Below are 288358 nucleotides of genomic sequence, written 5' to 3'. Positions count from 1 at the left end.
CACCTTTTGTATCTTTCACATATGCATTCCATACAATTGGCTACCTTGCTACCTCCTCGACACAAGAAGGCAAGTATGGATCAACATAAGGCATAATTTCTTCCAAATCCATAGCAAGAAATGCATAAATGGTGACAAATGGAACCAGCTAGAGAGAACATATATAGGGCACATGATTAGCAGAGGTATACTAAGTGATCAAGTGTAGAACAAGGGAGATCTAGGAGGCCAAGATGGTATGCATATATGACAGCATGGTTTGAGCCACATGGTTTCTCTCAAAACAAGCTGTCCCCTTTCAAAATTCTCTCTAGATGCACCCTCTCTCTCTCTAACATAGAAGGAGGTTGCTAGACTTATACAATAGGATCTATTTCACTTGGATATGTAGAGAACATGGATACAACCTATAGAAGATCTTGTCACAAAGATGACTACATATAGAGAGCATTTTCTCTAGCTCACAAAGGATGGTTCTTATCTAGGCCTTCCAACATTGACCCTCACTTGTCCCATGGATTACGATGTGCTATTGGGAAAATTCAAACGTCATCGCATAAGTTGAAGATTGAGGATGGCTGATATCAAGGAATTTCAAATAAGGCCAAGTTGTGTTGACTATGCCAAAGAGAGCCAAAGATAGAGCTTCACTGTATATGCCATTGTACCAAAACTTGTTAGAGAGAGAGAGAGAGAGAGAGAGAGAGAGAGAGAGATCCCTGTAAATTGCCCTACCCAAGAATTTGACAAATAAATAAAATAAATACCTAAAAGTCAAACTAAATAATGGGATCACATTGGGCAGTTCACTTGAGATAAAAACTTTAACACCCTCTTTGCAGCTCATAGTGGACACTAATAGTGAGACCAAGTCGATGAAGTAGCTATCATGGACACCCCAATAATGGCCACCAAACTGGATACACCTTGGTGTTGCTCTCCTCAATTTTGTACTTGAAAGTAATGCCATCTTGAGCATTGATTGCCTTTGTAGAAACTTTGAATTGTAGACCACACTATGTCCAATAATCCCCATTCGTGAACTGTGAACGCATCACGTCCAAAATATGAAACTCCAAGATAATGAACTGTTGGAACACATTGTGTCCATAATCTGACCAACAACAATGAATTGGCTAGCCCATCTATAGTGTTTTAGACGTCTGATTGGTTCCCCGCCAGATGCATGTGCATTGAACTCCGACCTGTTGGAATTAGGGTTGCAGAGAAACACACACAGCTTGGAGAAGACGAAGGAAGCTCAAGGCACACAATAGAGAGTATGTTACTTAGTGTGCAATGGAAAGATAGATAGCCCTAGAGTGATGGGCGTATATACAATGCACGGGGGAAAAAACCTCCTAAAGAGGGAAAAAATGCCCCGGCGGTCCTAGTGTGTTCACACACATCACTACCACATGTATATGGTAACACGACCTACGGGTCCATACACCAATAACTTGAAGTCCAACACAAGGGTCCAAATTAATTATAGGGAGCATTGCTTGCCCCTCTTTGCCACTCACAAGCCTCTCTCTGGGTGAAGCTAGTGGCGACACTTGTCATTTTACTAGAAATCTGACGTCTAGGCCACTGTGGCCACCGCCACAAGTGCCATGTCGATCTCCTCTGCCAAATCTTTATTATCGTAATCTCTGTCTAGGTTGCCTTTGACTTTGTCTTCAAGTGAATTCCTACTTTTGCCTTTGGCTTCAAACTCTTGAGCCAAACAAAGCGTCGAATCACAAGCATGGTTGTGTTCGTACCTCTCGGGTACCAAGGTAGCTAACTGAGTGTTGGTATTGCCATCCTTGTCCAACTAACCTTTGTCGCTGTCCTCTAGCAAACTCCGCCATTTTCTTTTGACTTCACAAACTCGAGCCAAACAATTTGTCAGGTTCCTTGAGAACTGTGCCGGTGCATAGGCCGCAAACTGGATGGTTGACAATCCGTTATCCATAGCTTTTGGTTGTCTTTCGTCGATGTCATCACTGGCACTCAAGCAAGGGTGTCACATTTTGAAGTTGAAAAAGCTGGTAAGCACGTACCTTCTTGCACTCCAATAGGCTGTACAAACCAAGCCGCAAATGCTCCAAGTTTCACCTCTTCGTCTCCCATGCCAATCCACCAAGCTAATCCACAAAACTTCGCTCCTTCTCTTCCAAGCCGAACACCAAGATACGTCTTCAAAAGAATGTCTGCAAGGTTGGCTCAAAGCCAATGGTCTCCTGTATCCTTTTTGTGCCCCACACTGCTTGTGGTTCCCTCTTTCAAGCCACTTTTTTTATAAATTCCAAAAGCCTTTATAGGCTCTGACATTTTAAAAACGCAGCAAGACAAAAGCTTGTTGTCATCAAATGGCCACCGGGAGGCAGCGTTTTAAAATGCTATCATAGGTGAGATGGGGGAGGGGCACCATTGACTGCCGACTAACAGCGTATCAAAATGCTAGGAACAGAGGGTCTTTAGGTGCTTCCAATGGTGATGTTTCAAACGCACACAGGGAACCTTGCATCGAATTCGAGTTATGTCACCAAGGGGTTGTCGAGCGCAGCATCTCAAAATGCTACGGTAGGGAAGGAACTACATTGGCCAAGGGACACCCGTCAAGAAGCAGCATTTTAGAACGCAGGTAGCAGCAACGGGTCATGGGATTAGTCACTGGCAAGGAGGGGGTTTGAATCTTCTTCTCCAAGCCACTCTTCTTCCACTAAGGCTCTTCAGAAGTGACAAAGCTCTGATACCATGTCAAAGTCGACGATGTGGAAGCGTAGAGACCAATGGGAGTGAGCACGCACGAGAGAGAGAGAGAGAGAGAGAGAGAGAGAGAGAGAGAGAGAGAGAGAGAGAGAGAGAGAGAGAGAGAGAGAGAGAGAGAGAGTCTCCTGAACCAATCAAACTTGGCAATGAATAACTAAATGTGTATACAATGGAGGCAAGGGGTTGCTTATATAACAATCCCTGTAAATTTCCCTACCCAAGACTTTGACAAATAAATAAATTAAATACTTAAAAAGCCAAACTAAATAATGGGATCACATTGGGCAGTTCATTTGAGATGCCAAAACTTTAACACTAGAGAGGAGGGATAAATGGCACATCAATAGCAAAGTTATAGTGAGTAATTGAGCAACAAAGATAGGGAGATCTAAGAGGCCCAGATGGTAAGCACAGATAGTAGCATGGTTTGAGCTAGATGGTTTTTCTATGGACAAGCTCCCCTCCTTTCATTATTCTCTAGATGCACCCTGTGTGTGTGTGTGTGTGTGTGTGTGTGTGTGTGTGTGTGTGTGTGTGTGTGTGTGTGTGTGTGTGTGTGTGTGTGTGTGTGTGTGTGTGTGTGTGTGTGTGACATGGAGGGAGGTCACTAGACTTATGCGATAGAATGTGTTTAAGTTGGATATGACAGCCAGCACAGGAGCTGGGCACGGAGATGGCTTTCTACAGAGAGCATTTTCTCCAGCTTACGGAGGACGGTTTTGTGACGAGACCCAGATACATGGACACCCACTTGTCTCATGGGATACGATGTGCTATTGGCCAGATACACACATCTTATCACAAGCTGCGGATTGAGATTGGGAGATACAATAGAGTACCAACAGAGGCCAGGACATGCCCCTTGTGTGACATGGAGCTTGAGACAGAGTTGCATTACACATGCCATTGCCCCATCTACTACGAGATACGAGGCTGCTTCCATTGCTTGTTTATAGAGGGTCTTTGGACCACTCTCCAGAGTCATGGGATACGAGGATCAGAGATGCTTAGGTTTGTTCTTTCTCAAGCTGCACAGACACAGAGATAGCCTGATGAGTGGAGAGGCTATCCAGTCTGAGAGACGGATCACAGATTTCTTTAGAGCAGACACTGGACAGCCAGAGGAGCTACTCCCAGAGTAGAGCTCACATTCCTCTCACACCAGAGGCACATTGATCGATTAAGCGATTGAGATGGGGAGATCCAAACACCCACAATTGCGAAGGACTACACAGCATCGACGGTGGTTGCATCAAAAGATTCAGATCACTCTAGCCAGGCATGCAGGACGCCCTGTCACACTACCGACCATGGAGAAGATTGATGAGATCGCCAGTGACCGATGCTGGATCTCCTGTGATTTAACTATTTAGCTATCCCAACTAGTTGCTTACTTTGCTTAGTTCACATTGAGCAACTTAGTATTCCATAGTATTTTTGTTTTGTTATGTTGTTATTTTGCTACTCTGACTTTGTATTAGATCCACCACATTGTAACTTTCTGGTCTCATAGGTCACTTTGGCCTTTTGAAGATGTTAATATAACATTTCATTGTTGAAGATGATGAAACAGGAAACAAAAGGAAGACAGCAACTCAGAGTAGGAAGAAGATGGAGAAGGAGAAGACACAGAGCTTGCGTACGAGATCTCTGTAGTCTATCTCTCTGTATTAGAATAATAGAGTCAATACAAACTCGGAGCTACAAAGCTTATATGAGACCCTAAGAGATAAGGTGTCCTTTCACACCAGATGTCCAGGGGGAAAAACCCAATGGGAGAAAAGTGCCCCTAGTGAAGCGCGTATACACACTAACACTACTACATGTCTACAAATCCCCCCTGTAGTGATAGTGTGAATCCGTACAAGGTAGTAGATCATCATGTGTATGAGAGTAAGCCCAAAGCTTCCCACGTAACTGTTGAGGGATGTGAGCATAAGCAAGACAACCAAAAACACAAAGATAACTGACTGAAGGTTTTGTGTCATACCAAGCTTCATATGGAGTAATGGTCTTCAAGGCACGAGTAGGACACCTGTTCAAAACATGTGCTGCACAAGAAACTGCCTCCATCCATAGCTTATGAGGCAAACTCTTAGCCTTGAGCATACGTCTAGCTGTCTCCATTAAAGACCTCTTCTTCCTTTCTGCAACACCATTCTGTTGTGGTGTGTATGGCATAGTGCATTGGTGTTGAATGCCTTTCTTTCCCAAAAAATCCTTAAATGCACCTGACATGTATTCACCTCCTCGATTGGTACGAAGAGTCTGTACTTTCAACCTGTTTCATTTTCAACCATGGCGACATAATGTTGAAAAATTGCAAACACATATGACTTTGCTTTGAGTGGATACACCCAACAAAACCTGGAAAAGTCATCAATGAAGGTCACAAAATAAAGGTTGTTTCCCAAAGATGGCGTCCTCATAGGACCACATACATCACTGTGTACAAGCTGCAACTTTCGTGTCCCTCTAACTGAACCATCCTACGAAAATGCAAATATGTGCATCTTTCCAAGAACGCAACCTTCACATACATGTCTTGGTGGCATCTCCAATAAAGACAAATCATGCACCATATTATGACGTTGTAAAGTCATCAAACTGCCATAACCAACATGCCCAAATCTAGCATGCCACAACTCAGCATCCTGCATGGCCTGAGTCTTTGTTTCTGCAATACATACCTGAATCTTCTTTTCATAACGATCTAGCATAAATAGTCCATTTTCCAGCGTACCTGTAGTGATATGAGAATAACCATTCTCTCGATCTCGTACAACACATCTGTCATCCTCAAAAATGACCCGAAGACCATTTTTTGCAAGAGAGGATACAGACAACAAATTCTTCTTGATCTCTTGAACATATAAGACATCTGGCAAGCATAAATCTGAACCATCTAAAATGGTAATCAAAATCTTACCAACGCCTTTGATTGGATAAGAAGCATTATTTGCACATGTCACCTTCTTTCCTGCTGGAGCTGCATCCAATGAACAAAACAAATCCTTCCTTGAAGTAATATTCCTGGATGCACCACTATCAAAGTACCAAATCATTTGTGTCTCGTCAACACTGTAAGCAGAAAAATCTGAATATACTAAGAAAGCATAAGAATCCTGCACAAAGTTTGCAGACTCTTCTTTAGCTGTAGAAGAATCACCACAAGCTGAAACAACCAAACTTGACTCTTTCTTCTTTTCTTTAGCAATTCTCTTTTGACACTCACTAATGTAGTGACCAGGTTTCTTGCAGTAGTGACATTTACCTTTCTTCTTGGACTTGTCGGAATCACCTTTAGACTTCTCTGAAGACTGTCCTGCACCAGACTTGGAGTTATGAGCACTCTCTTTACCCTTGTTTTTGTTCTGTACAACAAGAGCATGATCCATACCATCCACCTGTAAAGACTTGTTCTTACGTGATTGATCCTCTTGCAATAGCAAAGCCACTAACTCTTCAAAATGAAGAGGCTCAGGATTAGCTCGCAAAGACAGAGTCAAAGAAGTCTGAAAAGTCAAATAAGATGGTGGTAGTGAATTGAGTGTTTTGGAAACCAAATCCTTCTCTGGAATCACTTCATCAATGCTAAGCAATTGCTCTTTAAGATCCCTGATTTTTGTAAGATGCTCGACGATATCGTCACCTTCGTCCATCTGTATTTTGTCAAGTTGTTTCTTCAAAAACTCTATTCTGGCAACGTTTCTTCCTCCAACATAGCTTGCAGAGTGTTCCAAGCATCCTCAGAAGTTCTGCAAGATCTTATATGTGGTGTGATTGTCCTCTTTATGGTTAAGGCAATCACAGCCATAGCTTATGCATCTTTAGTATCCCATCTCTTTTGCTCTGGAGTGACTTGTGAGGGTCCTGCACCAACAGCTGCACCACGACTAGGCGTGGCAGGTGCAATGCTACCTAGACGAACTTCATCTCCAGATACATAATCCCACAATCCTTTACCAATCAAAACATTTTTGGCCATAAAAGACCAAAGAGAATAGTTGGTACCATCCAATTTGTCTTCGGATGTAAACGCACCAAAAATCTCTTTCTCCGTAGATTGAGCCATACTGTGGATGCACACAAGAGAGCAAAAGAATCTCCAAGAGATTCACAAATCTCCTCTCCAATGTAAGCAAAACTCTACACAAAATCTGAGCACAAATCTAAGACAAGCTGCTTCCCAAAAGAACTGTTTATTTGAAGAAAATCTGTCAAAAAGCACACCCTCTTGATCTAAACGCCTCCGAAAAGTAACTTTTGCTACGCTGCTCAGAACAAAATTCTGAGGGCTCGAACGGATTCAAAAGGGGGGTAAAGCTGCCTATTAGCACATCATAATCTGTGTGACAAGTGAGTGTCCATACGGGATCCCTAGATAAGAACCCATCCTCTATGAGCTAGAGAAAATGCTCTTTATATGTACATAGTCATCTTTGTTCCCAACTCTTATGTATAATTTATCCATGTCCTCTACGTATCCAATTGAAATAGATCATGTCGTATAATTCTAGTACCTCCCTCCTTGGTGTCACAGAGAGAGAGAGAGAGAGAGAGAGAGAGAGAGAGAGAGAGAGAGAGAGAGTTGAAAGGGGGGGAGCTTGTCCATAGAGAAAACATGTAGCTCAAACCATGCTGCCATTTGTGCATACCATCTAGGCCTCTTGAATCTCCCCAGCTCTACATCTCAATCACTCAATATACCTCTACTAGTGATCTTCCTTGTATCCCTCCTCTCTTGCTGGTCTCATCTCTGCTCAGTCACTGGATGGAAGAACATTTTTATATTTCTCTTGGTGTGTCTCTTAGTGTGTGAGCCTCTCTCTATCTATCTATCTATCTCTCTCTCTCTCTCTCTCTCTCTCTCTCTCTCTCTCTCTCTCACACACACACACACACACACACTCTGTTACTAAGACTACCTGGCCCTTTTGGACACACACTCCTTGAAATACACACGGTTGGGTCTTCACCATGGGACTTAGCACTTCTTTAAAAAAGTTACTACCCCTTGTCTTGGGTAAATCGGGCAGGTTCTTTATTACTGTCGTGTAGGCACTGGTTTAGGAAAAACTCTCATTACTTGGGCGTGAAGGCGGCCCTGCTTCACAGATGGTGATCTCCTCACTCATGGTTCCCTCTCATGACAGAGGACTGACAGTCCCTCGTCCTTCCCCGATATAAACAGGTGAGGGCACATCTCTGCCCCTCACTTAGCTCGGGTTGTTCTGTTTAGTTTAAACTAAATAACCTACTGCGTGCTTCTACATGGAATTATGGAGCTCACTATACAAGTCTCTCAGGTTTTTTACCTTTCCCATGCATACTTCCTTACTGTTATTTGATTTTTGATAAGGTTGTACATTAAACAAAAATCAGATTTTGGCCGTTACAGCAAGGTAAGTATAGTGGATGTCGGATGTTGGCATGATAATGGTATAAACATTTCTCTGAACCTTGCCTCTAGGTATCGACTGCCTGGTATTTCTGAGGTACGATGGTTGGCTTTTTGACATTTGCTTATAACTGATGCTGCCATAAAAAACTGGTTTTTTTCAAAAAAACATCTTACAGTAAAAAATTTTATATGGCCGCTATGCGCAGCAGGACATGACTCTAATCCAACAAATGGTTTATGGTATTTTGATTACCAAAACCCTTGGGGACTTTTTTGATACTTTTGCCTCTGCAGTATAATGCCATTTACAAACTTTTTATAAGCATTGGATTATTGGCAAAAGCATCTTGTCAGACTGCGGTTTTTTTGTATAAAAAATGGGGATTATTTTTTGGTTTTTTAGCACGAGAAGCATTGGGGACTATTTGATACTGTGTGTACTGAATTTTTGAGTGTGAACTATCACTTAAGCTTGGCATCATGACCACTGTGGCTTTAAGCATGGTAAAGCCCACCGTTTTGGGTTGACTAAGTACAAAAAAGGAGTTTTTCTACGCACTGATGTTGAAGGTAAGTATATGGTAACTGCCACTTGGCCTGACATTGGAATAGTAAGTATCCTATGAGTACATAATGGAGCTTTGGGATGGGGGGTATATGATTATTGGTTCTTACACTTAGTATTGTTGCTGCTGTAACTTGGTATCATGATGACTGTGGCTTATAAAATCTGGTAAAACCCTCCATTTGGGTTGGCTTACTGAATTTTTGGGTCGTTTTTTGCCCATGAACACGCTGATGTTGCATGTTTTTAGAAATAATGGTGACTTTGGGGGGAATATGACCCGGTTTCATTCTATGTATGGACCTATTCGATATTAGTTTGATTGTTCGAGATAATGCAATACACTATTTGCATTCACAACTTGCCTTGTTTTTTGGATTTACATTTGGACGGGCTAGGATACCACAAAAGGTCTCTACCACTTGGCTTGCTATGAGATTGTGACTTATAAAATTAGGAAGGATTGGATTCCGTTTTAATGTAAACATTATCAGTTCTAAATATAGAACAACAAGCTTGAAGTTGTTAATGATATTTAGGCTTCTTTACAGACGGAGCCTCATTAATTTGGAAGATAAAAACTCAAGAAGTTTGTTTTTTTTGGGGAGCATACCACTAGGAGTAGAAGGGGGTATGGCCCTCTAGTAAATAATAAATTACTAAATAAACTTTGGGTTACTAAAACCTTTTAGAAAAACAACATAAGTACTTTGGACTAAGCTTGTAAGTTTAAAAAAAGTTAAGAGATGGACATGGATAACAACTGGTATAGTCCATTGATACCTGTAAGATACATCCAAGGCTAACGTATCCTTTGTGTTGTTTGGATGGATGCAGGTAAGGAATCTATCTTATCTTGGAGGTTTTTTTTACTTTGGCAAGCTTACCTACACTGGATTGCACAGTGACCTATGATTCGGGAAGTTTTGTACTTTCTGTATACTGGAATGGGACCTCATTCCTACAAACATTGTACATAAATGATTCTAATGCTGAGTTGTTTTTATACTTATCTGTTCTTTGATCCAATTGCCAGCTGTCTTTTGAATGTAAAAATTCAATTATGTCTTATTATTTAATATTAAACAGCTACACACACATCCTATACATAAGGTTTTTCTTTCTAGAGAAACCGAGATGCTGACTTTGGAAATTAACTCCAAAATTGAGCTCTAGGTTGGACCCACAGTCTATAATCCCTTGACTGGTTGGCTGGTGTGAGGTGTTCCTTCATAGACTCTATTTCTGGTAAGGTTTGCAGGCCCAAAACTACAGTTATTGTTTTTATTTTTATTTATGTTTAAACTATTCCTTTTTCAGGACTGCATACCCTTTAGAAAGACAGCCCGCATAAGTAGTAAACACAACCCTGAGAATCATGCAAAGCTTCTCGAACAGATTAAGCGATACCTTAAGGACCATAACCCAAAGAATGCTTTGGCAGTTAAAACTAGACCCTTCCTTACTAGGAAAGCCAAAGATTGTATTACTTACTAGGGTAAGAAAAAGTAAAGCTTACCACAATTTTTTGAAATATTGCAAGACTCTTGCTCTCTCACAAGGATTGGAATTGACCTCGGAGCCCCTCTCAGTGGCCACATCTCTTGTACTCAGATGTATTAGCAGCTTGGATGCTTCTCAACCAATATATGACTCGGCTCTTACCTCTGACAAGAAATTTTCTGTCTTACATATGTTGTCTTTTAATGATTGGGTCAAAATTTTGGCTACTCTGGATAAAGACTCCATGGAAGGGGTGAATTTAATTACCCAATACATAGCCCAACTTCCCTTACTGTCTTCACAATACCAACAAGAGCTTGCCCTATTCTCTTCCTCAGATGCTGATCTGTCTAACTTTCTAAGGAAGCTGTGCAGTCTCAATCCCTCTTTTGTCTGTACACCGGCTACTCCAACTATCCCACAAATTGGTGGTATTTTTTGTCGGGATAGTGCAGCCCTTGAAGTAGTTAAGGAATTTCATAGTAATCTTTGTTCCCTTAATGACTCTAACCTCCTGGCGATGGTGCCTAAGATCTCTAAAGTTTTTCATGTCTTACCTGTTAGACAAATTGAAATAGAATCCCTTGGGGTTGACCATCAGCTTTGGGTTCTACCCAACAAAGCGTTCTTAGCACCCATTTTAAATGAAACTTGGGTTTACCTTGCCAACCTCCCTACCTCTACTGTGGAGGACTACACACTCAAGATATTGAAAGGAGAAAAATTTTTGGACAAAGGGGAGCTCATCAAAGCACCCTTCAACCTCAATCTCATTGACCACTCCAAATGTCCCTCCAATACCGGCCTCTACATTCGTACTAAAGGAAACATGGAATTTGCTAAGAGTAACCCGGATTTCTACACTGAATCCATCTGAAATGTCTTTCAATTTTATGTAAAATGTGCCTGCAAATTTCTTGACCCTAAAGCCTCTTGTGAATCCAGCATCATGTGGTTCGATCATACCATTTGGTTTATTCTCAACCATCTGGACCTACTCTTCCCGGAAAAACTTGTGGATTTTCACCTCTCTCTCATTTGCTCTTGGTTGGGTGGCCAAGCTAAGCAAATCGTAATTGCACACATTGCCTTTAACATTTTCGGGGACTAATGTTGGATATCTTGAAGGAGTTAAAATTTGATGAACCTGAGATTTATCTAACTACTTATGAAAATTATAAAGGTGTTAAGATCATCACTAGATTACTAAAACCATGTATTGATGAGGATGACTCCCCTGCTCTTAAAAGACCCAACTCTTTGACTACCCCCAACTCCTTCACCTCCTTTTTAACACCTAGCTCATCCTCTAACCAAGGAAAATCTCGTAGTACACTAGGGGAAGAGGATGTCCCCCATCAGGAATTTCCTTGAAATGTAATCCTTGGTGATATTGCAGGTTACTACAAGCCCTTGTGAAAGAAGAACTCTTGACAAAGTGGATCCGAAAAAAGGACATATCTACATACACTGTCTCTTTCACAATGTACTTCTCAATTGGATTCAACCAAAAAACCTTTTTTGTGAGTGCTTTGAACTGTTTTTTGGCAATCACAAATTACTTGATAATATACTCATAGGATGGAAGTATCAATTACCCGTGAAAAAATTGGTTTACAGTAATGACTTTCTTCGACGTGATTCTATTCTCGAATGTACATGCTATCGTTTTGCCACCTTTAGTTACTTCGAAGCATATGGAAAACATGTTTGTACGTGTGATCTTAGCATTATCGAAAATATTAAAGTACGTAGAATCTTCGCCAATGGGCTCAATCATATACCTAACTTTCTCAAAAACCCCTAGCTTGCTCTATCAGCTATACTAAGCTATCTCACTAACCTTGTCAGCGCTCTCCAACTGGAGATGACAGTCCTACGGGACTTAAGGAAAGTTGTGAAGGAATGATTCCTTCAAAAAATATCACAAATTCCTAGAAAATGGTTATCCTCAGATGAATCCTGGCTTACATCACAGAGCTAGATTTTGATTTTCAAAATGTTTTTTATAAATGGTTTGTTGTTGGGCTTGACAAAAGCTCTAACTGCCCCACTTCTATTTGCAAATACCTTGCTTTGAAGGATGCCGTATCTAGTAAGGAATTCTGTAGTATAAACTCTTCACTACAAACAATGAGCAATAACATCTCAAAATGCTTAGGGAATCTAGGCTACCTTGTACAGAACACTAAGCTACCAGTATTGTTTCCCACCTATAAGATTCATAAGCATAAGTTCATATGGATATCGGATGCTTCCAATGGTATCTTTACTAATATCACCAAGGATATTACGCTTTGCCTTGATCTTATACTAGCCGAATTTGAGCTTATTTGTGCCACTAAACAAAAAATCTGCCATGACTTCCTTCATATACAGTACAACCCCTTTTGGCTTACGAAAAACTCTATAGTAGTCTTGCTTAACCTTCCACAACAAATCTTTCACATTTTTACTGCCGACATTACAAAATGCTACGAAAACATTCCCCTTGATGGGGATCTTGGCCTTAAGACCATTCTTGCCAAAGTGATTAAAATGGATTTCTCCAATGCTAGAAAGAAGAAACTTTTTTACATCTCTCTTTCCAAAAAACTCATTCCTTACACTCCTTACACTTCAATGAAGAAAAGCTTTGCTTCTACATCTCATGGTTGCTTAGTAATTGTACTATAGTTTCCGGCGGTCTATGCTTCAACCAATGCTTAGGCATCCCCATGGGGCTCTCTTGTTCTCCATTTATGTGTAATATCTACCTTGCTTTCTTTGAATACAAATGGTTTCTCAGAGCCATGGAATCTTGCAATAAAAATCTTTCACAGTTCAGACATACCTATAGATATATGGATGACTTACTAAGTGTCAACAATAATGCCTTCCTCAAAGAAATTTGTTTGAATTATCCTCACTGCTTAAAAATTGAACCTACATCTTTACATGGGATCAGTACACCCAATGGGGCTTTTTTTACATCAGTCCAATTCCTTAACCTTGCTATCTCTCTTCATATTCCGTCTATCGGTGGATATGAACTAAGGTTTGTTTGGAAAAGAGATCTCCTGAAACTACCACTTGTGGAGTTCATAAAAAGGAATAGCAATAGGCCTCACAAGGCTGCTATTAGCTCATGTATTAGCCTGCTACACTTAATTTGCTATTCATCCTCTGATCATTTCCTTGCCTCGGAGGATGTTACTCTACTAATCAGAAAGTATTGCCTTAATGGGTTTAATAGAAACCAGGTCTATGACATAATTACACAATCTCTCACCCATCATAATTGGCATGGGCTACACTTTAACCAAGATAATCTCATTTCTCTAATAAGGTAGTAGGCTCATACAGAATGGGTGAATTTTTCCAATAGCATATGGTAGTCCGTGGGACAAGTGAGTGTCCATGAAGGCAAGCCTAGATTAAGATCCTTCCTTTGTGAGTTGGAGAAAATGCGCTCTATATTTAGTCATCTTTGTGTCTAGCTCCTATATAGGCTATATCCATGTCCTCTACATATCCAATTGAAACATCTCATGTCATATAAGTCTAATGACTTCCCTCCGTGTCATAGAGAGAGAGGGTGCATCTAGAGAATACTAAAAGGGGGGGGAGCCTATCCATATAGAAACCATGTAGCTCAAAACATGCTTCCATTTGTACATGGTACTAGGCCTTCTAGATCTCCCCAGCTCTATAGCTCAATCACTCAATGTACATTTGCTAGTGACATGCCATGTATCCCTCCTCTCCAATAGGTCTCATCTCGGCTCAATCTTTGGATGGAAAAGATTGTGATTTGTCTCTCAGTGTGCCTCTAGGTGTGTGAGCCTCTCTCTCTCTCTCTCTCTCTCTCTCTCTCTCTCTCTCTCTCTCTCTCTCTCTCTCTCTCTCTCTCTCTCTCTAACCTTGCTCAATGTCGTTGAATCTCCAATAGGTAGAGGCCAAGACATCTTTGATCTTGGTATCTCATGACTCTAGATAGAGGTCCAAAACCCTCTCTAAAGAGGCAGTGAAAGTGGTTACATATCCCATAGAATGCCATACAATGGAATATATAGTGAAGCTCTCTCTTTGGCTATCTCTGTGACACAACTCGCACAACTTGGCATGAGCTAAAATGCCTTGTTATCGGCCAGTCTCAATCTCCAATTGATGTGATGATGTCTTGATCTACCCAATACCACATTGTAATCTATGGTACAATAAAGTGTCCATGTTGGAAGGCCTAGATAAGAACCTATCCTTTGTGAGATAGAGAAAATGATCTTTATATGTAGTCAGTGCCCAGCACTTATATAAGCACTATCCATGTCATATACATATCCAAATGAAATAGATCGTGTTGTATAAGTCTATTGACCTCCCTGTGTGTGGAGACAGAAAGAGGGTTCATCTCAAGAATACTAAAAGGTGGGGAGACTGTCCATAGAGAAATCATGTAGCTCAAACCATACTGCAATCTATGCATACCATCTCGGACTCCTAAATCTCCCCAGCTCTAGTGCTTGATCACTGCTAGTGATATGCCCTATATCCCTCTTCTCTGACTAGTCTCGTCTCTGCTCAGTCTCTGGATGGAAAAGACATTTTGATCTATCTCTAGGCATGTCTCCAGATGTGTGAGCCTCTCTCTCTCTCTCTCTCTCTCTCTCTCTCTCTCTCTCTCTCTCTCTCTCTCTCTCTCTCTCTCTCTCTCTCTCTCTCTCTCTCTCTCTCTCTCTCTCTCTCTCTCGCTCTCTCTCTCTCTCTCTCTAACCCTGCTCAATATTGCTAAATCTCCAATAGATGGAGGTCAAGACATCTCCGATCTTGGTATCTCATATATCTAGATAGGTGCCAAAAAACCTCTCTAAAGAGGTAGTGGAAGGGGCCATGTATCTTATAGTATAATTCATAATGGCATATGTAGTGAGCTCTATCTTTGGATCTCTTTAGACACAGTTGGCACAACCTGGTCTCAAATGAAATGCCTTGATATTGACAAGTCTCAATCTTCAACTGATGTGTTTGAATCTGTCCAATAGCACATTGTAATCTATGGGACAAGTGAGTGTCCATATAGGCAAGCCTAGATAAAAAACCATCCTCTATGAGCTGGAGAAAATGCTCTCTATATGTTGTCATATTTGTGCCTAGTCCCTGTGTAGGATTTATCCATGTCCTTTGTGTATCCAATTGAAATAGATCCTATTGTATAAGTCTAGTGACCCCCCTTCGTGTTAGAGAGAGAGAGAGAGTGTGCGCATCTAGAAAATACTGAAAGGGGCGAGCATGTTCATAGAGAAACCATGTAGCTTGAACCATTCTACCATTTGTGCATACCATTTAGGCCTCTTGGATCTCCCCAGATGTGCATCTTGATCACTTTGTATACCTTTGCTAGTGTTGTGCCCTATATCCCTCCTTTATTGTTGTTGGTCTTGTCTCTACTGAGTCTTTGGATGGAAAAACATTGTGATCTATCTTTGGGCGTGTCTTGTGGTGTGTGAGCCTCTCTCTCTCTCTCTCTCTCTCTCTCTCTCTCTCTCTCTCTCTCTCTCTCTCTCTCTCTCTCTCTCTCTCTCTCTCTCTCTCTCTCTCTCTCTAAAAATCTTCTCGATATCATTGAATCTCTAATAGATAGAGGCCAAGATGTCTCTGATCTTTGTATTTCATAACTCTAGATAGACGCCAAACTCCCTCTTTTTTAGAGAGGTAGTGAACGCAGCCACATATCTCATAGTATGCCATACAATGGCATATATAAGAAATCTCTGTCTTTCGCTCTCTGTGACACAACTGGCACAACCTTGCCTTAGCTTAAATGCCAGTGTCAATCTCTAATTGATGGGATGATGTTATAATCTATACAATAGGACATCGTGATTTGTGGGACAAGTGACCCTGTCCATGTTGAAAGACATAGATAAGAACACATCATTTGTGAGTTGGAGAAAATGATCTTCATATGTAGTCATCTTTGTGCCCAACTCTTGTATTGGATGTATCCAGGTCCACTACGTATCCAACTAAAATAGATCATGTCTTATAATTCTAGTGACCTCCCTCCCTGGTGTTAGAAAGAGAGAGAGAGAGAGGGTTTATCTAGAGAGTACTGAAAGAGGGGGGGGGGGTGTTGTCCATACAGAGAAACAATGTAGCTCAAACCATGCTACCATCTTGGCCTTCTCAATCTCCCGAGATCTGCTAATTGATTGCTTAGTATATCTTTACCAGTGATGAGCCCTATATCCCTCCTCTCTGGCTGGTCTCACCTCTACTCAGGCTCTAGATAGAAAACATTATAATCTATTTGTGGGTGTGTTTCATGATGCGTGTGCCTCTCTCCCTTAGTAATATTGCTTGATATTGTTGAATGTCCAATAAATAGAGGCCAAGATATCTCTGATCTTGGTATCTCATAAATCTAGATAGAGTCCCAAAAACCTCTCTATTGAGGCAGTGAAAGTGGCCATATATCTCATAGTGTGCCCTACAATGGCATATATACTAAAGCTTTGTCTCAAGATCTCTCTAACACAACTGGCACAACCTAAACTTAGCTAAAATCCCTTAACATTGGCTAGTCTCAATCTCCAACTAATGTAATGATGTCTGAATTTATCCAATAGGACATCGTAATCTGTGAGATAAGTGACTGTCCATGTAAGCAGGCCTAGATAAGAACCCATCATTTGTAAGCTGGAGAATTTTTTTTTATATGTAGTCATCTTTGTCCCCAGGACCTATATAGGCTATAATTATGTCCTCTGTGTATCCAACTAAATTATATCATGTTGTATTTTTCTAGTTACCTCCCTCCATGTCAAAGAGAGAGAGGGTGCATCTAGAGAATACTAAAAGCAAGGGAGACTGTCCATAGAGAAACCATGCTGCCATTTGGGCATACCATCTAGGCCTTTTGGATCTCCCCAGCTCTACATCTTGATCACTTAGTATACCTTTGCTAGTGATGTGCCTTGTATCCTTCCTCTATGGCTGGTCTCATTCCTTCTCTATCTCCAGATTGAAGAACATTCTGATTTGTCTCTAGGTGTGTCTTGCGGTGTTTGAGCCTCTCTCCTCGGTAGTCTTGCTCGCTATCATTGAATCTCTAATAGATAGAGGCCAAGACATCTCTGATCCTAGTATTTCATAACTCTAGATAGAGGCCCAAAACCCTCTCTAAAGAAATATTGAAAGCAACCACGTATATCATAGTATGTTGTATGATGGCATATATAGTGAAGCTCTGTCTTTGGCTCTCTCTGACACAATTTTCACAACTTGGCCTCATCCAAAATGCCTCGAAATTGTCAATTCACAATCTCCAATTGATGTGATGATAAACAAATTTGTCCAATAGCACATCGTAATCCACAAGACCAAGGATTTCATTAGCGTAATCACGATCATGTGATTACCTTAATAACTCTAGTAACTACACAATAAAATCACGTGATTACATTAATTGTTAACGTGACTTTGAGTATGACCCGCAAAAACCCATAGAGCCGGTTAGCCCGCCGGACTTTTTAGTTTTCCGTGCGGATCTTGCTGGGCTCTTTTATTTTCCAGAAGGGCCCACCGGAGATTTTCAAATGCCCGGCGAGAGTGATTATATATAATAAAGAGTGTGTTTACCGCGGTCCTTTAGCTAGGCAAATCCTTGGGGAGTGTATCTAGGTGCCGAGTATGGTCATCTCCTTGTGAATTGACCTAAGGTTACTAAGTCATAGGTCCTTTTTTTGGGCCGAACGTGATTCTTAATTCGGTAACCACTTCTTAAAAAAATTAATTCCTTTACAGAACATAAAGGTACGAAACCAAAACAATTGAAAATTTGGAGAGTCATGCTCATTGACGAAGCCATTGGTCCAAATGAGGGCTATAATTGGTTTTAGAAGATGAGCATATGTAAATGATGAGTCGATAGTCAAGGGTTGGATGTCCTATACTAGTGTACTAGGCATATAAATATCCTTGAAGTCTTGCATTTTTCACCATCTTAGATTTGAGTTGATATACACTATCACTCCACAATATAAGAGCTATAATCCTTAATTGGGTGAAAATACCTTTATATATTGGTTGCATAAGGGGTCTACAATCCTTCACTTGGTACAAGTAGTCCTCAATTGTGTGAATATATTGAAGATTTCTTTGCATTAGTTCATGAATTGGTTTATACAGAGAGTGTATTATATATTATGAAAGATCAATAGTGCATGAAATGACCAATCATATATTTTATTGCTTTTGTGTGTTTTTTGCAAACAATTGACATCGTTCAGTGTAGAAGTTGATTATTCTTTGTAGCATTTGAAATTAGATGTGTCTTATTGGTTGCAATCAAAGTGTACATATAAATAATCATCATAATAAAAATTGCATTGAGAAATTCATAGCATTGTTGTAGTTATTATGTTGTGCATAGAGTGTATTGCGATGTGTATGTTTTCTCACAACATAGGTGATCGATATGTGGATTGACTAGCGTGCATTGAAAATCTCATATTGTGCAGTTATGGTTACTTTCATAGTGAATGGTTTTTTAATACATATTGAAAATAAGAAAAATGTTTTAAAAACTAAACATCTAGGTTATTTGTCTTCAGTTTTAATTTACAAGCAATGGAGCAATATGTGGGCACAAGTGGTACGAAGAAGCCAAAGAATACAAAAGCTCCTGGCAAAGAGTGGGATTATGCTCACAACATATGCGGCTGATTTATGGAGTCGCAATGTAAATTTTGTCCCACAACAAAATGAGGTTGTGCACCACGTATTAGGGACCATTTTTTGGATAGCGTTAAAAAGAGTTGTAAGAAATGTGAACATCGTTAGGCACTTGCAATTGCTAAGCGTTTGAGAGAGGAGCTCGCCAAAAAGGGTGGCAAGAGACAACAGATATATAGCTATGTGGCCGCAAGTCAAGAGTTGCCAAAGCCAAATATTAAGTCCGCTGATCCTGTGTGGTGACACCAACTAAACTTGGAGAACAGCTTGCGCAGGGGGAGGAAATTTCAATCAGCGTTCCTTTTAAGCGTCACAATGAAGGTGGACTTGGTCAAATGCATCAAAAATCAATACATCAAAGCTTTCGAGTGCATTCTTTAGAAGAAGCATAAATTGCACTCACCAAAGCAATATTCTTCATTGGAAGTGCTTTGGTCATGGTAGACATCAATCATTGGAAGATTGCTTGGAAGAAAACGGTGAGTTTGGCCTAGAATTTTTAGCTCCTTCTTATCACATGATACAAAATATTTTCTTGGAAAAATGTTACATTGAAGTCAAAGAGCGTGTTGGCAAAATAATATTTGGGAATATTTCGCTTTCAAGATGCACAATTGTGAGTGATGGCTGGTCAAATGTTCAACGAAGACCATTGATCAATGTAATGCTGGTTTGTCCAAGGGGAGAAACATTTATAAAGGCAATTGATAGTTCTGGTGCAATTAAAAGTGGCAAATACATTTTTGAGGTCTTGATTAATGTAATTAAAGAAATTGGTGCTGGACATGTCATTCAAGTAGTCATGGACAACATAAAAAATTATAAAAACACTAGTAAATTAATAAAGAAGTTCTTTCTACACATTTTTGCCAATGGTTGTAATACACACAGCTTAAACTTGGTGCTGAAGGATTGGTACACTAGCGAAGAAACCACATGGTTCGCCAAAATAATTGACACAGTGTGTCAGGTTGTGAAATTTATCTTGAAACGATAAAGAGTGCTCAATTTGTATAGAATGGGTATGTCAGTGATGTTGAAACTTCTTGCTGAAACGCAATTTTGCACGCACTTTTATAAACTGTAATCATTTCTTCACAATAAGTGTGATGTGATTGACACATTCAATTACACAGCCTTTGATGAATGGCAGCTTGAGTAGAAAGAAAAAGTAAAAGATAAAATTAGATGTCTACATGGCGATGTAAACAAGATTGCATGGTGAGGAGTGTAATGGATGCATACCATGTATTGATTCCCATTATGTTCGCAATTTGCAACCTTGATCAAAGGGCACCAAATTTGGGTAAAGTGTGGATGACATGGTGGTCAGTCCAACAGAGTCTTGAAAATCCCGAAGAGCTGAAAGAGTCTGTAGTAGAGAAGGAGTGGCGACTACCATTCTCTGTCAAACAGCAAAGAATTTTGGCCAAGTATCTTCATGCAAGGTGGAAGAGTGCTCATAGTCCACTCCATAGCATTGCTTACATGCTCGATCTAGAGTATTGGAATTTAGATCTGATGTCCAATACAGAGGTGGTTAGCAATTTCTATCACGTGGTAAACACGTTCTACTCCAACGTTCAGGACCGAATTGATTGCATTAAAGAAATGAGTGCATTTAGATTTAAAAAAGGTCCTTTTGCGAATGATTTTATGCAGGTAATGGCAAAAGAGAAACCTGCATGGAAGGGGTGGATGATGAATGGTGGAGAGTATTACTCGACCTAACGTCCCCTTGCAATGAAATTACTGGCACAATGTGCAACAAACTCAAGTTCAGAGAGAAACTGGAGTATGTACAAGTATGTTCGCAGCACTATTCACAGACTATTAGCAGATAGAGCGAAAAAATTAGTGTATAAGTTTTGCAACGAAAAGATATTGAATCACATCAAAAGTGCTGGCTACGAGGAAGAAATGACAACGTGGTTGTATGATTTCCAAAACGAAGACAAATAAGAGTTCAATGGTGGTGTACTATAGACAGAGAAACTGATAATAGATGTGGAGGTTGAATTACAAGGAGATCCACAACACTCAGACTTAGAACCAGATAACAACTTCATAGATTTAATATAGCTTGAGACTAGAATGAAGATCGTGTCAAAAACCATTGTAAAAGACCTTGTATTCAATGTGTTTTGATCATATACAATGCTTTATATTCGCGATTATACATAGTTTGTGGATCTCAATTGTGTTGCTTTGAAGCAGCATCTTGGTCACCAAACACAGTTCTAATTGTGCTAGGGATATCTTGGCGGGATTGCTTGAATTTATACTCATTTACCAAGCCAAATTCCTTTAAGTCTTTGCAACATACTTTCATATTGCCCAACACTGTCCTACCTTTGTAGTGGGGGTCAAATTCTCGAATCCTTGCTGGAATCACCAACTCGTATTGGCCTTCACCTCGTAGCTTGCGCTCTGTGTTCTCCCATATAGCGCTAGTGAGGTCTTTGACGAAGACGCCACTTTCACTAATCTGCTATATGTGACCATCTGCACATGATGATATTGCCAAAATACATTCTTTTTGAATGTCACGCATAATACTTTTCTTTTGATTTGGTGTCATTTAGCACTGGACAACAAAAAACAACATATCAAATACAAATTCATGGTTGCACATTGCACTAACACTCTCACACTATTTCAAGCAAACCGATGTGCACGAAAATATCGATAAACATTGAAATTGGTGGAAGACTTTAAGAAATGTGCACGAAAATATCGATAAACATTGAAAACAATTTTCACTTTAAACTACAATCTGTTACAGGTGTAAAATGCAGAGCAAACAAGTGGTTTATAAGAACTTCATCCAAATCAAACAATACATGTTAACAATCTGGAACATTTTCAGCATATAGTGAATTTTTAACTTACATTTTTCAGCATGCGCTCACACTAGTTCAAACAAAGCACACACCGACTTAAAGACTTCAAAAAATTGTGCAAGATTATATTTAATCAGGTTGATAATCATTTTGACTTTGAATGGTATGTTTGCTTGTGTAAATACAATAAATATGTCATTCCTAAGAAAATTGTCCAGATCTAACAGAACATGTTAAAAATCTAAAACAATTCAAAGCCTCTTGGAAGATACATGCATCATGATGAATACATTGTCAATTTTATTTTAGCTCATTTAAAACATTGGAAGTATACAAGTCAGGCTAGGAAATTGCAAAGAATGTCTTGCTCTTTAGAAAGATAGAAATAAATATTTAACATGCAAATTGTGTTCTCACTTTTTTACATAGAATTTATGTAAATGGCATGTAAAATAGCGATGATGATTGATGCTCGGGCTAGGAAATTGCAAAGAATGTCTTGTTCTTTAAAAAGATAGAAATAAATATTTAACATGCAAATTGTGTTTTCATACTTTTTTACATAGAATTTATGTAAATGTAGCATTTAAAATAGCGATGATGATTGATGCTCTTTAAAAAGATACAAAGAATATTTAACATGCAAATTGTGTGCAAATTCTTTTTTACAAAGAATTGATGTAAATGGTAGCATTTAAAACAGCGATGATGATGGAGGTCCTTTAAAAAGATAAAAATGAATATTTAACATGCAAATTGTGTGCAAATACTTTTTTGCATATAATTTATGTAAATATAGCCTTTAAAATAGTGATATTGGTGAATAAAGCATCCTTTTGAGTTGGATTAGCTAGTATATAATTTCATAAGAACAATTAAAAACAACAAAATCAAACAATTCAGATATTTGTATATGAAATACTATTCACGGCCGTGCTACTGACCAAGTATTTCATATACTTAATACTTAAAAAAATTAACTCCACATGCACATACAAATTATATGACACTTGTACGGTTGGGTTAACGACCTGAATGCCACATTTATGCAAAAGCAGATGCTTCTAACAAACGACACGCAATTAGCCATGTTACCCACAGAGTTTTGTCCGAATATAAGGAGAAATAATGGCTTGCATACGAGCATCATATAGCCGCGTTACCGATCGATGCCCATATGTTTTTTGGGAAAGGGGGAAGGGTAGTTGACTTACCATAAGGATACTAGACTCGCTACATTACTGACGTAGTACCCAGACAATAAGCCAATACTTACCACAAGGACACCATCTTCCCCGCATCACTGAGGTGATGCCCCCGTGGTAAGCATTGTTCCGTAGAATAGCTTATGCACACACTCCCATTGTGTGGTAAGGTACATTATGCCTACCATGCAATATGACAAAATACACGCTACCACACAACACATACCCCAATCGTGTGGTCAGGTACACTATTGCCGCTGCGCACTGCGACGTAGAGCACGCTCCCACACGAACCCCTCTCTCCCTCTCTCCTCTCAACGTACGTGCAAAGGCGGTCCTCTCTCTCTCTCTCTCTCTCTCTCTCTCTCTCTCTCTCTCTCTCTCTGAAGATGACTAAAACAATAACGCCCAGCGGACCTGATCGGGGCCCTATATATATAATTATGCAGCCCTGCCCGACTTTTCAGTTTCCCCGACAGGCCCGCAAGGAAAATTGAAAACCCAGGTGGGATTTTAGTAGGTTTCCAGGTCGCCCTAAACCGGATTCTTTGTGATCATGTTAAGTATAATCATGTAAATGTGTCAATAAGACCTTGTGATCACACAAAATTTGTGGTAGTTACGTAAATATTAAATCCCTACACAAGACAAATGAGTGTCCATGTAGGCATGCCTAGATAAGAACCCTTCCTCTATGAGCTGGGGAATATGATCTCTATATGTAGTCATCTTTGTACCCAACACTTGTATAGGATGTATCCATGTCCTCTACATATCTAATTGAAATGGCCATTGTTGTATAAGTGTAGTGACCGCCCTACATGTGTGTGTGTGTGTGTGTGTGTGTGTGTGTGTGTGTGTGTGTGTGTGTGTGTGTGTGTGTGTGTGTGTGTGTGTGTGTGTGTGTGTGTGTGTGTGTGTGTGTGAGAGAGAGAGAGAGAGAGAGAGAGAGGGTGCAACTAGAGAATACTAAAAGGGGGAGCCTTTCTATACAGAATCCATGTGGCTCAAACCATGCTACCATTGTGCATACCATTTAGGCCTCTTTGATCTACCTAGTTCTACATCTTGATCACTTAATATACCTCTGCTAGTGATGCGCCTTGTATCCCTCCTCTCTCACTAGTCTCATCTTTACTCAATCTCTTGATGGAAGAACATTATGATCTCTCTTTGGGTGTGTCTCCTGCTATGTGAGAATCCTCTCTCAATAACCTTGCTCAATATTGTTGAATCTTGAATAGATAGATGCTAAGTCATCTCTAATCTTGGTATCTCATAACTTTAGATAGAGGCACAAAACCCTCTCTAAAGGGGGAGTGAAAGTGGAGATGTATCTTATAGTATGATGTACGATGGCATATATAGTTTAGCTTTGTCTTTCAGTGTCTCTTTGACACAACTAAAAAACCCTGACCTCAACTAAATTGCCTTGATATTGGATAGTATCAATCTCAAAAGATGTTATGATGTTAGAATTTTTTCACTAGCACATTGTAATTCGTGGGACAAAAGAGTGTCCATGTAGACAGACCTAGATAAGAGCCCTTCCTTTATGAAATGGAGAAAATTCTCCCTATATTTAGTCATCTTTGTGCCCATCTTCTGTATAGGATGTATCCATGTCCTCTATGTATCCAAATGAAACACATCCTATCATATACGTGGAGTGACCTTACTCCATGAGAGAGAGAGAGAGAGAGAGAGAGGGAGGGAGAGCATCTAGAGAATACTAAAAAGAAAAGCATGTCCATAGAGAAACCATGTAGCTCAAACCATGTTGCCATTTTTGGATACCATATGGGCCTCCTAGATCTCCCTAGCACTACTCCTTGATCACTCAATATACCTTTACTAGCGATGTGCCCTGTATCCCTCCTCTCTAGCTGGTCTCGTTCTGCTCAATCTCTAGATGTAAAGACATTGTGATTTGTTTCTGGGTATGTCTCTTGGTGTGTGATTCTCTCTCTCTCTCTCTCTCTCTCTCTCTCTCTCTCTCTCTCTCTCTCTCTCTCTCTCTCTCTCTCTCTCTCTCTCTCTCTCTCTCTCTCTCTCTCTCTCTCTCTCTCTCTCTCTCTCTCTCTCTCTCTCTCTCAGTATCCCTGCTCAAGATCATGAATCTCCAATAGATAGAGGTGAAGATATATATGACCCACCCATCTCATAACTCTAGATAGAGGCCCAAAACCTTCTCTAAAGAGGCAATGAAAGCGGTCATGTATCTCATATATTCCATCCAATGGCATATATAGCAAAGCTGTGTCTTTGTCTCTCTTTGACATAGTTGGCACAATCTAACCTCAGCTGAAATGCTTCAATATCCAGCAATCTCAATGTCCAATGATGTGATGTACAAAACTGTCCAATATAGTACACCGTAATTGTGGGATAGGTGAGTGTCCATGTAGGTAGGTGATCTTTGTGCCTAGCTTCTGTATAGACTTTATCCACGTCCTCTATGTAGCCAGTTGAAATAAGTCCTGTTGTATAAGTCTAGTGACCTCCCTCCATGTCAAAGAGAGAGAGAGGGTGCATCTAGAGAATAGTGAAAGGGGGAGAGCCTATCCTTAGATAAACCATAAAGTCCAAAGCATGCTACAATTTGTGCATACCATCTGGGTCTCTTGGATCTCACGAGCTATGGAGAGAGAGAGAGAGAGAGAGAGAGAGAGAGAGAGAGAGAGAGAAATGAAATGTTATATTTACGTCTTCAAAAGGCCAAAGTGACCTATGAGACCAAGAAGTTACAATATGGTGGATTCGATACAAAGTCAAAGTAACAAAAAATGACAAAATGGAATCCTAAACTGCTAGGTGTGAGGTAAGCATCTAGGTGGGATAGCTAAATCACAAAAGATCCAGCATCCGTCGTTGGCGGATCTCATCAATCTCCTCCATGGTCAATAGCCTAATCGGGCATCGTGGATGTTGGGCCAAAGTGATCCGGATCCTCTAATGTAGCCTCCGTCGATGCTCTGTAGTCCTTGGCAGTCATGGGCATCTGGATCTCCCTAGCTCGGTCGCTCAATCAGTCAGTGTGCCTCTGGTGTGAGGCTACGAGATCTCCTGTGGTAGTAGCTCCTCCGAGTGCCCAGTGTCTGCTCTTTAAAGAAGTTTGTGATCCGTCTTTGAGACTGGCTAGCTTCTCCCCTCATCAGGCTCTCTCTGTGTCTATGCAGCTCAAGCAAAACAGACCCAAGCATCTCTGATCCTCGTACCGCATGACTCTAGAGAGTGGTCTGAAGCCCTCTCTGAAAAAGCAGTGGAAGAGGCCACGTATCTCATAGTAGATGGGGCAGTGGCATGTGTAGTGCAACTCTATCTCAGGCTCCATGTCACACAAGAGGCATGTCCTGGCCTCTGTTTATACTCCATGTATTTCCCAGTCTCGATCTGAAGCTGGTGTGAAGATGTGCGTATCTTGCCAATAGCACATCGTATCCCATGAAAAAAGTGGGTGTCCATGTATCTGGGCCTCGTCACAAACCCGTCCTCCATAAGCTGGAGAAGATGCTCTCTATAGAAATCCATCTTCGTGCCCAACTCCTATGCTGGCTGTATCCATGTCCTCCTGGTGTCTAGCTGAGTCAGGTCCTGGCGGATGAGCTTGGTGATCTCGGACTGTGTAAGATTCAGGGAGGGTCCAATGAGTACTGGAAGGGGGCAATCTGTCTATGTTGAACCCGTGTGCCTGAAATCATGATGTCATCTTCCCATACCAACATGTTGTATCTCCCTGCATGGCTAACTATCAAGAGGACTCAAGTGCAAGGCGGGCATATCTGTCTCTAGGAAGTTCCCACATGCAATGTATGAAGGAGACAGATTTGGTGAGCGCCTCCACCACTAGTGGGGGGGCAGCTAGCTCTCTGCCCAAATAATGGCATGTGGTATTGAAGCCTTGGCTCTAACGAGCCGCGAGATCATAGAGACTAGTGGCTTCTCCATGTCCCCCCATCCATCAGTGTGACCTGTCCTCCTGTGATGGTCCAATCAAGGTCCCCAAATCTCAGCTCCATAGAGCAATGCAGAAGCCACGAAAGTGTCAAAGAGCTAGAGCTTCATTTGAGGCTCCTGAAACTAAACATGTGAACACATCCTCTCCAATCTACCGAACGCTGCGTGGGATCTGGTCAGTCTAGTCTTTGCTGCTCTCCTCAATGAAAATGCTCGTCCACTGAAAACCACTGGAAGGTAAGTGTAAGCATCTGTATACTCTACTGTCTCCTGGCCGTATGTGAATGCAGGCGTTGACCTCCTGATCCACTGTGGGGTGGTATTAAATACCATGACCTTGGTTTTATCAAGGTTGACAGACAAACCACTTTCATGCCTCACGTGAGTCCCGACTCAAGACTGGCTGGCATAGGTCCTGCTCTGGGCAAGCCAAAAATGCCCTCTTCTTCCACCGCACTAGGCGCCCAAAGTCAATCTATGAGTGATGTCCCCCAAAAGCACCTCCCTCTGAAGTCTAGCTCTAGTCTCGCGGCATTCCTCATCATACCAGCTATTCTACGGCATGTCCCAGAACTGCATCTCTGCTCAGGCTGGGTGTGTGGGTATGCCTCTGTTGCTCCATCATGTAATGTCTATGTCAATATAGTATTAATCTCCTCTAGAGGTCGCCATGGCTCTTTTGTACACAGGCATCTGTAGATCCCATCTAGGTATACACAGTCTATCTCCCGCGTGAAAGAGTAGCGAGTAGGGGCTATTGCTTGTGGCCTGTGTGCTACACTGAACTGGAAAGAGATGGTCAGTGACACAAGAGCATGATCCACTGTCACACCAACATGTATGGGTCCAACCGAGAGATCCTAGATACTAGAGATGAGATTCGGTTGTGCCATGACATAATCCACCGTGTTGGCTCCATGTCTGTGTGAAAAGCATGTAAAACCCCCCGCATTGAGAAATCTCTGTAGTTCATTCAAGATGACCAATCCATGTGCAGTCCCCATGTCTATCAAGTGTCATCCATACTCAGTATGTTCCCCATCATGTGAGAGTCTCGATAGGCTCATCTCTACAACATCCAGCTCTCTCAGCATCTCCTCAGAAGTATCATAAAAAATTGTATGATGATGGGCAGTCCTAGCATTGAAGTCCCCTAAAATGATGATGTCACCATCTCTAGAGGACTCCCAAATGTCATCATCTAAAATAGAAAAGGGGGACTATCCTCTGGTTGGTGCATACACTCACGTACTCAGGGGAAAGTAGAAAATAGCAATGTAAAGATATCTGTATTTCTTGCTCTCAGTCTCACCCACAGGTACCTAGCTTGCTCATCCCTGCGAGCTATATGTATCAATGGTTTCAACTCCTCCTTGAATAACACTACCACTCCTCCTGAGCCCCTCCCTCTGTGCTCTGATCACGTCTCCTGTCTACAAGCGGTCTCCCATCTATATCCACTAATGTGAGGCATAGTCTGCCTAGGGGCTTGATGTGTCTCAGAGTAAAAGATGATGTCTCTCCCACTAAAACTTTCCTCAAAAGCACCCACATCAAGATGCATAGGTCCATTACAATTCTAGGTAGCAACTGTGAGTGTGGTCCCATAGGTCTCACACCGTCACGTAGAGCATGACTCCAATATCACCACTCTTCCATCTCAATAAAAAGCAATCTTACCTTTTTCCCTTGCCGCTCTAATCTCTGGCATTACCTCCTGCATATGAGCGATCTGTGAGGGGGTAAGATCATCCCCAAGAAAGATGCCCATTTTCTTAAGAGTTGGTCCCTTCTTCAAAAAGTCCTTCTTCGCTTCCATGGAGGAAGAGGTTTCCCCCTTGCTCCCATTTTTCTTGTTGCCCACTCTCCATGCTCTTGAGTGCATCTACACATGAACCCCCATCAAAGCCATGAGTTCTTTTACCTCTTCGTCCACATTATCTTTGCCTTTAAGGCTGTAAATTCTCACATGTAGAGAGAGCATACACCTTCTTTGCTCCTCTTCTAGTGTCAGGTTAATTATGGTGGGTGTGGACGTTGTTGTTTCCTTGCTTTTCCCTTTCTTGGCAACCTCAATCCATTTCTCAGCCTCATCACCTTTTGTTGAGTCTTTGTAAAAATGTCCACCCAAGAGATCATCATTTCTTTGTGTTGCTCTTCCCCCCTCTTTGATCGCTCGCACTTGTTCTTTGATCGTGTTGAGTTATTCTATTACTAAAGGTTGCAATTCTCCTTCTTCAAGTGTATTTTGTGATCGTGCCTGAGCGAGCTCCTCTTGAGTGACGCAATCTCTTCGTCTTGGGCCGTTAAACGATCTCCCAGTGCAGTGATCTTGTTTCTTGGGCCAGAACGCGATCTTCGAGCAGTTTTATTGTACCTAATAGGTGGCGGTTGATCTTGTTAATGGTCTCAACCATTTCTTCTTTGCATTGTTGGACTGCGTCCTCTAAGGGGTCGGGCTTGTCATTCTGCTTCCTCATGGTTGGTCGTTACTAACAAACAAGATGAAATGTTGTGGAGATCTACACTCACCCGGGCTTCCACATTATGCATACATGTTCCCGCATTAAGCATACATGGCGTACTCAATTTTTGCATTTTTCTAAAAATGTAATTTTTGAGTTTTGCTATTTTTGAAATCTGCTATTTCTTGCTATTTTTTGAAAAGCTGGAAAATTGGAAATCTGCAATAATTATGCGCAAAAAATTTGCTTGCTGTGTTTGAGTTGTATTTGAAAGACTGCAGAATTTGAATTATTTGAAAAAAAAAATGCGACGGGGGGGGGGGGGGGGGGGGGGACTGTGAGACTGCAGGGCAGCCTGAGCGGTGAGAGAGAGAGAGAGAGAGAGAGAGAGAGAGAGAGAGAGAGAGAGAGAGAGAGAGAGAGAGAGAGAGAGAGAGAGAGAGAGAGAGAGAGAGAGATTACAATGTTCTTCCATCCAGAGATTCAGTAGAGATGAGACCAACCAGAAAGGAGGGATACAAGGTGGATCACTAGCAAAAGTACATTGAGTGATCAAGTAGCAGAGTTTTGGAGATCCAAGAGGCCCAGGATGAGGGGATGCTTCCATCAATGGATGAGGTTGCAGCAAAAGATCGTTTCTATATTATCAAGAATGGGAGATGCTCGGTGCAGATCTCACCATTAAGGACACCAATACAATCATGCAACGATTGATGTGATCCATCTGTGAATTTTGATAACATTCACCATTTTTTATATGTTCTCTAAGATACATACCCACTTTTTGTATATGTACCTCTCAAGCTCTCAATACCCACCTTTTACAGCTTTAGTAATGTTTTTGTTTAGTTCGTTTCTTTCTTTCTTTTTGTCCAGACCTTGTATTACATTCACCATGATGTAACTCTCTAGTCTCATGGTCAATATGGCCTTTAGAAGACGTTAATATAACATTTCATTTCATTTCGCACTTTTTGGTGGTTCCTTTAATAAAAGGTGGGGACTTGTAAATTTTTTGTAAACACACAATTTTTTGGAGGACATAGATTTAGATTCCTCCTTCAAGAAGCTATCCATTGATAAATATATATAACAAGATCATACATTTTAAACTTGAAACATGAAAATGGGGTTGTAATGTGCCACCAAAGGACTGTCCGAGACACCACTTTTTGGTACCACCAATACATGCTTTGACCACATATGTGTGTGTGTGTGTGTGTGTGTGTGTGTGTGTGTGTGTGTGTGTGTGTAGCAAGAAATGGGAGACACCCCTCGCAGACTCTCACCATGGACATTGACACGATCATGTAGTGACCAATGCGAGCCATCTTTGGATACACAACCCAACATTTTGTATATGTTCTCTTAGATTCACACCCACTTTTTGTTTATGTACCTCTAAGGCTCTTGATACCCACCTTTCACAGCTCTAGTAGTATTTCTATTTAGTTAGTTTCTTTCTTTATTTTTATTGAGACCTTGTATCAGATTCACCATGATGTAACTCTTTAGTCTCACAAGTCAATATGGACATTTATACAATATTTAATATCACTCTGTGTGTATGTGTGTGTGTTTGTTGGGGTTTTTTTTTTTTTTTTTTGGGGGGGGGGGGGGGGGGGGCGGGGGGGGCTTGGCGCATGTAGCTATGAACTCTTCCCTTGCTCTATCAAAGAGGTTGTAGGAGCAAATGGCTCCCCGTAGCTTCTTCACAACTCTTTTTTGAAATTGTAGGCATCGCTTAAGCGACGCCCATAGTTTGCATACAATGCTACAGGCATCGTAAATTACCATCACTTACAGGACACTATTTTCAATGCTTGTAATGACAGCTTTAGTGACACTTTTATTACTGTGGCAAGGCAATTTATTGGTGTCGCTTATTTTTAAAGTTTCACAACAACAAAAGGCTCCATGTGGTGTACGTATCTCTCTCTCTCTCTCTCTCTCTCTCTCTCTCTCTCTCTCTCTAGTGACGCCCATAGTTTGCATAAAACGCTACAGGCGTCATAAATTACCATCACTTATGGGACACTTTTTTCAATGCTTGTAATGACAGCTTTCGTGACACTTTTATTAATGTGGCAAGGCACCAAGATTCATTTCTCTTAAACCTTATTCCCACCTTCTACACCTTCAATTGTCTCATATTACTTTGACCTTTCATCATTTCTCTCAAACCTTGTTCCCACACCTTCAACTTCTCATATTACTTTCACCTTCCATTAGTTCTTTGAAAACCATAAGCACTCTAATTAACAAACAAGATGCCAATTTTAACAAGAAAACGGTCCAAAGATGTGGACCATCAAAAAGAGATGACGATTCAAATCACCGAAGAAGAAAATCGTATGCACGCCACTCAAGAGAGTGGTTCCGTGGTTGGACCATCCGTTTTCACGACGATGCAAGTGCCTCCTTCGACAAGTGTAGTCACTCATCGACTATCCTTGCAAAAAACGCGGGTAATGATCCTCTTACCGATTTCTTTGGTTCTGTGGTTGATACCCACATCTCATCGGGTTGGATTGATGCACATGTTGTTCAATACAATTACTTGTTGCCTCGCATCCCCCTTTGTCGTCTTTTGTCCAACCTGGCCATTAGAATGAGTGATGATTGTGTGGTTGAACTAACGACCTCTATAGTTGAAAGAGGTTAACAGCCTAGGATGGCTCACTTCGTTGTGTCCGACACTTTTCCCGAACAAGATCCTATACCATTCGATAGGTGTGGCACTTATGAGAGAGAGTTAGTGATGTCGGCCATATTTGATGACCAAATTAGAGACATCCCCAAGCTCTCTCACATGGAGGAGAAAATATTCATTTTTTGCGACGACAACCACCAGCTCCATGCGTGGAAAGATTGGACATTGCAAGAGCAGCTGGATGAATTCTCTACGCCAAAGGTTGAGTGCATGATTGTGAAGTGCGACCTTGCAGATGCTCAGCATAATCAACAAGTAGGTTTCTTCACACTTATATTGGTGCACTTGATATTATCAATTGTTAATATAATGTTTCATTTAAAATTAGGGTGACGCAAGTCCGTGTGCCTCACACCACTGCGCACGACATATTCATGATGGAAAAATTAGCGCTTGCAAACCCACAGTCTTTATTGAAAAAATTCAATGAAGAAGATAGGACAAAAGCTTATAGGGCACTTCGTGGGATGGCAATGAACCGTTCAAAATGGCTTAGACTACCTATGTCTTTGCTAACGCATCTACTGTGGAAGGTATTTGTAAATTTACAATACACATGCATTAGGTAAGCACATATATTTTATATATATATAAATTTGATTTGGCAATTTGTATGGTAGGAAGAGTTCGATGCAATGTATTGGTTGAAAACACAAAATTTACCAGTGAAGGGGAGTAGAGAGTACCACATGCATGAAGATGACTACAAGGCAAGCTATGATTTGGCAGTGAATGAAAACGAGAAATTTTTTGTGTGAAAGGGACTAGAGAGAGCAGTCATAGCCAATCCCAAAAATGGAACATCTTTTTTCCAAAATGCATCTCTTTTGTGGGCTGGGGAGAGAAGGGTTGCAAAATGACACCCTTTAGAATCTCTGAGGTTTCACAGGTGCGGATTAGTCCTTTGGAGTAAGTACTATTTGCTTTTGAAAGCACTATTTGTTTTCCTTAATTTATTAAGAATGTTATCCAATGATACATTACAGAGAATGTCACCTGATTGATATATTGGCAAAGGGCGATGTGTCGTTAGTGGAAGCATCTATTCCGACAAAGGAGAAGCCCTTCTCACAATGGTTGAGAATGCACGCATATTGGTGGCATCGTGAAAGGTGAGCGTACTAACACTATAGTTTGGGGTCTTATCTAGTATTGCCACATTACCAATACTTAATGTATAGGGGTGTATTGAGTGTGTCCAAAAAGATGGAGGCCGACAACTCCACGTTAAATAAGCTACATGCACGCACCGCACATAATTGTGGCATGTCCCTTAGTGATGCACTGTAGGCTTTTTGACAAAAGCACTTTGGGAAGGCTTTTGTGTTGTCATAAAATATCATAACTAACTTTACCAAATGATTTTCTCATATCAAATTGATCATTCAATATAGAACCATAAAAGGGGAATAAGAGTTAGGATATAGATATGTGCTTCTAGACCTATCTCAACAGGGGACCAAAAGGAGAAATGGTTGCATCTCAATAGGGGTCCAAAAGGAGACGGTCTACCAAAGAGCAATGTGCAATAAGTGCCTTACCTCAGCAAGGAACCAAGAGGAGAGATGGTTACATCTCAATAGAGGTCCAAAAGGAGGTAGTCTATCAAAAAGCAACGTGCATCTAATGAAGATTAAAAGACCTTAGACCTCCAAAGGTTAGTGTTAAAAAGTCCATTGACGCTAGGCAAGCTAGGGTTGACCTTGAGGTGGGGATCCTACCCAAGCATGAGGTGATTGTCGTGCTTACTAACTAAAGTGCTTAAAGTGTTTGTGGGAACCTTTCCCAAGATTGAGGTGCTTACTAACTAAAGTTCTTAAAGTGTTTGTGGGAACCTTTCCCAAGATTGAGGTGCTTCTCATGTTTAAATGACTAAGGTTCTTGAAGTGTTCAATTCAAGCATAAACTCTCAAGAGGCATAAACGGTTTCCATGCATAAATGACTAGGTGCTTGAAGTGTTCAATTCAAACCAAATGACTTAAGAAGCATAAAAGACACATGTCAAGATCCTCCACATGTGGCTCTCATGATGTGCTTAAATCCTACTGGATAGGCTTTAAAGGGGTCCAATGATAATTTAGATGCATAAAAATAAATAATTAAGTACTTTCTCTAAAAGAGAAAAAAGAGGACACGTGTCTAAATGATAAAATGAAATAATACAAAAGAGAGAGAGAGAGAGAGAGAGAGAGAGAGAGAGAGAGGGGGGGGGGTGGACCAAGCATGAGAGGGGGGTATACTCTCCCACTCTCTCTCTCTCTCTCTCTCTCTCTCTCTCTCATTGTGTAAAGTACAAAGTACAAGAGTTCCATCTCCTTATCCAAGCTTGTTGAGAAGTTGAGAGCCTACACCAACAATCTTGGCTATGGAATTTAAATCCAACCAAGAGCCATGCTTCAATGCTTAAGCTTGCCATCTTCTTCATCTTCATTATTATGCTATTATGCTATGCTAAGCAAGAAGAGTGATGATAAGTGAGAAACTATTTATTTCTCCTATGAATGATTCTTCTTCCTCTTCTCTACCCTCATTTTCCGCTAGCTCTCTCCACCTTCGAAGGTGTTTGAGGCCTTGGGACTAAGGCTTGGGATAGTTAATGTTTTTTGCAAAGTTTATGGTATGCTTGTGATGCATGAAACTTTCCATCTTCATTGCATCACCTAGGTCAAACACAAAGATTGTATTGTACCAAGTCTCTCTTGATGGGAGAATATATAATACAAACACCTTTTGGAGGGGGAACCGGCTCCAAGTGAATCCGGTCCTCAACTATTGTCATATTCTCAATTTCTCTCTCTTGCAAAATTATTGTTCATGCCAAGTTAATTAAGTACAACGGTTATGTTGCTATTGCTAATTAAGTTCAACCTCTATGTTCTCAAAATAGTCTCATGAAAATGCTCACTCTAATTCTCTTAATTCCGCTATTCTCCAAATTTATAAGGCAATTCCCATTACATTGGTATCATAGCGTTTGGTTTATCTTTTCCTGCTTAAGAAGAGAGGTCCTTAAGTAACCTATTAATGGTTGATTTTGTTAATTATATGAGGGTAAGTGGGACAAGGATCTATTATCGATTTTGTTGAGCCCTCTATGTGGGATATGGTGCACACCTTGAGAGCTTTGGTCTTAATAATGGTGTCTTTTTAGACTTGCCTACGGCTTTACCATTATTGAGCCATCAGAAGTCCAAAAAGAGCTATCCCTTGGGAGTTTAGCTATGTTAGACCCACTCCACTACTCTCTATAATTAACCAATTTGAGTCGTGGGTGTAGATGCTTAAGTGCTGATTTTCCAAGGAGTAGCAACTAAGGTTTTGAATTGCCAAAGAATACACTAAGTAAACACATAAGTTTAATTAGATGGCTGACAATAACCAAGAGAGTAGAATGAATATTGATAACTTTGATTTTGCACATGAAGATGCTAATGATGATGCCCCCATGTTTGTCAATTATCTTGTTACTAGGTTGAAGCAAGCTATGGGCAACCCTACTTTGCAAGCCGAAGTTACTCAACAACTTCGTGCTTATGGGATTTCCCTTCCTCTCCAAGAGGAGAGCAAGCTTAAGAGGCCTCTTGATGAGACCCCCAAAAGAAGACTCTCTCCCATACAAAAGGAGAACAAGAAAGTAATGAATCCCTAAGTTCCTCTGAAGATGTGGCTCCATGAAGATGGCGGTCTAAATTGTCGTCAACTCCTCACAAGAGGAAACGGTCAACACATAGTCCTTCTCCTTGTCACTGCTAAACGGAAGAGAGGAAACAAAGGAAGAAAAAGGCAAGAAAGAGGTCACCCTCTTCTTCACCTTCCTCCTCTTTTGACGAAAGCAATCGTTATTCTCCTAGAGAATACAAGAGGAGAGGACATTGCAAACCTTACCCAACATGGTGAAGGTCCCAAAAGCTCAAGAAATTCAAAAAGAGAGGAAAGAGTATCTCTTTTCTTACCTAAGATGACACCTTTGGTGCCACCAAAAAAGTATTGGCCTTCATCCAACAATTTGATGTGCCCTTTAGAGACGAGGGCTTCACGGAGTCCTCCAAGCTACACCATGTAGCTATGATCTTCCAGAAATCTGCTCGTCAATGGTGGGCTAGCCTTCGTGGAAACAACGAATCCCCAAAGACATGGAAAACTCTACGAGTTTCCATAATGAAGTAATTCCTTACAAGTGATGCTAAGGACAACGTGCTCACCGAATGGCGAAGTTTGAAGCTACTCTTCAACAAGTCTATCCACAAATGTGTGACAAGTTTTGGGATTTACATCTCAAAGCTACAATCTTTCAAAGAATAGACTTTGCCGAACAAAAGCAACAATTATTGTGGGATTACCCAATAAAATGGCCAAGTATGTCAACTCACAACGGCCTAGCACTATCATCCACCACAATATGGTTGCTTCAAGGATCAATTTCCAACAAGGGATGAGAAGAAATTTCAAGCCCATGGAAAGTAGGGATCAAAATGAAGCTAAAGGGAAGAGCAATGCTCAAAACTCTTCCCAAGGCAACAGCAACACCAACAACAACAAGGCCAAGGAGAAAGGAGCTTACAAAGGTAAAAATAAGCTCTCTCCCAAAGCATTAAAGGCCTTTCGTAAAGACCATAAATGCTTTAAGTGTGGGGAGTAAGGACATGGTTATCATTCTTGCCCCAAAAGAAATGTATGCAATGACACTCCTAGAGCTTCCATGGTTGAAGCTCCAAAAGAGGATACTCATTCCAAAGGCTTATCCCTCTCCTGTGCTTGGGGAAAAGTAAGAGAGCATGATACCTTCATCTTGTTTGACCCTGGCTCTACTCACAACTTCATATCAACAGAATTGGCCACCAATTTGGGCATTCAAGCTTTTGAGATGGGAGATATTGTAATTGCTGACACAGCTTTTCAAGGGACAGCAAGCCTCCATTACTCCCTTGATTTGAAATTTGAGGTGTCATGTTCAAATCTACATCGACAGAGAAGACTTTTTTATCTCTCCTCTCCAACATGAGGATGTTGTCCTAGGGGCACCATGGTTCAACCGCATGGCTGCCAACATGAAGTTCCCTAAAAGGAGAATCTACTTCACCTACAAGGAAAAGAGCATGTACATAGATTCTAATGAGTTGGGGAACCATATCCCTGGTAAATATGCTTGCTTTTGATAAGTCAATGAAAGCTCTATTTTTGTGTATATGATTTTTGTTAGAGAATCTGTAAATGATTCTAATGTTTTCACAAGTAGCAATAAAGGGAATCAAGAGGAGTTAGAGTTGTCTAACTTCCTAAATGGATTCCAAGATGTTTTTGTTGATGGCATTCCTAGTGAGCTACCTCCAAAACGAGGGGATGATGACCATGCAATAGAGCTTCTTCTAGGAAGCTCACCACCTAATAGACCTCCTTATTATTGGGATTCAGGCCAACTGGTCGGACATCCCACTTACTACTGACCCATCTACTAATTTAACCATTATACGCTTATTCTTTAATACAATAGAATAAGGAGATGAACAGGATAACGTTGTTGTGCACTCCACCCAATAGAAGGTCTCTCTCTCTGCTGTCGCACTTGCACTCGCACACACTTCTCGCAGCACCTTCAATTGGTATCAGAGTGGGGTTTGTGCTTGCCGTTTTTGCATCCGTGCGCGTGTGCACTTTCAAAAGTGCAAACAGGTTTTCGATTTCGACATCGGCAAATTCAGTTCCGAGAGCATTTCCAAAAGTTGTCTTGTGTTTTACCCCCCTTTCGAAGCTGTTCGTGTAGTCGAAAGCTTCATCCGAGATACGCTTCAGGAGTTGTATTTTTCAACTCCACTTTTGCTAGAGGTACAGGACATAGGTGTAGGTTGTTCAGAGACTATTTTGGGATGGTATATATAGTCGTTTTATGGCTATTATGTGTTATTGAGATGGTGTTTATGGGGTGATTAGGAGCACTTTTCGACATCGACATTGTCTCGGGTTTTTTTTTCAAGCATCCATCTCCTCACAGGTTCTTGCATATATACAAGACATCCATGTTTCTTACAGGATGCAGTGTTTAGCATCAGCACTGATTTCAGTGGGAGTACTTGATGCACATGTGCATTGTTTTGACACTTTTGATAGTGTTCGAGCTCTTTTGAGAGCGGTTTTACTCCCCGCAGGGATTTGTTTACTGCTTGCACATTTTATTTTGTGCCTGTTTGAGCACGCATACTGCACCTTGCAATATTGTTGATAGTGGATGTACGTTGAGTTGCGGAAACTGCCATATGTACCTTTTGTGGAGGCAATTTGGCTTGTTTCTGGCAATCCTGACCGTTTTTGAGATTCGATTCGGAGGCCCTTTCTGAGACTGGGCTGGTATCTTGTCTGCATAACCTTCTGTTAGAGTCAATAGCGTGAGGTTTTCTTGAGCTGGGGGATTCTCGAATGTTGAGATCCTTTTGGTGATACAGGTTGCTGGAGTACCCCTTTTTCATGGCCTCGCCATAGGACATGTATAGAGAGGGCTAGGTGCTTTTGACGCCGTGTTGGCAGTCTTGGGTCAGCTTTTGACTTTTTATGCACAGTTCGGGGTTAGTGTGCGTGTCTTATGCTCTGAGAGCATTACTTTTGATGCGTTACTGATCTCTTGTGACAGTTTTGGATTGAGATTCTGTCAGTTTTTCTGGGGAAACTCTGCCAAATTTTTCCCATAATTACTAGTGTTTATCGCCATATTATCTTTAGCTTGCAGCCATGTCATCTAGTGGTGAAAAGGATATTTACAATATCCGGAAATTTGATGGGACGAATTTTGCTATCTGGAAAGAGCAGATTCAAGATGTTCTTATACAAAAAGGCCAGCTGGATCCTATCATGTAGTGCCCAAAGGACGAGTATACAGATGTTGAGTGGGAGAGACTTGATGCTAAGGCCAAATCTACCCTCCGTTTGCATTTGGACGAATCTATGTATTTTATTATAGTTGGAGAAAGGACTGCTAGAGATGTATGGAATAAGTTGTGTTCCAGTTATGAGAACAAAAGTGCCATAAGGTTTTCTTGATGAAAAATTTGTTTGACCTTCGTATGAAGGAAGAGGGCACTATTTCTACTCACATTAATGAGTTCAATATCATTTTCACTCAGTTGACCACTCAGGGTTTGGTCTTTGATGAGGAAATAAAATGTATATTCTTGTTATGCAGTTTACCCTCATCTTGGGATACGTTTTGTAATGCCATTAGCAACTCAACACCTGATACCGGTCTAGTGTACAATGACGTCCTTGTGAGTTTTTTTACCAAGGAGATTCGTAGGAAATCTCTCGAAGCAAGAAGGATGGTGATGTGTATGTTGCTAGTGATAGACAGAGGGGTCACACTCAAAGTCGTGCCAAAAGCAAGGAACGTGGGGGCTCACACAGTAAGTCTCGGGGTTCTATGCGTAATGTCGAGTGCTATCACTACCATAAAAAAGGGCATGTGAAGAAGGATTGCAAGAAATGGCAGCAAAGCAAGAAGGATAAACAATCCAGTGACACTTCTAAGTCTGATGATTCAAACAAGGGCAAAGCAAAGTTAGAGGAGATCAATGTGCTAGAGTCGTCAAATGCTCCTATTGTAGAGACTCTTCCAGCGATTGTTATGCCTCGACAGGTCTATGTGCAGTATGCACATAATTGGATAGTAGATTCTGGTGCGAGTTTCCATGTGACACCACATAGAGAGTGGTTCTCTACTTGGTCTCACTCTTGTGGCAAAGTGAGACTTGGTGATGCTTATGAACTAGACATTGAGGGTGTCAAAAATGTCAAATTGCATCTAAGGAATGGCACGCACTTTACTTTATGTAATGTCAGACATGTGCCCAAGTTGACTAAAAGCTTGATTTCTGTTGGTCAGCTTGATGATTTGGGCTACAACACCACATTTGGCAATGGTTCGTGGATAGTACACAAACGTGATCTTGTTGTACTCAGAGGTCAGAAGCATGGTACCTTGTATTCCATGCATGTGTCACATGTTGGTCATGATTACATATCTATAGCCAAGCTACCATCTACTGAGTTGTGACATTGCCAGCTAGGTCATATTAGCCAAAAAGGAATGAGAACTCGGACTCGTTTTGGCTACTTACTTGTCTTTTCTTATGTTGACTTTCCTATTTGTGAGCATTGTATCTATGGCAAAGAGACTAGGTCCATGCACTTACCATCGGGTCAAAAGCGCGCTGAACCTCTAGATTTAGTGCATAGTGATGTTTGTGGTCCTATGTCAACCAAATTTCTGGGGGGGGCAGCTATTTCGTGACATTCATAGATGACTCTACTCGAAAGGTGTGGGCATATCCTTTGAAACATAAGGATCAAGTTCTTCCTGTGTTCCAGAAATTCTTAGTACTTGTTGAGAACCAGTCTGGCAAGAAACTCAAGAGGTTGCGGACTGACAACGGTGGAGAGTATATCTCCAAGGAATCTGACAATTTCTGTGCTAAAAGGGGGATTAAAAGGCAGTTTACTGCACCATACACACCAGCTCAAAATGGAGTTGCTGAGTGCATGAATTGTAGGATTCAGGAAAGAGTCACAACCATGCTTTCTACAGCAAATCTCACACAAGGCTTTTGGGCAGAAGCCGTCTTGACTGCAGTGCACATTATAAATTGTTTGCCTAGTACGCCATTGAATTATGAGATTCCAGAAGAGTTATGGTCTAAACGTAAGCCCCACTATGACCATCTACGTGTTTTTGGTTGTGAAGCTTATGCTCGTGTGCCTAAACAGCTTCGACAGAAGTTAGAGACAAAGTCACAAAAATGTATTTTCATTGGATATGGTGCAAATGGAGAGATGGGATATCCTCTTTGGCACCCGAAATATTGTCGAGTCACCCGTAGTTTAGATGTGATCTTCAATGAGTCGAAGATGCATAAACAACCTGTCAAGGAAATAGAGATTCAAAGAGCCACTTTTGAGGATGTTGCCTCAGAGACAGTGAAATCAACTCAGCGGGCTAGTGATGTACCTACCACTAGCAATGCTCTAGAGGGAGCAGATAGCAATGGTTAAGGAGTGAGATGGTCTACTAGAGTCTCTTGTCCACCTGCATGTTTTGAGCCAGGTCTTGATTACATCATGTTGACCAATTGCGGTGAGCCAAGCTGCTACCAAGAAGCCATGATGACAGATGATGTGGTGAAGTGGGAGTAGGCTATGGAATCTAAGTATAACTCAATTCCGGCTAATGACACTTGGGACTTGGTAGAACTGCCAACTGATGAAAAATATTTACCTTGCAAATGGGTTTACAAGAAGAAATTTACCTCAGGTGATCCAAATCCAAAGTACAAGGCTAGACTTGTAGCCAAAGGGTTCAAACAGCAAAAGGGAGTCGATTTTGATGAAATCTTCTCGCCTGTGGTCAAGATGACAACACTTAGAACCGTACTTGGTCTTATAGCGATTGAGGACATGGAACTTACGAGATGTTTACATGCAGTAGCCTGAAGGGTTTGTTCAGGAGAATGCATCTCGTGAGGAGCTAGTATGTAAGCTCAAAAAGGCACTTTATGGCTTAAAGCAGGGTTCAAGGTAGTGGTATCATAAATTTGATGCATGTATGAGGTCTCAAGGATATAAAAGGAGCAAAGAGGATCACTTCTTCTACACAAGAAAGCTAGATGATGGCTCGATGATCATTCTAGTTTTGTATGTTGATGACATGCTTATAGTTGGGAAATCCATTGCGGAAATTGCCAACTTGAAGAAAACACTTAGCAATAATTTTACAATGAAAGATTTGGAGAATGCTACACACTTTCTTGGCATGCAAATAAAAAGAGATCGCAAACGTCGTATTCTTGAGTTATCTCAGAAAACATACATTGAGAAAGTTTTGCAGCGTTTCAATATGCAGGGGGGGGGGGAGCATTGAGTACCCCAATGCAGGCATTCTTAAAACTCAGCAAGGAAGATGCACCCAAATCTGATACTGAGCGAGCTGAAATGGCTAAGATACCATATTCTTTGGCAGTGGGCAGTCTCATGTATGCTACGATGGCCACAAGATCAGACATAACTTTTGCAATGGGAGTGGTGAGACGATATATGGAAATCTTGGCAGCAAGCATTGGGAAGCAGTGAAGTACATTCTTAAGTACCTCAAAGGTACGATCGGTAGGTGTTTATGCTTCGGGAATAGTGATGCATCCATCGTGGGTTATGCGAATGCAGACTATGCGAGTTGTGTCAACAATAGGAGATGATATATGGCTATGTCTTCATATTTGCTGGAGCAGCAGTATCTTGGAGGTCATGTCATCAAGATTGTACGTCGTCTTCCACTACGGAAGCAGAGTACGTTGCATTGTCGGATGAAAGTAAAGAGGTTGTATGGTTATCTTGCTTGGTCAAAAATCTTGGCATTGATGAGATTCCAGTGATATATTGTGATAGTCAGAGTGCTCTTGCATTGGCAAGGAATCCCGTGTTTCACTCCAAATCGAAACACATTGAAGTCAGGTATCATCTCGTGAGAGATTTCTTGGCCAAAAAGCTCATTGATTTGGTCAAGGTACACACTGAAGACACATTAGGAAAAGTTTGGACTCAAAAATGGGCCTTGTAAGAAATACCAGGTCAGCTTAGAGAGAGATAATAAAAAGTCTCTAATTTCATTTTTGATATTCACTTTCAAAAAAACTCGGATATCAGATTTGGGGGGTACGTTTATTAAAACTCTCAAAAAGTGTTCAGACAATGATAACATACGACGGCTCCGAATTGAACGCCAATTGTCTCAATCTTTTGGATTTTTCAAAACTAAGATTTTGCGCTCAACGAGGTGCATTGAATGTTATTCTTCTTCTCATTTTTGCGTCTCTCTTGCTTTCCGCCTGCGCGCAGTCTCCTCCTTCAATCTCTCTTCCATTTGCTTCACTCTTGCGCTCTCCTCTGTTTTGAGCTTTCTCATTCACCAAGTCATCTCAATGTCATTATCATCTTCACATAGAACTCAGACGAGGAGTCAAAACGATGTGTATCATATGCATATCGAACTGTCCAGAGAATACGAGCCCCTCCACAAGAAGAATAAGTGAGGCATCCTTTCCGAAGCTTCAAAAGAGAACTTCAGATTTCAAGGTAAAAAAAGCATCGATCTTTGGGTGGATGGCAAGATATATCCTGAGCATCCTATCACCAACTCCACTCCACCGTTCAGAAACATAACGTCATTGCTGAACTATGTAGGAGACGGTTATTCCGGTTTATATGGCTACACCAAGCATTTGGCGGCCAAAAGTGATATTCTTAAGCTTGAGAGAGACCTTGCACACAAAGAAAACTTTAGCTTGAAGCAAACTGTGACAGAGTGCGCTCAACAACTGAAAGGCAAGGACGAAAGCATCACGCAACTCACACAGGAGCTCAGAGAAAAAAACATTGTCTTGGGTCCTCGGTTAAGAGAACGACGCTTACGAGACATTGAACAACTGAAGGTTGGTTCTGGGGGTTTGAAGAAGAGGGTTAAAGCAATCAAGTAAGATTATCATTCAAGCATGTTTAATTCATCTTTACATTTGTAGTTTTATATCTTACTTTTCATATTTATGCTTAGATCGTTGTTACATCCTCAGTCAAATATTGACAGCAACACACCAACTTCTTCAACTCCTTATGGTCTCATACTAAAACGCAAAGATGTCGCCGGACTTTTGGACGATAAGCGCTACTGCAAGATTGTTGCTAAGCAACTTGACACTCTTTTGAAATAGAATCAACTCCAAACACGTGATGTTCAGTCAATTTTGGATGAAGCCGGAATATCCAACAAAGGTTATTCTGCAATTTTTAGGTATGTCTGGTGTTTGAATCAATTGTCTTCACCTGTCAAATCAAATGTCTACAATTTTTAGGTATATTGGATATGTGTAGCATTTGAAAACTTGAAAATAATCCATTTACTTAATTTTTTGTTTACGGAACTATGCAGCAACAAAGTAAGAAGTTCAATATCAAGCACACGTTGCTGTCAAATCCTTTCTCCATTCGAAAGACAAGACTGGAGGTCAACCAGGAAGTGCTTCGGACATTGGGCACTCCTTTTCAGATTGAAGCAATGTACAAATTGCCATCAGCAGAGGAAGTCGTCTATGACAAATACAATAATATATTTTATGATTTAGTAGCTTTGCAGACATATATTGTTCACTTGTTCGAGGTTTCTCAAGAGGAATGCAATGGAGTCTTGAAGTTTGTGCTTTAATTGGATGAGTGCGAGCTAGTGAAAGAGACAAAGGTTGAGCGTGTCACAATAACACTTATGAATAGAGCATTAGATGAAAGCATTGCTTCAGACGACCCTAGAAACTTTAGCGTGCAATCCAAAAACAATATTTTCTTATTAGCCACATTCAAGGTTTGATATCAACAAGTTTTTGCTTTAAAAAATGGTTAGACATGTTTCATTTGATTGGTTTGGTTTTCACATTTCAGGTGCCTGGAGAGAATTTCGATATTCTTAACTGGGTTTTCCATCAAACAAGTATTCCTGAAGTCATAAGCGAACAGAGAAATGGAAAGACACTCGATGTATTAGGCATGGGTTCATACACAGTAGAGTAGCATATAGTTGGAGATCTCAAAACCCTAAAGTGTATGTACAACATCTCAAAAGGAGCAACAAGTGAAAGCCCTTGTTTGTATTGCATGGGAGGAGTCATTGGTCTTGACAAAAGAAATTGGAGGAGAGCACTGGACATGCACTTGCAGGACCTTAACTTCCGCCTAGTGGTGGATATTCCACTATCCAGAGTACATATTTGCACGATGCATGCACTCTGCAGAATCATTGAGAAACTTATGTTTCTGTACATTTATTTTGCTTGGACCACTCGGCCAGCATCAGCAAAACAAAGGGCTATATTATCATTGGAAACAGTTTTCTCATATATGGGCTTGCATGGAGGACATGTGAAAATAGACCAGGACGAGAAGAGGTCTAAGAATGGTCGAGATGTGCCAAAGAAGTTGTCTATTGGCGGTGTGAAAGCCCGTCTCTTCTTGTCAATGCCAACAAGTGGCAGACAACGCAAAAGCCAAAGTGCTCAGGAAAGGTTGACATTGAGATACAACCGGTGGAGAAACCTGCACAATGCAGTGGTTGACCACACAGACAATGGTGCAGCAAGGACTCGCAAAGCGAACGTGTGGAAAAGTTTGGATTCCATATTCAAGTTTTGTGAGCTCAATACTTGGAGAGATACTGACTATACATTGTTTCAAGACGCTCTGGAGACCTTCCACAGGTCTTTCATAGCTGCATGGACAAATCAACACATAACTCATTACATGGTATATTAATTTATTTGATAAAATTGTGATTATATATTTACATATAAACAATAGGCTGGTTTTTTTTTGCAGCATATCATATGCAACCACATGCCTTGGTTTGCTAGGCAGTATGGTAGCTTGGCTATATGGTCTACACAAGGTATGGAGAAAACTCACTACCAAGCCCGTACTGGCTATTTCAGCCACACTCGTCACAGAGGTGGTGCAAACAAAGCCAACAGTTTGGAGGAACTACATCGATGGACTTATCAAAAGCTTATGCATAGAACACATCGAAAGGAATGTGTCAAAGACAGTCAGATTGCCCAAGCAATGAGATTAGCAAGCAAACGACGGAAGAAGGAAATATGGGAGGCATCTTCTGCGGCATCGCGACATGCAGAGTAGCGACTTCAAAAAGAACGCACTGGAAAAACTTGGACAACTCCGACCCAAGTTTGAGACTTCCTAAACATAGCGCATTGTAACACAATATAATTTTTTGTGCCAAGATAAGACAACCAATCACAAAAGTGAGAAACATAATGTAATCATTGTTTTGATAGAAAATGTACGATTTTTTGGCATCGACAATATACATTGGAGCTTCTCTATTCTTCATCTTCATCAGGAAAAGTTACAAAATATTCTGGCCTTTTTGCCTGCTATGTGTTATCGTCTTCTTCTTGCCTTGGTCTTTTGCAACCTAGTCCTGCAAGTTCGTTTGTCGACAGTACATTTGCCTCCACCTCCACAGCCACAAGAGACAATTCTTCAGTAGGCAAATGCGCAATTGGTTGTTTATTGCGAAACATAGCATGCTTATCATACTCTAGTAATTGCGCAGGGTCAGTGATTCTGCATGCCAAACCATATGCTGCTTGGGTCAAAAAATAGCGACTACGCAAACCATACATTCCTGGCCCTTGGCCAAACATATACAATGCGGCCTTTTTTTCTAAAAGCATTATTTTATCTGCGTTCCACCTGATGATGGCCCCTCCTAAATATCTTGAAAGTGTCTTCAATGTCATCAAGGGTAGCTCCGCGTTGTCATTGGAGAAGAACAAATGGAAGACCAAAAAACTCAGATACTTAAAATTCTTTAAGTATTGGCCGAGAGAGGAATTCTTCCCTAAATCTCCCATGCCTCGTCCACGAGGGCGAGGAATGAAGGTATCATCATAGACCACCAACCGCAACAAATTAAAGTTATGAAATGAGATAAGTAGAAATCAAAAAGGTAAGGCAAATAAAAAAAGATTACCTTGTGGTTTTCATCTTCCTCAAGTAAGTCCTCATTCCATAGGTTGATGCCGCCCTGACCTCCAGTGGGCGCATTGGAGGTTGAGGCAAAAGATAATGAAGAAGTGTTTGCCTTACCCATTTCTTCAATCTCTAGCTTTTTTTGCACTTCCATGAACTCCTTTTCTGTTGGAAGCGTGCGCTCATACCTAGCAACATCATTGTAAATCATCACAAGTGCACTTGCGGGGTCAACGAACTCATCGTCATTTACATGGACATCTATAACAGAATACTTGTCGTGCTCAGGGTCAATGACAGCATCATCCTCTTTGAGATTCTGCGCCACAATGGCAAGGCAATAGTCCTCTCGAAGGTCAAAAAGCTCCATAATGTCGTTAAGCAAGACATACTGCAAATCACCAATAGGTATGGTAGGTAGAACACTAGTAGGCAAAGCACCCTCCAGAAGCTGCACTCCCTCTAAAACCTGCAAGGCAAGGCTTCCCCGAGACTTGGACTCTTGACCCTCCCCGGTCTGATCCTCTAGCGAGGCCTCTGCAGCATCAGCATGCTCATCCAAAATTAAATGCAAATATAAAATAAAACCTGCATAATATTCAGCCACTCGACACTTGCAGTTATGAAGTGTACACTTGTGGTCTGTTATCCGCAAGTGCACTGGCAGCTTAAGGCAACTCCTAGAAAATATGTGTTTCTTGGAGGAGTCCGAATTGATATCCTTCATGTGAAAAAAACGAACTCCTTGTATCTCGACAATGCCACCAGACGTTTGTTGCTGGTAGGTCTACTCAAAACCTGATAGGTAATGTTGCGCGGAGACAATCCACTCATGCAAAGAAAAATCTGGATTGACATCGGCCTGATCTCTGTCTCGCGCTGCTGAAGCCCAATGCGGTATAGAAAATGAGATAGTTTGTCTTGGGGGGCATCCTCAGAGCAAGGCACTTCCTCCTCTGCTTCAACATTGAAGGGGTCCATAACGGAAATTCAAAAGCGAAGATAGACGAGAGAGCACAACATCCAAACAAAGGGGGAGCAAGTCATATTTATAGGACTCTCGAGGACAATGATGACATCGATTGACGTGCATCATGGGGCCGGCGTGCATCATGCAGTCGCCGTGACGCCACGTGTCAGCCGCCGTTGAACGGTCGCGCCACAACGCGAAATTGGTGCCACCACACAAAAAAAACACCGCTATCGCGTTTTGGCGCAACTTGTTGTCGCGTCATAACGCGATACGGCCAGTCAAGAGACAACCAGTTGTCGCGTCATAACGCGATATGACCAGTGCAAAGTATTCTGGTCCGCCTCCTCGCATTGTGTTGCGACATACCATTGTTGCTAGGGCAACCCGTTGGGGTGCTTTTGTCCTGATGTGCCACGTGGCGCGTAATCATTATGCTCGCACGCTTCTCATTATACCTCGCGATGTCATGATTAATGCAGCCGCCTCTTCTCATTATACTTATTCCGCTAATATAAACACCCCCCCCCCCCCCCCCCGTTTTTTTCTCACCGTTTTTTCCGAAGTGTCTCTAGTCACTCTGCCTTTTTACCCACATCCAGATTTCCATATTTCCTCGCATTCTCCTCGTTCAGGTCATGGCCCGCACAAAGCAAACAGCAAGGAAGGTTTATCCTGGCCAGTCTGTTCCGCAGACCAGGCTAGCTCGTCTACTGTGCAACCGTCAACATCGCATGTGATTCCGGGCTAGACCATGCCGCAGTTACGCGCAACAATGCGAAGAAGAAGATACGAGCAGAATAGGAGCGTTCTACTCGAACTTCATAAGCTCCAAAAGCACATTTCATTCGCAATACCTAAATTGCCATTCCAGAGAGTAGTTCGCGAGATTTGCGAGCAAAACAACCTGAATTTCTAGTGGTCTCGAAGTGCAATGGGGTGCTTGCAAGAGGCCGCCGAGGATTTTTTGTAGAGCTTTTCCAGGACGGCGACATTCTCTCAGCCCACGCCCATAGGACAACATTGATGCCATGAGACATCAACACACTTCGCCTTCTCAGGTTCATGTATGACAAAACAATACGGCCTACCAGTATTTCAGACCAAAAGATGGACACTATTCTCATAATACCACCTATTGACAAGGTCAAAGTTCATGAAGTGTCTACACAAATGCATCGATACAGCACCCGTCTCAACACCATCGGGACACAACAGAAGACGATAGTGAGAGATTGGAGCAATTACGCCTTGAGATGATGGAGGAACAAATGGCATCAGCCACGCCAGCGCTGATGATTTGTCATTGCTGTTTCCCTACTTCCATGTTGGCCTTCCTGTGTGGGGACGCATTTTGTATTTTCCTTATCACCCCCAGGAGATTGCAATTTTACAGAACCGGACGAGGGAACTCACAGACTCAATCATCAATTGCTTGCTTTGGTGCGTGCTATTCTTTTTTTCACAATAAATTCTTTTAATATATTCAATTTTGTATGACACGAATTTCTTTACAGTTTTGTAGTTTCAAATTTGCCCTGGAATATGCAAGATGATGTCGCCATCCTTGACTCGAACCTCTCGGTCGTTTTGACGTCCGAGGATACATCTTTAGTGGAAGTAGTTGATTGGTTCCAGTCAGTGAACATGGATACAGGAAAAAATTTTGTTCTGGCTTATCATGAAGGGTACGCAATGTTTTCAATAGTGAAATTATTTTATCTTGAACTCTAATTTATTGTGATGACATATGTTTTGCTTATGTTTATTTGTAACAGATCTCATTGGAGTCTTGTTGTCTTACACCTTGAACGAAACCGGTGCTACCTTGCTAATTCATCCCATGGATTTCATGGTGAAGTACGTAGGTAAGAGGTTTTGTATTTTATTCGACATCGCATAGAATTTTGTTAAAAGTCGTTTATGAAATTTAATTGTATTTTCCGCAGATTAGTTCGGAAGCTTGTGTCTGCTCTTGAAGCTTTAACGCAAGAGCAGATATATGAGAATCTTACGATTATTAGTTGCAAAGTCCCTAAGCAGGACGATGCCTACTCTTGTGGATGGAGAGTCTTATTCAATGCAAAAATTTTGTTAGGGTTCATGCTTGATGGAAGTCGTAGAAGTGTAAGCATTTGACGCTCGTTTACAGATTTGTATTTTAATAAGTTAGTAGCTATGTTAATAAACATGATGTTCTTAACGCAGGTAAGAAATTTGGCAGATTATTCAAAGGCTGATGTTTCTTCGTTTAGAAACAGAATGATTGAAAACTTGATCAATTGCGCGACCATGCGTCCAGACAGAGCACGTGATGCTTTTATCCCACCAGCACCAAGGCCCGCGCCTAGGCCTCCGCCGACAAGATACCCTGTGTCTGCCACACCAACACAAGCACATATCAATATCTCCCCAGATGCCTCCCCAACCCAAGCTCCCACCAACTCTCGTCCTGAAGAAACAGCTCCAGAACCCTCAAACCCCCCACCCAGCACCTCTCCTGCTCATGAAGCAGCTCCAGAGCCCCCAAACCCCCCACCCAGCAGCTCTCCTACTCATGAAGCAGCTCCAGAGCCTCCAAACCCCCAAGCCACCACCTCTCCTCAACCTCAACCAACAGCCCCCACATCACCGCATGCACAAGATTAGAAAGAGATTATGAAATGTACTTTTGACAAATTGATTGCAAGTAGTGGATCGAAATTTGACTTTTGTTTTGATTATGGTTCAATGTTTACAAAATGTTAAGTACAGTTTTCCAAAAAAATAAGAAATTGAGGATCCAATGGTGTTTGGTAATGTAGAGAGCTGCCTTTGTCGAGTAATCTTTGAGAATAGTATTTGAATCATTGTGTAAAGTTGGTTCACTATTTCAAGTCTGTCGCTGGTAATCTGTGCACAAAGAGTCGTTTTTTCTTGTCTGTGAGGTACCTGTAATGCAACGTACACAATAAGACATTGGGATACATGAGCACGATAGAGACATCAACGTATAAAAGTAATACATGTAGCTTAGTACCTTTCGCATGTTACACTTGAAAACAAATTTTGAAGGCAAATTGAGATCGGACTCATTTAACAGATCCTCTCAAACCTGTCTTAAAGTGACATTTGATCTAACCACAACAACTGTAAGCAAATAATTTGAAAACCATATCTCGATGGACATCAAGGGATTAAAAGCATCGTCACTTAAATCTTGATCCATAGCTACCAACTGACCATTCACTCGATGCCACCTCATGTAGTAGAAAGAAACTATAAAATTCTGTGATGCTATCATACACTTGCACACAACCGAGCGCTTGTCAACTTTGCACAAAATTCCTTCAGAATCACTGACATCCCAATTATCATCCAAAAAATCAAGGCAAGTTTGGGATTTGCAGATGAACATGGTTTCTGTTTTTCTAACCTCCTCATCGTGGAAGAAATCTATAAAGACATGTAATGGCATAAATAGACTGACTCATACTTGCCTGCTTGCAATGTTTGGTCGCAAACACTTCAAAATTTCCTGATGAAGCTTGAGTTTAAAACACTCAGAGGTTTCTGAAGTTGGAACTAGCCACTTTGGGGAATCTTGTTGGGGAAGAGGGAAAGCTTTCAAAGTGCCAAATCCATGGACAGAGCAAGGGGCGTTGTAAAAGTAGTCGTAAAAGAAAACTCCCCTCTCTGCGAGAGCTCTTCTCGCACTAGTTCTGTACATAAGTTCTCCCACCGAAGCATGAAAAGCATCAAAAATACCAATTATGCACTCAACTGGTTGCCAGTCTTCTTTGTTAGAAGGATAAATATCTGCAAAAACAAAAGATAAGAGAATGGTCACAAGAAATAGTCAACAAAATAATTTGAAAGATCTTTAAAAACATTTTAGCAATATAGTAGTTACACAGTTTGGTCTATGAGCAGGAAACCCCAAAGGTGACTGTTGTAGTCGTAGTTCGGAGTGCATATATGCATGCTTAATGAGCACCTCTTTCACTGTCTTTCCCGTTTGAGACAAGCGAAAATCTTTCACACGTCCTTTGTAGTTGTTGATGAATTCATTTGACATCCGTTTTCTTCTTCTTGTTTGAAGCAAAACCAAACTACCAATGGTGACTGTGGTAGACATCCAGCGACCAAGGTCTAAGTCAAAGCTGTTGAATAGTTCCATAGATTTAACAGAGGCAGATGGTCGTCGTGGTTGTCTTCCTTCCATCTCTGCTTCTATTAGCTGTGAAGTGACACTACGCAAAAACGATAAAAGAAAAGAGGCTCACTAGTTTACACAAGAAGTAGTAGCTTGAAAAGTGTTCATCAAAAGACGTGCCTCATTGAATGTGAGTTATGGCACATTCAGCATTCGTCGTCCATGGCAGGAGAATAATTTGCACAAATCGCGTCGTATCTTCTTATTGAGATCTTTTTAACAGGAAAAACTCTTTTTGAAAACGCACAAATTTGAGATAAAAATCAAATAAATTAGAGCTACCGTTGTGGTGACTCAAACCCTATTGGTCGAACAGTGTTCTCTCTCTAACGCCAAAAAGTCCTTTTTTTAGTCCAAACTTTTCCTAATGACCGAGCAGATGCTTTGACAAAAGGCTTAGCTTTGGAGCGGTTTACATGTTGCAGTGAGTTGATGGGTATAGCTTTAAGCCACTAGATTGCTTCATGGTTGTACATACCAGGTCACTTGGGCTGCGTTGGCCTTCAAGTGGGAGTTTGTTGGGATTCGGGCCAACTTGTTGAACATCCCACTTACTACTAACCGATCTACTAACTTAACCATTATACACTTATTCTTTAATACAACAGAATAAGGAGCTGCAACACGATAACGTTGTTGTGCGCTCCACCCAACATAAGGTCTCTCTCTCTCTCTCTGCTCTTGTGCTTGCACTCTCACACGCTTCCCGTGGCACCTTCACTTATTGAGTTTCACAAGCTCAACAAGAGGAGATCATGAGGCAAGTGCATGAATTGGTGAAAAAAGGGATGGTGAGACCTAGCTCCTCTCCATTCTGTTCACTATTACTTTTAGTGCAAAATAAAGATGGCATGTATCACATGTGTGTCGACTATAGAGCACTAAATAGGATTGCTATTAAAAAAAAAGATTTCCCGTGCCGTGGGCAGAAGATCTATTTGATAAATTACAAGTTTTGGCCTGATATGACAAATGCTCCAACCACATTCAAACTCACAACGGACAAAAATCTTCAAGCCACTCAAATTCTCTTGAGGAGTACAAGTGACACCTCCTGGTAATCTTTCAAGTTGTAAGTTCATTAATCAAAAGAAAAGTGAAATTTTCCTACAAGAGATTCAATATTTAGGTCACATTATCTTTCGAGATGGTATCCGTATGGATCCATCAAAGTTGGAGGTAACATTACATAACTTAACAAAGAAGAACGTTAAGTACTCATAGACTGCTAAAGAACAAAATGCTTTTGACAAGCTCAAAGAGAAGCTTACCTCCCAACCCAGGCCTTATGCTTCCAGATCTCTCAAAGCCATTTAAGGTCAAATGTGATGCTTGTGGTGCTTGCCTTGGAGCAGTTTTGCTTCAAGAAGGGCATGCCACAGCATATGAGAGCCGAAGGCTCAATGCCGATGAAGGGGTCTTGGGCATATACAAAAAAGAGCTTTTAGTTGTTCTACATGTCCTAGACACATGGAAGCACTATCTATTGGAGACTCCATTCATCCTATGAATGGATCACAAAGCCTCAAGGAGTTCATGGTGCAAACCAAGCTCTCCGACACACAAATGAGGTGGGAAATTTTTCTTTCGCAATTTAAATTTCATTTTGCTCACATTGCTGGCAAGCACAATCAAGTGGTCGATGCACTTTCACGATAGCCAAGGGTAAATGTGGTGTCTATAGCAACTCACAATGATCTATCTTTTATGAATGAGTGTTCTACTGTCCGAGACTTTAAGTACGTAACTACAGCCTTTGCAATAGGGGGGGGGGGGGGGGGGGGGGGGGGGGGTAAGAACCATTCACCTTGGAGGATGGTTATCTTCCAAACGGCAATAGCCTATGTGTTACTCACCCATACAATAAGAAAGTCAAGTATGAATCCCATGCTTCTCATTACGCGAGGCAAAGAAGGATTCCATAATCTACTCTTTGAGGAGTAAAAATGTATTTATGTACACCTACCATGAAAAATAAACATACCATGAAGAGTATGTTTCAAAATGCATGGTATGCCAAAAGTCAAAACTTGACAGAGGGAAGCAATATGCATTGTTTCAATCCACATGCTTAGCAAGAAAACACATTCTATGCCTCTCAAAAAGACTATAAAGGCACATCAAACGGCAACCCTCTTTAGATCTCAAATTTTCAAGTATCATGGCTTGTTAACAGCCATAGTGTCAGACAAAGATCCTAGAATGACCCAGTAATTTCTAGAAGGGTTACTTTCAGAATCTAGGAAGTAGATTAAATTTCTCTTTTGGCCTATCATCCACAAATAGATTACCAAAGTGAAATAACTAATCTAACGATTCTTGAATCTACTAAAAGCCTATGTCATGGAAGTAGATCAACGTTCTCAATGAGAGAAGTACCTATCTCTTATAGAGTATGCGTACAATGACATTGTACATACTTCTATGGGGAAAGCACCTTTTGAGGTTAAGAAGGGAAGATCCAAAAGTCCCTTACTACTTAGAGTACATGGGAATATCTTCGTTGCTGATAAATATAGCCAAGACTCATAAGAATCTTTTCCAAAGATTGAAGAGGTTATATTCATCTCAAAGCAAAGGCAAAAAGGGTTGCTGCTAATAAGCACAAAAGAGCCTTAGCCTTTTTTTTAAATGATTGGGTCTTGCTAAAGTTTCTCAAGGCTCATCTAAGGCATACTATGGGCAAGAATCCTATGAGCCACCAAGAGTATTATGCTAAACTAGCAAAAAAATACTATGGTCCTTTCCTTTAAAATTATTAAGCCAATCAATGAGATGGCTTATTAGTTAAATTTCCCACCCATTGGCTCATTCACAGTGCTAAACATGTGAGCCTACTCAAGCCTTATAAAGTAGAGCCACCAAAAGAACCAATAATGAAGGACCCGCCAGAGATCAAAGATCAAGAAGAGGTGTTGCAACCCGTATCGATTCTTTGACACGAAAACAAGGTACTAAGAAACGGTAATGTTATTCAATGATATCTTGTTAAGCTTAATAGTTATCCTTTTAAAGATGCTAAATGGATCCAAGGAACCTAGCTTAAGGATAATATGAACCTTGTCAATGCTTACAATGCGACACTAGAGTAAGCAAATGAAAACGCATTTTAAATGAATAATGTTTTTGTCTTATAAGACTCATTTTCTTTCTTTTATTGTGCACAAAATTTACAAAGTATGCATCTTAGGATCATGTTTGTGGTGATGACGTCCCCCCAACCACCAATTAGAACTTCTCACTCTATGTTGGAAGTATCATATGGACTAAAGAGTAGACATGCTTGCAGCAGATAAGTCTCCCGAGCACCAAATGGATTAGTCATCCATTCTAGAATGATCTTGTAGGGTAAAAAGAGATCCTCTATCCGCTACGAAATATGGACTAATACTAGGCTTTATCTTCTCTACCTCATAGTCAAGGACGGCTATGATTTCAAGAGAGAGATAATGTCATAAAATATAATATCTAACTTTACCAAATGATTTTCTCATATTAAACTGATCATTTAATATGGAAAGATAAAAGGGGAACAAGAGTTATGATACAGATATGTGCTTCTAGACCTATCTCAAGAGGGGACCAAAAGGAGAAATGGTTGCATCTCAATAGGGGTTCAAAAGGAGACGATCTACCAAAGAGCAATGTGCAATAAGTGCTTCTAGATTTACCTCAGAAGGGACCAAGACGAGAGATGGTTACATCTCAATAGGGGTCCAAAAGGAGGTAGTCTATCAAAGAGCAACATGCATCTAATGGAGCTTAAAAGACCTTAGGGTTAGCTTCATTAAAGACCTCCAAAGGTTAGTGTTAAAAAATCCTTTGAACTTAGGCACGACCTTGAGGTGGGAATCCTACCCAAGCATGAGGTGATAGTCGTGCTTGCTAACTAAAGTGCTTAAAGTGTTTGTGGGAACCTTTCGCAAACTTGAGGTGTTTCTCATGCTTAAATGACTAAGGTTCTTGAAGTTGTTCAATTCAAACATAAACACCCAAGAGGCATAAACCGTTTCCATGCTTAAATGACTAGGTGCTTAAAGTGTTCAATTCAAACCAAACGACTTAAGAAGCATAAAAGACACATGTCAAGATCCTCCACATGTGGTCCTCATGATGTGCTTGAATCCTATTGGAAAGGGGTCCAATGAGAATTTAGATGCATAAAAATAAATAATTAAGTTCTTTCTCTCAAAGAAGAAAAAGAGGACACATGTCCAAATGATATAATTAAACCATACAAAAGAGAGAGAGAGAGAGAGAGAGAGAGAGAGAGAGAGAGAGAGAGAGACCAAGCATGAGAGGGGGGTATACTCTCCCACACATACACACTCTCTCTCTCTCTCTCTCTCTCTCTCTCTCTCTCTCTCTCTCATTGCGTGAAGTGCAAAGTACAAGAGCTACATCTCCTTCTCCAAGCTTGTTCAGAAGTTGAGAGCCTACACCAACAATCTTGGCTATGGAATGCAAATCCAACCAAGAGCCATGCTTCAATGCTTAAGCTTTCCATCTTCTTAATCTTCATTACTATGCTATTATGCTATGCTAAGCAAGAAGAGTGATGATAAGTGAGAAACTATTTCTTTCTCCTATAAATGATTCTTCTTTCTCTTCCCTACCCTCATTCCCCGCTAGCTCTCTCCACCTTCGAAGGTGTTTGAGGCCTTGGGACTGAGGCTTGGGATAGTTAATGCTTTTTGCAAAGTTTATGTTATTCTCATGATGCATGAAGATTTCCATCTTCATTGCATCACCTAGGTCACAAGGAACACAAAGATTGTATTGTACCAAGTCTCTCTTGATGGAGAATCTATAATACAAACGCCTTTTGGAGGGGGGACCGGCTCCAAGTAAATCCGGTCCTCAACTATTGTCATGTTATCTAATACTCTGTCTTGCAAAAGTATTATTCATGCCAAGTTAATTAAGTATAATGGTTATGTTACTACCGTTAATTAAGTTCACCCTCTATGTTCTCAAAGTAGTCTCATGAAAATGCTCACTTTAATTTTCCCTATCCTCCAAATGCATAGGCCATTTCCATTACATGTGCAATGAAAGCAAACCATACGAGCTACCCACAACACAGAGGAGTAGCCACATTTTTCTTGTACTTTCCGATGAATGCTATACAAGTATTGAACTACACAATATTAAAATTGTGTGTTATGAATGTTGGAGTTATTCCTCTTGTTTTTTGTAGACGGTGGTTGTACGCCCTTAAAATAGGCCTTCGCGGTCCATACCCCGAGCATCCGAGTGATGCGTGGGTGGATTCTGAGAGAGAGGAGAGGTGTCTCTATCCTAACAATTGGATAGAGAAGCTCATGGTAAGGAAACTAGAGAGACTATCCATGGTTTTTGGACTATGCGGATGGCAAATTTCCCAAAGACAAAATTGAAGCATACAACGGTAAGTAATGTTTTTCTTGTCCAAGTAATGTGTTTAATTTGCTATAGTGTACTCACTTTTTTGTGGATTTGCAGCATTGCAAAAGAAGGTTAAGGGTAAGGAAAAAAGCGAAAGTGTTTAATTTGTTATATAGTGTCCTCACTTTTTTGTGGACTTGCAGCATTGCACAAGAGGATTAAGGGTAAAGAAGTGTCACCAGCAATCAGCCTCCCACCGATGCCATTTCTCTTGGCACGACCAAGGGACATCAAAGCCCAAAAACTACTCAGGACATAACTAAACAAGGAAAGAAGAGAGGACGACTAGTCATCGGTGATTGTTTAGTGTTTTTAGAGTTTCAGAGCAAAAGGAGTGAGCATGAAGGTGGCGGGTCAGATTATGAGCAATTTTGAACGTCACTTGGAGTCACGGAGATCCAATCCTTCCCAAGCCTCAAGATCCCGAGGTCTCGAGCAAACTATATCCATTGGTAGTGTTCAAAGCAAGGGCAGCCCAACGGGTTTCTATTCGGCCATCCGAACCACTTGACTCATTTCCACTATGCAAGAAATGCCACCACAAACAAATTTTTGTTTTGGCAACAACAAAATTGTGGTACCTAAAATTTCATTAAATTTTGTGTTTGACATAGTTTTAACTCACTTTGACGCACAAATGGCAGAAATCTTTAAGTGTTGGGATAGACCTAGTACATCTTGTAGTACTTGCTGATATATGCCATCTATAAAAGGCTATTTTGGATCCAAAGATTTCTTTTGAGTGAGTTTATGGCACTTTGACTCCCACTTTGAATTTGGCAAGCACTCTCTCAATCTTCTTTTGCATGGTGTTTATGTATTGCAGGAGCCTTTGAGTGTCATAAAAACTAATATCTAATTCTCCCAAATAATTTTCTCATGTTAAACTCATCATTTAATATGGGGAGGTACCAGGGGAGTAAAAGCTAGAATATTGGTAAGGCTGCTAGATCGGTCTCAGCAGGGATCCAAAGGAGGGAAAATAGGGACCCAAAGGGGGACAGTCTGCAAAAGAGCAATGTGCATCAATGGAGCTTAAAAGATCTAAGGTTTAGCTTCATTAAGACTTCCATAGGCTAAGGTTCCAAATTTTAATTTAAAAAGTCCAATTGGTCAAAGCTGGGAAAATTGGATGGTGGTGGGAAGACTCAAAAGTCTTCCCACATCCCTATCAAGGAGGGGGCGAGCCCTAAGAGTAGGGGAGGAAAGAGAAACACACGCATACCACTCCAAAGCTTCCCCCAAAGGGAATACTGGACACATGGCAGACTCCTAGCCCAGTTGCCCTCAATCTTCCCTCAAATCCTATTGGATGGCCATAGAGGTGGACCAATGAGAATTAGGCTTGAGTAAAATTAGCCTAATTAATTTTTTAATGCTTGATAAAAGAACCAATAAAATTAAGCCCCCCAGAAGGCTATTGGACAATCTACCAAGGAGTCCAATGAGCATCAAGCAGCCCAATGGCTTGCCTGATTCCTATCGGCCAGAAGACTAAAAGACTCACTGATAATTTAATAAATTATTTTAATTACCTAAAGCTCTCACAAAAGGGGAAAGGGGGACACTTGTCACAAGACTACCAGCTATACCTCTTAATTGCTATTGGTCAAGCCCTGAAGGAGCCAATGGGAGGCCAACAAGAGTAATTGGCAAGAGGATTTGACCAAGAAGAGAGAGAGGGCTGCATTTTTTACCAACACATTTCTACACACACACACACACACACACACACAACTCATGTGTGCAAGAAGAACTCCATCTCCTTCTCCAAGCATTGAGAAGCAGAGGCCTACACCAACAACTCTTGGCTATGGAATGCAAATCCAACCAACAGACAAGCTTCAATGGAATGCTCATCTCCTCTACCATGCTAATTACTAAGCTAAGATATTATCTAAGAGTGATTATGTGAGGAGAATATTTCTTTCTCGTAAGATACATCTTCTTCCTCTCAATATTTTCTCATTCCTTGCTAGCTCTCACAATTTTTGTAGGTGTGTGAGGTCTTGGGACTGAGGCTAGGGACACTAGGTGTGTTTTTCAAGCATAATTTGGTGCATGAAGCTTCCATCTTCATTGCAATAAAGAGGTTTGTCAAGAAACACAAATATTGTATGTACAAAAGTCTCCTTTGTTGGGAGAAGCTATAATACAAAGCCGACCGGCTCCATGTAAATCTGGTCCTCAACTGTTGTCAATTGTTCTATTTCTCTCTCTTTTCAAGTAATGTCTATGCTAAACTAGCTAGGTGTAAATTGCTATGTTGATTTCTCAAATTAAGTACTCTCTCTATGCTCATTAGGAACTTGTTCTTAATGAAACGCTTACTATGTTATCAATTTCCGCTACACACGAGGCACTAGTGCATTATATGTTACATCGAGTGATCCAACGTTGTCGTGCTGTGACATGTACATAGTGGGAACGCATGCTACCAGATCTATCTTGTATTTTTTTAGATATATAATTATATTTCCTATAGTGTACATACGCATATTTAAGTATAATAATAAGCCTTCTATCTCATCCTATTATTTTTCTCAAGGGTAACATATCCTTACTTTACCATCAGAAAATACTATGGGAAAAGCATCAATAGCTCCGCCTCTTTAACTTGGGGCAAAAAGCATTGATTCTTTATTTCTACTATTTCATTATCATCTCACACCCTAGCTAGATCCTATATCTAGGGTAAACTCCAATATATATACATTCTATGTATTTTTTTATACTTTTCTTATATTTCTTTTTAAATAGCTACTAGGAGAGAATCAAATCCTAGTGGGACACTAGGTGGCATGATTTCAAAGATACACTTATTTTAATGCATTATTGCAAGCATGATTACAAAACTTTGTCAAGGAGCAATGTCATGCTTTCATATGGCATGAGGTGTCCTTTGGAATTAAATGAAAGTCTAGGCTAAGGAGACCACATGAAGACTTTTGCTGCCATAAATGGACCCTATTTTGATGAATTTTTTACACAAGGTTCCAATCCGAATTGGAAAACGATTTTAAAATGAAAATCGTAGCTAATGAGCTGAAGGTTTTTGCCCATATTTTTGCTTTTTTATTTGGAGCCACGGTTGAGGAGATATGATCAAAATACTGGACCCCAGTCTGCCCACATCATGCAAGGGCAGCTCATTTCCAACTTTTCCAATTCCTGTTCACACTGGCTCCTCTCTTCTTGTGTAAACCCTTGGGGGTTCCCTTCACCTATAAAAGGGGACCTCTTCTTCCTTGGAAGGAACTCAAGCATTCAAGCCATTGATGAGAGGAATTCTTGAGGGAGTGAGTAGTAATGCCTAATTGTACTTAACCATTAACATAAGCCCAAGCCTACACTTTCTCCTAGAGGGAGACTAGCCATTCTTGCAACAAGCTAACCTTGGAAGATCAACTCTAATCAAAGAAGGTCTTGCACTTGATGTATCAATCAAAGTGGAATTATCCACTCTTCTTCTCTCTCCCATCAATAATGGTGCCGAAGGGTTTCAAGTAAGATGTGTTCTACATTGATGCTTTCTTGATTTCTTGTTGTTTTCATTTTCATTTCTAATCCAACATATATATATATATATGTATCTAATCTCATCTCCTTAACCAAACCTATCTCCCTCACTCTTAGTAATTCATCCTCTCTAGGTTCTCTTGCTACAGGTACATCTCTCCCCGCAGTATCCTTATTGCCTACGGGCAAGAATAGGGCTTGGGAGGGAAACTTCTCATCTCTTCACTTCTCTCATATCTACATTTCTCACATACTATCCTAGATGAATAACCCACATGATGATCATTTCTATCGCTTTCACTCTGTATGATCTATTAGAATTAACGTATGGATTAGCCGTAAAATACACTTTCAACAACGTATAGTGTTTCTCTTCGGCCCTGAAAGGCTCAATGAAATACTTCTATCACCGGATCCCATCATACTACCTCTCATAGACTATAATTTTTCTTTTGATGTAAGCGTAGTTATCTTGCTATGAACCAAGAGGATTTGTACACACAATTAATCCCAATCACTAGACAAAATATATATATTATGGTAAGCACAAAACTACAATTCCAAAGAACAATTCGTAGCCTATTTGGTCAGCCAAGATTGAATGCCATTAACTCATCCATTAACCCTTTCATATTACCCATGATACGATATGACCATAGCCTTGATGTTTTCATCTTCGTATTGTTTTGACATTCTCTTTTGCGTTCTTTCTTTGTGTGTGTGAGTGCAAGAGAGAAAGAGTGAGTCTTCTTTGATTGCACTTCTTTCCGAACCCTAGTCTTCATGGCATCTATGGTTCAACTCCTCCATATAGTTTTTGTTGAGTTCTCTCAAAAACTCTCACAGCCATAAGCCCGGTGCTTTCCTGGCAAGACCGCAAATTTCTCGACAACGTTTGATTGGATCTCTTTCACACTCCGGCAAAATGGAGCCTGATCAGCGGCTTGGAGGGGTGCAACTTGTGTGGGCAGACCTTCCCACACATTGCAAACTTGATTTTGGCATTGGTGGCATACCTCGATGAAATGCATTCTTTGTCGAACTCGTTTCCGGTGTGTTCACCTTGGCTGCAGATTTTTTACTATCAGATGGCACAATAGTCATGGCGTGTCGAACAGACCACTTGGCACTCATCACCAAGGAGGCCCGCTTGCACAATTTTTGCCATCTTTGCACTATCTTTCTTCATATGGTGTCACGCACATACACTGTGATAGATGACTTCACAGATCCAGTAAGTTCTCAACCACTTCTCCACGAATTTCATGGTTGGTAGATATTGGTGTGATTTTTGTTTGAAATAGTACTCGTTTTGCAGGTTGCAAACTTATTGCTAGTCATGTTCACACATAAAATTGAATGCCTTCCATTGATTCCACTGTATGATCGTCAAGCAGGAGATGTGGTAGCTGACAACGATGGGTTTGAGTTCGATTGTGACATGATCCAAGAGCCACTACGGGACGAGCCATGGACACTAGATGCCCTTGGAGCACCATTTTGGCATGGAGTGGAGAAGAGCGAGTTCTTTGCTCGGTAAGTAAAGTAGGGCACCTTTATGCTCAGTTCTTTCCATTGAACTACTCCGCTAATGTGCCATTGAAATGTCTACTAATGTTTGTGCTTTTGTAAATAGGTGGTTGTTGGGTACCTTAATAAAGGTTGGGGATGTAGTTTTAGATAGTCTAGCAGGTGGTGGTGGCTTGGCAATGGAGTGCGAGCATCTACAGTGACATTGTATCAGCATTGATAGGGACAAGAAATTGTTCTTGACATGTATTCAACTGCAACATCGGCTTCCCATTGGTCTGGGATCGACTCTTCATGTGGGCAAGGTATCTCGTAGAGCACAGTCACATCCACCCTCGTCTTCTTTACGACTTTTCCAAGAGTTGGTTGGGCCATCAGCTCCTCCTCTGAGAAGACCTCCAGCCATAGTTCTTGGTTGGCCAAGCTATGATCAACCGCTCTATCGGCCTCTATTTCCCACACTACCCATGGAGCCCCCACCTGCACACGCTCCAGTAGCGCAACCCCCACAAGATTTGCGACCACCGGGAACCTAATTCTCGACTTGTATTGAGATCTCCATAGTATCTTATTTCTATGTAATGGCACACCTGAACTTACTGGTTGGTCATACTATGTTTTGATTTTTGCTCAATCTGATATGTGTTTGCTCAATGTTGATTTTTATTTCTATAACTAAGTTTAATTTTTGAAGGCAAGTCAATCGATGGTGGTTAATCTTTCAGTGTTTTTTTTTGTATTCTTAATATTTTAAGTGAAAATATTGTGTGAATGACCCTTGAAGTAAAGATGCTTGGGTTTTTTTAATAAATAGCTAGAAGAAAACAATGTTTCATTTGTTCGTTCATGCGCAAGTCTCTCCACTGAGTATCTATTTTCTAAAGTTATTGAGTTTTCTCTCACTCACATATTTACCATGCCTAGGAGAAATCAAGCACAACAAGATCAGCGTGGTCAATCCCCTCCCTGTGTTCACCCCATCAACAATGTGCAGGCCACTTATATTCTCAATAATGTATATGCTATGAATACAATATGCACAGCACATAGTGCACACAACTACACGGACTCTCTCTGTGCAATCGATGAGGCCACAAGCTCTTTATTCAATGCCATGCAAAACCTTGATTTCAATGCACATCCAACCTGAAGGGGATATCAATTGCGGCACTAGCCAACAATGCGAGTATGGTTTGGGGAAACATGGTTTTTGCACCCCACAAGAGTGTGCATCCTTTGACACGTGGAGGCTTGGGTAGAGGTGTGGATGTCATACATTGTCGGGCATGGAATAGCCAATGGAGCCAACAATAACAACAACAACTAGATCTCATCTTTCCTCGCTAATATTGGAGAAATAAGGCCTTGACACCATATTAGCATATTGTACTGTTTTTTTCTCCATATCTGTCTATAGTTGTTCTTTTAAGCTATGTACTATAAACCTTTTTGATAATAGTATGTGGTGTTTTTATTGCAATCTCTAAATGTTGTTAAAAATTGATTCCATTATCATGGAGTGTAAACCGTTGAAATTAAATTTTTGCGTGTGTACGAGTGCTCACAAGTGTGACAAGATAGAAGGACTCTTGTCACGTTGGTGGTTTATCTTGTTGCCCAACATAAATAAGTCACAACATTTGAGAAGACAAGTCGCATGTTTGAGTGAGAGGATATTGACAGAGAGAGAGTTATAAATTACGAATGTTTGATCGAATGAGAGAGAGAGAGAGAGAGATGACAACGGAGGAGAAGAAGCTTGAATGGTATAGTGATAGAACCATATACCACTTTTTTTTAACACACATACAACCATCGTCAAAGCACACACATATCTGAGAGAGAGAAAGAGAGAGAGATGACAATGGAGAAGAAGAAGCTTTGGTGGTATAGTGATAGAACCATTCACCACTTTTTCTTTAAACACACATAAAACCATCTTCAAAGCACACACATATTTGTGTGTGTGTGTGTGTGTGTGTGTGTGTGTGTGTGAGAGAGAGAGAGAGAGAGAGAGAGAGGAAGATGACGAAGGAGAAGAAGAAGCTTGGGTGGTAGCGAGAGAGAATAAATTTGAGAAGGGAGAAATAATCTTTTAGGAATCTGCTTGCCGGGTTCCAAAAAGCGCTCGTCGGAAAATGCTCGCCAAAAATTACGTTCTGTAATGTTGAGGATGTTGCAGGTCTTGCTGCAAGGATAGCTACTGTTAGAGTTCTTTTGCCTATGGTAGAACAAGCTTATTGGGATGTAAAAGAGGCATAAGCTCATTCATTGATTGCGTTGTCTATGAAGCGCACTATTACTTCTCACATTCGTTCAACAAAATCTGCAAAACAGGCTTGGGATATTTTGGCTGGTCTTTATGCAAGCCACAATAAGGCTAAAATTTCATTGTTGTGTAAAGAGCTGGAGTCAAAGATTATGCATGAGAAAGATGATGTAGACAATTTTCTTGCTGGTGTCAAGGATATCAATGAGCAACTTATTTCTGCAGGTGAATTCATTTCAGACAGTTCCCTTGTGCAGAATGTTCTTGATGCCTTGCCAGATTCTTACGAGACTTTTGCTAGTACTTGGAGACTTATGACCCAAGGAAATATTGAAGTTGTCAAGTTTGATGCATTATGTACATTACTGTTGCAAGAGTCGCTTTCTAGAAAAGTTGAACAGACCTTTATTGTTGCTCAAAGAAAAGGTGGTAACAGTAATGTAGCCACTTCTCATGGTTCTTCTGCGAGTGGAAAATCACATGTTCCTAATGCTTCTCTTGGCAGCAATTTCTCTGGAAATTCTGGTAATAAGGGCAAAAAGAAGATGCATTGCCATTATTGTAAAGCTAATGATCACTTGATCAAGCAGTGTCCTATGTTGAAGGCCAACGAGGTAATAAAGAAAGGGGGTAGTTCCACTGCAAATGTTGGTTCCACTACAAATGCAGCTATTGTTGAGTCTTCTGTGAGAAAGGAGATTGTGATGCTGATGTTGATGTAGAATGGGCTTTTAGTGCAGACTGTACCTATAGTCCTGATGTCCATGATGCATGCATGTCAGTTGCTACAGATTCACGTGTGTGGTATTTTGACAGTGGTGCTACAAAGCACATTATTTCACATCTTGATTTGTTCACCTTTCTTGAGTTTGTCCCTCATGGGAATTTAGTTACTTGTGCCAACAATGCCTCTTATCCGGTCCAGGGAATTGGAAAGATTGTGCTTACTGCTGCAAATGGTAGTTCTTTCACACTTGTTGATGCACTTCATGTACATGGAATCAAGAAGAATCTTTTGTCTGTATATGCACTTGCTAAACTTGGACTTGTAGTCAAGTTTGTGGATGACAGATGCAGAGTACATGATCACAGTTTTGGTGATGAAATTATTGCATCTGGCATTTTGCAATGTGGGTTGTATAAGCTCACTTTATATGACAAATGTGGGTAGAATTTTACAAATGCAATTGTGGATTCTAAGGCTATTTCAAACGCAAAACTTTGGCATGCACATTTTGGACATCTAAATTTTTCCAGTTTGCTACGTTTGCAAAAATCTGATATGGTTGCTTCTTTGACGCCTCTTGAAGCACTTGTCAAACATGTTTGTGAAGGCTATATTTTGTGTAAGATGCAACGTTCGAAGTTTCCAAAGGATGGTTCAGTTTGGGCCACATGCACGTTGTAGCTTGTGCATAGTGATGTTTGTGGGCCCATGCAAACTCCGTCCTTGGGCAATTACCTTTACTTTGTGACTTCATTGATGATTACTCTAGGCATACATGGGTGTATCCGCTTAAAGTGAAGTCGAAAGTTTTTATGGGCTTCAAACAATTTTTGGCTAGGCTGAAAATGTCTCAAAATGTACTATGGGCACCCTCCATTCCAATCGAAGGGGGGAGGATATGTCTCATGAATTAATGTATTTCTAGCTATTCATGGGTTAAAACACCAATGTACACTGCCTTATACACCTCATCAAAATGGTGTTGCTGAGAGGAAAAACAGGTCATTTACGGAAATGGCACGACGTATGGTCAAAAGTCAAGCTTTACCGCATTCATTTTGGCTTGAGGCCATCATGTGTGCCACTTATGTACGTAACAGGTGTCCTACGAAAGCTTTGCAGTCTATTACTCCATATGAAGCATGGCATGATAGAAATCCTTCTATTGAGCACATGGGTGTTTTTGGTTGTTTGGCATATGCTTTGGTGCCACAAACACAGCGCAAAAAATTGGATGATAAGGCTGTCAAATGTATTTTTGTTGGTTATAGTGCTGAAAGCAAAGGTTACAGGTTGTATCATCCACAAACAAAACGTATTCTGGTTTCACGAGATGTTGTATTTGTGGAAGATTCTTTTCAACCCTTGCTATCATTTACTAGAGACAGTAATGTAAGCGCATAGGACATTAGGACATTTATGACACTTTGTTGCCTCTTTTCAGTGGTGGAAGTTCGAATGTAAATCCCAATGAGGCAAATGGAAGCCTATGGGGGGTTTTGAAAATGTTACAGATCATATTATAAATTATGCAGATGTACATGATGTACTTGATGAGGAAAGGGTTGAAAATGAGCAAGCTAGAGGTATGCCAAAATGGCTGGTGCATACATTGCGTGACAATAAATTGGATGCACCTTTGTCTAGTCGCACTCATTAAGGCTCTCACCATGCATCTTATGCATCAGATTGTTATGATTTGGCTGTGACTAGCTTACATGATGTTGAGGATCCTCTTTCTTTTGATGAAGCATAGAATTCAAAAAATTGGATGGCTACCATGCAATCAGAATATGATGCACTTATAGAAAATGACACATGGACATTATATGATTTGCCTCCTGGCAAAAAGGCCATTGGTACAAAGTGGGTTTAAAAGTTGAAATGCAAGCCGGATGGTGAGTTTGATTGCTATAAAGCTTGAATTATTGCAAAGGGTTATGCACAACAAAAAGGCATAGATTATGAAGAGACTTTTTCTCCCACTTGTCGTATGACTACTATGCATTTTCTATGTGCATTGGCAGCTCATTTTGGTTGGTATGTACATCAATCAGACATTGTTTTTGCTTTCTTGAATGGTGACATATTTGAGGAAGTGTATGTAACACAGCCTAGTGGTTTTGTCAAGAAAGGACAAGAGGATAAGGTGTGAAAATGTAGCAAAGCTTTGTATGGGTTGAAGAAATCTCCTTGTGCTTGGTATGAGAAGGTTGACACTCATTTGGTCAAACAATGCTTTTGTAATAGTCCAATAGTAAGCACATTGTATGTAAAGGGTGAGGGTGATGTACTTCTCATTGTGGTTCTTTATGTAGATGATTTGTTGATCACTGGACCAAATGAGAGACATACTGCTGAATTTCAGGCTAATTTGAATGCTACTCTCAAGATGAAATATTTGGGGTTGTTGCATCATTACTTGGGTATACAGTTTAAGCAGTGTGATGGTGGTATTGCGTTGTGCCAGAAAAGTTACATATAGAGACATTGCTACGTAAGTTTGGACTTGAGGATTGAAAACCTATTGCCACTCTCATGGAAACTGGTTTGAAATTGATTCTTCATGATGCTGGTCATCCTGCAAATGTCACTATTTACCAAACTGTTGTTGGATGCCTCATTTATGTATGCAACACGAGGTGAGATATTCAGTTTGCACTCTCACAGGTCATCAGATTTATGCATAGCCCAAGGTCTAAACATTGGCAGGCTGTCAAGAGGATTTTATGCTACTTGAGTGGCACTTTACATCTTGGCTTGTTTTAACCCAAGGGGGGATCATTGCCGCCAGATTTGCATGCTTTTTCGGACTCAGATTGGGCTAGATTTTTTGACACACGAGTGTCCACAAGTGGTTTTTGTTTCATTCTTGGCAGCTCATGCATATCATGGTTGAGCAAGAAGCAACCTACTGTGGCCACTTCTAGTTGTAAGACTGAGTAAAGGAAAGTCTTTACAGCTACGATTGAGTGTGTATGGATCAGATGCCTTATGGCTGATTTAGGTGTTGGACAAGACACTGCCAACACTATCTACACTAACAGTTAGAGCACATTGGCAGTTGCGAAAACCCAATTTTTCATGCTCGCACAAAGCACATTGAGGTGCATTACCACTATGTCAAGGAGAGTCTCTTAGCAGGAGAGATCAGCTTGGCTTATGTGCCAACACAGGACAACCTTGCAGATCTTTTCATAAAGGCATTGTCTCGTGAGAAGTTCGAAGCTTTTCAGAAACCTTTAGGCTTACTCCTCTTTGTGGACTGATCATGTCCTCGGGGCATGGCACTTCCCTTTACTCTATGTGCCAGCTCTTATTCACTGCATCACTCCAAGGGGGATTTGTTACCATACTCTATGTGTTTTCCTGCAACCCTAATTCCAACATCCATGAGATGAATAAAGAGGTGGAAGGAAAACTTAATCATATTGATTAAGGGGGATGGTTGGTACCCAGTATGGTGTCTTGTGTTTTGATTCTTGTTTATGTTGTTCTATTTATATATTGTGATTAATTGATCAATTGTTTTGCTAAATTTATTTTGATTTAATAAGTCAAATTTGTGTTGAAAGTGTTCAAAATATATTAAGAAGAAACAATGCTATCAGAGCTAAATGTCCACATAGTAATATGTAGAAGTAAAGAAAAGAGCTTCTTATGGGAAAATCAAATATCTTTTGGCATGAAAACTCTCAAGAAGATCACTCTTGGAAGGCTCTCTCTTTATTAAAGATGTAATAAGAATAAGCTCCCTCATCTCAATAGTTTCAATCACAACTATGAGCAACCTACCTCAAAGAATATGATGTAAGCAATTGAAGAAAAGCAATAAAGGGAATTCATGCATCGCTTATAGTCTCAAGGGAAAATGCCAAAGTATTGAAAAACAACCTTAAGATCAATCAAAGTGCTTATAATCATCAATCAAACAAGAAGGTGCTCTCTCAACTGCTTCTATCTATCATTTTGGAAAGTTCAAAGTCTTTGCATATTCACTGGGGATCTTCTTGGAAGTCTTTTACCTTGTTCAACATACACATATATCATCTTTTTTGTTTTCTTATGTCACTTTTCTTTTTTTGCAATTATATCTTGCATATATTTTGAATTTATATCTATATTTGTACTTTTCTTTTGCTTGACTTAACCAACTATGACCACCCAAGATTCTCTTGTTATAGATCAAAAGATTGATGTTCTTTTTGAAGAGCTTAAAAAGTAGCACACTCCATAGAATCTCCTTTAGCAAAAGCTAGAGAAGCTACAAAAGAGTTCCCACAAGAGACATCATAAAGCTAACAACAAAGACATGTGGCTTATCAAAGTGATCAAGCATACTTTAAATTCTTGAGCCAACAAGATCTCTAAAAAGGCATTTTCATAAAGTAAGATGGAGGAAAGGATGCATGTATACTTCTCTCTTGGTTATCATCCTTGGATAACTACTTTCAAAGAGAAAAGTTCAATGAATGAGACAAAATCAAGTGTGCATCAAATCAAATGACAAAAGATGCTTCTCTTTGGTGGAATGTGACTCATAAATGACATAAATGATCACAAGCTTGAAAGAAATTTCAAATAATTGTAATGAAGTACTTTCTTCCTTCTCTGTACAAAGAAAATCTAGATATGCATGGGATACTCTTCAATTTAAAATATGTAAAACTCGCACACATTACATAGACAGATTTTGGCAAACTCTACTTGCTCTTGAAAATCTAAAAACTATTTCTCTCTACTTTCAAACGTAAATATATTTTTGGCTTGGAGTATTATTAGCCTATCAAGGTCATCAACCCTTGTCCACATACATTGAAGAGAGTTTTTTCTTTAGCTAATGATATTGAAGTTGCAAAAGATAAAGATTCAAGTCCAAAAGAGCCACCAATTAGAAAGAGTTATCCTTCTCTTTTATCACAACGTACAAATCCTAATGCTCATTAACCAACGACCAAGGGGGGTGCCAATGGACAACTGTGGATGCAACATTACAATCAATATTCACTACAATCAAGAAATTTCAATCCAAATGGTTTTGGACAAAATAAGGTAAATAAAAATGGTTTATGTAATGCTTTCAAATCTTTGTCTAATATTTTCTTGAAATCATAGAACAAAGCTCTATATCATCACAACAACAAGAATAATAAAAAACTAGATACAAAGACTATTGTTTGTCATACTTGTCACAAGATGAGACATATAGGTGATAAATGTCTTGAAAGCAAGGCAATACCTTCCTCACACTTTATTGAAGGGGATTGAAGATGATAATGACCATCAAGTATACAACATGGAGATGGATATCAACATTTCCAATAATTTTGATAATAGCAATCAAAAACCTTAAAGAAACTCAAACTACCAAGATCATATAGGTACTCCTATTTCTTAGCTATATAGTTTCTTACATATATAAGGTAAGATACAAAGACTATTGTTTGTCATACTTGTCACAAGATGAGACATATAGGTGATAAATGTCTTGAAAGCAAGGCAATACCTTCCTCACACTTTATTGAAGGGGATTGAAGATGATAATGACCATCAAGTATACAACATGGAGATGGATATCAACATTTCCAATAATTTTGATAATAGCAATCAAAAACCTTAAAGAAACTCAAACTACCAAGATCATATAGGTACTCCTATTTCTTAGCTATATAGTTTCTTACATATATAAGGTAAGATTGGTGATGATGCTTTTAAGTTATTCCATGATGATGGAAGCACACATGATTTCATTTCATACGTGCTACATAAAAGTGAAACTTGCATATAACTCCCATGAATTATAAAGTAAAAGAAACTTTTCAAGGAACCAGATTAAATTGTGTGTATATGGTAAAAAATTTACAATACCAATTAGGAGACTTCATTGAATCATGAGATTTCTTAATAGCACCATTACAAAACATAGATTTAATTTTGAGTAGGCCTTGGAGATATAATTTTTATCCAAATCTTCACTATGATAAGCATACACACATTATTACACGTGATGAAAAATCTTTCACATTACAAGCTAACCAAAAGCTATAACTAGAATCTCTTTTTAATCACACTCATGCTAAAGGGTTAGCTCAAAAGGATAACAAACAATTTTTTTGTTCTAATCAATGAATTTGAAATGCACAAAGAACAATTGTCTCCTTCTAAAGAGAACTTGATGATGAAATATAAAGATTTTTTTGTTGAAGATCTACCTCAAGGATTACCTCCTTCTATCTTCAAAGACCACACAAAAGAGATGATTCCAGGTGGTAGTGCACCACCTTGTCCAGTACCATATCGTTGAAATCAAATTGAACAGAGACAGATTCAATATCAAATTGAGGAATTATTAAATTGTGGTTTAATTAAGATAAATAATTCACCTTTTGATGCATCACTTCTCTTAGTCAAAGAGAAAATAGAACTTAGCATTTGTGTTTTGACTATAGAGTAATTGATAAAATTTAAATAAAGTATCATTTTCCTATTCCTCGTGTTGATGGCTTGCTCGATACTAAGTGTCTATTTTTAGGAAGATAGATTTTAAATCTGGATATCATCAAGTGCGTATGATGGAAAGTTAGAATTGCATTTTGAACACAATTTGATCATTATGGATACCAAAGAATACCTTTTGGTTTAATAAATGCACCTGCTACATTTTCACGCATAATGAATAGCATCTTTTTGAAGCATAAATATTGTGTTGTGATTTTCTTTGATGACATTTTGCAATTGGAATTAGGGTTGCAGGGATGCACACACAACTTGGACAAGATGAAAAAGCTAAAGGCACACAAGAGAGAGACTATATTGCGTAGTGCACAAATAGAAAGATAATTCATTCCTAGAATGATGAACATATATGCAATGCACGAGGGAAAAAAACTCCTAATGAGGAGAAAAAATGCCCTTACGGTCCTAAGTGTGTTCACACACATCACTAAGATATATATGGCAACAAATTTCCCCTGTGTGGTGAACATGAGCTGGAATTTAGTGTATAGAGAAGTGCCATGCACTAAGGACATGATCAATCCACACAAAAAAAGCAAGCCCAAAGCTTTTTGGAAAGCTTCAAACTCCTCACAAGGCAATGCCTTTGAGATGCTATTGTAAATAGATTTGCAAGGTTGTTCTATGTTGGCACATAATCCAAGTTGATCTCTCCCATTGAGAGTCTCTCCCTAACATAATGATGGTGTGCCTCAATGTGCTTTGTGTGAGCATGAAAAATTGGGCTCCTTATAAATTCCACCAAATGCACTTTGATTGTAAGTGTAGATGATGTTGGCAGTGTCATGTCCAACACCCAAATTAGCCAAAAGGCATCTCAACCATACACAGTCAATTGTAGTTGTGAAGACTGCTATATACACAGATTCACAACTAAAAGTGGCCATAGTAGGTTGATTCTTGCTCAACCATAATATGCATGAACCCACTTAGATATTTCTCTTTGAGTTTAATACACTTCAATCTCTTTGAAATCCATAGAGCGAAGGCCAATTGATGCGTCATCACATATGATTTCCTTGTTCACTTTCATTTCGTTGCATCATCACATATGATTTCCTTGTTCACTTTCAATTTGTTAACATCACCATCGTAAGCTATCGATGTCATGGAAGAAGCAGCCAGAGAGAGAGAGAGAGAGAGAGAGAGAGAGAGAGAGAGAGAGAGAGAGAGAGAGAGAAGAGAGTCAAAGACTCTCTCTCTCCATTTTAATATAATTCAAATTAACCAAATTTGGAGAGCACAAGGCAAAGCAATAATAAGAGAGGAAGAGATAGTAACAGGAAAATCTCCCAAGCCATGGTAGCAAAGAAAGAGGGGGGAACTACACTTTGTTCATAAACATGCCATCCAATAGAAATTCCCAAATTCCAACTTGGAATATAGATGGTTTTACCACCTCAAAACTTCCTAACACATATACCCCAAGCTGGGTCGATTGAATAAACATTAAGGTACTCATTCTCCTGCCCTCATCAAATCGTATGCACCATGTACTTCTTCACTATACCCCACCCAAGGGTTAGTTAGAAAGACCCACTTGTTTCCCTCTCTCTCTTACTATTTTAATGTAATTCAAAGAAAGTGTTACTTGCAATGCAAGAGACAGAGCAGGAAGATAATTTCTAGAAATCAGTCATGGCAGCAAAGAGTAAGAGTGAAAAACCTACAGAAAGAAGATGAGCATCAAACAATGATTAATAGAGAGAGAGAGAGAGAGAGTTCAACGTATGAAAAACTTGTATTTGATGCCAACAACCCAAATGAGCAGCATGAGTTTCATCAACACAAACATCATGTGAGGAACCAATCATCACTAACATGGAAGCATTCAAATAGAGGAGCAACGCGGCAGATTCGTAGAGCAGGTAGAGAAAGAAACACCATCGACATGTAAGCATTCAATCAAAAGGAAGGCACAAACTCACTGAGTAGGTAGACAAGGAAACACAATCCACATGCAAGCATTCAATCAGAAGGAACATAGGAGACTCAAAGAGCAGGTAGAGGAGGAAACACCATCCACATTCAAGAATTCAATTAAAAGGAACAGGGGAGAGATCATAGGCCTGAGTGCAACACGCCTAAATAGCCAGCTTATCCAAATCAAAGGACCTAAGATGGATACAACAAAGCCATTGAACTTTAGATAACTTAAATTGGGTGTCCACATGTGCCCATCCACCTAGAGCTACTCAAAATTGGAAGACACATGTTGCTCACATTAGAATGTATGCCTTTGGAACTCTGCCTCTAAGGATTTAACGGGCCAATAAAATACATTAGTTACTAGATTCCCTTGCTTGTCCCCCTCCCTTACATGACAACATGAGAGAGAAAGAGGTAGAAATAGTTCCTCGCTATGTGCCTTCTCTGAGGTAGGTGATTCTTGCTCCTATCCATCTCACTACCATGCAATGGGTGATCCATGCTCCTATACATTTATCACTCCCTTTCCCTATATGGTTGTAGGTTCCTTGCATCAAACAACACAACCAGCATTGAAGGTTACCTTGTTGGGGTAAAGGCACTGTGCATTACCCCATGTTGGACACTAGATCTAGCCACCCACGCTTTATCAGCTTGTACGTCTACAAACAATAAGGAGCACTCTCACAGCCACTTCCATTGAGAGGTTGCACCACCCACACAATGTTGCCTCTCCTCTTTCCCTTCTTGCTCTGCACACGCACACACTGCACACCTCAGAATTGGTATCAGAGATGTTGCAACAATTGGCAACAGCGCCTCTCTCCCCTCCCTCTCTTGTGTGTATCCCCCCTCTTCGGAGAGCTCTTGGTGGCAGCTATGGGAGCTTGAGGATCAAGCTTGGCGTGGATCCAGAATGGAGGAAGTAGATCAAAGCTTGGAACAAAGAGATTGGAGTCTTCGGTGCCCTTGGTGCATGCACAATCCCTTGCACACACTCATCATTGGAGAACAATTGGGGGGAAATGAAGAATTGTGTGTTTGCAATAGCAAGAAGCAAGGGAAGTAGGAGGTTTGTAGGTGAAACAAATCCTAGAACACTATCGATTTGTGACTGTGTGTATAGCCATGGAGTAGAATATCAATGCTTATGAGGGGAGGAATTGGATCTACAGTAGGGAAGGAATGAAGGTTATGTATGGAGGACGAAAAGAAACAAGCTCAATTAGAGAGCGTAGTAAGCAACAGGAAGTGTTGTGACTTCTAGTAGAGGAACAAAATCTGAGAACATTGGAAAATTAAGAAGAGATGGGCAGCGTTTTGAGAGTCTTGAGGAAAGCATGGCAACAAATTAGTACAAATGAAGCAGTGCTACCAATTTCCAACAGCTTTGTAGTGCTCAAGCTTTTAGCAGTGGGTAGCGCATAAATAAAAATAAAAAATAAAATAAAATTGCTAGCCTTTCTATAGCTCTACTGTACATAGCAAGATACAAAAATCAAGGAGATAGAGGGAGATCGTGAGCTCTCAGGCGTGTACAAGTGGCAAGTGTGTGTGTGTGTGTGTGTGCACACACAAACACATAGTTTCGACCAATAGTAGCAGAGAAGAGGTAGTAGAGAGAGAGAGAGAGAGAGATTCAAGCAAGAGAGAGAAGAAGAGGATCTGCCATGTTTTCTTCTCCGCCATTGAATAGAGAAGAAGAGAGAAAGAGGGTGTATGCATGTGCACTCACACACACATGCATGGTCTTCAAACACCGTTAGGATGGAAACAGAGCTCTCAGCATTGGAGAGTTAGGACATCCTGGTTAAGACAGTTTCTCACGGACGACATTCTTTGTTGGCATTGACTAACGGGTTTTTGGCTTTTGATGCCCTTCTCAACATTGAGGGATTTGAAATCAAGGATTAGGCTTTACGGCATCATCGAGCACCAGGGATTTCATTAACGACATCACAAACATGTGCACATGTTAATAACTTTGAGTGATTACACATCAAAAATAGGTAATCACGTTAAATATTAACATAACCCTCATGTTTACCTATAGAAATCATCGTACCTGGTAAGCCCATCGGATGCTCTTTTAATTTCTTGGCAAGCCCATTGGGAAATTAAAAAAGGTTGGCATGCCATTTTGTATAAAGTAAAAACTCTACCATTTTTAGCCTTTTGACTTGGCCAATCCCTAGGGAGTGTATCCTTGTGCCGGGTATGATTATTTCTCCTTGTGAGCTGACCTAAGGTTACGGAGTCACAGGTCCTAATTCTGGGCTGAACATGATTATTAATATGGTAACCACATCTTGAAAAATTAAAATCCTTGACCTAAGACAAAGGTATGATACTAAACAAATTGAATCTCTTCAAGATCATGCTCATTGCGATGAAGCCACTTGTCCGTAAGGGGGCTAAAGTTGTTTTTAGAAGATGAGCATTTAGTAAAAATGATAGTCAAGGGTTGGATGAATCTGGTATATAACGATCCTTGAAGTCTTGCATTTCACACCATCATAGATATTATTTGATGTATATTGTTTGTCGCACAATATGAGGATTGCAATCCTTAATTGGGTAAAAATAGCTCTTATATATTTAATTGAATGTATAAGGGGGCTATAATCCTTGACTGAATAAAAGTAATCCTCACGAGTATAATTGTATTGAAGACTTCATAGTTTTTTTTATGCATATTGTCAGATAGTGAGTGCATTGTGAAAGGTTGTTGCTGCATGAGATTGAAATCATACATATTGACATATTTTTTTGTCTCTTGCAATAATTATCATCGTTAGCACGTCTAAGTTGATTATTCTTTGTTGCATGTTGAAAATAATTGAGCAAATAATAATATTTACCACCACTAAATATAGGCAATGTGATTTTCACAAATGTATCTTATTGTTTGCAAATCTCATAGTGTGAAAAATTAATCCTCAAGTGTAAAATCACATTGAAGAATTCATCGTTTTGTTTTATGCATAATGTCAAATAGAGAGTGCATTGTGTGCTGTGAAAGATTGTTGATGCATTAGATTGAAATCATACCTACTGATATTTTTGTTTGTACTTTGCAATTAATTATCATTGTTACCATGTCTGAAGACTCAAGAGTTGATTATCCTTTGTTACATTTGAAAAGAAAAAGCGAATAATAAAATTTATCACCACTAAATAAAGATAATGTGATTTTCACAAATGTGTCTTATTGTTTGCAAATCGCACAATGTGTAAATTTGATTGCTTTCTTAATGAAGTTTTTAGCTATATATTGAAAACTAGAAAATTACTTTTACAAATGAATATGTACTTCTTATGGCTTCAACTATAATTGCAATCAATGGACAAAAATGTCGGCACAAGTAGTATGTAGTAGTGTTTCTTTTAAGCGCCACATCGAGATTGGGCTTGGGCAAATGTGACAAAGATCATTACACCAAATCTTTTCAAATATAGACGCTAGAAGAGGCACAAAATGTGCTTGCAAAAGCAATTTTCTTCATTGGGAGTGCATCAGTCATGGTTGACAGCCATCATTCGAAACATGCATGGAGTAAAATCGATGAGTACAGTCCAAGATTTTTAGCCTCTTTGTATCACACGATACAGAATGATCTCTTGGAAAAATGTTATGTCAAAGCAAAACAGTGTGTTTCCAAAATAACTATTGGGAATATATCGCTTTCAAGATGCACAATTGTTAATGATGGCTGGATTAATGTTAAAGAAGATCATCGATCAATGTTATGTTGGTTTGTCCAAGAGGAGAGACGTTCATAAAAGCTATTGACAGTTCTGGTGCTATTAAAAGTGGTAAATATATTTTTGAGTTCTGGATCATTGTAATTAAAGAAATAGGTGTTGAACATGTCATTCAGGCAATCATGGAGAATTGGAAAGTTTTGTTCAGGTACTTTCATGCAAGGTGGAAGAGTGCTCATAGTTCACTCCATAGCATGGCTTATATGTTGGATCCAGAGTATTGGAATTTAGACTTGATGTCAAATTTAGAGGTGGTCTAGAATTTCTATCAGGAATTCAATATATTCCCCTCTAATCTCATGATCGAATTAATTGCATCAAAGAGATGAGTACAGTAGATTAAACGAAGGACCTTTTGCAAGTGATTTTATCCAATCAATGACAAAAGAGAAACTTGCATGGAATTGGTGGATGATGAACAATGGGGAGCATTGCACGACTCTACGTCCACTTGCAATGAATATTTTGGTACAATGTGCAACAAATTTGAGCTCTAAGAGAAATTGAAATATGTACAAATATGCTCATAGCACAATTTGCAACAGATTATAGCAGACATAGTTGAAAAATTAGTTTACATGTTCTGCAATGAAAAGATATTGCATCATATCATAAGTACTGGCTACGAGTAAGAAATGCCTAGTTGGGTGTACGACTATCAAATAGAAGATGAAGGTGAGTTCAGTGTTGTTGTATCTCAGTGCACGATAACCAAAATTGAAGAGAAACTCATGTTAGATATATATGATTCAAGAGAGCAAAACAAACAATCAAACTCAGAGCAAAACAATGAGTATTCAGACTCTCCATAAGATGTCACAAGATTGCAAGATGTGAATTGTAGCTAAAGTTTGTATTTTGAAACAAGTTTGGAATGTATACAATGCTGATGTAAAACAAATTTACAATGTCTATTTTTGTCAAGGTTGATGTTCTAAATGTGCTTTTTCACCAATAATTAGATTTCTAATTACACTAGGGGTACTTTGTCGTGCTTTCTTGAATTCATACTCATTGGCCATCCCAAACATGTAATATACACCTTGTGGAATTTCTTGAGAACACATTCCACATCAGTTATTGTTTTGCATTAGTCAAATTAAGTAAATTAGGTGGCCATATGCCAATGTGTACTATCCACTCCATTCATCAAAAGTCTTGTAGCATACTCGGCATTGAGAGGATGAAGATGTATCTGAGTGTGATGAGGGGACTAACTCTTGATGTAAAACCAAGTGACTTATGTGTGTCTCTTGAATAGGTGGAAGATTCACTCGCTGTGTCAAGTTTTGAATGTCTTGGCTCAGGCGATCAAGACTTTTTTCCATTATGGCCTAGGACGCTTGAGGTATTTGGGTTAATTCAAAGAGCCGTGTTATTTTTGCATCCTTCTCTGCCAGTTATGTTGTCAAAACATCTTTTTTCTTTTTCAAGTTTAGATTTACACCTTCAACTATTAGTGCCAACTCTTCTTGTGTGAATGCCACACAACTCTCTCTTATGTCGTATGTAACCATAGTTATCTCCTTTGAGGAGAAGTCTATTGGACGTTGTCGGATAAATTGTGCGTATAAAATCTTCGCAAAGTAATTGCACATACTTTGCATTGTGTAATGGATCTCCAAAAACTTCTAATTAGATCCTCTCAGTGTTTTCCCTGATGTCTTGTTGCTAGCACTTTGATACTTTCCACCGGCCTTTCTTGATCTCTGTGTCTTCACATGGTCATATTGTCTTGATCGTTTCCTTGGCCACTTCTTTGTTCATGTCTTTCCATTGCACGTGGTTCGGATTTTCCCATTTTGATAATCGACATACCATGTGCTATAGACTTCATGCATTGAAAGGCATTAACAACTGCGTGGTGTTGATTTTTTGGCACTGCTTGTGCCTCACATGCCTACTCTTGCTCGGCCATGGTGTCTCAAAACTACAATTGCCAAATAGACAAATAAAAAATATCTTGGCCAGACATTTTTCTCTCGAATAATTACTCTGCAACTCTTCAGTTCAAAGTGTTTATCAACCATGATAAAACCACATCAAACCAAAGATATCAGAATGCTTATCAACGCAATTATAGACAGTTCAACCAATAAATAAATGATCATAGTGCTGTTGGCATTCAATCAGCCACCGATGGCTCCCTGTGTATCTTCATTTGCTTGGGCAAAGTGGATTGATCCTAAACTTTCACTCTCTTCATCTTTACCTTCTACTCCTCCCACTATTTGTCTCATAGCTCTACTTTGGCCATATTGTAAGTGGGAGGAAGGTCTTCTTTTGGGTCTCTGCAATATATCTTCATACTACCAAGCATCATTTTGATTTTATGATGCGGATCAAATTCTCTCATTCTTGCAGACACCAATAACTCGTAATGACCTTCGCGTCTGCGCTCTATATTCTCTCAGATAGTGCTGATGAGATCTTTAATAAAAATGTCTCTCTCATTTATCTGACGGATTCTGGCATTTGTACACAATGAAAATGCACGTATGCACTCCTTGTAAATGGCTCGCATGATGATTTTCCTTTGTTCAGTGTCATTTTTGCACTAAACAATTAAAAAATAGTTAAAAACGACTGCATAGTGCACCAACGGTTTCACACATGTTAGACTATCAAAATATTAGATTAAAGACATGTAACACTTCAAAAAAATATCTTAAACCATAAGACATTGATTCACATGTTGATTGCTAACCCCAGTTTGTACAAACCATGACGATGACGCAAATGAAATTCATTGACTTAAGACTTAATCGTTCAGACAACACAGGTTTAAAACCTTAAACACTTCAAAAAACTTTGATATACCATAAGACATTAGTTCACATTTTGATTGTTAACACTTTAAAAAAGTAGGTCACAATAGAAGACATTTGGATCATATTTTCAATTATGAGGTGAAGAACATAGCCAAATTTTTATTTTGCCAAAATTGATGCCAAATTAGGATTATGGTGATAAGTTTTAAGATAGAAAAATCATAAAAATTTAGTGCAGTTTTAACAAAATTCCATGAATTGAATATAACTTCTCATCAAAATAAGATTTTGCATACATTTCTAGGCAAAACTTAAGGTCTATAATGTATTTATATGCCAATACCCATCAACTACGCGTTTTTCAAGGTTTCAAACTCACAAGCATCTTGTGATTTAAGCTCACTTTTAAAAAAAATTAGTGAATTTTTTTTTGTAAAAAAAACATTGCTATGAAAAACTAATGAAAGAGTGCATATGAATTTCCCAATTGTGTCCATATGAGGTATTTGTATACAAATAGGTGAGATGAATGGAAAAATCTAAAAGTGGACTTGATTTTAAAACTACTCTTTGATAAATAAAATATAAGAAATACAATATGCATAGTTTGTGGGATATGAAATAAATCAACAAATGTGGCTTGCATAACTATCAAATAGTATCACCTTATGTGTTGGAGTTGTAGATGCAATATATATGCAACATAAGACATTGCAAATTAGATGAATTAAATGTTTCATGTGGTTGTTGATAGAAGGAATTCCAAACAAATATAGAAGTAGTTACAATGGATTATCGCATGCTCATTTTTTTCTTAGATTAGAGTACGAATTTTAGTGAAACATCGACTTATGTTTTGTGAAAGTGCTTCTCATGACTGTAGTTACTATTGAGGTTGTGTACAAAAGTGACAAGTTATAATTTTTATGAGTACTTTGGATAACATTTTATAAGTTTGCAAAAGCATTTTTTGAGATGTTTTCTAGATTTTAGGTACCATTTTATTTAGATTCTTGAAAAAAAAACACTAAAATATTCTTTTTGGTGCCAAACTAATGTTAACATAATGAAGATGGTTGACAAATGTTTCATAGATAGTTGTTACATAATTATAATTTTCTTTTGTTTTTTATAAATGCATTATGATTTAATACGAGATACTTTGGCAGAAACACTCAACATAAATATTTATAGGCATTATAGAAATTTGTATACGAAATATCTTCATGGCCACATTGCCGATCAAGTATTTTGTGTACATAATACTAAAACAAACACTATATAAATATATGTATTTATGTATACGATGTTCATAAAGCTGGGCCAGCGACCTGAATGTTGCATTTATACATAAACACATGCTTCTAACAAACAACACACATTAGCCGTGTTACCGACCAAGTGCCACTCGAATCCAAAGAGTAAAACAGTTTACATACGAGCATCATATGGCGCATTACCGCCCGATGTCCATATGTTTCTTTTGCATGGGAAAGGGAAGCTGATTCACCATAATGATACTAGTATCACCGTGTTACTAGTGTATTATCCATACGATGAGCCAATACTTACCACATCATATTTCCCGCGTAACCAAGGTGATACCCTATGGTAAGCACCATTTTTTAAAACTAATACCGCACACACCCACGTTGTTGTGTTAAGGTACCTCGTTATTTTCTTACAATATGACACAAGGCACGCTGCCACACAACGCACACACAACACAAACATACGAGTCGTGTGGTCTATTTGCTACTACCGTGCATTGTGACACAGAGCATGCTCCCACATGGCCCCCTCTCTCATCACTCTCTCTCTCTCTCTCTCTCTCTCTCTCTCTCTCTCTCTCTCTCTCTCTCTCTGAAAATGCTACCCTACAGGCCCACCTTTTTATTATGTTGTGGGCCCGTCGAGAAAAGCTAAAAGCCCTACGAGCTTTTAGCGGGTTAATACGTCACCCTAAACCGACTTACGTGTAATCATGTAATTGTAATTATGTAAATATGACAATAACACTTAGTAATCTCGTAAAATTTACATGATTACGTAAATATTAAATCCTTTGTGAGCACTTTTGTCCGGCGCAGTGGAAGATGGTATTGACATCTTCTTCATGGCTTCGACATAGTGAGAGCAAGAGAGAGCGGTTTGGCTCTCCTATGGTGGCTCTTCTCCAATGTAGCCTCAAAACTGGCTAACTTCCTCCGCCATAGTCTCGCCATCATCTCTCCTCCCACATGCCTTGACTTTGGCTACATTTCTCCGACATAGCCTCACCATTATCCCCGACATCTCGGTCTCAACACAACAAGAGACTGATTGAGAGAGCCCATCAGCTCTCCTCTAGCCTGAATCCGGAGCATCTTGGTTGCGATGTAGTCCCCTCGGCGATGACTTGATTCCTTGATCTAGCCATACACATTAGACACTTAACAGCTCCGATAGACCATTCCAAATCGATTTCTCCCAACGAGTGGAATTGGCTCTCAGACGCTGACTTCGACCACTACTAGGTGGTTCATTGTCCTATGTGTTTGCTTTTTAGTCATGCTTTTCAACCGACGAGGTAATGTGTCAGATTTTAGCATTTTGCTCATAGGTTGCATTTCTTTTTTGGTGCAGATTATGCGGCCTAGGTATTGTGCTCATGTATCACAATGTGGGTCACTTCAGAGAGTTTTCTAGCACAATTTTGTGCGGTTTTTTTGCTATGTATGCATATGCGGATGCATAATGAGCTAGTTACAAATAGCAGATCGTAGATTCATAGGTTTATAGGGATTGGACAGGTGCAATTGTCCTCCATAGAGCCACTTCCCAGGTTTTTTGGTAGTTTATGTATGCCATATGTGGATTTTCTATTGAGACACCAAGTTTCTGTTTATGATGCATTTTTTGGTGAGATTTTTGAGATTTTTCTCAAAACGTTGCTTGTTTTCTCCTCGGCTTCTTGCCATGCCTTCTACGTATCTTCTCACTTTGCTTTCTATATATTTGCAACTCACTCTTTGATGTTTTAGTGGTTAATATTTACTCCCACTTTGATAGTGGTTTGAGTATATGGGAGCATATGATTGATGCATTGATCATGGTTATGATTGTGTAGTGGTCGAGTGATCTTCCACCTTGTTGCCATTTTGGCATGTTTATGGTTGAGATTTTGCTTAGTTTACAAGAGAGACTTTGTCAGATTTCTCCTATAATTTATCGCCATACTTTTGGTTTCTTGGCATCCATATAGTAGATATCTGTGACATTTTAGAGTCTACAAACATGACTCGTGAGAGACGGAGGTCTCATTCATGTCGATACTTGCATTCTTGGCATTGTGGTCACATAGGGTACATTCGGTGTCATTGCTTTTGATGTATGAGGTAGCGTCAACTATGTATGCAAGATGCAGATGCGGTTTTGACACATGCTAGAGTGGTGGCTTCATATGCCAATGACGGTGATGTCACGTTGTACAGGGCGAAGACAGTCCTGTGCAGTGGAAACTGTCCCTTAGAAGACAGACCAGTGGGAGGCAATCACATTGGCAGTAATGACCACAGGCAGTTACTGCAATAACTCCAGGAGCTATAAATAGGACCCGCTACATTGTAATTAGGCTTCTTAGCTGCTTGTAGTTCGGCTTTAGCTTTCTAATACTTTCGAGTTTACGGTCTCTCACTTCTAGTCTCACCCTGTAAACATTTCTTCTATAATCATCTGAGTTTAAACCCATTATACACGGTACTGGATGTCCTTGAACTATTAATCTGAATTTGCAAATACTCTTTCCAGTCTTTCAGTTATGTCTCTCGTCTCAGTATAGCATTCTAGTTCAGTTATTATTTCAGTCCATTCAGTACTCTATTCCAATTTCACTAACTAAATTGACGACATAACTAGTAGCTCTAAATTCTAACGCCAAAATCAGCTGTCTGAAGAGATCAATTCCAATTCCATTTTGGCCATCACGGTGGTTAGAGTTGTTTGCTCTTCGACCAGAACACTCTTATCTCCCAGTTAGAATTTTCAACTGCATTGATGGCGCCCAAAGCCAGTCGTGGTCGTAAACCGTCAACCCGCGTCGACCCTATTCTTGAGGAATTAGAAAGAGATTTTGATCCTAAGAAGGACCCGGTGACTGAAACTGAGGCTGTAAACCCTCACGCACACTGATATCACCTATGACAGACGCTTATTTATTTGGTAGAGTCAGGTATCGGGCTTGTCAGTCCAATAGAAAAAGGGTAGAGTGATCACCGATGAGAGGCGCGCTCTAACAGGAAAATTCAAGGGTTAGTTGGCTAAGGATGGGTGCCCAAGTGTGAATGGGGCGAGTTCATATAAAAGTCACATAAACCTAAAAATCTCTCATTCTTTCATTTGTGCATTTGAAGAGTGCTCTTGCTCCATCTCCATCTTCTTCTTCATCATCTCCTTGTGTGTGTGTGCGTGTGTGTATGCGTGAGAGAGAGAGAGAGAGTGTGTGTGTGTGATCGAGCATTGCGACGATGGCACGACGGTAGTGAAGCGGTTGAGCGCGGCACACCGACGGCTCCTTCTTCGTTGCGACGAGGAATCCTCCACGAAGGCGAGCGTAGGGCGGTGAGTGACACACCCTTGCTCTCTTGAGCTTGCTAGATTAGCCTAGTTGTGTGCTTGGAGCCATTTGTGGCTCGCACACAGTGTATCAGCAAGTCCCTTGCATTGACACGTGGGATAGACACGCACATTTTTGGCGCCGTTGTCGGGGAATGCTCTGCATTAAGCTTGAGTAGCACTCCATGCTACTTTGTGGCGCATTTTGAAATGTAGGAAAGGTAGAGAAGGAAGGTGTGTGTTGAGAAGGAGTTTGTTTTGTTGTTGTGTATTGTTTTGTTGATAAGGTATTGAAAGGTACCGTGTGTTTTTTCTGTTCATAAGGTGTTTTCTCTGTGATAAAGTGTTAGGATTAAGGTAGTAGATTCATAATGTTAGTTATGTGTAAAGTACAGTAAGTAGTTTTGTTAGCTAATGAGTTGATGTAGTAGTGTGTTAGTGTGTAACAGTAGCTGTATTAGTTGTAAGTAGGTAGGTTAGGTGTGTGTGTGCTCGCACGCGCAACGCGGCCGCGGCGACCTTATCCCAAAAAAAAGAAAAAAGGTAGGACCGGGATTGGGAATATCCCCTACACCCAAGACCAGACCCAAGCCCAAGCTCATGCTCAGGCTCAAGCCTCCATCCCCCTTTAAAATTACGTATTTTAGCTTCACGTGCAGGTAAAAATCGACCTTTTATAGGACCAACGGAGCTTCGGGTAACCGAACGCTGTGCTGTAAAGCACACCACGACCCCCTCAACAATATACTCATTTTGAGCTATCACACACTCTAATCCAAACCGGTCATTAAAAAACAAGTGAAAACGGACGCCTAAAAAAGAACGCGGTTAACCTTCGAGGTTATTTGCCGATGCTTGTAGGGTGCCAAAGGCACATGCATCTACGCTCTGGTCATGTGCTAGAGGCCGAGCAATTAGAGAGCATTTTGACTTACGTGAGTTCTCAATATCCACCTACCTTAGGTTCCGGGCCCTCGGCAGGGACCCAAGGTAGTACAAACCAAGACCCAAACATAGCAGCTAGTGACTTTTCCTCTGACTATGACGTCATGGAGGGTTTTCCAATGCCTAATCCCGATAGCTCAAGCCAAGAAATGCATGCCATGGGTCCACGGTCCGGGCCGAGCGTGCTTAGCCGCCTGAAGAAAACCTTTAGTAGAGCCAGTCGCTCCGAACATGGAGCTAATGATGTAAATGACGGGGGTGGGTAAGTAAATTCGCCATTCATGACCAGCATAGACCCCATGCTCTTAGAGAGTGTGCACGTGAATACTTCATTCACTGCACCTCCTGACTCCTCAGAGTTATTCCCCTCCAAGGTTATATTACCTGATGGTAGAAGCCTTGCCGAAGTGCAAGAGGTTGAGTGATATATCATTGCGGCTAGGGAAAAGGAAATTGAGAGCTTACGCAAGGTGAGCAACGAAGAGAGTTAAAAGCGAAAGCTCCTCTGTCAATATCCTTGCTAGGAGAGCAATCAAGTGCTCCTGACTTAGCAACTACTAAGGGTCAACCCATAGAGAGCCACATTGCATCTAGTGCAAAGGACACCCCTAGCACCTCAAGCCTAGATGGAGCGTTCCTAAATGAGAACTGGGAGTATGAACTACAAACTAAAACTCTAACCAACCTATACACAGGTCACACCTATCACGTGGGTTGGTTAGATGTCCTACAATCCACAACCGGTGCTACTAGTGTGGAGGATCAACAACAAAGAGTTTGTGAGGTCATCCATAGGGTTATTGAGCTAGAGAGATAGAACAAGGGGATCCACATGCCTTCAACGAGTCTCATGAGATTCTTGGATACATGGAAGGCTAGGCAACCAACCTTATCACAAATGGAGACTCCTTCGATAAGTCCGATGGATCCTCCATATGTTGTTTCGCCAGGGGTCTCAATGCAATCTGATCCTACAAGTGATAGCTTTACTTTTCCAAGTCTAGCTCGTCTTTCCCTTGATGACACCATGGCTACCATGCCTACCCCAATGATGGACATGTCAAGAAATACGCCATGGACCTCATTTGTTAGTAAAGCACCACTACGTGGTAGCTCAATGCCTGCAACAGTACCTACAAGTGTGTACCAATCGTATATACCTATAGGTCCTCGTACTCATGTAGTCCCTACCCCTCCCATTGTTTCAGCAACCTATGCTCCACAACCACAACACCCAAGCTCTTATTTCCGTGGGACCATACCGGCTAGCATTAGCATGTCACATCCGACGTCTCCTGTGCCTAGGGCTACACATATGAACTTTGGACCGCCCCATGGCACAACACCGTACCAAACATGGAACCTAAGGGCTTCCTATGCACCAAGCCCAATGCCAATACCTACTCCACATGTAGTCTCTGGAGCACCTTCACCCACGGTTCTTGCTCACTTAGGTGACTTGGCAACATTTTCTCAAGCTATCAGTCGATCTATTGCTGACAATATGCGTAACACGCATGATAGAGAACCTAGAAGTAAGGCAGTACAAATAGCCAAGCTCACACAAAAATTTAGTGGAGATGACGGGGATGTGAGAAAGCATATCGAAGTGTTTGAACAAATATGCAATTCTCTAGGAGAACACAATGACCTGCATAAAAGTAATGCTTTAAGCCTAACCTTGAGTGGAAAGGTTGGAGATTGGTATAGAACCCTAAGGGTGGAAGAAAAAACAAATTATCCTACTCTTAGGAGACTGTTCTTAAAAGAATACATACGAGAGGGAGTGCTTTGGGGTGTAGCCTCTCAGCTCCAGAAAGCCCAACGAGAGGAAGGAGAGTCGATGAGAGACTTTATTAATCGCTTAAAGCATTTGAATTCTCGTTGTAATCCAAATGAGCGCTTCAATAATAATCAATTGCTTGATAGATTCATTAGGGGATTACGACATGAGGATATCTACAATGGCCTAGTCATTAGAGGTATCACCACTTGGTAAGCAGTCACCACCAATGTGATCCAATTGGAGGATAATTTAATGATTCAAGGAGAAAGAGTGTCTGTTGAGCTTAAATATATTAGCTCGCAAGCATCAGGGCATCAGCCAATGACCCTAAAGCCTATTGCTAAGGAGCCAAAGATATCTGAGATGACTTTAGCAGATCTCACCAAGGTCATTCAAGCGAGCCTTAGAGACAATCGTGCTCCGCAAAACAATCATATGTATTTAAGAAGGGAGCAACAATGGTGCTCAGTATGCTATGGACCGCATAGTACCAGTGAATGCCCTACTTTTAGAGTAAAATTTAATGAGAACTGTAATGCATGTGGGAGGTATGGTCATCAAGCTAAGGATTGCATAGTATTTAAGCATGCTATGGCCAATAGACCAACCTTAGCATGGACAGACACACCTCAAGTGCCTGCATTGATGCCGGCCCCACCTATTGAACAAACATCACAACCCATGGTCCCTAGGGCCCAAAATGTTGTTCAAACAACACCCTTACCACCTCTAGTGCTAGGACCACAACCACCACATCCAAGAATCACTTCTGTGAATCAAGTGGGTTGTGAGTGATCCATTGCTTGTTTGGAAGGCTGTGAGGAAGATATAGACCCTAATATTGCCTATGGGATGGATGCGCTTGAAGAAAGTCCACAATACTACATGGAGGACTATTGGGGACAAGTCAAAATTGTCTATCAAGTAGCTGCTCTTGCTACAAGAGGCCAAAATATCAATTACATTGCTAAGAGACCACCTCTTCAATGCTATAAGTGTGGAGGTCCACATCATGTGGCCGAGTGTCCTATTAGGCTATATAAGAACGCCACACTAATGCAAACCAATCAAGCAATCACGTCTACAATGCCGATACTCATGTGTAATCAATGTGGCATAGACCATTTGATTGCCCAATGTCCAAATAATCCAAATGCACCGAAGATCACGCCATTAAACTTGATTGAGGTTATCGAGGAGCCATCACAAAGTACACATGTGGTACAAGTAAACGTACTCACACGATCGATGCTCCAAAAACAAAAATTATATTCTTGAGGAAAGAGACACGGCATCAATTGCCCAATCTCAAAAAAAAAAAAACATGAAGGAAGAGATCGCAAAAAGCAACGAAGTTAGACCCCAGTTCAAAAACCACCAACATAGGGACTAGTGACGATCCCGTTTATATGAACGATGTTGAAGGGGATTCTGATTCAGGTGAAACCACAGAGACAAAAACGACCACTAAGATAGAAACAAACAAGGAAGATCTTCATGAGCCACAATAGCCAGGATCCAAGAAGAAGAAAGGAACTTATCCAAACCCTACAGAGGAGATCGAGCGAGTCAAGCAATTAAGGAGTTTGGTAGAAGATACCCAAAGGGATCTAGAACTAGCACCTAGGCAGATCCAGATTACAGACATCGTGTTCCCTACGCAACAACAACCTCACTGTCCATAGACCCTTAGCCATACCTAGTGTCATCCAAGAAGAAAGTGACTTAAAGTCATGGGAAAGTGGGTGTACTCACTTCTTGATGGAAAGAATGTTTACAGAGGGACTACCTGATCTTATCAAAGAAATGGAGATCCCGTCTTTCCCATGTCAAGGGACTGAAGCCCAAAAGGTGACGTTAAAAATTGCCAAATTGATGGATTTCATGTCTTCAGAAGTTAGAACCACCATCATGTCCAAACTATATAAAGACTCTGAGCTAGTCTCAGCTCTTCGAGCCTTCCTCAATGGAGAACCAAAGTTTGGGCTACCACAATTTGCACAGATGGATGGAGCTAGGGAGATGCCAATAGAGGAGGAACACTTAGATCCACAACCCAACTTAGATGAGAACCTTGTGGTAGAAATATTTGTTACCAAGTTGGGACAATACTTTGAGGGTGATGAATCCAATGCGACCATACCAATCACTACTAAAGGATTAACTGTGAAGGGAATCCTTGATGGTGGCACTGGGGTTAGCATTGGGACGAAAAATTGCTGGGAAACTAAGAGAAGACCTCACCTTGCGACCACAACCATAATAGTGAAGATGGCCAATGGGTCTATTGTTAAACCTATTGGGATGCTAGAAGATCTCAAGATCAAGGTCTTTGGACATAAAATAAGAATTACTTTCATTGTTATGGATTTCTCCAAGCACACTATGGCATCGGAGATGATCTTAGGACGTCCTTTCATGAGGGAAGCAAAAAGGGTGCATGCCTGGTCTAAAAACTATGTCTACCTACAATTCCAAGATTCTGTCATTTGAGTGGATCTTGTAACTGGTCAAGCACATCCCCTAGGAAACAGGTTTATAAATTGATCATAGATCTGACACCACAGTTCACTCAGCCCCATTGCAGTATTGTTACACGCGTAAAGCGGACACTGACGTTGAGGAAGATTCTCCTTACATGGATGTACTACCAGGGATGACTAAGTCGGACAATGTGGATTGGTTCAACCTAGCAGCAACCATAGATACTTTGAGGAAACAGGGGGACGACCTGGGTAACACCTGAGGGGGATGAAATACCCGTACCCTTAAATATGCTACAAGCAATGCATATAGCTTCTGACAAGAATCATCCTAATATAACGAAGAAAACATACAAGTGGGTCCCTAAATCTTCTTTAGCAACCATGGTGGATGCTAAAAAATGAAAACCTTGTAAGAAACGTCCCACTCGCCCCAAGAAATGTAAAGAAACGTTGCGTTGGATTCCTAAAAAACTATTGGAAGCCCAAGGCTACTATGAAGGAAATGATCAAATCTTGGTGCCAAAACGTAAATTGTGCTCTTACCTGTCACCTAACCCATGTGAGCCCAATCTTGTAGCTCCAAAACAAATTGAAGATCATGGAAAGGAAAAAATCACGGAATGCTACGTACCCGCTCCAGAGCTAGTTTGGGTTCAAAGAAAAAACAAATCTATTCGACCTAGCTCAAGAATAGGGGAGTCAAATGAAGCTTCTTGCTCTTCATGTAGTTTCTATACAGAAGAAGAAGCTTTGACACAACCTCCACCCACCATTGTACATATCCATACAAACAAAGAAGAGTTTTCACCTCCCGTTCTAAATTCACCACCTACAACAACGTTGCAAATAAAATCATGGGAGAGTACCTTACCACCCTTGCAACTAGATGAAATGCATAAGGCGATCGAAAACTATTGGTTAAATCCTTCACCCATAACAACTTGGAACAATTGGTTTCAAAAGGTGACGACATCTTCTCAAAAAGTATGATCTACCCAAGGAAGGGGGGAGTGTTTGCTGACATCCATCATTCACTTGCTTCCCTCTCAACCTTCATTCCCTGACCTCTCAATCACCAATCTTAGGGAATGTATATATAAAGTCTTATACTCACCAAAAAAAAAAAGTAAAGAGCAAGAGTGATTAGCAAACGAGTATGCACAATAAAATTCAAAACATTGACCAGACCTACACATTCACATCCGGTATACTGAAACAAAAAATTATGTCATCAAACACCTTTGATCATCATCACTTGAATGATGGAGGGTAGGTAGGATTAGTACGATATGAGTGTTTCTGTTTTAGAGTTTAGTGATTAGCAAAGTTCTTTTTTCCCATTGATGTGCCTCCTAGAGGTATTCTTGTGTTTCATAGTGTGTACAAGAACGTGTTGCTATGGTTAGGATTTGGACCTTCATGGAATCTTTCTCTCGTTCACTCTTCAAACTAAGCGTGATCATCAACACAAAACAGGTGTTTTTTGTCCATTAGCATTGTCCCTTATCTTTTTTGCATCTATGTTTGTCTGCTTTAATTGTGATTGGTAGCATAATATTCAGCGCATTTTCTTAGTACCAAACATTAAAGTCAATGTAATTTTTTGTCATAATCACTTGTCCAGGTTTAAAAATCAAGCAATCCAACTAAGCTAGTTTAACCAAGCTAGGCGTTACATATCTTCTCTTAATACCATGGGGAATGCCTTCCTAATAATCAATGGTTACTTAGGTTCTTAATCCAATTTAGGCATCATTGTGTGCAATGTACTAGGGCTTTCTAGTGGGCTTAGTCCCTATTGACCTTTAGCTTAAGTATTATAAAGGGAGTTTACTAGTGTGATGAGCCCGGGGAGGGTAATAGTGTTATATGACCCCCCAAAGTTACAAAATTAAAATGTTGAAAATGAACAAACAAAAAAATCAAAGTGCCACAATGTAAAATCTTAAGTTGGAAGAGAAATCTCAGCTTGATTTGGTACTCGACTCACATGTATCACCTATGGTACTAGAGCCCTAGAGGTTCCCAGTGTGGGTGTTTTTCCTTGAAAAGCAAAAAACCCAAGGCATACAAAATAAGCACGTACATCAAAATTGAATCACTGTGAAAAGATTTTAGGGGGTCAAAGAAAAGTAAATAAGTCAGGTGATGATTTCATGAGAATTTCTTTTATCGTAGCTTAACTATGAGGTCTTCTAGGTATAGTCTCTAGTGAGCCCTTGGACATGAAATACTTGGCTCTCATGATTAAACAACTTAATTGACCAAAGAAAATTGAGAAGCTTACCCATGGTATTAATAGTCGATCTTTAGTAACTTTCGACCGTTAAATTAGCGACCCCGAACTTGTTTAGTTTTTTACCTTTACAACTGTTTATGCATTTGATTATATTACAATTTAATGTTTATTTCTCACAAATGGTTTAAAATTTTATAATTTGTATGCCTACAATTGCATATGCTTTTTAATTGTATATGAGAGTGCAATTACTGTGCCAATGTTGTTTGATTTTGCAGTGATTGAAGAAGGCTAAGGACATTCATCTCAAATGCTCTTCCACCTCGACGAACGAACTTCAACTCAATAGCTTCCGAGGACGGAATCTACATCAAGAAGGGGGGCATGTTAACCCTCACGCACATTCCTATCGCCTACGACATACGCTTATTTATTTGGTAGAGTCAGGTACCGAGCTTGTCAGTCCAATAGAAAAAGGGTAGAGTGATCGCCAATGAGAGGTGCACTCTAACAGGAACATTCAAGGGTTAGTTGGCTAAGTATGGGCGCCCAAGTGTGAATGGGGTGAGTTCATATAAAAGTCACCTAAACCTAAAAATCTCTCATTCTTTCATTTGTGCAATTGAAGAGTGTTCATGCTCCATCTCCATCTTCTTCGTCTTCATCTCCTTGTGTCTGTGTGTGTATGGGTGAGAGAGAGAGAGAGAGAGAGTGTGTGATCGAGCATTGTGACAATGGCATGATGACAGTGAAGCGATTGAGCGCGGCGCAGCGGTGGCTCCTTCTTCTTCGCGACAAGGAATCCTCCACAAAGGCGAGCGTAGGGCGGTGAGTGACACACCCTTGCTCTCTTGAGCTTGCTAGATTAATCTAGTTGTGTGCTTGGAGCCATTTGTGGCTCGCACACAGTGTATCGGCAAGTCCCTTGCATTGACACGTGCGACAAACGCGCACAGAGGCTTAGGAGGAGCACAGTCACATTGATGAGGCTAGGGACTCTCAGCACTCAAGTCATTCTCGGAGGAGTCGGACTAAGCAGAAAGAACGCAAAACCAGGAGTTCCCGATCCACATATAGAGACGCTGGGGCCAAGAGCAGCAAGAGTAGTCATCACAGTTCTAGCAAAAAAGCCAGAGAAGAGATCGAAACTGAGACTGAAGAAGAAGTTGATTGGGATGCTGATACAGGCCACTACAAGAAGTCTTCATGTGATGAAGCCAGACTCCCAAGGTCAGAAGAAGCAGAGACGATGTTGACCGGCATGATTATACTTCTTCATTGAAAATCTCTTTTCTAGTGTTCAAAGGAGGGAAGAAAGATGATCCAGAGGTTCATATCCAAGCTTTTGAACAATATGCTGAGTTGAAGAATATTGATGAAGATGATTGGGAGGGAGATAGTACTACCATTACCCAGCTTGCCAACTCAAATCATATAACAAATTGCTCAAGGCTTTCAGACTGGAATATTCAGACAACAGGGGTGATGAGGACATCCTTTGCGAGCTAGATAAGATAAAGCAAGGGAAATTATCAGTTAGAAGTTATGTTGAGAAGATCAAGTTAACTACGCAGTTGCAGGAACCATATCAGAAAAGAGGTTACAAGCATGGTTTTTAAATGGGTTTTGCAGTAAGAAGCTCAAAGAACAGGAGGTGCTACACCAACAAAGAGATTTAATGATTTGGTGCAGCGAGCTCTGAAGCTTGAACAACAGGCTAAGAAGGAGAGAAGTCACAAGAAGAGGAGGTCTAGCAGTAGCAGTTCTTCCACTGAGAATTATGATTCCAATGAGACCTCCAGTAGCTCTAAAAGCAGCTCAGATGAAAAGAGCAAGGACAAGGCCAAGAAGGGGTCTTAATCCAGAAAGATTGATGAAATGGCCCGGCAGATTGCTAAAATCAGCCAGACCAAACAACTAGTTAGGAGAATGGAAACCTGGTGCTCAAGGTGCAAATCTAAAGATCATGTTTCCAATGAATGTCCATAGTGTACCTATTGCAAAGCATATGGTCATTTATGAAACAATTGTGGCATTCACATTCATCACTTCAAGAAGGGAAAGGACTTGTCTGTAGTGGCATTTACCAATGCTGAACCAACCAGAGTGGAGACAACTAGTGTACCCCAAGAGGAGAAATCAAGTACCAATGGTACTAAGCCAGAGCAGAGACAACTAGTGTACCCCAAGAGGAGAAATCGGGTACCAGTGGTATTGGTACTCGGCGCGGCAGATACCAAGGAGGTACTGGTCAAGGCCGAGGTCATGGTAACTTTCAAAATTGAATCCTTAACTGTTATACTTGTGGCAAGTATGGGCATTTTGTGTCTCAGTTTCCAGAAGCATCTAGCACTGCGGATACTGAGGCGAAAGCCCCATAGCTAGTTCCAGTAAGAGCAATTACGCGCAGTAAAGGGGTAGTCATTGAGGAAATCCCAGATGAGCTAGTCAGTTCTAAAAGTAGCAAATGGACTCAGCAGAGAGAGGTATGGAAGGCAAAGGGCAAAGAGAAGGTAGTTGATGAATGGCAGGAGCAGAGAGAACTGGCGGCTAAGATCACAGAAGATCTAGCCAAGAAGCTACCAAAGCAGCCAGAAACTTTTGATGCCCGGGTCATTCAGAAGATATTAGCCCAGTCTTCTAGGCAAACAAAACCAGATCAGTCAGGGTCTGGGAATCCTGAGACTATGCTGGCTGCACTCTAGGGACTGGTAGAGGAACTAGGGAATGATAAATCAGATATAACTGCACCGAGAAATAATGAAGGAGGCATAATATGTACCAGAAAAGAGGAGTGGCATTGTGTAGATAGTTCCGACTCTTCAATTTCTAATAATAACTGTGATCAAGAGAGAGAAGAATTTATGTTAAGATTTGTGAAAGAATGCAAAAACTGACAGTTGAACTAGATGACATCAAAAAACTTTGCCTAAAGCAACAAAATTCATCAGACAGCGGGGGAAGGCTAAAGCGAAAGCCAGAGCAGTTGATTTAGCAGCTGTCAGAGATGATGAAGTGCCGGTGATCCACGTAGATTACAAGGCTAGGAAACAATGGGAGCCACTCTCCGGTGTCATACTGGATGGAGGGGCAGGAGTAAACATCCTGGGGGCACACCTTCAGCAAAGAATGGGTATCACAAACCTGAAACCTGCACCATTCAAAGTTTGAATGGCATATCATTGAGTTGTGCAGGCAACTGGGATGATAGAAAGTATGTAGATACGGGTGGGAAATGAAAAGTTCAAGACCAGCTTCTTGGTAATAGATGTGCAAGGTGCATATGGGATGTTACTGGGGCTCCCATGGTTGCGAACGGCACAGGCTGTTCACGACTATGCCAATCAGACTCTGACAACACAGGGCGCCAATAGAAGAATTCTGATCCAGACAAACAACACTAGAAGTTGGAGAAAGGCACTACAACTAGAGGAGCTTTGCCAAAATTATGGAGTAAAGAAAATTGAGAGAATGCTGACAGCAATGAATATTTTTACACTAATTGAGATAGACCTAAATGCAGTATTATTTGACAAAGATTAGGCTAAAAAGGAAAATAAGCAATTTCCAAGTTAGTTCACCGAACTGAATTTTGGAGAACAACCCGTGCAGTTAGCTAGAAGGCCAGAGAAACCAGTCGACTCTACATAAGAATTCTCAGATTCAAGTATGACAACGACCTCTAAACAAGCACACTCTGAGGAAGTTACTAAAGTTCAAAATGATGATTCAAAGCTAAGAGGTATGTCCTGGGATTATGCTGAGGAGTCAACCAAAAGGAAGGGAGATGGGCCTAAGTGGTTGCTTCCAGATGATCAGGAAATCAAAGAATGGAACCTGGGTTCTAAGGAAAGTCCTAGATTGATCAAAGTCAACAAGCATCTAGACCCAGGAATGAAAGAAAAAGCTCGAGACATGTTCCAGAGGTACAAAGACATATTTGGATGGGAACAAATACTCCTCTAAAAGGGGTAGATCCAGAGGTCTGTCAACATAGAATACGTTTGAAATTGGATGCCATACCAGTGCAACTGCAACAGTATAGAATGAATCAAAATTATGCTAAGAAGGTCAAAGAAGAGATCGATAACCTTGTGAAGGCTGGATTTATCATTGAAGTCGCCAGTAGTGATTGGTTATTTCCTATTGTGGAAGTGCCCAAGAAAAATGGAAAGCTTAGAGTTTGTACGGATTATAGAAATCTAAATGCTCATACCATCAAGGATCCTTTTCCATTACTTTTTATGGACATGCTTCGTGATGAAATTGTAGGCCACGAGATGTATAGCTTTATGGATGGCTATAGTGGTTATAATCAGCTACAGATTGCCCCTGAAGACCGGAGTAAAACTACTTTTATTACTGAATGTGGAGCATTCATGTATCTGGTTATGCCATCTGGTCTTTGCAATGCGCCAACAACCTTCCAAAGATGTATGATGAAAATATTCAGTGAATTTCTCCACTGATATCTCGCCATATTTATGGACAACTTCACTGTCTATTCAACTGAGGAGAAGCATTTGCTCTTTCTAGAAATGGTTTTCCAACACTATAAGGAAAAGCAGATCTGTCTAAACCCATTTAAATATGTTTTCTTGGTCTGAAAAGGACAACTGTTAGGACATATAGTGTCCAGGAATGGCATAGAGATGGCCAACGACAAGATCCAATGTGTCCAGCAAGCTAAGGCACCACGCACAGCATCAGAGTTAAGTTCATTCTTGGGATATATCAATTTTTATAGAAGATTTGTTCATATGGACTAGTGAATGTAAGGAGAGTTTTAAAGTTTTGAAGAATGCCATATCAGTAAGCCAGTCCTTCGACAATCGAATTGGGATGTTATATTTCATGTGCATGTTGATGCTTCAGGATTGGCATTGGGAGAAATATTGGCTCAACCAGAAGGGAGACTGATTATCCAGTGTATTTTACTAGTCGGAGATTCAGTCAGGCTGAACAAAGATATACCACTATGGAGAGAGAAGCCTTAGAAAGGGTTTTCAGTGCTACTAAGTTTCGACACTATTTTGTTGGGCAAGCTATTTCATTTTAATGTGGATCATCAAGAATTATTATTTTTGATTATCAAGGTCATTATTCAAGGGAGATTGATCGGATGGGTGATGTTCTTGATGGAGTTTGAATTTTGTATATTTCACAAGCCTGGCAAATCCCATTGTGGTGCTAATTTCCTGTCTAGGAGTACTGATGGCTACTCCAAAGCATCCTTGAGAGATGAGCCAGTGGACGCATAGTTGTTTCAGGTAAAAACTGAGAAAAACACTGATCCAGAATGATATGATGTATATCAGTTCCTTTCTAAAGGAGGATTCTCAGAAAACTGGACTCAGAATCAGAAGAAGGCCCTGATTATTAAGAGTTTGAAGTTCACTATCATCGGAGGATTTCTCTATAGACTGGGAGTAGATTTGGTTCTTTGAAGGTGTGTGCCAATGGAAGGAAGGATGTAAGTTATTTCTGAGGCACATGATGGGAATTCTGGAGGAAATTTCTCCACTGATATTACTTACAAGAAGATTTTGCAAGCTGGATTGTGGTGACAAACTTTAATATTTGATGTTAGAATCTTTTGCAAAACATGTGATATATGCCAGAGGATGGGCAGACCAACAGTAGCTGATTTGACTTCTCTTACTCTAGTTCAACCATTGGAAGTATTTATGAAATGGGGTGTGGATTTCATGGGTCCATTCAAGAAAATCACTCCAAGGAAGAATCAGTTATATTGATGGCCACTTGTTATGTCACCAAATGGGTGGAAGCCAAGGCTCTTCCAAATAACACCACAAAGTCCACTATTGTATTCCTATTTGAATATATTATCTGCTGATATGGATGTCCTATGGAAATTGTGTTTGATCAAGGGACACACTTTATTAATGATACTATGGAGATTCTGATGGAAATGCTCTTAGTAAAGCACCGGAAATCAACGCCATATTATCCCAGGTGCAATGGGAGAGAGCAGTAATAAAACCATCAAGACCATTCTTACAAAGATTGTGCAGAAGGATCCACACCAGTGGGATCTTAAGCTCCAGACTGCTCTATGGGCCTACAGGAGGACAACTTATAAAGTCACTACTGGACTAACACCGTTCAGAATGGTATATGGTACTGAAGCTTTAGTGCCTATGGAATTTGTGATTCCCAGTCTCAGGATGGCGGTAGAGTATGGATTGGATTTCAATCACAATCTTAAAAATAGAATGGATGAATTAGTACAATTGGATGAGTTAAAATAACATGCTATGCTGGAACAGGAAATTGTTTAGCAAAGAAGAAAACACTGGCATGCCAGACATATCAAAGTTAGGGAGTTCCAAAAGAGCAACTTGGTTCTGCTTTATCAATCTAAACTGGGCCCTAAGAAACCAAATTTGAAGATAGCTTGGGCTGGTCCATATGAGGTTGATTGGGTGTTTTCCAATGGCACAATAAGGTTGAAGGATTTATCCGGGTTACTGTTGCCAGGTGTTTATAATGGGGCCAAGATCAAGCTATATTATTCTAATGAGAAAGAGACTTCCAAAGAAGAAGCTACTGGCATTCTGGGAACTGATGGCCAGGAAAATTTAGAATCAGCTATTCTAAATCTTTTTCATATACAACCAGTACCAAAGCCAGTCAAGGTGTCAGAAAAGTTTCCACACGACAAAACAGTGCCAGTGTGGCAGAGACAGTGCCGTATCCGAGCCAATAGGGAAAAGGGCCAATAGGACTGCATGTGATAATCATTAAAAGGAACATGGGGAGTATTAGTCAATGCATGTATGCCACGTCGCTGACGGTGAACAAAACTCTAGGAACAGTAAGTAGTGGAGCTTTTATGGCGCGAACGGGTATAACAGTAAGGCGAGGATGCATTCTTCCTCACAAATCTCCTGCGCGATGCCTACCGGCTGTTACACACTCGCCATTGCCAAGCTCTGAGGCTTCTTCACTACAACCACAAACCTCCTCGTCCGAAGAGTCTGTCGATCAATGTCTGTCCTTACCCAACACACCAGGCTACGGCTTTGACTATCCAAGTAAGTCTTCTTCCTCTCCTGACTTGCTGTCCTCACAATTCATGGGTTAAAGAAAAATGTCGGAGAAGATGCAGGATACCATAGACAAAACTTCGGCACCCATCACCTCTATTAAAGCTTCTCTACCACTTACTCCCCGTAGAAAGATACAAAGGTATGTGTTCATTAAGCAAGCCAAAGCGCTACTGCGACTATGGGACTTGCATGTAGTAGTGCAAGCTACCAAAATAGTCTTTGACACGGCTATAATCAAGCCGGTTCTTGATTCCTTCAATGCCGAGGATGGTAGTGCTGTTGTCAATGGTATGAAAGTCACAACAACTCCTGACAGTATTGCTATGCTTTCAAAATGCCCAATGAGTTGAAGCCAACCATAGCAACTGCAGAACAAATAAGTTCGGCTTTCAAAAAAGATGAAGCAGCCAAGAAAAAATGCAAGGCTAGTGCACAAGGGGTTCCAGCAGGTCTGGACGTCCCTGCAGCTTATAGGTTTGTTGTTGAAGTTGTTAGCCTAAAAAAAACAACCCCACGTATGTGTCAAAAAAGTTGTTTGCTATGCTGCTTGCAAAGAAATTAGATGCTACAGCCAAGATCAACTTATGTCAGATCTTATCTCATAATGTGCTCCAGTAGACTGCCACGTTGAAATCCCATAATGTTTTCAAAGCTTGGTATGTTTGGCAATTTCTTTACTGGGCAACTTCTCCAGATGCTCATTATCAGGTACTGATGGCTTGGATTCAGAAGCCCATCCCAGAGACTAACAATGTTGAGCTATCTTCAGACAAAGAAGCTCCAGGCAATCAATTGCCCCTAACTGGACAAAAGAGGAAGGCTACACCAGTGGAAACCAGTGGTTCAAAGAAATTGAGGCCTACGTTGGCCAAAAGCACTGCTTTGATAAAGCAACTAAAGAGTCATGCTAAATCTTTGCCTATTCAAAAACTTTCAGCAGTCGAGACTTTAGCAGAACAGACTCCAACACAGACCAGTGCTGAGAAGGACCAGCAAGAAGAGCAGACTACACCAGACAGCAGCACTGGAAAGGGCTAGGCAGAAATGTCAAGTGCTAAACAGGAAACAGACAAAGACAAGGAAAAGGGTTCAATACCTGACAGTCCAGCCAATCGAATTCCTTTCAGTGAGTTGGCTTTATCCATAGCCAAGAAGGATAGACTGCAACAGATACAACAAAATCCTCTCAAAGGCCGACAATTTTGCAAACATCTAATTTGGACCACTTACCATACATGGCTCCTGTTATGGTTTATGAGCCAGTCCAATCTGACCAGGCCACAATAGCTAATGGCTGCTCGATGCTTATCCAATTATCATGGAACACCATTGCCAATGCTTTAGGACAGATGATGGATGCATCAGCTTCCAATGAGCAGCAGGTTAAGCTTAAAGAAGAACTGGGAAGCAGCCAACAACAAGTTCAAAAACTTTAGCAGGATGTAGCTGCACAAAAACTCAGGCATACTATTGTTGAAAATCAGTTATCAAGGACAATTAATGAGTTGCAAACAAAGTTGTTGAAGATGGAAATTAAAAATCAGCAATTAAAGGAAGACAAGGCAACAACTTTAAGAGATGCTGTTAGATTTTAGAATTTGCTAAGAATGAAGCGGGCAGACTTCAAAGAATTGATGACAGCCCACACTGCAGTCAAAGCGTCTCTGACAGAGAGATATCTTTATAGTAATCTTGTAGATATTCTAAATCTAGAGGGCAATGTCACTCTGAATATGGACAATCTGAAGGCACTTATGGAGACAATGCAGAGTGATCTGCAGGACAAGATCTCTAAATACAACACGGCATTAGTAAATCAAGCCATCATGGATTATATTGAAAAACAAAATAATCCTGATGAGGATTCTCAGGGAGATGAAGAGAAGGATGAGGAAGGGGAGGACAATCTGGCCGACAAACCTAATGATGATAATGACTTTCCTCCTCCCCCACCTCAGGCTCTGGAGCTGGTGGATTAGCTACTACAGAGGGCAGTCAACCTGACAAAGACCATCCAGACCAGCACAAAGAACAGCAATCGGGGGACCAGCGGTCTGATGATCAGCAGGTAGTCGGTGGACAGAAGGGCAACAGTGAAGACACTCCAGTAGACCAGTCACAGCACATTGCGGACAACAAAGGAAAATCCAAAGCTATGATGAGTCACTAAAGGGTGATGAGCAACATTCATTACAACTCATCACACTGAACAAGAGATTAAGACATCAAAAAGATCCTCTCTAGAATGTATTTGGAGGATGATACTCTGATCTCTGATCTGGAACGCTTTCAAAGGCTGTATGTTGGAGCCAGAGAAATGATTCAGCACTGGAAATCAGCTGCCTTCCATGATCTAGAAGTGTGCCAATTACCTGTGCATCCCATCATAATTCAACTGCTGGAAAGGGTACTTGAGTGGGCACTGACTTTCAATGATAGGATAGTCAATCCACACTGGCAACGACAGTCCACTGCAGACCAACACTCTCTAGCTCTTGAACTAGAACTACTGCTTGGAAACAGGCCTATATACAGATGTATGAAGGAAGTAAAAACTCAACTGAAAGAAGTTTTACTTCAGATGCAAATTGCCAAAGGAATTTTGGACCAGAGGGTGTAGGCTATCCTTGAAGACCAGTCTTCTAGCAGCAAAGGACCTCAGACTCAAATGACAGTAGGAGAACAAGCAACTGCTCTCCGAAGACTTTTTTAGCTCATTCGGGTTACTAGGAAGATGATGCAGCAGGAGAACCAAGCCGTTCTCAAATTTTTGGAGTTTGTGCCCGACTCTCCAATTCTCCTGTATGCATTGCCTGCTAAAGAATCAAGACGAATCAGCCTCTTCCGCAGGGATGGATCCACACAGCCTCGCATTGTCATAAATTGGCCAGAACCCGTTTGACAAAGGGAAAACGCACTTTGTATGATCCCGACACCGAAACCTGCAATCCTCTCACGCCTTATGAATTTGAGATGACCAATGAAAGGCAGGATCAGCTTGAGTAGGAGGCCATTTAAAGGCTTATCCAGAAGGACAATGCGGGCACTAGGACTTCTGAGGCACCAACACAGAAGAAGGGCAAGAGGAAGCGCGTTTAGTGGAAGGATACTGGGTAGTTCCATCTTAGAATCAGACGGTGGATTTTCCCAGTGAGGCACTGGAATTTCTTTAGCTGGACACCCTTGGAATTACAAATATAGGGGTGTCAAGCACTCAACAAGCATGAAGTATGGTATAAAGCTAGCAATACCATAAAGAGAATACCATAAGAAACATCGGCCAAATCAGAAACCAGAAGGGTTTAGGTTTAGGGTTTTGGCCAAAACACTAGATGGTTTCCTCAACATTAAACCAGAATCAGGCGGTGGATTTTTTTTAGAAATTTTGGAGTTATACCAAAATTCAAGAAAGGAGGGAAGGATGTAGAAGGCGAAGACAATCCTAAAAGGTGGGAACTGTCTCTTAGAAGACAAACCATCGGGAGGTAATCACACCGAAAATAATTACCGTAGGCAGTTACTGCAATAACTCCAAAGAGCTATAAATAGGACCCGCTACATTGTAATCAGGCTTCTTAGTTGCTTGTAGTTCGGCTTTAGCTTTCTAAGCACTTTCGGGTTTACGAGCTCTCACTTCTAGTCTCATCCTGTAAACATTGCTTCTGTAATCATTTGAATTTAAACCCATTATATATACTGTAATGGTTGTCCTTGAACTATTAATATGAGTCTGCAAATACTCTTTCCAGTCTTTCAGTTATGTCTCTCGTCTTAGTATAGCATTCCAGTTCAGTTATCTATTTCAGTCCATTCAGTACTCTATTCCAATTTCACTAACTGAACTGATGACATAACCAGTAGCTCTAAATTCTAACACCGGAATCAGCTGTCTAAAGAGATCAGCTCCAATTTCACACGTGCACCTTTAGCATTCCTCTTGCTTACATGTATTCAAGAGGTGGCACTTCTCCCTGTTGGTTTCTAAATCAGGATATAGTTTTCCACGTCACACCATATCGTGAGTGGTTTAGCACTTTCTTTGGTGAGAGAGTGAACTTGGCAAATGATTTGGCGTTTGACATTGTAGGTGCAGGAGATGTATGCTTGTCATTACCTAGTGGTGAATCTTATATGATATGACATGTGCAATATGTTCTTCAGCTAAGACAAAGTTTGATCTCAATGAAAGAGTTAGCTGATTGTGGGTGTTAGATATTGCTTAGAGAGCGGTCTTTCTAGATGAATTATGGATCACTAGTGATTGCCAAGGGACCCCAGAGTGGCTTGGTATATCCTAATATATGTATCTAAGATACAAGATGACATAGTCTTTATTTTGTTGCTAGCATGCAACGAGTGAGATGTGTCTCCTTCGTGAGTGAGCTCCACCATGCTTACGAGAAAGAGCACATAGCCGTGTTGAATATATTAGTGGACTTTGCAGAGGCAAAGCTAGAGCACGATTGCTCCAATAAGACACAACAGGTGTTGTCAAAGTCTGTGCAAACATAGCTAGAGTGGGTCTCCTCCCTAGAGACATAGACAAAGATGACGGATATGGAGTTCTTTGATATGATTATGCTAGAGGCTGATGAGTTGATTCCAGTATGCATAGTTCCACCTATCGATGATAGAGACGTAGCCATCCTAGTCTGTTAGCACCGAGGAGGCTAATACAACCATGTTTACGTAGATTTCATCAGCGTTCAAGCATCTTATGTAGGACCTGCTAGTGTCAAGGCTCGAACTAGCACTTGTAGTGGGAGTATTTACAACAAGGATTGTTAGTCATACGATGATTGACACTAGCATGATGGATTGTGGAGCTATGTAGACCATACGCAAAATGTTTGGAGGATTTGCATGCAGTCTCTGGCGTGGATACACATGCACGCCTATCACTAGAGCCAATATGACTACGTGTAGATTGAGTGAGTGAGCCAGTGGGCCGATAAAGTGTCTCACCCATTTTCTTGTACATACTAGTAATTTAGCTAGTAGCACTCACTTATTGGAACATTCACATTTAAGTGGGAGGTTTTTGGGCTAAACGCGGTGTGCCTTACCCCGAGCTGGACACTAAATCCCGTCACCCATATTTTATAATTATTGCTTGTACATATACAAACAATAGGAAGCACTCTCATTGTCGCTTCTGCTGAAAGGTTGCTCCACCCACATAGTGTCGCCTCTCCTCTTTCCCTTTTCACTCCGCACTTGCACGCATGGCACGCCTCACATACCTAGAGAGAGAAGAAGAAGAAGAAGAAGAAGAAGAAGAAGAAGAAGAAGAAGAAGAGAATTTTAACGTCGTAGTAACGAAACTATCCCAAGAGACCTTAAAGATCTATCCGACGAGGAGAGTTGAACTCAAGACCTGAGAGAGAGAGAGAGAGAGAGAGAGAGAGAGAGAGAGAGAGAGAGAGAGAGAGAGAGAGAGTATTCATTGTATTCTCTTTGAAGCATTGAGAAGTATCTCCTAGGACTCGGTAATTACTATCATTTTTTCAAATCATGGGCACATATTGACGGAACTCATTTTGTAGCATTTAGTGAAGTGGGAAATTCGAAGACACAAAATTTGAGACCTCTAGAAGCAACATGTAAACTTTCAAAAAACCTATGATCACTTTACCTTGAATAGATCGCTATAGAAGAGCATGAAGCTAAGTAGCCCTTGTAGGGGCTTACTATGGGTTTCCCTCTGTATTTGATCAAAGACAAAATCTCACTTTTGGGACAAACAAGATTGCAAATGGAGCACCCTATTGAGGTAGATCTACGAAGAGGCAACAAAACACCACGGGAAAGGACATAGGTAAGTTGCTAGAAATATGAAGAGGCATTGAAGAAGTTCAATAAATGTAGCAATATTCCAGTCAGCCATATGGTTCATTTTCCCCTTGCACAAGTATTGTATGCCTTCATATCTTTTGCTTGGTGAAGCTCATCATGAAATACCATAAACTTGCCTTCTTGACGAGATCAAACAACATAATGAGGAATAGAGAGAGGGAGAAGCCTTCAAAATCGTAGAATTTTGAACCAGTATGGTCTTATCAAGGGTCCTCGTGACTTGCAATGCTATGGATACTTGTGTATGGGGATCAAAGTGAGCACATCAAAGCATGCAACACCAAAGCGATTAAGTTTTTAGGCATGGTAGCTTATTCTTGAATTTCATGTCTATGTAGCACCCATGGATTGAGCACTTGATTACGGGCAGGGCAGAACTTCCGTCCTTATAAAATTTGGAGAGATTGTGCCAACTTTCCACCATACTTTTGTATGGCACTCATTTAATTTGTCCAATAAATAACTTTCAAATGTTGTTGCGCAATGTAGTAGTATAAATGGTTTAATCGTTGTTTCACTTTTGTTCATAGCTCCCACAATGTCATATTATTTGAATCGAAAACTTATCCAAGCGGACATGTTTCTTATTAAGGTAGCTCTTTCGTAAATTATGTATTACATCTGAATGCGCAAAACACATAAGTATTTGAGCTTGCTTCTAATGTTCTTGTACTTGACTCAAAACAAGGTAGAAATTACTATGAAAAAACTTATTTGGAGACAAGAAAACCAAGAACTTTGATTTATTGTTATGACAGGTAGTTTGATTGGCTCGAAAACACAACCACCCCCCCCCTCCCCCCCCCTCCTCCTTCCTTTTCAACACTATCTCACATATGCTGCCCCCCCATCTCAAGTGAGGGAATCATTGCATGTGAACTCATTTCACAAGGTGACATGAATCTCGACTCTTATATCAATAGATTTGCAAACTTGGCCAGTTTTGTGAACAAGGGCATACGTTAAAAAAACCCCATTTTCACTCGTACATGTATCAACAAGTGCTACACATGCACATGGTTAGCTCACACGGCTCACAAAAGTGCACGTCATAGGTTTAAATCACATCGCTGGTCGCGATGCACGAGTCGTGGCTTTATTGCAACTCAAAACCCCTCAAGATACAACCTTATCCCATCACCCCTCCGAATCAATGGCGCGTGCCCTCACGTAGTGTGGAGGCTTGTGGGGTTTTTTTTTTTTGGGGGGGGGGGGGGGGAGTTAGCACTATATGCCACGAGGTCTTGAATGAAGCCAAAGTGATGGGATTGAAGACGGGAGAATCAGGCACAATAATCACCGTGTTTTGGGTTTGTAAGATGGTTTTGAATTTACTTTTGCCTAGGCCAGTTCACTTTGTCGATAAGGGGCAAGCACATGCACATGGATAGGACATCATTGTGCCATCGGGGAGGTCATGTGTTCGATACCCTCATGTTAGGTCAAAGGCATCGACATTTTTGTAGCCATTCAAGCATCTTGAGAATTAGAAATTTCTTCAATAAGATTTGATGTACATCTTTCCTCCTTAAGCCCCATTTTTCCATCGTATGAAGGGCAAAATTTTCATGAATCTATTATTAGAAGGGCTTTCCTAAAAATTGCCCCTCTCTAGGGAAAGAGTGTAAAGCAACCTACCTATTAATGGAAGGAGAGTACATTAAGTTGCCCATCTACTTTAGAGAACACTCACATCAGTATGTAGAATAGAAGTCTTCATGTATCTTCTCAAGTGTCGTAGAAGAAGAAGAAGAAGAAGAAGAAGAGAGTTTTAAAGTCGTAAGGAGAGGTGAGCTCAAGACTTGCACAAAAGCTTGTATATAAAACTTCAACCAATATTGTTTACCACATAGAAAGCCTTCTTATATTCTTCAACAAACATGTTGCTTCATTACAAAAATTGACTTGTAATTTCTTGTTATTCTGCCATTAGAAGGGCCCTTCCATATAGAAGGGTACTATTTTCTAGTGCCTGTGAATATGGAGCCCTTCAAATCCCATGCTCTTCACTATCCGCTATAGATCCCACCTCATGGGGCCACAGACACTGTATCACATGGGGTCTTTAATGAAGCTTGAGAGATAGGATTGACGGAGGGAGATGGAAAGCCCACAAAATATCAGCGCCGTTGACTTTCTTGTGCCGCACCTAGGTCTCGAACCCACTACCGGGTTCGGTTTTCCAACACTCCACCTCGGAGCCTCTGTCCGTCAAGGTCCAGGGGAGGGGGGCTACAGATCCGAGGCATACATCTAGGATACATTAAATCAAGGAATGTCACAACCAATCATTGGATGTATGACAAGTCAGCAGACAGAATGTCAGAGGACACACTGTTACTTACAGATTTGTCAACTCACCAACATCAAATAATAAATAGACAACTCAGCAAAGGGAATTTCACCATTGCTCGACACATCAGCAAACAAGAATATGAAGCTCTGCATGACACATCAACAGAGGGAATTCAACAAAAAATTGACATCTCAACAGAGGGAATATAACTGCAACATGACACACAACTTAATAAGAGCTGCTTCACCCTCTGCCATTTGACTCAGAGAATTCGGCTCAACCCTCGCCCACCCTTTCGTGCATGCCTTGCCCTCGAACTCTGCTTCCCGCTTCACTCGCACGTCTGGTTAGCTGAAACCGACACTTTTCCAAAAGGCAAGCTTAAAATTAGTTCATATTTGGCCCCCCTCGCCCTGGACCATTGACGGCCGGGAAAGGACCTCTTGTGTCCTTTCCTCATAATGCGTGCTCCCACGTGACTCCCGGCTAACGCCGATTGCTACGAGGTCGCGTGCATTGCAGGGAAAGGACACAAGAGGTCCTTTCCCTACACCATGTTCACCGTCATCGATCGCACCTCTTGGACATCATTTAAGACCTAGTGCTGAGGCTGGCGCGTTCGGATGTGGTAGATAGAGCGTAGAAATTTCCAGAAGTGCCAGGTGCTGGCGAGACGTTGCCCGTGGGCGACCACGGTCTGTTAATCGCAGCCATGGTCCGACTCATGACTCGTGAACGTTTCAGCATCCGGATACTATAAACAATAATCGGACGTGCGTGTGTGTATGGATGGCATTGGATGCGTACTTGTGTAGACGCATCCCCAAATGCACAATACGCTGAGGCATGGTGCCCTACACCTGCCAGACCGTCTGTGCGTGCTCTCAAGGCGCTTTCAGCTGATGAATGTGAGGCCTCGTTCTTCACAATTGCTGCTGCTTCTTCCATTTTCTCCGCGTTCTGCTCGTTGCGTGTCCTCTTTCAAAGGTCTGGTTATGGCTGCTTTTGATAGCGGAAACAGCAGTCACCACCCGAGACACACTAATCGCCTGGCCAAGGAGCACAGTCCATATCTCCTTCAACATGCTCACAATCCGGTAATCCGTTTGTCTGTACTTTCAATTTCACTTATGCAAAGGTGTTTATTGATGCCCACAAATTCACATATGCGTTTAAATTCTTTACGCAAATGGTGAGTGGTGTGCTTAATTTTGTGTGTGTGTGTGTGTGTGTGTGTGTGTGAGAGAGAGAGAGAGAGAGAGAGAGAGAGAGAGAGAGAGAGAGAGAGAGAGAGATGTGTTTTAGAGTAGCCAGCATTGTCGCGTGGTGCGAGTGGAAGCTTGTCACTTGCACAATTTATTTGATGAGCCTTTCTCCATTGTTGACTCACAATGATCGGGTCAGAGCTAATCCGTTCTTTGCACAGGTCGTTGGGAGGGGTTTGCTAGTTCATCCTTTTGTATCTGGAGGGGTTCACTTCCTCATCCTTTCATATCCAGCAGTACAGATGCTCCACCCTTCCACTTCTATAGCCAGCCATCCACTGTTTTTCCCAACGTCCATCGTAGGGGAGCTTGCCTGATTCGTTTTTTTTACACTCTTCTAACTAGCTGCCATCAACATTAGGGCCCTCAAAGAGAGGAGGACCAATTTTATCGTTTAGCTCCATCCAATACCATAGACTTTATGAAGAATGCCAAAACATTGCACTAACAGCAGGGTAGCTCAATTGCCCGTTTTACGAATCATCCTAGGTTTCGCCCGATTTTCCAGGAGATTAATCAAGGACTACGCTAAGATTGCTAAACCCTTTACCCTCTTGCTAAAAGCAAGAAGTTAGTGGTAGTCCATCTATCACGTGGACCGATGAGTTCGATCAATGTTTGCAAACATTGAAGCAACTAGTTACATTTGCACCGATGTTACAGATAGTGGATTCGAACCAACCCTTTGCGACGGACGGAGATAGATTGTAGCAATTGTGCCATGGGTGGTGCTCTCTATCAAGACAACGGACTTGTAGCATTTGAAAGTCGTAAGCTCACGGATATGCAAACCTATTACTCCACACATGAGAAGGAATTGTTAGCAGTCAGTCATCCTTGCTTTGGAAATCTTGCGCCATTATCTATGGTGCCTGCTTCATGGTATGGACTGACCACCATTTGCTTTGTGATTAGACTGACCACCATCAAAGTTCTCGGGAACGGGAACAGGAACGGGAGGTTCCGGAATGGGTGGAGGAGGAGGAAAGGGGGGGCGGGGGGGGGGGGCGAACGGGGCCGGGACGATCGTGAGTAGCTTAGCCCCAAATCTACTCTCAAACAACCCAAAAACTGCCTCCAAATTTGCCCCCACAATAGCCTCAAGTCTGCCCCCAAACATACCCTTAGACAGGCCTACTTGCGTGTTCTATCCCCCCCTTCTGCCCCGTTCCGGACCACTGTCCCAGTTACATTTGCTCTGTTTCCGACTTCGTTTTTGGAGCTGAACTCGTTGGAACCCCGTTTCGGAATGTTTAGGCTTCGTTCCGTCCGTTCCCTATTACATTGGAATTCATGCAAGAGTGCATTTTTGAGATACCCTTTTGTATCTAGATCTCAAACTCGATGGTCATCTCTCCTTCTCGTTCGGGAATCCGAGAGACTAGCTTTTAACCCAGATACCTTTTAGATACCTTTCGGTTTGTTCTCAGAGCATAGGAGCTTTGCAAATCGTCCTGAGCATAGGCAGAAGCCTCCTTGCTTCTTTCTTTGAGATGGAGTACTTGCAAAACACAAATACAATAGCAAAGAATCATAGATCTCATGTACAATCACCACCCGTTGCTCTCGGCACAGAAAGCAACCTACGTATGGAAACTTGTCGCGAACACTTGCAGATCCGTCGCTCCTCTTCTCCTGGCACTGGCAAATGTGTTGAGTGGGGTGTCTATGTTACTTTTATAGGCTCAGGAGGCTGGCAGGAATAGAAGGGGGTTGGTGCTTTTCTCCCAACAATAGCAAGTGGAGAGAGGGTGGCAAAAATAGGAAGGAGGTGGAGAGAGGGTGGCAAAAATAGGAAGGAGAAAGAGATCTGGCGGTAGTCTTTCTAGAGAGAGGAGAGAGATCATTGTGTTGCCCTTTTTAGCCACAAGGAGGGGGTGCCCTTTTGTTAATGCTTTTATAAAGTGGGTTGCAGCAGGACAAATTTAAAAATAGTGTGAACCTGCTCAAAACTCGGTTAAAACTTATGAGTTGAAAACCAATGCAACCTCATGCACAAATGTAATGTAGACATAGACTCCCTCGTGGGAACGCACTAAAATATATCATGCTTTTACTCAAAGCTTCTCAGAACCCATCTTGATTCATATGCTTGCATCTTTACGCCTAATTCTTACCCAGTCGTCCTTAGACTAACAAAGTATTCCCTATTCGATGCTCCCGTATCCATCCTGTGACGCACTAGGGGTCTCTCCCATCGAACTTATGAAACAACTCCTTTGTGATGCTTAATGTCACCCATCATATGACACATCATAGATGTTTGTTCCTGATGGTTATCAATTGTGTATAGATCTACTATTTCTCACTTACGCATTCTCAAGTGCACACATTTAAATATTCTAATTCATAAAATAGAAATTACTTAGAAAATAATACAATAGTCAATTTAGCAACATCCTTGTCACTTCTAAACAATTGTCCTCAACTGTAGTGCTTGTACATATCATTTTAGAATCTCGGGATAAGGTGTGAATTCTTGCTTGGTCATCCATTGAGCATCCAAAGTGGAATAGTTCTTGAAATTTACCAAATACTTTCATGCATTCTTTCTCGGACTTTAGTGGCCGCTCTTGATGATGAATGATCTGCTCCAGTTTGAGTATATCTTCTATTTTCTCAATCTCTAGGGTTTCCTCAACAATAGGTTGACTTGGCAAAGGTTCCACATACGGCTGAAATAAACTAACATGGAAAGCATTATGGATCCTCTAATTATGCGATAGTTCTAATTAAAATGTAACATCGTTCATATGGTCAGTTATCTGAAACGGCCCATAGTAATGGTTGGAAAGTTTTGCCACCTTCCCTTTATGAGTCGCTTGTTTTATTTCATTAACCAATTTCGATGGGGATGAAAGGATGATGTAAAATATCTTTTATTGACTATGCCAAAGGTTCACACATTAAGCTAGTTCATCTCTCAAGCAATAGAATTTGATAACCGATTATTTGAGAGGCGTCATGGGAAACCATCGCGGTCTGGACTCTGAAACAAAAGTGAGACATGAAGGCTACACACCTCAAGAGCGCCATGAATCAGGCATTGAGCCCTTGCAAATTGCTTCAGCACGGTTTTTGTCACAAACTGCTGACGTGTCAAGTCATTGAAGAACTGTCACGTGACACATCCAACCCTATGTGTCCGTGGACAAGCTACAGCATGACCAGGGTTCAGTTCAATCAAGTCAGTCTAGATTTAGCAGTGATCTGTCACTTTTGTGAGTGTTCGCAGACCGCGCATGTCCAGACACTTAGTGTAGATGCATATCCTCTGGTTGCACACAGCATGATCATAAGCATTCCCATCAGAATCCTTCAGGGGAATTTTCCAGTGTATTTAGCCTATTTTCCCTATTTTTGACATTTTCACTTATTATTTTTAAATGACTTTTGTTGGAAAGTAGGTAGGGCAAATTGAGTAAGTTTGTATATAAGCAAACCTAGACTAGCACTAATTGGCAGAAGAGGCAGCAGGAGCACCTTGCTCAACAGGCAACTTCTCAGCAAGACCAACCCCCGCAACTACTCTGGCGTTTCCTCCACAGAAGACCTAGCGTTTTTGCATCAGATCAGCCTTGGCGATTTGTGCACGACAGATCAGTCCCTTCCGCTGCACCTAACAAGAACGGAGCCAACCTTTAGATCCCGGCCGAGGGGCTTAAACTCTGAGTGAAGAAGCAGAAGAAGCATAAGGATTGCAAAGTCTTGCCGAGAGGCCTATTCTTTAAAAGAAGTTCCCGCCAACTGATGGGACCCTGTCCGATGGGGCCCAAGTGACCCAAAGATACTAAATAAAGCAGGACCAGCACACTCACACACAGGCTGATTTATAGCTGTTGTACGTTGGCTGTTGATGTGGCAGATTGTACGGATTTCTGCGTTTTACGTTGGCTGCTAGCGTGGCAGAGCTGTACGGATTTCTGCTTTTGCGCTGGCAGTTTTTGGGTATTTGCTTTTGAGTTTAAAGGCTTTTCCAGAAAGTGTTTTTTATGGCCGAGGGCCTTTAAATATGTGCAGAGGGCTGAGTCTCTGGCACTCTTCGGGGTGAAGGTGCAGAGCGTGAGTACTGGCATTGTACCGAGTTCAAGCAATATAAAGAAATACCGAAAGGGGCGTCGGGGTTTGGAGCCAATACTCTCTGGGGTGGAATTCCGCCACTCTGTGGCGCTTGTGCTCTCTCTTTCTTTGAGTTTAATTGTTGTTGTAGTGCTAAAAGTCTATTTAGTCTGTTCTTTTCCGTTGGCACATGGTTCCCGTCTCGTGACTTGTATTAGAGCTTCAGGCGTGTGCTTTTCTGAAAGCATACCGGTCCCACCAAAGAGCAGACAGAGCAAACTGGTGCTTCCAAAGTGTACTGGAAATTGATATTGAAGAATCTTCGTGTCTCGATCCGGACTTATTAGCCACTTCCACCCTTAGTTCATTGCGCATCGGGCGCGCTCCTGTCTTCATCGCTCATGTCTTATAGGCATAAGCCATAAAGATCACTTACAAGAGAAGGATCAAAGATTTTTTAAGCCTCTGTTTTTCTCAGAGGGAGTGCCATGCAGTGGTGGATGTTTATAGCTACCAAGCGGTACACTCCAAGGACTTGGCAAGCTTTCAAGAAAATTTTTGCTCGAAGCTACATGCCTTCAGACATCTTCCTTTAGATTGCAGCTTCTGGCAAAGTGGGATATCCTGAAATGCTTGCCATGGAAACCCTGGCAGATTATAACTTGAAATTTCTCGACATCTCTCAATAGGTGTCTCTTCTCGAGCTGATAACCTTGGAGGTCCGGTGTGATTGCTATGTCTTGGGACTACCATTGCCGCTAGAGGATCACTGTCTGTCCAAGAGCTGCTGGACCATGTGTCGTCGGCCAGGACCTGATGGAAGGAACCTAACCCTAATTTTTGGTGCAGGTTTCAGGATGGAAAGCCAATCGACTTTTCGAGCTCGACGGATGTCGAGATTGCTTTTTAAGTTTGAGTTCTGTTTGAGAGCTTGTTTGGTGATCCTGTTTGGAATGGATGGTATCTGTTTTGAACCTGTCTTGGTGCCGATTTGAACTGTTTGACTCTGGTTTCAATGAATGGTGATTTTACTCCCAAGTGGAGTAGTGACAAATGATGTTTGAGAATGCCGCTCATTCATGCTCATGGTGTAGAGCCTTGTGGTTATTTACGGGGGGAGTATTGTTGTTACTCATGGGCCAGACCCTTGTGGTTATTTACGGGGGGGGGGGGGGGGGGGGGGGGGGGGGTATATTAAGAAGTTTGAGCAGTGGGTTTTCTTAGCACCTCCCAAACGACGCAGGCTGCGTTCTGGAGGGCATTTGGTTGTAAAAGGCCTCTATATCTCATGGCTTGGACCTTTTTAGGTTATTTGCGGGAGGAGTGATGAGGGAGTCGTTGAATAGCTCATGGCCTGGACCTGGATGGTTATTTGTGGGGAGAGTGTTTATCGGCGACTTTATGTTTCTATGTCTTGTTATGTAAGCATTTGTGTTGCATTGTGATGTGCCAACCACTGAATCTTCCTTATGGGATGAGATACTTCTGGGAAGTCAACAACCCAGGATATCAAGAGTTCCGATTTGGAATGAGACTCCTTATTGGATGAGATTATTCTGGGAAGCCAACGACTTAAGAAATCCAGAGCTCCGATTTGGAATGAGAAAACTGATTGTCCCTTGAATGTCCCTCAGAAATTTTTGAGCTAACTTGAGTTGTTTTGCAGATATGCTGTAATCGCGGACGATTACTTTCGTTCAAGAAGGGGGTATGTCACAAACTATTGACGTGTCAAGTCATTGAGGAATGGAGCCAACCTTCAGATCCCGGCCGAGGGGCCTAAACCCTAAGTGAAGAAGCAGAAGCAACATAAGAAGTTTTACCAACTTGCAAAGTCTTGGCGAGAGGCCTATTCATTAAGAGAAGTTCCCACCAACTTATGGGATCCCGTCCGATGGGGCCCAAGTGACCCAAAGATATTAAATAAAGCAGGACACACACACACACAGACACACACACACACACACACACTGATTTGCGAGTAGCTTGATGGCGTGGCAGTTGCTGTATGGATTTCGAGATTTACGCTGGCTGTTGATGCGGCAGGTTGTACTGATTTCCGTGTTTTATGTTGGCTGCTGACGTGGCAGAGCTGTACGGATTTCTGCTTTTGGGTTGGCAGTTTTTGGTCATCTGCTTTTGAGGCAAGCTGCTTTTGAGGCAAGCTGCTTTTGAGTCTAAAGGATTTTCAAGTAACTGTTTTTCATGGCCAAGGGCCTTAAATACGTGCAAAGGGCTCAGTCTTTGGCACTCTTCGGGGTGAAGGTGCAGAGCGCGAGTACCGGCATTGTACTGAGTTCAAGCAATATAAAGAAATACCGAAAGGGGTGTCAGGGTTTGGGGCCAATATTCTTTGGGGTGGGATTCCACGACTCTGTGTTGTGTGTGCTCTCTCTTTTTTTCAGTTCAGTTGTTATAGAAGTGCTAAAAGTCTGTTTAGTCTGTTCTTTTCCGTTGGCACGTGGTGCCCGTCTCGTGACAGTTTCAACCTCTCTTAGCCCAGGAGAAGCAAAGGCGACGACGCATTAATGGCTTATATATGTATTGCGGAGAGCGGGGACACATTGCTCAACAGTGTCCAAGGAAGAGAAGGATGAAGGTTCATGGTGCAACGGCCTCAATGTTTTCGGGAAACATGGATGTCCAACCTCAGTAGAGACCGGACGGTTGGAGAAAAGCTAGACAAAAGAAAATCTCTTTTTGCCCGCTGATCCCTCTTCAAGTTTATGCTACCAATCAAGATCCATATGCCGGATATGCACATGGATTGTGAAGCAGGATTCAGGTGCATTGGCATGCTTCGTGGATAGAGAATTTGCAAAAGAACAAGACATACCACCACTTGTGGAGAAGTCTAATCCAGCAACTCTAGAAGTCATTGATGGTCGTCCCCTCACTTCGGGGGATGTCAGGTATGAAACTCGTCCCATAGAAGTAACATTAAAGGAGCGTGTTTCAAGAAAAGCGTTCAATATCATACAAAGCCCAAGCAGTCCAATTGTTATCGAGCTACTATGGCTCGAGTTACATAATCCTAGCATTGATTGGAGGGCTCGGAGAATTGAACCACGACAAGTCCAAAAGAAGAAGGGAAGGCATAAATGGCTTATATATATTGGAGCCAAGGTCTTCACGCGTGCAGCCAAAAAGCTTCGAACTTTCCTGATATTCGCAACACCGATCAACATGTCAAGAGAAATAAGCATGGAGGCATTGCCATCAATATCAGGATTACAACAATGTTTTTAAGGAGAATGCAGACCTCTTACTGGAGCATCGGCCCTATGATTGTGCCATATCCAACCCCCTTTTGGCCAGATATACAAGCTATCTCAAGATGAATTGGCGGAGTTACAAAAAAATATTGATGAGAATTTGCTAAGAGGTTCATACGGCATTCAAAGTCACCAGCAGGGGCTCCAATACTCTTTGTAAAAAAGAAGGATGGATTTCTCCGGATGTGCGTGGATTATAGGGACCTGAACAAGATCATCGTCAAGAATTGCTATCCCCTTCCCTTGATCTCAGAGCTTCTTGATCGCCTTGGCAAGGCAAGAATATTCACAAAGATAGACCTTCGTGGTGCTTACAACCTAGTCAGGATCAAAGAAGGTGATGAATGGAAGACATGCTTTCGCACGAGGTATGGCCACTTTGAATATACCGTCATGCCATTTGGTCTCACAAATGCTATATCAATTTTTCAATATTTAATGAACGACATCTTTCGAGAGTATTTGTATTATTTTGTGGTGATAGACTTGGATGATATCTTGATTGTTTCCAAGGATCAAGAAGAGCATGAACATCGTGTGCGGTTAGAGCTTGAAAAGCTTCGTGCATTGGGGTTATATGCAAAGTTAGAGAAGGTTGACAGTCCATCACAAGGTTGACAGTCCATCATAAGTTAGTTTGGGACTCAGAGGCCGCGGAAGCTTTTCAGACTCTAAAGAAAGCTTTCACGACGGCACCCATACTAATTCATGTAGATTTCTACAAAGCCTTTCATCCTAGGAACATATGCTTGAGATTTTGCCCTTTGCGCTATTCTATCCCAAGTAGGTGAGGATGGTCGAGTACATCCAGTGGCTTTTCATTCTTGCAAGTTCTTAGCTGCAGAAATCAATTATGAAATCCATGACAAAGAGCTCTTAGCAATCATCGACTCTTTCGAAACTTGGCGTCACTTACTAGAAGGAGCTCCTCATAAGACCATTGTCTATACAGATCATAAGAATTTAGAATACTTCATGGCATCCCTTGTCTTGAATCGTTGCCAAGCAAGGTAGAGTGGTATCCTATCAAGGTTTGTTTTCATTCTCTCTTATAGGCCTGGCCATCAACAAGGTAAAGCCAAATGCCTTATCAAGAAGGTCCTACCTTGCACCTAAAGAAGGCGATGCAACATTTGATCAACAAGAGTAAGTGATTTTGAAATCCGAGTAGCTTAAGCTAAATGCCACCATAAGCCAAACTCCCGAAGCTTCTACTTTTCTTTTCAAAGTGAAGAAGCAAACTGCCAAGGACCCACTTACTCAGAATATCAGAAAACTACTACAAGGACAAGGTGTTAATGAGGACTTTGAAGAAATTGAGGGACTAATTTACTAGAAGGGTCTTGTTTATATTTTGCCAGGTCCAACACGCTTAGAGATACTTCAACAGAGGCATGACCTTCCATCAACAGGGCATTTTGGGGTTAATAAGACAATTGAGCTTCTATTACATGACTTTTGGTGGCCTCAAACCTGCAAGCTTGTCAAGGAGTATGTGGGTACTTGTGACACTTGCAATAGATCAAAGGCCCCTTGTCATCGTCCCCATGGGTTACTCCATCCCTTGCCCGTTCCGAGCAAGCCATGGTCATCCATCTCCATGGATTTCATTGTAGAGCTTCCCTTGTCACAAGAATTTAACTCCATTTTAGTGGTTGTGGATCGGTTTACAAAGATAGCACATTTCATTTCAACCACCAAAACCATCGCCGGAGAAGGTACATTCAAACTCTTTCTACAACATATCTATCATTATCATGGATTACTAGATGACATAGTTTGCGATCGAGGACTAATTTACTATAAGGGTCTTCTCTATATTTCGGCAGGTGTACGTTTAGAGATATTTCAACAGAGGCATGACCTTCCATCAACAGGGCATTTTGGGGTTAATGAGACAATTGAGCTTCTATCACGTGACTTTTGGTGGCCTCAAATGTGGAAGCTTATCAAGGAGTATGTGGGCACTTGTGACACTTGCAATAGATCAAAGGCCCCTCGTCATCGTCCCCATGGGTTACTCCATCCCTTGCCCGTTCCAAGCAAGCCATGGTCATCCATCTCCATGGATTTCATTGTAGAGCTACCCTTGTCACAAGGATTTGACTCCATTGTAGTGGTCGTGGATCGGTTTACAAAGATGGCACACTTCATTCCAACCACCAAAACCATCACCGGAGAAGGTACGGCCAAACTCTTTCCACAACATATCTATCGTTTGTCAGAGTGTGCAGCGGAAGGTGAGAGAGAAAAAGACGATGGCACGAGAGAGAGAGAAGAGACATGATGGTGGAAAGGCTGACAGTCCAATACCTCCAGATGGCAAACTCTACATGATGATGAGACAATGAGAAAGAAGGTGCCCCCCCTCCTATATATAAGAGAATAGGGGCTGGTCGGGCCTCAATATAGCCCACTGACCTAAAAATATGACCCTCCAATATAAATGGGGGAATATGTGACCAAAACAGGTTTAAAGTGGGAAATGTGTTGAACAACCCTAAGTGTGCATGAGATTCTCGTCTAGCAGGTGTACGGGTGGCCAACCCACAACCAAGGGCCAATGCACGTGAGTGGTGAGGAGCCTGTAGACAGTGTGCGAAGCATCTGGAGATGAAGAAAATCTAACGCCCCCCCTCAACATCAGATGCGGAGAAGTTGTCGAGGAGAATGCAACATGCCTGGTAAATCTGGAGAAGATGTAAATCCCGGAAGAAAAGGATGAGGAGCGCGAGCCAAAACAACACGACAATCCGTACAGCACCAATGTGATGATGACCAAGGGTGAGGAAACTCCGATCAAGTCACTCAAGGAAGCTGATGGAGCGGCAAGCTACAGAATAAGTCCCTGAAGAGGATTTATATGAGGAAGTAACCTAAGATGAGCGTCCAATAGCCCATCTGTGATGATCATTGCTGAGATGGAAGAACCTAGTGTAGCAGCAGAAGACAAGACATGGGAACCCCCCCTGAAGAGGAACACTCTGACTGTCACAAAGTAGTGGTTGTCCTTGTTGATCTTGGGCTTCTTCTCTTTAGTGTTATGTAAAGTAGTATTAGGTACTTTTCCTCTTAGAGGAGGATTTAAATACTGTATGAGAAGTAGAGGTAGTATAATCAGGAGAGTATGACGGGGAAGAGATATAGACATCTTTACTATCATTCAACAAAGTGAGTTCTTTTTCTTGGTCCTTGCTCTTGGTAGGCCGGTTGTTCTGATCCAGAGAATTGTTGGGCACTACTCGTCTCGTTTCGTGTTTTCCTCCTGCTAGTTGTTATCATCGAGAATGTTTTCTTGACGCCCATCGACATCTTTTTCTTGCGGTTTCTTGAGTCTGTCTAAAAGCTTTTGGACATATGGCAGCGTAAGGAACTGTTGCAATTTTGTGAGTTGAACTCGCACTCGTTGTTGAAGCTCTTCTTCAACGGTTCTCACTTGACTCGCCATGGTTCTTTCTGTTCCTTCTTAGAATCATCCTCCTTTGCAGAAAAAGAGAGGTGACCAAGCTTTGATACCACTGTCACAAAGGGGAGATGTTAGAAACTGCTAACGTGTCTACCACTGAAGACCAAGGGGGTTATGCCTCCTTGAGCGTAACCCGAGCCAACGTGCAGATCTCGGCCGAGGGGCCTAAACCCTTGTAGAAGACGAAGCAGAAGAAGAAAAGACAAATTTATTGAAGATGGCCAAGGGGCCTAAAAGACAAAAGGGTTAGGATTTTTAATCCTAACCGAACCAACTTATAGAACATTGGCTGAGGAGCCTAAACCCGAAAATAAAGCAGGGCGCTTGCTTTTGGACCAATAGCTTTTAGAACCACTGCTTTTCATGTGAATTGCTTTTGGAGAGGCCAAGGGCCCTTAAATATGTGTTGTGGGCTCTCACTCTGGCATTCTGTTGCGTGGAGAAGCAATACAGAGTTCCTAGAGCTTGTACTTTGTAGAAGCAATATAAAGAAATATCGAAAGGGGCGCCATCATTTGGGCTATTGCAACTCCGCCACTCCGTGTCTTGTGTGGATTCTCTCTCCTTTTTAAGTCGGTGATCTTGGGGGCTGATGTCGTGGCTGAAATTCCCTGCTTTTGCTGATGCTTTAAGGCTGAAAGAAAACGTTGGTTCTAGGGTTCTACTGCGTTTTTGAAGTGCTAGTTGCCGGCTGAAAACGTTGAGGATCTGCAGCGTTTTTGAAGGGCTGAACTGATGGTAACCGCTGGTTTTACTGCAGGTTTAAAAGGCTGAATTTCTTGCAGCGTTTTAGTGCTGAAAACGCCACTGATCTGCAACAGAAAGCTAGCGTTAGTAAATTCCTTGTGCTGCTGCCAATGGATAGTAAAAACGCCAGGCATGAAGGAGCATGGGGGGCGATAGCTGGCTCTGGAAAACGCCAATGGAGGGGTCCTTATGGCGATGGCTGAAAAACGCTGTGAAAGGGGAGTGGGCTCGCCAAGGGTTGGACAGGGTCTTGCTGAGAGAGGGTTGGACACCTGTTGCTTGGGGAAGCCTGTTGTGTCTTTGCTCATCTGCCAATTTGTGCTAACTTGGGTTTGCTTATATATTAACTTACCCAATTTTCCCTACTGAGTACGCAACAAAAGTCACTTAATAAATAAGTGAAAAACGTTAAAAATAGGGAAAAATGGGATAAAGTCATCTGAAAAATCCCCAAACTGACTCTGATGGAATCTGATGGAAATGCTTATGCTTATGCAGTGTGCAACCAGAGGATATGCATCTACACTAAGTGACTGGGCATGCACGGTCTACGAATGGACTCACAAAATTGCCAGATCACTTCTAATCTAACTGGATTGGACTTGACGGAAACCCTGCTATGGTGTAGCTTGTCCATGGACACATAGGGTTGGGATGTGTCACGTGACATCCCCTCCTTTTTAAAGTGAGGTACTGGTACCGAGCTGCATGGCTTCCTTGTAGTTTGCCAACAACCCTGGATAATCCTTGAAGAACTCTTCGTCTACCCACACTGCTTCATGGGTTCCTCGATCTTTGAACTTCAAAAAATACTGTCGTACTTGTTTCTTCCAACCATGGCGAAACCGATGCAACAAGACTTGCTCCGGCTCCATGACTTCTGCTTCATCGATGATCTCCGGTTCTTCTTCTTCCGAAACGTCCTTTGGAGGTGTTCCCTGAGACACTTTCAACCAAGAAACATGGAAAACGTTGTGCATTGACCATGAGTTAGGCAATTTTAATTTCATTGAAACCTCATTAATCTTTTTGATGACTGGAAATGGACCATACATACGAAAAGATAACTTAGGACATTTCTTTCCAACTTGCTTAAGACGCTGTTTCATAATTCGTAGATACACCCAATCTCCTTCCTTGATCGAGACCTCCTGACGATGCTTGTTAGCCTGTCGAGAATAAGATTCCTGAGCCTTGCTTAGCCGAAGCTTCACACTCTCAGAAATCTCATCCAATGACTGACTCTCAGCATTGACATCAGGCATTTGACTGACCGATCGAGTCAACAGTGGACTGGAATCGGCGGCCAAAAGTTGCCTCATACGGAGTTCGACCAATAGCAGAAGAGAAGAAATCATTGAGAATAGCCTGAACCAATGGGAGGTAGAGCTCCCATTGAGACTGCTGATCATGAACATAAGACTTCAACACATCAAAAGCCAATTGATTATAAATTCCGTTTGACCATCTGACTGTGGATGAAAAGCGGATGAAAAATTCAACTTTGTGCCAAAATTTTCAAAGAGTGCACGCCAAAAGTTGGACGTAAACTTAATATCCCTATCTGAAACAATGGACTTTGGCAAACCACAGAGGGGGTACCAATGCCTTATGAACAATCGTGCAACATCTTGTGCAGTAACTGTGGCCTTATAAGGAATCAACATGCAAAATTTGCTGAAACGATCAACAATAGTTAAACATTGAGTGTTCCTTGAATGCTGACTTGGTGGTAAGTTAGTCACAAAATCCATAGAGATCTTGAAAAGGTCCCTCGGGAATAGGCAGCGGAAGCAGGAGGCCTTGCTGCTTACCCCGAGGAGCTTTCACTTTTTGACATATAGTGCAATGTGTGACATAACTAAACACATCTTTTCGCATTTTAGGCCAATAGAAAAATCGTTCAATCTTTTCCAATGTGTTCATACCCCTGTGCCCACCCTTGAGAGAGTCATGTGCATCGTGCAATATGGCTGGCCTGAGAGAGGGCAACACACAGACGCTGACGAAAAAATATCTTCATGCTGTCAAAAGACTCACCTTGTATAGAAAATGTGGTTCTTGACTCAAGAGCCAAAATCTGTCCTTTTCGACTCAACGCATCTACAACAGGGTTAGCTTTTTCAGGCACATACTCAATCAAACCTCCAAATTGCTCAAAAAATTGTGACCACCGCGCTTGGCGATCACTCCAATGTGCACTAGGCATAGACTGGAGCCACTTGAGGGCTTGATGATCTGTGTGTACTGTAAACTCTCTACCATACAAGAAATGCTTCCAATGCTTAAGAGAGTGAATGATAGACAAAAGTTCTTTACCATAAACTGAATAATTCTTTTCCGCACTATTGAGCTTCCGGCTAAGGAAAGCTACACGACGGCCATGCTGCTGGAGCACAACGCCTATGGCGACATTGCTTGCATCCGTCCATACCTCAAAGGGATCATCCCAAGAAGCAAGAATAAGACACGGAGCTTCCGTCACCGCAACCTTGAGAGCTGCGAAAGCCTCAATGGCTACCTCGGGCAAGTCTACGCGTTGATGGCGAGTCTTTACCCCTTTCAAAACATCAGTCATCGGTGCAGCAATGCGTGCAAAATTATCTATGTGCGAACTATATGCTTGACATAAACCAAGAAAGGAACGCACATCATATGCAGTTTTGGGCAAATCCCAATTACGAACCTGTTCCACCTTCGCGGGGTCTAGCTTGACGCCTTCTGTAGGAATGATATAACCCAGATAAGTAACTTCAATAAGAAAAAATTCATACTTCTTAGCTCCAATGTACAACTGACACTCATCCAAACGAGTTAGTACCCTTTCAACATCTCTTTCATGTTGTTCCCACGATGCAGAAAAAATGAGAATATCATTTAAAAAGATGAACACACATACACCTACCATGTCGCCGAAACGACCTACCATGAGACGATTGAATGTACCCACGGCTCCTGTCAATCCAAAAGGCATAACAATATACTCCCATTGCCCTCGCTCGGTGCGAAAGGCGGTCTTGAAAATGTCGCCTTTGAATACCCGTACCTGATGGTATCCACTTTTGAGATCTACCTTGCTGAAAACCTTTGCCCCATTGAGCCTATCCAAGATATACTCAATGCGAAGCATCGGAAACTTGTTCTTGACGGTCATTTTGTTTAATGCCCTGTAATCAACACACAAACGAGACGAACCATCCTTCTTGCGAACGAACAAAATAGGGGCAGCAAAAGGACTTACACTAGGACGTATGAATCCTCTAGCCCCAACTCCGTGAGTTGTCGCTCTTAACTCTTCCTCCTGTGACTTGTTCAAACGGTAGGGAGCCTTACTGACCGGCTGCGCTCCCTCCATAAGCTGGATGCGATGGTCCTCCGGCCGCTCCGGTGGGAGACGAGGTGGAAGATCATCCTGCAAAAAGAGATGTTTAAATTTCGTAAACAACTCCGAATACTTAAAGGGAGTCTGAATGCTCTGGGAAACTAGAGCAGTATAAATGAATGCCGCTTGTGCTCCTCGTCGTAATTCACGCTTTACCTGTACATGCTAGATGAGAGGCAAAGAATGTAAGCCCTCCTCAGTACGAATGATGAGGGGGGAATCAGTATCGGAATGTAAAGTGATCGTGTTAGCACCAAATTTAATGTGAGCATCAAGTTCACGAAACCATTTAATGCCTAAAATCATACCACATCCTGAGAGAGGAAACACAAGAAATTTCCTACGAAAAGAAGCTTGTTGAACGGTAAACATCACATCAAGGCATTCCTTCGTGATGACAGAGTCCATACCAGGAGCGAAGGCAGAAACCTCGAGAGGAGATTTCTGACTAACCTCTATGCGGGCTCTCTCAACAAGAGGGGGACTAATCACATCATGCATACTGCCTGGATCAAACAATATGATGAAACGTTGTCCTTTTACATGACCATAACACTTCAAGAGAGATTCATCAATGTGTGTGTCAGAGTCAAGAGAAGATGCAGGTTGTGTTGTGACAGAGTTTGTGGTAGTTGTGGGTGCCTTTGGTTCTTTAGGTGAGACTGTCTTAGGACAGGCCTTCTTAATGTGACCCTTGACATGACATTGAAAACATCTACCTTCTTTAGCATAAATCACTTATTCTTCCGCCGTGATGTATCCTCCTATAATTCCTTGAGAAGCTTTTTCATCAGGGGTTAGCTTAGGTTTTGCAGGTGCTTTACCTTTACCCTTAGATTCATTGTTAGAGTTCTTTTCCGAGGAATTAGAGGAAGAAGGGCTAGAAGAATTACCTTTCTTACCATTCTTGCCGCTCTTACCATTCTGTGTGTTCTGAGAATTATGAGATGTCCCTTGAGAAGACTTTTTCTCCTTAGGCTTTCCCTTGTTGTGCTTCATCTCTTGGGCGAGAGCGATTGCTACCGCCTTGTTGAGATCTGCGGGGTCAAAGACTTCAACATCAAACTTGATGTATTCGTCTAACCCAAAGAGAAAAGCCTCTTTGCGCTCATCATTCGACTTGCGTAGTTGAGTGCCTAGCTGCAAAACACGGTTAGAAAAAGACATGACTGGCATACCATGTTGCTTGAGATTACGCCAATCCTCTTTCAAGCGTGCAAGGTACCGAGGTGGCATAAACTGCGCCTTGAGCTTGTCTTGGAAATCAGCCCAACTAAAAGAGAGGGGCGTGAAATCGTCGGCTGCCTCTAGGTGCGCGGCTAGCTGTGCCTCTTGCCATGCATGGTACCAATTGATGGCATCATCGGCAAGGTACATAGCGGCCGTCAAAACTTTGCTATTTCCTGTTTTCTTAGTTGTTGCAAAATAAGCATTAAATTGATGCAACCAAGAATGAATCACCGTAGCATCCATCTTACCATTATACTTACTGAAAGTCACTTTTTCGGTGACTGGGTTGTTGGAATCCGCATCGTGGCTTGCACCACGAGAGGAACTCTGTAACAAACTTGGACACTCCAAGTCAAGAATCAACCGCGACAGCACCAAATAACCACTTCAAAACAATTCACAGATCACAATAGATTTGCACTGGCCCGGCGGAGTTCCGTGCCTAGAGATATTGGCCCCAAAGACTGGCGCCCCTTTCGGTATTTCTTTTTGTATTAATCAATCATCAAAGTACAAGAGAGCGGTTAGGGTTTCACTCTCAGACTCTGCGTCCAGATGCTCTGAGAAGTGAGGCCCTCACCACTAATTTAAAGGTTACAAGGGATGCCCAAAAGCAGAGCCCCAAAAGCTTTTAAAATCAAAAGCATCAGTTCTCTCTCTCTCTTAGAGAGTCTTTTCTCTTTTTTTTTTAATAAAAAAAAGCAAAAGCAAAATTCGCGTCGCTCATCATTTTCCAAAAAAAAAAAAAAAAAATAATTTTTTTTTTATAATAATAATCCGCCTCCGCGATTCCGGAATTTAGGGTTTTTGGCAAAAATTAGGGTTTGCAGGAATTTTAGGGTTTCTGGCAGAAATTAGGGTTTCTGCTGTCCGCCACGTCATCACTTTGTGACATACTCCCATGATCTTTGGGTGGTTCGGTCTTCGAGGCTAGCAAGTGGGAAATAAATTCTTGGTGGCTGAAATTCCCTGCTTTTGCTGATGCTTTAAGGCTGAAAGAAAACATTGGTTCTAGGGTTCTGCTGCGTTTTTGAAGTGCTAGTTGCCGGCTGAAAACGTTGAGGATCTGTAGCGTTTTTGAAGGGCTGAACTGATGGTAATCGCTGGTTTTACTGCAGGTTTAAAAGGCTGAATTTCTTGCAGTGTTTTAGTGCTGAAAACGCCACTGATCTGCAACAGAAAGCTAGCATTAGTAAATTCCTTGTGCTGCTGCCAATGGATAGCAAAAACGCCAGGCATGAAGGAGCATGGGGGGCGATAGTTGGCTCTGATAAACGCCAATGGAGGGGTCCTTATGGGGATGGCTGAAAAACGCTGTGGCTGGTTTTACTGCAGGTTTAAAAGGCTGAATTTCTTGCAGCGTTTTAGTGCTGAAAACGCCACTGATCTGCAACAGAAAGCTAGCGTTAGTAAATTCCTTGTGCTGCTGCCAATGGATAGCAAAAGCGCCAGGCATGAAGGAGCATGGGGGGCGATAGCTGGCTCTGATAAACGCCAATGGAGGGGTCCTTATGGCGATGGCTGAAAAACGTTGTGGAAGGGGAGTGGCCTCGCCAAGGGTTGGAGAGGGTCTTGCTGAGAGAGGGTTGGACACCTGTTGCTTGGGGAAGCCTGCCGTGTCTTTGCTCATCTGCCAATTTGTGCTAACTTGGGTTTGCTTATATATTAACTTACCCAATTTGCCCTACTGAGTACGCAACAAAAGTCACTTAATAAATAAGTGAAAAATGTTAAAAATAGGAAAAAATGGGATAAAGTCATCTGAAAAATCCCCAAACTGACTCTGATGGAATCTGATGGAAATGCTTATGCTTATGCAGTGTGCAACCAGAGGATATGCATCTACAGTGAGTGACTGGGCATGCACGGTCTACGAATAGACTCAGAAAAGTGCGAGATCACTTCTAATCTAACTTGACTGGACTTGACGAAAACCTTGCTATGGTGTAGCTTGTCCACGGATACATAGGGTTGGGATGTGTTACGTGACAACCCTACCAAAGAATCTCTAGTATCATACTCCAAATCTCTAAGGCCTTGTGTGTGTGTGTGTGTGTGTGTGTGTGTTTCTTTTTTTGGGGGGGGGGGGGGGGGATTCAAAACTAACAGCATATACATCTAACCCTATGTGCATGCGTCCTCGTCGAAATGTGGGTGGCTCGTCAAAATCTCTGCCAGGGTCATCCCTACCTCCTTTGTCCCTAGCCTTTTATCCATCATCCATCTTTTGTAACTCTTATCACTGTTGTTTTTCCCGTATGGTTTGTTGTAATTGAAATTCTCAGGTTTTTCGTTGGCACATGCTCTCAAATACCATTGCTTGTTAACATGACAGGGATCGCCATAATTAGCTTCTTTTGTCAATCATTGTTTGAAATATGGGGACTACCCTGAAGGTTCCTTCATGTTTTCTTTGTTGGAGAGATGGTCAGGGAGAGGTCACAATGCAATGGTATTTGACTTGGTACAACGTTATGTCTTTGATCATAAGTCCGAGTGGGACAGGTAATATCCTATGGTGTTTTTTTGCATACAACATAGACCATAGCTCATGGAAAAGGCATCCTGCCTTTACTTGTTACGAGAACTGAAAGTGGCTGGGTATTCAATAGTAGTGAAAAGTGCAAGATGGGATAATTTTTGATCAAGTGCAAGCAAGCCATTCCAACCCCTTTTCAGTTTAAACTGACCCAAGGTGCCTAGCTTAGTGAGTATTCTCTTTACGCCATTGTTCTGTCCATTAGATGCAAACTTTTCTTGCGACTGCAAAAGGCTTTTGAATTGCAAGATTGATACAAGTGCAGAGTGACATTGAGCATTATGAGGAATATAACCGTGCCAAAGTTATTCTGGTGAAAACAACTGATCTAGTGACTTCCTGTGCAGGTCGATTGGTTTCCTTGGGGTGAAGAGGCATTCACAAAAGCACGTACAGAGGACAAACCAATTTTTCTGTCAGGTTGTCCATCTTAGAATGAGTAAAGAAAGGCTCGTTTTCTTGGTTATTTATTGTTGGGCTCGAATGATGGCTCACTAATACTGCTGTGTTATGTGGGTTGGATAAAACGTGGACAATGGTTATACTCATGCCAGTGGGTTACAGCACTTGTCATTGGTAAGCCATTTTTGTGGTTCAGGTGGTGATTTGCTTTGTGATAAACAGTCCAAACCATAAGTTTCAGGCTAATAAATCTCAGTCTCTAGGAGAAAAGTGTTCTTTGTTAATCCTCTTGTTATCACAACTCTGCACATGGTGTTGAGCTCCACTTTTTCTTTTTAGTGAAGAATCATTGGAGAACATCTGTTAGTCCATTGCCGATGAGCTGGCCAGTGCTTGCTGGAAAATCCATTGTGTTGTCTATCTTGTCCACCATATCAGTGTGTTGGTCATCATTAGTGATACTCTATTGTGTTTCCTGTTGGTTATGCACTCTTCGTTGATGTGATGAGGCTTATCTTGCTTTACTTCTTAACATTCTGTAAAACTGGTCATTCAAAGTATATGTTACGTACTTGAGCTCTGTAACCTGGTTCTTGAATGTAACGAGATACTTGTCTTCTTGTCTCTTTGGAAAAAATCAAGGACTACTTTTTCAATTTAGTTAGTGATTTCCCTTTTCTTTCTGCAAGAAAGCCAATATTATCTGCTTTTCTTCTTCTTTCTGTATGTTAGGTCCACCATATGACCTATGTTTTTCATCCTGTTGATAGGCAGCTAACACTAGAGGCTACATTGAACTGACAGGTTTTAGTGGTAATGTCAACCCTCGACCCACATTTTTTACTGTTAAATTTTTTTCTATAAGTGTTCCCTTTGTGTGATGATGTTGGTGTTAGATCTTGTCAAGCACCTTCAAAGAATGGATTACCTTTTTGTCCTAGTGTGCCACTTGTGTTTCTAGTCAAGACTTTGTGCATGGCTCTAGTCACATTTCCCAACTACAGCCAAACTTCCCTTACTTATCTGGAAGGGCTTGAATTTCTTTTATCTCTTTAGAATGGGACAATATGTTGCAGCGTAATTTGACTGGGGAAAAACCTCTTCAATCAAAAAATGGTCCCTATTACATGTAAAATGATGGGATTCTCTTGTCGCTGCAGCTCTATCAGCGACTAGCTTCAGGCAACTGTGAATTTTGAAGTAGCAGGTAGAGATGGAATTATTTTCATTGGGGACGGGATGGCATTGTGGTCATGGTCTTTATCTCAAGACCATTATGCCTCGTCCCTGTTGGCTGGCTCTCCTCTCAATCTCGGCAAGAGATTGATGTTTCTAGCTCCTTGGGTTGTTTCTCTGGTATAGAGGACATGCACAACCTCCCCCAATGTGGGGTTACCGGAAAATTTCAAAGGACCCATTGCACGAGAGCTTCCATCGCTGGCACTCCTCTTGCTAGGTCCATACAGTTGGATTTATGTGTTCCATCTATTAGAGTGGTGGGCTCCCTCTACAGATTTTCTAAAAAGTATCTTTTAAGTAGAAGGTTGGTTCTTTGCAGATTCCCTGCTAGAGAGGGCTACATCAACATGTGGGGAGAGTCAATGAGAAGACAAGATATGTACAATGATGGCTAAATCAGGAAATGGGAGGAGGAAACAACCACACTGGTGGACGGTACTGCGGCATTGCCATCTAGGTGCATCATGGTACAGAGGCCTCTAAGGTCAGAAAAGATGCCACTTTCTTGAAAGACAATGCGCTTACATGGTGGACGACACTGTTGATGCAAGGACAGGCATCTGCCACATGGGTATACTTCAAGCAAATGTTTGCATCTGCGTGGCTGTTAAATGAATTTGAAGCTGATGTCATGACAGATTAGCACCAACTCACTGCGGTTACTTGGTGCAAGAGCCTACAGGAGTACAATCGAAGGTTTTTCAAAGCGTTGCTCTCAGTAACCTCCTACAAGTTTGTGCCATTGACAGAGCAGATTGAGAAGTATTGTTGTGGGCTGCGTAAAGGACTCAGAAATTACTGTACAAAGAACAAAGTGGCTACCCTTACTTAGCTTATGGAAGTTGCCAACACTGGTCATACCTTGTTGAAGGGAGAAGACAGTGGGTTTTAGGGCAACGCGAAAGGGCGTACGTGAAAGAAAAGATTAGCAAAGAGGTCCTTTGCAAAAGCGGCTCCTAAAGCTTCCTAGGAGTGTGAAAGAGAAGAGAAAGCTGAAGATTCAGCCGAGTCTTTTGCAACACAGGCCAAAAGAAAGAAAAGTTAAGGGACAGGTTGCAAGACGCTATTTGGGGAAGTTCAAGAACTATCCACCTACGGATGGAAAGTGGATGGAAGAGTGTGAACTCCTAGAGTCACGGAATGTATTGCAGCTTTACCTTGAGGCCTTTGGGTTACAGCCTACCTATGTCCCAACTCAACGTGCTCAAAGGAGGGGTAATGATAGAGCTAGCACATCAAATGTACATACGGATTCAATGCAATAGAAGTGGACACTGTTCTAGAAATGCTAAAGGTATTATGCTCACTTCTATCGTAGATGAAATGACAAAAGTATGAAGGTCTCATTAAGTCATTTGTATCTATATTTCGTGACCTTTCCTGCGGGTACATGCGATGATAAAAGCGTGCTAACAACACAAGATCATTAATGGCATGTATATATGGCATGAAATCGAGGATGTTTGCGATTTCAAGAGGGGGGTATGTCACGAGGATGTGGCAACTTCTAACCTTAGTTGTTGGTTTCTTTCCGATGATTTTTATTTAATTTTTGGGACCCTCTTTTTGAAGTCACAAATAGCCGGTTGTTGCGTGGCCAGTGTGAAACGTCCGACGGCCGAGAGTTTCACCCGTAGTCGGGAAGGGCATGTCGCCACGAGATGGTCGGGCTAGTCGACATTGGAATCCGAGCAGTAAAAGGGTATCTAGGCTCAGTTCAAAGTGATTTAGGCCCCTCGCGACACTTATAAGTTGGTGGGTACTAGGAAATTAACTTAAAAGAGGCATAAGGGACACATGGCGGCTCCAGAAGCATTTGCGAGAAGCATCAGCAAGAGGGGGCGCCCATTTCAAAAGAGGGGGACTGATTTCAGCTCATAAGAGTGCTAGTGTGTGTGTGAGTAGTGGGTGCAGGTGATGTCAGCTTTAATGGAAAGCTTGCCTTCTCCCTTGCTCTATATAGTGCGACGATTTGCTCTCGCGTGTTTCTCTCTCCCCTTTGCACATATGGTAATGCTCCACTAGTGGGGCTTCTTAGATGACCATGTACAATTCTGGGGGTTTTATGCGCGTTTGCAAAGGCAAGAGCCTTCTGTACAGGAGCCGGATTAGCTAATTGCTAATCCCCTTCAGGTACGCACAGTTCCATCGCGAAGGAATGCGAAAACGGAGAGTTTTCTCGCGTGAAAACTCGTTCGGTTTACAAGGAAACTGTCCCATTGCGTGCGGGAGTACCTGAGACACGCGTAGGCGTGATTGCTCCGCTCAAAACGGTCCAAACCAGAAAATTACAGCCTGCTGTGTTTTTCTGCAGGTTTAGGGTTTCGCACCTAAACTGCAGGGAATCGCCAGGGGAGCCTCGGAAAGGCCTTTGGATGCGTGTACAAAGCAGTAGGCACCTAACCAGTGGCAAAACAGAAAATTAAGCATGGTGAAATTGACTTGCCAAGGGAAAGTGTCCTTGACGTGTACTTTTGTTGACCTACAGGGATATTCGCTCCGTTATGTTGGTGAAATTGGGTCAAAAACTTGCAATTACAGCCATGGACATGTTTGGACAACTTGGTGAGGATTAGGTGGAAGCGTCCGTTTACTTGCCAAGGGAGCCTCGGGAAAGCATTGGGTGCTTGTACATGACAATTTAGAGAGATTTCCCGCAAGGAATCTCGTCTAATTCAAGGGGCAAGCGATCCTATAGGTACGAGAGCTCGAGGGCTATCCACAGAAGTGATCAACACGCGAATCGAAGCGCAAAACAGAGAATTCTGGGTGCTGTAATTTCTCGCCAGGTCTTGTAAAGTGCTCTAAAGTGCGTGGAGTACTTGGGATTTTGTCCGTGGAGACTTCTATTGTGGTTATGTTGCCGAAATCGGGTTAGACTAGAGGAATTTCAGCCCGATAAAAGTGGGACAGCTTGTAGAAGTTTATAGGTTTTTCTCAAGTTTAATAAGAATAAAGAAATACCGAAGGCCAACAGGGTGTCACTGTCTGCTTGGTAGTGCCCTAGCTACCAAGTCATGAAATGTCTTGAAGTGTTGAATTCTAGTCACAGTCTTATTCGTGAAATTCCTTTGTGTTGTAAAGTTAATATAAAGTTTCGGGTGAAAGCCAAAGTCTACCACCTTATGGGCCCGTTTTAGCTGTTCCATGGGGCAGTCCCACAGACAGTGACGCTGAGTCTCAAGTGGGTGGGCAGTGGGCACAAGCGGCACATACTACCGAGAGGTCGCTGTGCACCAACCAACTCTTGATTGCAGTAGCTAGATGTGCAACTAGCGACTGGAACATGGTGACTCGTCTAACTGAAATGACGACGTCCAGTCACGTGAGAGTCCTTATCCAGCAAGGAGCTGTCGGCTTGGCTTTTAGCGTTGGTAGTGGTCCCATGCTCGATTGATCGCCTGGAGAGGGTTTTCTGTGGATCCCTCCAGGGATATCAGTACGCTACTTGGGCTATCATGCTGGTTTGAAACTGTCACCACCAGAGCAACAAACCACTCCTCTCCTCCTTTCCATCAGGAGGAAACTGCTCCATTGGAGCTCAGCACGGCGTTCTCGTGCTGGCACAATTGTGGTGGCGAACCAGGTGCTACGGGCTACTATATGGTAAATCACGTCTTGCTGGATTTTCTCAAGCTATTGCATCAGCCAGCTGGAGAGGCTGATCCCGAACTTCTTGTGCGACGTCAGGGCAAGACACACAGTCGGCTTGGGTCAAGGTCTCTTGGTAGGTCATCACTTTATCTTTCTCTTAGGGAGGGTTCGGGATCATTGAACAAGCACGGCAAAGTAGAGCACTCCTTGGGAAGCTTGTGATCAGAGGACTTCTTCGAGGATAGGAGCCCTAGATGGAGCTCTTGCTACATCGGATTCGGGCCCAGGTCCCACGGACGGGTGGTCCATGGAGCCTTCCACTTGTTGGATTTTCACAGAGATGCGCAATGGGCCTCTGGAGGAGATGGAGGACCGCTTTGTTGCAGGCCTACTTCAGTCTTGGGAGCAGCTTCGGGGTGGCCTTGAGCAACACTAGCCCACATGCATTGAGGAGAATTTGAGGCATTGGAACCCTAAGGTCAGCACACAACGGGGCCACATGGTTGGTAGCAGGGCTCCTGTCTCTTGCGGTACCATGGCAGAGGGTCCAGCCTGCTCTTTTGGGGACTGGCTATAGTTTAGAGTTCTTTCTAAGGAGATTTTGGGCATTCAACTGCGAGACATGAGGGCAGTGCAGAGCATGTGTCAGGATATTGTAGAGGCTATGCGTGTAGAGTGGCACACTAGTTCCGCTAGTTGATTAGAGAAAACTCAATGTCCAAAAGCTCCTCTCCCCGAATAGGCAGCTGAAGTCCACGCAAACCAACGTCCTGTGAGATCAAAAACCTGCCCATCGCCTTAGCATAGAAGAGGAATAGGAAGGGGGCAAGACTCAAGAGGGCAGCCCTGTTGAACCGATTGTGTAAGCATGAAGCGTTCCCCTGTTCCCCCTGCCAATAACACCTAACTGTGCGCACATTTGTAGAGAGTTGACACTCCCCTAATCCATGCATCTGAGAACCCCATCCGTTGCATAGTGATCTCAAGAAAGCCCCAATCAACTGTGTCATACGCCTTCTCAAAATCGAGGAGTACCACAACATCCTCTCCTTGGAGACGTACGAGGGTAGTCACTTCTGAGAGGTAAAAATGTTGTCAAGGATGAGGCGTTCCTTCACAAAGCCCTGTCTGTGTCTCATGTATAATGCCTTGAAGTAGCGGTTGAATTATCAAACCCAGAGCCTTTGCTAAGATTTTCTAGACTAAGTTGGGAATGGTGATGGGTTGCCACTGTTGAATTTCATCGAATGAGCCTCCCTCCTTCAGGATAAGATAGATCAATCCCTCATTCATGCTGCCTGGCATCTCCCCAATGTGCAGAATGTGTTGGTAAGCACTACAAAGGTCTTGACCAAGCACCTCCTAATATTGCAAGAAGAAGTTGGGAGTCAACCATCCTCTCTTGGGCAGCTACCCCTGGGAAGTGCCGCGAGGGCCTCTTGTTGCTCTTTTAACTGGAGAGGGCTCTCAAGCCTCTGATGCATCTCTCGAGTGACTAAACAAGGCATCTGTGTCCACAATTGCTCTCATCTGGACGCTCTTACTATGGCTTGGTTGAAAGCATGATGGTCAATGGAAGAGTCAATATTTTCAAGTAACACAGTGTGTACCAACAACACCTATTTCATCCATGATATATATAGGCTTAAACCTTGAGAAGGTAGATTTTTTAATACAAAAGAAATTGTTTTTCTTCAATACAGAAGGAAATCTTGTACAAAGAGCTCCAACCCCACATATATAAAGAAGATACTTTATTTGCAAGGTTGAAGAACATTGAATTGATTAGATATATTGGTGTACATATTTGGTTCATGTTCAAATAATAGAACACCATCTAAGCACTTTTTTTTGGCCAAAATCATTTCTATCTCCTTCTTCTTAACACTAGCAATGCGTGCATCCTTGGGCTCTATAGAGAAACACACCCATCGGGCCTCCTCAGTTGGCCAACACTGGTGTGCGCATGGCGAGGATCCACAATCTCAAAGAACTCACGAGTAACTCTTGCTCTTGTGAGTCCATTGAGATGCCTGACGATGAAAGGCGAACATGTGGTGTCGCTCCTCGATGGTGATCAGCTCTTGCCGAGCCTGCTGCATCTGCTCTTCCATCCAAGGGCTACTTGGGTGATGCTCGTGCATCCGCTGTAAGGAGGCAATGCCCCGTAGGAGTCGCTTCTCCTCCTCCCTGGTTGCAGCCAAGCAAGCTACAAACTTTGGGAGGAAGAAACGACTGAGCTCTACAAGGCAAGTGGCCGCTCTAGTAGCAAGGGTCCCCTGCGTGTCCAAAATCTCTGTTCAGAGTGCCACAACCTGCTGTTTGAGCTTTGTATTCAGCAAAATCCTCTTTGGGATGTATAGCGTGACGCTACCCTTACTCTTGTCTATCTGACACAGCAAGAGTCACAGGTGAATGATTGGAAAAAGTAGTCCCTCCTAAAATGAAAACTGATCCTCCCATGTCACAGTTATTGTTGCTAGTGAAAAGAAGATCTATCCTAGATAGCTTCATGCCCCCTACTTTGTGGTCAGACATAGAGGAAGAGAGGCTATCGAAGGACCGTACAATGCCTGCATGCTGCCATACATCCTACATCCTCAGTTATACATAGGCGCTCCCAAGCAGCCAAGAAGCTACCATGGACACCCCAGCAACAACTCCTTGCTAGATACACCTCGCGTTGCTACCCTCAACTTTGTATCTTTAGAAGAATGCCATCTTGAGCATGGATTGCCTTTTTAGAAAATTTGAATTGTAGACCACACTACGTCCAAGAATCCCCATTCGTGAATTGTGAACACATCACGTCCATAAAATATTTCCAAGCTAATGAAGTGTGGAACACATCTTGTCCATGATCTGACCAACAAGAAAGTGTTGGTGCACTCATCCATAGTGTTCTAAACACGTCTGATTGGTTCCCTGCTAGATGCATGTGCCTTGAATTCCGACCCATAGGTTCAAACACCGATAACTTGAACTCCAACATAAGGGTCCAAATTAATTATACAGAGCACTCCTTGCCCCTCTATGCCACTCACAAGCCTCTCTCTGTCTGAAGTTGGTAGCGGCACCAATCTCCATGTGACTAGAAGGCAAGAGACCTTGCAAGTGTAGACTCCACTACACCAGTAGCCGCTTTGCTGTCCTTCCTTGAGTCACTATCACCACTTTTCTCTTGATTCTTGCTTTTACCTTTTCCCCTTGTAGAATCTCTGTTTTTGCCTTTAGATCTGCAATCTTTAGCCAAATGACCACGCTTTCCACAATTATAACAACGGTTCTTGGTCTTCTTTTTGGAATTAGAAGCAACAAGTGCTTCCCCCACCTTTCTCACAAATCCAATTTTGCCTTTATTATCAACAGGCTTCCTCCTCAATGAAAAAGAGTCAAGATCGTCAAATTCAAGTGTTTCCTTCGTGATTTATAGCCGAAGTGTCCTAGACACTGTTTCATACGCCTCAGGCAACTTCATGAGAAGCAAGCAGCTTACTGAGTACTCACTAGTGCACTTTTCATAGCTGAATAACTTTAGCCTTCATAACAAATGATTGCATTGAGTTTCCTCGTGGAAACTGGATGGCAAATAACTGTCCAAGAAGGGTGACTGCTCGCATCGTAGAATCCCGACCAAACATTCCAACTAGCTTGAACCACATATCGTTGGCAGTCTTCAAAGTCTGGATGGCTCGAGAAATGTCCTTTGTAAGAGATTTCGCAATGGCCAACATTGCCTTCGCATTAGCAACATCCCAATCGACACATGATTCGAGATACTTGTCATCTTGAAGGTAGGTGTACCTGTTATTAGCATCCCTTGTAGGACGGGGCTTTGAGCCGTCGACAATGTCCCATAAGCCTTTTCGTGAGAACTAGAGTTGCAATGATCAAATTTCAATGAGCATAGTTATTGCCGTTCAATTTGTCGCCGGCGCTCAAGCAAGGGAGGGCCATGTTGAAGTTGCAAGATCTGAAAATCTGGGAAACCTTCTCGCACTCCAAGAAATGGCTGTCCTAACCAAGCCGCAAAATAAACCTCCAAGCCGTTCAACTTCCCAAGCGGTGCCAAAAGAGCAATCTGCAAGTCTCTTCCAAGCCGTTGTTTGCTTCTCCCAAGCTGCTTCGCAAGAAGGTGCTTTTACGCCCCTCTCTTGAGCTCCAATATCCTCTCTTTAAATCTCCGCTCAAAGCTCGTGATCCCTATCACTTCTCCCAAAGCCAGAAAAAAAGCTCTCTCCAATGCCTTTTATCTTGGGTTATCCACACCCTCAACACAACCGCTTAGGTCATTGAAAACGCAACACGAAGGGGTGTGTGTGTGTGTCTTGGCACCGTTAAGGGGTGCGAGGGGGTGCATTTTAAAACGCAATAGGCAGAGGAGTGGGGGGTTGGCTTGACTTGCAGTTGGCAGCATTTTAAAACGCAAGAGAAGGGGGTCGTCTTGCCGTCGTTGCCAAGTAGAGTTGTTGCATATCCAAATGCAGGGCAAAACAACGTGCAGGCCTGCTGGTGAACCATGTTGCTAGCAACGTTTTAAAACGCTAACTGTAGCGATGTGTGACGGGCAGTGCCAACACGTAGAGAGCACACGCAACAACAACAAGCATTAATGCGCCAAGTTCCTCCAATGTTTTAAAACGCAGTTTGCAGAGGATGATGACGTTGATAGTGGGTCAGGGCTCTCCTTGGTGGTTCTTCTCAACAGTTGTTGCTTCTCCAAAGCTCTTCAAGCACACAACTCTGGTACCATGTCAAAGTCGACGATACGGAAGCGTAGAGACAGAGAGAGAGAGAGAGAGAGAGAGAGAGAGAGAGAGAGAGAGAGAGAGAGAGAGAGAGAGAGAGAGAGAGAGAGAGAGAGAGATTCCTGAACTAATCAAGCTTGGCAATGAATAACTGAATGTGTAATACAATGGAGGCAAGCGGTTGCATATATACCAACCTTAGTAAATTGCCCTACCCAAGCTTTGACAAATAAGTAAAATAAATACTTAAGAGCCAAATAAATAATGGGATCACATTGGGTAGTTCACTTCAGATGCCAAAACTCTAATAGGGAGAACTCAAGGGCTCAAGTCTGAAGTCAACCAAGTGTCGAATCCAAGGTCATGGTGGTCCCCGACAAAGTGGAAAAGAGTATCCCACTGCAATGTCTAGAGCATTTGTACCATGTGCTGCAAGAAAGAGGACATGAACCCGAAAGCAAGCCGCCTCTAAGCCAGCAAGGGGGTCCCCAACAAATCGAGTGAAGGCGTAGCTGAAGAGGTTCCACCGTCTGTTGATGTCGAAACTTGAGAGGCCCCTTGGAATAGTCCCAAAGGCCGAGGTCTCAATCAAGAGGGGGGGCTCGAAGGAAGGTCTACTTCTCCCGAGCCAGCCCACTTGCAACCCGAGCAGTTGGACGAGGAAAAGGGGGGACTGATGGTGGAGAGGGTGAGATTGGTGCGGTCTCCAAAGCGGTTTTCCGTAGGAACCCACTGTTGTCGAGGAACAATAGAACGGCAGAACGGCCACCAGGGCGAGGTGCCTGCCATGTCCATGGCGGCCATGGAGTTGGTGCCATCCCTCTTGAGTCCTTAGTCTGGCCATCTGTCGCTGCTGAAGCTGGGTCTCTGGGGGTCTGTGAAGCCCTAGATGGCGGGGCATTGGAACTCAGTGGAGGGCCAGCCTGAGGGCCTGCGACTGTGGAGTTGGCTGAGCTCTTTTGCATGGACAAGTCTTTGCAAGATGGCCCATTTGTTTCCAATTGAAGCACTAGTTGAGGAGGCCGAAATACTCCACACTATGTCTGGTCCAACCACCACTCACTTGAGGCAGCAAAACCACCTTCGGGAGTGTATGTATGTCCCGAACAACAACCCGCAAGGGGGGTAACTCTGCGGCCTCGGCCACAATAGATACTGAAGTGCGGGGGGGGGGGGGGGGGGGGGGGGGGGGTCTCCAAGGCCTTCCAATCATGGAACCAATCCTTGATAGCAAGGGAAGATACTCTTGCCGGGGGGGTCTCCAAGGCCGTCCAATCATGGAACCAATCCTTGATAGCAAGGGAAGATACTCTTGCCTCAGGCTTGGGAAGCAAAACTGAGATAGGAATATCTGCCTCCTCCTCAAGCACATCTTAAGTCGGGTCAAAACCGTGGTGCCACTGGCTAAAGTAAGCTTGAGCCGTGCGAATGCCTACCGGGCTCATCGAGATCACTTTGGCTGCCATCTCTGGAGACTCAAACTCTATCTGGTAATAACCTCTCCTGAGAATCTGCATATCAATGATCTTGCCCACTTCGGTGAGGAGTTGGGCATGGAGTAAGTCCCAAACCTCACCTCTATTGGGCCGTGTTCCAATAATCTTGCAAGTGACCGGTCACCGAGGTGGCTTGAAGCTGTTCCACCTCCGCCATCAAGATCGCTTGCTCTTTTGGTTAAAGAGCATGTCGAATTCCGTGGTGTCGGATGAGGGGGCTTCAGTAGAGTGAGTACCTTTGAGGTGGAGCAGGGGCTGCCATTCTGTGTTTGTTGCGTAAAAGTAGAAGACAAAGATGTCGATGAAGGCCACCGGTAGGCTGGAAACAGCCAAAGATAGCGCGCGAGGGTGAAGGGGAGATGGGGGACTGGAGGAGAGGGGTGTTGTGGGGTGGGGGCAACATGAAGCATGGAGATCGGGTGGGCGGGCAGCACGAAGAGGAAAAAAGGGGGGGGGGGGGGGGGGGGGGGGGGGGGGGGGGGAGGGATAGCGCAAGAGGGAAGGGTAGTGATGGCAGGGGAAGAGAGTGAGCAACAACGAGCGTCAATCCATTGTTTCTGCGCAACTCATGTTCCTAGATGGTATTTCTTTATTTTATTGATGAGTTGTTGGGGTTACAACCTCTCTGAGTGCTCACAGACAATCGCGAGAAAAAAAACTCTAGAGCAAGGGCCATTGTAGGTTCAGGACTTCGCTTTCAATTTGGATTTTGTGGTGGTGCGCCTTCCACAGGTGGAAAGGAGTTTTATTCTGCTCATTGGCAAACCTTGACTCAACATACTAAAGCATTGCATGACTGAGGGAATGATGACATGTGGATTTACACTAATATTAAGGTTGAGGGTGGCTGCTCACCACATTTCTTTGTCAGTAGAGTCTGCCCCTCAGCTAGACCAGCCCATGAAGAGGACCTCCTGGAGTTCTCCCCACATATGACAACCTGGAAGGAAATTCATCCAACAATGTAGAAGAAAATTCATCCAACCTCCATGGTTTACCCAAAATCCTGAATGCACTACCTCCTACAAGTTCGCCCCTTGACCGAGGTTTTGATGCCGATGTAGACTCTGATATCGGTATAGACTCATGGCCAGCGGCAAGCCCTGTGCAACCGGCCCGTAGGGCGGTAGGCGTCGGCTTTCACCCGAAATTCTTTACTTTAGACACACACACACAGAGCACTTGCAAAGGAGACCTGTAACGGGAATTAACACTTAATCACACACACGGCTCGGAAGCTAGAATGCTCCGAGCAGACGCCGACAACCTGTAGGCCCCAAAATTGGCGCCCCTTTCGGTATTTCTTTATTCTTTAGGAGGGTAAATTACAAGGTAAGGTCCTGGGAATCCTTCACGTGTATCCACCTAGATACCATTTGATTTGGCCAAATTTCGGCAGCATAACAGCCCCAAAACTTGCGCGGAACCAATTCCCCTGCTAGAACTCACTTGCATTGGTGTATACCCTCTGATTCCTGTCCAAAAACAGTAAATTCAGCACGCTGTATTTACTGGTTTTTGCCCTGTTTTCAGCCCCAAACAGTCCCCTAACTGTCCTCTGCCAATGGGGCACGATTCCCAATGGTCCTGGTGTCCGTATGGCTGAAAAATAGTAAAATTACAGCACATACACAGCGCTGATTTTGCACCTGTATGGTGAGGTTATGACCCTCACCAGTGCCTGCTTTGGAGCAGCAGCTAGCTACCCCTGTTCCTGCTCAAGGAGGCTCTTGCCTCAGCACAAAAGCATGAACCCACACAACTGTACATCAGTCAAATGAATAGCCCTCTTGTGGGGCATCACATAACTGCACGTAGGGGAGAGAGAGAGCAGTGTGTAGTGTGCAGGGCATCACTCCTAGCACCACACTGTACATGAGAGGGAAAGGAAGCACTCCATAGCTCTAAACCTGTGACAGTTTGCAAAAAGAGCCTCTCCCAGCTTAAAATTCAGCGCCACTTCTTCTGCAAGAGGAAAGTGCATGAAAATTCGACACTTGGCGCATTTACAAGCATTTGCCCGTTTCGGTTCGCCGCTTAAAAATATCCTGACCGGTTGTCCAGTTGACTTCGCGGCAGAGTTATAAAATGTTCCCCTAGTCATACCGGAGGTAATGACGCGAACACATTTCACGGCCCAAAATAGCAGTTCCCTAAATTTTAGGACATGCTTCCGTTGGGCTTCCACTGGTCTTCTGACCATCTATCCTCATTGAAGCCGCATCCAAAAGTGCAATGTGGCCCAACTGTCGGATACTTTTTGTTGGTAGTCCCACCTTGACTTTACGCCTTAATTGAGTTCACTTCCTAGTATCCACCAACTTGCTAAGTGCGACGGGGGGACCTATATGATCTTGCTCTGAGCCTAGACATCCTCTTACCATACGAATTCCAGTGCCGACCACTTCCCGTCTGCGGGTGAATGTACCGTTCACATTTGCCATACAATGTCCGACCGTTTGCTACTTCGAAAAGAGGGTCTCAAAACAAATAAAATAAACCCCATTGGAAAGAAACCAACAACCAAGGTTAGCAGTTGCCACATCTCTGTGACATGGTTAATAACTTCCACGTCCTCGTGACACCCTGCTACTCCAGCGGAGGCTATGGGGCTAGGAGAGCCTATTAAGGACCATCAAAGAGGGAAGAAGTCCCTGTTGTATCGGGGAGACCTCAGTCTACCCGACAGTCCACTTGTGCCGCTTCTAAGTCCTCTACGAAAGAAGCTGTGTTTGAAGAGTTATCAATTGTAGCTGTTTAGTGGTTGGTTGTAGGAAGAATATGGCGACTTCCCCATTCACGATGTCTGTGTGCTTCAGAAGTCAGCCTCTTCTCTGATTGAAGATACCCCATGTGCATCCTCATCTTACCAGTCAAGGAAGTCTATCTGAGCAAAACCAAGGGAACCCTCAGTCTATTCTCTTGACCTCTTGGCTTGGGGATCACCCTAGGATGTCAATCAGATAATATCCTTGATGCAGACCTTTAAAGATGTCTTGGACTTATCATGATCTGGAAGGTCTTCCACCCAAGCTAGGGGTCCAAACTCCACACCATCGTTTTTCCATACGCGAACCACAGAGCAATAACACACGGGTATGGAAGTATGGTTGGAGTACGATTCCGCCCTACCTGCCGAACCATACGCACTGATTTATAGACAAATATGTACAAACTAGTAAACTTTCTTGAAAGAGACTTTAGACTTGAGAACTGATCTCAATACTTCAACATTAGAACTTGAAAGCTTTAAGAATCCGCATCTCTTGCTGTCATGTATGACTCGTGGGTAGATAGAAAACTTCATAGACCATAGCTAATAGGAAACTAGTGAAAGCCAGAAGTACGTGGTATAACAAGTCTACAGTAGCATGAAAGGAAGGAAGGTGAAACCAAGGAGTCAAGACTACATGCATGGGAGTGGAGAATAAACCATCAATGACCTAAGCTAGCTAAAACTGCAAGCCTGTGTAGAGGCTGGAATGAAAAATGCAAATCATCATGCCCCTTATCAAACTTATTAAAAGCCCCTTCAGAAAGTCAACTACGGTAAACTTTTCACACGGGTACGGGATTAAACCTTACGGGTATGAATCCAACATTGCTCCACACTGTCCCACTAGTGGTGCTAGACCAGTCAAACGTTGGCTCTACAAGCTGAATCCTATGTATGAAGTTATTGTAAAGCAAGAGTTGAAGATGTAAGAGGCAGGCATTATTGTTCTAGTGGAGCACTCTTAAGTGGGTGTCGCCCATGGTGATAGCATTCAAGAAGCAAGCTAACAAAATTTGTGTCTGTATTGATTTCCCAGCTTGTAACAAGGTTACTATACAAGATGGGTGTCCTGTACCATTTGGCATAGGTTCTAGAAGATGTTGCTGGTCATGACGTGTACAGCTTCATGGGCGGCTGTCATTTAGTGGCTACAATGAGGTGCCATCTACCTCACAACCAAATCAAGATAGCCTTAGTGACTCCATGGGGTACTCTCATTTACACCGAGATGCCTTCTAGATTGAAAAATGCTCCTCCCTCTTTTGATTGAGTAGTTTACAATTTTCAGTTCTTTGCTCAAGAAATCTAGAGTCTAGAGAGAGGAAAGAGAATCTACAGAGAGAGTCAATGTGCAACATTGGAAGATTTTGGCCTTGACTAAGAGTTTGGTTGTTTTTAGAGTGAGAGATTCAAAATAGGGAGCTGAAGATACAATGAAGACGAGAACTGGCCTCCAATACGGTGCACACCTTGATTCCGATTTGGCTGGACTCCTATAAGATCCTCTGACAATAAAGAACACCTGCAATGCCACATACATATACAAGGTAACTGTGGAGAAGAGACACACTGAGGTAGAAAGAGAGTGGACATTTGAGAATAAGAGAGAGAAATGAAATGATATATTAACGTCTTCAAGAGGCCAAAATGACCTATGAGATCAAACCATTACAAACTAGTGAATTTGATACCATGTGTGGGTACAAAAAAGATATCCTAAAAATGAATCTAGGAGTGCTACTAGTTGGTACTGTGTGGGATATGTGTCACAAATTTATGACGTGGCATGCCCGCCCGAAGATATTTATAAGTCGTTTCAACTTATAGGGTCCCGTCCGATGGGGCTTTGAGGACACTAAAGTGTTGAGAGAGAGAGAGAGAGAGAGAGAGAGAGAGAGAGAGAGAGAGAGAGAGAGAGAGAGAGAGAGAGAGAGAGAGAGAGAGAGAGAGAGAGAGAGAGAGAGAGATGATGCTGATGTGACAGCTGTACGGACGCTCTGCGTTTTGCGCTGGCTGGTGATGTGGCAGCCATACAGAATTCCGTGATTTGGGTTGGCAGGAGTTAGCGCTAGCTTTTGGACCTTTAAGCTTTTGAGTTTGAAGCTTTTCATGTATTGCTTTTGTAGAGCCCTTCGTATCTTTAAATACTGGACCCCTCTCATATGTATTTCTTCATTCTTTTATACGTTGGGTACGAACCACCCCTAGAGTGACCCTCAAATTGTACCCACATAATAAAACCCTAGGCTTTTGAGTGTGTGCCTTATCAAACACACGAAACCAACGTACAATCCTGTGTGTGTGTGTGTGTGTGTGTGTGTAACAACACTCACGCTCTCTCTCTCTGTGCTCGTGGGCTTGTTTGCATTTATCGCCAGCCCCTCTCTTCCTTCAAACTGGTATTAGAGCCAAGTTCTCTACTCTTGCGCGCATTCCCTCACGAGAAATCTTCATTTTCTCTCTCCTGCGCAGTTTTTTCTCTCTATAACCAGCAGCGCAGGTATTTTCTCTCTCCTCCCCGGACTCTAGGACGTTGGTACCTCAGCCTATAGGTGCTTATACGCTGAAAACAGGTTGAAAAAGGTCATTTCGGGCTGTTTTTCTTCAAAAACAGGTGTTTTTCTGCAAGCACAAGTGTTACAGGTACATTTGGGACACTTTGGGCAACCCCAATTCACCCGTAGAATTGGGGGTTTTTCCCTATTTGCTGAAATTTCAGTAAAGGTCAGAAAATTGTCGCTCTAAACTTGGGGGTTTTTGCACTTTAGTGTAAGATTATTCAAGTTTACTCCTTACAAGTGCAATTACAAGAGAAATTTCGGGGATTCGAGTTGGGAAATTTGGGGATTTTGCTGTTTTTTTTTTTCCAGAAATTTCAGCAAATTGCGCAGTAACTTTTGGGGCTTTTGCAAATGTGATGCAATTCTAGACAATTTGTAGCATGTATTATTTTTTGGTCCAATTGAGCAGAGTTTGGGACTTCTTTCACATATACAAGAGGTTTATGTGACAGTAAACACATGTATTTACCTGCGGATGCTTCCCATTGAGTCCCTTTGAGTCTATGTATTGCTGAAAATACATTTAGCAGCAGCTTTTACCTCATTTGCAGGCCCGAGGTTGTTGCAAATGCACTTTGGTTTTAGTGCTGAAGTGGGAGCATTCATGCACAGGATGTATGCTTTATGTGTGTGCTGAAATTTCAGTATTTATTACTGAAATTTACCTCTTTTACTGCTTTACACTTTGGATAAACTGTTTGTAACGCATTGTTACGTCCCCTTCCACTTTTACAGTGTTTTCTCAGCCTGTAAGAGGCTAAAATTACAACTTGCAGCCTGCTGTTATAAAATTACAGTAGTGAATTTTTGGTCTATTTTGCACCGAAATGGCTTCCAATGCATCTACCAGTAGTAGTGACTCAAAATCTTTGATGGAAATCAAAAGAATTGATGGCACAGGTTTTGATTTGTGGAAGGAAAGAATGCAAGGTATCCTATTCCTTAAAGATTGCAAAGATGCATTGCTCGCACTGTCGCAGCTAAACCTGAAAACTTGTCAGATGCAGATTGGGCAAAGCTGAATAAAAAGGCTATTGGTTATATCAAAATGGCTGTGTGACAGATGTGCTTACTGACATTAAGCGTCTTGACATTGCACATGCTATCTGGCAGAAGTTGACTAGTTCGTATGAGAATAAAACTCCTGTGAATCAAGTTCATCTCATGTGAAAACTTGTAAACATGGAATTAGATGAGGCAAAGCCTGCATTTGAGCATTTGAATGCGTTTACAGGTGTTTTTATGCCCTTTGCGTCCACATTGATAGCAAGTTATGTCTTGAGATTTTCCCTTGCTCTTACTCTTGCTCTTGCCCCTATTGGCCACATGGTTCCTTTTCTCTAGCCTGCCCCTTACATGATAACATGTGCCATTGCCTTCACCACTTGCTTTCCTCCTAATCTCTTCATTGACAATGAAGCCTCTTACGCCATCATAGGTTAAAGCGGCATTGTTTGACAATGACACAACAAGCGCTTCCCAACTATCAGGCAAAGTCATCAAAAAAAAGATAGTAGACAGTGGTGCCTCATTTCATGTAACTCCGTCTTTGGAGTCTTTTGCCACATACATTGCAGGTAGCGTGGGTAGAGTTTACTTGGGTAACAACAATGCATGTGACATTGAGGGTGTTGGCACCATTCAATTGGCTCTTGAAAATGGCCAAGAACTTGTCTTGCATGATGTTAGGTATGTGCTTGGAATTAAGAAAAGTTTGCTATCAGTTAGGCAGCTTGATGTAAAAGGCTACTTCACTACTTTTGGTGGTGGCTTTTGGAAAATACAAAAGGGTTCTATGCTGATTGTAAAGGGTAGTAAAAAGGGAACTTTATACTATTTGCATTGCAAGGCCTTACCTGGCAAGTTTGTTGCTATGACTGAAGTTCATTGTCCAATGGAACTTTGGCATAAGAGACTTGGCGATATGAGTGAGAAAGGACTACAGGTTCTCTCCTCTCTTGGGAGATTTGATGTAAAAGGTCCTGGCCTTGAATTTTGTAAAGATTGTATCTATGGAAAACAAGTGAAGTTCTCTTATTCGTCTGGTGTCTCTGAAAAGTTGCATGCTCTTGATTTAGTACATTCAGATGTTGCACTATGCCTGTGAGTTCACATGGTGGTGCACATTATTTTGTATCTTTCATTGATGATTTCTGTAGAAAGACTTGGGTGTATTGTACTTAAAAACAAGAGTGATGTTCTTGATGCTTTTAAAAGATTTCATGCTTTTGTGACTACACAGAAGGGTCTTAAGTTAAAGGCCATAAGAATAGATAATGGGGGAGAGTATGTATCACGTGAGTTTAATGTTTTTTGTGAGATGAATGGTATTAAAAGGGAATTAACAGCCCCTTATAATCCATCATCTAATGGCGTGGCTGAGAGGTATAACCGCGCAATTCGTGAGAGGATACGTTACATGTTGTCCACAGCTAATCTTCCATAAGAATTTTGGGGAGAGGCTTTGAGAACTGTAGTTCATGTATGCAACCGTTCTCCAAATCGTGCTTTGGACAATGGCATCCTTGAAGAGGTTTGGTCTGGCAAACCTGCTTCATATGACCATTTGCGTGTTTTTGACTGCGAGGCGTTTGTGCATGTGCCTGTAGATCAGAGGACTAAGCTAGACATGAAATCCATCAGAGGCATCTTCATGGGTTATGGAGATGAGGGTGAGATGGGTTATAAAGTATGGCTATTCGATTACAGGAAAGGACTACGCAGCCGAGATGTAGCATTTAATGAGGCTAAATTGCTACAAAATGCTACACATGTAGACCATAACAAAAAGAGGGTCAAATTTCATAATGACCAGCCAGCCATAAAGGCATCTTTGGCTGAAAATATGGTGCCTATTGATGATGAAAATGAGCAACAACCATTTGTGCAACAGCCAGAAGAGAATGGATAGCAAATAGATGCACAAAATGGGGTAGAGCACAATGACCAGCAGACTAAAAATGATTTACAGCAGGGTATTAATGCTGAAAATCAGCCGCTAAACGATAACGGAATCATTCCTCAGAATGTAGACCCTTTACTTGCTAATGTAGATCATTGGGTGAGGAGATCTACGCGTCAGAGACGTCAACCAAAGAGGTTTCAGCCATCTTTGGATTGTATTTTGTTGATTGATGAGGGAGAGCCTCTTTGTCACGAGGACGTGGCAGTTATTAACCATGTCACAGAGATGTGGCAATTGCTAACCTTGGTTGTTGGTTTCTTTCCAATGGGGTTTATTTTATTTGTTTTGAGACCCTCTTTTTGAAGTAGCAAACGGTCGGACATTGTATGGCCAATGTGAACGGTACATTCACCCGCAGACGGGAAGTGGTCGGCACTGGAATTCGTATGGTAAGAGGATGTCTAGGCTCAGAGTAAGATCGTATAGGTCCCCCCGTCGCACTTAGCAAGTTGGTGGATTTTTTTGAAGTGAACTCAATTAAGACGTAAAGTCAAGGTGGGACTACCAACAAAAAGTATCCGACAGTTGGGCCACATTGCACTTTTGGATGCGGCTCCAATGAGGATAGATGGTCAGAAGACCAGTGGGAGCCCAACGGAAGCATCTCCTAAAATTTAGGGAACTGCTATTTTGGGCCGTGAAATGTGTTCGCGTCATTACCTCCGGTATAACTAGGGGAACATTTTATAACTCTGCCGCGAAGTCAACTGGGCAACCGGTTAGGATATTTTTAAGCGGCAAACCCGAAACGGGAAAATGCTTGTAAATGCGCCAAGTGTTAGTTTTTCATGGACTTTTCCTCCTACAGAAAAATGGGCGCTGAATTTTAAGCTGGGAGAGGCCTCATTTCAGCTTCTGTCACAGGTTAAGAGCTATGGAGTGCTTCCTTTCCCTCTCATGTACAGTGTGGTGCTAGGAGTGATGCCCTGCACGCTACACACTGCCCTCTCTCCCCCCTACGAGCAGTATGTTATGCCCCACTAGTGGGCTTTTCATTTGACCAATGTACAGTTATGTGGGTTCGTGCGCGATTGCCGAGGCAAGAGCCTCTTGCACAGGTACTGGATTAGCTAGCGGCTAATCCCCCGCAGGTACAGGTGAATTCGGAGAGGTTTCACGCCTGCAATCTCGTCCGATTCAAAGGGCAAGTAGCCCTACATGTGCGGGAGCTCGAGGTCTTGCTACGGATGCGACCGGCACGCGAAACAGAGCCCAAAACAAGGAATTACAGCCTGCTGTGTATTTTTGCAGGTTTAGGGTTTCGGCCCTAAACGGACCCTTATACCCCCAGGAGGTTCGGGGACGCAAGGGGACCGATGTACAGGTGAACTGGCGCATTTTCGGGGCAGAAAACATAGAAATCAGCGTGCTGCAGATTCTCCCCAGGTTTTGCTAAGTGTCCGTATGCGTCGGGAGGGTCACCTATTGCGTGGGAATACTGACTGTGAAGCGTCCTAGTATAGTTATGCTGCCGAAATCAGGCCAGAACAGGTGTTTCTTAGCCTAGATTGTGCGGGGCAGTTTGTGGGAGATCACAGGTTTTATTCCCTTTGATAAAGAATAAAGAAATACCGAAAGGGGCGCCAATTTTGGGGCCTACAGGTTGTCCGTGTCTGCTCGAGGCATTCTAGCTTCCGAGCCGTGAGTGTATTCAAGTGTTAATTCCCGTCGCAGGTTCTCTTTGTAAAGTGCTCTGTGTGTGTGTCTAAAGTAAAGAATTGCGGGTGAAAGCCAACGCCTACCGCCCTACGGGCCGGTTTCATGGTTCCGTCACCGGGACATCAATCACTTTTTCCTCAAAGAGTGAGCCTGGATTGTTTAGGGTAAAGACACACACTGCAGGAACACGGGGATTACACTATGGCCGACAAGGGGAAGGGAATTATGGAACAGGGTTCCTCTTCAAAGGACACGCAGGAGATTCCTATGGTTTTTGAGATTGGCGAGAGCTCACGGCCACGTCAGTCTGTACCTCTTGTCAACGTGAATGTCCCTCCAGTAGTACAGGGCTTTATTACAGGGCAACTTGAGGATGATGCGTTCAAGACTCAGTTAGTTGCCGCGGTGAATGTCTTATCGCAACTGGTGCAGAATCCGAGGTTTATGGAATTCTTGCAAGCGCCACCAGTGCAACAGCAAAATAGGCAACCTACGCTGCGTACGGAGCTTGTCGATGCTCAAGCCCAGGTACTTCATGTGACGCAGGAAGAAAGGGAACACTCGCATGTTGCGGAGTCGGGGGCTCCAAAGCAGGTTCCTCCCGTGCTTGAACAGGTGGCTAGAACGCCTATTCCATAGGTTATGCCAATTCAGCCCGCCACCTTTCAGAGCCAGCATGCTGTTTTGAATTGACAGGGAGCTGGATACGAGGCTATGCACTCAGTTTTTCCACCACCCACGGTACATCCTGGGTATTTAGGGGGTGGATCAGTGTTCCAAAGTATGGCTGGTTATGCGCCTTGAAGTCAGCCGTACATGCCAGGAACAGTGTTCGGGGGTATGCAAGGCATCATGCCAAACCCCATGTATGGTAGTATTGGCATGCAGCAGGCTTTTCAGAGCAACCACGGCCAGTTTGGGGTGCCACAGGGTCATTTTGGCATGGCTGGTTTTTCTGGACAGCAGCCAGATATCGCACCTCTGACGCAAAATGTGAATGGCCAAGGCGTGCCGATGATGCCTAGTACAGTGCCCATGTTGTAGAGCATTCCGTATGACAACTTGGGGGCACTAGAGAAGCCGAAGGCTTACAAAGAAGGTGGTGCAGCGGTAAAGTTCAGTACCTTCAGTGGTTTCGAGGATAAGACAAAGGCACTCACTTTCCTCCAGCAGTTTGATACAGCTTATGCGGGAGGGAATTTTATAGAGGCCTCGAAGGTCAGGAAAGTTGCCACTTTCTTAAAGGACAATGCGCTTACATGGTGGACGACATTGTTAATGCAAGGACAGGCACCCGCCACTTGGGTTTACTTCAAGCAAATGTTTGCATCTGCTTGGTTGTCAAATGAATTTGAAGCTGATGTCCTGACAGATTGGCACTAGCTTACTTCAGCTTCGTGCAAGAGCTTGCTGGAGTAGAATAGGAGGTTTTGTAAAGCATTACTCTCAGTGACCTCCTACAGATTTGTGCCATTGACAGAGCAGATAGAGAAGTACTGTTGTGGGCTGCCTAAAGGGCTTCGCGATTACTGTACAAAGAACAGAGTGGCTACTCTTACTCAGCTTATGGAAATTGCGAACACTGGTCTTGCCTTGTTGAAAGGAGAGGACAGTGGATTTCCAAGCAGTGACAAAGGAGGGCAGCAAAAGAGTGAAGAAGCCCTTTGTGAAAACGGCTCCTGACGCGTCACAAGTGCCATAAAAGGCCACCAAAGACAAGGATTCAGCCGGGACTTCTGGAGCGCAGGCAAAGAAATAGAAAAGGAAGCCTTTTGTGCGCAAGTCGCTCGAGGAAAAGAAGGTCCTAATGGCTGAGAACAAATGCTTTATATGCGAGCAACGTGGTCACTTTTCTATCAATTGTCCACAAAGGAAAAGGCCAGCTGACTCAGAAGATAAAGAAGACCAAAAAGGCAAGAAGCCAAAACCCACGGCAGGTTTAGTGCCAGACATGGTGGGTGATAGGCCCAGCACAGATGCTAGTGAGTTATGCAGGGCATGGGGTAAAGTTAGGGATCAGACGGCACTCATCTTCTTTGATCCAGGTGCCAAAGCCAACTTTATCTCACCAAAGTTAGCTATGAAGCTGGGCATCGGAGCTGAAGAGATGGGGTACACAGCAGAGGCAGGGTTGGCATGTCCTGGCCACTCAGAGTGTGTTACTCCCATCATTGGAAAACTGCGTCTGCATATTCAGTCGTATGTGGACACTGAAGAGTTTTACATCATGCCGCTGGAAGGTTGTGACGCCTTGTTGGGGATCCCGTGGATGTTCCGAGTGCATGGAGTCTTGGATGCCTACAACAAAAAGATCACTGTACAGCATAGGGGCAAAACTCACATCTTGGATGTAAAGCTTAAAGGAGAGTCAGACCCTATTGTATTTGCTTCTGCTATCAGTTCTGTAATAAAGAATTATCTTTCTGTGTACTTGATTTTTGCACGTGATGTCTCAGATAGTGATCAGTGAAATTTATCTGTGTTAAATAAAGAAAGGTCAGCATTTTTGCAAAAGTTTAGTGACTGTTTTTCTGATTCATTACCGTCGCAATTGCCGCTAGAGAGACCTGAGGACCATCGGATAGATTTGGTGCCAAGGTGTAGCCCACCAAATAGACCTCCCTACAGGGTTAGTGCGGCGCAACAGAAAGAGATTATGGGCCAGGTTGAGGAGTTATTAGAGAAGGGGCTGATTCAGCCTAGTTCTTCACCCTTTTGCTCCTCAGTGCTCCTAGTGCAGAAGAAGGATGGCTCATGGCGCATGTGTATTGATTACCGTGCGTTGAATAAGAATACCATCAAGAATAGGTTCCCTATTCCTAGAATTGATGATATTCTCGATCGTTTAGAGGGTGCTGCAATTTTCAGCAGGATAGTTCTTAAGAGTGGGTACCATCAGATTCGTATAAGGCCAGAGGATGTGCACAAGACTGCGTTTAGAACGACATTTGGTCTTTATGAGTTTCTAGTGATGCCGTTTGGGCTAACAAATGCTCCTGCAACGTTCAACAGAATGATGGATCTGATTTTTCGCTCGCATCTACAGTTTGTTGGAACGTTCTTCGATGACATGATAGTGTATTCGAAGAATGAAGAGGAGCATAGGTGTCACTTGACCATTGTGTTCGAAGAGCTGCGCAGTCACAGGTTACTTGTCAATCCTAAGAGAAGCGAATTCTTCCTCGAAGAGATCCACTTTCTGGGCCACATAGTCTCAAAGGATGGTGTTAGAACGGATCCCTCAAAGGTCGAAGCTATCAAGACATGGCCAGACTTGAAGACTGTGCACGATGTCAGAAGCTTCTTGGGATTGTGTTCCTACTATAGACGGTTTATCAGAAATTTTGTAGAGATAGCATCGCCTCTTCACGCATTGCAAAAGAAAGAGGTCACTTTCAGAAGGACCCAAATAGAGATTTCAGCTTTTAGTCTCTTAAAGGAAAAGTTGACTTCAGATCCAATTATTGTTTTGTCAGATCTCAGGAAGTCATTTGTGGTCCAGTGTGACGCGTGTGGCAGTAGCATTGGAGCAGTGCTAATGCAAGATGGACGGGTAGTAGCTTATGAAAGCCGAATTTTGCAAGGGCCAGAGAGGTCTATGCAAGTCTATGAGAAAGAGCTCTTGGCCGTGATTCATGCGCTTTCTAGCTGGAAGCACTACCTCTTAGGTGCTGATTTTGTTGTCCAAACAGATCACCAGACCTTGCGATACTTCTTGACACAGTCAAAGTTATCCGAAAAGCATATGCGATGGGCAAACATTCTGTCCATGTTTCACTTCCAGATTATGCATGTGGAAGGCAAGAAGAATGTTGTGGCTGATGCGTTATCAAGAAAGCCACAAATTTCAGCTGTGTCAATTCCTTATCATCACGAGTTAGATGACATGAAGGAACAATATACTGCTGATGAAGATTTTGCAAGGATCTTTGAACAGTTACAAGAGGGGCAACATCACGAGCACTACCTCCTCAGAGATGGTTTTATGATGATGCATGGCAGACTTTGTGTCACTAGGCCACTGCGACATAAGGTCATGGAAGAGAGTCATGTCCCACCGTATGCAGGGCATCGTGGCATTGATGCAACAGTCAAGGCGGTAGAGACATTCTTCTATTGGCCTACCTTGAGGAGAGATGTGGATGCCTTTGTGCGAGCATGCATAGTTTGCCAAAAGGTCAAGTTTGACAGGCAAAAGGCACCAGGGTTGTTACAACCATTGCCGATTCCGGATAAGCCATGGGAAAGCATTGCTATGGACTTTATCTTTGATCTTCCAAGGACGCAAACAAGGAATGATGGTATATGGACCATTATCTGCAGGTCCAGCAAGCAGGCCCATTTTATCCCTGTCAGGAAGAAGATAAAATCTGATCAGATGGCACGCTTGTTCATGTACAATGTGTTTAAGTACCATCATATGCCACGATCGATTATCAGTGATCGTGATCCTCGCATGACCAGTTTGTTCTGGAGAGGATTGTTTGAGAACATGGGCAGTACGCTCAAGTTTTCGTCTTCGTTTCATCCACAAACTGATGGACAGTCAGAAGAGGCTAATTCTACTGTCTTAGATCTGTTGAAATGCTATGTGTTAGATAATAAGGGCAAGTGGGAACAGTATTTGCCTATGCTTGAGTATGCGTACAATAATACGGTGCATTTGTCTACTGGCAAAGCACCTTTTGAGATTGTTGAAGGCGGCAAAAAGGTTCCTCCCATTTTGCATACAAAGGACAAGATCTTTGAGGCAGATCGATATGTTGAGAACATGGATGAGATGTATAAGCAGAAAAAGGTTGTTGATCGTCGCCGTCGTGAATTGCTGTTATCATGTGGTGATTGGGTTCTGCTAAGGTTCGAAAAGGCAAGGTTAAAGAAGATGTAGGGCAAGGAACGGCTGGTTCCTAAGCTTAGCATGCGTTACTATGGGCCTTTTCAAGTGCTTGACAAGATCAGCGATGTGGCTTACAGGCTGAAATTGCCTGATGCATGGAAGATGCATAATGCGTTTCACGTGAGTCTTCTAAGACCCTTCGTGGGTGATGTGGCAGAACATATGCCAGTTGAGGATCAGCCAGAAGTTGAGGAACTTGATGAGATCCTGGTACCTGAGCAAGTTTTGGCACATAAGGACAGAAAAGTTAAAGGACAAGTTGCAAGACGCTATTTGGTGAAGTTCAAGAACTATCCACCTATGGATGCAAAGTGGATGGAAGAGCATGAACTGTCAGAGTCACCAAATGTATTGCAGCTTTACCTTGAAGCCTTTGGGTTACAGCCTACTTATGCCCCAACGCAACGTGTGCAAAGGAGGGGTAATGATAGAGCTAGTACATCAAATGTACATATGAGTTCAGTGCCATAGATAGAAATGGCAAAAGTCTGAAGGCCTCATTAAGTCATTTGTATCTATGTATGTTACGACCTTTCTTGCGGATACATGCGATGATAAAAGAGTGTTAATAGCACAAGATCATCAGTGGGGTGTATTTATGGTGTGCAATCGAGGACGTTTGCGATTTCAAGAGGGGGGTATGTCACGAGGACGTTGCAGTTATTAACCATGTCACAGAGATGTGGCAACTGCTAACCTTGGTTGTTGGTTTCTTTCCAATGGGGTTTATTTTATTTGTTTTGAGACCCTCTTTTTGAAGTAGCAAACGGTCGGACATTGTATGGCCAATGTGAACGGTACATTCACCCGCAGACGGGAAGTGGTCGGCACTGGAATTCGTATGGTAAGAGGATGTCTAGGCTCAGAGTAAGATCATATAGGTCCCCCCGTTGCACTTAGCAAGTTGGTGGATTTTTTTGAAGTGAACTCAATTAAGACGTAAAGTCAAGGTGGGACTACCAACAAAAAGTATCCGACAGTTGGGCCACATTGCACTTTTGGATGCGGCTCCAATGAGGATAGATGGTCAGAAGACCAGTGGGAGCCCAACGGAAGCATCTCCTAAAATTTAGGGAACTGCTATTTTGGGCCGTGAAATATGTTCGCGTCATTACCTCCGGTATGACGAGGGGAACATTTTATAACTCTGCTGCGAAGTCAACTGGGCAACCGGTCAGGATATTTTTAAGCGGCAAACCCGAAACGGGAAAATGCTTGTAAATGCGCCAAGTGTCAGTTTTTCATGGACTTTCCTCCTATAGAAAAATGGGCGCTGATTTTTAAGCTGGGAGAGGCCTCATTTCAGCTTCTGTCACAGGGTAAGAGCTATGGAGTGCTTCCTTTCCCTCTCATGTACAGTGTGGTGCTAGGAGTGATGCCCTGTACGCTACACACTGCCCTCTCTCCCCCCTACGAGCAGTATGTTATGCCCCACTAGTGGGCTTTTCATTTGACCAATGTACAGTTATGTGGGTTCCTGCGCGATTGCCGAGGCAAGAGCCTCTTGCACAGGTACTGGATTAGCTAGCGGCTAATCCCCCGCAGGTACAGGTGAATTCGGAGAGGTTTCACGCCAGAAATCTCGTCCGATTGAAAGGGCAAGTAGCCCTACATGTGCGGGAGCTCGAGGTCTTGCTACGGATGCGACCGGCACGCGAAACGGAGCCCAAAACAGGGAATTACAGCCTGCTGTGTATTTTTGCAGGTTTAGGGTTTCGGCCCTAAACGGACCCTAATACCCCCAGGAGGTTCGGGGATGCAAGGGGACCGCTGTACAGGTGAACTGGCGCATTTTCGGGGCAGAAAACAGAGAAATCAGCGTGCTGCAGATTGTCGCCAGGTTTTGCAAAGTGTTCGTATGCGCCGGGAGAGTCACCTATTGCGTGGGAATACTGACTGTGAAGCGTCCTAGTATAGTTATGCTGCTAAAATCGGGCCAGAACTAGTGTTTCTTAGCCTATATTGTGCGGGGCAGCTTGTGGGAGATCACAGGTTTTATTCCCTTTGATAAAGAATAAAGAAATACCGAAAGGGGCGCCAAGTTTGGGGCCTACAGGTTGTCGGTGTCTGCTCGAGGCATTCTAGCTTCCGAGCCGTGAACGTTTAGTTGCTAAGGGTTATGCACAGAAGGAGGGTATTGACTTTCAGGAAATCTTCTCACCTGTACTGAAGATGTCTACTCTCCGTGTGTTGTTTGCTCTATGTGCTATCTTGGATTTGGAGCTTGATCAAATGGATGTGATCACTGCTTTCTTACATGGTGAGTTGGATGAGGAGTTGTATATGCTGCAGCCTGAGGGCTTTGTCATTCCAGGGAAAGAGCATTTGGTATGCAAACTAAAACGCAGCTTGTATGGGCTGAAACAAGCCCCTAGACTGTGGTACAAGAAGTTTGATACTTTTATGCTCAATCATGGTTTCAAACGCAGTCAAGCAGCTCACTGTCTTTACACTAAAAAGGCTCCTGATGGTAGTCTTATTGTGCTAGTCCTATATGTGGATGACATGTTGATTACTGGCAAGCATAAGGAGACTTTGAATGCTTTGAAAAAGTATCTGAATTCAGCTTTCTCGATGAAAGATTTGGGTGCAGCTGAACATATTTTGGGTATGCGTATTACGAGGGATAGAAAGAAGCGTCTTTTATTCCTTTCTCAAGACAAGTACATCAAGAAAGTGCTTGAGAGATTTAATATGGCCAATGCTAAGCCTCTTGGTGTGCCTTTACCACCGCACACAAAGCCTAGCAAGCTTGATTGCCCAAAAGATGATGTAGCTGCTCATGCTATGAAAAGCATTCCTTATGCTTCAGCTTGTGGTTCATTGATGTATGCCATGGTTGCTGCACGACCAGACATTGCTTATGCAGTGGGAGTTGTTAGCAGGTTAATGTCTAATCCTGGCAAACCACATTGGGAAGCAGTGAAGAGCATATTCAGGTACTTAAAAGGTACATTGGACACATGTATATGTTATGGCAAGGGTACACTATCATTGCGGGGATTCTGTGATTCGAACATGGCAGGTGATCTTGACACTAGAAACTCTACCAGTGGGTATGTATTCACACTTGCTGGAGGTGCTATTTCATGGTGTTCAAGGATACAGAAGATAGTGGCACTGAGCACTACAGAGGCTGAATATATTTCAGCACAGAGGCTTCTAAGGAAGCTATTTGGCTTGGCAAGTTGGTCAGAGACTTTGGTCTTCGTGCATATGCTCCAGTGCTTGGTTGTGATAGTAAGAGTGCTGTACGCTTGGCTAAGAGTGCCATGTTCCATGCTCGTACCAAACACATTGATGTGCGGTACCATTTTATTCGACAGGTATTGGATGATGGCCTTGTCACACTGACAAAGGTCAAGACACAGATAACCCTGTAGATGTTCTCACTAAGTGTCTTGCTAAGATACAACTTCAACATTGCTTACACTTAGTGGGAGTTGCTTAAAGGTACCACATCTGGCCTTTAAGTGGGAGGTTGTTGGGTCTAAAGGTCCTTTTGGACATCTCTCATATGTATTTCTTCACTCTTTTATACCTTGGGTGTGAACCACCCCTAAGTGACCCTCAAAATGTACCCACATAATAAAACCCAAGGCTTTTGAATGTGTGCCTTATCAAACACATGAAACCAGCGTACAATCCTCGCTCTCTCTCTCTCTCTCTCTCTCTCTCTGTCTCTCTCTCTCTCTCTCTCTCTCTCTCTCTCTGTGTAACAACGCTCACACACACTCTCTCTCTCTCTGCTTGTGGGATTGTTTGCATCCATCGCCAGCCCCTCTCTTCCTTCAGCTTTTATTCAGCAATTTGACATAGCTTTTTCTGGAGGGCGCTACTCAGAGCACTAAGATTAGGAGAACAGCATCTTACCTGAAAGGAAATGCACGGACATGGTGGTCCACTCTTCTATTACGAAAAGAAGCACCGACAAAGTGGCTAAAATTTAAGCGACTTTTTATCTCCTCTTGGCTCACTCAAGAGTATGAATGTGATGTGATTACAACTTGGAATCATCTTCGGATGACCAAGGGAGACACGTCACAAGACGGGCACCACGTGCCAATAGAAAAGAACAGACTGAACAGACTTTTAGCACCTCAATAACAACTGAACTGAGAGAGAGAGAGAGAGAGAGAGAGAGAGAGAGAGAGAGAGAGAGAGAGAGAGAGAGAGAGAGAGAGAGAGAGATGACACGTGACACGGAGTGGTGGAGTTCCACCCCAGAGAGTATTGGCCCCAAACCTTGGCGCCCCTTTCGGTATTTCTTTATATTGCATCAACACAGTATAAGCCGATACTCCATGCTCTGCACCTTCTCCCAGTAGCATTCTAGAGAATAAGCCCATGGCCTCATATTTAAAGGCCCTAGGCCCCAAAAACAATTTACATGAAAAGCCTTTAAACTCAAAAGCATCTGGTCCAAAAGCCATGCCCAAAAAATTGCCAGCGTGATTCACGGAAATTCGTACAACTGCCACGTTAGCAGCGCAAAGCGCGGAAATCCGTACAGGCTGCCACATCAGCAGGTCAATGCAATTTCCGGGCAGGCCGTATAGTTGCCACGTTAGCATGTCAGTGTAAAATGCGAGATTCCGTATGGCTCTGCCACATCAGCAGGCAAGCGTAAGATCCTTCTATTGATTCTGCTTCTTTTGTTGCTTCTGCTTCTTGTAGGGTTTAGGCCCCTCGGCCGGTAGCTCCGTTCATCAGTGACTTGACATGTCAGTAGTTTGTGACACACTTGGGATTCATATTGTGAGAGGTTTGGGATGCCTTTCTACCAGCCTCTTCTTTCAAAAAGATCAGTTCTAAGCAGCAAATCGAGCGATTTTGCAGTGGACTTCCCAAAGAAATTTGAATTATTGTTTATTGCAGAAGCCCGAGTGCATCCAACAACTAATGGGACATGCTAAGTAAGGGTTTTCTATGCATTCGAGTAACTCGACTTATCCAACGGACCAACAATTGACACAAAGGATCCTACAAAATCCGACCAATAACAATAGAAGAAGAGGGAAGTTTCAGAAAAAGTAGGCACGTCCTCGACTGACAGAAGAACAAAAATCAGGGTATCTCAAAGAAGGCAAGTGTTTTGACTGTGGAGAACATGGACATACCTCCACATAGTGCCCCAAAAAGGCACGCAAAGGACAATCAGAAGATAGGCCAGAGAGTTCTAGAATGCGGAATAAAGAAAAGATGAAAGCAGCACTGGTACCAGATTGTGTGAGGACTATCCAGATCAGATGGATGAAAGCACAGAACCTTGTCGCACATGGGGCAAAGTACGAGATCAAGAAGCCCTCATCTTCTTTGATGGAGGAGCCAAGGCCAACGGCTTGACTTGAAATTACGCATGACAGAATGGGGCCACAGGGGGAGGCTGTTCTAGCGGCACCCGGACGGGATGTTGCCATTACACCTGTCACTGTATTGTTAGAGGTATTTAGAGCATGAGGACTTTTACATCATGCCTTTTGAAGGGTGTGACGTCCTCCTACGAATCCCTTGGTTCCACAAGAACAGAGCTGTGGTTGATTATAGGGCCAGGAAAGCGACTTTGAAGAATGAGAAGGGCAAAGAAATTGTACTTAATGTAAAACTGAAGGGCAAGTCCGCTCCACTCGTATCGGCTTCGGTCATTTCCAAATTAATGAAATCCAATCTTTTGTTTACTCGATCTTCTTGAAAGAAGTGAATGATGAACAACGATCAAATATGTCTGAATTGGAAAAGAAACGACAGGAATTTCTATGTGCACATGCTGATTTTTTCTCAAAAGGCTTACTAGGCGAGTTACCTCCTTCTCGTCTTGAGGATCACAGGACTGAATTGATTTCCGGTAGCACACCACCGAACCGGCCACCTTCTTGAGTTAGCCGAGCCCAAAACGAAGAAATAGTAAAAAAACTTCTTGAAAAGGGTCTCATCCAACCTGGCACTTTACCTTTCTGTTCTTCGGTGTTGCTAGTATTAAAGAAAGACGGATCTTGGAGGATGTGCATTGACTATAGAGCTCTCAATAAAATCACCATCAAGAACAGATTCCCTATTTCAAGGATCGATGATGTGCTGGACAGACTCTAGGGGTCCTCTTGTTTTAGCAGAGTTGATGTGAAGAGTGGATATCATGAGATCCGAATTGCTTCGGGGGACGTCTACAAGACAACTTTTTGGACGAATTTTGGTTTGTACGAATATTTGGTTATGCCTTTTCGTCTTACGAATGCTCTAGCGACGTTCAAACAAATGATGGATGGGATTTTTAGAGAGTATCGATCATTTGTGGGCACTTTCTTTGATGACATCATTGTTTTCTCCAAGAGTGAAGCAAGGCACAAACCAAAATTGAGACTATTGGTGAATGGCTTGACTTAAGGAATGTTCATGAAGTTCGAAGCTTTCTGGGTTTGTGCTCTTATTATCGGTGGTTCATTTCAAAATTTGCAGAGATAGCCTCTCCTTTGCATTTACTCACTCAAAAAGGGATTCCTTTCACTTGGGGATCGACAGAGATTGCCGCTTTTCAGAGTCTCAAAGAAAAGTTGACTATAGAACCAATGTTGGCCTTGCTAGACTTGCAAAAACCATTCAAAGTTTATTGTGATACTTGTGGCCACAATTTGGGAGCAGTTTTGATGCAAGAAGGCCATGCTATTGCCTATGAGAGCAGGATGTTTTCAGGTTCTGAGTTGGTGGCACATATTTATGAGAAAGAGCTATTGGTAGTTATCCATGCTCTTACGCAGTGGCGACACTACCGATTGGGAGCTGATTTTACAGTCTTTTACAAACCATCAGAGTTTACGCTACTTCTTGTTGCAGAAGTAGCTTTTGGATAAGCAGATGTAATGGGCTAACATATTATCATAGTTCGACTTCCAAATAATTCATGTTCATGGACGAGAGAACTTGTGGCAGATGCATTGTCTCGGAAGCCGTTGGTTTTGGCCATTTCCGCGATACATCATCGAAGTTTTGAGGATATAGTAGATCAGTATGCCACAGATCTTGATTTTTCAGATATTTTTCATCGGATTCAGAGCGGGGAAACAGTTGCAGGCTATTCCATACGGGACGGCTATTTGATGCCGAAAACGATGTTGTGTGTTACACAGCCTTTGAGGGAAAAGGTTTTGATAGAGTGCCATTGTACACCCTTTTCGGGCCACCGTGGCATAGATACCACCTTGAAGGGTGTTGAACGTTACTTTTACTGGCCGAGGCTCAATAAGGATGTGGACAAGTGATGGGAGTGGATCGTGCTAGCTAGGGTGGATGAAAGACGAACATCGTGAACACAAGTGAGTGTGTGTTGGCTAGATTATCACTCAAGTGAATTAGGTTCCAAGATCAATTAACTTGGACTCATGAACACGATCTTGAGTAGTTGCTAAGCCATCACAAGCTCACCATAAACAAGAGAGATGCAATGCAAAATGGAATGAGTTTGTTTATTCATGAAATGAGCTTTATGTAGCTCTACACCCTTGCACCAATACATGTGGGATAATTCAACCTTTCCTCTCCTTGAATCATATTCTAGTACTCTAGAACAAAGCCCACTCTTTACAATCCTCCCCTAGAGGTTTGGACTAGGAAGAAAGTGAAGAAATTGACGTCTCTGGCACACTCCAATCCAGGAGACAAACTATCTCTAATCCAAGATATACTCAACACCTCCCTTCAAACAGATGTATAAACCTAAGACCAAGCTAGTCCAAGCTATCTCCAAACAAATACAACTGAAGGGGAAAGGCCAAAACAAAAAACTAGAGAATGTCGTCATAGACTAGAAGGCTATTGCCGCCTTCTTCTTCATCTTCATCTTTGTCTTCTTCTGTCAAATACACTTTGGGCCTTGGATTTTTACTGGTGCTGCCTCTGTCCTTTTTGAAACACTTGGAAGGAAGGTGATCGTTCTTTCCGCAAATCCTGCAAGTCTTCGATGCTAGACAATCCTTTTCTATTTGCCCTTCTTTGCCACACTTGAAACAAGTTTTTTTACTAGAGCTAACTGCAAAAGCTCCTCCCCCTGAAGTAGCATTTCTCCCTTGCTTCTTCTCCTCTGGCATTAAAGAGTTAATTACATTTTGGAAATTTGGTGTTGGATCCTTCTCCTCAATCATGGTCATGATCTGGTCAAAGCTAGGTGGTAAGGCTGCTAGAAGAACTGCAATTTTGTCCTCCTCTGGTTCTGCACTGTTTACATAAGCTAGTTGTGTGGTTATGCTTTTAAGGCATTGACCAAGCTTGCAATATCTTCGTTATGCTCCATTTTTAATTTGTATAGATCCTTCTTTAAGCTCACTTTGCTCTTCTTTTCCTAGCTCCAAAATTTTTTTCTAGTGCTTCCCATGCAACGGATGAGGTTTCACAATCATCAGTAAAGTGTGCATAATTGTCATGTGATGTAGTGATTATGATTCCTAATGCTTGCTTGTCCTTGGCTTTATTTTGTGCACTCATAGCTCGTGTCAGCATGTGTGCACCATCAGTAGATGTTGGACCAGTGATCGTCGGCTTGACTACTCCCCACAATTGCTTTTTCATTAAGTAGCCTTTCAACTTGGTCTGCCAAGTATGAAAGCCCTCCCCATTAAATTTCCTAAGCCCTTTCTCAATCATTGTGATAATAGAGGGGTCTTAGCTTAGGAGACTGTCACGAGGACGTGGCAGTTATTAACCATGTCACAGAGATGTGGCAACTGCTAACCTTGGTTGTTGGTTTCTTTCCAATGGGGTTTATTTTATTTATTTTGAGACCCTCTTTTTGAAGTAGCAAACGGTCGGACATTGTATGGCCAATGTGAACGGTAGATTCACCCGCACACGGGAAGTGGTCGGCACTGGAATTCGTATGGTAAGAGGATGTCTAGGCTCAGAGCAAGATCATATAGGTCCCCCCGTCGCACTTAGCAAGTTGGTGGATACTAGGAAGTGAACTCAATTAAGGCATAAAGTCAAGGTGGGACTACCAACAAAAAGTATCCGACAGTTGGGCCACATTGCATTTTTGGATGCGGTCCCAATGAGGATAGATGGTCAGAAGACCAGTGGGAGCCCAACGGAAGCATCTCCTAAAATTTAGGGAACTGCTATTTTGGGCCACGAAATGTGTTTGCGTCATTACCTTCGGTATGACTAGGGGAACACTTTACAACTCTGCCGCGAAGTCAACTGACGCACCAGTTGAGATATTTTTAGCAGGGAAAGCCCAAACTCGGAAACTGAGCGACGTGTCAGCTTGTGAGCGATTCTGCCACTCTGGGAGGCAAAAACGAGCTGCATATCATCAAAGGGGGCGCCATTTTCAGCCACAGGCGGATTGTAACAGGTACAGAAGCTATGGAATGCTTACCTTGCCCTCTATGCACAGTATGGTGACGGGAGTGATGCCCCGTACGCTACATACTGCTCTCTTTCTCCCCTACGTGCAGTTATGTGATGCCCCACAAGAGGGCTACTCATTTGACTGATGTACAGTTGTGTGGGTTCATGCTTTTGTGCTGAGGCAAGAGCCTCCTTGAGTAGGAACAGGGGTAGCTAACTGCTGCTCCAAAGCAGGCACTGGTGAGGGTCATAACCTCACCGTACAGGTGCAAAATCAGCGCTGTGTATGCGCTGTAATTTGACTGTTTTTCAGCCATACGGACGCCAGGATCATTGGGAATCGTGCCCCACTGGCAAAGGACAGTTAGGGGACTGTTTGGGGCTGAAAACAGGGCAAAAACCAGTAAATACAGCGTGTTGAATTTACTGTTTTTGGACAGGAATCAGAGGGTATACGACAGTGCAAGCGAGTTCCAGCAGGGGAATTGGTTTCGCGCAAGTTTTGGGGCTGTGATGTTGCCGAAATTTGGCCAAATCAAATGGTATCTAGGTGGATACACGTGAAGGATTCCCAGGACCTTACCTTGTAATTTACCCTCCTAAAGAATAAAGAAATACCGAAAGGGGCGCCAATTTTGGGGCCTACAGGTTGTCGGCGTCTGCTCGGAGCATTCTAGCTTCCGAGCCGTGTGTGTATTCAAGTGTTAACTCCCGTCGCAGGTTCTCTTTGCAAAGTGCTCTGTGTGTGTGTTTAAAGTAAAGAATTTCAGGTGAAAGCCAACGCCTACCGCCCTACGGGCCGGTTTCAGAGACTCTCCTAGCTAGTGTCTACCTCTTTACATGAGCACCAATGCCCCTTAGAAGATTATAGAAAATTTATTTGCAAGTTATTGTGCTTGGTTGCAAGATTTTGAAATTATTGAGAGAGAGAGAGAGAGAGAGAGAGAGAGAGAGAGAGAGAGAGAGAGAGAGAGAGAGAGAGAGAGAGAGAGAGAGAGAGTTTCTTTTGTGAAGGGTTACTCCCTTTCTGAAGCTTCTCTTCACCAGCGATGAAGCCCCTCTTCACAGTGGAAGCTTGATCTCTGATGATGAAGACCTTTTTGAAGTTATTTGAATGCTTGATGTGAAAGCTTTCTTCAAATGTTTGTTGGATGGCCGCCTTTGAAGTCGCTTGTTGAAACCTTTTGAGTGGCCTCGAAGCCTTTTTGATTTCTTGGTTTTGCTGTAGCTTCAGTGGTGTGAACAGGTTCTTAAAGGGGTTGGGATGTCTTAAAGATCCCACTGGGAAGGTTGCCCTAGTAGGCTTGGAGCTTAAGGCCTTGAGCTTAGAAGTGTTCGTTGCGGGAACGGGGGGATACTGGGTTGGACAGAGTGAGCAGCTGAGCAGGCCGAGGGACACGCGGGAATGAGGTGTTGCGGAGCCAAAAGGCGCTTTAAAAAGGAGTTTTGTGGCTTGCTTGGCGTCCGACCATCGCACGTGCGCGCCCTCGGGAATGAGCCCAACGGACCTCACCCGCTTATAGGTAGGAATGGAATCCACGGAGTGAAATCCGCCCACGAGCCTCCTTAAAATAGGATGAGGTTGAATTCACAACCCGACAAACCTTTCAAAGAGTCAACCCACGTAACCAAAGGGCGGAAGGCCATTTGCTGAAGGGATTTCCTAAGATAGATATGATAAAGCCGTTTTGACGGTGAGCCACACACACCTACTTCTAGCAAAAGGTTGAAAGTGTTAATGATCTTCGAATGTGGTGATTAGGGGCTCATTAGAGAGCTATTGCAGAGAGCGACACACACATACAACTTGAAAATTTTAATTGGCCAATGAATTTGGTGTACAATGCCCAATTAAAGCAAGGAAACATTCGATGGGTTGCTCTCGGCAACAGCTTCACACACACATAAATTGCACAAAGCGATGATGCATATAGCTGATGTTAATGGTACGGTGATTGTATTTGAAAATGAACACAAACGATCCACGCTAATTGAAAATTTCACTCATTCACAATTATTAGAATGCCACTAATCACCAATCACTTAATTAAGAAGGGTAGTGGCTCATTGGTGTTGCTAAGAACGTGCCCAAACTTAATTGGCGATGCTAGTGATTAGGGAGAGAGAAACCTAATGGGATGCTAATCATACTAACACATAAATGCATAGCAATGAACCTAGCTAGCACACCTAAGCCCTGATACCACTTGATGGGAATGGGATTGTGCTAGCTAGGGTGGTGGATCAAAGTGTCACAAAGTGATGACGTGGCTACCGACAGCAGAAACCCTAATTTCTGCCAAAAATCCGGCAAACCCTAATTTCTGCGAAAAACCCTAATTTTTGCAGAAACCCTAATTTCTGGAAAACCTAACCCTAACTGCTGGCTGAAACCCTAAGTGGCTGAAAAACCCTAAAAGCTGGCGCCAGTGCCACGTGGCAGCAGGTACAGAATCCCGGATTTTGCAGAAACTGAAAAAAAAAGCTAGCGACGCAAATTACTGATTTTTGGCTACGCAAGTGAATTTGAGAGCTTTATTTTGACTCTCAGTGAGAGAGAGAGAGAAATTGCTTTTGTTCTGAAGCTTCTGGGGCTCTGCTTTTGGGCATCCCTTGTAACATTTAAATACGTGGATTAGGGCTCACTTCTCAGAGCATATGGATGCAGAGTCTGAGAGTGAAACCCTAACCGCTCTTGTACTTTGACATTGATTTAATACATAAAGAAATACCGAAAGGGCCAGTCTTTGGGGCCAATATCTCTAGGTAGGAACTCCGCCGGGCCAGTGCAAATCTATTGTGATCTATGAATTGTTTTGAAGTGGTTATTTGGTGCTGTCGCGGTTGATTCTTGACTTGGAGTGTCCAAGTCTATTAGAGAAAGACAAACATCGTGCGCACAAGTGAGTGTGTGCTGGTTGGATTATCACTTAAGCGAATTAGGTTCCAAGATCAATTAACTTGGACTCATAGACACGATCTTGAGTAGTTGCTAGGCCATCACAAGCTCATCATAAACGAGAGAGATGTAATGCAAAATGGAACGAGTTTGTTATTCATGAAATGAGCTTCAAGTAGCTCTACAGCCTTGCACCAATACATGTGGGATAATTCCACCTTTGCTCTCCTTGAACCAAACTCTAGTACTCTAGGACAAAGCTCACACTTTACAATGAGTTTGTTCACAGTTGTTTAGTATGCCAAAAGGTCAAGTTTGACAGGCATAAGGCACCAGGACTTCTATAGCCTTTACCCATACCCTCCCGCCCCTAAGAAAGCATTGCTATGGATTTCATTTTTGACCTCCCAAGACCCAAAGTGGGCACGATGGGATTTGAATAGTCATTGACAGATTTAGCAAGCAAGCTCACTTTATTCCGGTAAAGAAGAAAGTTAAGCCTGACCGTTTGGCGAGATTGTTTATCTCATAGATTTGTTGGTTACATGGCATGCCTAAGTCGATAGTTTCAGACAGAGATCCCTGATTTAGAGTTTGTTTTGGAGGGTAATTTGGGAGAACATTGGCACGCTGTTGGAGTTCTCATCCTCATTTCACCCACAGACAAATGGGCAATCTGAGATAGCTAATTCACTGGTTTTGGATTTATCAAAGTCTTACATTTTGGATCAGAAGACTCAATGGGAAAAGTACTTGCCTTTGGTGGAATTTGCCTACGACAACATGATTTACTCATCAATAGGGAAGATGCCATTTGAAGTAGTCGAAGGTGCTAAGAAGGTGCCTCCATTTCTAAGCACCAAAGACAAGATTTTTGAAGCAGATCAGTACATGAGGGATTTGGACACTGCTTTGCCAAGGTTCGCGAGGCTCTAGAGAAGTCTCAAGCACAGCATAAGAAGGCAGCTGATAAACATCGGCGCAACTTGCAGTTGAAGGAATATGATTAAGTGCTCTTACGATTTGAGAAGGCACGCCTGAGGAAAAGAAAGAGAAAGGAGCGGCTTTTTCCAAAGCTAAGTATGAGATTTTATGGCCCTTTCCAGATTCAAGAAAAGATAAATGATGTATCCTTCAGATTGAAGTTGCCAGATACGTGGAAGATTCACAATGCTTTTCATGTGGGTGTCTTGAAACCTTTTAAGGGTGATGTGCCAGTTGACAGGGAGCTTGATGAGCGAACCTAAAGTGGAAGAGAGCGAGGAGATACGTTCCAGAACAGATACTCGCTCACAAGGAAAGGAAAGTGAAAGGTAAAGTGATACGACGGTTCTTAGTGAAATTTAAGAACCATCCGGCATTGGATGCGAACTAGATGGAGGAGGAGGAGCTAGCAGATACTCCTCAGAATTTGAAACTTTACCTTGAGGCTTTCGATCTAGCTGCGCCTATTCCAAGAGATCCCGCAAATAAGCAGGGTTGAATCTGGTGCAGATGGGACTGCACAAGAGGGGAGTTACTCTACTCCTTTGTTCCAGATTACCTAGATGGAATAAAGTCACTGATTTTCCTTTGGATTTCAGGGATATTGATGTGCAGACAGTATTCTGCTGTATGACTTCATGAATAAAGAACTTGGATATTGGAATTCCCGAAAACGAATATGATTTAGTGTACTCTCTCTTGTGATTTTGTTTGAGTGCAAAAGTTGCCAGCGTGTTTTACGAAAAGCAATACAGGCTGCCACATCAGCAGAGTGAGTGCAAATTGCGGGATTCCGTATGTTTGCCACGTCAACAGTCAACGCAAAATTCGGGAATTCGTACTTCTCTACCACGTCCTCAGCTGGTTACGCTATCTTTTGTGTGTATGAGGGTTAAACCTTATTTTAATGCCTTTATGTCACTTGGGCCCCATCGGACGGGGTCTCATAAGTTGATAGGGCTTCTTCTTCTTCTGTTGCTTGTTCTTCTTAGGGTTTAGGCCCCTGGGCCGTGATTTGAAGGTTGGCTCCGTTCTTCAGTGACGTGACACGTCAACAGTTTGTGACATGCTTCGAGGCAGACGTCTTTGATTTGGCTGAGTATGTAGGTATGCCTCTGCTGTTGCATCATGCAAGTGGTGACTCCTTCACTGAAAGTTGTGGCTTGGATTTTGTACATAGACGGCTATAGATCTCTTCTGTATAGACAAGGTCAGTCTCATGTAAATGTGTAGCAGGTATGTGTCCTCCTTCCTGACACCTAGGTTGTACTGTACTGAAAGGAGATTGAAAGTGTCAAAGAGCATGATCCATTGCTACACCCACTGGTCTAGGTCCTAGTGTGAAATCTTGAATGCAGGGAATGAACCTTGGCTGCCATGACATATAGTCCAGTGTGCGGGCCCCATGCCTATGTGGGAAGCAAGTAAAACCAGCTGTTGTGAGAAATTTTTGTAGGCCACTAAGTATGGCTAATCCATGTGAGGCTCCCATTTTTATCAAATATCTTCCATACTTAGTGTACTCATCCTATGAGCGTCTGTCAAGCCCCATATATTTGGTATCTAGCTGTCTTAGTATCTCATTTGAGGTATTATAAAAAATATTCCAGTGATTTCTCGTGCGGGCATTAAAGTTCCTCAAGAGAATGATGTCACCATCTTTGTAAAACTCCCATATATCCTTGTCTAATGTAGAGAAAGGGGATTGTCCTCTACGTGTGGTATACACCGATGTGATGGGGACAAGGTAACATATAGCAATGTATAAGAATTTACCCGTCTCAGCTCTTAATCTTACCCACATGTATCGGGCCTGATCATCTCTCCAAACAATGTGTACAAGCAGTTGTAACTTTTCTCTTAGTAGGACTCCTACTCCCCTTGACCCTTTGCCCCTATGCTCTGATCTCGTCTTTGCTCGACAAGCTGTCTCCCACCTTTATCGAGTCACATGTGGCATAAGCTATCCCGGTGCCTGGTGTGTCTCTGAGTAAGAGACGATGTCTCTCCGCATATAGCTGTCTTCAAAGGTCCCATACTTCAAGACGAAAAAACCTGTTACAATTCCATGTTGGTATCTTAAGTGTGGTCCCACAGGTCTCAGGCCCAGGGCGCCAGAGTCAAAGGAAAGCCACTCTACGCTCCCGCATGCAGTCGGAGTTGCCCTGGAGTCTCTCGAACTGTCCCTTGAGAGTATGGATCAGCTCTAGCCAAAGATCTCGAACTCTCTGTTGGTGGTATAGGGCGAGTCTCGAAGATGCGAAAGCAGCGGGCCCGCCACGTGAACCGGACTGTCAGGCCGCAGATGAGCTCCCAACACTCCTCTCTCTCACTGCACCTGTCCTGTTGAGTAAGCTCTGTAGCAAGCTGGAGTGTAGGTCGACCCCCATGGATCACTATCATCCTGCTGGTGGAGGATACCTCAATCTGTAGTGCCGTGCCCGTGAGAGTGGACCAAGCAATTGCCCCCCAAGTGTATTGTCGTGCTGTGGAAAAAGCTGGCATCAGCCGAAGAACCTGAAGCCGAACCTGTTGTGCCATTGGACAGTCCCAAAGACAGTGACACTGATTCTCCACAGGGTGGCCACAAGCTGCACATGCTGCCGAGAGACAACTATGTACAAGCCAAATCCCCACTGCTATAGCCCTATGTGCAACCAGCCACTCGAACAAAGTGACTCGCCGCAGCTGTCTGGCGTTCCACAACCTTGCCCAAAAAACTGACAAGAACTCAGTTGTGAGACCCTCCTGCTAATGAGGTGCTGCAGCAGGACGAGCCTCTCTCCGTGCTCCAGTATGTGACGTCCCAGTCGAAGTGTACTGAAAGAAAGGGACACTTGGATGGTCGGCTGAGGCAAAAGGGTACTGCCAAAACCACTCTCCAGGATCCCATTGCACTCGTGCAAGTGGATAGCTCTCCCAAGCCCACAGCCTCTAGTGGCCAGTCTCAAGAGCTGCTGGGTCAGGTGTCACAAAGTGATGACGTGGCTAACAACAACAGAAACCCTAATTTCTGCCAGAAACCCTAATTTCCTGCAAACCTAAATTCTGCCAGAAACCCTGATTTTCAGAAACCCTAACTGCTGGCTGAAACCCTAAATTGGCTGGAAACCTTAATCTGGCAGCTGATATGCCACGTGGCAGCAGTGTACGGATTTCCGGGATTTGCGGCGTAGTTTGCGGAGGTGAAAAGCAGCCAGCATGGGCGACGCAATTTGAGAAGGATAGAGAGAGAGTTTATTGCTTTATTTTAATTTACTCTCTGAGAGAGAGAGAGAGAATTTTTACTGCTTTTGAACTGAAAGCTTTTGGGGCTCTGCTTTTGGGCATCCCTTGTAATCTTTATATACGTGGTGAGGGCCTCACTTCTCAGGGCATCTGGACGCAGAGTCTGAGAGTGAAACCCTAACTGCTCTTTGTACTTTGACATTGAGTTAATACATAAAGAAATACCGAAAGGGGCGCCAGTCTTTGGGGCCAATATCTCTATGCACGGAACTCCGCCGGGCCAGTGCAAATCTATTGTGATCTGTGAATTGTTTTGAAGTGGTTATTTGGTGCTCTCGTGATTGATTCTTGACTTGAAGTGTTCAAGTTTGTTACAGTGGTATTAGAGCACGGCCGATTTCTCTTCTACGGGAAATCCGATCCCCAATTTTTTTTTTTTCCGCGGCACCTATGGCTTCACGCAAGGATCAGTTGACTCCCTCTGCATCTGGAGATGCAGGCAGGGTTCACAACAAAGATTCAGGCAGAGTATGGCCCGCCTCGGCCTACTCAGGCGGAGCGACGAGAGATGGAGCGTCGTTAGTTGATCGGCGATGCAACGAAGATGATGCTCAATTTTGCGAAGGATCCAAAATTTGCAAAGTATATGAGCGAGACTTCTTTTCAGGAAGTGCATGAGCAGTGGCAGAAAACCACTACACCACCCCTGAAACCCGCGCTCAAGAAACCTTCTACTCACAAGAAATATTCAGAGAAGGAATTACAAGAGGTGGTTGATGCATGGATTGCTGAGCTTTTTGACGCGCAGTGGACACGGCAAAAAGCAGAAGAAAAGCACCGACTTCTTGGGATATTTGGATCGTCAGTCCATTTTTGACAAAGCAAAGAAACAGAAGAAGCGTGTTCACTTTGAAGGAGTACTGAGCTCTTCTTCCTCTGACAGTTCTTCTAGCTCTTAAGATTCGAGCGAAGAAGACAGAAAAGGTAAAAAGCGAAGCAAGAGACAACGCTTCGGAAAGGGCAAGAAAAAGGCAAAGAAGGCTAAATCTCGCCCAAACACTGACAATTCTACTGAGGACTCGTCTACAGACAGCTCAGATTTCGATGACGGAAACTTTTATGCGAACAAGAAGAATTTTTATAAAGCCAACCAATATGACATTCTGGAAGATAAAAGCAAGAAAGTCCGAGAGTTTAAGGAAGGTGACACTCGATCAAATTTGATACTTTTTCATGATACTCAGATGCTTCGAAGGCTTTGTCTTTTATACAGCAATTTGACATCGCTTTCGCGAGAGGACGCTACTCAGAGCACTCCAAGATTCGCAGAGCTGCGTCTTACTTTAAGGGGAATGCTCGCACTTGGTGGTCCACGCTTCTCTTAAACAAAACTGCGTCAGTTAAATGGCTGAAATTTAAGAAGCTTTTTATTTCTTCTTGGTTGATGCAAGAGTGTGAACGAGATATATGAGCTACTTGGAACCATCTTCGGATGACCAAGAAAGATACAATCAATGCTTACTGTGAGAGATTTTGGAGCTCTTTTCTACCCTCTTCTTTTCTCAAGAAGATCTCGTTCAAAGAACAGATTGAGCGGTTCACCTTGGGTCTACCTACAGAGATCCGAGATCACTGCTTGGAGCAGAAATCAGCTTCTATTTAGGAGTTGATGAGTCATGCGAAGCGGGGCTTTGCCATTCACTCTGGCAGTCTGACCTACCCCACAAATGAGGCCATGAAACAACGAGTCAAACAGACTTCTGGGAATGAAAGTAGAAAGAAAAAGGGCAACCAAGAGAAAAAGGATGCACGATCCAAGCTCACTCTTGAGGAGAGAGCTCGCTTCATCAGAGAGGGGAAGTGCTTTGGATGCGGGGAACATGGCCATATCTCCGCGAAGTGCCCTAAAAAGGCACCGAAAGAACAGAATGATAAAGACGACGACAGGCTTGAGAGTTCGAGAGCAGCTGAGGAATGTGGCAGAAAAGGTAGATAGAAAAACAGAATTGGTACCACATGGCGTGGGACCTGCACCGAATCAAATGAATGAAAGTACAAACTTTGTCGCTTTTTGGGGCAAAGTGAAGGATCGGGAAGCTCTTTTGAAGGATTCTTTTCACTTGGAATTGGCGGCTCGATTTGGAATTACGCCCGACAGACTGACGCCACAGGCGGAGGTAGTTCGACTGCCACTCGGACGGGATGTTGCCATTACACCGAGCATTGGCAAACTTCGTTTGCAATGACAGGGGTGTTCAAGGCACGCGAGTGACGTTCTACTCGGAATCCCTTGGTACCACAAGAACTACGCCGTGGTGGACTACCGGGCCGAGAAAGAGACTTTGACAATTGAAGGGCTCAGAGATTGTACTTGATGAACTTCAGTTTCTGTACTCATTCTTTTGGGAGAGAACTGAACGATGGATAAAGGTTGAATATGTTTTGGCCGATTGCTTTTTAGAGGGCGTGAAGATCAGACCATTGACTTGATACTTGGAAGCACGCCATCGAACCGGCCACCTTACCATGTGAGCCGAGTACAGAATGAAAAGATTATGAATACAGTGAAAGATCTCTTGGAAAAGGGTCTTGTCCAGCATAGTACTTCACCGTATTGCTCTCCACTGTTGTTGGATTTGAAGAAAGACGGATCTTGGAGAATGTGCATCGATTATAGAGCTCTCAACAAAATCACCATCAAGAACTGATTTCCCATTCCTAGGATTGATGATATACTCGACAGGTTACAGGGATCCTTGTGTTTTAGCAGGATTGATCCGAGAGTGGATATTGTCAGTTCCGAATCGTGCCGGGAGACGTCTACAAGACAGCCTTTCGGACTACCTTTTGCGTTATTTGAGTTTTTGGTGATGCCTTTTGGATTAACCAATGCTCCTGCGACATTAACCTGATGATGGACAGGATTTTTCGAGAGTACAGGCTATTTGTTGGCACTTTCTTTGATGATATCATTGTTTTCTCCAAGAATGAGGCAGAACACAGAGATCATTTGCTTCAGAGATACACTTTTTTTGGGATACTTTGCCTCAGCAGCAGCAGGAGTGCAAATGGATCCGGCCAAGATAGACACTATCTATGATTGGCCCGATTTGAAGAATGTCCATGAAGTAGGAAGCTTCTTGGGACTGTGTTCGCACTACAGACGGTTCATACGAAAGTTTGCAAAGGTTGCTTCCCCTATGCATATCTTGACACAGAAAGGAGTCCCTTTCTCGTGTGGATCCACAGAGGTGACTGCCTTTCAGACATTGAAAGAGAAATTGACTACGGGGCCAGTTTTGACTTTGCCGGACTTGCAGAAGTCATTTGAAGTATATTGTGATGCTTGTGGTCGTAGTCTGGGTGCGGTCTTAATGCAAGAAGGCCATGTCATTGCTTACGAGAGCCGATTGTTCTCTAGGCCGGAGATTTATGTGAGAGAGCTTTTGGCAGTTATCCATGCTCTTAGTTAGTGGCGGCACTACCTACTCAGAGCGGATTTTACTGTCTTTACCGACCATCAGAGTTTGCACTACTTCTTGTCACAGAAGCAGCTTTCGGAAAAGTAGATACGGTGGGCGAACATCTTGTCACAGTTTCACTTCCAGATTGTCCACTGCAGAGACAGAAGAATGTGGTGGTAGATGCTTTGTCTTGAAAGCCGTTGGTTCTGGCTATTTCTGCTATACATCATAGGAGCTTTGAGGATATGGTCGACCAGTATGCCACAGATAGAGATTTTGCAGATATTTTCACACGGATACGGGATCGGGAGAGAGTAGGAGGATACTCCATTCGGGAAGGCTACTTGATGAGAAAAACTATGTTGAGCGGTACACAGCAGTTGAGGGAAAAGGTTATGACTGAATGCCACTGTCCACTTTTTATGGGTCAACGCGGCATTGCTACCACCATGAAAGGGGTAGAGAGATACTTCCTTTGGAGACTCGAAAAGGATATTGTGCGTAATTGCTTAGTATGCCAGAAGGTCAAGTTTGACAGGCATAAAGCACAGGGATTGTTACGGCCTTTATCCATACCCACCCGTCCCTGGGAAAAGATTGCAATGGATTTCATTTTTGATCTCTCGAGAACACAGAATGATCACGATGATTTTCCGATTACATGGCATGTCTGAGACGATTGTCTCCGACAAAGACCCCAGATTTACGAGTCCCACCCGCCCCTGGGAAAGGATTGCAATGGATTTCATTTTTGATCTCCCAAGAACACAGAATGATCACGATGATTTTCCGATTTCATGGCATGTCTGAGACGATTGTCTCGACAAAGACCCCAGATTTATGAGTTTGTTTTGGAAGGAAATTTGGGAGAACATTGGCACACAATTGCAGTTCTCGTCATCATTCCACTTGCAGACTGACGAGCAATTTGAGATTGCCAATTCAGTGGTTTTAGATTTATTGAAGTCTTGTATCTCGGATTAGAAGACTCAATGGGAAAAGTACTTACCTTTGGTGGAATTTGCCTACAATAACACGATACACTCTTCGATGGGGAAGACGCCATTTGAGATTGTTGAAGGTGCTGCGAAGGTTCCACCCTTCATGAGCACGAAGATAAGATCTTTGAAGCAGAAGAAACACGAGATTTGGATACAACTTTTGCCAAGGTTAGCGAGACTTTGCAGAAGTCTCAAGAACGACAGAAAAAGGCAGAGGATCGCCATCATCGCGACTTGAAATTGAAGGAGGATGATTGGGTGCTCTTATGTTTTGAGAAGGCTCGCCTAGGAAAGAAAAAGGGAAAAGAGAGTGTTATGTCCCGCTCACAGTAGAGGGGATCTAGCCCAGATGCCGTCGGGATGGGCGTCCAGTGTCCGAGCGGACGTAGTGTGAACCCGGCAAGTGTGGCCGGCCATTATTATAAAAGGGAGGCCGAGGCCTCATTTGCAGTTATCGACCCCCACTGGCAGAGTGCCAGTGGTTAGCCCGCGAGGCTAGGAGTGCACGAGGTCACCTCGAGGAGGTGAGGCCGGGTGGTATGGGATGCTCGGTCTTACAGGTGCACGCCTACGTCCTCGGACGCTGGCCCCAGCACGGGGGAGCTGCCGGATGGTGGCTATGGTCGGGTGGTTCATCCGATGCGCATCTGTAGGCGGTCTGTGTGGCCGGGAGATCCTATCTGCTCGTTCGTTTCATGGTATCAGAACCGGCTTGGCTGCACGAAGGACCGTATGCACACCTACGGGTTGGTTCGAGTCGGATAATCACCGTTTTTATGTAATTTTTGATGAATTAACTATTTAACTGATTATTTTCTTCTCATAAGCTCGTGTGCAGGTGAAAGTAAGGGGTTGCTGACTTTTTTATATAAAATTCAGCAGTCTGACACGCGGAAGTGCTGAAAATCGCTGAATTTTTACTGCTATGACTGATTTTGTGGTGAAAATCAGGGTCTCATTTATATATTTACTGATTTTCTGAATTCAGTGCTCTGTTAACGCTTTTATCGGTTTTTTTTTAGAACCAGACCTTTCACAGAAAGAGAAAGCGTTACTCTCTGTCAACTTAGAGAGAGAGAGAGAGAGAGAGAGAGAGAGAGAGAGAGAGAGAGAGAGAGAGAGAGAGACCTCTCTCTGTATGTATGCCTTGGCATCAAGTTGGGATGGAATTCTGTAGGGGACTTGGGCTCCATGTTGGCGTTGCTGAGCGTGAGGGGCACGCGCATGCATGCTGAGTGCACGGACCCTTTTTTTTTCCACGCGTCCAATTCTAGATTCCAGCATTGGCGATATTTGTAGCATTCGTCAAATTTTTCTTTTTCTTTACGTTGGCCTTGAGTTGGATTTCAGCGCCATATGTTTAATAACTTGACCTTTTTTTTAAAAGGGGTGCCCAGGGCACTTTGGGGTTTTTTTTTAACAAGGTATGAAACCTGCTATTTATTAAAAGCCCACTTATACAACCCTGCAGAGTTTACAGAAACCTCAAACTTGGTTCTTCTGCTCATCTCCAAAGCCTACTCTCTCTCACCTGCTCGTGCTCCCGCACTCCCGCCATCACCTGCTCACCTCAGGCGCTCACGCTGACCCGTGGAGCTCTTCGCAACTACAACTTTTAGCGACCGAAAAGTGCAGAAAAGGCTCGGTTTCGCGTGAACTTTCCAGTTTTTTCACGCACTTCGCCATGGATTCCTCCAGCTCGGATGTGCAGCGTGATGACGTGCCAGGTAACATTCAAATTCCATTCATGCATGCTCTCTACACATGGATTACAAGCACTTTCGAGAGTTTCGACCAACGTGTTACCGCTTTGGAAAACGCGAATGTTCAGACGAACCTTCGCTTGGCCTCTCTCGAAGGGGTCGTACAGGGGCTTAGCTCCCGACTTTCTACTCTCGAAAATATGGCTCAGTCAACGACTGCGCGTATTTCCGAGAGCGAAACCCATCTCCAGCATTTGCGGACGCAGATTGCTGCTTTTGGGCGTTTGCAGGGTGGTCCGACTGCCACAATTCCGTATAAAACTACAAATTTCTCAGGTGAAGAGAAAGAGTGTACGGAATTGGCTGTGAATAATTGGCTGCACCAGTGGACCATATACTTTGATCTCTATGGGGAGCATGATGAACGGAGGATTCAGACGATTCCTCTTTATCTGCGCAGCAAGGCGCTTACCTGGTGGCGTGATATGACAGAAAAGCCTACGACGTGGGCAGATTTTTGTATGAAATTTAAGAAGGATTTTGCTAAAATGGACCCTTTGAAAGCGTATGCCAAACTGCAGAGTGAAAACTGTGTCTTTTGATAAATATACGACAGCTTTCAAAGAGGCGCTCACCTTCTGCAAGGTGGATTCTACACACGCCGTGCACATGTACTTGCTGGGGTTACATAAAGATTACCGTTGGGCCTTAATCAAGGACAAAGCCCCGACTGATGTCGAGGATGCAGTGGCCAAGGCCAGGACGTTCCATTTGATAAATGGAGCGAATTATGAGAAGAAGAGAACTGCAAACCATCAATCCAGTGAGGGTGCTTCGAGGAAGCGACCCCGATTCCAGCATAAGTCCAAATCACCGCCGAGATCTTCTGAGGAAAAGAAGAAAGCCAGAAATGCTTCAGTTGCTGATGCAGTGAAGAAGGGGGCTTGCTTCGGATGTGGCCAGACGGGTCACCAAATCAAGGATTGCCCTAAAAGAAGAAATCGCAGAAACCGCAAGGCAGTCCTTCGGTTCAAATTCACGAGATCTCAGGTAACTCTGATGTTATTCAAGTTGAAATCCATCATTTAGCGCACAGTTCATGCACAAATTGTACTTTTAGCACCAAAGTGTTTGGTAAGCACGATCTTCTCCGTTTCCCCGGGAAGATCAATGGTCACGATGTGACCGTACTCCTTGATAATGGAAGCTTACACAATTTTGTGGATGCTAAATTGGTGTGCGGACACAGGACAGTGACCATGAGTATCGCGTGAAGATGGCTCGTGGCGTGGATACGGATGTATGGAATCGGATGGTTCCACACTTGTCGCTGGAGCTGGCTGATTACAAAGAGAACCTGGATTTCCACATCATGCGTCTGGACAGAGCAGATGTCATTTTAGGAATTCCATGGTTTTATGATAAACAAGACTCATTGTATATAGACTATGTACATCACTCTCTTATTTTTGTTAAGCAGAACATGCCTCATGTATTTGTGTCGCTTTGTAATCAGAAGTCTGTAAATAATGGTTTTGCAATATCAGTTGTTACTGCTATGGAGATGTATAACAAAATAAAGTCTTCTGATGTTGACTTTTATCAATGTGTACCATCTGCTTGGTTTGATTCATTAGTGCTTGGTACTGAATTTCGTAAAAATGTTTCATGTGCTTTTGTTGAACTCGGGGATTCCGACGAATCCAATCTTATCCGAGAAATCATGACTGATTTCAAGGATGCTTTTCCTGATGATCTACCTCCTGGCTTGCCGCCTTCGAGAGGAGTAGATCATGGCATTGAGTTGGTGGTTGGTAGTCAGCCCTTCTCAAAGCAACCGTATCGGTTTAGTAAAACCGAGGATGACGAGATTCAGCGACAGCTCGAGGATTATCTCGACAGGGGTTTTGTTCGACCTAGCAAATCCCTGTGGGGAGCGCCAGTGCTACTTTCTCGAAAGAAGGATAACACTATGCGCTTCTGTGTGGATTACAAGGGGTTGAATAAACTCACTGTCAAGAACAAGTATCTGCTCCCGCATATGGACGATTTGATAGATCGGCTCCATGGAGCGTTGTATTTTACGAAGATAGACCTGTGATCAGGCTATCAACAGATACGAATCAAACTGGAAGATATTCCTAAGACAGGCTTCCATACGGGTTACGGGCATGACTCGCATACAGGCTTGGGTGGTCCGGAGACTTAAGTGAGTCGTGCTGGAGAGACGAGACAGCGACAATATTCCATTAGAGGTGGACTATTGTTCAGAAATGGTAAAGTCTGCGTGCCGGAAATCGATGAGATGACAAAGGGTTTTGTGCGAATGCCACGATGTTCCTAGCGTTGGGCACCCAGGTATTGAGAGAACTTTGGCTTTGGTCAAGCGATATTTCTATTGGCCAAGAATGCGCTCTTACATAGAGAGCTATGTGAAGAGATGCGCTCAGTGTCAGGTCAATAAGGCAGAGCGCCTTAGGAAAGCTGGCCTGCTACACCCATTGGAAATCCCAGATGCCAAGTGGCAGAGTATTTCCATGGAGTTCATCGTTGGTTTGCCCAATACTAGTCGGGGCAATGACGCTATTTGGGTTGTGGTCGATAGACTCACAAAAATGGCGAAGTTTATACCAACGAAGTCGACAGTAAAAAGCCATGAGTTGGCGGTTTTATTTGTCGACCAGCTTTATAAGCTGTATGGTCTCCCAGAGGACATTGTTAGTGATCGAGATACTAAGTTCACTGGCCGATTTTGGCGAGATGTGTTCGCTCATCTTCAGACGAAGCTGAGTAAGTCGTCTTCTGACCATCCTAAGTCCGATGGACAAATCGAGAGGATGAATCAGACGTTAGAAGACATGTTGAGAGCCTATGTCTCTCATAGGTAGTCTGACTGGGAAAGGTATCTTCCACAGTTAGAGTTTGCCTATAACAGTAGCAAGCATTCTGCTACTGGATTTAGCTCGTTGATGCTGATGTATGGATTTCAGCTTAAATCCCCGATTGCTATTGGCTTAGAGAAAGTCAAGGAACGCCAAGCTCGTGATTTCCTGTATGACATGCAGGAAATGCTCGAATTGGCTAAGGATAGTATAAGAACGGCTCGTGACCGAGTTACTACTTATACTAATCAAAAGAGATCTCCAAGGACTCTAGATGTGGGACAATGGGTCTATGTGAAGATACCCAAGGATTCCAAGACTATGCGAACAGGAAAACATTATAAGCTTTCAGCTAGATATTGTGGTCCGCAAAGAAAATTGGCCAAGTTGCCTATAAACTGGCTCTTCCTTCGGATGTTAGTGTACATCCAGTGTTTCATGTCAGCCACCTTAAAGTGAAATTGGGCGAAGCTGATGTTGTCGTGCCTATCGAGGAAAATGTATGGCAAGATATGCAAACTGAGTATATTCCTCGAGAACCAGAAGCAGTTTTCAATCATTGTACCCGTCATTCGCGCCAAAAGGCTTATGACGAGTACTTGATCAAATGGAAGGGTAAATCTGAAAGGTTTGCTACTTGGGAATCTGTTAGAGCTTTGAAAGCTCAGTATCCCCACTTCATTGATGAGGACATCAATGGTTCTTAAGGGGGGAAGTATGTTATGTCCCGCTCACAGGAGAGGGGATCTAGCCCAGATGCCGTCGGGATGGGCGTCCAGTGTCCGGGCAGATGTTGTGTGAACCCGGCTAGTGTGGCTGGCCATTATTATAAAAGGGAGGCCGAGGCCTCATTTGCAGTTATTGACCCTCACTGGCAGAGTGCCAGTGGTTAGCGCGAGGCTAGGAGTACGCGAGGTCACCTCGAGGAGGTGAGGCCGGGTGGTATGGGACGCTCGGTCTTACAGGTGCACGCCTACGTCCTCGGACGCTGGCCCTAGCACGGGGGAGCTGCCGGATGGTGGCTATGGTCGGGTGGTTCGTCCGACGCGCATGTGTAGGCGGTCTGTGTGGCCAGGAGATCCTATCTCCTCGTTCGTTTCAGAGGCGATACTATGGACTTTTCCAGATCACTGAAAAGATAAATGATGTCTCCTTTCGATTGGAAGTGCCAAATACTTGGACGATTCACAATGCATTCCATATGAGTCTCTTGAAACCTTTTAAGGGTGATGTGCCTGATGATGGGGAGCCTGATGAGCAACCCTAAGTGGAAGAAAACGAGGAGATCCATGTTCCTGAACAGATTTTGGCACATAAGGATACGAAGAATAAAGGTAGACTCCGAAGGCGGTTCTTGGTTAAGTTCAAGAACTATCCTGCATTGGATGCGAAGTGGATGGAGGAGGAGGACCTAGCAGATACTCCTCAGATTGTGAAACTTTACCTCGATGCTTTTGGTTTAGCATAGTCTACTCCAAACGGAACCCAGAATTCAGCTTGGTCGAAGATCTGGTGCTGTGGGATGCACATGAGGGGAGTCACTCCGCTCCTTTGTCAACAGATGCCTCGATACTGATACTAAATTCACTCATGTCTCTTTGAGCTTCAGCGATACTGAGAGCTGACAGTATTCTGTTGGATGACTTTAATGAAATGGAATTCTTGATTATGATATTGATTTGTTCTTGACTTATTTTAAGTGCAAGAACTGATAGACGAAATGACTGCAGCATTTTGGTTTGATTGATCTCAAATAGACATGGTTGCAGTAGGGGTTAGTGAATCGGACATCGATGAGGTCCCGATTGGACCTAGATGCGATTGCTAGCTACATTGCTGATAAATCATGGTCTAAGATCCGAATGAATGTTGAATGTCATGTGATGTCCTGTGATGTCGTGAGATGTGACTGTCGATTTGGTACATGTGCTAGATGTCCTATGATGTCGTGAGATGTGACTGTCGATTTGGTACATGTGCTAGATGTCCTATGATGTCGTGAGATGTGACTGTCGATTTGGTACATGTGTTCCTAGTACGCAGGTACCTAACAGTCAGTGTCTGCTAAGATGGTTTATGGCTTCTGTCGGTTTTGCAGGTGTAATCGCGGTCGATTACAATGCTTTCAAGAGGGGGGTATGTCACAAAGTGATGACGTGGCTATCGACAACAGAAACCTTAATTTCTGCCAGAAACCCTAATTTCCTGCAAACCCTAAATTCTGCCAGAAACCCTAATTTTCAGAAACCCTAACTGCTGGCTGAAACCTTAAATTGGCTGGAAACCCTAACCTGGCGGCTGATATGCCACGTGGCAATGTACGGATTTCCGGGATTTGTGGCGCAATTTGTGGAGGTGAAAAGCAGCCAGCATCGGCGACGCAATTTGAGAAGGATAGAGAGAGAGTTTATTGCTTTGTTTTAATTTACTCTCTGAGAGAGAGAGAGAGAGAGAGAGAGAGAGAGAGAGAGAGAGAGAGAGAGAGAGAGAGAGAGAGAGAGAGAATTTTTACTGCTTTTGGACTGAAAGCTTTTGGGGCTCTGCTTTTGGGCATCCCTTGTAATGTTTATATACGTGGTGAGGGCCCCACTTCTCAGGGCATCTGGACGCAGAGTCTGAGAGTGAAACCCTAGCCGTTCTTTGTGCTTTGACATTGAGTTAATACATAAAGAAATACCGAAAGGGGCACAAGTCTTTGGGCCAATATCTCTAGGCACGGAACTCCGCCGGGCCAGTGCAAATCTATTGTGATCTGTGAATTGTTTTGAAGTGGTTATTTGGTGCTGTCGCGATTGATTCTTGACTTGGAGTGTCCAAGTCTGTTACATTAGGATTTGTGAGGCAAGTCCTCCCACGGATGCCCACAACTTGGATACTCTGAACACAACACTCTGTAACCTGTGGGGCCTCAACTGACACTCGGTGTAAAAGACCCTCACCCTGTAGCTCAGAAAACAAGGAAGGTACAGTTTCTGAACAAGCCCGAACTGCGATGAGGACCTTCAATCACGTGAAGGCCCCTATCCATCTCGGCGCTGTTTACTCGAGAGGTGTGAGCCACTCAGGTGATACTGCCTTTGTGATGTCCTGACACATGCTCTACACCCCTCTCATGCCCTCTAATTGGAAGCTCTGAAGCTCCTCTAACAAGCCTGAGAACTGTAACAAGTCACCTAAGGTGCGTCTGGACCCTCGACCCTCTGCCATGGGACCCCAAGAAACATGAGGCCTACTACCAACCAAGTGGCCTCTCTGAGTGCTAACCATGGGGTTCCGAACAAGGGACTTTGCAAACGCTCCTCTGTGCAAGGATGCTGGTGTTGCTCCAGGCCTCTCCTCAAATGTTCCCATGAGCGGAGTAGACTCACAGCAAAATGGTCCTCCAGTCTCCTGCCCAAGTCAACTCTTCGCATCTATGTGAGAATCCATCTGGTCAAAGGTCTTCAAGGGCCTCCAGCCTGAGGCACGCTAGGGCTAAGCCGCTGAAGCAAAAACTCCTTCCAGGGCTCCTCCCTTGGAAACAATCCTCTGACAACAAACTTCCCAAGAAGGACTATGCTCTGTTGTGCTCGGTCTATGATCCCCAACCCCCCGAGAAGAAGGAAGAGTGATGACCTGCCAGGACACTTTGGCCCGGGCTATCTGAGTTTCACGCCCTGACCAAAGGAAATTCCTGATCAATCTCTCTACCTGGCTGATGCAGGAACTTGAGAAAATCCAACAAGATGTGATGTACCACATAGTAGCCAACAACACCCGGCTGGCCGCTACAACTCTGCCTGCCAGAGAAAGTCGTGCGGAGCTCCAATGTAACAGCTGCCTCCTGATGGACAGAAGGAGGGGAGCAATCTGCTGCTCAGGTGACAAGTCCAAACCAACCTAACAACCCAAGTACCGAACTGCAGTTCCTGGGGGAATCCATCTGAAACCCTCACCTGGCAGCCAATCAGGTGTAGGAGCATTACCAACCGAGAAAGTCACTGTCTTTCTCTAGTTGATCCGTGCGCCTGATGCACAACAAAAGGTCTCAAGAGCCTGCTCACACCTGTGAAGGTTGGCCTCCTGGCCCTCAAGTACAAAGCTGAGTCGTCTGCAAACTCAGCATCCAGTAACTCGTCGCCCCGAATAGGGAGCGCTAAGCCACGTAGACAGTTGATCCGTGCGCCTGATGCACAACAAAAGGTCTCAAGAGCCTGCTCACACCTGTGAAAGTTGGTCTCCTTGCCCTCCAAGTACAAAGCTGAGTCATCTGCAAACTCAACATCCAATAACTCGTCGCCCCGAATAGGCAGCGCTAAGCCACGTAGACCAACATGCTGTGAAACCAAAAATCTGCTCATCGCCTCAGCATAGAACAAAAAGAGAAAGGGGGCAAGAGGGCAGCCATGTCTGGCTGAATGTGTGAGCATGAAGCGATCTCCTCTACCACCTGCCAAAAGTACCTGATTGTGTGCCCGTCTGTAAAGAGCTGACACACCTTTGATCCAAGCATCTGAGAAGCCCATCCTACGTAGAGTGCCCTCCAAAAAGTCCCAGTCAACTCTATCATAGGCCTTCTCAAAATCGAGAAGTAACACCATATGCTCACCATGAAGGCGAGCGAGGGTAGAAGCCTCCCAGACCGTAAAGATGTTGTCAAGGATACTACGCTCCATGACAAAACCAGTATGTGTCCCATGTATAATGCTCTCTAGAAGTGGTTGAATCCTCAAACTCAGAGCCTTGGCAAGAATTTTGTAGGCTCAGTTGAGAATGGTGATGGGCCGCCACTGTTGAATCTCATCCAAGGAGTCACCCTCCTTGGGCAAGAGGCACAGTTGGCCGTGCACCTAGAGGAAGCCGAAGAAGACGTGTCCCTTTCTTCCAATTGAGCCGACTTCCAAGACAAGCTCAAGGCGCGGTTTATGCCATCTCAGTACTTAGCGCGGTTGAAAGAAGATTGGCGCAATCTCAAGCAAAATGGTATGCCAATCATGTCTTTCTCTAACCGTGTTTTGTAGCTCGGCACCCAATTACGCAAATTGGATGATGAGCGCAAAAAGACAGTCCTTTTTGGGTTGGACGAGTATATCAAGTTTGATGTCGAAGCACTCGATCCTGTGGATCTCAACTAGGCGGTAGCGATTGCTCTCGCACAGGAGATGAAGCACAACAAAGAAATGCCTAAGGAGAACAAGTCTTCTCACAGTCCCTTTCAGACTTGTCAGAAGCCGCAGAACGGTAAGAATGGTAAGAACGGTAACTCTTCTAGCCAATCTTTCTTCAATCCTTCGGAAAAGAACTCTCAAAATGAATCTAAGGGTAAAGCTAAAACACTTGCTAAACCTAAGCTAACCCCAGATGAAAAAGTTGCACAAGGAATTATAGGAGGATACTTAACACTAAAAGAACAAATCATTTATTCTAAGGAAGGCCGATGTTATCAATGTCACGTCAAGGGTCATATAAAGAAGACATGTCTAAGAACGCATCCAACGAACGTCAAGAACCCATAGAACCCACATCCTCTATTAATGTTATAAATGAGAACATTAGTGTGTCCCAAGTTTCTAATGATCGTCTGGCTGATGAGTCTCTCACGAAGTATTATGGTCATGTGAATGGTCAACTCATGGTGATCTTGTTTGATTCAAGCAGTATGCATGATGTGATTGGTGCCTCTCTTGTAGAAAGAGCTCGCTTGGAGGTTAGCCAGACAACTCCTCTCGAGGTGTCGGGCTTCGCTCTCGGTATGGACTCTCTTATTACACGAGAGTGCCTTGCTGTGTTATTCGCTATTCAACAAGCTTCCTTCCGAAGAAAATTTGTCGTGTCTCCTCTCTCAGGATGTGATATGATTTTGGGCATTAGATGTTTTCTTGAGCATAACTCTCTCATTGATTGGGCAGACAATACTCTCACTCTAAATGCCAAAAGTGACTCCCATTATCATTCGTGGTGAGGAGGGTCTTCATTCTTTCCCTCTCATTTCTAATGTGCAGGCGGAGCTTGAAAAGAAACAGGAGGAGGAGACTCTCTCAGTCCTTTCTTCTCCAATGCATGACACACATTTTTTGTATGATAGAGATTTGATTGCTCGCAACGATGATGTTTGCATGATGATTTTTCTACTGAAGCTAACCTCATGGCAGATACGATCAGTCACGAAGGACCGATCTTGGCTCTCGAGTCGAAGTCCAAAGAAATCACTCAAGAAGTGTTGTATGTTCGCATGATTAGTCAGTACGCATTGTTCAAGTTTTTTATTCGTGACGGTTTCTTGTATTTTCATCATCGTCTTTATGTGTTCCCTTTTCATAGGCATGCCGTATTGTACGATGCACATGATTCACTCACGGATGAGCATGGATGTATGCGGGTCATTCTTGAAAAGAAAAAAAGTTTGCATTCAAGGAATTCACATTGTTTACCGATTGTCCATTTTGTCAATCACTTTTACACGTCTCTTCCTTGGGATGACACAATCTTAGAGAGGGCACGAAAAAGATTGTCCATCAAGCATCGGCATTTCCGTTGAGATTTGCCACAGTTATAGCTGTAGGTCGAAAAGTCAGGTTTCGATCCCACTTTTTGTGTGTGTTTGGTGAACGGTTTGACACTCCGTCACTTTGTTCATCTGCATGGCATGCACAGTCTTTTAGGAAGGATAGTTTTTTTTCTAGTTACTCTACATGGAATGGGTATGTTTATGGTTTTATGTTGGAAATGGTTTCAGGAATTTTCCTCCTCGGAGATTCTTGATGAAGGTGGACCCACGATCATAGTCACAGTTGAAGCATTGAAGCCGCAACATATCACTTTGTGTCGCTTTCGGCGCGGCCCAGAGAAGCAAGCATTGCAGACCTTCATGAAGTTCAAGTATCGCACGACCCACGCATCATAGTGGGCCGGCGAAGAGTTCTTTGCAGGATTCCATGCGTTGTTGGCGCACTCCCTCGACGCCATACAGCTCGGTACCAGTACTTCACTTTGATAGGGAGGGGATATCAGGTGCACACATCTAACCCTATGTGCATGTGGACAAGCTATCTCAGGTCTAGGGTTCAGGTCAGCTTAGGAAGTGTTTTGGCACCTTTGTGAGGTGTGAGCAAGCCGTGCATGTCCAAGTACTTAGATTAGTTGCATATCCTCTGGTTTCACACAGCATAATCATGAGCATGACATTCAGTACCCATCACGAATATTTTATAGAGCATAGGACCCTTTTTGCCAAAATACACATTTTTCACTTATTTATTAATAAGTGACTTTTGTTGGAAAAGTAGGTAGGACAAATTGCTAAGGGATTATAAAAGAAACCTAGCGCTAGCAGTTTTAGGGAGAAGAGGCAGAAGAAGTTCCAGCAACTTGCAGTGCACCTTCTCAGCAAGTCCGGCACAAGGCCCTAGCGTTTTCAGCCAACAGAAGTAGACATCGTTTTTGGGATTCCCTCCCTTGGCGTTTTCAACAGCAAATTTCTCCCTAGCGTCTTCATCATTAGCAGATCCAGCGTGGCGTTTTTTAGTTTGCAGGTCAAGCCTAGCGTTTTGCAGTTTTATAACTCCAGATCAGCCATCAACGTTTTCAGTTTTCAGCACTTAGCCATTGCAGATTTAGCCCCTAGCCTAGCAGATCTCACCTACACGCAGCAGATCCTCACTGTACCGTCGAGTCAGCCAGCGTTTACAGTTTTAGCCCGTTGTTTTCAGTTTTCAGCATCTGTGTTTTTAGCGCATCGTCGTCGAGCCGTCCTTGTTGACAAGTGACAGAGATCAGCAGAAAGTCAGAGTTTTGTAGATTTCAGCATTTCAGCCCTAGCGTTTTTTAGTTTTCAGCCCATCCTCGTCGTCGTTATCATTGTCGTCGACATCGTCGGCAAGTCCATTGCATCTAGACCATTGTACCATATTTGTGCAATTTATAGCATGGACCTCTCTCGCCATAGAGAGGGGGACCCTTGGAGGAGGGTTTGAGAACTGTATGGTGTCGTATTCTTCTCTCTCTCTTCTCTCAGTCTCAGCACCTTCGTTCACAGTAGCATTCACTTTGTTTGTGATCATTGCACTCTCTTTCTCTAAAGGAACGGAAGGCTCTCCCTTCCGTAAGTAAAAGGAACCCTTAAGCACAGTTTGGAGCACTCATCTTGAGCAATATCAACATTCACTTCCGCTGCACCTTTTACAGAATTGGTATGCTTTGGTCTAAACAAAAGTTTCACGAAAGGCCTTTAAGACAATTAGACACATTGCTTTAAGATATGAATTGTTTTGTAAAACTCTTTCTAAATTGAAGATCAAATGACTTTAGAAGTTGCTTTTGTATATATGAGTAAGAAAAAGAAAGAGGCCATCGTACATAGACAACCCTACGCAGAACTTAGGGGTAGGATACATAGTTACCAGGGAACGCGTTCCCTAGGTCTTGGAATGCAGAAACGTCGTTCCCTCCCCCTCTGCAAGGCCGGAACGTCCCGGAACGTTTTGCCATTCTGGGTGACCACTTGATACCGGAACGGCTCGGAACGGCCAACTCTCAAAATGGGGAGAAATGGGCAGTTTTTTGCAAATTTGTAGTGAACATTAGGTGTTTTTTTTAAGTGTGCAAGGACTCAAAATGCACCCCCTCACACCCATTCCCTTCTCAAGCAAATCCACTTGCCCTCAAGGTCTAAGGCTTAAGCCTTAAGCTCTCTCGACTCTCGAGTCTCAAGCTCTTCCCGTCTCACTCTCTCAAGCTCTCTCCCTCTCTCGAGTCTCTCCTTCTCACTCTTAAGCTCTCTCTCCCTCTCTCTCTCTTTCTCAAGCTCTCTCCCTCTCCCTCTCGCATCATCCATGGCCTAGGGGTCTTCAAATGGAGTTATTTGTGAGTATTAGAGTCAAAGGACTCTAATACTACTTGTATTCAAATTTCAATCATGTAGAGCTAAAAATTGCATTATTTGGGTGTTTTTTATGCCTCCCGTTCCGCCCCATTCCCATTCCGGCACTGGCCGTTCCCTCGTTCTGCGGGGGTCCCCGTCGCCGTTCCCGTTCCGTGTTCCGGGTAACTATGGTAGGATAGCTGTGAAAATTAGAGAGAGCCTATGTACTTGATCATTGATTCTTGATCATTGATTGAATACAAGAAAGAACCACCACTGGGGGTTGCGTGTTTAGGGTCTTCAAGATGAACTCCACCCTCTAGTTCTCTATGTATACTGTGTTTGAAATCTATTAGCAAGTTTCACAGCCTTTGCTAGAACAACTAGCTGGTTACAGTGGTTGATTGCTCCTGTGTGAGCAATGCAATCCAGATTTCTTCAACAACTTTAGGAGTGGCTATGATAAGGTTCTAGATAGAGAATGATGAGAGAAAAGTTGCGGGGTCAATCTCTTGAACCAATTCTCAAAACTTGCCAGAGACCCCAGACATGTTTGACATGTCAAGTTCTTGGAAGAAGGGCCATGAAGTTCTTAGGCAGTGGAGAACTCAGCTCGGCCTTTGAATTCACAGATTAAGGCAATGGTTAGGAAGGGGAAGTCTTCCAATGGGAAAGTATCTGGGGCGACATGAGCATCGTCAATACTACGGGGGGGGGGGGGGGGGGGGGGGGGGGGGGGGGGCGCTTTCAACACAAGTGTTCATGGATATATGGGACGAGTCCTAAGTTTTCAGGGATGGCAACAAAAGGAGACCTGCGGTTGTCCTATGGAGGGTATGGAATTTATGGAGGCATCAATGGAATGCAGTATAACCTTGCTGGAGCTTTCTTTGGAGCCATGCCAAGGATTCCTGGAGGATTATCTCCAACTTTTGCCTCTGCTTTTGAGGTCAAATCTTTTTGTCAGACCAAACAAATTCAAATGATGTTCATATACTATGTTGCCACTCTGGCAAGTTGCCAGGTTCACCTACAATCTGTTATGCGTTACAAGTTGAACAGGTCGAGATTTTGTTAAGGCCATGTATAATGACTGAAATTCAAGAATGTGTCAAGACCATGTGTAATGATTTGGGCAGGTAGGTCTACCATAGATTGCTCAATATATTGAAAGAACTACTGTGTAGTGTTCCATGGTAGCAAGAGTGAGTAATCTTTAATCATCCTATGTGCTTACTCTTACTGCTGTCTACGCATTATGTCTTCTGATTATAATTTAGGTTTTTACGCTATGGGAACGTGGATAAATTTTCTTGTTTGTTTGTATGTTGCATTGCATTATTCTTTATAAGCTTTTTTTTTTTGAATGATGGTCGTTCCCTGTGGCATACAATAATTGTGTCTGCTCATATTGACATTCCCTGTATTTATGTGGCTGCTGGCAAATGTTATTATCAGTAGTAAAAGATTTGATGTATTGAGTGTAATGATTCAGGTGTCATGTGATGGAGGTTGAATCATTTGAAAATGAGGATGTAGCAAGACTTTTGAATGATTGGTTTGTGAGCATCAAGGTAGAGGTGTCTTTTCCCTTAGATCATGTTTTATGAATCTTATTAAAGTCCTTTTGTGTGCACATTTAAAGCTGGCTTGTTATTCTTTGAACTTTTCTAGGCGCATTGTCTTGTTTCAGGTTGACAGAGAGGAACGACCGGATGTGGATAAGGTTAGCATCAGTGTCAGTCATATTTTGTATGTGTCAAGTATTACATTTGATGTTTTTAGGATAAGGTAGCATTTGAGAACCTTAATCCCTCCATGACAGGGACAAAGTGGTGGTTGATAACAGTCCTTACAAGTCACTTGTTGTTTAAATGCAGGTTTACATGACATATGTTCAAGCCACACAAGGTGGTGGTGGATGGCCAATGAGTGTTTTCCTTACACCTGAATTGATGCCAATGGTCGGGGGTACCTATTTTCCTGCTGATGATAAATATGGCCGTCCAGGTTTCAAATCTATTTTGCGGTGAGCCTATTGTATCTTTGACAGAAGGTGGATGTTTGAGTCATTGGGTGCAGGTAGTTTTCATCGGTGAGGGGAGCTAAGGCCATTGTTTTGTATGGGATTTTTTTCTTGCTTGTTCGTCTGTCTGGTGCTTGCCTCTGATTGTTGGTGGACCTTTGTGCTTTTCTTTAAACATTTGCATACTCAACCTGAAGCTTGTTGCAACTTTGTTCATTATCAAATGCACCATGTAGCAAAAGAAGTTATTGATGTTCTATTTGATAATATTGCAACGTTGGGTTTACAGAGCTTTGCTGAAGTTCTCTCCTTGCAGGGCTTCTTGTATCCGTTAAGAGAGATTAATTTTTTTCTAAAGATTTTGGAATGGTCAGATATATCAGTGTGTAAATTTTCTTTAATCTATCTAAGCGAATCTTAATAGTAAGACGTCTAACAAGGCACGATCTATAGCTTCTTTTCTCTAAGGTCATCTCTGTTAGCATGCAATCTTGATTACCTGCTTGAATCTGGCACATGAGGTCAGGATGTTTACAGGGATGTCCTTCCCCATAGTTAAAAAACTAAAACTGTTAGATTTGTCATGCTCTCTGCAATTCTGGACAAGATCATAACACGTTTAGGGGACATAGTGAAATAATGACTTTTTAAGGTCAGAGATTGTGCGATTTGCTTACCTCTTGGATTCTTGAGTCTTCAGGGGACATGAGGCTTTTGAAGTTTTGACTGTGCATTGCATGTAAAAGATGATTGACTAGAAATCTATTCCAGCAACTTTGAATAGCAAGAAAAAGCTCCAGTTTCATAGAACAGGTTTCTTTTTTAGCTCACAGATTGAAATGGTGAAGTATATATTGGGTTTGGAACCGCACAATAGAAGATAATGACCTGTTTGAGGGGTCTCAATGATGTGGGCAAAGTCTCACCCCTTTCTTGAATAGTTCGGGGGCAAAAATGGAGGCTAAGTGCATGGGAAGAGTTGCATGAATGCATTTTTCGTCATACAGTATGTTTTCAAGTTATGTACACTGATTGCACTGTTCATCAGGTATTGCTAGAGTATGTATGTGTGTCTCAAGGCGCAATTAATCTTTGGGCAGTGCTTTAGTTGTTGAAAAGGTTTCTGCTCTTTCTAATATAAAATACTTGAATTTCAGTCGTGTGAAGGAGGTCTGGGATACAAAGAAGGATGCCATTAGACACAATGGGGAGCTTATTGTTCAACAGCTGGCAGAGGCAACTACTTCAAGTGCATCTTCAGCAGAGCTGGCACTTGATTCTTCACAGGAAGCTGTAGAGTTGTGTGCTAAGCAGGTAAGGCCGAAATGCCTTCAGATTCATAGGCAAAATCAGACTAATTACTAAGCCTTAGTATTGCACGTGCTGTGATTAATCAGCTTGCAAAGGGCTATGATGCCAAGCTCGGTGGGTTTGGAGGACCACCAAAATTTCCCAGACCTGTGGAACTCTATGTCATCATGCGGCAGTATAGGCGCTTACATCAAGCAGGAAAAACAGCAGCTGCTTCTAAAGTTCTTGAGATGGCACTACATACCCTTCGCTGCATGGCAAAGGGTGGAATCCATGATCATGTTGGTGGTGGCTTTCACAGATACAGTGTGGATGAATACTGGCATGGTATGTGAATGAACTATATGATAAAGAGTGTTAATAAAGGTGTCAAGATCTCTCTCTCTCTCTCTCTCTCTCTCTCTCTCTCTCTCTCTCACACACACACACACACACACACACACACACACAAACCCCCCTCCCCCCCCCTCTATTTCGTTTCAGTTTCAATTTTTCAGTTCTTTGTACTTTTTTAACTCAGACAGCGTATTAGATTCACCAATTGTAATTTTTGGTCTCATAGGTCACTTTGGCCTCTTGAAGACGTTAATACGACATTTCATCTCTCTCTCTCTCTCTCTCTCTCTCTCTCTCTCTCTCTCTCTCTCTCTCTAGCATCTTCTCCGTGAGTGATCAGACCAAGATACATGGTTACTCATTCATCCCACGGGATACGATGTGCTATTGGTCAGATACGCACATCCTCACATCAGCTAGAGATTGAGACATGCAAATTTAGAGTACCTGTTGAGTCCAGGATTTGTCAGGTGTGCCAAATAGAGCCAAAGACAAAGCTACATTACATATGTCGTTGCCCAGTATACTATGAGATTCGAGGCTGCTTTCACTGTCTATTCAGAGAGGGTTTGGGCCATTTTCTAGAGTCATGAGCTACCAGGATCAGAGATGCCTCCGATTATACTTACTGGAGATTCGCAAACACAGAGAGGACCTCTTGAAGGGGGGCACAATGAGAGAGATCCAGCGACAGTGGAAGATCACAGATTTCTTTCAGTCACAGACAGAGGAGTTTGAGCAGACCCAACAACATAACAACACCAGAGGCTCCAAAGGCATACTGCTTGATTGGGCGATAGAGTTGGGGCGGTCCTGTCGCCCATGGATGAGAGGGCCCTCTCGATATCGACACAGATTGCGACAAAGGATCCATCCCATACTGGCGCGGCATAGGAGTCGTCCCGGATACTGATGTGCATGTATATGATGCCTTGGCTGTCAGAGAGCTCCATTGTATCAGGTCACCCTTTGTCTTCCCTTTGTATCAACTTTCACCCCACCCCTACCCACTATTTTGTTTTCAATTCTTTGTACTTTTTGTACCTAGACCTGGTATTAGATTCACCACATGTAACCTTTTGGTCTCATAGGTCATTTCGGCCTTTTGAACTTTGAAGACGTTAATATTACATTTCATTTCATTTTCATTTCTCTCTCTCTCTCTCTCTCTCTCTCTCTCTCTCTCTCTCTCTCTCTCTCTCTCTCTCTCCCCGGGTTATCAAGGAAGATGAGGAGAAGAAGTCATGGGCCGTGGTCATCTCCGCAACACAAAAGAAAGCAGAAGAGGCCGAAAAATGGATTGAGGTCACCAAGAAAGGGAAAGGTAAGGATGCTCCTTGTACACCCACTCTTATTAACATGACTCTCGAAGAGAACAAAGGAGGAGGAGGCGGGCTCTACATGTGAGGGTAACCGGCCTCAAGGACATAAACAATGTGGAAAAAGAGGTCACAATCCTCACATTCATGATGGGGGTGGACAAGCCTTCAACACAAAGGCATGGAGAGTGGGCTAGAAGAGTGATGGTCCGGGAGAATCTTCAAAAGAGAGAGCTCTCATACTACGCTTCCCCTCCTTGGAAGAGACGAAGAAATTCTTGAAAAAGAGGCCTACTCTCAAGAAGACCGGCATTTTCCTTGGTGATGATCTCACTCTTTCATAGCTTGCGCATATGAGAGAAGTAATGCCAGAGATTACGGCGGCAAGGGAGAAGGGAAAGACTATCTTGGTCGGGTCCATATGCACTCCTGCTGCTGAGACAATGTGTCCCAAAAAGTGTATCTCTGGTAGGAAAAATTCACTTTTCTTCGCATTAATCACCAACTTGTGATCTCGTAATGCCTGAAAGACCTGAAGCAGATGTTCTCTATGTTTTGCCTCATCCTTGGAGAAAACAATGATGTTGTCAAAGAAAGTGTCAACAAATAGTCTATACTCTTCAAAATCTTGTCCATCATTTGGTTAAATGTCGCAGGAGCATTGGTTAGGCCAAAAGGCATCACCAAAAACTCAGAGAATCCAAAAATCGTCCGAAAAGCTGTCTTGTAGACATCTCCCAGCACGATTCGGATCTGATGATATCCGCCCTTCAAGTCGATCGTGCTAAAACTGTAGTTGGTCAAGAATATCACCGATTCTAGGAATTGGAAATCTGTTCTTGATGGTGATTTTGTTGAGAGCTCTATAATCGGTGCACATTCTCCAGGATCCGTCTTTCTTCAAAACCAACGACACTGGAGAGCAGTACGGTGAAGTACTAGGCTGGCCAAGACTCTTTTCCAAGAGGTCTTTCACTTGGTTCATAATTTCTTCGTTTTGGGCTCAGCTCACACGGTAAGGTGGCCGGTTCGGTGGTGTGCTTCAAGGTATCAGATCAATGGTATGATCCTCAGGACGAGTGGGTGGTAACTCGCCTAGCAGGCCCTCTGAAAAGCAATCGGCATGAGTGTGGAGAAAATGTTGGCGTTCTTTATTAAGTTCATACATATTTGTCTCATTCTCATCATTCATCTCTCTCAAAAAGATCGAGTAAACAAACAGACTGGATTTCATTAATTTTGAAACGGCCGAAGCCGATACAATAGGGAAAGACTCGCCTTTAAGTTTTACATCGAGTAAAATAGTTCGGTAGTTCTCTGTAGTCAAAGTCGCTTTTCTCGCCCGATAGTCAACCACGGCGTTGTTCTTATGGTACCAAGGAATTGTCAAGAGGACATCACAACCTTCCAAGGGCATTATGTAGAAGTCCTCATGCCCCAAATACCCCTGACAATGCAACCGAAGTTTGCCAATGACAGGTGTAATGGCTACGTCCCAACTGGGCGCCGCTAGAACTCTCTCTGCTAGTGGTCCCATCCGATCGGGTGGGATCTCGAGCCGCGCCGCCAATTCAGGTGAAATGAAGCTGGCCTTGGCTCCTCCATCAAAGAAGATCAGGGCTTCTTGGTCTTTCACTTTGCCCCATGCTTGGCAAAGTTCTGTACTCTCGTCAATCGTGCTTGGGTCAGTACCCATGCAATTTGGAACCAGTCCTGCTTTCATCTTGCCTTTTCATCCACGTTTCTCAGCTGCTTTCGAACCCTCTGACCTGTCTTTATCCTTGTCATTCTGTTCTTTCGGTGCCTTCTTAGGGCACTTCGCGAAGATGTGCCTAGTTTCTCAGTATCCAAAGCACTTCCCCTCTTTGATGTAAAGAGCTCTCCTCTCGAGGAGCGAGTTTGGGTCGTACATCCTTTTCTTTCTTTTGTGGGTTGCTCTTCCTCTTTCTACTTTCATTGCTCAAAGTCTGTTCGGTCCTTCGGTCAAATTGCCCGAATGAATGGAAACCCCGTTTCGCATGACTCATCAGTTCGTGAATGGATTCTGACTTTTGCTCTAAGCAGTGGTCTCGGATCTCTGTAGGAAGTCCCAAGGCAAAATGCTCAATCTGTTCTTTGAACGAGATCTTCTTAAATGAAGAGGCTGGTAGAAAAGAGCTCTAAAATCTCTCGCAATATGTGTCCAATGTATCCTTCTTGGTCAACCGAAGATGGTTCCAAGCAGTTCGTATGTCGCGTCCGTACTTTCGAGTCAGCCAAGAAGAAATAAAAATCCTTTTGAGTTTCAGTCATATAACTGCGTCGTCTTGTTTAATAGAAGCGTGGACCACCAAGCACTTTCCTTCAAGGGTGAATCTGGGCTTATCCTGGATTCATCTAGGTATATTTCCCTTGAAGTAAGAGGTAGCCCTCCGAATCTTGGAGTGCTCTGAGTAACGCCCTCCAGAGAAAGCTATGTCAAACTGAATAGTGTAATCTCCATAACCAGAAAATGTGTCAAATTTAATCGACTGTCCACCTTCTTTAAACTCTCGGATTGTCTTGCTTTTATATTCGAGAAAGTCATACTGGTGGCTGTATAAAAATTCTTTTCTTTGCAGAAAAGCTGTTGTCGTCAGAGTCCGAACTATCCGAAGACGAGTCCTTTGTAGAACTGTCAACCACTGGACGAGATTTAGGCTTCTTTACCTTTAGCTTGCCCTTTCTGAAGCTTTGCTTTTTGCTTCGCTTTTTGCCTTTTCTGTCTTCTTCGCTCGAGTGAGAGGAGCTAGAAGAACTCGAAGAAGAAGAAGAACTAGGTACTCTTTCAAATCGAACACTCTTCTTCTGCTTTCTTACCGATGCAAATGTAAACTGACGATCTAAATAACCCGGGAAGTTTGTTCCTTTCTTCTCCTTTTTGTCGTGGTTTTCTGCTTTGTTCTGCGCATCAAAAAGCTGAGAAATTCGTGCATCAACCACCTCTTCTAATTCTTGCTTTGTATACATCGGGAGGTTTCTTTAGTGCCGGTTTGAGGGGTGGTTCTGTGGTTTGCCGCCACTGTGAGTGCACCTTGTCGAAGGAGGTTTGGCTCATGAATTTTACAAATTTCGGGTCCTTCGCAAAATTAGCATCATCTTTCTTGCATCGTCGATCAATCGTCGACGCTCCATTTCTTCGAGCTCCGCCGGAGTAGGCTGAGGCGGGCCATACTCCTCGCGTGAATCCTCTTCGTGATCTCTTCCCGCATCTCCGGATGCAAAGGAAGTCGACTGATCTCTGTCTGAAGCCATAAGTGCCGCGTAAAAAAGATCAGATTTCCCGGCAGGAGAATAATCGGCCGCGCTTTGATACCATTGTCACAAACTTGGACACTCCAAGTTGAGATTCTACCAAAAGAGAGTATGTGTGTGTGTACTTGGCAGCCACGTCACCAGTTTGTGACAGATACTAGGAGAACATGGATAGAGCCGCCACAGGAGCTGGGCACGAAGATGGCTTTCTATAGAGAGTATCTTCTCCACCTCATAGGAGATGGGTTTGTGATTCAACCCAGCTACATGGATACACATGTCTCATGGTTTGCGGTGTGCCCTTGGTTAGATACGCACATCCTCACATCAGCTGGAGATTGAGATTGGTAGATTCAGAGGGATACTAGCAGACATCAGGATATGCCGCTTATGCTAGCTAGAGCCAGAGACGTAGTGACATTACATATGTCATTGCACAGTGTACTATGAGATTCACGGCCGTTTCCACTGCTTATTCAGAGAGGGTTTCGGTCCTTTCTCTAGGGTCATGAGTTATGAGGATCAGAGATGTCTTGGGCTATATCTACTTGAGTTACACAGATATAGAGACTTTACTGGGGAGGGCTAGAGAGAGAGTCCCAGAGACAGATTGCATATTTTTTTTCACTAGATATGGGATTGCCAGAGGAGCAACCATCATTGTAGAGCTCGGCCCACATTCATTCGACCACTACTGACTGTCACAGAGATGTGGCAACTGCTAACCTTAGTTGTTGGTTTCTTTCCAATGATTTTTGTTTTATTTCTGAGACCCTCTTTTTGAGTTTGCAAATGGTCGGACATTGTATGGCCAATGTGAACGGTAGTTTCACTTGCAGAGACGGGAAGTGGTCGGCACTAGAATTCGTATAGTAAGAGGATGTCTAGGCTTAGAGCAAGATCATGTAGGTCCCCCGTCGCATTTAGCAAGTTGGTGGATACTAGGAAGTGAACTCAATAAAGGCATAAAGTCAAGGTGGGATCACCAACAGAAAGTATTCGACAATTGGGCCACATTGCACTTTTGGATGCGGTCCCAATGAGGATAGATGGTCAGATGACCAGTGGGAGCCCAACGGAAGCATCTCCTAAAATTTAGGGAACTGCTATTTTAGGCTATGAAATGTGTTTGCGTCATTACCTTCAGAATGACAAGGGGAATATTTTATTACTCTGCTGCAAAGTCAACTGATGCACCAGTTGAGAGATTTTTTAAGCAGGAAGCGCAATGCGAGGAAATTGCATGTATGAGTGCCAAGTGGCACTTTTTGGCCAATTTACCAAGTTTGGGAGAAGAGAACTTGTAACTGACTTTTTGGGGCAGTTTTGGAGGTTGTTAACTATGATTTTCAGCCATTTCTCTCCATTTTTGAGCTTCCCATGACTTTACCTAGGTCCAAGGAGCTCATTTTCAGCATTGAAAGGCATCAGATACGTGTTTACAGGGCTGTTTTGCTGCGTTTTCAGCGATACGCAGGTTTTAGCAGCCATGGAAATCTTCCCCTTTTGCATCTATTTGTTCACAGATGCATTACATGTCAAGGGCAGAAGAGGGGGTGCTTGATTTATGCTGGGGGGATGCTTCATTGAGAACCTGTCACAGGTTAAGAGCTATGGAGTGCTTCCTTTCCCTCTTATGTACAGTGTAGTGCCAGGAGTGATGCCCTGCACGCTACGCACTGCCCTCTCTCTCCCCTACGAGCAGTATGTTATGCCCCACTAGTGGGCTTTTCATTTAACCAATGTACAGTTATGTGGGTTCATGCGCGATTGCAGAGGCAACAGCCTCTTGCACAGGTACTGGATTAGCTAGCGGCTAATCCCCTGCAGGAATACAAGTGAATTCAGAGAGGTTTCATGCCAGAAATCTCGTGCGATTCAAAGTGCAAGTAGCCCTACAGGTGCGGGAGCTCGAGGTCTTGCTACAGATGCAACCGGCACGCGAAACAGAGCCCAAAACAGGGAATTACAGCCTGCTGTGTATTTTTGCAGGTTTAGGGTTTCGGCCCTAAACGGACCCTAATACCCCCAGGAGGTTCGGGATGCGAAGGGACCGTTGTACGGGTGAACTGGCGCATTTTCGGGGCAGAAAACAGAGAATTCAGCATGCTGCAGATTCTGGCCAGGTTTTGCAAAGTGTCCGTATGCGTCGGGAAAGTCACCTATTGCGTGTGGATACTGACTGTGAAGCGTCCTAGTACGGTTATCTGCCGAGATCGGGCCAGAACAGGTGTTTCTTAGCCTAGATTGTGGGGGGCAGCTTGTAGGAGATCAGAGGATTTATTCCCTCTCTTAAAGAATAAAGAAATACCGAAAGGGGCGCCAATTTTGGGGCCTACAGGTTGTCGGTGTCTGCTCGGAGCATTCTAGCTTCCGAGCTGTGTGTGTACTTAGGGGTTAATCCTCGTTACAGGTTACCTCTGCAAAGTGCTCTGTGTGTGTGTGTGTCTAAAGTAAAGAATTTCGGGTGAAAGCCAATGCCCGCCCCACGGGCCGGTTTCAATTGACACTCTCATTGATCGAGCTTTTGGAGCTACGGAGATCCAGACGGCCACGATTAAGGAGAGGGGCTACACAACATCGAAGGAGACTACAACAGAGGATTCGAGCCATACTCTCGACATTCAGAGTGCAGATGAGGATGGATTCTAGTAGTAGTAGTATTTTTGTTCTAGTCTTTTTTGAACCCAGATATGGTATCAGATTCACGTTTTTGTAACAGATTGGTCTCATAGGTCATTTTGGCCTTTTGAAGACGTTAATATAACATTTCATTTCATTTCATTTCTCTCTCTAGAGGAGCAAAGAAGATGTGTGTGCGCTTTGCACGTGAGAATCTGTGGCCTCAAAGACAAAGATAATGTGGAGAAGAGGTAAAAGAACTCATGAGTATGATGGGGTTAATGAGCTGATGCACACGAGAGCTTGGAGAGTGGGCAATAAGAAAAATGGAAGCAATTGGGAAACCTCGAAAGAAAGGGCACTCATCCTTCGCTTTTCCTCAATGGAAGCGAAGGACTTTTTGAAGAAGAGTCCAACTCTTAAGAAAACGGGCATCTTTCTTGGGGATGACCTTACCCTTTCGCAAATCGCTCGTATGCAAAAGGTAATGCCGGAAAGTAGAGCGGCAACGGAAAAGATAAGATTGCCTTTTACTGAGATGGAAGGGTGGTGATAACGGAGCGACGCCCCACATGACGGTGCGAGCATAGTCACAAGGGACGCTTTCCGAGATGGGGAACGGGGGATGGGGCTCAAATGGAAATTTAGTGTAAAAAAGAGGGTGGGACGGCAAGTGGGAACTGGAAGCCCGAAAAAGGGCATCCCCTGTGACTGTAGGTGCGAGACCTATGGGACCACACTCGAAGTTGCTACCTGGAATTGTAATGGATCCATGCGCCTTGGTCTGGGTGCTTTTGAGGATAGTTTTACTGGGAAAGACATTATTTTCTACTCTGCGACACATCAAGCCCTTGGCGAGTCTATGTCTCATGTCAGTGGATGCAGATTGTAAGCAGCCTGCAGACAGGAGACACACTCAGAGCAGAGGGGACGCGGCTTAGGGGAAGTGGCAGTGTTGTTCAGGGAGGAGCTGCAACCATTGATACATATAGCCCACAAGGATGAGCAAGCTAGGTACATGTGGGTGAGATTGAGAGCAGAGACGGGCAGATATCTCTACATTGCTATTTACTACTTTCCCCCAAGTACGTAGGTAATGCACCACCCAAAGGCAATCCCCCTTTTCTATTTTGGATGATGATATATGGGAGTTCTCTATAGATAGTTACATTATTATCCCTAGGGGACTTCAATGCTAGGACTGCCCACCACGACAATATTTTATGATACTTCAGAGGAGATGCCGAGGGAGTTGGATACTGTAGAGACAGACCGGTCTAGACTATCACAGGATGTAGAGCATACTGAGTATGGACGACACTTCATAGACATGGGGACTACACATGGACTGGCCATCTTGAATGGCCTACAGAGATTTCCCGCTGCGAGAGGTTTTACATGTTTTCCACACAGACACAGAGCAAGCACAGTGGGTTTTGTCATGGCACAGTCGAGCTTCATCTCTAGTATCCAGGATCTCCCGGTTTAAGACCTGTTGTCACAAGACGGGCACCACGTGCCAATAGAAAAGAACAGACTGAACAGGCTTTTAGCGCTTCAATACCAACTGAACTGAAAGAGAGAGAGAGAGCACACACAACACGGAGTGGCGAAATTCCACCCTAGAGAGTATTGGCCTCAAACCTTGGCGCCCCTTTCGGTATTTCTTTATATTGCATCAACACAGTACAAGCCGATAGTCCAAACATTGCACCTTCTCAAAAGAAGCATGCCAGAGCCATGGCCTCATATTTAAAGGCCCTAGGCCCCAAAAGCAGTTTATGGTGAAAAGCCTTCAAACTCAAAAGCATCTGGTCCAAAAGCGATGCCAAAAAGCTACCAGCGTAAATCACGGAATTCCGTACAGCAGTCAACGCAAAACGCGGAAATCCGTTCGTCATCATGTCAGCGCAATTTCCGGATTTTTCGTATAGCTTCCACGTCATCAGCTTCTACGCAATTCTTTCGCTGTGTGTGTGGGTCTTGCTTTATTTTAATCCTTTGTCACTTGGGGCCCAATCGGGCGGGGTCCCCATAAGTTGGTAGGACTTCTTCTTCTGTTACTTGTTCTTCTTAGGGTTTAGGCCCCTCGACCGGCATCTGCAAGTTGGCTCCATTCTTCAGGGCTTTGACACGTCAGCAGTTTGTGACACTTGTTGGTGTGGCAGTAGATCATGACCTTGTGTTGATGACCATCTCTTTCCAATTTAGTGTAGCACATAGGCCACGGGTAGCAGCCCCTACTCGCTACCTCTTCACGTGGGAGACGGACACTGTATACATAGATGGGATCTACAGACGCTTGTGCACTGAGGAGCCAGAGCGACCTATGGAGGAGCTTACTACTATAATGACACAGACATTGCATGATGCAACAGCAGAGGCATACCCACACACCCAACCTGAGTTGAGACGGCGCTCTGGGAGCATGCCCTAGAACAGTTGGTATGATGAGGAATGCCGCGAGACAAGAGCCAGACTTCAGAGGGAGGTGCTTTTGGGGGACATCATGACTTTCAACGCCTAGTGCGGCGGAAGAATGGGCATTTTTGGCCTGACTAGAGCAGGATCTTTACCAGCTATTCGTGAATCAGGACTCGTGTGAGGCATGGCGACTCTTTCATGAGCACTCCCCACCCTCAGCCAGGGATCTGCTCGCAGAGCTTCTAGCAGTTATGTTCAACTATGCCATGTGTGAGGGCTTGCCCGATACTTGGAGCTTATCTACTATTGTAAGCTTGGGAATTATCGGACTATCATGATTGGACACACATTGGCACGGTTGTACGCATCCATTCTTGAGCAGCAGTTGAGTAGATGGGTAGAGGGGGAGGGTATATGCATAGCCGGGTAGGCAGGGTTTAGGAGAGGTTTTTCTACTCTTGATCGCATCCTAACACTCAGAGCCATTATTGAGGAGGGCAGATCACATGGGAGACGCATCTATTGTAGCTTTGTGGACTTCCGCAAAGCATTTGACACAGTACCTAGAGCTAGATTGATGCGCAAACTATAGGAGATGGGAGTATCCAGAGAGTTGATGTGGGCGATCATGGTATTATATAGGTCAGTAATGGGGCATGTACGCACTTCAGAGGGGCTATCTACATTAGTTCACTCCAGTATCGGAATGAAGCAGGGCTGCCTGCTCTTTCTTACTCTATTTGGTATGTATGTGGATGAGGTTTCTGACTATATTGAGAGAGACGGTGATAGAGGTGCACAGCAGGATGGGACATGGATTCCACTATTGTTATATGGTGATGATATTGTGTTGATCTCCGACTCTCCAGAAGGGATGCAATGTCACTTGGATGCTTTGCATAGGTTTGCCCATGAAAGTGGTTTGTCTGTCAACCTTGGTAAAACCAAGGTTATGGTATTTAATACCACCCCATAGTGGATCAGGAGGTGAGCACCAGCATTCACATACATGGGGGGACATCGAGAAGCCTCTGATCTCCATGATCGCCTGGCTTATTAGAGCCAAGGCTTCAGTACCACGTGACGTTATCCGAGCAGGGCTAGCTACCCCACCACTACTGGTTGAGGCGCTCACCAGATGAGTCTCCTTTATACACCACATGCAGGACCTTCCCAGAGACAGATATGCCCGCCTAGCACTTGAGTCCTCCCAATAGTTAGCCATGTAGGGAGATACAGCATGCTGGTATGGGGTTGGGGAGATGACATCATGGTTTCAAGCGCATGGGTTCAGCATGGACAGATTTTTCCCCCTTCCACGGATGCACTCTCTCTGACTGTTACATAGTCCGACATCACTTGGCTCATCCGCACCTGATTCAGGTAGACACTAGGACCTGACTCAGCTAGACACCAGGAGAACATGGATACAGCCTGCACATGAGCTGGGCATGAAGATGGATTTCTATAGAGCATCTTCTCCAGCTTACGGAGGACGGCTTTGTTACGAGACCCAGATACATGGATACCCACTTGTCTCATGGGATACGATGTGCTATTGGCCAGATACGCACATCTTCACACCAGCTTCGGGTCGAGAGTGGGAGATACAGTGGAGTACCAGCAGAGGCCAGGACATCCTCCCTGTGTCACATGGAGCTTGAGATAGAGCTGCACTACACATGCCATTGCCCAGTCTACTATGAGATACGAGGCCGCTTCCACTGCTTGTTCAGAGAGGGCTTTGGACCAGTCTCTAGAGTCATGGGCTATGAGGACCAGAGATGCCTGGGATTGTTTTTGCTCGAGTTGCACAGACAGAGAGAGAGCTTGATGAGAGGAGAGGCTAGCCAGTCTCAGAGACGGATCACAGACTTCTTTAGAGTGGACATTGGACACCCAAAGGAGCCACTACCACAGCGGAGCCCACATTCTTCTCGCACCTGAGGCCATAGTAACAAGGGACGCCATTTTCGAGCTTCCCGTGCCCACTTTTCCGTCCCCACTTGCCGTCCTGCCCTCTTTTTTACACAAAGAATCCATTTGAGCCCCGTGGACCGGTCCCCCGTTCCCCGTCCTGGAATGCGTCCCTTGTGACTATGCCTGAGGCACGCCGAGCGACCGAGCGACCGAGCTAAGGAGATCGAGATGCCCACGACTGCGGAGGACTACACAACATCGACGGAGTCTACATTAGAGGATTCCGATCACTTTGGCCCGACATGCACGACGCCTAGTTAGACTATTGACCATGGAGGAGATTGATGAGATCCGCCAGCGACGACAGATGCTGGATCTCGTGTGATTTAGCTCTTCTTGAGGATACACCTATATGGTGTTGTCTTAGCCTCCCACTCACTCCACCCCCTACCCCCTACTCATATCCTACACAAGCCCAGCTAGCTACTTATCTCACATCTAACAGCTTAGGATTCTATAGTATTTTTGTTTTGTTACTCAGATTTTGTATCAGATTCACCACATTGTAACTTTTTGGTCTCGTAGGCCACTTTGGCCTTTTGAAGACAGTAATGTAACATTTCATTTCATTCTCTCTCTCTCTCTCTCTCTCTCTCTCTCTCTCTCTCTCTCTCTCTCTCTAGCCTTTTTGGATACTGATGTATATGTATATGATGCCTCTACTGTCAAAGAGCTCCATTGTATCAGCTCATCCTTTGTATTCCCTGTGTATCAGCTTCACCCCACCCCTACCCATTATTTTCTTTTCGGTTATTTGTACTTTTTGTACCCAGACCTGGTGGCCACATGTAACCTTTTGGTCTCATAGGTCATTTTGGCCTTTTGAAGACGTTAATGTTACATTTCATTTCATTTCATCTCTCTCTCTCTCTCTCTCTCTCTCTCTCTCTCTCTCTCTCTCTCTCTCTCTCTCTCTCTCTCGTGTACAGATGCATACACTTACCTTGGGGTTGTCTTCACTGGGCCAATGTTTTTTTTGGGAGAGCAGCATAGACTAGACTGACTAGAACTTATGCGGCCTTGGGATGCTTGGAGAGGATGTGTTGAAGACGTTAATAGAACATTTCATTTCTCTTTCTATAGAGAGCATCTTCTCCAATTCACGGAGGATCGTTTTGTGATCAGACCAGGATAACTGGATTCTAATCTATCCCACGGGATACAATGTGCTATTGGTCAGATACGCACATCCTCACATCAGCTACAGATGGAGACACACAGATTTATAACAGTACCCGCTGAGTCCAGGATTTGTCAGGTTTGCCAAATAGAGACAGAGACAGAGCTACATTACATATGTCACTGCCCAGTATACTATGAGATATGAGGCCGCTTCCACTGTCTATTCAGAGAGGGTTTTGGGCCATTTTCTAGAGTCATGAGATACCAAGATCAGAGATGCCTCGGATTATACTTACTAGAGATTCGCAAACACAGAGAGGACCTCTTGAAGAGGGGCACAATGAGAGAGATCCAGCCACAGCGTAAGATTACAGATTTCTTTCAGTCACAGGCAGAGGAGTTTGAGCAGCCTCCATAACATAACAACACCAGCAGCACCAGAGGCATACTGGGCGATAAGAGTTGGGGCGGTCCCGTTGCTCACGGATGAGGGGGCCCTCTCGACATCGACGTAGATTGCGACAGAGGAGCCGTCCCGACAAAGTGCCTACCTTGGAGGACATTAAATCTCTATAAGCTTTTGGATACTGATGTATATGTATATGATGTCTCGATTGTCAGAGAGCTCGATTGTATCAGCTCACCCTTTGTATCAGCTGTTCACCCCACCCCTACCCACTATTTTCTTTTGAGTTCTTTGTACTTTTTGTACCAGACCTAGTATTAGATTCACCACATGTAACCTTTTGGTCTCATAGGTCATTTTGGCCTTTTGAAGACGTAAATATTACATTTTATTTCATTTCATCATCATCTCTCTCTCTCTCTCTCTCTCTCTCTCTCTCTCTCTCTCTCTCTCTCTCTCTCTCTCTCTCTCTCTCTCTCTCTCTCTCTCTCTCTCTCTCTCTCTCTCTCTCAGGTAAAACCAAGAGACGGAGCGCGGGAAGTGGCGGAAGGAGAAGGAGAAGCAGAGGAGGAGGAAATGAAGTAAGCAAGCATCCTGCACGCACATTCTCACTCATCTTTTTTCGACCAGAGAGAATGCTTCCCCTCCCAGTTTGCGCAACAGGTCCCGACAAGGTGGGTCTATTTACAGCAGACCTAGGACAGTTTGCACAATAAGAAGACATCGTGTTTAGCTAGTGCGGGTTGGAGCAACAGAACCCCATCAATGCTCAACAGTGTTACTGAACACGAGCAAAACTGAGGGCTTGTGGAACAGGGGCTGTTACCGAGCACTTCACCAGTTTGCAAGTCTCGAACGAAGGGATAACACAAGTGAAAAGGGCGATGAAGGAATGGAAAGCAGAGATGGAAGGATGGTGGAAGGAGAAGGCCAACCTTCTTCAAATGTTCCTCAACGAAGGCACGCAATGGAAGAAGGAGAAAGAAGACCTGCACGTAGAGATACAAGCAGTTAAGGCGGATTCACAAGCACTCAAAGAAGAGGTTTCAGCCCTCAAGTGAGCTTGCTAATAGAGCAAGCAATGGACTAGAGGAATGTGAATTCCAGCCCTCGGTGATAGAGCAAATTAAGGTCATCAATGATCAAAGAGAAAGAGAAACAGAATGGGGCAAAGACATCTTCGTGGGTGGATGTAATCACAAAGACACAAAAGAAGGGGGATGAGGCAGAGAAATGGATAGAAGTCGCTTAGAATGGGAAAGGGAAAGAAACCTTATCTATCTCCACTCCTACAATCATCAACATGACTTTAGAAGAAGAGCAGCGAAAGAAGACTAGAGCTTTGCACATACAAATAATTGGATTAAAAGACCGAGATGATGTGAAAGGGCAAGTTAAAGAACTTTTCCGCATGATGGGTAGTGAGGCTATTCATACAAAGGCATGAAGGGTAGGGAAGAAGACACAAGGAAATGGGGAGACTTCAAAAGAAAGAGCTCTAATCATGCGCTTCCCATCCATGGAGGCAAAGAAGGACTTCTTGAAGAAGCGTCCTACACCAACCAAAACGGGCATATTCCTTCGAGATAACGTCACACTCGCACAACTTGTTCATATGAAAGAAGTTATGCCAGAGATAATGACAGCTCGAGAGAAGGAAAAGTGGCCTTCTACAGCGATGGACAAGTGGTTATTCTGGAGAAGCGCACCGCATAACGGTGCGAGACCTGTGGGACCACGCTCAGAGTGGCTACATAGAATTGTAATGGATCTTTGCACCTTGATGTAGGGGCCTTTGAGGATAGTTTCACATGGAGAGACATCATTTTCTACTCTGAGACGCATTAGGCCCCGGGGCAGTCCATGCCCCATGTGAGCGGATACAGATGGGAGACAACTTGCAGACAGGAGACTCGATAAGAGCGCAGAGGACGAGGTTCAGGAGGAGTGGCAGTCTTATTCATGGAGGAGCTACATTCTCTGATACATATAGATCGGAGGGATCAGCATGCTGGGTACATGTGGGTGAGACTGAAGGCAGAGACATGCAGATATCTCTCCATCACTATTTGCTATTTCCCTTTAGTACGTCAATATATCTAGTACCTAGAGGACAGTCCCCCTCCTCTATTTTAGAGGTGTAACAGACTTCGACACTCCAAGTCAAGAATCAATCCCGATAGCACCAAATAACCACTTCAAAACAATTCACAGATCACAATAGATTTGCATTGGCCCGGCGGAGTTCCGTGCCTAGAGATATTGGCCCCAAAGACCGGTGCCCCTTTCGGTATTTCTTTTTGTATTAATCAGTTCAAAGTACAAGAGAGTGGGTTGGGTTTCACTCGCAGACTATGCGTTCAGATGCTCTGAGAAGTGAAGGCCCAAACCACTTATTTAAATGTTTACAAGGGATGCCAAAAGCAGAGCCCCAAAAGCTTCAAATCAAAAGCAACTGCTCTCTCTCTCTCTCTCTCTCTCTCTCTCTCTCTCTCTCTCTCTCTCTCTCTCTCTCTCACAGAGAGTCAAAACTTAAAAGCAAAAGCATTCTCTATTTGTGTCACTCAAAACCATTTAATTTTTTTTAAAAAAAAAAAACCGCCTTCGCGATTTCCAGAAATTAGGGTTTTTGACAAAAATTAGGGTTTGCAGAAATTTTAGGGTTTTTGGCAGAAATTAGGGTTTCTGCTGTCCGTAGCCACGTCATCACTTTGTGACATACCCCCCTCTTGAAAGCATTGTAATCGACCGCGATTACGCCTGCAAAACTGACAAAAGCCAGAAACCGTGTTAGCAGACACTGACTGTTAGTACCTACGTACTAGAAACACACATCTAGCACATGTACAAAATCGACAGTCACATCACACGACATCACAGGACATCACCAGACATCACAGGACATCACATGACATTCAACATTCATTCGGATCTTAGACCATGATTTATTGGCAATGTAGCTAGCAATCACATCTAGGTCCAATCAGGACCTCATCGATGTCCGATTGACTAACCCCTATTGCAACCATGTCTATTCGAGATCAATTAGACCAAAATGCTGCAGTCATTTCGTCTATCAGTTCCTTCACTCAAAAGAAGTCAAGAACAAATCAGTATCATTATCAGGAATTCCATTTCATAAAGTCATACAACAGAATACTGTCAGCTCTCAGTATCCCTGAAGCTCAAAGAGACATCAGCGACTCTAATATCTAAATGAAGCATAGTTACCCGGAACAGGAACGGGACGGGAACGGGGAGGAGGAGGGGGGCCGCAACGGGACTAGGCTGGAACGGTCCACCTAAAGTAAGGATTGAATTACCTCCATTCAGCTTAGTCTCAAATAAACTCAAAAACAACCCCAAAACTGCCCACTAATCTGCCCTCAAACTGCACCAAATATGTTCCCCGAACAGCCCTAAATCTGCCCCAAAAGCCCACTTTTTTTCCCCCAAATGCCTACTTTTGCCTATTCTGTCCCGCATTTCGCCGTTCCGTCTCATGTTCCGCCCATTCTGGAACACCGTTCCGGTTACACCCCGTTCCGGAACGACGTTCCGTTCCCATCTACGTTTCAGGAACGACACTCGTCCGGAACGCCGTTTCGGAACGTTTGGGCTGTGTTCCCCCCGTTCCCTGTTACAATGAAATCAAGGCATGTGTTGACAAAGGAGCAGAGCGACTCCCCTCTTGTGCATCCCACTGCACCAGATCTTCGGCGAAGAGGAATTTCTGGGTTCCGTTTGGAGTAGACTATGCTAAACCAAAACATCGAGGTAAAGTTTCACAATCCGAGGATTATCTGCTAGGTCCTCCTCGTCCATCCACTTCGCATCAAATGCAGGAAAGTTCTTGAACTTAACCAAGAACCGCCTTCGGACTTTACCTTTCTTCGTATCCTTAATGTGCCAAATCTGTTCAGGAACAAGGATCTCCTTGTTTTCTTCCACTGCGGGTTGCTCATCAGGCTCCCCATCATCAGACACATCACCCTTTAAAGGTTTCAAGAGACTCACATGCAATGTATCGTGAATCCTCCAAGTATCTGGCAGTTTCAATCGGAAGGAGACATCATTTATCTTTTCAGTGATCTGGAAAGGTTCGTAGTATCGTATACTAAGCTTTGGAAAAAGAATCTCCTTTCTCTTTTTCTTTCGTAGGCGTGCCTTCTCAAAACGTAAGAGCACCCAATCATCCTCCTTCAGTTTCAAGTCGCGACGATGGCGATCCGCTGCCCTTTTCTGTCTTTCTTGAGACTTCTGCAAAGTATCACGAACATTCATCCGCTTCAAATATCTAATCTTTCGTGCTCAAGAAGGATGGAACCTTCGCAGCACTTTCAACAATCTCAAATGGCATCTTCCCCGTCGAAGAGTGTATCTTGTTATTGTAGGCAAATTCCACCACATGTAAGTTCTTTTCCCATTGAGTCTTCTGATCCGAGATTTTCAATAAATCTAAAACCACTGAATTGGCAATCTCAGATTGCCCGTCAGTCTGCAAGTGGAAGGATGACGAGAACTGCAACCACGTGCCAATGTTCTCCCAAATGGCCTTCCAAAACAAACTCATAAATCTGGGGTCTCTGTCGGAGACAATCGTCTCAGACGTGCCATGTAATCGGAAAATCATCGTGATCATTCTGTGTTCTCGGGATATCAAAAATGAAATCCATTTCAATATTTTCCCAGGGGCGGGTGGGTATGGGTAAAGGCTGTAACAATTCCTGTGCCTTATGTGTCTCGGGGACGTGGCAACTGTTAACTATGTCACGAGGACGTGGCAACTGCTAACTTTAGTTGTTGGTTTCTTTCCAAGGGGTTTTGTTTTGTTTTTGAGACCCTCTTCTTGAAGTAGCAAACGGTCGGACATTGCATGGCTAATGTGAACGGTAGTTTCACCCGCAGATGGGTAGTGATCGGCACTGGAATTCGTATGGTAAGAGGATGTCTAGGCTCAGAGCAAGATCATATAGGTCCCCCCGTCGCACTTAGCAAGTTGGTGGATACTAGGAAGTGAACTCAATTAAGGCGTAAAGTCAAGGTGGGACTACCAACAAAAAGTATCCGACAGTTGGGCCACATTGCATTCTTGGATGCGGTCTCAATGAGGATTGATGGTCAGAAGACCAGTGGGAGCCCAATGGAAGCATCTCCTAAAATTTAGGGAACTGCTATTTTGGGTCGTGAAATGTGTTCGCGTCATTACCTTCGGTATGACTAGGGGAACATTTTATGACTCTGCCGCAAAGTCAACTGGGCAACTGGTCAGGATATTTTTAAGCGGCGAACCCGAAACGGGCAAATGCTTGTAAATGCGCCAAGTGTCGATTTTTCATTAACTTTCCCCTTGCAGAAAAATGGGCGCTGATTTTTAAGCTGGGAGAGGCCTCATTTCAGCTTTTGTCACAGGTTAAGAGCTATGGAGTGCTTCCTTTCCCTCTCATGTACAGTGTGGTGCTAGGAGTGATTCCCTGCACACTACACACTGCTCTCTCTCTCCCCTACGTGTAGTTATGTGATGCCCCCCAAGAGGGCTCCTCATTTGACTGATGTACAGCTGTGTGGGTTCATGCTTTTGTGCTGAGGCAAGAGCCTCCTTGAGCAGGAACATGGGTAGCTAGCTGCTACTCCAAAGCAGCCACTGGTGAGGGTCATAACCTCACCATACAGGTGCAAAATCAGCGCTGTATGCGCTGTAATTTTACTGTTTTTCAGCCATACGAACGCCAGAACCTTTGGGAATCGTGCCCCACTGGCAGAGGACAGTTAGGGGACTGTTTGGGCTGAAAACAGGGCAAAAACCAGTAAATACAGCGTGCTGAATTTACTGTTTCTGGGCAAGAATCAGAGGGTTTACGCCAGTAGAAGCGAGTTCCAGCAGGGGAATTGGTTTCGCGCAAGTTTAGGGTTGTTATGCTGCCGAAATTTGGCCAAAACAGGCGGTATCTAGTGGGATACAATAAAAGGATTCCCAGGACTCTTCTTTGTACTTTACCCTCCTAAAGAATAAAGAAATACCGAAAGGGGCGCTAATTTTGGGGCCTACTGGTTGTCGGCGTATGCTCGGAGCATTCTAGCTTCCGAGCCGTGTGTGTGATTAAGTGTTAATTCCCGTTACAGGTCTCCTTTGCAAAGTGCTCTTTGTGTGTGTCTAAAGTAAAGAATTCCAGGGGAAAGCCAACGCCTACCGCCCTACGGGCGGTTTCATTATGCCTGTCAAACTTGACCTTCTGGCATACTACGCACAAACTCTTCCACGCCTTTTTTGAGTCTCGGCCAAGAAGTATCTCTCTACCCCCTTCATGGTGGTAGCAATGCCGCGGTGACCCGTAAAACGTGGACAATGGCATAATGAATCATAACCTTCTCCCTCAACGGTTGTGTGACGCACAACATAGTCTTTCTCATCAAGTAGCCTTCCTGAAGGGAGTATCCAGCTACTGTCTCCCCATCCCGTATCCGTGTGAAAATATCTGCAAAATCTGTATCTGTGGCATACTAATTGACCATATCCTCGAAGCTCCTATGCCAAAACTAATGGCTTCCGAGACAAAGCATCGGCCACCACATTCTTCTGTCCCTGAACATGGACAATCTGGAAGTGAAACTGTGACAAGATGTTCGCCCACCTCATCTGCTTTTCCGAAAGCTTCTTCTGTGACAAGAAGTAGCGCAAACTTTGATGGTCTGTAAAGACAGTAAAATCCGCTCCGAGTAGGTAATGCCGCCACTGAGTAAGAGCATGGATAACCACCAAAAGCTCTTTCTCATAAATCTGTGCTGTCATCTCCGGCCTAGAGACCAATCGGCTCTCGTAAGCAATGACATGGCCTTCTTGCATCAAGACCGCACCCAGACTACGACCACAAGCATCACAATATGCTTCAAATGACTTCTGCAAGTCTGGCAAAGTCAAATCTGGTCCTGTAAACAATTTCTTGTTCAATGTCTGAAAGGCAGTCACCTCTGTGGATCCCCACGAGAAAGGGACTCCTTTCTGTATCAAGCTATGCAAAGGGGAAGCTACCTCTGCAAACTTTCGTATGAACCGCCTGTAGTACGAACACATTCTTCAAATCGGGCCAATCACGTATAGTCTCTATCTTGGCCGAATCCACTTGCACTCCTCCTGCCGAGACAAAGTATCCCAAAAAGTCTCTGAAGCAGATGATCTCTGTGTTCTGCCTCATTCTTGGAGAAACAATGATATCATCAAAGAAAGTGCCAACAAATAGACTGTACTGTCGAAAAGTCCCGTCCATCATTCGGTTAAATGTCGCAGGAGCATTGGTTAAGCCAAAAGGCATCACCAAAAACTCAAATAATCCCAAAAGTAGTCCTGAAGGCTGTCTTGTAGACGTCTCCCGGCGCGATTCGGATCTGATGGTATCCGCTCTTCAAGTCAATCGTGCTAAAGCACGAGGATCCCTGTAACCTGTCGAGCATATCATCGATCTTAGGAATTGGAAATCTGTTCTTGATGGCTATTTTGTTGAGAGCGCGATAATCGATGCACATTCTCCAAGATCCGTCTTTCTTCAAATCCAACAACGGTGGAGAGCAATACGGTGAAGTACTATACTAGACAAGACCCTTTTCCAAGAGGTCTTTCACTGGGTTCATAATCTTTTCATTCTGTACTCAGCTCACACAGTAAGGTGGCCGGTTTGGTGGTGTGCTTCCAGGTATCAGATCAATGGTTTGATCTTCAGGCCCTCTGAAAAGCAATCGGCATGAGTGTGGAGAAAAATCTTGGCGTCTTTTGATCAGGTCAAAACATATTCAACCTTTATCCATCGTTCTCTATCTGCCTTTTCTGCCACGTTCCTTAGCTCCTCTCGAACTCTGAGGCCTGTCGTCGTCTTTATCATTTTGTTCTTTCTGTGCCTTTTTAGGGCACTTTGCGGAGATACGTCCATGTTCCCCGCAGGCAAATCACTTCCCCTCTCTGATGAAGCGAGCTCTCTCCTCAGGAGTAAACTTGGGTCGTGCATCCTTTTTCTCTGGGTTGCTCTTTTTCTTTCTACTTTCATTCCCAGAAGAGTGTTCGGCTCATTGTGTCATGGCCTCATCTGTGGGGTAGGTCAGACTGCCAGAGTGAATGACAAAGCCCCGCTTCGCATGACTCATCAACTCGTGAATAGAAGCTGACTTCTGTTCCAAGCAGTGATCTCGGATCTCTGTAGGTAGACCCAAGGTGAACCGCTCAATCTGTTCTCTGAACAAGATCTTCTTGAATGAAGAGGCGGGTAGAAAAGAGCTCCAGAATCTTTCACAATAAGCATTGATTGTATCTTTCTTGGTCATCCAAAAATGGTTCCAAGCAGCTCGTATATCTCGTTCATATTCTTGCGTCAACCAAGAAGAAATAAAAAGCTTTCTAAATTTCAGCGATTTAACTGGCTCAGTCTTGTTTAAAAGAAGCGTGGACCACCAAGTAGGAGCATTCCCCTTAAAGTAAGAGGTAGCTCGCCGAATCTTGGAGTGCACTGAATAGCGTCCTCCCGCGAAAGCGATGTCAAACTGCTGTATAAAAGACAAAGCCTTCGAAGCATCTGAGTATCCTGAAAAAGTATCAAACTTGATCGAGTGGCCACCTTCCTTAAACTCTCGGACTTTCTTGCTTTTATCTTTGAGAAAGTCATACTGGTTGGCTTTGTAAAAATTCTTCTTGTTCGGAATCTGAGTTGTCTGTAGACGAGTCCTCAGTAGAATTGTTAGTCTCTGGGCGAGATGTAGCGTTCTTTGCCTTTTTCTTGCCCTTTCCGAAGCTTTTTTTCTTGCTTTGCTTTTTACCTTTTCTGTCTTCTTCGCTCGAATGTAAAGAGCTAGAAGAACTGTCATATGAAGAAGAAGAAGAAGAACTGGGTACTCCTTCAAATTGAACACGCTTCTTCCGTTTCTTTGCCTTGTCAAAAGTCGACTAACGACTCAACTATCCAGGGAAATCAGTGCTTTTCTTCTGCTTTTAGCCGTGCTTTTTGACTTTCTTTTGCGCGTCAAAAAGCTGAGCAATCCTTGCATCAACCACCTCTTGTAATTCCTTCTCTGAGTACTGTTTGTGATTAGAAGGTTTCTTGAGAGCGGGTTTCAGGGGTGGTGGAGTGGTTTTCTGCCACTGTGCATGCACTTCCTGAAAAGAAGTCTCGCTCATATATTTTGCCAATTTCGGATCCTTCGCAATATTGAGCATCATCTTTATTGCATCTCCGATCAATTGCTCCGCCTGAGTAGGCCGGGGCGGGTCATACTCTCTGTCAGAATCTTCGTTGTGATCCCTTCCCACCTCTCCAGATGCAGAGGGAGTCGACTGATCCTTGTGTGAAGCCATAAGTGGCACAGAAAAAAAATTGGGGATCAGATTTCCCGTGGAAGAGAAATCGGCCATGCTCTGATACCACTATAATAGACTTGGACACTCCAAGTTTAGAATCAATCGCGACATCACCAAATAACCACTTCAAAACAATTGACAGATCACAATAGATTTGTTCTAGCCTGGCGGAGTTCCGTGCCTAGAGATATTGGCCCCAAAGACTGGCGCCCCTTTCGGTATTTCTTTTTGTATTAATCAGTTCAAAGTACAAGAGAGTGGGTCGGGTTTTACTCTCAGACTCTGCGTCCAGATGCTCTGAGAAGTGAAGGCCCAAACCACTTATTTAAATGTTTACAAGGGATGCCAAAAGCAGAGCCCCAAAAGCTTCAAATCAAAAGCAACTTCTCTCTCTCTCTCTTACAAAGAGTCAAAACTTGAAAGCAAAAGCATTCTCTCTCTTTCTCATTGCGTAGAGAAAAAGCAAGATTTGCGTCGCTCAAATTTTTTTTTTAAAAATAAAATTTATACCACCTTTGCGATTTTCGGAAATTAGGGTTTCTGGCAGAAATTAGGGTTTGCAGGAATTTTAGGGTTTCTGGCAGAAATTAAGGTTTCTGCTGTCCGTAGCCATGTCATCACTTTGGGACAAGAGGAATGATATATGGGAGTTTTCTAGAGATGGCGACATTATTATCTTGGGGGATTTCAATGCTAGGACTCCCCATTACCAGACAATATTCTATGATACCTCAGAGGAGTTGATGCGGGAGCTTGATATTACAGAAATGGGCCTGTCTAGATTAGCACAGGATGAGGAGCACACTGAGTATGGCAGATACTTGATATTTTCTTTTCAATTCTTTGAACTTTTTGTATCCAGACTTGGTATTAGATTCACCACATGTAACCTTTTGGTCTCATAGGTCATTTTGGCCTTTTGAAGACGTGAATATTTCATTTCATTTCTCTGTCTACGAGCGTTGCCCTGACCTGCTGAGCGATGCCCTGGCTTGCGGCACATCGGTTGCCGTGACCTGTTGTGTGCCTAGCTGCTGGCCCTGCTGCGCACTGTTGTAGACGTGCTGCTTGGGCATGCTCTCCTTTCAGTAGTCCCCCACCCAAACCGCATGCACAACAATATATGACAGAATCGGCAGAAATTGGCGAAATTGAGAGAATTGCATAAATTGGCAGAATTTGGTAAAATTGCATAAGGCGGGCTTTTGGTGTAATGTTTTTTTTCGAGAAAAAGATCCTTCTATTAGTTACTGAAAACTGCCCATAGGGCTACATCCACCTCTGCAAGAGAGGGCTACAACAAACATGATGGGGAGACTCTCCCAATGAAAAAACAACATACATACAATGAGGCTAAATCAAGAAATGGGAGGAGGGAAGAGCCACACAGGTGGACAGTACTGCCATCTGAGCACCCCCTGAACTATGGTGTAGAAAGGCCCAGGGCGCCAAAGTCGAAGGAAAGCCTCGCGGCGCTCCTGCATGCGGTCGGAGCTGCTCTGTAGTCCCTCAAGCTGTCTTCTGAGAGTATTGGTCAGCTCTAGCCAAAAGTCACGAACAGTCTCTGCTGGTGGCACAGGGCGAGCCTCAGAGATGCAAAAACAGCGAGCCTGCCAGATGAACCAGAGAGCTAGGCCACTGATGAGCTCCCAACACTCCTCTATCTCATTGCACCACTCCTGTGGAGTAAGCTCTGTAGCAGGCTGGAGTGTAGGTCGCCCCCCCTGCATCACTATCATCCGGCTGGTGGAAGATAGCTCAAACTGTAGTGCCGGGCCCGTGAGGGTGGACCAAGCCGCTGCCCCCCAAGTGTACTGTCGAGCCGTGGAGAGGGCAGGCATCAGCCGAAGAACTCGTAGCCACACCTGCTGGGCCGAGGGACAGTCCCAAAGACAGTGACGCTGACTCTCCACCAACTGGCCACAGGCTGCACATGCGGCCGAGAGACCACTATGCACAAGCCAGCTCCTTACTGCTGTGGCTCTGTGTGCAACCAGCCACTGGAACAAAGTGACGCGCCTCGGCTGTCTGGAGTCCCACAGCCTCTGCCAAAAAGCTGCCAAGAACTCGATTGTGAGGCCCTTCTCCTGCCAATGACGTGCTGCAGCGGGGCGGGCCTCTCTCTGTGCTGCAAGTATGTGACGTCCAAGCCGAACAGTGTACTGAAAGAAGGGGACTCTTGGGCGGTCTACAGAAGAGAAAGGGTCCCTCCATAGCCACTCACCAGGATCCCACTGTACTCGTGCCAGTGGACAACACTCCCAAGCCCAAAGCCTCCAGTGTCCAGTCTCAAGAGCTGCTGGGTCAGGGTCTATGACGCAAGTCCTCCCATAGATGCCCACAACTCGGATCCTCTGGAAACAGCAGTCTGCTACCTGCGGGGCCTCTACTGCAACTCGCTGTAGACGTCCCCCACCCTGAAGCTCGAAGAGCAGGGCTGGGACAGTCTCTGAGCAGGCCCTGACTGAAATGAGAACCTCCAGTCGTGTGAAGGCTCCCATCCACCGGGGTGCTACTGGCTCCAAAGGCGTGAGCCACTCAACTGGAACTGACTCTGAGATGTCCTGACACATGCTCTGCACCCCTCTCATGCCCTCTAGCTGGGCACCGTGCACCTCCTCTGACAAACCTGTGAACTGTAGCCAGTCACCTAGAGAGCGTGTTGGACCTGCTGCCATGGGATCCCAAGAAACATGAGGCCGACTCCCAACCAAGTGGCCTCTCTGAGTGCTAACCATGGGGTTCTAGACGAGGGGCTGCCGTAGGCGCTTCTTCGTGCAGCTGTCTCTGCTCTAGGCCACGCCGTAGGAGCTCCCAAGATCGAAGCAGACTCACAGCTAATCGGTCCTCCAGTCTCCTTCTCAAACCAACTCGGCGCAACTCTGTAAAGATCCATCTAGTTGAAGGTTGCCAAGGGCCTCCTGACTGAGGCACCCTGGCACGAAGCCTCTGCAGCAAGAACTCCTTCCAGGGCTCCTCGCCTGGAAGAAGTCCTCTGACAACGAACTTCCCAAGAAGGGCTCTGCTCTGCTGTGCTGGATCAATGATCCCAAGCCCTCCCTGAGAACAAGGAAGTGTGATGACCGACCAAGCCACCTTGGCTCGGGCAATCTGAGTGTCACGACCTGACCAAAGGAAGTTCCCGATCAGCCTCTCTACCTGGCTGATACAAGAACTCGAGAAGATCCAGCACGAAGTGATGTACCACATAGTCGCCAACAGCACCTGATTGGCAACTACTACTCTGCCAACCAGCGAAAGGCGTGCTGAGCTCCAATGTAACAGCTTTCTCCTGATGGACAGGAGAAGCGGAGCAATCTGCTGCTCGGGGGACAAGTCTAGGCCAACCTGACAACCCAAGTATCGAACTGCAGTCTCTTGGTGAATCCATCTAAAACCCTCTCCTGACATCCAATCTGGCACAGGAGCACAACAGAAGGCTTTCTCCAGCTGATCAGTGCGCCCGATGCACAACAGAAGGCGCCAAAGCCTGCTCACATCTGTGTAGATTGGCCTCCTGGCCCTCTAAGTACAAGGCTGAGTCGTCGGCAAACTCAACGTCCAAAAGCTCATCTCCCCGTATAGGGAGTGCAAGGCCCCTCAGACCAACCTGCTGTGACACCGAAAATCTGCTCATCGCCTCTGCATAGATAAGAAAGAGAAAGGGGGCAAGGGGACAACCCTGTCTGACCGAACGTGGAGCATGAAGCGCTCCCCTCTACCTCCTGCCAAAAGCACCTGACTGTGAGCCTGTCTGTACAAAGCTGACACCCCTCTGATCCAAGCATCTGAGAAGCCCATCCTGCGTAGAGTGCCCTCTAGAATGTCCCAGTCAACTCTGTCGTATGCCTTCTCAAAATCGAGAAGAAGAATCACAAGGTCCTCCCCACGGAGCCGTGCCAGGGCAGAAGCCTCCCAGAAAGTGAAGATGTTGTCAAGGATACTGCGTTCCTTGACAAAACTTGTCTAAGTCCCATGTATAAGGCTCTCCAAAAGTAGCTGAATCCTCAAACTCAGAGCCTTGGCAAGAATTTTGTAGGCTGAGTTGAGGATGGTGATGTGGCGCCACTGTCGAATCTCATCCAAAGAGCCACCCTCCTTTGGAATGAGGTAAATCAGGCCCTCACTCATGCTGTCCGGCATCACTCCTGTGTACAGAATGTACTGAAAGGCACTACAAAGATCTGGGCCAAGCAGGTCCCAGTACTCCAAGAAGAAACTGGGAGTCAGCCCATCCTCACCTGGACAGCTAGCACGAGGTAGGGCCCTAAGAGCCGTGTGTAGCTCCTCAAGCTGAAGAGGCATCTCCAGCCTTTGGCGCATCTCCTGAGGGGGCGTGAGGAAATGGGGCTGGAGCAACGAGGGCAACGGGCAACGAAAAAGCGGGGTTGTAGCGGGCGGGGCTTCGTCCTGGCTGGACTGGGCGTAGGCAGCGCGTAGGCAGGCAGGCAGCGCACAGCTGGGGCAGCGCGAGGGCGAAGGCGGGGGGAGGGGCTATGGCGCGGGGGGGGGGGGGGGGGACGCGTAGGAGCAGCAGCGAGCCGGCCGGCTTTTGGTGTAATTTGCAGAAATTGTAGGAAATATTCACCATGTATGCTTAATGTGGGAGAACATGTATGTATAATCCGGAAGCACTTGTGCATGTAGGTCTCCTTCCGTTGCAAAATTTCCTCGTGTTTGGAAACGACCAAACATGAGGAAGCAGAATGAAAAGGCGGACGCCTTAGAAGATGCAGTTGAAAAGTGCAAAGAGGAAATGGACGAAACCATTAATAAGATCAACCGCCACCTGTTAGGGACAATAAAAATGCTCAAAGATCACGTTTTGGCCCAAGAAAGCAAGATCAATGCAATGGGAGATTGTGTGACGGCACAAGACGAAGAGATTGCGTCACTCAAGAAGGAGCTCGCTGAGGCATGATCATGAAACACGCTTGAAGAGGGAGAATGTCAACCCTTTGTAATAGAAGAACTCAACACAATCAAAGAGCAAATGCAAGCCATCAAAGAGGGGGAAGAGCGGCATAAAGAAATGACGACTTCTTAGGTGGATGCTATTACAAAGACTCAACAAAAAGTAGACGAGGCTGAGAAATGGATTGAGGTTGCCAAGAAAGGAAAAAGCAAGGAAACAACATCCACACCCACCATTATCAACTTGACACTAGAAGAGGAGCAAAGAAGACATGTACGCTCTCTACATGTGAGAATTTGGGGCCTTCAAGACAAAAAATGTAGAATACGAGTTGAGTGGCTCACACCTCTCGAGTTAGCAGCGCCTAGATGGATGTGGGCCTTCACGCGACTGGAGGTTCTCATCATAGTTCGGGTTTGTTTAAAGACTGTACCCTCCCTGTTTTTCAAGCTAAAGGGTGAGGGTCGCTTACACTGAGTTGCTGCAGAGGCCCCACAGGTGGCAGAGTGCTGTTTTCAGAGGATTCGAGTTGTGGCATCTGTGGGAGGACTTGTGTCTTAGATAGTTACCCTGCAGCTCTAGAGACTGGCCGCTGGAGGCTGTGGGCTTGTGAGAGCTGTCCACTGGCACGAGTGCAGTGGGATCGTGGAGAGTGGTTTTGGAGGGACCCTTTGTCCTCAGTCGACTATCCAGGTGTCCCTTTCTTTCAGTGTACTGTTCGCCTGGGACGACACATACTTGTAGCACGGTGAGAGGCTCGTCCTGCTGCAACACCTCATTGGTAGGAGGAGGGTCTCACAGTTGAGTTCTTGTCAGCTTTTTGGAAGAGGTTGTGGGACTCCTGACAGCCGCGGTGAGTCACTTTGTTCAAGTGGCTGGTTGCACATCGAGCTAAAGCAGTTGGGAGCTGGCTAGTACATAGTGGTCTCCCGGCAGCATGCGTAGCTTGTGACCATCCTGTGGACAGTCAGCATCATTGTCTTTGGGATTGTCCTTTGGTACAACAGGTTCGGCTTCGTGTACTTCGGTTGATGCCAGCTCTATCCACGGCATGACAATACACTTGGGGGGCAGTTGCTTGGTCCACTCTCACGGGCCCGAAACTTCAGTTTGAGCTATCCTCCACCAGTTGGATGATAGTGATGCAAGGGGGTCGACTTACACTCCAACTTGCTACAGAGCTTACTCCACAGGAGTGGTGCAGTGAGAGAGAGGAGTGTTGGGAGCTCATCAGCGGCCTGACACTCTGGTTCATGTGGCGGGCCCGTTGCTTCCGCATGTTTGAGGCTCGCCCTGTACCACCAGCAGAGACTGTTCGAGATCTTTGGCTAGAGCTGATCCATACTCTTAGAGGACAGTTCGAGAGACTCCAGGGCAGCTCCGATCGCATGCAGGAGCGCAGAGAGGCTTTCCTTCAACTCTGACGCCCTGGGCCTTTCTTCACCATGGTCCAGGGTGTGATGAGATGGCACTACTGCCCACCTGTGTGGCTCTTTCCTCCTCCCATCTCTTGATTTAGCCTCATTGTACATATGTTGTTTTTCACTAATAGAGTCTCCCCCTTATGATTGTTGTAGTCCTCTCTAGCGGAGGTGGTTGTAGCCCCAAGGGTAGTTTCAATAACTAATAGAAGGATCTTTTTCTCGGGAAAAAAAATGAAAATGTAGACGAAGAGGTAACAGGAATCATGGCTTTGATGGCGGTGCATGAGTCGATGCACTCAAGGGCTTGGAGAGTGGGCAACAAGAAAAATGGGAGCAAGGGGGAAAACTCGAAAGAAAGTTCATCCTTCGTTTTCCCTCCATGGAAGCGAAGGACTTTTTGAAGAAGAGACCAACTCTTAAGAAGACGGGTATCCTTCTCGGGGATGACCTTACCCTCTCACAGGTCGCCCATATGCAAGAGGTAATGCCAAAGATTAGAGCGGCAAGGGAAAAAGGTAAGATTGCTTTTTACCGAGATGGAAGTGGGGTGATATTGTAGCTACGCTCCACATGACGGTGTGAGGCCTATGGGACCACACTCAAAGTTGCTACATGGAATTGTAATGGATCTATGCGTCTTGATGTGGGTGCTTTTGAGGAGAGTTTTACCGGGAGAGATATCATCTTTTACTCTGAGACACATCAGGCCCCTGGGCAGTCTATACCTGACATTAGTGGATACAGATGGGAGACAGCCTGTAGATTGGAGACATGATCAGAGCACAAAGGGCGGGGTTCAGGAGTAGTGGCAGTGTTATTCAGGGAGGAGCTGCAGCCACTCATACATATAGCCCGCATGGATGAGCAAGCTAGGTACATGTGGGTGAGATTGAGAGCAAGAGCAGAGACTGGTAGATATCTCTACATCGCTATTTGCTACTTTTCCCCCAGTACGTCAGTATATGCGCCACCGAGAGGACATTCCGCCTTCTCTATTTTGGATGATGACATATGGGAATTCTCTAGAGATGGTGGCATTATCATTCTAGGGGACTTCAATGTTAGGATTGCCCATCATCAGACAGTATTTTATGATACTTCAGAGAAGATGCTCAAGAGCTGGATGATGGTGAGACGGGCCTATCCAGAGTATCACAGGATGGGGAGCATATTGAGTATGGACAACAGTTGATAGAAATGGGGATTGCACATGGATTGGCCATCTTGAACGGCCTACAGAGATTTCCCGCTACGGGAGGATTCACATGCTTTTCACACAAACATGGAGCCAACACAGTGGATTATATCATGGCACAGCCGAGCATCATCTCTACTATCCAAGATCTCATAGTTGGGCCCAGACCTGTTGGGGTGGCAGTGGATGACCATCTCTTTCCAGCGCAGTGTAGCACACAGTCCACAGGTAGCAGCCCCTACTTGCTACACCTTCACTTGGGAGATGGATTCTGTATACATAGACGGGATCTACAGACGCCTACCACTGAGGAGCCAGGGCGACCTCTGGAGCAGCTTACTACTATACTGACAGAGACATTACATGATACAATAGCAGAGGCATACCCACACACCCAGCCTAATTAGAGACGTCGTTCTGGGAGTATGCCTTAGAACATCTAGTATGATGAGGAATGCGGCCAGACTAGAGCTAGACTTCAGAGGGAGGTGCTTTTTGGAGACATCACTCACAGACAGTCACAGATTGACTTCCGACGCCTAGTACGGCAGAAGAAGAGGGCATTTTTGGCTCGACTAATGCAGGATCTATACCAGCTATTCTTGTGTCAGGACTCGCGTGAGGCATGGTGGCTCTTTTATGAGAAGCCCCCCCCTTGCCATTACCTCTCCTGAGACTTGGGGTCAGTATGCATCATCTTTGTACACAGTTTCTAGACAATCGCCCCTCCCCAACCCCCCGATCCATGCCCATGCACATGTGCTTTTCTTACGTCTGAGATGGTGAAGAAGGCCATTGACAGGATGAGAACTGGGAGAGCATATGATCATGATGGCTTAGTGGCTGAGCATTTCATACAGGCCAGAGATGTACTAGCAGAGCTTCTAGCAATTATGTTTAACGGTGCCATGTGTGAGGGCTTGCCTGATACTTGGAGCCTATCTACGATTGTACCTATCTTCAAGTCGGGAGATTCTATGGAGCTTGGGAATTATCGCACTATCATGATTGGACACGCATTGGCACGGTTGTACGTATCCATTCTTGAGCAGCAGCTGAGTACATGGGCAGAGAGGGAGAGAATGTGTGCAGCTGGGCAGGCAGGGTTCAGGAGAGGTTTTTCTACTCTTGACCATATCTTGACACTAAGGGCCATCATCGAGGAGGGTAGATCCCATGGGAGATGGAACTATTGTAGCTTTGTGGACTTCCGCAAAGCATTTGGCACACTACCCAGAGCTAGATTGATGCGCAGATTACAGGAGATGGGAGTACCACAGCTCTCATTTGGGGGATCATGGCATTATACAAATCAGTAGTAGGGCATGTACGTACCTTAGAGGGTCCATCTACACTGGTTCACCCCACTATTGGGGTGAAGCAGGGCTGCCTGCTCTCTTCTACCCTATTTGGTATTATGTGGATGAGGTTTTTGACTACATTGAGAGAGATGGTGGTAGAGGTGCACCACTGGTAGGGACATGGATTCCGCTATTGTTATATGCTGATGATATTGTGTTGATCTCCAACTCTCTAGAGGGGATGCAACGTCACTTGGATGCTTTGCATAGGTTTGCCCATGAAAGTGGTTTGTTTGTTAACCTTGGTAAAACCAAGGTCATGTATTTAATACGACCCACATTGGATCAGGAGGTCAACGCCCGCATTCACATATGGCTAGGAGAGAGTGGAGTATACAAATGCTTACACATACCTTGGAGTGGTTTTTAGTGGACCAGCTTTTTCATTGAGGAGAGCAGTCGAGACTAGATTGACCAGAGCCCATTCGGCATTGGGTAGATTGGAGAGGATGTGTTTACAGGTTCAGTTTCAGGAGCCTCGGACGAAGCTCTGGCTCTTTGACACATTGATGGCTTCTGTATTGCCCTATGGAGGTGGGATATGGGGGCCTTCATTGGATCATCATGGGAGGACATGTCGCACTGATGGGTGGGGGGACATGGAGAAGCCTCTAGTCTCTATGATCTCGCGGCTCATTAGAGCCAAGGCTTCAGTACCACGTGCCATTAGAGATTCCTGGGTTTGTTTTTGCTCGAGCTGCGCAGACACAGAGAGGCTGATGAGAGGAGAGGCCAGCCAGTCCCAGAGACACATCAGAGACTTCTTTAGAGCAGACATTGGACACCCGGAGGAGCTACTACCACAGCAGAGCTTGTCGCCTCACACTAGAGGCACACTGATCGACTGAGCAATTGAGTTGGGGAGATCCAGACGTCCACGATTGCGGAGGACTACACACCATCGACGGAGGTTACATCAGAGGATTCAGATAACCTTGCCCCGACATGAACGACGCCCGGTCAGACTGCTCACCATGGAGGAGATTGATGAGACCCGCCAGTGACCGATGCTGGATCTCTTGTGACTTGTGATTTAGCTATCCCAACTAGCTGCTTAGTTCACACCAACCAGTTTAGGATTGCATAGTATTTTATTTTATTTTATTTTATTTTATTTTATTTTGTTACTCTGACTTTGTATCAGATCCACCCCATTGTAACGCTCTGGTCTCATAGGTCATTTTGGCCTTTTGAAGACGTTAATATAACATTTAATTTCTCTCTCTCTCTCTCTCTCTCTCTCTCTCTCTCTCTCTCTCTCTCTCTCTCTGCCCCCGAAAAAGAAAAAAAGCCCCCCCCCCCCCCCCCCCCCCCCCCCCCCCCCCCCCCCCCCCCCGGGGCCCGGCAACAAAAAAAAACCCAGGAAAAGCCATCCACCCGCGTGCACTTACAGATAATTTTTTGGTTGGTCATTAACTATGCCAAATCAAAATGGAACAACAGAAATAAACAGTATGTGTTAAGGCGCAGGTCCTTTTATGTTTTCAAAACCATTGTTTGGACTCTTTGAAAATTGAAAACTGGAATCTGAGATAGGGAAGTTGGGATGCATGAGGCTTTAGTTATGAAAGATAAATATTGGAGGAGGATGCACTGTTATAACATGTGATTCCTTTGGCTTGCAAGGAAAGCTTGGACTGCTTGGAAGTGATAATTGAGATGGAAATTGACTAACCGAAAAAATTTCTATTTCTGGAAAACTGGTCCCTTTTCTTTAACAGTGAACTACACCACGCAAATCATTTTGTTTACGACCCTTCATTGGGTGATATTGCCTAAGATTATATGTTCATAAGCTATATTTGGACCGAGCCCTTGGTCTTGAATGGCAGGATCATTTTCTAAGAACAGTTAGTCAGTTCCTTTACAGTGAAATGTAGGAGGGTGATAAGATTTTAAATTATCACTTTGTGGACAGCAAAGCCTTGCGAAAGAAATTTAATGTCTTTGGCAGCTGGAAACCCTATAGCCCTCTTTAAGGCTTAAGTGGGTGTAGACGGGGCATGAAGGAAAGAAACAAAAGAGATGACATAATGAACTCATGGACTGTTTGTATATTGTCTATTTTACCTTCTGCTATGTGACCAATCACCACTTAGGGCAATGATTTCTGTACTGAAACAGCTCATGACGTACCATCATGCTGTAATGGAAGAAGTCACCCATTGCTGTTCACTGCAAGTTAATTTTAATCAAAGCGAAAGTTAGTTTAGAGGTTTTAGCTTTAGTTTTAAGCTACTTCAACAGAAGAGTTGAGAGAAAAGAAAGAAAGAACGTATCAATGTCCGCAGGCAAGTACCCAGACTGGAAATTAGTTTAGAGGTTCCAGCTTTAGTTTTATGCTACATAAACAGAAGAGCTGAGACAGAAGAAAGAAAAACGTATCAATGTTTGGAGGATGCCAACAACACAGCAGAATATTTAGTTGAAAACAAGTCTCATTGTGAACACGAAATATAGATGCAGGTACCCAAGTATGTTATCTTGATAGAGCTGAAGTATCAAAGATGGTACAATAACGAGAGCTCTGGTTGTAGGTTTCCTTCTATCTCCCTTTTTTGGCTTTTTTTTTTTTTTTTTTTGCAGCGTGTGTGTGTGTGTGTGCGTGTGTGCGTGCGTACGTGCGTGTGGGAGAGGGGAGGGATATTGTCTCACTTTTTTTATTTATGTATTATAGTCTCTCATGGGATCATGTATTCTGAATCTCTGATATTCTCTGCTAGAGCTTGTGAATACATTAGCAGTGACCCACCCATGCTATCAAGATTGGTATTGTGCTCTTTTTAGAATCTCTTGGCAACCATTCCTCATCAGTGTCATCTCCTCAAAGTAACTTCTTCATAAGTCAGTGGCAGCTTTAGGGCATTCTGGAGGATGATCTTTTGGGTGCTTCTCTTATCTTGTTTTCTAAATGGAAAGTCTGGTCTCTGGCAATGGGTAAAACTTTTAAATATTTGATGTTTTGAGGGGCTTGAACTGTTTCTCAAACTAATAGAAGCTGTCTCACCTATACATGATCTGTAATTTAACAGTCCTCTGGTCTGCCTTTGTTAACAGTACCCCATTTTGAGAAAATGCTCTATGATCAAGGACAGCTGGTAAATGCTTACTTGGATGCCCTATGTATCACAAAAACTCCAGTTTATGCGAATGTGGCACGGGACGTTTTGGACTACTTGAAGCGAGACATGCTTGATCCTGAAGGAGGTATTTACTCAGCAGAGGATGCAGACAGCTTAGAAAGAGAGGGACTTGCAAGGAAAAAGGAGGGTGCCTTCTATGTGTGGACTAGTCAAGAGGTCAGCAAATAAAACACCGGCACTGTTCTGTATTGTATCTCTGAGATGTTTCAAGCAGGGGTGACTTTGAGTATTTCTTTGTTTTATTATGAGCTGCATCAACTGACGTACCAATGAATTTACTTTCACTGTCTTTCAATGAAGATTGAAGACATTTTAGGCAAGGAAAATGCGGAGCCTTTCATGAAGTTTTACTATGTCAAACATAATGGAAATTGTGATCTTGCTCGGCTTAGTGATCCCCATGGAGAGTTTGTTGGGAAAAATGTACTTATTGAGCGTATGGAGCTGGAGGAGCTTTCTGCAGCCTTTAAAAGACCTGTAGAAGACTGTGCTGCATTATTAGGATCTTGTCGCACAGATCTTTTCGATTACAGATCAAAAAGACCACGCCCCCACCTTGATGATAAGGTACTTGAAATTTCATTACCCTTGAAAGACATCATAATATCAAGAAACAGTTATTTTCCTGCTTGAGTGACAGTTTACTTAAATGAGGGAGCTGGTGTCTATTACGATGTTGTTAGATGGATTTGCTCTCTTTTGGTAGGTTATTGTTGCATGGAATGGTCTTGCAATATCAGCGTTTGCCCGGGCTTCAAAACTGTTGACTGTGGAGCCTAAGGGAATTTCACACCATTTTCCTGTTGTAGGAACAAATGTAAGAGCTTTTGTGCAGATACCCGTGGTTTTACTGCATGGATATGTTTGTAATCAAGTTTGCTTTGTTGTCTTTGCATAGTTAACTGAATATTTGCACATTGCGGAAAGAGCATCCTCTTTCATAAAAGGGAAACTTTATGATGATGCAACCAAACGTCTAAGAAGGAGCTTTAGGAAGGGACCCTCCATGGCTCCAGGTTTTGCAGACGACTATGCTTTTCTTATAGCAGGCCTCTTGGACCTATTTGAAGCTGGAGGACAAACCAAATGGCTTGCCTGGGCCCTTGAACTTCAAGAAACCCAGGTAAAATCTTCATTGTACAGTGTGATTGTGACGTAGTCCATCGCATTATGAGACTACTAACAGAACGTACTTGTGATGTCTTTCTGCACTGAATGTTTCCATTTCTAATGCCCCTTGTTGTTAAGTTCAAATTAAGGCTACATCGATTATGGTTTATAGCTCACAAGCTTGTGTAGATTCAAAAAACCATTAGCATTAGTGTGCTTGTTAACCGCTGCTAACCGTCTATCCACTTTATGTGCACCATTGGGAGACTCTTAAGACTGTAGAAGACAGTCCACTTGCTAAAGGTGGCTCTGGTAGTCCAAAGCTGCTGAGACTAACTTCAAGATGTGACTGTTGCTTTTTTCTTTTTCCGAGAAAAAGATCCTTCTATTAGTTAATGAGAACTGCCCGTAGGGCTACATCCACCTCTCCAAGAGAGGGCTACAACAAGAATGATGGGGAGACACCCAGTGAAAAAAAGAAGCATATGTACAATGAGGCTAAATCAAGAAATGGGAGGAGGGAAGAGCCACACAGGTGGACAGTAGTGCCATCTGAGCACCCCCTGGACTATGGTGAAGAAAGGCCCAGGGCGCCAGAGTCCAAGGAAAGCCTCGCGGCGCTCTCGCATGCGGTCGGAGCTACACTGTAGTCCCTCAAGCTGTCCTCTGAGAGTATGGATCAGCTCTAGCCAAAAGTCACGAATAGTCTCTGCTGGTGGTACAGGGCGAGCCTCAAAGATGCGAAAACAGCGGGCCCACCAGATGAACCAAAGAGTCAGGCCACTGATGAGCTCCCAACACTCATCTCTCTCACTGCACCACTCCTGTGGAGTAAGCTCTGTGGACCAAGCCGCTGCCCCCCAAGTGTACTGTCGAGCCGTGGAGAGCGCAGGCATCAGCCGAAGAACTCGTAGCCACACCTGCTGGGCCGAGGGACAGTCCCAAAGACAATGCCGCTGACTCTCCACCAACTAACTGGTCACAGGCTGCACATGTGGCCGAGAGACCACTATGTACAAGCCAGCTCCCTACTGCTGTGGCTCTGTGTGCAACCAGCCACTGAAACAAAGTGACGCGCCTCGGCTGTCTGGAGTCCCACAGCCTCTGCCAAAAGGCTGCCAAGAAATCGACTGTGAGGCCCTCCTCCTGCCAATGACGTGCTGCAGTGGGGCGGGCCTCTCTCTGTGCGGCAAGTATATGACGTCCAAGCCGAACAGTGTACTGAAAGAAAGGGACTCCTGGGCGGTCTACAGAAGAGAAGGGGTCCCTCCATAGCCACTCACCAGGATCCCACTGTACTCGTGCCAGTGGACAACACTCCCAAGCCCATAGCCTCCAGTGTCCAGTCTCAAGAGCTGTTGGGTCAGGGTCTATGACGCAAGTCCTCCCACAGATGCCCACAACTCGAATCCTCTGGAAACAGCACTCTGCTACCTGCGGGGCCTCTACTGCAACTCGCTGTAATCGTCCCCCACCCTGGAGCTCAAAGAACAGGGCTGGGACAGTCTCTGAGCAGGCTCTGACTGATATGAGAACCTCCAGTCGAGTGAAGGCTCCCATCCACCTGGGTGCTACTGGCTCGAGAGGCGTGAGCCACTCAGCTGGAACTGACTCTGAGATGTCCCGACACATGCTCTGCACCCCTCTCATGCCCTGCAGCTGGAGACCCTGCACCTCTGACAAGCCTGTGAACTCTAGCCAGTCACCTAGAGAGTGCGCTCGACCTGCTGCCATGGGACCCCAAGAAACATGAGGCCGACTCCCAACCAAGTGGCCTCTCTGAGTGCTAACCATGGCGTTCCAGACGAGGGGCTGTCGTAGGCGCTCCTCCATGCACGTCGGCTGTCTCTGCTCTAGGCCACGTCGTAAGAGCTCCCAAGATCGAAGCAAACTCACAGCGAAGCGGTCCTCCAGTCTCCTGCTCAAACCAACTCGGCGCATCTCTGTAAAGATCCATCTGGTCGAAGGTTGCCAAGGGCCTCCTGACTGAGGCACCCTGGCACGAAGCCTCTGCAGCAAGAACTCCTTCCAGGGCTCCTCGCCTGGAAGAAGTCCTCTGACAACGAACTTCCCAAGAAGGGCTCTGCTCTGCTGTGCTGGATCAATGATCCCAAGCCCTCCCTGAGAACAAGGAAGTGTGATGACCGACCAAGCCACCTTGGCTCGGGCAATCTGAGTGTCACGACCTGACCAAAGGAAGTTCCCGATCAGCCTCTCTACCTGGCTGATACAAGAACTCGAGAAGATCCAGCACGAAGTGATGTACCACATAGTCGCCAACAGCACCTGATTGGCAACTACTACTCTGCCAACCAGCGAAAGGCGTGCTGAGCTCCAATGTAACAGCTTTCTCTTGATGGACAGGAGAAGCGGACAACCTGACAACCCAAGTATCGAACTGCAGTCCCTGGGTGAATCCATCTAAAACCCTCTCCTGACATCCAATCTGGCACAGGAGCACTGCCAACCGAGAAAGCCACTGTCTTTCTCCAGTTGATCAGTGCGCCCGATGCACAGAAGAAGGTCTCTAAAGCCTGCTCACATCTGTGAAGATTGGCCTCCTGGCCCTCTAAGTACAAGGCTGAGTCGTCGGCAAACTCAGCGTCCAGAAGCTCATCTCCCCGTATAGGGAGTGCTAAGCCCCTCAGACCAACCTGCTGTGACACCAAAAATCTGCTCATCGCCTCCGCATAGAACAGAAAGAGGAAGGGGGCAAGAGGACAACCCTGTCTGACCGATCGTGTGAGCATGAAACGCTCACCTCTACCTCCTGCGAAAAGCACCTGACTGTGAGCCTGTCTGTACAAAGCTGACACCCCTCTGATCCAAGCATCAGAGAAGCCCATCCTGCGTAAAGTGCCCTCTAGAAAGTCCCAGTCAACTCTGTCGTATGCCTTCTCAAAATCGAGAAGAAGAATCACAAGGTCCTCCCCACGGAGCCGTGCCAAGGCAGAAGCCTCCCAAAAAGTGAAGATGTTGTCAAGGATACTGCGTTCCTTGACAAAACCTGTCCGAGTCCCATGTATAAGGCTCTCCAAAAGTGGCTGAATCCTCAAACTCAGAGCCTTGGCAAGAATTTTGTAGGCTGAGTTGAGGATGGTGATGGGGCGCCACTGTCGAATCTCATCCAAGGAGCCACCCTCCTTAGGAATGAGGTAAATCAGGCCCTCACTCATGCTATCAGGCATCACTCCTGTGTGCAAAATGTACTGAAAGGCACTGCAAAGATCTAGGCCAAGTAGGTCCCAATACTCCAAGAAAAAGCTGGGAGTCAACCCATCCTCACCTGGACAGCTACCACGAGGAAGGGCCCTAAGAGTCGTGTGCAGCTCCTCAAGCTGAAGTGGCAGCTCTAGCCTCTGGCGCATCTCCTCTGTCACAAGACAAGGCATCTGTGCCCAAACCTGCTCCCTGCATGCATCCTGCCGCTCTGACTGGGGCTCAGCCGACAGTAACTCACGATAAAAGTCAGTAGCAACCGCACGCATATCCTTGGGCTCACAAACGACTGACCCATCGGGTCTCCTCAACTGATTGACCTTGGCATGCGAGTGCCGAGGTCCCACTGTCTCAAAGAAAGCACGTGTCACTCTGTCACCCACCTGAGTTTACTGAGATGCTTGTCGGTGAAAGGCAAACTCATGACGCCTCTCCTCTGTGCAAGCAAGCTCCTGTCAAGCCTGTTGTAACTGCTCCTCCAACCATGGACTGTCTGGATGCTGCTCCTGCATCCTCTGTAGTGAAGCAATGCCTCGTCTGAGACGCTGCTCCTCTCTCGCTGCAACCCGTCGAGCCAAAGACTCCCGGAGAGAAAAATGGCTAAGCTGAGCTAGGCCTGAGGCCACTCTGTCTGCAGGAAGAGCCTGGCTGTCCATGCCCTCTGTCCAGAGAGCCTATGCCCGCTCTCTGAGTGCTGAGTCCAACAAGACCCGCTCTGGGATGCGAAGCATCGTGCTCCCACTCCTCTGCCTGTCTGCCACTGTGAGGATCACGGGTGCATGGTCCGAGAAGGATGTCCCTGCCAGGATGCCCACTGATCCCCCCAAGTCACTGAAGTGATCACTAGTGTAGAAGCAATCTATCCGCGATAGATTTACTCCTCCCACTCTGCGGTCCGATCTAGAGAAAGCAAGACTCTCTGGAGGCCTCACAAAGCCAGAGTGCTGCCATGTATCCGAGACCCTCAAAGTCAAACAAAACCTCTCCCAAGCTGCTAACTCCACTCCATGCACAGTAGCATGGCTGCCTCCAATCCTGTCAGAAGGGTCCTCCAACATGTTGAAGTCCCCTCCTACACACCAATGGTCAGCCTGTGGCAGAGACTCAACAATCTGCGACCAAAACTCTGTGACTGTTGCTTTTAGCCGCAGTGACTATAAAAGTGTGCTCTGAGGGTCCTCTCTGGCAGATCAATGCCTAGTTGCACAATTGCAAAATGGACTCCCGTGACTTATCAATATAAAAGAAGTACCGAAAGGGGCACGTGACTTAGGGGCTAGTGCATTTGGGTAGAGACCTCCGCTCTACCGTATCTCGACTCAGGTTGTTCTGAAGTTCAAGTATAAACAGTTTCAAGGTCATGTATGTTCGCTATGGATTCACTGCCTTGCCAGTGGCTTGCCTGTTTTAGTGGTGTCAAAGATTCACCCGATTCTAGGATCTGATCAGAATTTTTGCAGCACATATCATGGATGCGGACAGAGAATCTGACCAAGAATACAAGAGCGATTTGGAAGTAGAGCAGAAGATTTTGACCAAGAATCTGATCCGAAAACTGAAGGGGATCAAGTTAATGAAGAATTAAATGATGAAAGGCATGTCAAGGAGGATGAGTTGAAGACACAGCCTGATGAACCTGAAGAAGATGATCTGACTCTTGCAGATCTCAGGGGGCAGATTTAGCTTAAGTCCTCAATGAACCAATCTCTTAGCTTCACGAAGGGTCTTCTTTGCGAAACATGTACAGAATCAACCGCTGACAGAAGTTTGCGAACAGTGGCAAAATGTCACTAACCAAATTCAAGTCGGCAATGAAGACTAAAGACAAGCCGAAAGTTCGAGAATCCACACCCTCCCATCTCATCTGAGGACATTCAGGAGGGGGTAGAGCGCTGGAGTCACGCCGAAGGCCATGAGACCATGAAGTTGCCATAACGTTTGGAAGGGCCTACATAGGGCAGGAGAACTTCCATATCATGCCGCTTGAGGGGGTGTGATTATTGATATGCTTTTGGGGATGCCTTGGTATCACAAGAATGATATTGTGGTTCATGCAAAAGCTCAAAGCTTCAATCAAAGACTAGCAAAGGCAAAGATGTGGTTAATAGGTTATTGATGTAAAATCAAAGGGCCGGTCAGTTCCTCAAAACACTCGAGGATCATTTGCAACACCTTCATCTCGTCGTGCGTGTTTTAAGACGGGAAAAGTTGTATGCGAAGCAAAGTAAGTGCGAATTTTTTTGCACGAACTTGCTGTTTCTGGGTCATGTCATCTCTGTCAATGGCATTCGCATTGACCCCAAGAAGATATGCGTTGTGCTGGATTGGCCTATTCTTCGCACGATCAGGCAAGTAAAATCCTTTTCGGGTTTTACGGGCTTCTTTCGAAAATTTATCAAGGACTGCGCTCGTATTGCCGAACCCTTTACCCATTTGTTAAAGGGTGTCCGAAGCAAAGAGCGTAGTGTTAGTTCGTTTATCCAATGGACGAACGACCTCGATCAATGTTTCCAAACATTGAAGAGACTTGTTACTATTGCACCAATGTTGCAGGTTGTGGATCGAACAAATCCTTTGTGGTGTAAACGGATGCCAGTGACTATGCAATCGACGCTATCCTATACCAGGATGGGCAGCTTGTAGCATTTGAAAGTCGCAAGCTCACAGACGTGCAGACACGTTATTTCACACAGGAGAATGAATTGTTGGCGGTCATTTATGTCTTGAAGGTTTGGCACCATTATCTTCTTGGTGCCCACCTCGTGGTATAGACGGACCACCATTCTTTGAAATATCTCTATGATCAGCCCGACCTTCGTGGTTGAAAGGCATGGTGGGCCAAACTCATGCAAGAGTTCGATTTCGAGATACGTTACAGTAAGGGTGCCACCAATATGGTAGTCGATGCCCTAAGTATAGGATCTCCGTGGTAAATACTCTTTTGTTTGCTGAAAGTTCGATTGATTTCTATCTTTCTCTCAAAGGACGTAGCCAAAATTATCGTCACTATGGTGCAATTTGGCAGCGAGTCCAAGACGGAATACATAGCCCGGAAAGCTATGGTAGTCCAGACACCCCTGGTTGAAAAGTACTCCATCCATAATGGATTACTTTTCAAGCAAGGCAAAGTGTGTGCCGATTCGAGTGTCGTGGTGCACCAAGTGCAGGACACCTTGGCATACACCGTATTTTGGCCTTGGTTTACCGGTAATCCTATTGGCCGCACATGAAAGCTTTTGCAGAAAAGTATGTACGGGAATGCACGCAATGTCACCTCAACAAAGCTGAACGTCAAAAGGGTGCTAGGTTGCTACATCCATGGCAAATTCCGGATAATAAATGGACAAGCATTTCTATGGACTCCATGATTGGATTACCTCAAATCAACTGTGGTCACGATGCCATTTGGGTCGTCGTTGATCAACTCGCAAAGATGGCGCAATTTATTCCTACATGTTCCACCATAAAGAGCCACGAGTTAGCTCAGCTCTTTGTGGAACATTTATACAAATTATATGCTTTGCGTGAGAAAATTGTTGGTGACCGTGATTCAAAATTCACAGGCAATTTTTGGCAAATGGTCTTCCAAAAATTGGAGACTCGTCTGTGCACTCAGATCACCTTGAAAGTGATGGACATACCAAACACATAAATCAAACTATTGAAGACATGCTACGAGCATACGCCTTTTGACGTCAATCTGATTGGGAACGCTATCTCCCACAGATTGAGTTTGCTTATAATAGTACAAAGTACTCAGCTATTGGCTAGAGCTCGTTTATGCTCATGTATGGTTATGTGCCAAACCACCAATCACCACCGGATTCAAGGGGATCAAGATGCAATCGGTAGCCGATTTCTTATGTGATATGCAAGAAATGCTCCAGATCGCAAACAAGAGCATGAAGACGGCTCAAGATTGTGCCACGTTTTACGTGAGTCAACATCGTCAACCTCGCGAACTCTAGGAGGGCATGTGGGTGAAGGATTCCAAAACGATCAGAACTGGTCCATGCTCGAAATTAACAGTCTGTTTCAGATTACAAAGAAGACCGGACAGAGATCACCAAACTCATACGCTAGGATCTGATTCAGCTAGATACCAGGAGCACATGGATACAGCCGACATAGGAGTGGGGCATGAAGATGGCCTTCTATAGAGAGCATCATCTCCAACTCAGAGAGGACGGTTTTGTGACTAGGCCTGCATACATGGATACGCACTTATCTCATGGGATAAGATGCGCTATTGGGCAGATACGCACATCCTCACATCAACTCCAGATCGAGGCTGGCCGATTTCGAGGGGTGCCAGCAAGAGCCAAGATATGTCACCTGTGTAACTTAGAGCCAGAGACAGAGCTACACAGGGGGAGAGAGGAGAAGGGGGAGCGGGAGCAGGAGAGAGAGAGAGAGAGAGAGAGAGAGAGAGAGAGAGAGAGAGAGAGAGAGAGAGAGAGAGAGAGAGAGAGAGAGAGAGAGAGAGAGAGAGAGAGAGAGAGAAATGAAATGAAATGAAATGTTATATTAACGTCTTTAAAAGGCCATAATGACCTATGAGACTTGAAAGTTACAAAGTGGTGGATCTTATACAAAGTCAGACTAACAAAATAACCTAACAACAGTACAAAATAAAGATATATACTATGGGGTCCTAAGTTAGTCGATGTGAGTCAAGCAAAAACTAAGCAGAAAAATGGGCGGCTTGTTGAATCACAAGAGATCTAGCATCGGTCGTTGGCGAATCTCATCAATTTCCTCCATGGTTAGTAGTCTGACCGGGCGTCGTGCATGCCTGGCCAGCATGCTCCGAATTTTCTATCGTAGCCTCCGTCGATGCTGTGTAGTTCTTCGCAGTCGCGGGCGCCTGGATTTCCCCAATTCAATCGCTCGGTCAATCAGTGTGCCTCTGGTGTGAGACGAGGGGGAGCTCTGCTGTGGGAGTGGCTCTTGCGGCTGTCACGTGTCTGCTCTGAAGAAGTCTGTGATCCGTCTTTGAGATTGTCTAGCCTCGCCATTCATCAGGCTATCTCTGTGTCTGCGCAGCTCGAGCAAGAACTAACCCAGACATCTTTGATCTTCGTATCCCATGACTCTTGAGAGTGGTCCAAAACCCTCTCTGAACAAGCAATGGAAGGGGCCTCGTATCTCCTAGTAGACGGGGCAGCGGCATGTATAATGTAGCTCTGTCTCAGGTTCCATGTTACACAAGGGGCATGTCCTGTCCTCTGCTGGTACTCCGCTGTATCTCCCAGTCTCAATCCGCAACTGGTGAGAAGTTGCGCGTAGCTGGCCAATAGCACATTGTATCCCATGAGACAAGTGGGTATCCATGTATCTGGGTCTCGCCACAAAACCATCTTCCGTAAGCTGGAGGAGGTTGTCTTTGTAGAAAACCATCTTTGTGCCCAATTCCTGTGCTGGTTGTATCCATGTCCTCATGGTGTCTAGCTGGGTCAGGTCTTGGCGGATGAGCTTGGTGATCTCTGATCGTGTAAGAGTGAGAGATGGTGCATCCAATGAGTAATGGAATGGTGGCAGCCTGTCTATGCTGAACCCATGTGCCTGAAACCATGATGTCATCTCCCCATACTAGCATGTTGTATCTCCTTGTATGGCTAACTGTCGAGAGGATTCAAGTGCTATGCGAGCATATCTGTCTCTAGGAAGTGCCCATGTGCGGTTTATGAAGGAGACTGATCTGGTGAGCGCCTCCACCACAAGTGGGGGGGCCGCTAGCTCTGCTCGGATAATGGCCCGTGGTACTGATGCCTCGGCTCTAATGAGCCGCGAGATCATAGAGACGAGAGGTTTCTCCATGTTCCCCCAACCGTCTGAGCGACCCGGCCTCCCGTGGTGATCCAGTGAAGGTCCCCATATCTCGGTTCCATAGAGCAACGCTGAAGCCACCAAGGTGTCAAAGAGCCAGAGCTTAGTCCGGGGCTCCTGAAACTAAAACTGCGAACACATCCTCTCCAATCTACCCAATGCTGCGTGGGCTCTAGTAAGTCTGGTCTCTGCTGCTCTTCTAAGTGAGAATGCAGGTCCGCTAAAAACCACTCCAAGGTAAGTGTAAGCGTCTATGTACTCCACAGTCTCTTGGCCGTATGTGAATGTAGGTGCTGACCTCCTGATCCACTGTGGGGTGGTATTAAACACCATAACCTTGGTTTTTCCCAGGTTGACAAACAAACCACTTTCGTGGGCAAACGTATGCAAAGCATCCTATTGACGTTGCATTCCCTCTGGGGATTTAGAGATCAACACTATGTCATCAGCATATAACAAAAGTGGAATCCATGTCCCTGCCAACTGAGCACCTTTATCCCCATCACTGTCAATGTAGTCAGAAACCTCATCCACATACATACCGAAAAGAGTAGGAGAGAGCGGGTAGCCCTGTTCCGCCCCAATAGTGGAGTGAACCGGTGTAGAAAGTCCTTCCGGGGTGCGTACATTCCCTACTACTGATCTGTACAATGCCATGATCCCCCAAATGAGTTTTGTGGGTACTCCCATTTCCTGTAATCTGCGCATCAGTCTAGCTCTGGGTATCGTGTCGAAAGCTTTGCGGAAGTCCACAAAGCTACAATAGATCCGTCTCCCATGAGATCTGCCTTCTTCGATGACGGCCCTGAGTGTTAGGATATGGTCAATAGTAGAGAAGCCTTTCCTGAATCCTGCCTGCCCAGTTGCACGTATTCCTTCCCTCTCTGCCAATCTACTCAGCGGTTGCTCCAGAATGGATGCATACAACCGTGCCAGTGTGTGCCCAATCATAATAGTGCGATAATTCCCAAGCTCCATTGGGTCTCCTGATTTGAAGATAGGTACGATCGTAGATAGGCTCCAGGTGTCCGGTAGGTCCTCACACATGGCCCGGTTAAACATAACTGCTAGAAGCTCTACTAGTAGGTCTTTGGCATGCATGGAATGCTGAGCGACTAGGCCATCATGATCATATGCTCTCCCAGTCTTCATCCTGTCAATAGCTTTCTTCACCATCTCAGCGGTGAAAAAGACACATGCGTGTGGGCATGGATCGAGGGGGTTGGGGAGGGGCGGCTGTCCAGGTTCTGTGTACAAAGATGATGCGTACTGTCCCCAGGTCTCTCTGGAGGAAATAGTGGGGGGGAGGGAGGGAGGGACTGCTCGTGAAAGAGCCGCCACGCCTCACGCGAGTCCCGACTTAAGAATAGCTGATATAGATCCTGCTCGAGTCGAGCCAAAAAAACCCTCTTCTTCCGCCGCACCAGGCGTCGGATGTCAATCTGTGACTGTCTGTGAGTGACGTCGCCCAATAGCACCTCCCTGTGAAGACTGGCTCTAGTCCGGCGGCACTCCTCATCGTACCAACTGTTCTGAGGCATGCTCCCTGATCAGCGGCTTTGCTGAGGCTGGGTGTCTGGGTATGCTTCTTCTGCTGCTTCATGTAATGTCTGTATCAGTATAGTAGTTAGCTCCTCCAGAGGTCGCCCCGAGTCCTCAGTGCATAGGCGTCTGTAGATTCCGTCCATGTATACAGAATCCGTCTCCCGTGTGAATGTGTAGCGAGTAGGGGCTGCTACTCGTGGCTTGTGTGCTACACTGAACTGGAAGGAGATGGTCATCGACACCAGAGCATGATCCACTGCTACCCCGACTGGTCTGGGCTCAATTGTGAGATCTTGGATACTAGAGATGAGAAGCGACTGTGCCATGACATAGTCCACTGTGCTGGCTCCATGTCTGTGTGGGAAGCATGTAAAACCTCCCGCAGCCGGAAATCTCTGTAGGCTGTTCAAGATGGCGAATCCATGTGCAGTGCCCATGTCTATCAGGTGTCGCCCATACTCAGTATATTCCACATCGTGTGATAGTCTGGAAAGGCCCGTCTCTACAACATCTAGCTCTCTTAGCATCTCCTCTGAAGTATCATAAAACACTGCCTGGTGATGGACAGTCCTAGCATTGAAGTCCCCTAGGATGATAATGTCACCGTCCCTAGAGAACTCCCATGTGTCATCATCCAAAATAGAGAAAGGGGACTGTCCTCTGGGTGATGCATAAACTGATGTACTCGGGGGAAAGTAGCAAATAGCTAGATAGAGGTATCTGCCTCTCTCTGCTTTGAGTCTCACCCACATGTACCTAGCCTGCTCGTCCCTGCGGGCTATATGTATCAGTGGCTGCAGATCCTCTCTAAATAACAATGCCACTCCCCCCGAGCCCCACCCTCTGTGCTCTGAGCGTGTCTCCTGTCTGTAGGCTGTCTCCCACCTGTATCCACTGATTTGAGGCATGGATTGCCCAGGGGCCTGGTGTGTCTCAGAGTAAAAGATGATGTCTCTTCCAGTAAAGCTATGCTCAAAGGCACCCACATCAAGACGCATAGATCCATTGCAGTTCCAGGCAGCTACTTTGAGTGTGGTCCCATAAGTCTCGCACCGTCATGTGGAGCGTCGCTCTAGTATTACCACTTTTCTGTCTCGGTAAAAAGCGATCTTGCCTTTTTCTTTTGCCGCTCTAATCTCCGGCATTACTTCCTGCATATGAGCAATCTGCGAGAGGGTGAGATCATCCCCGAGAAAGATGCCAGTCTCTTTAAGAGTTGGTCTTTTCTTCAAGAATGACTTCTTTGCTTCCATGGAGGGAAAACTGAGGATGAGTGCTCTTTCTTTTGAGGTTTCTCCACTGCCTCCATTTTTCTTTATGTTGCCCACCCTCCATGCCCTTGTGTGTGTCGGCTCATGAATCCCCATCAGGGCTTTGAGTTCTTTTACTTCTTCGTCCACATTGCCTTTGTCTTTAAGACCGCAAATTCTCACATGTAAAGCGCGCACCCTTCTCCTCTACTCCTCCTCTAGTGTCTGATTAATGATGTTGTTGGGTGTGGGCGTGGGCGTTATCTCCTTGCCTTTTCCTTTCTTGGCCACCTTGATCCATTTCTCGGCTTCGTCCGCCTTTTGTTGAGTTTTGGTAAGAACATCCACCCAAGAAGTTGTCATTTCTTTGTGTTGCTCTTCTCCCTCTTTGATGGCCCGTACTTGCTCCTTGATCGTGTCGATTTCTTCGATTACTGAGGGTTGCAGTTCGCCCTCCTCCAGTATGTTTCTTGATCGTGCTTCGGCGAGCTCTTCCTCTTGGGTCATCACTCGATCTTCCAGCGTGCTTATCTTGCTCTCTTGGATCAGCATGCGTCCTTCCAGCATGTTTATTGTACCCCAGAGGTTGCGGTTCATCTTGGTAATGATCTCCGTCATTTCCTCTTTGCATTTTTGAATGGCATCCTCCAGGGGGTCGGCTTTATCGTTCATCTTCCTCATGCTTGATCACCGTCCGTAAGGGTGTTAGATGTGCGTGTGCACCAACCCTAGCAGCGGGGCGGCGGCTGGGCGAGTGGGGGAGCCGGCCGCAAGGGAGTCACTAGATGCACGTGTGCACCCACACTAGCGACGGGCGCGGCGAGTGGTGGAGCGCGAGGCGGTATGGCCAGGGAGGAGCGCGAGGCTTACAAAAAATGAACTAGTTGTCTCAAAAACAAAAGTGAAAAGGGGGGGGAAGGGAGCGATGATTAGGTGCCCTCAACATGCTCAGCTGTGTGTGTGTGTCGAAAACAAAAGTGAGGGGGGGGGGGTAAAGTATGGTAGAGAGAGTGGGGGCGGGGGGTATAAAATTAAAAAAAAATAAAAATAAAAATTAAAGAGACTTCCTACGCATAGAAGAAAGAAAAAAAAAAGGGGAGGGGGGGGGGGGGGTTGTGCATGACATCCTACGCGTAGAGGAGCAAAAAAGGAAGGGCAGCGCAACGGGGGGCTGGGCAGCACAGGGGGAGAGAGGAAGCAGCAGCGGGGGTGCAGTGGGTCGCGAGCAGCAGCGGGGGTGCAGGGAGAGCAGAGAGAGAGAGAGAGAGAGAGAGAGAGAGAGAGAGAGAGAGAGAGAGAGAGAGAGAGAGAGAGATATGAAATTGATCCAAATCCTTTGATGTAGCCTCCATCAATGCTATGGTCCTCTGAAGTCATGGGCGTCTGGATCTCCCCAGCTCAGTCGCTCAGTCGATCAGTGTGCCTCTGGTGTGAGGCGACGAGCTTTGCTGTGGTAGTGGCTCCTCCATGTGTCCAATGTCTGCGCTAAAGAAGTCTGTGATGTGTCTCTGAGACTGGCTAGCCTCTCCTCTCATCAAGCTCTCTCTGTGTTGGCGCAGCTCGAGTAGAAACAAACCCAAGCATCTCTGATCCTCGTACTGCATGACTCTGGAGAGTGGTCCAAAGCCCTCTCTGTCTCTGAACAAGCAGTGGAAGCGGCCTCGTATCTCGTAGTAGACGGGGCAGTGGCATGTGTAGTGCAACTCTGTCTCTGGCTCCATGCCACACAGGGGGCATGTCCTGGCCTCTGTTGGTACTCCACTGTATCTCCCAGTCTCGATCCGCAGCTGGTGCTGAAGATGTACGTATCTGGCCAATAGCACATCGTATCCCATGAGACAAGTGAGAGAGAGAGAGAGAGAGAGAGAGAGAGAGAGAGAGAGAGAGAGAGAGAGAGAGAGAGAGAGAGAGAGAGAGAGAGAGAGAGAGAGAGGAGAGAGAGAGAGAGAGAGAGAGGGAGGGAGGGAGGGAGGGAGGGAGGGAGGGAGAGAGAAATGAAATGTTATATTAACGTCTTCAAAAGGCCATAGTGACCTATGAGACCAGAAAGTTACAAGGTGGTGGATCTGATACAAAGTCAGAGTAACAAAATAACCTAATCAACAGTACAAAACAAAGATATATATTATGGGATTCTAGATAGTTCGATGTGAGCTAAGCCGAAAAACTAAGCAAAAATGGGCGGCTAGTTGGGATAGTTGAATCACAAAAGATCTAGCATCGGTCATTGGCGGATCTCATCAATTTCCTCCATGGTTAGTAGTCTGACCGGGCGTCGTGCATGCCTGGCCAACGTGCTCTGAATCTTTTGACGTAGCCTCCGTCGATGCTGTGTAGTCCTGCGCAGTCGTGGGTGCCTGGATTTCCCCAGTTCAAAGTCAATCAATGTGCCTCTGGTGTGAGACGGGGGGGAGCTCTGCTGTGGGAGTGGCTCTTTCGGCTGTCCCGTGTCTGCTGTGAAGAAGTCTGTAATCTGTCTTTGAGACTGGTTAGCCTCGCCATTCATCAGGTTCTCTCTTTGTCTGCGCAGCTCGAGCAAGAACAAACCTAGGCATCTTTGATCTTTGTATCTCATTACTCTTGAGAGTGGTCCAAAACCCCCTCTGAACAAGCAATGGAAGCGGCCTCGTATCTCGTAGTAGACGGGGCAGCGGCATGTATAATGCAGCTCTGTCTCAGGTTCCATGTCACACAAGGGGCATTTCCTGGCCTCTGCTGGTACTCCACTATATCTCCCGGTTTCAATCCGCAGCTGGTGAGACGATGTGCGTAACTGACCAATAGCACACCGTATCCCATGAGACAGGTGGGTATTCATGTATCTGGGTCTCATCACAAAACCATCTTCCGTAAGCTGGAGAAGGTGGTCTCTGTAGAAAGCCATCTTCGTGCCCAGTTCTTGTGCTGGTTGTATCCATGTCCTCCTGGTGTCTAGCTGGGTCAGGTCTTGGCAGATGAGCTTGGTGATCTCCGATTGTGTGAGAATGAGAGATAGTGCGTCCAATGAGTATTGGAATGGTGGCAGCCTATCTATGCTGAACCCATGCGCCTGAAACCATGATGTCATCTCCCCATACCAGCATGTTGTATCTCCTTGTATGGCTAACTGTCGGGAGGACTCAAGTGCAATGCGAGCGTATCTGTCTTTGGGAAGTTCCCATGTGCGGTTTATGAAGGAGACTGATCTGGTGAGCGCCTCTACCACTAGTGGGGGGGCCGCCAGCTCTACTCGGATAATGGCCCGTGGAACTGATGCCTTGGCTCTAATGAGCTGCGAGATCATAGAGACGAGCGGCTTCTCCATGTTCCCCCATCCGTCTGTGCGACCCGGCCTCCCGTGGTGATCCGATGAAGGTCCCCATATCTCAGCCCCATAGAGCAATGCTGAGGCCACCAAGGTGTCAAAGAGCCAGAGCTTCGTCCGGGGTTCCTGAAACTGAACTTGTGAACACATCCTCTCCAATCTACCCAATGCTGCGTGGGCTCTAGTCAGGGCTCTAGTCACGTATGTGAATGTAGGTGCCGATCTCCTGATCCATTGTGGGGTGGTATTAAACACCATAACCTTGGTTTTACCAAAGTTGACAGACAAACCACTTTCGTGGGCAAACATATGCAAAGCATCCAATTGGCGTTGCATTCCCTCTGGGGATTCGGAGATCAACACAATATCGTCCGCATATAACAAAAGTGGAATCCATGTCCCTGCCAACTGTGCACCTTTATCCCCGTCCCTGTCAATGTAGTCAGAAACCTCATCCACATACATACCGAAAAGAGTAGGAGAGAGCGGGCAACCCTACTTCACCCCAATAGTGGAGTGAACCGGTATTGAGAGTCCCTCCGGGGTGCGTACATGCCCTACTACTGATCTGTATAATGCCATGATCCCCCAAATGAGCTCTGTGGGTACTCCCATTTCCTGTAATCTGCGCATCAGTCTAGCTCTGGGTACCGTGTCGAAAGCTTTGCGGAAGTCCACAAAGCTACAATAGATCCGTCTCCCATGAGATCTGCCTTCCTCGATGATGGCCCTGAGTGTTAGGATATGGTCAAGAGTAGAGAAGCCTCTCGTGAATCCTGCCTGCCCAGTTGCACGCATTCCTTCCCTCTCTGCCCATCTACTCCAGAGTTACCGGGGAACACCCCCTAGCCCCCGTTCCGGCGTTCCGGGGGGCAGTTCCCTTCCCGAACGTTCCGAAACGTCCCGGAACGTCTGATGTTCCGGGTGGCCAATGCAAACCGGAACGGCCGTTCCGGAACGCCCCAGAAATGTTCCGGAATGCCCCTAGAACGGCTAACGGCTACAAACAAATTTGGCAAAAATTGAAAAAATTGAAGTAAATGTTTGGGCTTCTTTTTGAAGTGTGCAAGGCCTCAAGGACTCATAAAATGCACCCCCCTCCCCCTTTCTCTCCACAAGCTAATCCTCAAGGCTCAAGCTCTCTCCCTCTCACACTCTCAAGATCTCTTCCTCTCAAGACTCACTCTCTCAAGGCTCAAGGCTTCAAGCCTTCAAGCTCTCTTCCTCTCTCTCCCACTCTCTCAAATCTCTACCTCTCCCTCTCACTCTCTCGAGTCTCTCCCTCTCTCTCTCTCTCTCTCTCTCTCTCTCTCTCTCTCTCTCTCTCTCTCTCTCTCTCATCATCTAGTCATAGCAAGGTTGAATGGTCTTCAAAACGAGTTTTTTGTGAGTATTAGAGTCAAAGCACTCTAATACTCCTTGTATTTGAACACAAGGAGCTAAAAAATGCACTATTTGGGTGTTTTTTATACCTCCCGTTCCGCGTCGTTCCCCCGTTCCGCGGGGATCTCGTCGCCGTTCCCGTTCCGCGTTCCGGGTAACTATGATCTACTCAGCTGTTGCTCAAGAATGGATGCATACAACCGTGCCAGTGTGTGCCCGATCATAATAGTGCGATAATTCCCAGGCTCCATGGGGTCTCCTGATTTGAAGATAGGTAGGATCGTAGATAGGCTCCAAGTGTCCGGTAAGCCCTCACACATGGCACGGTTAAACATAACTGCTAGAAGCTCTGCTAGTAAGTCTTTGGCATGCATGAAATGCTCAGCTACTAGGCCCTCATGATCATATGCTCTCCCAGTCTTCATCCTGTCAATAGCTTTCTTCACCATCTCACCGGTGAAAAAGACACATGTATGTGGGCATGGGTCGGGGGGGTTGGGGAGGGGCGGCTGTTCAGGTACTGTGTACAGAGATGATGCGTACTGACCCCAGGTCTCTGTGGAGGAAATAGCAGGGGGGGGGGGGGGGGGGGGGGGGGGGGACTGCTCATGAAAGAGCCGCCACGCCTCACGCGAGTCTTGACTCATGAATAGCTGATAGAGATCCTCCTCGAGTCGGGCCAAAAAAGCCCTCTTCTTCCGTCGCACCAAGCGTCGAAAGTCCATGTGTGACTGTCTGTGAGTGACGTCCCCCAGCAGCACCTCCCTCTGAAGTCTGGCTCTAGTCTGTCGGCACTCCTCATCGTACCAGCTGTTCTGAGGCCTGCTCCCAGATCGGCGGCTCTGCTCAGGCTGGGTGTGTGGGTATGCTTCTGTTGTTGCCTCATGTAATGTCTGTGTCAATATAGTAGTTAGCTCCTCTAGAGGTCGCCCCGGGTCCTCAGTGCATAGGCGTTTGTATATTCCGTCCATGTATACAGAGTCCGTCTCCCTTGTGAATGTGTAGCGAGTAGGGGCTGCTACTCGTGGCCTGTGTGCTACAATGAATTGGGAAGAGATAGTCATTGACACCAGAGCATGATCCATTGCCACCTCGACCGGTCTGGGCCCAACTGTGAGATCCTGGATACTAGAGATGAGATTCGGTTGTGCCATAACATAGTCCACCGTGCTGGCTTCATGTCTGTGTGGGAAGCATGTGAAACCTCCCGCAGTAGGGAATCTCTGTAGGCCGTTCAAGATGGCCAATCCATGTGCAGTGCCCATGTCTATCAGGTGTCGCCCATACTCGGTATATTCCATATCGTGTGATAGTCTGGAAAGGCCGGTATCTGCCACATCTATCTCTCTTAGCATCTCCTCTGAAGTAACATAGAACACTACCTGGTGATGGGCAATCCTAGCATTGAAGTCCCCGAGGATGATAATGTCACCGTCCCTAGAGAACTCCCATATGTCATCATCCAAAATAGAGAAAGTGGATTGTCCCCTAGGTGGTGCATAAACTGATGTACTCGGGGGAAAGTAACAAATAGCTAGATAGAGGTATCTGCCTGTCTCTGCTTTCAGTCTCACCCACATGTACCTGGCCTGCTCGTCCGTGCGGGCTACATGTATCAATGGCTGCAGATCCTCTCTAAATCACACTGCCACTCCTCCCGAGCCCCGCCCTCTGTGCTCTGAGTGTGTCTCTTGTCTGTAGGCTATCTCCCACCTATATCCACTGATGTGAGGCATGGATTGCCCCGGGGCCTGGTGTGTCTCAGAGTAGAAGATGTTGTCTCTTCCAGTAAATCTATCCTCAAAAGCACCCACATCAAGACGCATAGATCCATTGCAATTCCTGGCAGCTACTTTGAGTGTGGTCCCATAAGTCTCGCACCGTCATGTGGAGCGTCGCTCCAGTATTACTACTTTTCCGTCTCGGTAGAAAGCGATCTTGCCTTTCCCCCTTGCCGCTCTAATCTCCGGCATTACTTCCTGCGTATGGGCGATCTGCGAGAGGGTGAGATCATCCCCGAGAAAGATGCCAGTCTCCTTAAGAGTTGGTCTTTTCTTCAAGAAAGACTTCTTTGCTTCCATGGAGGGAAAACGGAGGATGAGTGCTCTTTCTTTTGAGGTTTCTCCACTGCCTCCATTTTTCTTTATGTTGCCCACCCTCCATGCCCTTGTGTGTGTCGGCTCATGAATCCCCATCAGGGCTTTGAGTTCTTTTACTTCTTCGTCCACATTGCCTTTGTCTTTAAGACCGCAAATTCTCACATGTAAAGCGCGCACCCTTCTCCTCTGCTCCTCCTCTAGTGTCTGGTTAATGATGTTGTTGGGTGTGGACGTGGGCGTTATCTCCTTGTCTTTCCCTTTCTTGGCCACCTTGATCCATTTCTCGGCTTCGTCCGCCTTCTGTTGGGTTTTGGTAAGAACATCCACCCAAGAAGTCGTCATTTCTTTGTGCTGTTCTTCTCCCTCTTTGATGGCCCGTACTTGTTCCTTGATCGTGTTGATTTCTTCAATTACTGAGGGTTGCAGTTCGCCCTCTTCCAGTGTGTTTCTTGATCGGGCTTCGACGAGTTCTTTCTTGAGTGACGCGATCTCTTCCTCTTGGGTCAGCACTCGGTCTTCCAACGTGCTTATCTTGCTCTCTTGGATCAGCACACATCCTTCGAGAATGTTTATTGTGCCCCAGAGATTGCGGTTCAACTTGGTGATGGTCTCCGTCATTTCCTCTTTGCATTTTCGAATGGCATCCTCTAGGGGGTCTGCTCTATCGTTTGTCTTCCTCATGCTTGATCGCTGTCCGCAAGGGGGGGGTGTGTAGATGCACGTATGCACCCACACTAGCAGCGGTGTCGGCGAGTGGTAGAGCTGAGGCGGTATGGCCCGGGGGTGAAAACGTTAGTTACAAGAGAGAGAGAGAGAGAGAGAGAGAGGGGGGGGGGGGGGGTAATGGGTATGGTAGATATACAGCCGGGGGGTGAAAATGGTAGTTACGAGAGAGAGAGAGAGGTGGGGGGGGGAATAAGTATGAGTGGGGGGAAGGGGGGCGCCAAAAAAAACGAGAAAAAAAAGGAAAAAAAAAAAAAAAAAGAAAAAGAAAAGAGACGTCCTACGCGTGAAAGAAAAAAAGGGAGGTGCGGGGGGGGGGGGGGGGGGGGGGGGGGGGGGGGGTAGGGTACATGCTACGCGTAGGAAAGGGGGGGGAAGACATTCTACGCGTAGAGGTTGGGGGGCTAGGGCAGCGCGCGAGCAGGGCAGCACAGCGGGGGTGCAGGACGAGGGGCGTGCGGGGCAGAGGTGGGGGTGCAAGGCGGCGGGCGCGAGGGCAGAGGCGGGGGGGGGGGGGGGGGGGGGGGCACAATCCAGGCAGCAGCGCGTTCGAGCAGCGAGCAGCACAGAGAGAGGCTCAGCAGCGCGCGAGGCTGCAGTCGGGCACAGTGGCGCGCGGGCAGGGGCAGGGGCAGGTGCGGGGGGCAGCGAGCAGGGCGAGGGGGCGCGAGGGAGCAGGGCGGGGGGCAGAGAGAGAGAGAGAGAGAGAGAGAGAGAGAGAGAGAGAGAGAGAGAGAGATGGCTGAGGTGAGTCTCAGCCTTGACTCCTTTCAAAGGATGCAAGAGAAATAGCTAGAGTGCTTGGATCGAGGCTTAGCTTGACCGAGGGAGAGATAACATGATCAGAGGCGGGATAGCCACTCCATTGGCGATTTGATTCATGATATATAGACAAGGTTTCTGGAGGAACGTAGTATTCTTGACAACATCTTCACTTTTTAGGAGGCAGCCCATATGTGGAATGAGGAGCTCATGATTTGCTACTTGACTTTGAGAAACCATACGATCGTATGAATTGGAGCTTTCTTAAGGGTGACATGTTGAGCATGGGTTTCTGTGAGGCAATAATGAGAGGAGTTGAACTCTATACTCCTATACTGTACAGCTCACAGCCAGGTTTTGATTCTGGGACAAGAACCAATATTTACATTGACCAAATTTGTTAGGCTGGCTGCCCGCTTATCGTTCCTTTTCTTTGCAGAGGCTTTGAGGCTTTAGCAGCTATCTCACCATTCAAGACATTGGACTGAGAGGGTTACAAATGCCTTTGTGGGAGGAGCTGTGGGATGCGGAGTTTGCTGATGACACTGCATTGTATTTGGATGACTAAGAAGCCGGCCAGCAAGTTCTTGAGACCTTTTGCATAGCTTTGGGGGCGCTGATCAACTGGTGCAAGACAATTGCTTTTTGGATTGGCTTAATATCCACCCGAGACTGGTGAGGGCCTCAGATGGATTTCCCCTAGGTCAGCAGTGGGCTTGATTTGACACCAAAGCAGTCCCCTACTCTTGAGCATGCCGAGGAGCTTGTACAGTGGAACTCAGGTCTCCTATCCTTGGCAGGGGTCATTGTGGTGGCAAACCAGGTGTTTTTTGCTACGATGTGGTACATTACCTCCTGCTAGATCTTTTTGAGTTCCTGCATAAACCAGATTCAACGGCTTATCACGAACTTTCTCTGGTCTGGCAGAGAAAGACAGCCTTTAGGCACCAAAGTTGCTTGGTTGGTCGTCATGCTACCCACCGCGAAGGGGGGGCTCATTGATCCAGCCTCACAGTGTAGAGCCTTGCTAGAGAAGCTCATTGTTCGAGGGCTCCTTTCATGTGCAGGGCCTTGGAAGGAGCTCTTCCTTGCCTGGATTGAGGCTTGATTTCCCTTAGGAGGTGGGCCCGTGGTGCCCAGAAGCTTGTTGGGCCTCCACAGAGGTGCGAAGAGCTGGGCTGAGTTGTCGCCGGGAGCATAGATTCACCTCAAGTCTGCCCAAGGCGTGGGAGACATTGCACACATGCCTGAGTCAGAGTAGACTGGCTTGCTCGGGGGAGTGGCTTCGACAGCCTTTGATCTTGAGCCCTTTGCTTCGCACAAAGCATGAGCACAGGTGTTGCGCACATGCTTGAGCCAGAGTAGGCTGGCTTGCTTGGAGGAACAGCTTCGACAAGCTTTCATTCTGAGCCCTTTAATCCACACAGAGCATGGAGATATGCTGGGTAACTCGGCCGCATGCCGCTTTTGGGGCCCCTATGGTAGAGCATGAGCGCAAGTTTTGCGCACATGCTGGAGTCACTTGGAGGAGCGGCTTCGACACCTTTGATCTTGAGCCCTTCACTCCGCATAGAGCATGGACAATGTTGGGTTCTCGGCCTCATGTAGCTTGGGGGACCATGGCAATGAGACTGGCTCAACAACCTGTTATCTTTAGCCCTTTACTCCGCACAGAGCATGGACATATGTTGGGTTCTCGGCCTCATGTAGCTCAGGGGACCATGGCAACGAGACTGGCTCAGAGTTTTGGAAAGTGGATGCAGTTTTGTAGCTTGCCTGAGGATGTGCAGACGAACCAACTGAACCCCTGTGGGGGGCCGGGGCATTTGACTATGCGGCAGGATATCGGGATGGTGCTTTGGCAGGTTGGCATGTGCCTCTTGAGTTTCAAGCCCCAGTGTGGATATGTGTTTTTATGCATTTGGAGATTTTGATTGCAGTCACAGCCGCGGCCCGCACTGAGGAGGGGAAGTGCTTTTTCTTCAAGGCGCAAGCAGAGGGTGAGTTGTAACTTGTCCCTCGTCCAGTGCGAGGCAGTTGTGGTCTCCGAGTGCACTTTTCAGAAGATTAGAGTACTTGCCTACACATGGACGCCAGTTGTTCCTTGACCCAGACCTCCTGGAGGCAGTTAATGAGGACCAGCAATTATGGACTTATGGAGCTACTCCGTTAGATCAGCTGCAGTAGGACCCTGGAGAGTCGTTTTAATGAGATTCCTTTGCCTCTCCTTCCCACCCTAGGATCCCCTTTTTTTCAGTACGCATCTCGGCTAAGGACACATATCTTGATATCCAGGCGGCATACTCCTCCAGCAACAGCAGAGCATTGGCAGCGGCAGGGGATCACAGATGAGTTCTTGACAAATTCTGGACTCGACTTTGGGTGGACACCAAGCTCAACGGATTACTGTTTTCCAGGTTGGTCGCACATATGAGGGACTGTAGTGGGGGCTGACTCGCACGTGGTGGACAGACACCCCTTGGTATGCCCCAACTGCAGACATCCTCTAGAGACTGAGTAGCACTACCTTTGGGATTGCCCTGAGGCCCATACGTCCTTGTATTCAATACCTAACGAATTTTTCGTATTGGTAATGATTGCCCATATTGCACAACGAGTTATCGTACCTATCCACCTTGGTTGAGAACAAAGTTGGCTGTGCAGGATGCCCTGTTCTTGGACAAAACAGGTGGAGGTTACTACAGTACACCAGAAGGGGATTCATCTATACTCTTTCGCATGAAGGAAGATTATGATGGAGCAGAGCCTTCTCCCAATTCAGTTTCAGCAATCAATCTAGTTCGTCTCTCTCTGCTTGCGCATGGTGATCAGTCGAAATACTTCCACAATACTGCAGAGCACTTGCTGGTAAGCTTATTCGTGAAATGGAAATACACAAAAATGTGTGAATGTCGTGCATAAAATGCAATGGACACCAGTGAAAATGTTTTCCATGCTAATTGTCTCTTCATTTTGGGGAATGGTTGTCGTGCAGGCTGTTTTTGAGTCGAGAATAAAGGAGCTGCCAGTGGCTGTTCCTCTTATGTGCTGTGCAGCTGATTTGTTGGGTGTCCCAAGCAAGCGTCAAATTGTGATTGCTGGGCAGAAGCAGTCACCTGAGTTTCAAGAGCTTCTTAATGCAAGTCATGGGTTATATGACCCTTATAAAATTGTAAGTCTGTGCTCTTTTCATGCTTTTCCAAGTGCTTAGCAGATTCCCCCGGAACCAAAACATGCACGAGAGTCACCCTAATAAAATTGTAAGTCTGTGCTCTCTTCATGCTTTTCCATTTGCTTAGCAGCTTCCCCCTGCTTCAAAACATGCACGAGAGTCTACACGTGCGAACACATACAGGCACATACAGGGTAGATCCCTTATACCTTAGCTTCCAATCCTTGCCAATGTTGTACATACCCTGCAATAAGTGCAGTCTAAGAGACAACATCCCTGACAGGCAGCTCGTCACGAACTGGTTGTGCTTTCAAATGTACACCACGCTCGGCGTACATATGATTAAAAGGTTTGTGAAGTATGACAACATTTTCCAACAGCTCTGTCGGTGGCTAACAGTCTCATCATGATTTCGTTTAGCCATGTATTTCTTCACTCACTTGAGCAGGGGAAAATGGCCTGTATTTTGCTTCATTCAATGTGTTTTTTGATGTATTAGCGCCTACCTTGATGGTAAGGGAGAGAAGCCATCTTCATTGCCAAGCTCTTGATTGCAATCTCTTTTTTTTTTGGTCACACAGGTCATTCCCATCGATCCTAGTGACACGGAGGATCAAGAGTTTTGGCATAAGTTTAACCCAGCAGTTCTTGCAATGGCGCAGAACACACCAACTGGCAAGGTAGCGGCATATGTCTGTCAAAATTTTACCTGCCATGCACCTGTAGATAATCTCTCCAAACTTGTTGAGCTTCTGGAAAGGCCCCCAGGTCCAAAAATATCAAGTTTCAAGCTTGACAGTCGAGTGAAGGCGTAAGATAGGATGGTCACTATTTGAATGATCTCTTGTACATAAAAGTGATACAGTTAATGTCACTTGTGTAAATCCTCTGTTTCCATCCTTTGTTGTCATCTTGTAGGCCTTGTGTTTGTAATGTTGTATAATTGCTTGAAAGGCAAAAACAAATAGCAGTAGAAAAGAAAAGAGGATCAATGCTATTTCGTCCACATCTATGCTTTGTCAGCTCCCTTCATCTTGATAAGTGTGGTAGTTGCATCCATTTATTTCAAAGATTACATACGATGCAACATCAACAAGCACAAGGATTACTCAAAATGTTTTACTTCCCATGGCTCAGGCAACGGTTAGTCACCCTATGCCATTATGCAAGGCTTGAATGATTTCTTCCAATGGCTCAGGTACGTCTTACTCACGTTAGGACATTTTACAACTTGAATCCTGAACCTTCTCAGATTTGTTGTGTTTCTTGAAGAATGCCCACTTTCCGTGGCTGAGGCGACATTTTGTCATGTGACAACATTACACAAGGCTTAATTCCTAAACCTTGGTAGTAACAACACGTCTAACTTAGGCAGTCTCTTGCATTCATGGTAGTTCTTGGCCTCCCTTGGCTCTTTGGGACTTGAATCCTCCATTGTGTAGCAATGTGAGAGCCAACGTTTGCTACATAAAGGTTAATCCACCGATAGACAATTGACCCTTGAATTATGTCAAATTCAAATTTGTCATAGAGAATAACCTTTATTCTTGTGCAAAATCCATTGATAAATGATACATTCAAGTCTTTCAAGTACCTTCCATTGTTTTTTGATTTTAAGTGGAAACACATCAATTCTCTTTGTATCACATATTTTGCCACACCCCAATTTCTGTGTTCCTTACACTAAAAAATGTTTGCAAGAGTACCGTCTGATATACATTTTGAGCCACATCAGAAGATCAAAATTCCAGAAGCTACCACAAGGGTGATGCAATTTTAATCAAAACTGTAAAAGCTGATGTCTGGTTGCTAACAATCAAACAGTTTATGCTTCAAACTGTCATAGCAAAGACGAATTTGAAACATGAGATGTACCGAAAGGGGACTTACAGCGGAATCAAATTTTTTTTTGTTTTACATGACCACAAAAGCTCAACAAATTTTATTAAAGAGGAGCTTTTGACAAAAAAGGCTAAGGGGCCTTGAATAAAGCACACGTGCATTTTGTATGCTCTTGTAAAAGCTTCTCTTTCTTGAACACTACGGCTATGTGAACGTAAGCCACTTTTGTGTAAATTCTTGTTCTCACGAACCATAGAAAACCTCACCAAAACCTTTCAAGGTGCTGTGCTCAAGGCGTGTAAGGAGTTGATAAAAAGATATATTAAAATGTTCATCTATGTGATAGGACCTCAATGATATCATATGATTCATGGTTCCATGAAAAATAAGCAATCTTAGAGCCAATTTTCTGGAGTGGAGTACCAAGCCCAAACACAAACCTAGTGTATGGTTTTAAATTAAAGAAAACTGGAGCATTCTAACCTTTTCTTACAATAGTATTTTTTAATATATAGTTCTCGATGCTTTTATGGATTTTAGAAAACGTATCAAGTTTGTCATAAAAGAACCTTTTGATACACTTGTGACCCTAGTATTTAGAAAAGTGAGGTTTTAGCACATTTTCAAGTAGCCGAGATCGCAAAATCATGGCTAGATTTTGATCTTGCCTTGAAGAAAATCATCAAAAAAATTTCCAAGTTTTGGTGTAAATATTGGAAAATGCTTCCAATATTAGCTCGTACACAAGATTGTTTTAAGCGTGCTCTTCATACTATGTTAGAAATAATTTTTGCTAATAATCATTGGTAGACCAAAACTTGTTGCCCCGTATAGTATGGATAATCGCACATCTCACATCAAGTTGCCTTGGAGGATGTTTCCCAACCCGAAGACATCCACAATTTTATGCAAGTCTTGCAAACCAAGTATTTAGATAATAATCCTTGGTAGATCAAAACTTATTGCCTCGTATAGTATGGACAATCGTACATGTCACATCAAGTTGCCTTGGAGGATGCTTCCCAATTCAGAGACATCCACAATTTTGATGCAAGTCTTGCAAACCAAGTCTTTAGATAATCATGAAGATGCCTAGTGGACCTCCTAATATCAACCACCCTACCAAGGAGTCTCCAATGAGGTCACATAATTTAGGGTAAAGAAGCCAATAGTAGAACAGGGTCCAAAACAAGGACAACATTATGCCAAATTTAATTTAGCAAGAATATTATGGGGATTCGTGACAAGGATAGCCTTTTGGTGGCACGAGAACCGGACATAAGCTATATTTTTGCACCATTTATGTTGCAAATCATCAATCTTAATAGAAGATAGAATCATTACAAATTAGTTTCCCTCTATAGGCTCCTCCATTTTGATTATCCTTAAGTTGGCTTGTTCACCCTAATACCAAGAGCTGAATTGTTGGGCTATCTAATGCCCTATTGTTTTGTGAACACATTAATATCCTCAAACTTGAGTTTGATCGCACTTCTGCTCCTATTCCAAAAAAAACTAGTTGTTGTGTGGTTTTCAGACCATACAGTGGTTATGTGCATTGTTGGACCATGAGGACCAACATGGGTATTCGCATGTTGAGTTATTATTGGCAACTCATTGTTACACTTATTACATGGTTTAGAGAGCTACTATTCTAACACTTCGCAGTCCTCCACCTTTGGTTCTACATCGTTCGGTGGATGTGGTAATAAGGATGGGGGTGGCGGTGGTTGCAAATTAACTTTGACCAACTCACGTTTCAAAGGTTGAATGCAAGCATTGGCAGCATTGTGTGATCTTCCAAAATTTGTGCAACGTGATGCCAATGCCTTGGCTCGAGCATAACAACATTGTGATAAAGAATGTTCTCGCAATTTTTTTGAAGGTATTGCACTATTGTAGTGGTGAACAAAGACATTTGCCAATTTCTATTGTTTTCCACAACATCATTGTCGGCCAGATAAGCTTTGTACTAATGTCATTAGTGATTCCTCGGCATTCTCTTTGCTTTTTTTTTTTATAATGTACTTGTGTTTTCTAGTGCTTGGCACTACTTTTAGTCAAGGTCTTTTGTGCTATCATCAAATTTTTTCTTTCTTTTCTACTTAACTTCGGCTTCATGGATGTTGTCCACTTGAGCTAGCATTAGTTGATTCTTCACCTGCAGCTCCTTCATCTCCTTGGTCATTTTTTCCATTTCCTCTTGCTACTCTAGTATATCCTTTTCCAACTATTTTGTATCTTTTTGTTCCTTGAAAAAAACTCTTAGTAGTAATTTTGGACCTGATCATGCATCTCTAGTGCATTTTCTACGAGTGGTTGCAATTGTATAGTGTGGTTTAACAACTTTTGCAAGAGAGATGTGAACACACACATTATTTTTGCAAGATAAAATTGTGAGCTTCATAGTGTTCGTCATAGTGTCATTAATCAATTTTTCCCTTGAGTATGTGATTTTCATCTCCGATTACTATAGTTTCTCTCATAGCCAATTGATGTGGGTAGTTTTAACTTGTATCAATATCATTAGCCAAGTTTGGCTTGCTCTCTTCTTTGGGTTTTTTATCTTGGTTTCTTTCAAATGTTTGCACTAAAGGGGCAATGGCTCTTGTAGCTACAACACTTCATCGTCATTTTCATCTTCATCGTCTTCTTTCAATTCCTTCTTGATAACTTTGCAGGTGGGAGGCATATAAATAGTTGTTGCAAGAAACTTGACGTATTTCTTCAGCTCCTTCTTGATTACCTATGCATGCTTGTGTTGCAAGCTCTACAACTATGCTAAATCTACCATCATTGACTCTTCGCTACTATTTGCAACAACCATGGAGTTCACCGTGTTTTTTTTTGTTTCCAGGGTATTGATTTAATAGGTCATACTCTATGAAATTCTACATAACGCTCGATCACTTGTTTTTCTTTCTTGGCTACTTCACTACAATCGTAGCTTTGTAGCCTCCTTTTTGGCCTACTTGATAATTGCTAGTAGCCTCTACTTGCTTCGATGTGTTGGAGAGATTTTGGCATTTTGCTCTCTTTTAATTACTGCAATACACACCTCAACCTCAAAGAGTTGGATGCTATAGTGGGTTTATCGGGTCGCAAAAGTGTGTAGCGTGGCCTTATGTGTGATTATGTAGCATAGAGAGATCAATATTGGCATACATGTTGCAAGCCACCTGCATCCCGTTGATTTCTCGAGCAACTGTTGTCAACATCACCAAGTCGTCGAAGTTAAACTCCGTGTTTGAACCCAATGTTGCTATGGTCTTCTACGTGGTGGTTGAGATAATGTGTGAGTTGGAGAATGTTTGTGAGCTCACCAATGGTCTCGCTTTTGGTTTTTTAATGACTTACTTGTTGATATCACTCAAATGAAGTTTTTACAGGACCCCATACATCGATATGTATTAATCCCAGTACATGCATATTATAGGAAAAGAATGCTTATCATGCATCTGTGTGTACTAATTCCAATAGATGCTTGCTTACATGCTTATCATGCAAAAAGGATGCTTTAGCTTGCTTTCCAAATAACAAGCTTCACAATTTTTTGTAGATTTAGACCTAAGTTGAAAACCTTTCTCTCAACAATCTGCCCAATAGATACCAAATTCTTTGTAATATTAGGTACATGCAATACAACAACCATGTTCTTTACTTTACTATGTTTCATAGAAAATGGTACATTTAATTTATGCATAGCAGAATGTGCAATATCATCCCCGATCTCTACATAGCTAGGACTGCAAATTTTACATTTCTTGAAGTACTCACCATGATTGGTCATGTGATTTGATGCACTTGAATCCACATACCACATATTATCACCAGATTTTGCCACATTTGTAGACATAGTATTTAACATGTGCTGTATTAGAAATGACCTCTTGAGCTAAACTACATTTTTTCTCATAGTTGCATAATTATATTTTTGTCTCTTGTTTGAAAATCATGTTCAAAGTGACCATGCCTCCGATACCTCTAGCATACAACATTTCCATGTTGACTCGTATTGTAACACTGCACATTTCCACAACCTCTTAGGATTCCCTTGTCTCAAAAATTTCCTTGACCATCTATGTGAAAATTATTTTGCTATTGTGCTTGGTGGTTACCTCTTCCTTTGACCACCTCCATGACATGTATCATGTCTTTATTCCTCTTTCTTTGTTCTTGAAGAGGACCTAATCAAAATTATTTATGCTTGCATAAAGGACTCTTCCCCAAGTTTCTTCTCGTCTACAATCAACAATGATGCTAAATTTGTAAATGCAAGAATATTCTCTCAAAGATATATATTAGTCTTAAGTTGATTGTATTTTGGATATAAACCTTGTAGACATACTTCCACTTTATCATGATCATCAATTATAACGCCAATCGATGCAGCAAGGAACTCACATATTTTCTTTATCTTTGATGAATAGTCATTGAGAGACACAATTTTGTTTTGTACTATATTCAATTCAGTCATGCACTGGAAGACAATGGAAAATCCACAGTGCACAAGAAATACAAGCAATGAAATACAACAAGTGAAAAAAATTTTGCAATGTTGTAGTTGATCATGTAGACAATGGTGCAATAAGGACTCGCAAGGAAAAGGTATAAAATCCTTGGATGCAATATTCAAGTTTTGTGAATTAAACTCGCAAAATGAAGCAAGCTATGAAAATTTCCAAGAAGTTGTGGAAACATTCCAAAGACATTTATAAGTGCGTGGACAAATCAACATATCACTCACTACATGGTAATGTAATTGGTTTGAAGATATGTTAATCTTTTGACTTGCAAATATGTATCCTTATAATGTTTGTGCTTGCTTTGTGTGCAGCAGAGTATGTATAATCACATGCCTTGGTTTTCATGGGAATATGGCAGCTTGGGTATTTAGTCTACACAAGGCATGGACAAAACCCACTACCAACCTCGTACTAAATATTTCATCCACACTTGGCATGGATGTGGTGTAGAAAAATCCAATATCTTAGAGGAGCTACATCAATGGACATATTGGAATAATATGCACAAGCAAGGAACAAGGCAAAGCTAGTCAAATTGGCCATGCAATGAGATTAGCTAAAAAATGACAAAGGAGGGAGATATGGGAGTTATCCTCTACAGTAAGATGACATGCAAATTGGCGGCTACAGAAAGAATGCGAGGGAAGGTTTTGAACAACACCATTGCAAGTTGTGCCATAATTTCTTACACAAACCTTAATGTATCTAGAAGAATTTATGTAATTTCATAATGTTATGATGGTGGTTGCAACAAAATAAAATACTTTGCAAGATTTTGGTACAAAATCACTCTGCCTATGATGCATAACACTAATACATTTTGACTATTTCTAGTCATCAAGAAAAGTTACAAACTACTCTAGCCTCATGCCCTTATCCAAAGGGCCCTCCTCATTCTTTGGTCTTTTTGAGCAATGTGTCTCGTCATTAGCATCTATCGTGAGCACGTTCAGGTCAAGCAATCTAGTCTTCTCATTTATCTCAGACTGTAGGGCTTCTTCTATAAGTTGAGGACTAGCTGCTTATGTTTGAGAAAATCATGCTTTTTGTATCGTGCCAACTACCATGGGTCTGTGATTCCACAAGCTAAACCATATACAACATGTGTCAAAATGTAGTGACTGTGAAGACAGATGCCAAGCCCAACACCAAACGTTGAAATTGATGCTTGCTTCTCTAGCAGCATGATCTTGTCTATGTTCCATCTGATAGCAGCACCTCCTAGATATCTTGAGAGTGTCTTCTATACAAAAAGATAAAATTCAGTCTTTTCCTCAAAGAATCTGGAATGAAAGTAAAGGAAAGTTGGGGTTCTCAAATTTTCCAAGTACTGAGGGAGGAATTCTTTCCCAAATCTCCCTTGCCTCATCCATGGGGACGAGGCAATGAACTCATCATCATAGACTACAAGTTATGACAAATTAAATCCAAGTGCTGGTACATAAGAATAAAAATTCAGTCTTTTCCTCAAAGAATCTGGAATGAAAGTAAAGGAAAATTGGGGTGCTCAAATTTTCCAAGTACTGAGGGAGGAATTCTTTCCCAAATCAGGCAATGAACTCATCATCATAGACTACAAGCTATGACAAATTAAATCCAAGTGTTGGTACACAAGAATAAAAATGTCTTTGTCTATGCACTAAAAACACGAACATGAAAAAAAATTTACATAGAACTATACCTTTTGATTTTCATCTTCTTTGACTAATGCAGAGTCCCTTAAGTGAAGTGTGCTCTCGATTGCAGAGGATGAGGACGACACAAATGACATTGATGGAGCAGTTCTCCTTGACCCTATGATTCCAAGCCTATCATGTATCCCCTTGAACTCTGCCACCATTGGGAGCGTCGTGGCACATGCGGCTATAGCCTTGTAAACCATTGCTAGTACCTCTGCTCGTTCAACAAACTCACATGATGTTACATGAGTATCCATGACAGAGTACTTGTCATTAACATGTCGATGATATTGTCATCTTCTTGTAGCTTCTGTGCAAACTATAACAAGGCAATATTCCTCTCTTAAGTTAAACAGTTTCATAATGTCATTAAGCATTACATAATGATGATCATCAATGGGGCAGTAGGAAACACATTTGTTGGCAAAGCTCCCTCTGGTAGCTAAACATCTTTTAATACATGTAAACCACCACTTGGTGGTTGCATCAACTCGGCACTAGTGACTGAAGGTTGACTACTCTTTGCCTCCTCCACTCTGTCTTGCTGGTGATCTAGAAAGACATTCAAAAATATTATGAACCCAACATAGTATTTTGCCATACGACAATATCAATTATGTACACAACATTTGATGTCATTCCTACCCAAATTCATTGGGAGTTTGAGGCTACTCCGGTAGAAAACATCTTTCTTAGGACGGCCAAAACTTATGTCCTTTATATGGACATATCGGGAATCCTCGAACTCAAGTGCCGCTGGAAATCTGTTGCTCGTATGTTTGATGAAACTCTGCAACGAAATGTCTTGCAAAATCTAGCCACTCTTGCAATGAGAAGCCAGGGTTAGAAATTGTCTTGATTTCCTCTCCCCGTTGTTGAATGCCAATTTGGTAGAGAAAGTGGAAGAGCTTGTCCTTTGGTGTCTCCTTAGATCAAGGACTCTCCTCCTCTATCTTGATCTGGAAGGGATTTATTTGTGGAAGGAGGCAAGAAAATCTTCACAAGTAAGGGCAAGAGTAAGAAGGCTATGGCTACACCTGGGGAGTATGGAGAAGGAAAAGAAGAATCTCATATTTATAGTTGTCCCACGAATTTCATGATTTCATTTCACCCGCTCTTATGTTTGCATTAATGTTGATGCATTGAAGGTGGCACACAGTCCGAGGCAAGCTCGACCACACCATGACACGTGTCCAGGTTGGCTGAGTATTGTAGTTTTATAAAGCACCTTGAGTGCACAATCTTGGAGTTGCCCACATCTACACATCACAAGTATGGAGGACAAGAAGAAGGGAAAAGCGAAGCTCTCCCAAAAGATGATGGCGGACATGAAGGAGGTTGTGAAAACATTGACCGAGGCAAAAGAAATGCAAAAAGAAATGAAGGCAAAGGCTGCAGGAGACAACGGTGGAAATAAGAAACCACCAATGAAAAAGGAAGAGAGAGAAAACTAGGAAGAAGAAGCAAAATAGTGCATCAATCACCTCTTGGATTTGTCTAATGGAGGATTGATTGTAGATTTTTCTTTGAAATTAAGTAATTGTCATACTATCTAGTTCCAATACCTGCATCTTTGTGTTTCACTTTTTGATGCTTGGTGATGATGTTATAGTTATTGTCAAAATGTGTCGCACCACAATGTGAGGAGGAGTTTTGCATGCCATGATCGCTCACCACCTCGTGTTGTGGTGCAACAATATATTTATTGTGCCACAATGCAAAAACAAGGTATGCACATAAAGATTTCACTTACTTGTGTCGTGCCACAATGTGAGTCTGTATGGTGGTGGTGCCTACGAGAGAGGTACCTCCACATCGTGATATAAGGCCGCCTGAAAATGGTAAAAGTCATGTTACAATGCAAATAGTGCAAGAGTTTACTAGTGACGCTTCCCTATCACATTGTGGTGACATTTTTATGTTGCTCCAAAATGCGATATGGAGTTGTTCCTATGATCGAAATGCATCTGTATTGAGTTGTGGTGCAACACCTTTTTGTCATGCCACAACACGATGTGGAGGTGTGCCTACATTTGACATGCCTCTATATCACGTTGTGGCACCACAATGTGACATAGATGCATGTCAATCATAGGCGCATCCCTATATCATGTTGTGGCGTGACAAAAAATTGTCGCACCACAATGCGATATAGAGGCATGGCTTCTAGTCACACCTCCATATTGCATTGTGACACGACAAAAAAATGTCAGGCTTCCATGAAATATGGAGTTCTGACTAGAAGCCTCTTGCATTATACGCGTTGTGGCACGACATTTACCTTTTTTGAACCACAATGTGAGATGGTAGGTGTGGTTTGGCAAAGCCCCCCCATATCCCACCACATCGCAACAAACACACCCCCCATGTCGTTGTGCATGATGCTACCATGTGTCGTTCACACGGTGATGCACACTTCCCAATGACAATGAACGAGGAATGAGGCAATTAATTGCGGGCACCACAATTAATATAGCATGACTACTAATAATGATGATTTTTATCCCAATATATAACATTCCTATCTTTGTAGAGCCCACTGATGTTTTACCTCTCTAATCACCTCCACATCCGACATTTGCAATTTTGCTGGCTCCCTGCTCTTTCTTCTCCTTTTTTTGCAACCTTTTGTTTCCACAACAAATTCAAGTATTTATGGCTTGCACAACACAGACAACTAGGAAGGTATACTCACAAGGAATCTACTTCAACCTCACAGTTGCAAGGAAAACTATGCCCAATTTGCGGGAAACTATGCGAAGTCAAAGGTACGAGAAGAACCAAAGCGTATTACTCGATCTTATCAAACTCAAAGGCATATATCCCTATATATCCCTAGCTATCCCCAAGCTACCTTCTCAAAGATTTGTGCACGAGATTTGTGAGTGGGCAAACTTGAATTTCCGGTGGGCCAAAGGAACAATGGATTACCCTCGCGAGGCAACTCGAGACTTTCTGGTCAAGCAATTCCAAGATAGCCACATCCTTATAGCGCATGCTCAAAGAGTGATGTGATGCTTCAAGATATGAATACCCTTAGGCTGTTACGCTTTATGTACAATAAGACACTTACGCCAATCCCTCTTTTTGATAAGACAATGGATAGCATTTTAACAATCTCGCTGAGCAAAGTCAAGGGAAAGGATATGAGCACCACCCAACACACATATAGCACACGTCTGAATGTGGAACAAGTCCAAGACCAAGTGAAGGAAGAGGAAGAGTCTTGGCCGAGTCAAATGACTTGGAAATGTTAGTGGCTATTGATGGAGCCAACAATGAAGCCCTATGTTTCCTGCATCCCAATTTCGACATCGCACTTTTTGTCTGAGGACGGATGTCCTATTTTGCCTTTGGCTCTCAAGAGATATTTATATTGCGAGATGTCCTATTTTTTCTTTGGCCCTCAAGAAAAGAGATAACAAGGAGGGGGAAAGCCCCAAAGTTAGGGGAATCTTTCACGTAACCTCCCACTCACCCAAAGGGCACCCCCTTTCTCAAGGGGCACATGGACACATGCCAGGCTCTGCGTATGCTTAACCACATGGTGTGCTTGAATCCTATTGGCTGGGCTAAAGAGGGGTCCAATGAGCTTCTAGTTCAATTCAACAATATCTAGATATTTTAAAGATCTCTCTCTCAAAGGGGTAAGGAGGACACTTGTCCAAAGACTACCCATGTTGCTTGAAATGCATTGTGCATGTGATTGGCTCAGCTTAGAGGGGGCCAATGAGCTTCAAGCTTGAGCTACAAGGAGGGGTCGACCAAGGCGAGCAAGGGGTGTGCTTGGGGGTATACACCCTCTCACACACTCATTTTTCACACATTCTCACTTCATGAAAGTGCAAGAACTCCATCTCCTTCTCTAAGCTTGTTGAGAAGTTGAGAGCCTATACCAACACTCTTGTCTATGGAATGCAAATCCAACCAAGAGACATGCTTAAATGCTTAACCTTTCCATCTTCTTCATCTTCATTACTACGCTATTATGCTATGCTAAGCAAGAAGAGTGATGATAAGTGAGGAACTATTTCTTTCTCCTATGAATGATTATTCTTCCTCTTCCCTACCTTCATTCCCCGCTAGCTCTCTCCACCTTTGAAGGGTGTTTGAGGCCTTGGGACTGAGGCCGGGGATGGTTAATGCTTTTACAAAGTTTATGTTATGTTCGTGTTGCATGAAGCTTTCCATCTTCATAGCATCACCTAGGTCACAAGGAACACAAAGACTGTATTGTACCAAGTCTCTCTTTATGGGAGAATCTATAATACAAAAGCCTGTTGGGGGGGGGACTGGATCCGCATAAATCCGGTCCTCAACTGTTGTCAAGTTCTCTAATTCTCTCTCTTGCAAAAGTATTGTTCATGCCAAGTTAATTAAGTATAATGGTTATGTTGCTACCGCTAATTAAGTTCACCCTCTATGTTCTCAAAGTAGTCTCATAAAAATGCTCACCATAGTTCTCTTAATTCTGTTGTTCTCAATGTTCGCAGGCCATTTCCATTACAAGGATATCATGTTGGATGCATGGTTTACCTAGAATGAATGTCGTTATCAAGGAAAATTGGCGGGATTAACCTGTCTCTAAAGTATTAATAGAATTATCCTTAGGGTGGTTGGGTTGTTATGATGGTTTTTAAATAAACCTTGGTCATCTGTTATCTAGGGCACTTTACTGCCTGTAGTTGCTTACTCTACCTTTGACCTCTTAAGGCTCTGATTAACAAGTACGATCAATATATGTTAACCAGTAATAGGTGAGGAAATTAAGGGAGTGATCCTGATTAGGACTTATGGGCTACCTTAGCACTTTGAAATGGTACATTGGTGTTTCAAATTTCTCTACCCAAGAGTAGGGGTATTGTTGGCCTTCCATGGTAGAACTATTGTATAGTAGACTGTTTGGGTGCCTCCTTAGATGTGACAACATGTCTGTAAATCTATGAAATTCCATGGTAAAACTATTGTATAGAAGACTATCTTGCTGTCTCCTTAGATGTGATAGCATGTCTGCAGATCTCTGAATAAACCCGACTGAATATTAGGGTTAGGAACTCTGCTATGTTGAAGGTCATTCAGCTGATACTTGACTAACTGGAATCAGATCTATTAAGGATGGCCTAGTAATAGGACACCTTGATCCTGAAATAATCCATGAGATGGGGAATAAAGATTATGGATGCTATGATGTGCCGACTAATAAGGGTTTGAAGGACATCTGACATATGGTTTAGCATGATAGCAAAATATATTTAGTTTAAAACAAGAGTAAAGACCAGTAAAAATTCTTGGCAAAAAAGGTTCTTCATTTACTAAGATAACAAATTGGTTAATTTCTTCTAAATCTAATCTGAGTTAAAAAAAACTCAATTGGCCTTCAATTGCGGATTTGGTAAGTATTGTTGATGAGGATTGTAATAAACCTAGTCAATAAAGAGGGATTAAAAATTATGTGTGGACCTCTGATGGGATACTGCTGTGGTCACTTAAATCAAATGATAGTTCCGTGAGATTTTGATTTTTCTTTGTAGGTTATGTACTTTATGTAAATCAAATTAAAATGTAACTAAAAACATCTTGAGTAACTGAAGAACTTGGATGAGAATTTGGTACATTACATGATCTATTTAGGGATGTTGGCGTAACTAAGGCCTGGTTGGATTTGCTGACTTGGTTGCTCCAGAAAATAGGGTATAAACTAAACTTTAAAAAAAAGTAGCATAAGGATGAGAGATGTTTCTTGATATTAAAATTTGAAATGTCTAAAAAATGGTTATGATATGAAGTCTTAAAATAGGAAGTGGTTTTTGGAAGCTGGGACCAATGGCATGAGACTTTCAATGTAGGTGGTCCATTGAAAAAAATAGCGTAACTAGAGATAACCTTAAAAGGGCTTTAAGTAAATGGAAAGGAGGGTTGCTTCCTAAAAAGATTCTTCCACCTTTTACACATTCTCCTCTTTTAGTATAGGTTAGGATGGCATGGATGACAACTAAAGTCACCCCAGTTACCTGTAATGTTGTTTGGAAACTAATCTATTGATTGTTTCCTTACTGTGGATGCACGTAACGGTTCTCTCTCTCTGGATTTGCTAAAACAAGGACGTGCTATCACTTTTCCCTTTTCTCTAGGAGGACCCTTGAGAAACTAAGATCTAGCTTGCACATTATACAGATGTATCTTTTAGTGTGAATGACTAAATAGATATGTCTACTTGAAATGGATGTTGTGGTCTATGGTTCTTAAATTTTTTATGAAGTCTTATGTGCTATTTTATCCTATGTATATAAAAAACTCTCTCCTACATACATGGAAGACAATGGCACATAGTGCACTTGAACACTAGAACTTGGGCTACAATACTTATTCCATAGATATCTAGTTTATGTAGATATCCTTGGATGGGGGGATGCCACACAACCATTATGACTTTGTTTATGTTGGCTTAAGGATGGCCTCCCTTCCAAATTTACTTACCATGTTTAGTTGATGGCTTCATATGGCCTTGGTATATGTTGGACTTGACCTTTCAACCCAGCCTCTCTCACCTGCCTCCCTTCTTGTGATAAAAATTATCTCTAAACCCGAGGCAATACTCCTCTTGAATGATAGCTCAAATGTTTTGGAAAACTCCTCACATGACCCTATCACACACTTAGTTTCCTTCAATGATTGGGTCCTGGTGTGCTGGCCAAACTTGATGAAAATGAGAAAAAAGGACTCAAATACCTACAAAGCAGGATTGACAACCTGGCAACGCACAGAACACGGGCACAAAGATGACTTGGTGCACTTTTCTTCTTTAGGTGTTGAGCCTTCCAACTACCTCAAGAAGCTATGTGGACTTACAACAGTCTTTTCTCCCTCTCAAACCCTCGTCTTAGAGAAAACCCCCAAAGGATTGTTCTTTCACAATCTACCAGCTGGAAGTTGTCAAAGGGTTTCAAGTAGGACTTTGCTCAACCAGTAAAGAGTCTTTGATGGACCTCGTCCCTAGGGTTTCTAAGATCTTCCCTTTTCTTCCATCCAGACAGATTGAAATAGAAGGCAAGGCACATCAACACCAGTTGTGGGAACTTCAGAATAAAGCCTTTGTGGACCCTATTGCTACCATCAAACACTTTCTTGGCAAGAAAGGACTGGCCTGGAGCTATGGCAAACACTAATACTATCACTCAATTGTTGAACCTCTAGCAACTTGGTGTAGGGGTGGGTCACCACTTTGTGGTGGCCCCCCTCACCAAGTGGTCGACCCTCCCTGGAACAGAGTGGGTCTGTGTGTGTGTGTGTGTGCGCGCGCGTGCGCGCACAATGGAGACTTTCATAACTTCTACCCTCTCCATCTCTCTCTCTCTCTTTCATAACTTTCAGGATGTGGTTGTGTGGTGCGGTGGCATCTTTTTGAGTTTCTTTAAGACTTTCGTGCATGTCATTTGGACAATTGGCAATGATGCAACTATACTTCTCTCTCTCTCTCTCTCTCTCTCTCTCTCTCTCTCTCTCTCTCTCTCTCTCTCTCTCTCTCACACACACACACACACACACACACTTTTTGTGATTCTCTCTCTCTCTCTCTCACACACACACACACACACACACACACACACACACACACACACACACACACACACACACACACACACTTTTTGTGATCTCTCTCTCTCTCTCTCTCTCTCTCTCTCTCTCTCTCTCTCTCTCTCTCTCTCTCACACACACACACACACACACACACACACACACACACACACACTTTTTGTGATTCTCTCTCTCTCTCTCTCTCTCTCTCTCTCTCTCTCTCTCTCTCCCTACACATTCACTAAGGTAGACACTCTATGCCTATGAATGCTTAAATCTAGTTTTTCTTGAAAAAAGACACTATGGTATGGGCACATGGCCTTAAATTTGAACTTAAGAACTGATTGTTAGTCAAGTTAATTATGCTAGTTGACTAACTTGAATATTTGATTAGTTAGTGGGGCTAACTACTACTACCTGGTTGACACTACTTGGATGAGACCTAATTAACTCATGACCTAACTAGATCACAAAGGAAACCTAACTAGGTTAGGCTAAGGCTAGACCCTAACGTGGGATGAACTAGGCCTTAATGCCTCTTGACTTGGGGACTTGGGATGTAATAAACTCAAGGGCTTATACCATGGGCCGACTTGAAGGCAAAGTCCTGTTGCAGGCGAGCTGACCTGAGCAGTTAAGGTAGGCTCAACAGGGTAGTCATAGCATCTTTATTGTAGATGAAACCAATGACAGATGCTTGGAAATTTGTGAGGCTTGATGTAGCCTGGGCAGAGTGGACAAAAGAGTAGTCCACCTTAGTGTGATCATAGTAAGGGCTTCCTTTGTGTGAGAGCCTTTTTTATTAAGATATCAAATAGGAGTAAATTATTTTAACTATTAGCTCTACACCTCCTTCTTCTCTGAGCGAGTGGGTAAGTAAAATATACCAGCACTAAATTTGTAAGTTTGAAGTCTCAAACCACTCTGCCATGGTGATGAACAATGCAATTGGACCATCTGAGGTACCAAAACAATTAGTTTATGTTTAATTTCTTTTCTAAGGTATTGAGTAGTGACTAAACTCAAGAAATGGGCATGCATGGTCCATGCATGGTAACTATTGGTCCAAGAATACCGTATTGGATGCATGGTTTAGGTGGGATGAATGTCATTATCAAGGAAATTTGGCAGGATTAACTTTTCTCAAAAGGATTAATAGACTTATCCTTAGGTTGGTTGGGTTGTTATGATGGTTTTTTTTGCGGATTAAATAACCCATGGTTATCTATTACCTAGGGCAGTTTGCTGCTTGTAGACTCTATTAAGATCTAGCTTGCATGTAGTTGCTTACTCTACCTTTGACCTCTTAAGGCTCTAATTAACAAGTAGGATCAATGTATGTTAACCAATAATAGGTGAGGAAAGCAAGGGAGTGATCTTGATTAGGACTTATGGGCTACCTTAGCACTTTGAAATGGTACATTGTTGTTTTAAATTTCTCTACCCAAGAGTAGGGCTATTGTTGGGCTTCCACGGCAAAACTATTGTATACAAGACTGTCTGGTTGCGTCCTTAGATATAACAACATGTTTGCAGATCTTTGAATAAACCCAATTGAATATTAAGGCTAGGAACTCTGCTATGTTGAAGGTCTTACAGTTGATACTTAACTAATTGGAATCAGGCCTGTTAAGTATGACCTAGTAGTAGGACACCTTGATTCTGAAATAGTCGATGAGATGGGGAATAAAGGTTATGGATGCTATAATGTGCCGACTAATAAGGGTTTGAAGGACATCTGACATATGGTTTAGCATGATAGCAAAATATATTTGGTTTAAAACAAGAGTAAAGAGCAGTAAAATTGCTTGTCAAAAAAGGTTGTTCATTTACTAAGATAATAGACTGGTTAATTTCCCCTAAATCTAATCTAAGTCAAAAAAACTCAGTTGGCTTTTTCTGCAGATCTAGTACGTATTGTTGATGAGGATTTTAACAAACCCAGTCATTAAAAAGGGATTCAAAATTATGTGTGGACCATTCATGGGATACTTCTATGGTCACTTAAATCAAATGATAACCATGAGATTCTGATTTTTTTCTCTGGAGGTTTTGTACTTTATGTAAATAAAAGGAAAATGTAACTAAAAATAGCTTGAATAGCCAAAAAATTTGGATGAGTTTTTGGTATAGTACATGATCTATTTTGGATGCTAGCATACATAAGGCTTGGCTGGATTTTTTGAGTTGGTTGCTCCAAAAAAAGGGGATAAACTAAACTTAAAAATAAGGCAGCATAAGGATGAGAGATGTTGCTTGATGTTAAAATCTGAAATGTCTAAAAAATGTTTATGCTTTGAAGTCTTAAAATAGGAAGTGGTTTTTGGAATGTTGGGACCAATGGCTTGAGGCTTCCAGTGTACGTGGTCCATTGAAAAAAATAGGGTAACTAAAGATAACCTTAAAAGGGCTTTAAGTAAATGGAAAAGAGGGTTGCTTTCTAAAAATATTACATGATTCTCCTCTTTTAGTACAAGTTAGCCTGACATGGATGACAACTAGAGTCACCACAGTTTCTTGTAATGCTATTTGGAAACTAATATATTGATTATTTTCTAATTGTGGATGCAGGTAAGGGTGCTCTCTCTCTCTCTCTCTCTTTGTTAAAGGAAGCATGTGCTGTCACTTTTTCCTTTTCTCCAGCAAGACCCCATACAAACTAAGATATGGCTTGCATATTAGACAGATGTATCTTTTAATGTGAATGATTAAATAGATATGTCTACTTGAAATGGATGTTGTGGTCTATGGTTCTTGAATTTTTTATGAAGTCTCATGTGCTATTTTATCCTATGTATATAAGGAACTCTCTCTCTCTCTCTCTCTCTCTCTCTCTCTCTCTCTCTCTCTCTCTCTCTCTCTCTCTCTCTCTCTCTATATATATATATATATATATATATATATATATATATATATATATATATATATATATATATATATATATATATATATATATATATATATATATATATATATATATATACCTCTCCCCAAACACACACACACACACTCTATCCCTCTCTCTCTCTCTCTCTCTCTCTCTCTCTCTCTCTCATTCTCATGCACCCTGCTCTCTCATTATTGTGCATTGAAGGGGGTGGATATGGAATGAGAATGAGCATTTGACACATTGCATCCCTTTAGCCTTTTGTATTCTATCATGCAATGCAAAAGCTAACGAGTCTAATAGTGTTTTAGCATTTATACTGTCAAACTTTGTAGTGAGCATAATGTGCATAGTTAATGTGACTCTTTTACATTGTCCTAGTCTCTCGTCTTGCATCAAGGGGAGTGGCAGCCAAGACGAATGATTGAGATAGTGTGTATAATTGACAAGGGGCTAGTCTCAAGCATATTAGAGGAAATATTGTCTTTTTAGAACATGATTTTGTAGTTGGGGACAATATGGGTGATGTAATGTATGAAAATTGTATTCCATCAAAGTCAAAATACATTGGGACGTGTGTGTGTGTGTGTGTGTGTGTGTGTGTGTGTGTGTGTGTGTGTGTGTGTGTGTGTTTAAGTATGAAAATCCCCTCATAATTGAACCATACTTAGACAATTGTATTAAATAATATATTAAATAACAATATTTTAAAACAAGATGTCATAAACCTCAATTATCTTTTCATATACACCAATACAACGTTCTGTATCTAATGGATAATACAATCATTTAGATCAAAGTTTTGATCTTTGATCATTACAAATTGATATCTTAGTGTTGTATCTCTGTGTGTCCACCCTTTGGGATGAGCTTCCACTACATCTACATAGAGAAGGATCTAGTTGTTGCATTGGACGATCTTCTGTTATCGTTGCAGTTGTCGTTGTAATCCCAAGGAAAGAATCTCTTACCTGTCACCATCCAAGAAACACAAGCCTGTCAGAACTAGTATTACTTGAAAAGACAGGTGTCCAACGACTCCCTCCCCTTGTTATTGGTGTCAAAAATTACAAGAAAAACTAACACCATAACATAGATCAAATATTTTTCGTCTTTTTATTTCATAAAAAATCGGACAGCATCTCCTTTGTATTTTGAATTAATTTTCAAAAGTCAATCCACTGCCATCTCATCCGAGACCCTCACGTGAGGATTAAGGCTCTATTTAAAAAAATTGGAGTATATTCAAAGTAAAGCACTAAAACTAAATTCAAAAGTTATGCATCTATTCAACAAGGAGAAAAAGAGTTGAAAAGCAGCTCCCATTACTAAATTTACAAGGTGAATATACTCAGCTACAGCCATACGCTATAGTCATACACCTACCACAATAAATGTAAAATGGCCAGCATCAACTGCAAAAAACCATGTGGTGACAAGAAGTTTGACCCAAGTAAAAACATTTTACTAAAGATCTTTTGTTACCCAAATGACTAACATAGTTAGCAACCTAGGAAGATAACAGTGCCAAGGGATCTCCAACTCAGGTCTACCAAGACTATAATGTGAGGTGGATGTTTAAATTTTGTACAGTCAGCCTGCAATTTATTATTAAAACTTAAGAGAGGTAGCATTATAGGACCTAGAAAGTGCATCAAAGTGTGCATCAGAAAGTATAAATACGCAAACTTTATCATTACAGCCTGGCTATCAAAAGAATCCATATGAGAAATACCTAGCAGCTTATGAGCATACTACCAAAGTATTAACAGTAAGTGTGTCTATGTGTGCTATGAATCATGTGTCTATGTGTCCTTATGCATCCTTTAGCAATGACATACTCTTGACACACTTCATTTGTAACTCAAGAAGGACTGTATGTACATGTATGTATAGGGCTTGTGAAGCTTCATGTATGCCTTTGTGCAAGGAGCATAAAGGTACCCAAATGCTGGTTGTTTGAGTTGAACTTGTAAGAGAGCCATAACATGTCAAGCATCACTGCATAGTACTACAACTCGACTCAGCAAATTGCATCCCAGTGGTGTTATGTAAGTGAGAGGGAACCCCAATAATAAGGCACCACAGTCGAGGTAGAGAACATGAAGTGTGAAAGATGTCCAGGATAACATGCAACCTTTATAATAAAAAAACAAGCATTCAACCTATACTTTCATCCGATTTTCCACAAGTCCATCCTTTGTTATTTTTATGCAGACCCTTATCTAGGTTTCGAGACATGATGTTTATCATGTTTTCATAATAATCAATCATTAACATATCAAGCTCAAAGGTTTATGGCATACATTTGTAACAAGCCTAATTAGCTCGAGGAGATAACACATCAATAATAACCATTAAAAAACCAAAATTTATTGAGCAAGTTCTCGACAACATATCCAGATTAACCATCTAAGCTCAATCTTTTGAAACCATTTTGACTGTAAATGAAGAACTATAGTTTGATCTTTACTAATCAAACTATAGATCAGTAAAGAGCTCAAAATGTCTATCTATGGTTCCATGTACCATTTATACTATTATGCCCATAGTTCCTACAACATATCTATATCCAAGATTACCATGTAGTAATCCTCCGATTGTGCCTAAACTATGTAAAAATAGTTATAAGTTAAACTATGTACGCAAATATTTCAGAAACGTTTCCTTTGTATATGCTCAGTTATTTCAAACAAAATCAATTATCAAAAAAAATCCAGTCAATGTCATCTCCCATGAGACCTCACATGAGGCTTGAGGATGCTTTCTATGGTTTGGGCAATGGGAGTGGATTGAATTTTGGGAAGAAGAGGAGTTCCAGGGGAGTAAACCATTAGCCCTTTGACTACTTCAATTAGTTGCTCATGAAAGGCATAATATACAATGACTGCATGGCATAACTCCACTGGGAAGGCAGCCACCCAGGCAATGAAGGCATAGATCTGTGCTAGTCCTAAAGAAAAATGGAAGAGTTTAGGAAGATTTAAAAACATTCCAGAGTAGCTAGTCAAACCATATTATGGAGGCCAAGCAAGTTGAGTTAGCATCAAATTTCCTGCATTGGCATTTGACAAAAGGTCGATAAGTGTTCCAATAGCTTTTCAAGAATCTTTTGTGGTCCTTGAGTTTGTCTCTTAATGCCAATCCTTTGGTCCTGGCAACGAGCTTTGAGTTGGGACATTTGTTTGAGACAACATCTAAAAGTTTAACTTGGGGGAGATCAAAAGATAAGTCAGAAGAAAGTAGGTGTTTGGCTTGAAGAGCTAAGGTTTGGCATTGATCTACTACTTCAGGGGAAAGGCTACATAATAGAGCTATAGCCGAGATAGTAAAAGGGGCTCTATGGTTACTGAGTTCAAAATCCCAGAGTTTATTTTCTAAACGAATGGCATCAACCTCTACTTATCTAGGAGGAAGAAGAGGAATAGCTTCCGAGAAGACTTTTAAGATAGATTTTTCACCTTTATCAAAATTTGAGATAGCTAGAGATGCTATGGCTTCTCTTTCTTCAGGGTCAAGGAGATCAAGATCGAGTAAGGGGTTAACCACTTTCTTGCTATGTTTGATATCCAGGGGAGTTGCAGGGAGATTGTTGATGAGTTATAACTTATTAACAATGGTGGGGAGGGAATTAAAGTAGAAATCCAAGTCCATACAATCTTGGAAATCAATGAAACAGAAAGACAGAAGAAAGTTGTCTAGAGAGGAAAGAAGCTTAGGAAGATCCTTTGTTGCTACTTCTAGAAGGTAAATCCAATCATTGACTGAGGCTATACTAAGAGCAGACAAGGAGTGACTGGAAATGGCCTCTTTTTCAAAATCCAAAAGCTTCTTATGAAAATCTGGGCCTTTAAAGCAGGATAGTATGCATTGAGTCCCCAACGGTGGAATTGGATGGTCTTTAATGTCGGGGTAGACGAGTTTGGTCAGGGATGAAATCCATCGAGCCTGATATAACAGACATCAAGATAAGTATATCCTATTAGTATGGTGCAATTCACTAAATAGTGACAGTCCGACCAAGGACTGCTTGGAATATAGTGTGTGTGTGTGTTTACTTTATTTTTCCAACTATACAAAACTATATAGTGAATTGCATCAATGAACATAAACAATCGACTTCAAAGCATGACACAATCATACTTATACAATAAGAAAACATGATCATAAATTACTTAATTAATTTATCAAGTATGAAGTACAAATGGCTACTCGGGAGGAGTAGGTACGTCCCCTGGTAGGTGAAGGAGAGATTGGTACTTGCCACCATCCAAACATCAAAGCTTATTAGAACAGGCTACAATGAATGGGTACACAGGTACCAAGTGACCTCTATCACTTGTTATTGATGTCAACCCCTAGAGCAACCCCCTACTACTATCCTATCTAATGATTAATTAATGGCAAAGAAATTTGAGCTTTGGAAAAAAAAGATATGTATGCCCGCCTGACTAAACTATAATGTACTGGTGTATAAGTGCTCGTCTAATGGGTAATGGCTAAAGAACTCTAAGTTTTGTAAACGTTATGTATGCCCTCTTCTCATAATCAAGTATGCATACATCTGATGGGTAATGTATTAACTTGTACTTGGTCAGTAGAACTTAATATATCCTTTCACAATCTAATCTCTTATCCAAAAGTATATCACAGTAAAAGAATTGGAAAAAGGTGTCATACAGTAAGGCTAGCTTATCTGGTCCGAAAAAAAACAATACAAAATCTATAATAAAAATGGGTTTTAGGAACCAGTTAGTTTGAACCTTGGTACAGTTATTGTTTTTCTTTAAAAAAAATCTTGGGAAAAGAAACAAAAATCTCTCAAATTTTTCAATTTTTCAGTGCATTGATTGCCAATGCTCATGAAATGAATGCTTGCCTGGCACGGGAACCAAGCAAAATAAGGCTGACTGCACGAATTAGGGTGAATAATAACCCCACATAACATGAAGGCAATTGATAATAAGATACAAATGGCCAGATTGGAGCTTAAATCACCTACACTGGAACCCTAAAGGACTAGGGAATTCTTGCCTAGGAAAGCTAAAGCAGTTTTTGAACGTATCATTGTAAAAAAAAAAAACTTTCCTTTCCACCTGTAATATCTCTAGATATTTAAGGTCTCTTGGGATAGTTTCCTGCAGCGTTAAAACTCTCTTCTTCTTCTTCTTATTTTTCTTGTCTCCCTCTCTCTCTCTCTCTCTCTAGTGCCAACTGTGTTAGAGGCAAACGAGATGCGCGCAAGACGAAGGGAGGAGGCACATGGTAGGGAGCGATGGGTGACAATAGTGAACACATCGGGGCATGTCGTCCAGCGGTGCAAGGGGGGGTCAGTGCACAGCAGGGCTAGGGTGGGGAAGGGGTTGTCGATGGCGAGTCCATAAAGGAGAGAGGCGCAGGTCTCTCTCTCTCTCTCTCTCTCTCTCTCTCTCTCCATATTGGATAAGAGGCAAAATTACCTGCTCAAAGTTATCTTGATCTAAATTTCCAACTCTCAGCTGAGACTGTAAGCTTATGTTTTGGAATATATGTCATCAGTTTGTCACTGCTACTTATCAAGCATTTGCGTTACAAAACATATCTTTCAGGTCAAACTTCGTCGGATTAGGTGAGCGGTTTTTTTAAAAACCATACCAAGCATATATGACAGCAAGCCCAAAATTCTATTTTTATTTATTGATTCGCATGTGATTTACAGATTTGCAAAGGTTTCCTTAACACCGTGTGCTATGCTCCTTTTCTATGCAGATTAGTTTGATATAAATGCATCAAAAAGTATTCATTGTGTGTGCGTGACTTCACTCACCAAATAGTATCAAGATAGTGTTCATCTTTCATCATATGTGTGTGTTTAACCGAATGCCATACTCAATAGATCAGAGCATAGATCTACCTACGAGGCCGTCATCGTCCTGTGTTGTTGTGGAAGCTGTATGCGTCAAGCAATTCCCGGAAGCTGTATGCGTCAAGCAATTCCCTTTGTGCGTATGTTCTGCCTTCTTTGGTTGGGCCCAGACCCCAAAGCTTCTTTGTGCTCTACTGAATGTGTGTGCGTGATTGCCATGGTGCAAGATTGATGCAAGTTCTGTGTATCGTTGTGTGTACTTATATATGCCAACGTGATTTTCTTTCCCTCACACTCACTGAGGTTGAATTTAAGTGAGTGCATGTGACCTCCTTATTTTTGTCCAGCTCGGAGACTTACTCCCATGCTTAGAAACATTCAAGCCTAATTTTATAGAAATTCCACTTTAGGCATTATTTGAAGGGGATCGGGGAGCACCACAGACAGAGAGTGAGAGAGAGAGAAGGAGACACACACACGATGTGGGTGGGGAGACTCAAAGAGTGAGCAGCCCCCTATACACTTATGCTATGTATAAGGTATACAAGTCAGTGGGCGCCCAGACTCTGGGCGGTCGGGCAAGGCACAGACGCCTATACCCCAACAACCTCCCACTTAAAGGCGACTGTGCCTTTAAGCAAGAGAACCTAGTCTAAAGACTACAAAAGGTGAGAGAAAACTGCTCTCAACCGATACCCACTGGCTGGCTGTGATCGTGTGCATCCGACTGTCCTGCTCCCGTGTAAGTCCATACACCACCAGACGTACCGCACACGTACTGCAAGTATGTATGCAATACCTGTATATCTCCCTCGTGCATTATGCCATCATCAGCCAACAAACGACTGACAACCCCAACTGCAAATGCTCCCACTGCAGCTGCGATATCCGGTCTCAAGATCAACATCTCATACATGAGACCACCGAATGCCGATGCAATGCTAGCGGGCCCTGCTAGCTCTACGGAGCATGCATCAACATATATATCCCTGGCAATAGGCATCTCTAACTGACAAGGCGTGTCAGCCACATGCATCTCCTGATTGTCCGCAAAAGACGCATCAACCTGTCGTGCAACCTCAGAGAAAACCAGCTGCTCTAGTGTCTACTGGAAGACATATCCTGCACAACTATATCCCCATGATCACTGTCGAGCATAGAAGGGATGACTGCATAATCGCTGACATCTCAGTCTCCTCTGCAATCATCCACTGCAAACATGACCACTCAATGTGCTGTGACTCACTAGAGCTCTCATGCTCTAACTCCATATGCATAGACTCTTGCACAACGTCCTCCTATCGTGACTCACTAGAGCAAGACCGCTCTACCTGTCTATCCTGCATAGAAGTATCTCGCACAACTGACTCTCTCCTTTGCTCAGTCACTAGCAAAGCATGTCTGACTTTGTCACCTCTCTGTGTGACTGCTCAAGTCGTGTCCCAACTGTGTGCACAACGAGCTCACTACTCTGCACTCCATGCAAAGCATCCTGCAACCCACAAGCAAAAGAGACTCGCCTTCTCTCTCGCTGTCTGCATGGATGTAACAAGATTGAGACTCGACCATCTCGCACCAGTACTACGTGCAATGGGTACCATGTGCCAACTCTAGCACCTCTCGCAATCACCAGCGAACCCAAATGCAACACAAAAGATCGCTCAAGCAGCGATACCCGACATCCACTATCCCGTAACTGTCTGACTGAGATCAAATCCCGTCTCAAATCTGGCACATAACGCACATGACGCAGGGTAAATCTCATACCACTGGGCAAGGACAAACATACGTCTCCTGCACCCTCAATGTCATACACAGCACCATCAGCCATGTGCACACAACCAAGTCTCCCACTAGAAAACGTGCTAAACCACTCACGATGCGACGTGACATGGAAAGTAGCATCTGAATCTAGTAACCAATGTGAAGACAATGTGCAATCCGATATGCACTCTGTAGACATAAGATTGTCTGAAGACAAGCTAGATGTAAATGTGACATCGCCGTCACAAGCATACTCAGTAACCACCGTACTGATCTCACTAGCATCTGTCATGCCCAAATCTGCATCATGCATCCGTCGCCTCCGTTGTCTCAAACGCCGGAAACATCGACGCCTAATGTGCCCTCTATGTCCACAATGCCAACATGTCAAGTCTCTATGCCGTCGAGACTTGCGTGTGGGACCAATCTCTCCCATGGACATAGAAGTGGGACTAGACTCCCCTGTAGACATGGATGTCGCGTACATACTTGCAGTACGTGTGCGGTACGTCTGGTGGTGTATGGACTTACACGGGAGCAGGACAGCCGAATGCACACGATCACAGCCAGCCAGTGGGTATCGGTTGAGAGCGGTTTTCTCTCACCTTTTGTAGTCTTTAGGGGATCGGGGAGCACACCACAGACGGAGAGTGAGTATTGGTTGAGAGCGGTTTTCTCTCACCTTTTGTAGTCTTTAGACTAGGTTCTCTTGCTTAAAGGCACAGTCGCCTTTAAGTGGGAGGTTGTTGGGGTATAGGCGTCTGTGCCTTGCCCGGCCGCCCAGAGTCTGGGCGCCCACTGACTTGTATACCTTATACATAGCATATAAACTCCGCCATAAAGCATGAGTTGTAGTCTCCCTCGAGACCTGCCAGTCAACAGACTCAACCAGATGAAAACGAATCGTAGACATTGCTAACTCATCAAGATCCTGTCAATCATCATCATGCATAGACTTGGGCTTCGCCAATAAACCACGCAAGGGTTTATCCTGCCCCAAATCCGCCAATGCAACAAGCATATGCTCCTTCCAAGCAACAAAATCTGCACCATCAAACTGTGTCAGACCATAACACTGGAAGTCAAATGAAAAATCAGCCATAATGCTCGCAAAAGAGCAACCAACAATGAGTAGAAAATGTCAACCAAATCAGCCCTAAACTGGCTCGAATCGCATCAACAAAAGTCTGCAAATATGGCTGTAAAATATGGCTACAAATCAGCCCCAAAATTCAGCTCTTAAACAACTGCATAAACAAGTCACAAACGTGTCCCATATCAGCCTACAACTGAGCCATACATGGACACCTGCAAAGAGGAAACAATGGCTGAAAATTCAGCGCCCAAATAAGCCCTCAAACCTGCCTGTAAACTTGTAAACCTATGGCTGAAACCTGCTGAAAAACCTCAAGCCATTAGTGCTCGAATCCGACTACCTAGCTCGTAGCCACACAAGCATACATCACAACATTCACTCTTGTGAGTGTGCCAAGATAACTATACGCCTGTCAAACCGTGAGCCAATCACCAAGCCCACACTGTGCGGTATCGATACATACACACGCACAAATCTCCCACCTGCAGAGAACACCGCACGTAAATGCTGAGTGCAACCCGCAATCTCTACCTAGATCGCATAAATGATAAGCATAAAACTCCTGGGAAAATTTCGCCAGAGTTTCGTCAGTAAAACGGCCACAAAACCAGTAACCAAACTGATTGCATGCTCAAAACCATGAGCAACCAAAGCGCATCAAACCGCACTCCAAATGCATGCACCAATCTCCACACTTTGCATACATCATTGCAAACACCTGCAAATCTAGTACACAAATATCTGCTCTACCTGTGACTGCCAAAAAACATGCTCGAGGCATACATTGCCGAGCTCAAAATGCAATCACATTAGTCTCCCTGAGCATCAAACCACATAAGGCATACATCGTATCCTCCCACCTGTGAGGAAACTTGCAGCAAATATCACTCTCACATCTGAGAGCAAACCATGTGTGGAATCCTCGACACACAATAAACAACTGCTACTGCAGAAAATTCAGCGTTCAGAATTTTAAAATTCTGATATGACGAGCGCGTCCGGAGCGTGCCAAAACCCCAAGGTAGACTCCTGGATCACATGTATCCGAGTCCGAGTGTGAAAGCTATGCCAAAAAACCTCCGTTTCGACCCAAAAACGTAGCAGAAACTGCCAAAAGAGGGCTGAAAAATGCAGCTCCTCAACCGTAGCTCGAATGAGGTTTTTGATGGCTCGAATGGCTTCGAAAGGGGGGTAAAACGCCAAGACACTTGCTGGAAACGCTCTCGGAAAGCTGAATTTGCCGATGCCGAAGTCGAAACCCTGTTTGCACTCTTGAAAGTGCGCGCGTGCGTGGACGCGATTTCGGGAATGAAACTGGCTCTCCGCTGTCGTCGTGATTGTGCACACACGCGCTCCCTCCGCACCTACACTCTGATACCAATTGAAGGGGATTGGGGAGCACCACAGACAGAGAGTGAGAGAGAGAGAAGGAGACACACACACGATGTGGGTGGGGAGACTCAAAGAGTGAGCAGCCCCCTATACACTTATGCTATGTATAAGGTATACAAGTCAGTGGGCGCCCAGACTCTGGGCGGTCGGGCAAGGCACATACGCCTATACCCCAACATTATTCTGCTCAGCTCCATCATATGAGCTCATTGATTGCTATCATGTGTCCACAATATATCACATTTAGAACCCATTCTCATGAAGGCATTGCTTATACTTATGGTACAAGGGTAAAAATGTTTATTATTGTCAAAAACCTTCTCTTGGATACATCCATATGAAGCACCATCTCCGCAAGTATGGCATAAAACTTTTCCCAAAAACTAGAAAACTTGCTATTGGTGTTCTTTCTTATTCATCCAGTGCTGCCTTTGCCCTGATGGGGTATGTACTTGTCCAATCGATTTCTGCATAAATGAAAAGCAATAAGCCCATTAATTGGTTCCAGTGTCCTCCTGTAATGTGTGTGTGTGTGTGTGTGTGTGTGTGTGTGTGTGTGTGTGTGTGTGTGTGTGTGTGTGTGTGTGTGTGTGAGAGAGAGAGAGAGAGAGAGAGAGAGAGAAGGGGGGGTTGGAGTGGGGAGAGAGAGAGAAAGAGAGATTTAAACGGATCAAAATACATCAAAACTTTTCTTTGCAAACAATTTGTAGAGGTTCTGTGTGTGTATGAGAGAGAGAGAGAGAGAGAAACATATCAATTTAATACATTAAAACTTTTTTTTAATGTAGAGGTGTGTGTGTGTGTGTGTGTGTGTGTGTGTGTGTGTGTGTGTGTGTGTGTGTGTGTGTGTGTGTGTGTGTGTGTGTGTGTGTGTGTGTGTGTGTGTGTGTGTGAGAGAGAGAGAGAGAGAGAGAGAGAGAGAAACAATGTGTATAGTGTGTGTGTGTGTGTGTGTGTGTGTGTGTGTGTGTGTGTGTGTGTGTGTGTGTGAGAGAGAGAGAGAGAGAGAGCGATTTATTTCAAATAGTGTGTAGAGAAATTACGTGCATGTGTGTGTGTGTGTGTGTGTGTGTGTGTGTGTGTGTGTGTGTGTGTGTGAGAGAGAGAGAGAGAGAGAGAGAGAGAGAGAGAGAGAGAGATTTATTTCAAAGGAGAGATTTTAATTATGGACTATAATATGGGTTACATTGGGTAACTATTTATGGCTCATAAAGATAAATCTAATGCAAGAGGGTAGTTTAGGTCTTATCTCCAAACCATGTGGTTTGCTGCAGTGTCTAAACAAGTCACAAATATGTGTCATTACTTGCTATTTGGAACTTTTCTGGTGGCCTCATCTTCTATTCTTAAGTTGTCTTGCCTTTTGGATTCTAGAGAAATTTTTATGATGATGGTGCACATAGCTTTGAATTTAGTTCGGTGCATAAACATCGTAGTGGCACAAAAGTGAAGTAGGTCTTACCATGCCATTGGGATAGGCAACGTCTATCTCCTTTGTAGAAATTTTGGTACAAGTGCTCATGTATGTAATGTGAGAGCTTTGATCACTCAAATCATTGCATAAATTACAATCATATCCAAAACTATATAAACAAAGATAATTGGAGCCATTGAGAAGGAGGAGTTCAGATTTTGACTTTAGCTCAAATGCCTTAAATGTTTGATGTGGGAATCTGGTGCTCTATTGCAGTGTGGTGGAAACAAACTCTAGTGCAAATTGATAGTACCACAATAACGGAAATCCATGGGAACTTAAGCTTAGTCAATCAAGGAAGAGGTGTGTGGAGCCAAGCGAGTGGTGAAATATGGCTTTAGAGCCTAAAGGAGCACAAATATGAGGTCAAGGGTTCATGGAAACTTGGACAAAGAGCCGTTGGAAGAGGGGCTTAAAAGCCTAATCTAATAAAAGAAGATATTGTTAATAAAAAATTTGCTATAAAGCTTAATTTTTCACCACGGTGGCAATAACTGACTCAAAATGGACCAAATTCATTACGCAGGTCCCAACGACCATGGGGAAGCTACTTGGAAAGTCAGATTAAAGATTAGTTACTTGTAGAGGCCATAGGGCAACAAACAGACAAAAGATGCGTCGAGGAGACAAAGTGTCCTACTAGGACCAAATCTTGAACAAAAGTTAGGAATTTTAGGCCCAATAGCTATAACTAGCTACTATCAAGTTGTACAAATTACCACAAATCAATTTGGGGCCAAAAAACCCAGTGGGGGACTAAAAGTGCAAATCAAAGACCTTCAAGATGTACAGACACACTATTGGACTTCCACAACTCCAAATCAGCTTCAAGGGCATCAATGCATTCTAGAGAACTAGGGCAAAGTAAAATGGCACAAATGACATTATAGACTAGTATCATGATACTAGTACAACATGCTAAAATCCATGAGTTTTGTTATTACTGGCATCTACGGGTCAAGAGTAAATCAACGATACTCTCAAAGCTTAATTTTGACAAAATGTGATCACTAGGGCTTAAGATTTGGCATCTTAGAGGCCACAATCCAAAATTGGTACCCACTCTACACTTTCAAATTTACTTATGCATGTATATGTTATATATGCAAAAGGGAAAGATAGTCCAAAATTAATTAAAAGTCCAATATCGTGCTACTTAATAGAGACATCAAATATGGGATGATTCTTTACCATTGGTTTATACAAGTGATAAACACATTGCATACCAAGTTTCATCAAGTTTGGACCACAAAATCTCCTAGAGACCCAAAAGATGGAATTTCAATGCCCCACAACCCAAAAATTGGTCTAAGTTGACCTCCAAAGATCCAAATTTCATCAAACCTTCACAAGAGGTATGCAAGAGTACATACAATCAACATTTAGTGCCAAAATAGCCTATTGTGCTAAGAGGTATGCAAGAGTACAAACAATCAACATTTAGTGCCAAAATGGCCTATTGTGTTCAAAATCTCATGACTTTGACCTTATCACCTGGTAGACACTTGCATCCTAAGCCTAATCACTAAAAAAGGCCACAGAAAAGAAATTTCAAACAAGAAAATTTCTTTGTAGGGGCCTTGTATCAGATTTTAGTGATCCAAAACACCAAAGACTTTGGGGACATTGTTGACCACTGAACACGATAAAAGCCCAATTTTTGTATTATTTACTCCAAAACACCAAAGACTTTGGGGACATTGTTGACCACTCAACACGATAAAAGCCCAATTTTTGTATTATTTACTCCGTCAAACTCAATGTAGTTATTTTTGTATTATTTACGCCGTCAAACTCAATGTAATTATTTTTTGGGACTCAATTGAGTTTCTAGATTGTAATATACTAAATATGCGGATTAGTCGAACCCATGAGAAGAAGTAGGAGATGATTCTGAGACGTTAGAACCTCCAAGGCTGAGGTATAAAAGCCAATTTCTGTAACCCTAATGACAACTTTTTGAATTAGTCAACTTTTGAGCTCAAGTAGGTGTGCCGTGACTTTTATGTGAGAGAGTGAGTGATCTTCGTCTACTCCTACACATGCTACAAATCCTACATTGCGAAGGCATCTTCACTGTTGTGTTAGAAACGGCAAGAGCTACGAGTTGACGCCAAGCTTGTATGGTTTCGATCTCCTCGCAAAGAGCTCTCGCATGAGCTTTAAGGTGATTTTTCTCTCTAACCATGCATCTCTGAATAGAGATTGCTATATGTCATTGTGTTCACGACGAGTAGAGCTACACTTTAGGCCTAAGCACGTCTAGAATCGATGACCTATAATTTTTGGCATTTCTTCATATGCGATTTTTGCACCAAGTGTTTACAGGTAGTGATTTGGGTTAAAAACTGTAGGGTAGTGTCCTTTAGGTGTGTAGAGGTCACCCCTTGAGTTTCACAATGATTTGATAACGTTAGGTCTTGTTTCGAAGAGCATAGCCGTCGTAGATACGATAACTTGCACACATACCTAGTGTGCTTTGAGTTGGTTTTCCTTGTTAGTGTTTGTCATTAGAAGGTCGAGTAGGTGATTGACACCCATCTATTTTTTTCCATGCACCTATGGGTCAAGCTCCATCCTTGGTTGACATCTTGTTTGTTGGCCTACTTCTCACTTTGCTAGCAACTGCGAGCATTGAATCTGCCCGACCAATAGACATACTCATATATGTATGGAAATCCAAGTTGTGAAGAAAGGAATATATGTCATGCCAAAGGGTCTAGTATCACAATACTTGTCATAAAAGTTTTATTTTTTGGATTTTTTGCTCTCTACATGCTCTTTGATGCATATAGGCCATGTTTTCATGCTTGAATAAATTTTAAAGTTGAATTTTGTACTCTAAATTTCCAAAATACGGACTTTGACTTGGCACATCCAGGATCCATGTCCAGTCGAAAGACAACTCCAAAGAAGTGAAGCAAGAAGGAAAAGCTTCATGATATAATCCCCTTCCAACTAGATGAAGACATGATCAAACAATTAGTAGAATGTTGGATGAACAAAGACTACCTTCAAGAACACATAACCATAGTCTTCCATGGAAAATTACAGGAGAAGAGGGTGCAAAGCAGAGCTACCAATTAATCTCAAGGAAATGGAAATCTTGGCTAAGCAAAAGCAAGTCAGTAGGATCTTCAAGAAATTTGGGCTCATAAGGTATTTCCAACTTCCTCCCTATGTGGTTGACTATAGATGAACCTATGAGCTAGTATCTACCATCCAAGAAGATGGTACAAGTACCCTTTTTGAATCTAATATGGATAATATGATAGTGAACATTACTAAAGAGATAATGGCAAAAGGTTGAAATTACCCACAACATTGGAGTTTCAATAAAACCAAGGGAAATGAAAACCACAGAGACTTTTAGCAAAGTTATACCATTGACAACATGTTGTAGACCTAAAAGGGAAAGATCTAGAAGTACAACTCTTTCCCTGCCAACAACATTTGGCCATTTTGTAGTCCAAGCCAATCCACTATACCATCCTAAACCATGTCATTGCCAATCTCATGGCACACTAATTGGAGACGAGGATCTCAACTTGGCAAAGTACATTGGAGGATTTTAAGACAATTGGATTGCTATGCACCCACCAATCCCATAGCAAAAGTCATGGCTAAAGCCCACGGAAGATCTCTGAAGGAAAGCACCAAGGCCTAGCACAAGGCTTGGAAAAAAAAACTTAAAGTGGTACAGGGCTCTAGTGATGAAGAGGTGGAAAAGGAACAAAAGGCTTTAAGGAGTGAAGAAGATGATGAGGCCATTAAAGATGTAAAAGTGACCATGACTTGCACTTGTAAAACAACCAAAGGAAGAAGTGTAACCAAACAAAAGGCTAAAGAAGAGCAGCTTGAGGCCCAAAAGAGAGCTCGTAGAAAAGAAGAATCTCAACAAAAGGCACATATGGAGGAAGAGATTCCCAGACAAGAAAGAGCTGAAACGGAAAGGAAAAATTTGGCTCAAATTTAAAGGAACAAGGAGGATGTTTTGAGAGAAGTGGTTGAGCAAAGAGTAGCTAGGGAGGCCAAAAGACTTGAAGAAGAAGAAGATGATGGGAACGGGATGATGCTAGCTAGGGTGGATAAAAGATAAACATCGTGACACAAGTGAGTCTGTGTTGGCTAGATTATCACTCAAGCGAATTAGGTTCCAAGATCATTTAACTTAGACTCATAAACACTATCTTGAGTGTTTGTTAAGCCATCACAACCTCACTATAAACAAGAGAGACCACTGCATGTGGGATAATTCCTTCTCTTCACTCCTTGACTCATATTCTAGGACAAAGCTCACACTTTACAATCCTCCCCTTCAGGTTTGGACTAGGAAGAAACTGAAGAAACTGACATCTTTGGCACACTCCAATCCAGGAGCAAAAAAACATATCCAATCCAGGAGACAAACTATCTCTAATCCAAGAGATACTCAAACACCTCCCCTCGAACAAATGTATAAAAATGAGACCAAGCTAGTCCAAGATATCTGCAAGTTATTGTGCTTGGCTGCAAGATTTTAATGAGAGAGAGACAGAGAGAAGAAAATTCCTTAGTGTGAAGCCCCTCTTCACAGTCGGTGAAGCTCCTCTTCACACTAGAGGATTAGTGTCTTGAAGACTCTGCTTGAGATGAGGTCACTTTGAAGCTTGGAAAATCACTTCTTCCTTTGAAAATCCCTCAAAGGTCTTTTTTTTTTAATATAACTCGTGATTCTTTGTTGGATTTGAGCCGAGGACGTCGGAGGGGTATGAGAATAGACTTGGAGCCGTCTTTGTTCCCCCTTTGTAGCTCTATAGTTTATGTGCTGCGAAAGAGCTCCCGATAATGTGGGAATGAGGGGCTTAGGAGCAAATTATTAAAAAAAAAGGATATCAATTTGTATTTTTATTTTAGAGGAATGAGGAGAGGCTGGACAAAGAACAACCTATGCGAAATAGGTACAGTACGGGATGATTTTGCATAACTTTCGAACTTTCCATACCATATGATGGGGTCTCTCACGACAAAAAGCGAATAGTTAAGCTACTTGTCACTTCCTTCTTTTAGATTACTTCTAGGCTATCTTTCCTACATATAAGTGACAACGGCGAGATTCAGCTAAGCAGCGAACCCTTAAGCGCGCGCCTGGATAAGATAGGGTTTAAAGGAACTGGTTGCTCTCTGTGAGGTGGCAGGTGGGGGGCCGTGAGCATGACAAGACGATGTTGAGGGCCGGAGTCATTGACGAGCAACAGAGTGGTTTAAGGCTGACCGCAGGTTGATTGCAATTGGGCGATGGCCAGCGTATGGGTGATGGCGAGAGTGGTTGGGACGGGTTTTAGCCGGGGCTGAGGCTGCAGGTGCCGAAGCAGTGAGTGGGTGCCAAGCGGCGCAAGGCAAGAGCTTCGGGCGTGGCAAACCTTAGCGTAAAACAGGTTCCGACCAGCTGAACTGGGCCTGGATGATGATGCTCGATGGTGGTTGCAGCTTCGCTTGCTTCCCAAATGCCTTGGCGACTGGCGAGCAGATGATGTGACGTGCACGGCAGGCTCGAAATGAGAGTTGGTGCAGGCGGGTTATAGACAGGGATGATAGTGCGTGATCACGATATTTGGTCTTCCAAAGTATCCACAGGAGGACTTTGCTTCGAGAGCTTGGTAATGCCGGTGACAACTGTACAGTGTAAAGTGATTGCGAGCTATGAATGGGCCAAAGACTCTCCAACAAGCGAAAATGGTCGCTTTGTGTGATGTCTGCGACGAAAGCAGCCAGCCAAATAGCAAAAAACGCCAAGCTTGAAAATGGATTTTTCTAAGTGATTCCCCACACACACCCTATATTTTCTGGATGATTAAAGGGTTAATGAAGAGAAGAAATTAGGCACTGTGAAAAGCTGAAAACAAAGAGGTATTTCAGAGGCTCAATAAGGTATCAAATGGTAGGCAATTAAAGCGTGTGAGAGCTCTGTGCAACCTAAGAAAGTGCTTTGCACACACATAAATCCCGAAAGCAATTGTACAATATGGTGACTGCAATTATGTCATAAAGAAATCTAAGAATGAACACAAAAGGATGTACTAATTGAAAAATTTCACACGAGATAATGCTAAATGTGAGTTCCCCTTCAGCTAATCGTCAAAGAGCATTGGAGCATGCTCTTGCCCAAGTGGTGATTAGAGATTGGGATTATTGAGCTAATGAAAAATAAGATTAATGAATACTATTGACAAATGCTAATTACAAAACTCTAATCACTAACACAAAAGCATAACAATGAATCTAATTGGCATACCTTGGTGCTCTGATACCACTTGATGGGAACGGGATGGTGCTAGCTAGGGTGGATAAAAGATAAAGATCGTGACACAAGTGAGTCTGTGTTGGTTAGATTATCACTCAAGCGAATTAGGTTCCAAGATCAATTAACTTGGACTCATAAACATAATCTTGAGTGTTTGCTAAGCTATTACAAGCTCACTAGACACAGGAGAGATGTAATGCAAAATAGACTTGTGTTTATTCATTCATGAAATGAGCTTTAAGTAGTTGTACAACCTTGCACCACTGCATGTGGGATAATTCCTTCTCTTCACTCATATTCTAGGACAAAGCTCACACTTTATAGAAGAAAGTAGGAAGGCCCAAGAAGAAGAGAGTAGAACCTTTACTCCTCCAAGACAAGCTACTCTTTCACCTCCCAAAGATTTTCCCATCTCTACCCCACCCGCTGATGATACTAAAATAGAAAAGGTGGATAAAGCCACAAAACAAAAGCCTAAACTGACTATTGAAGACCCTCTACAAAGTCTGATTGAGAGAGGGATGCTTTTGAGATAGAATGTGCTCTACACAATAACATGGAGGACCAATGGGTCCCCAAAAATACTCGCACTAAAAACCCCTTACTCTTCCAAGCCACAAACCTCCAAAAAAAAGTTGAAAGACTCTATAAAAGAGGAGGAAGCATAGTGGCTCATGCAAGAGGCTAAACAAGACGAGTGAAATAATGTAGCAAAACAAGAGAAGTTGGTAGCACAGGATATAACTAGAGCCCAAGCTACACAACCGGATATGCTAGCCCCTTTAGAGAACCCCAAGGACTAAGAAATGGGCTTGGATGCTTGTAAGGAGGTAGTTGCAGCATAGGCTAACTCCGATAAAATCATCAATCCGGAGAGAGCATCACCTGGCTAAGGCATGGAAACATCACACAACGAAGTGGCGTCATTGGACACAATGAATAAGAGGATTCAAGAGAATGCCTCTCCAATGCAAGTAGAGATTAGCCATGAAAAGACTAACTCTAACCACACTCTATCACTAATCAAGCAACTCCTACACGCATCAAGCCCAGCAAAGTCCCCAACAATGGTGCTAAATGTACGGAGGTAGTCATAGCATAGGCTAACTCCAACAAAATCATCAATCCGGGGAGAGAATCACCCGGCTAGGATATGAAAACATCAAACAACAAAGTGTGAG

At 43.5% G+C, this 288358-nt stretch overlaps 2 protein-coding genes across 4 annotated transcripts; both read left to right on the top strand.

Annotated features, from left to right (window-relative positions):
• The first annotated feature begins 108167 nt into the window (after positions 1-108167).
• Positions 108168-251820, top strand: LOC147430184 (catalytics). 3 transcript variants are annotated; one of them, XM_086494685.1, is made up of 15 exons: positions 108168-108685; positions 127899-127971; positions 128106-128127; positions 189720-189798; positions 189918-189950; positions 190105-190253; positions 191408-191564; positions 191648-191888; positions 226333-226574; positions 226719-226985; positions 227125-227235; positions 227317-227541; positions 250307-250510; positions 250638-250814; positions 251396-251820. In XM_086494685.1, exons 1-15 carry the CDS (start codon positions 108416-108418, stop codon positions 251627-251629), a joined length of 2484 nt encoding a protein of 827 aa, XP_086350811.1. In that variant the 5' UTR covers positions 108168-108415; the 3' UTR covers positions 251630-251820. The 3 variants fall into 3 exon arrangements, with proteins under 3 accessions (XP_086350811.1, XP_086350812.1, XP_086350813.1); XM_086494686.1 differs by lacking the exons at positions 108168-108685; positions 128106-128127 and having other exon boundaries at positions 127953-127971; XM_086494687.1 differs by lacking the exons at positions 108168-108685; positions 127899-127971; positions 128106-128127 and having other exon boundaries at positions 189729-189798; positions 189899-189950.
• LOC147430185 (uncharacterized) lies at positions 247599-250298 on the top strand. The gene is made up of 2 exons (XM_086494688.1): positions 247599-249507; positions 249583-250298. The coding sequence occupies exons 1-2, from the start codon at positions 249073-249075 to the stop codon at positions 249748-249750; spliced, it is 603 nt and encodes a 200-aa protein (XP_086350814.1). The 5' UTR covers positions 247599-249072; the 3' UTR covers positions 249751-250298.
• Positions 251821-288358: the final 36538 nt, after the last annotated feature.

This window comes from Adiantum capillus-veneris, chromosome 22 (assembly GCF_014529385.1).
Source record: "Adiantum capillus-veneris isolate H3 chromosome 22, ASM1452938v2, whole genome shotgun sequence".
Classification (NCBI taxonomy): Eukaryota; Viridiplantae; Streptophyta; class Polypodiopsida; order Polypodiales; family Pteridaceae; genus Adiantum; species Adiantum capillus-veneris.
The sequence above is the reverse complement of the archived record's forward strand: the minus strand, read 5'-3'. Positions and strand labels throughout refer to the sequence as shown.

Coding starts and splice junctions, on each gene's coding strand:
- LOC147430184 (XM_086494685.1), top strand. CDS start 108,416: ATGCACAATACGCTGAGGCATGGTGCCCTACACCTGCCAGACCGTCTG. Junction 108,686..127,898: donor TTCAACATGCTCACAATCCG/GTAATCCGTTTG, acceptor CTTCCTGTGCAG/GTCGATTGGTTTCCTTGGGG. Junction 190,254..191,407: donor GGTTTCAAATCTATTTTGCG/GTGAGCCTATTG, acceptor CTTGAATTTCAG/TCGTGTGAAGGAGGTCTGGG.
- LOC147430185 (XM_086494688.1), top strand. CDS start 249,073: ATGGAGATATGCTGGGTAACTCGGCCGCATGCCGCTTTTGGGGCCCCT. Junction 249,508..249,582: donor TCGGGATGGTGCTTTGGCAG/GTTGGCATGTGC, acceptor TTTTGATTGCAG/TCACAGCCGCGGCCCGCACT.